The sequence below is a fragment of the Tachyglossus aculeatus genome, chromosome 19 (genome assembly GCF_015852505.1).
Source record: "Tachyglossus aculeatus isolate mTacAcu1 chromosome 19, mTacAcu1.pri, whole genome shotgun sequence".
Classification (NCBI taxonomy): Eukaryota; Metazoa; Chordata; class Mammalia; order Monotremata; family Tachyglossidae; genus Tachyglossus; species Tachyglossus aculeatus.
Window position 1 is genome coordinate 12,557,365 of NC_052084.1, and position 252,846 is coordinate 12,810,210.

General features: G+C 43.7%; 4 protein-coding genes, 1 long non-coding RNA gene and 1 other non-coding gene across 11 annotated transcripts; 2 read left to right on the forward strand and 4 right to left on the reverse strand.

Annotated features, from left to right (window-relative positions):
- Nucleotides 1–14,040: 14,040 nt before the first annotated feature.
- On the reverse strand, nucleotides 14,041–71,423 carry LOC119940585. Its single transcript, XR_005455024.1, has 3 exons — nucleotides 71,373–71,423; nucleotides 70,722–70,849; nucleotides 14,041–14,154 (listed from the first exon to the last, which is right to left on the reverse strand). It is a non-coding gene; the product is annotated as an uncharacterized LOC119940585 (long non-coding RNA).
- Nucleotides 71,424–72,833: 1,410 nt separating this feature from the next.
- On the reverse strand, nucleotides 72,834–72,971 carry LOC119941114. The gene has a single exon (XR_005455142.1). It is a non-coding gene; the product is annotated as a small nucleolar RNA SNORA7 (small nucleolar RNA).
- A 3,467-nt stretch (nucleotides 72,972–76,438) lies between these two features.
- Nucleotides 76,439–182,246, reverse strand: RPS6KC1 (ribosomal protein S6 kinase C1). Of its 3 annotated transcripts, XM_038761074.1 has the most exons (16): nucleotides 182,142–182,246; nucleotides 165,728–165,763; nucleotides 162,924–163,044; nucleotides 160,091–160,206; nucleotides 156,654–156,747; nucleotides 149,025–149,084; nucleotides 145,247–145,609; nucleotides 130,022–130,143; nucleotides 126,227–126,319; nucleotides 108,630–108,677; nucleotides 107,230–107,362; nucleotides 97,323–98,939; nucleotides 96,962–97,051; nucleotides 84,063–84,145; nucleotides 82,142–82,237; nucleotides 76,439–77,269 (listed from the first exon to the last, which is right to left on the reverse strand). In XM_038761074.1, exons 1-16 carry the CDS (start codon nucleotides 182,244–182,246, stop codon nucleotides 77,159–77,161), a joined length of 3,288 nt encoding a protein of 1,095 aa, XP_038617002.1. In that variant the 3' UTR covers nucleotides 76,439–77,158. The 3 variants fall into 3 exon arrangements, with proteins under 3 accessions (XP_038617002.1, XP_038617004.1, XP_038617003.1); XM_038761076.1 differs by lacking the exon at nucleotides 162,924–163,044 and having other exon boundaries at nucleotides 182,142–182,245; XM_038761075.1 differs by lacking the exons at nucleotides 165,728–165,763; nucleotides 182,142–182,246 and adding an exon at nucleotides 165,599–165,616.
- Nucleotides 182,247–182,331: 85 nt separating this feature from the next.
- On the forward strand, nucleotides 182,332–184,087 carry LOC119940634 (basic proline-rich protein-like). Its single transcript, XM_038760851.1, has 4 exons — nucleotides 182,332–182,361; nucleotides 182,595–183,090; nucleotides 183,140–183,628; nucleotides 183,672–184,087. Exons 1-4 carry the CDS (start codon nucleotides 182,332–182,334, stop codon nucleotides 184,085–184,087), a joined length of 1,431 nt encoding a protein of 476 aa, XP_038616779.1.
- Nucleotides 184,023–207,137, forward strand: ANGEL2 (angel homolog 2). Of its 4 annotated transcripts, none has more exons than XM_038760969.1 (10): nucleotides 184,023–184,079; nucleotides 185,343–185,497; nucleotides 195,101–195,432; nucleotides 197,745–197,998; nucleotides 199,592–199,661; nucleotides 200,255–200,679; nucleotides 202,042–202,168; nucleotides 202,843–202,906; nucleotides 204,142–204,305; nucleotides 206,658–207,137. In XM_038760969.1, exons 3-10 carry the CDS (start codon nucleotides 195,108–195,110, stop codon nucleotides 206,807–206,809), a joined length of 1,581 nt encoding a protein of 526 aa, XP_038616897.1. In that variant the 5' UTR covers nucleotides 184,023–184,079; nucleotides 185,343–185,497; nucleotides 195,101–195,107; the 3' UTR covers nucleotides 206,810–207,137. The 4 variants fall into 4 exon arrangements, with proteins under 4 accessions (XP_038616897.1, XP_038616896.1, XP_038616894.1 ...); XM_038760968.1 differs by having other exon boundaries at nucleotides 184,037–184,123; XM_038760966.1 differs by lacking the exons at nucleotides 184,023–184,079; nucleotides 185,343–185,497 and adding an exon at nucleotides 190,177–190,264.
- A 3,467-nt stretch (nucleotides 207,138–210,604) lies between these two features.
- Nucleotides 210,605–241,019, reverse strand: VASH2 (vasohibin 2). The gene is made up of 8 exons (XM_038760970.1): nucleotides 240,935–241,019; nucleotides 239,592–240,049; nucleotides 231,612–231,700; nucleotides 229,047–229,103; nucleotides 227,733–227,807; nucleotides 222,607–222,988; nucleotides 219,915–220,030; nucleotides 210,605–213,262 (listed from the first exon to the last, which is right to left on the reverse strand). The coding sequence occupies exons 2-8, from the start codon at nucleotides 239,865–239,867 to the stop codon at nucleotides 213,190–213,192; spliced, it is 1,068 nt and encodes a 355-aa protein (XP_038616898.1). The 5' UTR covers nucleotides 239,868–240,049; nucleotides 240,935–241,019; the 3' UTR covers nucleotides 210,605–213,189.
- Nucleotides 241,020–252,846: the final 11,827 nt, after the last annotated feature.

Below are 252,846 nucleotides of genomic sequence, written 5' to 3' on the forward strand. Positions count from 1 at the left end.
GCTCTGCCTCTGACCTGCCCTTTCTCTGACACGCCTGGAATAGGAAGAACACAATGCATGCCGTCGGCAGAATCTCCTGACTAAAAATACCCTGCGTTGCCGCAGGACTACAAAAGCCCCCACCCGAGCCAATGGACAGCAGAGCTAAAAACAGTAACCAAAGGCTTCAGATTGCGCACATGACAAAGGTAGAAGAGCTGAAAGCAGCATGCCACTAAAAGCCATCTGCCATCTTGGCCCGCCCCTGGGTCCCATCTCCCCAACTGGGTTTTATATCTGTAATGATGTCTCTCTATTATGTGACAGCGTCTCTGCTACTTTCAGCCATGGCAGAGCTGCTACTTTGGTAGGAAGACCAGCACCCTGCTTTGCTTGAAAAGCTGATGGCTCGCCTCTTCTTTCATCCACTCCCAGCCCTACTCTCATTATCTTTCATTCTCTGGGTTTGGTTCTAGGTAACTTTAATGAGGACATGAAATCCAAGCCTGAAGGGGAAGGCTGCACCTATTTTTCCAACATGCTGCTAGTGGAACTGTGATGGGTGGTAACAGTCAACTCTCAATTACCCATGAGTTAATTATGCACTCTACAGTTATTCAGAGCTGTTATAACTCACCTTTCCTCAGACTGTCTCATGCCACAGCTCTCACAGCCCTCCACAGAAACCAATGGCCTTTGACCTCCCTCTCCCTGGGGTCCAGACAAGTCCCGACGCACCCTGGCTATTTTGTATCATCTTCTAGTGATAACTATGTCTCTTTTCAGCCCTCCCTCCGCACATCCACCAAGCTAGCTCTCTTCCTCCCCTCAAGGCCCTACTGAGAGCTCACCTCCTCCAGGAGGCCTTCCCAGACTGAGCCCCCATCCTTCCTCTCCCCCTCTCCATCCCCCGCCTTACCTCCTTCCCTTCCCCACAGCACCTGTATATATGCATATATGTTTGTACATATTTATTACTCTATTTTACTTGTACATATTTATTCTATTTATTTTATTTTGTTAATATGTTTTGTTCTCTGCCTCCCCCTTCTAGACTGTGAGCCCACTGTTGGGTAGGGACCGTCTCTATATGTTGCCAACTTGTACTTCCCAAGCGCTTAGTACAGTGCTCTGCACATAGTGAGTGCTCAATAAATACGATTGAATGAATGAATGAATGAATTGGCTATAGTCTGCACCTACTCTGTGTCAAACACAAGATAATCAGGTTGGACACACTTCATATCCCACATGGGGCTTGCAGTTTAAATCCCCATTTTACTGATCAGGTAACTGAGTCCCAGAGAAGTTAATTGACTTGCCCGTGGTCACACAGCAGACAAGTGGCGGACCAGGATCAGAACCCAGGACCTCTGACTTCCAAGTTGTTCTCTTTCCATCATTATCAAATATTGAGCACTTACTATACGCAGAGAACTCTATTAAGTGCTTGGGAGGAAGAGTACTGTACAACAGAGTTGGCAGATATGTTGACTGCCCACAGGGAGCACTAGAACATGCTGCTTCTCAAAGCTCACTGAAAAAACACTGCACACAGTAAGCACTTAATACTAAATACTATTACTACTAAATCTAGCTTGGGAAATTAAAGCAGACATGAGCACAGCTTCCTGGTCCTTGAGAATGAATGATTTTTGCTGGACAAGTAGAAAGAGATGCCCAGTTGGCTCTCTTTTAAGCAGCATCCATCTTTATGGAAAAGTATGTGGAGATAAAGAAAAAGCATGTGATCAACTAAATGTCTTGATTTATTGGCGAGGTTGAATGAAACCTCTAGACACACACAAGGTACACAACAGTGTGGCCCTTGGAACAAAGGGAGCATCTGTAAGTAACTAGCCCAGATTGCCTTCTGACTAGGATGTTAGTTTATCTGATAATCTCTGTATATACATCACTGATGTGGAAGTTCTCCTTACATAAAGGTGTGGGGTATCCTGCCATCAATAGGACAAATGCTTGAGTTGTCTGTCATTAGTGGGATAGTTTGTGTGCCACACTCTCACCTAGCACACCTGCAGTCAATTCACAGACAGACTGTTGGTTAGGGAATAGAACACCAGATCTCTCTGTGCCTCCTCAATTTCTTACACCATTGTTGAATGAGACACTCACATCCCCTGTACCAGTTGCTGAAGTCTTCTCTGGGAAGAGAGTCTCCCTAGACAGTGATTCTCAAGCCTTTTGGTCTTTTGATCCACTCAAAACCCACCCCACCTTATGATACCCACTCTCTTCACCCACTACTAGCCAACTCACCTTCTGATTGTACCTAGCCCTAAACGTCCTTGCCTCCATCCCTTCGTTCGCATTTTCCCCCAGCCTGGAACTTCCTCCCCCTACAAAATCCATGAGGCCACATCCCTCCTCACCTTCGAAGCCCTCCTAAAATCCCTCCTCTTGCAAAAAGCCCTCCTGATTAATTTCCAATCCCAAGTCAGTGAGTGCCAGAGAATGTGCAGGACGCAAGCCTTAAAACATCATCAATAAAAGCACCTAGCAGATGTCATTTCCTAAAGGACTCGAGGGTGGGCCTCAGTCAATGCTGGAGTTGGGGAAGAACTACTCGTGCAGGAAAATCAAGGGGAAGAGAGTCCTGGTTTTGGAAACACAGGCAGGCTGCTGTGTCAATGAGTTACAAGCTGCCACTGCAATTACTGTGTATTGATCCTCATCAACAGCAGCAGCTGTGGTAGTTGCGACTGTGTATTTTTTATAGAGCTGTGAGGGTTTGGGAAAACCCTTTCCCGCCAGAATGCAGGCGAGAAAATAAATAATTAAAACCAAAGTTTGCCAGACTTGCCAGTTGACTGGGAGAACGGCTTAAAGTCCACAGAGAAACCCGTCAGGAGAACATAAAAAAATAATCCCCCTTCCATTTCCCCCCAGTGCCATCCAAACCAAGATCGCAAAGCATAAATCCACTACAGTAAAATCATGTTCATCTGAAATCAAAGTGTCGAGAAAACTCAGTTAACCAGACTTTTCTAGAAACCCTCAATCCAATAGATCCAGGTTTCTACCCGCTGTAGTTTTGTACCTAAGTAAATTCCATTATAAAATGCATGTACACATTTCATTCTCTGAGCCCTCAATGTCACAGCAATGTAAGAGCGAACATACGGCAGTTTGGAGCACTCCAGAGCTCAGTGATTAAATGAAATGGACACTACAATATACACAGCTCTTAACTTCATTTCCAATACTGCAAATGTACCAGTAATTAAATCCAGACTGCAGTACTTTCCAGCCCTTCAATTTGCTATGTCATCATTGCATTTGATGCAGTCTCCCGTCAGGAACAACGGATGAACCTGTCCCGAAGCCTTAGGACCAAGAACTTGCCCAGAGGAATACATTATAATGTTAGGGGCATGTGTAGCACTGCTCACACTCATCTCTGCCAGTCACAGTTGTATTTGGTAAGCACTTACTATGTGCCAAGCACTCTGAGCACTGAGATAGATATTATATAATCAGCACTTAGAACAGTGTCTGGCACATAGTAAGCACACAATACCCCCCCCCCCCCCCAAAAAAAATAAATCACGGGGCTGTAAGTGGGAGAGAGAATAGGTATTGAATCCTGTTTTACAGATAAGGTAACTGGCACAGAGAAATTAAGAGACTTGTCCAAAACCACACAACAGACAAGCAGCAGAGCTGGGATTAAAAGCCAGGTCTTCAGACACCCAGGCCTGTACTCTTTCCACTAGGCCTCACTGCTTTTCATGAGTGCAGTGAGTGACATGATGGGCAGGGGTGTGCACTGACAAGTGCATGTGTGGTCTTTGCTCTCATTAGCTGTAGTAAAGATATTTATTTAGGGCCCACTCGCTGCAATACACTAAGGACTTGGAAAATACAATGGAAGCATCAAACTTCATCCATTCCCGCAAGGAGCTTATCAACGGTATATATTAAGCACTTACTGTGTGCTCAACACTGTACTAAGCACATGGTAAGGTACAATACAAGTTGACAAACACAATCCCTGCTCATAAGGATCTTACAATCTTCAGGGGGAGCCAGACAAAATAAATTATTTACAGGCAGAACCAGGACTAAAATCCTGGTCTCCTGATTCTCAAAACACTGCTCTTTGCACTGGACCAACAGCAGGAACGACAGTATTTACAGGCGATGGAATCGATGTAATTGTATTTTGATTAAAACAATAGAGACACTAAAGAATCCATTTAGGAGTCCATACTCATCTGGGTTCCACGCAATCCACGTGACTGAGTTTCTATGGTGCTTCCCATTGGCATATCTCATGATTTCCGGTTTACAGGAGAGGAAACTGAGGCTCAGAGGGGCAGAAAGGGTTGACCTCGGGCAGTATGCAAATCACCAGAACTACCAGAACTAATGTAGCATCCAGCAGAGAGTTAGAAATAAAAACAGAATCCACGATGGAGTCACGAGAACACGCAGCTAAGGGTGGTTGTTACCAAGGATGGTGGGTAACATCTTGTTCCCTGGGATTCTTAAACTATTGGAAGATTTTAAACTACAGGAAGGACAGACCCTTGGAGTGCTTGTTTTTGTAGGTGCTCGCACATGCGCTTATGCTTTCTCTCTGCCCACCCTCCAACTTCCCAGGCTCAGCTAGCCACACCACGAGGAATCAATACCTGTTTTCCTTCCCCATTAGACTGAGCCCAATGTGCAACAGGGACCGTGTTCTATATGATTCCTTTGTACCTACCCCTTGTCACATCACATTGTAAGTACTTGACAAATGCCACTATCACCATGCTCCCCCTGCAGTAAAATGTCCCAGAAGATGAGGAAGACTATGGCCAATGCACCCTGAACATGCTGGATCTCATCTGATCTTGGAAGCTAAGCAGGGGTGGGCCTGGTTAGTACTTAGAGAAGCAGCCATAGCTTAGTGAAGACAGCACAGGCCTGTGAGTCAGAAGGACCCAGGTTCTAGTTCTGGGAGTCAGAAGGAAGAAGGACCTGGGTTCTAATTCCAGCTCTGCCACTTGTCTGCTGTGTGACCTTGGGCAAGTCACTTAACTTTTCTGTGCCTCAATTACCTCATCTGTAAAATGGGGATTAAGACTGAGAGCCCCATATGGGACAGGGTCTGTGTCCAACCCTATTACCCTGTATTAACCCCCATGCTTAGAACAGTGCCTGGCACATAGTAAGCGCTTAACAAATGCCACAAAAACAAGCCTTCCTGTTTGGGCACTTCCTGGAAGGGTTGCCTTCCAGCTTAGCCTTCACATCCTCTTGTTCAATCGAAATGGATAGCCTTGCCTCTCCTTTGCCTCACTGCCCGCCATTTCTCTGACCCCAAACCTATCACTGCCAAAGCATCAAGTTTGCCTCTCATCTAAATGAGCCACGGAAGGAAAGCATCGGTGGAAGGAGTGGGGAAGGTGTTAGGTGACAACCTCAGTCAGAAAATAACCCTATTTGGGACTGCCCCCCCCCCCCCCCCTTGCCCATCCCAAGTGCCACAGTAAGTAAATAAGGAAAGAGAAAGCTTTGCCTAGCTGCCTCCAGTTCAAAGGTCATTGGATTGATATAATGCCTGAGAAGGTCACAGGAGAAATCCCTGCCTTTCACCTTAGTGATGTTTGTTTCCATTCGCCCTCTGAGGGAAGGCCTGAAACCAATAAGGAGAAATTCAGCTCAGTGCTAATGAGCCCACCTAGTGCTAGTTGTGGTCTTTCTAGTTGCTGGAGAGGGAGCATGGCCAGGAGGATATCCAGGGAACTCTGAAAAACAGCTTAATTTCTGCTTCTTCCCCCAGTCATTTCAGCATATCATGCTGCCTTTTTCTGTGCAACTGCCTCAGTTCACAAACACTTCTCACTGAAAAATGCTTAGTTTAGTGTCCAATCAAGCATCTTCACAGTACAATGGACTCTCCTTTATCTATTTCATTGCCTGAAGAATCTCACCCAGGGGCTCACCGCGGGCAGAAAACTTATGAAAGCATTTAATAATGTTCAGATTAGCAATTCAGGTAATAGTAATAATTAAGAATTTACTCTGAGCCAAGAACTGAGGTAGATATCGGATAATCAGATTGGACACAGTCCCTATCCCACTTGGGGCTCACAGTCTAGGGGAAAGGGGAATAGGTTTTTAATTTCCATTTTACAGATAAGAAAACAGGCAGAGAGAAGTGGCTTGCCCAAGGCCACACAGCAAGCAGGTGGAGCCAGAATTAGAACCCAGGCTTCCTAACCCCCAGTCCAGTGCTCTACTAGGCCACACTGTTTTATGAGACCCCCACCAAAAAAAATCAATGTATAAAATGAGGCTTTTGGATTATCCATAAATTTAAATTATCCTGTGCTCAGAGACAATTAGTTGCCTGATTCAAGCCCCGTGGTATAGTTTTAGCGATCATGAAGTAAAAGATATAGTTATGAAAAAGGAAACTACAGGAAACAATCTTGTTTGCAGCGAGACTTTCAGCCTTGGCAGCATTGCACATGGGAAAGAATTCAATGGGAACAGAGAAAAATGAGGTTTTTCTCAGAGAGGAATCAACTGACCCACCACTAGTGAAAACAGTGGCTAATTCCCAGCACAGTACAGGCCTGTAGAATAACGTTACAAATAGGGAAGGAAATGTACTCACCAACCTGAAATTTAAAGGAAATTTATTATTAATCTTACTGTAGCTTGACAGAGGCTTTATCAGGCCAAATCCCCTCTTTTCCAGTCATACTGCCCACCTGGGTGACCTCAGAGATCAGACAGGCCAGCAGTAGGATATGGAAAATTGAAGGGAGGGCTGGATTGCCATTTAACCTCAGGCATTAGCTGTCACTGAAAGACATATACATGTATATCTACATACACACACACAAATATATATATATTCCCAGAATATAGAGAGTTCCCACAAGGGAATATGTTTGTACATATTTATTACTCTATTTATTTATTTTACTTGTACATATCTATTCTATTTATTTTATTTTGTTAGTATGTTTGGTTTTGTTCTCTGTCTCCCCCTTTTAGACTGTGAGCCCAGAGTTGGGTAGGGACTGTCTCTATATGTTGCCAACTTGTACTTCCCAAGTGCTTAGTACAGTGCTCTGCATACAGTAAGTGCTCAATAAATACGATGATTGATTGATATGGACCAGTTAGTTGCCTTGTTTCTTGGAGTCCAATTTAGCACCCTCAATAGGAACTGTACTGAATGACAACCAGTTCCCAACGTTAATCTCCAAGGTGTCAGATTGGGTCATGAATTAGCAGGTGGGGTCCACTCAAGTACTTCTCAAAACTATCAACCTCCCCTGCAATTGGCCTATTGTAAATACCACTGGAGACAAGGGGGAAAGGTCTACAGCCAACACATGTACAGTTTGTGACCAAGACCTGCAAAAACACACAGATACACAACTCCCCTCACAACCCCTGCCAGCCACCTGACACTCAATGAGTCTCAAAACCAAAGATCAGATTTTTTTTGGTTTTTTTTTTTTAAATAGAATTTAAGTGCTTACTATCTTCCAGGCACTGTAATAAGCACTGGGGAAGAGACAAGATTATCAGGTTGGACACAATCCCTGTCCCATGTGGGGTTCACAGTCAATCCCCACGTAATAGATGAGGTAGCTGAGGCACAAAAAAGTCAAGTGACTTGCCCAAGATCACATAGCAGAGCCACAATTAGAATGCAGGTCCTCTGACACCAAGGCTCACACTCTTTCCGCTAGGCCATGTTGCTTCATATGGCTTGGATTTGAACATATACGTGGGATTATGTGAATTGGAGAAGCAGCATGGCATAGTGGATTGAGCGCAGGCTTGGGAGTCAGAGGTCATGGGTTCTTATCCCAGCTCCACCACTTGTCAGCTGGGTGACTTTGGGCAAGTCACTTCACTTCTCTGTGCCTCAGTTACATCATCTGGAAAATGGGGATTAAGACTCTGAGCCCTACGTGGGACAACCTGATTGATGATCTTGTGTCTACCCAGGGCTTAGAATAATGCTTCGCGCATAGTAAGCACTTAAATACCATCTTTATTATTATTATGTCCAACCCAATTTGCTTGTGTCCACCCCAGCGCTTAGAACAGTGCCTGGCACATAGTAAGCACTTAATACTATTATTAGTTCAGGCCTTCAGTCTTACTGCGCACAGTAGTCAGACTCTGATCCTGATGTGGGATAGGGACTGTGCTGCTCTTATTGTAGTATATCCCAGCACTTAACACATAGTGCTCAACAAATATTACAACTACTATAGTAGCCTCAAGGCAGTAAATACACAAATATATATCCAGCACACAGAGAACCCAGGATCTAGGCTTCGGCAGTTAGGGCTGCAGCAATGTTCCCTCAGAATTCTCCAAATAGCAAACTCTTAATCCTATGATTGCTTCTACCATTTGCCATATTTCAGCTCCAAAAGCCACTCTAGTTTCTACACTGTGAGCAGCTTTTATAGCCCAAGATAAGTGTCCATCACTTTTAATTTTCATTGATGCATCTGCTTTGCCATTTAGCTACAGCAGGTTGTATTACAATGGGACGATTAATGAGGAAACAGATACAAACATTTTTATTTCAAATAGCAGCTTTCGGACAAGATCTGGAAAACAGAATCAAGCCATATGATTGTGGAAAAAAAAAAACCCTAACTATTGGGCACTTTGCCATTATTTGTGAATACCATGTAAATACAAACATCTTAACAAGGAGTCGGGGGGGGTGGAGGGAAATGTACATTTTTCACTTGTGCCTGGGTAATCTTTTTTTTATTAATTTGGCCCTTTTTATTTCACATAAATGTCATCTCAAGCACTGAACATCAACAAATAGGATCATTTATCTTGCCGAGGAAAGCAAAACATTGCATTTCCATTCAGAAAAGGCAGACGACATCCCCGCTGCACAGCTAATAAAGGAGGCCTTCAGAATGAAAAATAATAATTTTCTATTACTTTCTGCATTGCCTGCCTCTTCCATAAGCACAGTGCATTTGTAATTACATTTAGCAAAGAAATATTCCTCCAGTATTACAATTTCCTGGGGACAGGGAAGCCACTGGAGAACGGCCAGGCAGAGCCTCATATGGAGAGCTTTCTGCAAAGAGGCAGAAAGACCTTTGTGATGGACCTCTCGGCCTCAGCTCTGCATTTTGGGAGAACATGATTTCCATTTGATTTTCCTTTTGCCTTTCCATCGGCTCTAGTAGGTCCTCAGCCAAAGCAAAGGAAGTGCTGAAACCAATTTACATTAAGAATAATAATAATAATAATAATGGCATTTGTTAAGCGCTATGTGCAAAGCACTGTTCTAAGCGCTGGGGAGGATACAAGGTGATCAGATTGTCCCACGTGGTGCTCACAGTCTTAGCCCCCATTTTACAGATGAGGTAACAGGCACAGAGAAGCTAAGTGACTTGCCCAAGGTCACACAGCTAACAATTGGCAGAGCTGGGATTTGAACCCATGACCTCTGATTCCAAAGCCTGGGCTCTTTCTATTGAGCCATGCTACTTAGTGCAGTAGGGGAAGAGAGCAAGGAAATCAAAATGTGTTCCCCTCATCTTTAAAGAAGGAAGGTTTACATCACCCCATGTGCATGTTCATGTATATGTGCATGTATGTATGGTTGAGGAGGGTTAGGCAACGCTACTGATAAACACTGATGAGACCTCCGATTTTACCCTTCCATGTCAAGGAAGCGTTTGGCTTGTCCATTCATGTTATGTTCTAGGCAAGGCATTGACTCCGTGAGAGGATGGAACTGCGGACCTATACATGAATATAACACCCATTTCCCCCCACGCCCCAAATAAAATGTTCCCCATATCTGCAAGAAAGGTTGGCAGAAGATCTCCAACTCTCGCCTGTCTTTTTAATGCCCCTACAATAACTCAGTTGGATGGAGACCAGCTGTTGGTACATTACCATTTGTAAATGCTTAAAACAGCTACTCCTTGTTTTCTTGGCAACATTGACTGTGAAAAAAAAAAAAGCCAGCCACAGCCACTTTCATTCAGACATTAAGAATTGCTGGATGCCAGCTCTGGCATACATGAGCTATTGTTTGCACTACTCTCAACAAGTTTTTTTTTTTAAAAAAAAAGAAAGAAGAAAAATCAACTGGATTAAAAAAAAATTGAACCCAACTTCCATCCCTCTCCCTTCTCTCTGTCACTGACCAACCCTACGAGGGCTGGCTTCATTTGAAAGTTTAAGGCAGCTGAATTATTCAGATCCTCAAAGTGTTTCAGAGTCATCACCATTTCAACCAACTGCTCTTCCCCAAATTACACCCAGATAATGTTTTCAGAGGGAAGTTGGGTATTTTTCCAGTTCATTGTCTCAGAATAAGCCACCCTGTCTCTGGTTTTGAGCCCTTTCACAGGATGGATCAAGGCCTACTGCTTCAGGCCAGTGGGTGTTTAGACGTGGAGTGCTGACAGACTCATTTCATTGCATACTCCAGTGTCCATCTGAATTTTTTTTAAGTGCCAAGGTTCCATTTTCAGAAAAACCCTAAAATATGCTTAAACCCAAAACAACAACAAAAATCAACTGACATCAGTTTTGGTGACCTCTCAGTTTCTCACTTCCTTCCAGTCATCACTGTTTCCACAGTCTGATGTGATGGCAGTTGGCAGTGCCGGGGTGTGAATACCAACACCTCAGGGGGATTCGAGACAGCAGTGTAACCTAGTAGAAAGGGAACGAGCCTTGGAGTCAGAGGACCTGGGTTCTAATCCTGCCTCTTCCACTAATCTGCTGTGTGACCTTGGGTAAGTTATTTCACTTCTCTGTGCTTCAGATCCCTCATCTATAAAATGGGGATTAAGACTGTGAGCCCCAAGTGGGACAAGGGCTGTATCCACCCCAATTTGCTTGTATCCACCCTAGAGCTTAGTACAGTGCCTGGCAATAGTAAACACTTAAATATCACAATTATTATTAGTATTATTTCATTTTTCTAGGCCTCAATTTCCCCAACTGTAAAATGGAGATTCAAAACTTGTTCCCCCTCATACTGAGAGTGTCATGTAAGAGAAGGACTGTGTTTGACTTGAATAACTTGGCTCTACCACAGTGTTTAAAACAGTGAGTACTTAAATACAAAGGAAAAAAAAAAGGATCGTCAGCCATTTCCCAAAGTGAATACCCTTCTGCTTTCTCCCGCTCCCCTCCAGGGACACAGAGGCTGCCTCAGCTCTACTGTATGCTGGTAAGAATTCCTCCATTAAGGGTCTGCTGGGATCTCCTATTCACCAGGCATCCATCCTTTCCCAGGAAGCAATTCAGTTCATTGAGCCCAAGACACAGCAATAGTTTGAGTCAGAATCTATCTGCCAGTTTAGGAATGGAAGAGTTTGACCCAGATTGAATGAGAGGAGGCCAAGGAACTTGGTAATAGAATAGTTTGGAGAGAAACTTGTTGTGGAAGTGGATTTACAAAGGACTTAGAGAAGAGTCAAATATTCAGGCTACCATGGGAGCTTAAAGAGTCACCCTCTTTAGTGATCTTTGCAAAAAGAGTCAACTCCCATCTGGCCTAGTGGAAAGAAGATGGCCTTGGAAATCAGGAGACCTGGGCTCTAGTCCCAGCCTGCTGGGTGATTTTGGACAAGTCACAACTTCTCTGTGCCTTAGTTTCCTCATCTGTAAAATGGGGATAAAATACCTGTTCTCCATCCCATCTCAACCATGAATCCCATGCTAGGCAGGGATTTTGCTTGATCCTAGCACTTAGCCCAGTGCATGGCACATAGAAAGTGCTTGAGAAATTCTGCCGTTATCACTATTAGCCAGCTGAGAGGATATTTAGTCAGTCACCTATCTGGAAACATGAGGTGAGACCAGATAACTACTCAGAGACTAGGATCCTGAGATTCTGTGTCTGGCCCTTCCCCTCCTGGAGCACCTTTTACCTGAAGGGCTGTGAGAGCCTTTCCCATCCTTTTTTATTCACCTTTTTCAGGGTTGTCAGAGCAGTAGCTGGCAAGGATAGGGACAGATGAGGAACTGGGTCAGGCACCACATGTCACTCAGGGAGACCAAGGTCGGGGCAGAGATAGTCTGTCCAGGCTCCCATTCTTTGGCTGGGTTCCATGGAAGGTGAGGGGAGGTGGGGGAGGAAAACATCCCATTCAGCAGGGCATTATTACCCCACAAAGTTTACAAGACGCGACTAACTTATTAGCAATTGGCAATGATCCTCATCTGTATATAGCTGGCTTCCCAGGGTGAAAGGAAGATGAAACATTTTCCAAGACTTTTCCCCAGTCACTTTTTCTGAGTTTGGCTGGGTATTTGACAAATGCTACGCATTCAATCAATCAGTGGCATTTACGGAGTGCTTACTGTATGCAAAGTGCTGTACAATTTGGAGAGTAGACACAGGACCTGCCCTCAAAGAGCTTACAATCTCTCAATTGAGTCAAAATAACACAAGCATTTGGGTTAATCACTCTACATGAAGTCACTTGTTTTAGCGCCAAGGTGTCATCTTCAGGCAGTGGTCTGGCTGCTTGCCCAAAGTCCCCTAGCTAAGATGGCATAGTGCTCTTTAGCCTCTTCTCAGGAACTGCAAAGCCTGTCCTGTGTCCCAGGTACTTGCACACAGTGTGGCCTTTACTGAACAGATGCTTCAGGGCACATTGCTTTCAGATGCCTCCGACTCTCCTCCAAAAGGCCCTATTTACCATCCCCAAAAAGAAACTTTAGAACCTGGGAGAACTGTGAGAGAAGCAATGTGGCTTAGCGGAAAGAGCACAGACTTGGGAGTCAGAAGGCCAGGGGTCTAATCCCAGCTCTGCCATTTATCTGCTGCGTGACCTTGGGCATATCACTTCAATTTTCTGTGCCTCAGTTCCCTTACATGTAAAATGGAGTTTCAGTACCTGTTCTTTCTTCCTACTTAGATTGTGGGCCCCATATGGTACCTGATGATATTGTATCTATCCCAGTGCCTAGTACAGTGCTTGGCTCATAGTAAGCACTTTAAAAACACAGCCACTACTATCAGAACTTGCCCCAGAATGCTTGATAAGCAGCGTGGCTATCCAGAAGCAGCATGGCTCAATGGAAAGAGCACGGGCTTTGGAGCCAGAGGTCATGGGTTCAAATCTCAGCTCTGCCAATTGCCAGCTGTGTGACTTTGGGCAAGTCACTTAATTTCTCTGTGCCTCAGTTACCTCATCTGTAAAATGGGGATTAAGACTGTGAGCCCCCCGTGGGATAACCTGATCACCTTGTAACCTCCCCAGCGCTCAGAACAGTGCTTTGCACATAGTGAGCGCTTAATAAATGTCATTATTATTATTATTGATTTGGGTGTTTTTTCTTAGCATCATTTCTGCAGGAAAAGCAAAGTAAAAAATCATTAAACCTTAACTGAAAATCCTGAAGCAGTCATTGGTCCATCCACTTGCCTCCAGGACAAGAGCATCCAAGACCACATGGACATCTATTCTTTCTGCCGGGGCTGGAGATGCCACAACCCCTATTGATAGTCTGTCCTAATCAATTAATAGTATTTACTGAGCACTTACTCTTCATAAAGCACTGTCCTAAGCACTTGGGAGGCTACAACAGCCTTAGAGGACAAGGCAGCCCCCTGTCCTCAAGGAGGAGTTTACAATCTAGCAGGGAAGACATACTAAAAATAGGGGAAAGCCATTTCTAAATCATCTCGACAACACAGTCCTTCCTAATCAGGGCCAGATATTGGGCTACCCTGAGGCAGGAATGATTTGCCACCCTCTCCATAGCATGGCTGGTTCCAAAGCAAGTGATATGGAGCACATTAACCCCACTGACACAGCAGAATGAAGAAACACCATAAGAACATTTTGTGGGAGATCCCCTGCATTCACCTGAGCCTTTGCCAGGATTAGAATAGCAAAAACAAATGACAAATGCAATCTACTAGCCATTTCCAACAAATAATGAGTCAATCTCCAAACTGCTGCGCTGCAAAAAATTCAGAATAGATAATCTTTGCAGAGTTGTGATCTGAGCCCACCCTGATGGTGTTCCCTGAGGTGGCTGCCCCTTTCGCTTACCTTCTGGAGCTAGCCCTGGTCCTGTCCTCCTTCAGAATGCTCTGCTTCTGCCACTGAAACCCAGTTCCTTGTTTGTTCCTCGGTGACCATGGAGTGTGCCTGAATCCAAATTGCACTAGAGACCAAGGATAAGAGGCAAGGGATAGAGAAGAAAAAAGCATATGGTTAGTATCCAAAACCCAGATGTCTGTATTTGCAAGACGCAGCTGTGTACGAATGTGGGTTGATTTACTTGCAACTAAAATTAAGGTTTGGGGAGGGGGATGGAGCCTGGAGGCACAGTGGGCAAGAACCTCACCAGGCTTTCTTTTCAAAATTGCAAAGTGAGTTTAAATTCTCAGAAGATAAGCCACTTTCTCCTGGCAATTGCCTTGACTGGGCCATAGTGTGGAAGTTGGGGGACAAGCCATAGGGTTCAGACCACACCTGCAATGATCTCTGGAATAAAACGTTGATTATTCTAGTGGGGTTTTCCCCCAGCAGTCCCATCGATAATTTCATGTGTCCTCAAATACCCCTGCAATTATCACCATTATACAGATAAAGAAAACAGGCACAGAGAGGTGAAGTGACCACCAGGGTTACATATAGATTCAGCGGCGAACCAAAGGTGAGAATCCGAGACTCTGTCCCTTCATTTTCCTCCGTCCTTTGCCCTTCCCTTGCTGTCCCACATCTCCTTGCTGGCCATCCATTTTGAAGACCACTGATTTGCTGAAGAACTTCCCCATTCTTCACCCTGCTGGACTCCAGGGTGACAACCCATACCTCTAGGAGCAGGCCACACCATCACACTTGCAAGGAATCAAGCTGGATACACACACACACACACACACACACACACACACACACACAAAGGGAATTTGGAAAAAGAACCCCACACCTCCCAGAAATATTGCTTTCATGAGCCATATGAATTATTTAACAGACAGCTGAAAAGACAAAACTCAACGGAAGAATACAAAACCCGGCGCTCGCAGATCCTTCCCAGCAGCCGATGACAATGAAATATATTTTATGCCGCAGTCTACCTTGCCAGTGGAGAGGGCGAGCTTGCTGCTTGCCCACCCTCCGGCATTACCAAGATGGACGGGCGCCCGGTGGGTATCGTTCTCCATTATCCCTCAAACCTTTGCCACTGGTGTCCAGATAGCTACGCTGGCAAAAAGAAAAAATGGAAAAGCCTGCATATTGTAAGTGTTGGTTAAACAACCCCACAGTAATTCTTATTTGCTGGAGGTTTTAGAGAGCAGATGTAGGATTGGCAGGGGCTGGGAGCTGGCTATATTGTTCTAGCTTGATCTGAGCCAACATGGAAGTGGAAAGAAAAAAAAATACACAAAAAGCTGTGTTTTGTGTGTGTGGAGGGCCGGGGGTGGGTGGGGGCTGCCTTTGCCTTTTTGGCCAATCAACTCATCTGAGGTTCGTTGGACTTGCGCTGACCACTGCGCCCCCCAGCCCGGTCCCCTCCAAAAGGAATCGGACCTCCATCAGCTGCTCCATGAGAAGCTCTCCCTGGCAGGAGGGGTGGGCAGCCATGGGCAGTGACTCACTGATTGCCTGCTTTGGTAGTATCAGTTGCTAGAAAAAGGGCAAACAAATGGGGAACCAAATATACAAGCCGCCAGCAGCACTGAGGCAGCGTTCCAGCTGCCAGGCAATAACTTAGATAGTTCCAGCTGCCATCACCTAGTTCATGCAAAGCTTTTTAATATCTTTTGGCAGCCCGCGATGTCACAGCACAAAAGGAGAGTTGGCACATGCTAGCATACTTTGTTTGACATAACTGTAGGCAGTACCCAGCTGATACCTTCATCAAACGTGGATGGGCTCACTCTTAAGGTACGTTTTAGCAGATCGAACGGGTTGTTGTTCGCCCCCCGATCACTTCCACCCTCCCCGCCTCATCTTCCATTCCACCCACCAGTGTTAAATCATTGACTGGGAACTGAACCAGATCAAAGGCAACGTTCGCTCTGGCACAACACCCAGCCAGATAAGTGTGTGCATGCGCATGTATACACACACACGCACACATACACACACGTTCATGTACATACAAGCACATACTGTGTATGCGCTGCATTGCTCCAGCAGAGGGAGAAGGAAGAGGTAGAAAAAACGGCTAAAAAGAGATGTACCACTCCGCTCCCAAGTGTTTTACATTCTTAGCCAGAAACAGCAGCAAGAGAAAGCCAGCGTCCCTTCTGCCTTTACCACACTAAAGACATCAATAAATGCAGGCACAGAACAAGCAGGAATGTGCACACCCAAGCACACAGGGTTTGGGATAACTCATTCCTCACAATGCTTCAGCATCCTTCCAGTACCTTCCTCTGGAAACCCAGGGGTTCCCACGCCTTTCTCAGTTTCCTGGGTGTCACAGGCCAAAGCTGGACCCCCTTTTTGCTCTGGAGGCTCCCGTCCCTTGGTGCTCTCCACAATTCCACAGTCATCCCTGGGGAATGGCTCTGTTGCTTGCATGGTGGAGGGTATTGGCAGCGTGTCCTAGCTTAACTATGCTGATCTTCCCCTATGTCATCCCCCTTTGGCCCCATGTGCAGATCCTAAGAGGCCAGGGTAGGTTCTCCCACTCTCCAAGATTTCCTCGGGGCCATCGCATGAGGTCCTTAGCTCACATATCTTTCACTCCCCAATGGGAAGCAGTGTGACCTAGTGGAAAGATCAGCACATGGTAAGCACTCTAATTAATTAATTATGGTATTTGTTAAGCACTTACTATGTGCAAAGCACTGTTCTAAGTGCTGAATTCTGACTGACTTCAAACAACCCAGATGCAATATAGGCGGTGGAGTGGGAGATCTATGTTTCATTTTTGCTTCCACTAATAGTGGTAATTGTTAAGCACTTACCATGTACCAAGCACTCTGCTAAAAGCTGGTGTAGTGAATTGGTTGGAGCAAACTACTTGAATCTCTCTGTGGCTGAATACCCCAACTTGAAAAATGAGGGTAAAAACATGCCTGAACCCAGACAACCTCATAGGGTTGAGGTCAACCAGCAGAGAAGACAGAAATGCAATCTTGCAGGGGGAGAATGAGAATCTCTGGACCTACAGCCATATTCACACACTCCCTAAATTAGTCCGTTTTGGGCGGCTTTGCTGCCACTTCTGGCTGGGCTCCTCCCAATGCACACCTTACCAACAGAGAAAACCTGGGAGAAGCTTTCAATGGATAATATGGATAAATTTCACCTTGCCGTCTCCACCCTCAACCCCTCCTTCAGATAGGCAGGAGCAATGTCTGGGAGCTGATGCCCAACAGGGCCAAAAATTAGGAGAAAGCCAGGAAGTGGTCTGCAGGCAGCGAGGTAATCACAAGACAGGCCCAGGCAGAAAGGAGGGTGAGGGGATGTCAGGTGGACCATCCATTTGAAACTCTATTGTATGGATTAATTGGGAAAAGCCATGAGTTAGACCTGGTCAGTAAGTGGCCCATCCCTCTAAAGCCTGCTGAGCCCACCCTAAAACATGCATACGGGAGAAAAAGAGAAAGCAACGTTACCCAAACACCCACTTGTGACTTTGCCCAGTCAATGAATGATATTTTAAGAGTTTAATATGTGCAGAGCACTGTATTATGCCCGGGACAATAAAATTAGTATACACGAACCCTCTAGTTAAGGGGATTGTAATCTAGCTCCCTCTCACACTGGATATAATACAGCTTCTCTCTCAAAGTGGGTTTGGAAGAATAATGAGATGGTCTAGTGGAAAGAGCAGAGGTCTGGGAGTTGAATAGGGGAAGTTGGGAGGGGAAGCAGCGTGGCTCCATGGAAAGATCATGGGCTTTGGAGTCAGAGGTCAGGGGTTCAAATCCCAGCTCCACCAATTGTCTGCTATGTGACTTTGGGCAAATGACTTAACTTCTCTTTGCCTCAGTTCCCTCATCTGTAAAATGGGGATTAAGACTGTGAGCCCCCCCATGGGACAACCTGATCACCTTGTAACCTCCCCAGCACTTAAAACAGTGCTTTGCACATAGTAAGCGCTTAATAAACGCCATGAAGGACTTGAGTTCTAATCCTGCTCTGCCACTTGCCTGCTGTGTGACCTTAAGCAAGTCATTTCAGTTCCCCATGCCTCAGTTTCCTCAGATGCAAAATGGGGATTAATACCTGTCCTCTCTCTCCTCTAGACTGTGAGCCCCAAATAGGACAGGGACTGATTTGGGCTTTATGGCATTTGCTTTGCTTTTATCTACTCCATAGCTTAGTATAGTGCCTCACACGTAGTAAACTGCTTAAATACCATAATTATTATTATCTGTTACGTGATTATATGCCAAGAACTGCTCTAAGTGCTGGGGTTGACACAAGACAATCAGGTTGGACACAGTCCCTGTCCCATATAGGATTTACAATCTTAATATCCTTTTTAAAGATGAGGTTACAGGTACAAAGAAGGGGTTTGCCCAAGGTCACAGCAGACAAGCGGCAGAGCTGGAATTAGAACCCAGGTCCTCTGACTTCCAAGTCCATGCTTTGAGCACTAGGCCATGATGCTGCTTCTTGTATCTACTCCAGTGCTTAGTACAGTGCTTGGCACAAAGCACTTAAATATCACAATTATTATTAGTATTACAATGGTCAGATTTTAGAGGATCTGGTCCTGTGATATAATCATTACCAGTGGCATTTACATAGTTAGCACCTGACATTTACAAAGTGTGTTCCCAGCATTGATTCTTTAAAAGAATCATTTAAAATGCCCTAGTTAACCTAGCCAAACACACCATCTCCAGTATTCCAATAAAGATCCATAATTCAAAACCAATCAGGTCTTGGAGAAAAAATATACACTCACAGAATAATTACACACCATGTGTACAAGACACATATGCGCCACAAATAAGGAAAGTAAAAACAAAAAAGGACAGATAGTTCCAGATTTAAAACCACCCACCAAGGTAGAACAGGTGGTGAAAAGATAATAAAACATGTTGCAAAGAACTTGTCATGAATTTTAAAAACAAAAACACCCACAGACCAAATAATATTGCACTGACACTCAGCTGAGGCGGCTCAACTATTTTGAATCTACAAAGCAGAAGTTACAGAGTAAGATGCTCCAGCTGAAATGGTAGTATTAAATCAGAGCTGAGGGACCGGCAGAGATGGAATGTGCTCACCACCCTGCCATGATGAGCATGGTGGGGCTTACCAAACCCTTAGAGCTTAGAAAACCCCACATCAGAAGCCATTTTGTTGTTGCCTGCTCCTTTTTGCCTTGAACAGATTCAGAAGTACTGACTAGAATTAGAGGGCAGACATACACACACACACCCTCACTCTCCCCGCTCCATATTGGCCAGACGGCCACTCTCCAGTTCTTCAAAACAATATTAAGGTCGCAACTCCGCCAAGATGCCTTCTCTGAACCACCATTCTAAGTGCTTGGGAGTCTTCAACAGAGCTGGGAGACAGGATCCCTGCCTTCAAGTGTCTTACATTCTACCAGGGGAGGCGGGCCCTAAAAGTACAGGGACTCCGACTGAATTCTTACTGTATGCTTAGCACAGCACTAAGCACTTGGAAGAGTACAACAGAACAGGATTGGAAGACAGCTTCAGCGCATCGCCACTTGGATGTCCCACTGGCACCTCAAACTCAATATCTCAAATTATTCACCTGTCCCCATAAACTTACTCCTCCCCCTTTCTTATCTAAACTTATTTATTTTGTACATGTCTATTCTATTTATTTTATTTTGTTAGTATGTTTGGTTTTGTCTCCCCCTTTTAGACTGTGAGCCCACTGTTGGGTAGGGACTGTCTCTATATGTTGCCAATTTGTACTTCCCAAGTGCTTAGTACAATGCTCTGCACACAGTAAGCGCTCAATAAATACGATTGATGATGATGATGGACACCACAGCTGGAGCTGAAAACAGCATGGCCAAGTGTTAAAATCATGGGCTTAGGAGTCGGGGGACCTGAGTTCTAATCCCAGCTTCCAGAATTTGCAAATTTGTGTCACTTTAGAAAGGTCACAGATTTTCTGAGCCTCAGTTTCCTCAACTGTAAAATGGGGATTAAATATCTCTTTGTTCAATCCTATTTGACTGCTTACTGTGGGCAGAGCACTGTATCAATTGTATTTATTGAGTGCTTATTGCGTGCAGGGTACTGTGTTAAGCACTTGAGAGAGCAGGAACTGGTGACATCCTCTGCCCACAAGGAGCTTACAGTCTAAGCATTTGGGAAGAGTATGATACAAATTCCCTGCCCACGATAAGCTTCAAGTCTAGAAGGATCTACATATATATTCTATTTATTTTATTTTGTTAGTATGTTTGGTTTTGTTCTCTGTCTCCCCCTTTTAGACTGTGAGCCCACTGTTGGGTAGGGACTGTCTCTATATGTTGCAATTTGTACTTCCCAAGTGCTTAGTACAGTGCTCTGCACATAGTAAGCACTCAATAAATACGATTGATGATGATGATGATCTAGACTGTAAGCTCGTTGTGGGCTGGGAATGTGTCTATCGTTATATTGTACTCTCCCAAGCTCTTAGTACAGTGCTTTGCACACCATAAGTGCTCAAACACAATTGATCTCCCTCCTACTTAAGCTGTAAGTCCCATGAAGGGCAAAGACCTGTTATAATATCTACCCCAGCTTTCTGTGCTTGGCCCAGAGTAAGTGCATAACAAATACCACAATTATTCTTAAACAGGAAGTGGAGGCAAGGTATCCCCATGACAAAACCCTTCCTTCCCCTTCTTACCTGTTTTTCCCAGTGCTTAGTATAATACTCTACATACAGTAGTTGCTTAATAGTTTCACTAATCTTTCACTAGCAAGATGCTGGCTCTCCGATCAGACTGCTGTCATTTACTAGGCACCTAATGTGAGTTTTTCACCTCCCCAGTAAAGCACATGAATCTGTTTCCTAGCTTTCCTTTAGGGACACTCTCCCCTTCCCCCTGCCCAGCCAAACCAGGATTGAACAATACAGAGAAATCTCGGAGAAATATCCAAAATAACACCTCCTTAGATCTTGGGTCTCCCATTGCTCTGCCTCCCAGGTCAATCGTTTTCTTTTCAGCCAGAAAACAGGGTTGTCAGTGTCATAAACCAGCCTTATCCACTCCAGTCCCCTCTAAATAATTATAATTGGGGTATTTGTTAAGTGCTTACTATGCACCAGGCACTGTACTAGATGCTGGGTTAGGTACCAGAGAAGAAGCAAGGCCTAGTGGAAAGAGCACAGGCCTAGGACCTAGGTTCTAATCACAGTTCCACTTTTTTTTAAATGGTATTTAAGTATTTACTGTGTGTCAGGCACTGTATTGAACAGTGGGGTAGATATAAGATTATTCATTCAATCATATTTACTGAGCACTCACTGTGTGCAAAGCACTATACTAGGCACTTGGGAGAGCATAATACACAGTTCCACTTTTTTTAATGGTATTTAACTATTTACTGTGTGTCAGGCACTGTATTAAACAGTGGGGTAGATATAAGATTATTCAATCAATCATATTTACTGAGCACTTACTGTGTGCAAAGCACTGTACTAAGCACTTGGGAGAGCACAATACAACAACAGCCCCATTCCTGCCCACAAGCTCACACAGCCCATGCACCAAGGGGCCTTTTACAACCTTAATCTCCATTTTACAGATGAGGTAAGAGGCACAGGGGCACTTGGAGGAACTTAAAACTGGCCCTCCCTGAACTGGGTGGGCCCAATATGTTTGGTTTTGTTCTCTGTCTCTCCCTTCTAGAGTGTGAGCCCACTGTTGGGTAGGGACTGTCCCTATACGTTGCCAACTTGTACTTCCCAAGCGTTTAGTACGGTGCTCTCACAGTAAGCACTCAATAAATACAATTGATTGATTAAGCCTTTCTCTGTTTCCCAGCTACTTGACCCCCTCACTTACCAGCCCAAGGTCTTGCTACTGAGTCTGCAGGAAAGACCTTCAGGTTTCTTCTGGAGAACATGGAGCTCTACTGCAGCCAAGAAGGGCAGGGGCACAGCAGCTGCCGTCTACAACAGCGCCAGCCTGCAGGGGAAGTCACCAGAGCCTGCTGGGAAACCACCACGAGAGCCTGACGAGCCCTTAACTCCTCAGCTGTGTTGCTTTCCAAACCACCCCCTGGGCTTCCAGGTCAGGGACAAAAAAGTGGGAACAGTCCCAAACAAGTCCATGTCCCCATCACCAACTCAAATGCTGAGCCTGGTTGATCGTGGGAGCCCAAAATAGGAGGCAGAGCCCTTTCTGCCTGACCATCTTTGAACACAAAAGAGCTCAGTTCACACGATATCAGAAGGAAGAAGGCTGGGGTCTTGCCTTACCCCTACTCAGGGCAGGTGTCTCTCATAATGCTAATGAAATCAGGGCAGGTGTCTTCCATAATGCTAATGAGAGCTGATCTTTTGCCACCAGATAGCTGTGAGCTATTGCCTTTGGGGGCAGTGGCCACTCTTTAGCCCACCTAATAAAGTGGTGGTTAAAGCTTTATGTCTATTTTTAATAAATGGGGACAATGCACCACAGTATAGCTATGGAAAAGAGCGGCCTAATTCTAGGAATCAATATTAGAACCTAATTAGCCACTGAGCTCGGTCTGATAACAGCTTATCGTATACCTCTCGGCCAAAAGAAAGCTCAGGTAGAGAGCAAAAGAGAGGGAGAAAGAAAAGGGGATAAATAGCTAATTATGATAAACTGGTTCCCTTGGTAACTCTGTTTATAACTGTGATGATGTTGCCATTATATTAATGATAAACAGAAAGGTTTTATGTGAGATTATATAATTCATATTTACAATCGTCAGGCTTTTTTTCCTTCTTACTCTGGCAGAGAAGCCTTATAATAAACAGGACCTGCCTTAGGGTTGGGGTACAACCCCCCATATTTCTGCGGCTCAGTGGCGCATTCATTCATTCAATCATATTTATGGAGTGCTGTTCAGAGCACTGTACTAAGCGCTTATCTGGAGCTGATGGGCACGGACAGGTGAGCGGGGAAAGGTTGCAGTGGAACCCTCTATGCTGCCGGAGCCTCCCAGTGTGGGCTAAGCACCCGAGAGGGTGGGTTAGCATGTGGACTCCTGTGCCTCAGTTTCCCCCATGCCCTCTTCCCAGGAACACTTTGTAATCTCTAGCTTGTGTGGGAGCAGATTGTTATGGTCCAAGGAGGGGGTTAGTGTGCGGACCCTCATACCTCAGTGTGGCCAAGTCAGAAGGACCTGGGTTCTAATCTTGACTCCACCATAGGTCTGCTGTGTGACCTTGGACAAGTCACCTAACTTCTCTGGGCCTCAGTTATCTCATCTGTAAAATGGGGATTAAGAGTGCAAGCCCCAGGTGGAACATGGACAGCGTCCAACCTGATTACCTGTATCTACCCCAGTACTTAGAACAACGCTTGGCACCCAGCAAGCACTTAACAGGCATCATCATTATTATTGTTATCATTATTACTATTAAGGGCTTAGAGGGCTCAGGGCAAGCCAGATGTTCACAGAGAAATCCACCTTTCCAGACAGCAAGAGAATCGGAAGGACCTGGGTTCGAGATCTGACTCCTCCACTTGTCTGTTGTGTACCCTTGGGCAAGTCACTTAACTTCTTTGTGCCTCAATTACTTCATTTGTAAAATGGAGATTAAGACTGAAAGCCCTATGTGGGATATGGACTGTAAACTCATTATGGGCAGAGACAGTGTCTGTTAATTCTGCTGTACTCTCCCAAGAACTTAGTACAGTGTTCTGCACATAGTAAGCACTCAATAAATACAACTGATTTATTGCTTCTAGACTGTGAGCCCACTGTTGGGTAGGGACCGTCTCTATATGTTGCCAACTTGTACTTCCCAAGTGCTTAGTACAGTGCTCTGCACACAGTAAGTGCTCAATAAATATGATTGATTGATTGATATGGACTGTATCCAAGCTGATTAGCTTGTATAATAATAATAATTGTGGTATTGGTTAAGCACTTACTATGTGCCAGGCACTGTACTAAGCCCTGGGATGGATGCAAGCAAATTGGGTTGGACACAGTCCCTGTCCCACGTGGGGCTCACAGTTTCAATCTCCATTTTAAAAATGAGGTAACTGAGGCACACAGAAGTAAAGTGACTTGCCCAAGGTCACACAGCAGACAAGTGGTGGAGCAGGGATTAGAACCCATGACCTTCTGACTCTGAGGCCCAAGCTCTATCTACTTTACCGTGCTCCTTCTCAATCTCTCTGCAGTCTCTTTCAGCTCCATACGAAGTGGTGTGGTCGCCAATTTGGTAGTTGGTGCCAGCACTTTTACTGCTGTTTTGACTTTGTGATGGATCCACAGGAGAAATGTACAAGAGACAATTTTGATTGACTTTATTATTATGATGATGTTTCTGGTATTTGATAAATATATGATTATGGTATTTGAGAAGCAGTGTGGCTCAGTGGAAAAAGCCTGGGCTTTGGAGTCAGAGGTCATGGGTTCATATCCCGGCTCCACCAATTGTCAGCTGTGTGACTTTGGGCAAATCACTTCACTTCTCTGGGCCTCAGTTACCTCATCTGTAAAATGGGGATTAAAACTGTGGGCCCCCCGTGGGACAACCTGATCAATCAATCGTATTTATTGAGCGCTTACTGTGTGCAGAGCACTGTACTAAGCACTTGGGAAGTACAAGTTGGCAACCTCCCCAGTGCTTAGAACAGTGCTTTGCACATAGTAAGCGCTTAACAAATACCATCATTATTGTTATTATTATTATAAACCCTTATTATGTGTCAAATACTTTTCCAAGCACTGGGGCAGATACAAGTTAATCAGGTCAGACACAGACCCTGTCCCACATGGAGCTCATGGTAAGGGGGTAAGAACAGGTATTTTATCCCCATTTTATAGATGGGATAACTGAGGCACAGAGAATTCGGGTGGCTTACCCGAGGTCACACAGCAGACAAGTAGCAGAGCCAGGATTAGAACCCAGGTCAACAGGAGGAAAAGAAGGGCATGAACAGATGGAAGTCCACTTCACTTTTCTCCTCTGTATCACCTCCTCTTCATACTTTTCCTGTTAGGGGATTCACTGGGAGGGGTACTTGCTTTCATAAGCAGGACAGACTTCAGTTGGCAAGTGAGGCGAGCGGCATTCTGAGAATGGCATATGGCAGGGCAGCATGATGCCTCCGACCCTCTCGAGATGGCTATTTTTTCAGACATTCAAGAGGGCATCTATACCAGACCTTCTCATCAAGATGGCCACCTAGCATGTGCAGTCACCTCCACATCCCACCTCTGCACATGCATGACAGCCATCTTTAGTTTGATTTTTACATGGCTCCTCTGCTTCCCCATCCTCGGAATTAAAGTCTTCCTAAAAGCTTTGACTTTTTCTAAGTACCAGGGAGCCCTCCATTCTCCCTCCCCTCCCACCTCCCCAGACCACCAAGAGCAGCTTAATTCAGGGGAGTCCAAAACTTCTCTTCATTCAGGGTTGGGCTGTACAGTGGCCCAGATGGGGTCTGGGATTGAAGGAGGCTGGGTGGCCCAAGCCGATCTGTCCCCACCAGGACATCCAGGGGGGACAAGGTGACACCTCAGGGCCCGATAAGCCAAGGCTGCCTGTTCGCCACCAGGACAGAGGCTGCTAAGGAGAGGGGGCAGCAGATAGTTTCTTGCACGACTGTCTTTTGGAGCAGAAATCATATCTACTTCCTCTATCATTCTCTCCCAAGGGCTTAGTATGATGCTCTACACAGAGTATATGATCAATAAAGACAACAGATAGGTTGATAAGTCTTCAGAGCAAGGGACAGGATGTGGGAAGAGGATACTAATAACAGTCATAGTCCCTCTCCCATTGAGCTCATAATCTAGGAGTTGGGAATAATAATAATAATAATAATGATGGCATTTATTAAGCGCTTACTATGTGCAAAGCACTGTTCTAAATGCTGGGGAGGTCACAAGGTGATCAGGTTGTCCCATGGGGGGCTCACAGTCTTAATCCCCATTTTACAGATGAGGTAACTGAGGCACAGAGAAGTTAAGCGACTTGCCCAAAGTCACACAGCTGACAATTGGCGGAGCCAGGATTTGAATCAATCAATCAATCAATCGTATTTATTGAGCGCTTACTGTGTGCAGAGCACTATACTAAGCGCTTGGGAAGTACAAGTTGGCAACATATAGAGACAGTCCCTACCCAACAGTGGGCTCACAGTCTAAAAGGGGGAGACAGAGAACAAAACCAAACATTTGAACCCATGACCTCTGACTCCAAAGCCCGTGCTCTTTCCACTGAGCCACGCTGCTTCTCAATAATAATAATAATGGCATTTATTAAGCGCTTGCTATGTGCAAAGCTCCATTCTAAGCACTGGGGAGGTTACAAGGTGATCAGGTTATCTCACGGGGGGCTCACAGTCTTCATCCCCATTTTACAGATGAGGGAACTGAGGCTCAGAGACATTAAGTGACTTGCCCAAGGTCACACAGCAGACCTGTGGCAGAGCTGGGATTCGAACCCATGCCCTCTGACTCCCAAGCCCGGGCTCTTTCAACTGAGCCACGCTGCTTCGCTGCTGGGAAGAACCGGTATCATTGCCATTTTACAAATGAGGAACCTGAGGCCCAGAGAAGTGAAGTGACCTGACCAAGGTCACAGAGCAGGTCAATGACAGAGCTGGAATGAGAACCTGAGTCTCCTGAGTCCCGGTCCAATGCTTTTTGCCCTTGGCCATGCTACCACATATGCTAACATACCTACCAAATCTATTATATTGTACTCTCCCAAGCACTTCGTACAGTGCTCCGCACACAGTAAGCACTCAATAAATAGGAGGGATTGATTGATAGATTACCAGAAAACAGTGAGGGCAGTGGAACAAGTCATCCAGTAAGGCTATGGAGTCGCCTTATCTATGGAGTTCTACAACTACAATGAATTACGATCATTCCTGCCTGAAGGCAGGGGGATGGACTAGAAGACCTTTCACAGTCCTTCGAGTCTTGAGGCTTGATTGTTCTAACACTCTGACTCAGTTCACAAGAAGAGGAAGAGAAATACCCCCAAAAAGCAGCAAGATTCCAAAGAATCACTGGGGGAAAGGAGGAGAGCGTCTTTTCCCTCCGTTTGGACGTAAGAGATCATAACCAAACACATGAAAACAGAAAAGTTGAGCCAAGTACAAAATAAGCTAATATCCTGTGTATTCTGCAAGAGGCAAGCTAATTAGAGTTTAGGTAATTAGAGCTTTCACGGTTTCTAAAAAAATACAATACATTCATTTATGCAAATCTACTGTTGAGTGTGATTTCAATAAAATGCCAAATAATGTGCCTATCATGAGAATGTGACTTAAAAGACAATGTCTCCCAAACAAATGATCTCCCCAAATTCCAGACCCACCCAGCAATTTGTCCGGCATTGTAGATTTCAAAATTAAATCACTTACCCATCAGTGACAAATGATTAGCCATTTGTCGGGGATGCAGGTATTGATTATGGAGAGTCTAGAAAATCACAAGAGGGTACATAGATGCCAGATTCTCCGATTGTATAAACTACTCTCAGGAAATAGAGTGCTTTTGGAAAATGTGATAACACTTTCAAGCCATAGGGGACCATTTAATACAAGGAAATAACAACTTTGGCATTCTATGCTCAGTAGCCCCCTAGTAGTGTGGAGGAGATAAGACCCTTTGCAAAATCTCTAACCCTATCTCTACCAAAAGAAGAATCTGATTCTTTAGAGCATGGGTTTTGGTATCCTCATTTCTTCCATAATACGAGTTTTCACTATGCATTTTGAAGAGAATACTTAAAAGAATTAAAGTTTTTCTAGAGCATGGGTTTTGGTATCCTCATTTCTTCCATAACATGAATTTTCACTATGCATTTTGAAGAGAATACTTAAAAGAATTAAAGTTTTTCTAAAAAATCACACATCTATCTAGATGGAACACAAAGAGCTGTCAGAAGAAATTTTTGGGCACAGGGTTCCTGATACTGATGAAAAGGTGAACGCTATAGCCTGAGTTTTCCTTAAAGTGGGATTTATCTATAATGTAACACCAGGGTTAGAGGAGAGTGAAATTCATTTTTAAGCCCTTCTCTTTTCAATAAAATACATTTTACCAAGGTGTATATGTGGGTATGTATCCAGAATGATTGCAGAGGGAGATGGGGTATTCTGGGACAGATGTATCCATGGAGTCGCTATGGGTCTGAATTGATTCGACAACATAAGACAAGACAAATGTATATGTATACATATAAAATAAAAAAAATTATGCACGTGAGATTTTTCTATTTTTAATCCAAGTTTTAACTAATCAAAAAATAAAATATTCTTTGATAGCCAAGTGGTGAGGACTGACTCTTTTAGACCCATGGATATTTAGGATAAATGCAAAAGGGAAGCAGGATGCCAGAGTTCAGCAGGTCTCTGCACTTCTAGAACCTCAGTTAAAAAAAGCAACCTCAAAGACTCCTTCCCCTCCCTCAATTCCAAACCGGCAACAGGGAGTGGGAGTTTTAGTCCATCCTACACCTGAATCTAAAATCCCAACTTTTATCTAGAAAAAGCACACTTTTTTTCCCCCTCTAACGTCCACCCACTTTTGCTGCTGTAGTAGTAAACTCTGACAAACTTCTGGAAGAAAATAAATCTCAAAAGAAAGACCTAGGGACATAGTTAAAAGAATCCAAATAATTAAATAAGAGATTATTAACTAGTACAAATGTGGGAATGTATCTTTAGGGAAAAGGCAGTGTAAATATTCTATAACTATGTGAAAAAGGGGCCCTAGTTAATAAATCTAAAAGAATCACCTACTTCATTAAAGTATCAAAAAGCTACGCCACATCAGAAAACAATCCTCCAGGACTATTTTAAAACGTGCCCAAGCTCCTGAGGCCAAACCTGCAAATCTGAATTTGCATACTGTTTTCCATATATTTGCATGTTCTCAAAATGGACAAAACCCCTTCGCCCTTTTACAATTATTTGCAAAACAATGATTGTAAAACAATGATTTTGTTATTAAACAAATAACAATCTCTACATGGTACCTCAATATTGTTGGAGGGATTTCATCATTTAGGGAGAGCACCCAAGGGACTGCTCTCCTTCAAAGGTGACAGGATATGTGTCAATTCATGGCCTGTGACCAGAAAGTCTACTGTGATGGACAGATGATCTGACTGCTGCAGAGAGCTTCTGTGATTTAAAATGAAGAGGGTTGTGAGACACCCCAGGATAACTCTAATTTTCTGGGGTTGGTGGGCTTGGGATGGCCCACTGAGACCTTGATTTTGAATGGACAATGAGAGCTCTACGCAAGGTGTTGGACACAGAGAGAGAGAGTGATGTAGTCCAAGAAGCGAACAAACAGAGGTCCAAACAAGGAATGCAAAGTCAGCTACACACAAAACCTTGGGCAAATAATGACCCACCCTTAATCTTAACCTGGTGCTTGGGTTGGTCCTATTGAGATTTTCCAGTACTAGATATGGGCTTTGATTTTCAGACATTTTTGATTAAATGATCAATGGTTTCATATTTGATTGCTAATAAGTCCCAGTCTCTTAGCAGCCATGTAAGTTTCCAGGGAAAAGTAGGAAGAGGCAATACCCTAGACCTGAGTCAGTCAGCCATCAGTCTTCTCCTCCCACTTTTCCATTCTCTAGCTATGTGCTTTTACAGTGGTCCCAGGTTTTTCGAAAGAGAGGAAACAGGAGGAAAGTTTATTGTTCCCCTGACAATTTGCAAGAATATCTGAATTAAAAAGTGGAAGATTTCTCATTTGCATGGCAGAGGGAGGGGGAGAGGAAGTATTGTTAGGTATTGGTAATGTAAAAACATAAGTATGCTGTTATTTATGTAATTAGTTATTGCTTTCATTATGGGTGCAGTCTTAATGGTTATAGTATTTATGTATAATTACCTTAACATTCACTGAAATTTCCAAGTAGCTCCCTAATTAACTGTCTCAAATATATAATTACATTGCATCTTTACGCAAGACTTGCCTAATTAATGTAGTTACACCACTTCTTTTGTGAATGTGCATTATTAAATGCTCTTTGCATCTTTCTTCTGACTTCTTGTAATTCACGCTTTACAAAAATTAAGACCCTGAATTAGAAACCTTCACGAGCAACCAAATCCAGCGGCAAGCGGCAGTTCACATCTATTCCAGAGAAAAACAAGAACTTACTAAGCCTCATTACATCTTCCCCATTACCGAACCTTTCTACCTGAATGTGAAAGGAACCCAGCACAGCAGCAGCTTGTTAGTGAAGGCATAAAACAAAATAGAATCAGAGAAGAAAACGGTCCAATGGGTCCTTGGGTCTCAACTTTCTTTGCTCAACCTATGGGATCTGACTTGAACAAGGAGGAGAACTAGCTCACAAGGGCCATTCAAGACTCCATCTCTCTTGGCCTCTATCGGATGAGCCGATATTGACTGTGGGTGTTATTTCTTGGGTGTAGGATGGTGCATAACCTGAGTTTTCTTTAGGGTTGTGATCAGCCTACAGCACTGTCCTGATGATGTCAAATCATACTCAAGTGTAGACTGTAAGCTCCCTGTTGGCAGGGAACATGTCTACCAACTCTATTGTACTGTACTCCCGAGCACTTAGCACAGTAAGGTGCAATAAATGCCACTGATGACGATGATGATGATGATGTTGAACACAGCACTAGATAACTAGCTCAAAGACGAAGGTCAAAAGTTTTTTTTTATGATATTGATTCAGCATTTACTATGTACCTCGCACTGTGCTGAGCACTGGTGGAGAAACTGGATGATTATATCTAACACAGTCCCTGCCTGATCTATAGCTCAGAATTTTAAAAGTGAAGGAGGTCAGAAATATTATTTCCACTGTACAGATGAGGAAACTGAGGTTCAGATAGCTTAAGTGACCTGCCTAAGGTCACACAGTAGGCCAGTGCAGGCTTCACAGAAATTGGGATTCCACGGAGCACTTTCAGAAGCAGAGATAGGCCATGCACGAAGCAAATGATCAGTTCAGGAAGGAATTCTCTTTACACAAACGTAATACAGAATGGAGTGCTGGAAGGGCATCAGACTTCCGATATGGAGAGTAGTTCACTCTCAGAAACATCATTTTTGAAAACATATGGCAGCTATAGAAAGAGCAAGTTAAAATGACACAGTTTTGCCTAAAGCTAGATCCTAAAAGGTAGTTCACATACAAAAAGTCACAAGACCACTGACTATGGGAAGCCTTACATCCAAATACTAAACAGAGTACATCAAACCTGTACATCACACAGTACATCAAAATGGCTGCTTTTTCTTCCCGCCTTTCCTTTGGTTATACTAATCCAGCTTTATTTCCCTTTGTCCAGGCCAATCCCTCTCTTACTACTAATTTTCTCTCCTTTCACTAACTCATAATTCTCACTGAAGTCTATACCCTAAGATAATAATAATAATGGTACCTGTTATGCACTTACTATGTGCCAAGCACTATTCTAAGCACTGGAATAGATACAAGGTAATCAGTTGCCGCATGTGGGGCTCACAGTCTTAATCCCCATTTTACAGATGAGGTAACTGAGGCACAGAGAAGTTAAGTGGCTTCCCCAAGGTGACACAGCAGACAAATGGCGGAGCCAGTGTTAAAACCCATGTCCTCTGAATCCCAAGCCCATGCTCTTTCCACTAAACCACGCTGCTTTCTGAATTGATAGATTTATTTTCTTACTACTACTACTAAATTCTGGGGTAGGTACTAGGTAATCTTGTATCTAGACTTGCATTTTGTTTCTGGACTTCAACAAAGGATGGACTCAAACAGCAGTCACAACATGAGTCCTTCAAAGGCCCCCATATACACAATATCTTAAACAAATTATGTGAGAGAAAAGCTGTCCAAGCCCCATGTTACCGCGATTCCTATCAGCCTCTGCTCCAGCCTGGGAAGGACTCAAACAGAGGCAACAGGTTAATAAGGCCTTTTCAACTTACAGAATATTGGAAAGGCCAACTTCATGGCTGCAGCTGCAAGTTCTGTGACTGTTGGCCTAAATTTTGAGGAATTTGAAACCCTGATGCTTCTGTAATTTATCATCCTTGTTTTTTATATTTTGTTTCATCTTTCGTATCTGCCCATCACCATCCCCCTCCCGGAGAAGCAGCATGGCTCAGTGGAAAGAGCACAGGCTTTGGAGTCAAAAGTCATGGGTTCAAATCCCAGCTCTGCCAATTGTCAGCTGCGTGACTTTGGGCAAGTCACTTCTCTGTGCCTCAGTTACCTCATCTGTAAAATGGGAATTAAGACTGTGAGCCCCCCGTGGGACAACCTGATCACCTTGTAACCTCCCCAGCGCTTAGAATATTGCTTTGCACATAGTAAGCGCTTAATAAATACCATCATTATTATTATTACCACTTTGATCTTACCTAGCATTTAGTATTTGTTTTGCATAGATAGGCACTTAATGGATACAATTACTACTATTCTCATTATTTTTCCTCCACTAAGCTACCCCAAATGATAACAATTGACTTCTCCAACCCACCACCACAGTCCATGTTCCATGCTGGTTCCCCTATTAGATAAAACCTTTTTTTAAAAATGGCATTTGTTACTCGCTTACTATGTGCCAGGCACTGTAAGCTCCTTGTGGTCAGGGATACTGCCTACCTACTGTATTGTATTGTAATCTCCCAAGCACTTAGTACTATGCTTTGCACACAGTAAGTGCTTAATTTATACTATTGATTCATTGAGGAATTAAGAGTTCAGGTAAGGAAATAGCGGGTAAAGAGAGGTGCTCTATTATATGGGGAGAGCTGGTGGACAGTCTTGAAGCCCATAGTGGGACAAATCCCTTAAGGAAGAAGTTAATGGTAAGCTAGTGGAGGTTTTCTGAAAAGTGGAGAGATGTGTACCAAACACCCCTTGAAGAAGATGATCTGTGCATCAATGTCTAGTTTGGTGTGGGGAGAGGATGAAAGCAGGGAGATTAGGGAGGAAGCTGATATATTAGTCCAACAATGATAGAGCAACAACATGGATCAGGGAAGTAGCTATTTGGGTGGAGAGGAGGGGGCAGATCCAGAGGACCTGACGAGGAAGAATCAGCAGTATTTAGTAATAGATTCAGTGTGAGACATGAATGACGGTGAGGAGTCCAGGCAGACACCTGAGTTAACAGGCTTCTGCTGGCAGGGGTTGGGGGAGGGGGGTGGTGTTTATCAACAGAGATGGGAGAGTTAGGAAGAAGATGTGAATTTCAAAGGGAAGATGAGAAGCTCAGTTTTAGATAGGTTGAGTTTGAGAAACAAGCAGAATATCCAAGGGGAGATTCCCTCAAGGCAAGAGGAAATCTGAGACTGTAGATTAAACAAGAGCTAGGAGCTGGAGGAGTCAATTTGGGAATCATCTGCATAGATGAGTTGCTTGAAACAGTGACTGTAGAGTGGTCCGAGTATATACCAGCTCACACGCTTCGCTCATTCTCAATTCTCCCTTCTCAAACCCACAGTTCATGCCTTTCCTCCTATATGGAGCTCCTTCCCCACTCAAAGCCACCAAACTCCCCCACCCCAGCTCCTAAAAAGCACTATTTCCCCAAAGCATACCTCAATAAACTCCCACCTTCCTAGTCCTTTCACTTCCGTAGACAGCTGCTAATGATTGTTTATTCATGTATTCATACGTTTAAATGCTACCAGTCATTCCTACTACAACAGGATAGTTGCATTCTTGAAAACCCTGCATTAACAAAAATCACGTTCTGTCAACCATTGTTTCAATGATAAACAAGGGGTTAGGGGGGACATGGTTCACCAGTAATTGAAATGGCACACTGCAGGGGTTAGCAGCCAACAGGCTTCAGACTAGAGAGCTTGTTTAAGCAGTCTGCATTAGGAATTTCCAATTGGGAAACTGAATAAAGCAACAGGAAGCATATGCAAGACACCAGAAGCAAAAGCAATCCGAGATACACTAGTAATCATACTTTGTGTTTAGGTAGCAACATATGATAGACTTGTAAGCTTCTTGACTGCTGGAACCTGTTTTTTCTTTCTAAGCTCCCAAGCACTTAGTACAGTGCTCTGCACACAGTAGGTACTCAATAAATGCCCTTAATGATGATTAATGATGATCATCATTCAAATTAGCCTCTTCCCTAGGGAAATTCATCATCATCACCATCATCACTGAATAATACATATTAACTGAACAGTGCTAGGGGCTGTACAAAGCAAATTAACCGGCAGTTCTGGCTCTTCAGAAATGTACATTTTAAAATGGATAATGACATGAATGTATATATGAATAGACCATACTCCAAGAGAACACACACACTAAATATGAGCCAGTAAATGTGCTTGACAACATGGAAATCTTTAGGTACCTTTTGGGAACCTCCCTATGAAAGCGCTTTGCATTCATGTCGACAATTAAAATGACCAGGCATGCTACATTAGGTGGGAAGGTCAGTTACTTTTGGGGGTTCTTTCCAGCCACCTGAAAGGCCTCTGGTGGGTCCCTTAATGTCCTGGTTTCAGTCAGGGTGATGATCACAGGTTGGGCTGCCGTACAGTACTACAAGAGATGGAAGGTGAAGGAGTGGAGGACAGATTCCTCTCCTCTGGCATAATCAGCCGCTGCTGTCACAGCTGAACTGGTCTTTCTGAGCTGCTTCTTGGTGGCATCCAGCATGGCTACTACAACACATGCCTGAGCACTCGAGAAGCCCACACTTATCCTTGACTCCTAATTCTCATTAAACTCTCGCATTTTATCTGTTGCTAAACCTTATTGGGTTTTCCTCCACAGTATTTTCCATATCCACCCCTTCCTCTCCATCCAAATGGCCACCACCCTGGTTCAGGCACTTATCATGTCTCAGCTGGACTACTCTATCAGCTCCCTCACTGGCCTCCCTGTACCTGAGCCATACTTTACTCAGCTGTCCAGATTATTTTCCAAAAACACCATTCTGCACACACTCCTCTACTCCTCAAAAACCTCTCGTTTTTACCCATTCTTCTCCATTTCACATGGAAACGCCAACCATCAGCTTTAAGGATCGCTATCCGTTCTCTCCATTTTATTCATCAGCTCTCTTCTCTTATTATGCCCCAGCTCGCACTCTTCACATTTTAACCGGTTGTCATTAAGGTTGCAGGATATGCTTTCATTCTCAGTGAGTCCCCCATTTAATCTGTGAGTTTCTTGTAAGGTAGGGGACGGGTAGAAAATTGATTGGTGCTATTAACCCTGCACTTAATACAATGCTTTGCACTTTTTAAGTCTTTAGTAAGTGTTTGTAATAATAATAATAATAATAATGATTTGGGTTCCCCAAAAGTACTGAAAGTACAACCTCTGGACATGTCAATGGGAAAGGACTGGCTCCTCTAATCCCTTCTCTGAGTCTTAGGCTCTATGGAAGGTGAATAACCTCTTTCTGGGCACTATGGCTGCACTAAGTTCTCCCAAGCTGCAATACCTAGGGAGAAGACTGCTCTCCTGAAGCCCCCACAGCAATAAGACTATTGCAATGGGTAGATCACAAGCCAAATCTAGACTGTAAACTCACAGTAAACAGGGAACATGTCTACCAACTCTGCTGAATTGTACTCTCCCAAGTGCTTAGTACAGTGCACTGTACACAGTATTTTTGCTCAATAAATTCCAGCGATTCATTAGATTATAAACTCCTGAAGGGCAGGGGTGGACTCATTCTTCCTTTGCAATGCAAAATCACTTAGTACAGGTCTCTGCATACCTGGAGAGAAAAAAAATTATATTTTTTCACCTGTCCATCTTCTTCCTAAAAGGAATTCATTTGGTATTGTTTGTAATGATTCATAATTGGCGGCATTTATAGTCTACCAGGTGCACAGCAGTGTACTAAGCATTTGACTGCAACATGTCATCATCATCCTTATTGATGGTATTTATTGAATGCTTACTGTGTGCCAAGCACTGTATTAAGCACTTGGGAGATGACAATATCAATCAATGGTATTTATTGATTGAATACACACCAGTAGAGTAGACAATGAGCTCCCTATTCAAATTGTCTATTGAAGGTACTCCACTCCTACTGACAGTTTATTTGATTGCTTCTTAGACTGCTTCCCACAGATCAATTGAAAAGATGGAAATAGTGCATGGAGAGAAGCCAAGCAGGACTTTGTTATTTTAACACTTGCTTGTAATGGGTCATGTTTTTCACCACTAAGCATTGACTATTAATGTTTGGGGTCATTTGAAAATCCAGTTCAAATATTCCCACCTAGACCATATATTTTATAAGATTTTAAAATGACGTGTTCCATAATCATAGCCACATATTTTAGCGACGCCCATTTGAAACCTTAGGATGGTGCGTTAGCCATCACGGGCACGTGGATGGAATTTTTTTCTCCCGTATGGGTTTTTTCCATCAGGTCCCTTTTTTTTCCCTTTTTCAACTCTGCGATGGCCAGATAGCTACCAAAATAGCCAGCCACCGTAACATCTGGGAGACCAGACACTCACAGGAAAAATACAGCAGGAGGGGAAGATTCACAAAAACAGGAAACATGAAGAGGAGAGCAAAAATATGTCAAAACAAAGGAGGCAATGGGCGGGTGGGTAGAATGAGTTCACCCACCAGCAGAAGTTCCTCAGGAGTCTTCAGAGAATTCCAGGCTGACATCACACCTCCCCTACACAAAGGGACAACAGCCCTTTTCCCTTTTTTAACCACTCAGATGCTACTGCACTCCAAAACAAAAGTACATTCAGCATGCAGCACTGATTCAGAACCCCACGTGCAAATCATGAGGCTAGGCTATTAATGAAGCTGGGATAGAGTGTTAAATACCACGTGGATTTTAGAGACAGGACCTATCCTCAATTGAGGATCTTTCACCACAAACCTCATCTAGGGAAACTGAGGTACAAAGACGAGAGAAGGCTTGACCAAAGTTATTACCACCTTCAAAAAGTATAAGTTGACTAGTTTTGTGTTGAGCGCTAGACAAAGTCAAATGAGGACCTTCCCATGGATGCCAGTTGACTTTGAGATCTAAAAGGAATGACATACAAACTGACAATTGAACAAACAAGCAATAAACTACCAGGATTTCTTAGTGAATAATGTAAATGCTTTCTGAGATAATAGTTTCCTGCAATAAAGGTAGCAGTCCAAAATTCTTCCTGAATGGGCCTTGGTTCAGCATTTGGTGCTCAGCAGACCAAGAAAAGTGCTCTGCTAAGAGTGCTCAGGGAAGTTCCAAGAGAGGGAATCAAGACAAAGAAAACTAAAGGCAATATAAAACATTTACATCTCAACATTTAAGAAGAGATCCATAGCTTGCAAATGATTGTCCAAAGGAATTAAAAGGGACAGAAGGATATTTGGAAATGAACTGGGCCCCTGAGCAGGTATGCAAGTAGGCCTAGGGCTTATTCCTGGCAAAAAGTTGCAAGTTTCTTCTCTAGGTGAGTTGGGAGGTCCTCTTTGCTTCAAAATTTTCCTTCATTTCAGTAACACCTCCATTTACTGATCATGTTTCTGCAGTGAGTGTTTTTATACGTCCACGTAGTTTTCTCTGCTTCTGGCACTTGTGTTTTTTCTTTTTGATAATGTCATTTTCTCTGTTCTGTCTCTCATTCATTCATTCATATTTATTGAGCACTTACTGTGTGCAGAGTGCTGCACTAAGCATTTGGGAGAGAACAATACAACAATAAACAGACACATTCCCTGCCCACAGTGAGCTCCTCTGGACCATGAACTTCATTCAGTTATTTAATCAAGAACTTGGCACAGTGATCTGCGCACAGCAGGCACTCAATAAGTACCATTGATTGGATGTTGACTAGTTATTCGTTTTCCAATACTCTTGTTGTTCCTAGTTGTATTTAGGCTTTCTAGATACAACTGGCCTGTAAATTCCTTTGTGGACAAGGATTATGCCTACCTCTTCTATTGTACTGTACTCTCCCAAGTGCTTTCTGCAGTACTCTGTACTCAATAAGTGCTCAAAAACTACCATTAATTGAATGATTTTATTCCTGTTTACCCTATATATGCACAATTTCTTTCCACCAGTCTACTTTATTTGATGCTAAGTTCTTCAAGAATGGGGACCTCATCTTTTCCTTTTAGTGTATTTCTAATACACAGGTCTGCATACAGTGGGCACTCAATAAATACTGTTGATTGGTTATCAAAGTGACAGAAGCCAAAGCTCTATGCCAGAGATTACCATTCTGTTGTAAACCCATGGGCAGAGGCAGTGTTCATTGGCAAAACAAACGGGCTGTGCTCTTCCTTTCCACCCCATTAACACCCCCGACCACCACCATCTTATCCTCAACATCGCTGCAACCTCAATCCTCAATCAAGGTCAAATCAACCCATAAATGGCTGTCCAAATCCCAGACATCCACTTTTTCAACTTGTCTGAAAGTTCAAGTGCCAGATATCTGGCTTTGTCAAAATGAAGCAGGGGAGCCTCCAAGAGAAATGGCTCAAGTCCGGACAGTGATGCTTCAGTATGACTGGAAGAGAGGTCCACTCGAGAGGGTCATCTGAAAGCAACCACCACTCCCTGTCCTCTTGATCAGTTCTCCATTTCTATTCCTTTGAGAAACTGCCAAGGTTTCACTTGCTGGCAGAGGGATTTGGTTCTCGCCCCAACTGTCTACAGGAAAGAGTGATCTGGAGGAGCTTTTGGCTTCGTCTTAAACAGGCGGGGACCAGGTCCCTAGTGAGATCTCAAAGTGGAACAACAGACAATTGCCTGCAGGTCGGAAGCGTTTCTTTCTTGCTTAAAAAAAAAAGATCTGAGGGAAAGGAAAAGAAAGGTAACCATGGAGTTCTTTCTGAGAGATGCGAGTAGCCCATCTCAGCCAGCCGGAGAGTGGGAAAAGCTCAGCTTTGTTCCTGATGAAGGGAGATGGGGCATATTTGGACCAGAAAAGGCCTCATCAACTGGATAATCAGAGGGCCCTGGACTGCCTACAGAAGTCTCTAGCTGCAGTCCATTCTCCCCCCTCCGCCTGCTGCCCCTTGCTTCCTGCAGAGATGAGAGCGTCTTCCAAGCTGTCCGCCATTCTTCTAAAGAGGAGTTCTTGGCATAGGGCTGGAGCATTGATGACAAGGTCTCTGAAGGGATTAGGAGGTGTGGGGGCTTCTGTTGCCTTCCCCTGCCAGCTCTCCAGAAAGTGGAGATGATTGGAGTGGAGCAGGATGCCTTGACTCTGCCCCCATCAGCCTCAGCGACAGCATCTCATTCACCCCGGGTGTTCGGAGCAGGATCAAGGCAATCGCCTGGCGATGTTTAGGGAAAAGACTCATCTCGGCCCTTAGAAGTAAAAATAAAAAGAAACTGAAAAATGCATTCAGTTTGGGTGGGATTTCATCAGAGCTTGGCTTTACCTCAACATTGGCCAAAAGAAAGTGGCTGCAGAAGAATAAAGGGTTCAGCAGGGAGGAAGCTACCAGGAAGTTCCTGTTCACTACCTTTGCTGGAAGGTTTGACACCCTCTAGGAAGTGGAGGAAGGAATTGGGAGCCTTCAGTAAACTGCCTCACTTTGAGCTCAGGGTGAGGTTCTCATGGCAACCACTGCCTTGTTCTCCACCATATGGCTATGGGAGATTGCAATAAAAATCTTATAACCGAGAAAGAAAATGTTCTCCCTATCTCAGCTGAGCTGGGGTCTTTGTACCGCTGCTCACTTGCTAGTCAAGTTCAGTTCAATGAAGTTCCTCACGTCCACTCCACAATAATGAAATACTTTATTCTCATCCTCAAGCTATCCAGCAAAAATGGAACAAAACACCAACTAAAGTAGCATAACCAGGAGCCACTTGCCCTTGGAAAGTCCAGAGCATTTATACTACTAAGGCTGCCCTGTCCAACAATGCTCAGGAAATAGAAAATCAAAAATCAAGACCAGCTTCTTCTTTGGGAGAGAGGCGGTGTGACTCCAGGTTCAGATTAAATTGAAGATCTACACAGCAGTTGCAGTTGGACAATTATTTATCTGTGAGAACTGCATCTATCGCCATTATCATTATGGTATTTATTAAACACAGTACGGTACGTGGTGAGGTAATATGAGATCGGACATTGTCCCAATGCCACACGGAGATCATAACTATCATATACCCATCTTACAGATGAGAAACTGAGTGGTTTAGTGAGCTGCCCAAGGTCACCCAGCAGACCAGTAGCAGAGGCAGAACTCAAATCCAGGTCTTCTGACTCTCAGTCCCTAGCCCTTCACATTAGGCCTAGCTAACTCCCATCTACACTCTATCCACATGTCTCAAAGAATATTCTTCTCTTGATTCAAGTTTTCTACTTTGTGAGTTTTGAAGAACAAAGAAACACTCCTTTATCCTTAAAGAATTCACTTTCTATGTGCTGAATCTAAGTTGAATTTAGCAAAGTGTCAGGGTAATTAATAGTCTTTATTAGGTATTAGTTATAACTTATTCAGTATCTAGTCACTCTTGGCACATGTTTTTGTTCAGATAATAATAATAATGGCATTTGTGAAGCGCTTACTATGTGCAGAGCACTGTTCTAAGCGCTGATCCTCCCCCTTAATGTATATATGCACATTCAGCTGTTCATTCAACCATGAATTCCATTGTTTCATCCTGATATACATGTGCTACAACCTGCAACATTCTTGTTTTCTTTGTTGCTATTCTTTTATGTTATTTGTTAAATGCTTATTATGTGCCAGGCACTGTACTAGGTGCTGGGTTAGATACAAGCTAACCAGGTTGGACACACTCCCTGTCCCACATGGGGCCCACAGTCTTCATCTTTAATTTGCAGATGAGGTAACTGAGGCACAAAGAAGTGGAGTGACTTGCCCAAGGTCACACAGCAGATAAATGGTGGAGCTGGGATTAGAACCCAGGTCCTTCTGATTATCCTGTAGGCCACGCTGCTTCTCTTGTTCTTCCTGCTTTCACTATTTATTAATCATTTATTTCTGCTTTCCTTCCACATTACACAGTAATTCCCTCAAGGGCAGGAACTTTGTCTTTTGCTTCTAAAGTACTCTCCCAAGTACTGTTTTACAATGTCCCTTACATAACAGGTACTCAATAAATGCCTCTGACTGGCTGATTGATTAATTGGTCCATCTATGAATAAGAAAGGGGGTTTGGGGCTGAAGGAGGAATTAAAAGGCAATCACTGAATAGGGCCCATGGGATGTCCAATTAGCAGTCAGATTGAGAGTAATTTTCCTCAAAAATCAGCATTTATGTATATATGTTTATTTAAACATCTATTCCAATTTTTTTTTATTAATCCATGTTGCAAACATGTCTATGTGTATTTTCCCTCAAAGTTTAAGCTCCATTTGGGCAGGAAAAATGTCACTTCTTTGATGGTACTTCCCAAGCAATTAGTACAGTGCACTGCACACAGTGGAACCAGTGGACATTTAATATATGCTGCTACTGCTCCTGTCTGTGGAAAATTCAACTCTGAAGTCTGTGCCAAGCCCTTTAACTACACCAACTTCATTGTCTCAGAAGCTTGGACATTCTACTATCTGTGAAGGCTCATAGGAATCTTTCTCTCCTGACCTTTGCTCTGTTCAATCATTCATTCATTCAATTGTATTTATTGTGTGCTTACTATGTGCTGAGCATTGTACTAAGCGCTTGGGAAGTACAAGTTGACAACATATAGAGACGGTCCCTACCCAACAACGGGCTCACAGTCTAGAAGGGGGAGAACAGTAAGCAAAGTTTCTCGGGGTGAGAAAAGGCCGGCTAATTACCTGCAAAAATTCCAAGCCACAACAGCTATATCAGGCCAATTCTGAGACTTGGTTGGGCCCCTTGCCAGCAATACACTGGAGCCCCTTTGACACAAATTTCAGAAAGCAATCTCTTAAGCATTTTGTGTTTTTATATATTCAGAATAGCCAGTCCCCTAATTTGCATTATTTTGAAAAGTAGCAGTGTCTTTTTCCCCAAAATGGGTTAAACCAGATAGTTTGATATACAATTTTACAGAAAAAAATGAATTGTGTGATGAAAGTTAAAATGAATTTTTTAAAATGAGGAGAAAGGAAACAAAGCTTAGGGTCCTGCAGAAATGCCCAGGGAGCATTTGGTGTGACTGCACAGCTGGCACCAAGGAGGTGCTCAGGTGGTGATGGAGATGATGATGGCCATGGTAGCGGTTGTTTAGTTGGAGATACATGAGTCCTACCTCAAAGACTCTCCTTAAGCAAAAAGATTCAGGCAGCCTGGCCTAATGGGGAGCAGTGTGGTCTAATGGAAAGAGCACAGGCCCAGGAGCCAAGAGACCTGGGTTCAAAATTCGGCTCTGCCACTTGCCTGCTATGTGACCTTGGGGAAGTCACAACTTCCTTATACCTCGTTTCCTTTTCTGTAAAAAGTGGGCATAAAATACCTTTATGTTCTCCTTCCTTCTTGTGAGCCCCATGTGGGGCAGGAACTCTGAATTGATTATCTTGTATCTACCCACGCTTAGTACAGTGCTTAGCATATAGCAAGCACTTAAATACCATTATCATTTTAATCAATCACATTCATTGAGCTCTTACTGTATGCAGAACATTGTGCTAAGTGCTTATAATTATTACTATTATTATCATTATTAAGCTGTGCCCTTGCTACACTAGTACATGCCCCCTGATGCCTGTCAAAGCCTTGCAAATACAGCTCTCTGGCATTACTAGGCCACCTTCCTAGCACATCTCAAACCAGGGTGCACTTGCCAAGAAAAGCAACACTCCTTGGCCTTAGGGCTGAGAGGGAGAGCTGGAAACTCTCTTAAAACCCAGGTCATGCTTACAAACTGGTCACATGACCCCAGCCCTTGTGCCACGGCTGCAGCCAGATGAAACAGCCAGCCCCTGACCAGAGCCCACTCCAAGAGCTGACACCATAGGAGCTGACACCAGCTGCAGAAACCACCACCCCTAGGTTTATGAGGGTTAATCCAATGGAGACAAACTCGTTCTGCTCACAATTATGGGCCAATTATAGTGGTCAGTCTGTCCCCAGTGGGAGGAGTCTGGACAAGAGAGGCACAAGAGTAAGTGTTCAATAAATATGATTGATTAATACCCATATGCTTAGCATACCTGTTTCAAGCAGTACCAGGAAGATTCTTCTTCCACAACATCCCATTTTCTCCAGAAATGTACTCAACTCCCTCTTTTTTTGTTTTTTTCAATACCAACATCTTGGCCCATCTCCAACCTCCAACCCCCTAATTGCATACGGGGATAGATGACTTTATAGAGCAAAGCTCTTTCTTCAAGATCTTAAGACCACCCGCAAGCACAACACATGGCCAGAAACCTGAAGGGAATATCTGAGCCACAGTCTCCAAGCCCTGGGGAGGAAGGACGGGGGGATCAGAGAGAAGGGACAGTAGCTTGAAATTTCCCTCCTCATGCCCCTTTCCAATCCCACCCCCCTCCCAGGATTCCAGGCAAATCACACCAGCTATTCTTTCTTTCTTTTTTTCTAGCAGGCTGTCCAAGCTGGGGAAAGTAGTCGCCAGGTGCTTAGAAAATGGAGGAAAATCTATTTTCAAAAATCCTCTTCCCCCGCCCCCTCCTCACAGGCCCCGGGAGGATGGATGAAGTGCACAGGCTCTTGCAGTCTTCCCGTCCTCCGCATTTCATTTAGGAGAATCATTCAACAGCGGGACAACAGGGGTTTTGTTCAACTTGATCATCTCATCAAACAGGCAAAAAAGAATAAAAGTTGGGAGAGGCAAGACTAAATGGATATGATCTGAATGCATATTTGTGTTACATCTCATACAACCAGCATCAGAGAGGAACAAGATCAAATAAATGGTAAAACCTGACAAAGAGAAGAATAGATGGAATGTGGAGCCATCTGTTTTGGAGGACACCCAAATCTGTCTGAATCTGTGGGGCCAAACTACCAGCTATTCTAAGACCCTCCATTCCAAGAGTGGCCTAATGCGCATCTACACAATCAGCTTCTCTCACCATCACTTTGGCTGCAACTTTTTTGGGCAATTAAGTAATTTATTCCTTTCTTCATCCTCCTGATTCTAATGAATCCAAGCCACAAACAAGCCCCAGTTGCTCCTATTCAAGGAGTCTGATTGCATCTGGCAGTAATTGCTGAAAATCCTGAAGAGGAAACAGGGAAGGAAAGCATATTGTTTGTGGGGGTAATAGGTGAAGACCTGCCTCTCTTGACCTATAATACATTAGTGTCAGTGAACATTTGGCAGCCTTCAGATGATTAGCAATGAAGATGAATCAAGCAAAAAAGAGGTAAAAATCTGCCTCATCTGAATCGCCAGGACTGCATACATTTGCATGCTGATTAGCTGTTCTTTTGTCTGTGTTCCTAATTATTATGACACATTATGTCTTCATCATGCAAGATTCTGATCTGTCTTGTTCAAAATGCATGTAGAAAAAAGTGTTTATTGATTCAACATGTAACTTTTATTTTTATGTTTGCTTTAATTAAATACATATTTGATTGCCTTTGACGGGTCTCTGTTTTTTCCTTTTTTTTTTATCTTGTTGACAAACAAAAAGGTAACCATTCTTTACCATGCTTACATTATTTACTGATCAAAATCTCTCTCCGACTCTGTTGCTGTCTCTCCCTCTCCCCTCCTTCAGTGCTCAGTCCTTTCATTTCCTTGAAGACAGAAAACAGAAGAGAAAAACCACAAATCCCCCACGGGTAGAATACACATGTCGCCTGAGGCGCTAGAAGACCATCATAACCTTAACATCATCAGAGCAAGGAAATCCGTGTCAGACTATCCAGGCATTCTTGGAGAAGGCAATCGTGGGCAAGTCAAGGGAGCCGTTGGAGAGGCAGTGTGGCTCAGAACTCTATTAGGTTTTCTCCATTGGTCATTCCCAGATTTCCTCTTTTTTCCCCCGTCACTGTTGATTAGAAGCATTAGTAAGTTTGATTTCACACCAAGGTCATCCCCAACACAGACTGTCTCTGACCAGTCATGACCTCAGCCATATTTTCAGCAGTAAAGCTCGTCTGGCTTAGCTTCCTCTGGTTGCCGCTGCCCTTCTAGCACTGGGAACTCCACCTTAGAAAGATGTCAAACTTTGCCCAGCTCCTCACTGGCTCACAAGACCCCTTCCATGGGTGTCACATTCTGTCTCCACCCAAACCCCCCCTGCACTGGCGGCATCACTTCTTCCAACAGCAGTTGTTCAGAGCTCCACACAACTCCATTCTCTCTATCCCAGAAGACACTAACAGATGGGTGGGAGTTCAAAGGGAGAACTGGGGGGTGAGGAGAACCAGAGGGGAATGGGGGAGGGAAAAGGAGGCGGAGGAAGCCGACTCTCCCGTTCACATAGCCTGCAGTTCACAACAGCCCCCACCAAACAGCTGTTCAGCACCCTGCTGCACCTATTTCTCTGAACTTTCTCAAGACCTCCATGGAGGTCTTCTCGGTCAGTTTGAGAAACCTAATCTGAGACAATATCTCTGTGCAAACAGCCCTGACGTGGGTCAGACAATGAAATGATCAAACCCAGTTCTGAAAAAGAAGCATGAGTCCTGCGCTGAGTCTCTTCCCTCCCTCAGGGCCATTAAATTCCAAACCCCTTGGGTCTCTTAAAATTCAGGTGGTTTCTCTGCTGTTCTCTGAAGGCCCTCTACTTCAAATTACTCCAGGCCTGAGGCTGGAGATAGGCTATGCAGGCTCTGGCTGTTCTGGGATATTCAGCACATCCATCCCTCATCGGGATATTCAGAAACAGTGAGGGCAGAAAGGAGGGAGCCGGATGCAGCGCCAATTGAGTTACTTCTGAGAGAAGGCAGAACCAAACTAAATGTGAGCTGCTCCCAGTTGAAGAGGGATAATGGCGGGTGCTATTCCCCGTTAATGGGTAATGATTGTCTGTGGGTATAATCAGTGACTCTGCCCCCAGCCTCTACACTCAAGGATAATGGAGATAAATCTATATTCGTGGGGGGCTGCAATGTTCATGCTTCCTGGACTTACAAAGGGATTTCAACACCAATTTTAACTCCCCAGGTGGGATAAAGGATGCTTGGAGAGGACTGTCATTGGTTTTGGGAACGAAGGGAAACATTCCTGCAGGTTTTGGCAAGTTATGGCAACAAATGCAGTGTGTCTGCATACTGGAAAACCAACCTGGGAGTTGCCCTGCTCAAGGTTCACACCAAATTTGGGCTTGGGAGTCAGAAGAACTTGGGTTCTAATCCCGGCTCTGCCACTTGCCTGCTGTGTGACCTTGGCTTTGAGCCCTGAGCAGGGCAACTCCCAGATTGGGCAAGTTACTTCACTTCTCTGTGCCTCAGTTACCTCATCTGTACAATGGGGTTTAAGATTGTGAGCCCCATGTGGACCACGGGCTCTGTTCCACTTGACTAGCTTGTATCTACCCCAGAGCTTAGGATAGTGCTTGATTCATAGTAAGCACTTAACAAATACTGTCATCATTATCATTAGTAGTAGTATTTATTGAACTCCCACTGCATCCAGTGCATCGTATGAAATGCTTGGGGTGTTCAAAATATGCTAGTGACACATTCCCCGTCCAATCAATCAATGCTATTTACTGAGTGCTTATTGTGGGCAGAATACCGCACTAAGCACTTGGGAGACACTTTTTATGGTATTTGTTAAGCACTTACTATGTGCCAGGCACGGTACTAAGCCCTGGGGAAGAATGCAAGTAAACCAGGTTGGACACAGTCCCTGTGCCACATAGTGCTCACAGCCTTAATCCCCATTTTACAGAGGAGGCAACTGAGGCAGAGAAGTTAAGTGACTTGCCAAAGGCCACATACAGACAAGTGGCAGAGCCAAGATTAGAACCCAGGATGTTATGACACCCAGACCCTTGTTCTTTCCATTCGGCTACGCCGGTTCCTTGCCCAAAAGGAGCTATACTCTAATGGGTGTCATTAACTTTCATGCATCCATCTTTGTAGCCACACTCCTGCTTCCTAATAAAATCTTCCCATCTCTAGTGTCATCTTCAAATCCAAAGACAGCCACCCTTAACCACAAACATTGTGTCCTGAGCCCTACCCATTATACTAGGAACTGAGCTGGGGACTCAAAGCAGAGGACACACCCCCAATGGACTCGAGGAAAGTTCTCCAAAACTCATTATAGGTTTTGTGGGTTCACTAAAGCAAAACGCCAGACCAACTCAGCCCCAATCAAACAGTGTTTTCTGGGAGCAATGTTCAGTTAAAGGGTAGAACTCTCCCAGTGTTACTTAGTAAGCAGCCATACACTCTTATCTATCTGAAGTTCAGGTTTATGAGCCTAAAAGACAAGATCAGGGAGTCCACTCTCCCAAAATGCGCAGTAAATCCAGCCAGAGGAGGAGTTTCCTGTTTGAAACCTTCAGATGAGGTGATTCAAGCACAAGCCTGGAAGTCAGAAGGTCAAGGGTTCTAATCCCAGCTCCCCGACTTGTCTGTTATAATCTTGGGCAAGTCACTTCACTTCTCTGTGCCTCAGTTACCTCATCTATAAAATGGAGATTGAGACTGTGAGTCCCATATGGGACAAGGACTGTGTCCATCAAGATTTGCTTGTATCCACTTCAGTACTAAGTACAGAGCCCGCCCCACAGTAAACATTTAACAAATACCATTATTATCATAATTATTATTATTGTTATTATTATATGCTCAACAAAAACCATTGATTGATTATACTCCTCTACTCCGACTCCCAGAATACTTGGCATTTACTAAACCTATGTGCAAAGCACTGTATTCAGGTCTGGGGCATAAACAAGCTAAACAGATTAGACATAGTTCCTATCCCCCATGGGATGGCCAGTTTAAGGGAGAGGAAGAACAGATGAAGAAACCAAGGCATAGAGAAGTTAACTGACTTGCCCAAGGTCACACAGACCAGGAATAGAAACCAGGTTATCCGACTCCCAGGACTGTCCACTGGGCCATGCTGCTTCTCCAAGAAGTCAAGAAATTCTTCTTTTATGGTGACCCTTCAGAGATGTGGAAATACTGACTGGGGAACCTCAGTTCAGAGGGAGGTAGTCTTGGCCTTTTTCTTAGAAAGAGCCACCTGGGGCAAGATAGTCCCTCCTTCCTCTCTGTTACCTGCCAGGAACTAGAAGCTGATCCCAGGAGAGGCAGGGGGGAAGGTTGCTCTTAGAAGTAGTTTGTGAGGCACCAGTAGAAATGGAGTTCATCTGAGAGATGGAGATAATCAGAGTGGCTCTGGTAAGTTACTAGTGGGCTGTATCCTGGGGTATGTTACTTGTCCTTAGTAACAGAAAATTACTACAGAAGAATAGCACTACATTAACCAAAGATATCATTATTACCTGCAGAGCTATGTTTCTTTACACCCTGCAAATAAGAAAAAGAAATATTCCTCAGGGAAAGAGTTCATAGTGGGGTTACATATGGACAAAGGTCAGATGGAAAGTGTAAAGGAAAAAGATGGCATAAAATAAAGCGTAGCTATTCCTCTACATCTAAAAATCACCTGTCATTTTGTCTAGTTTGCTGCCCCTGATAAATCCAATCCATTCCCAAATGGATTACTAAAGTGGCTCAGATTTGGGAAAAATATTGCACAAAAGGTGCTAGAATGAGCAGTGGACTTGGCAGGCATAAAAGGAACCTCTAGAGACCACAATCCACCTACATTAAGGTCCCTCCCACTCTTATCTGGGCTAATGGGGGAAAGGGAATGCTTGGTTAACTGAAGACGAGTGGTAATTGAAAAAAAAAATTAATTTTAGCTCAAAGATTTTTTAATCAGAACAGATAATAATAATAATAATAATAATATTTATATGCTAAGCAGCATGGAGTGACTTAAGTTTATCATCTGGCTAGCCCTACTCACCTACCTCTGGCAAGCAATAATCTGATAAAAATTCCTTCAAGAGCAGAAGGGAGAGGAACAAGTCAGAGCCCAGCCGGCTCAGAAACAAAAGACTATCAAGAACTGGCCATACAAAGTATTCCCCTTACCCCAGCTGCACTTCCTCACTCCTCACCCCCCTTTGCTTACATAAGTCAGGGAGATTCAATAAGGGAAGGACATACAAGCCATTTCCTGTGAACAATTCAAATAGCCTTTTGTCTAGGGCACGTGCACAAAGCAGCCAATACTTCCTGGTGTGAAAGGGAATTTGATCATCCCCAAGAACCACCGGCCTTTCCAGCCGTAGGATTATATGTAAGATAAGAACAAAGCAGAAATTCTTAAAGCAAACTAGGCTGAATTGATCTAAAGCACACCCCGAGGTGATGTCAAGACCAAAGTGATGGCCCAAGGAAATCACCAGATTTACCCAGAGCATTCTGCAAGTCTTCATTCTGAAGTGTGCCCCACTAGAAACAAGCCTGGCAGTGTAGTAGAAGAACTTTACCAACCCACAACTCTGTGCTAGCCTCCCCAGGGAGACGCAGCCTTCTTTCCTACTAGCCTGACAGAAACCCTTTCTTACTCATCCTAGATGAGTTACTTCCCAGGTGGTTAGATGCACTCTGGAGGATCTTGAGGCAACAAAAATAAGCCCAACATAAATAACATCCAGTCACACCATTCCCCCAAGCTACATTAATAATAATAATAAGAAGAAGAAGACAAAATTGTTGTATTTGTTAATTGCTTACCATGTGCCAGGCACTGTGCTAAGCGCTGGTGTAGTTTCTATACCCTGACATCAGAGTCCCTGACCCACATGGGGCTTAGTCTAAGCAGGATGGAGATAAGGTATTTAATCCCCCTTTTACAGATGAGGAATCTGAGGACTAGAGGATTCAAGTGACTTGCCCAAGGTTACACAACAGGCAAATGGGGGAGCCAAGATCAGAACCCATGTTTTCTGACTCCCAGTCCTGTGCTCTTTCCAATAGGCCCGCATTGTTTCTCGCATTCATTCACTTGAGCTCCATCCTCTTTATCAAGAATGCTGGGTGAGCTTTGGTCCTGAGGCTTCAGGCCTGGGAACCCCTGCAGAAGAGTTGATTATTTCATATAAATGGCACTGGATTTAGAGTCAGAGACCTGAGTTCTAATCCTAACATTGACCCAACAAATATTTATTCACCTTTTCCAAAACTCTAATTAGAAGAAACTGAAGTTTGGCCATTCGTTAGCAGCATTACAAGATGGAGTAAGGACAGGGTTTTCTCTCCCTGGGGGGAAAAGGAGGAATCCCTTCTGAGTCACACATTGCCGTGGTTATGCTCCTTTGTTTGCAATTGTAATCTCAGGAGTCACTCCACTCAATAAACAAACAAGTGAAAAGACTCAGTGAGGTGTAAAAATACATTTGCACAGGGCAGACGTCCGCACATTCCATCTATTTACTTCTTCTAACAAACCGATACCTGGGGTGACATTTATTAATAAACGGCATTATCAGGTGTCTGATATGTAGCTCAAAGAAATTAATTACCCAGCCCATGGCAAAACCATAACAAGCCTGCAGTGCTGTAACATTTGTGCTAATTGAAAATGAGATAAGTGCTGTGGGTGCAATTTGCATTCAATGCAGTGTATTAATTATCTTCAGTTCTCCTCATGATAAATATACCTGCCTGAATCACTCTCCTAATTTACTGGGTAATAGATTCATAAGTGGATTCCCTTAGGTAACCAACTGAAGGCATCGGGCTCTTTGCAACATCAAGGCCCTCATCTTTTCCAAGCACTTAAACCAGTGAGCAAATGTTATATTGTTTTCCATTTGGGGTCAGTGAAGAGGCAAAGGCTTCCACTACCTACACTCCCAGACTCCTGTTGTGACCTACAATTCCGTGGATGTTGATTACACAGAGCGTGTGCAGATATTAAAACTTGGCTATTTCATAGAGTTAAATGGGAAACATTTCAATCGAGCTAATGACACTCCACCAAGTGGGATGTACTCTCCACGAGGAACAGCCTTTCCTTTATTCATTTCCCTGCTGTATTATCTTGGGGATTTAATTACCTTTGGTGCAGAATATAAGTTAATTGAATCTTGTAATACCCATAATGATTGGGAAAATACAGATTGAAAGATATTGAGGGGTTGCAGCAGATTAATGCTCAGGGACTACAATTTACGTGGAGGGATCCGGTTTCAAAACCAATATGTGTTGTAAGGCAAACCGCATCATAACACACAATTAAGAGAAAGTGCTTTGTTAAAAAAAAAAAGACAGAGGCGAGACGCTAAGGGTTTTGGTTACCTCAACTCCTCAGATCACTCCTGTATCACCGTAGTCTGAAACAGACACGATCTCTTACTTTTTCTTTGCATATCTTCCCCACACTGGCTGATTAAACTGAAATAATTCTTCCCTTTGGAATGCTGGAGTCTACCTTTGTCAGGGAGAAATGTGGAATGCTGCTTAATGTTGTCCCCCCACAATCTTCACCCGACGTGAAACCCCAGAGGATGAGTATTTGTTGCTGAATTGTACTTCCCAAGCACTTAGTACAGTGCTCCCACACAGTAAGCACTCAGTAAATATGACTGAATGAATAAATCCCAAGTTTTGGGGTGACCCAATCAGTCGGTCCACTTTTCACCCCTCACACCTTCCACTTTTCAGGTTCCTATCCCATTTCACACACTAAGTAGAATCTGAAATTCGCTCAGCCACAATGAGGCTAGTTGAAACTTTAAGAATCAATGGTATTTATTGAGAGCTTACTGAGTTCAGAGCACTGTACTAAGCACTTGGGAAAGTACAGTACAATAGGGCTGTAGACATGTTCCCTGACCACAATGAGTTTATAGTCTAGAGAAGCAGTGTGGACTAATGAAAAGAACCTGGGCCACGGGGTCAGAAGGCCTAGGTTCTAATCCAGGCTCTGTCGATTACCTACTGTAAGATCTTGGGCACTTTCCTCAGCTGAAAGTACCTGTTCTTCTTCCTATTTAGACTGTGTGCAGTATGTGGGTCAGGGACTGTGTCCACCCTGATTATCTTGTATCTAGTCTATCGCTTAGTACAATGCTTCACTGACACAAGAGAAGCAGCATGGCCTACTGGATAGAGCATGGGCGTGGAAGTCAGGTGGACCAGGGTTCTAATACCGGCTCTGCAACTTGTCTGCTATGTGACCTCGGGCAAGTCACTTCACTTCTCTGTGCCTTGGTTACTTCATTTGAAAAATGGGGATTGAGGCTGTGAGCCCCATGTGGGACAGGGACTGTGTCCAACCCAATTTGCTTATATTTACCACAGTGCTTAATACAGTGCCTGGCACATAGTGAGCACGTGACAATTGCCACAGTTAAAATCATCATTATTATTATTATTATTAATAATTGCTTAACAAATACAATTATTACCATTGCCATTAATTTCACAGTTCATTTTGCCTTTCATATTTGCAGATGATACACCGATAGAGATGAGGATGAAATCCTTATCTTCATACCCATACCCATCAGCGTGGCTCAGTGGAAAAGAGCCCGGGCTTTGGAGTCGGAGGTCATGGGTTCAAATCCCGGCTCCGCCACTTGTCAGCTGTGTGACTTTGGGCAAGTCACTTGACTTCTCTGGGCCTCAGTTACCTCATCTGTAAAATGGGGATGAAGACTGTGAGCCCCCCGTGGGACAACCTGATCACCTTGTAACCTCCCCAGTGCTTAGAACAGTGCTATGCACATAGTAAGCGCTTAATAAATGCCATTATTATTATAACCATGCTGATCATACCCATCATACTCATCATACCCATGAGGATCAGGAAAGCAAAGCCCAACCAACGATAGAACCACTTTGTGTGGTTTTCAGTTTAGTGCGGTAGGAGCTATCTAATAATAATGATAGTAATAGTGGTATTTGTTAAGCACTTATTATGTGCCAAGCACTGTACTAAGCTCATCAGGTCCCACATGGGTCTGAGATGTATAAGGGAGAACATGTATCCCCATTTTGCAAATGAGGGAACTGAGGCTTAGAGAATGAAGTGACTTGCCGAAGGTCACACAGTACACAAAAGGCAGAGCTGGAATTAGGAACCAAGTCCTCTGATTCCCAGGCCTGTTCTCTTTCCACTAGGCCATGCTGCAATATCTGGCATTTTTCTTATGATATTTGCTGAGTGCATACTATGTGCCAGGCATTGAACTAAGTGCTGGGGTAGATACAAAATGATCAGATTGGATATCATCCATGTCCCACATGGGGCTCGCAATCTCAATCCCCATTTTACAGATGAGGTAACTGTAGCAGAGAGAAGTGAAGTGACTTGCCCAAGGTCACACAGCAGACAAGTGGCGGAGCAGGATTAGAACCCAGGTCCTCTGACTCTTCCTCTTGGACACCGGTCTGCCCAAAGCCTTCAATCAAAAAGCTCCTGTCCCCGAAATAATGATTTCACCCCAGGATCATCGATCTGACACAGGTGTCACCGAGGAGCTCCTGCTGGGCTCCATCATTTAACGTTGGGCTATTTCACGCACGCTTGGGTGCATGTTGCAACTCTGTTCTTCAGGTCTCACTGTTCCAAATTCATCTTTCCATTACATTTCTGAACAATAAATCAATCAAATGTATTTGTTGAGCACTTGCTGTGTGCAGAGCACTATACTAAGCACTTGGGAAAGTACATTATAACAAAGATGGTAGACATGTTCCCTGCCCATAATGAACTTACAGTCTAGAAGGGGAGACAGACATTAATATAAATTACAGATGTGTACACAACTGCTGCGGGGCTAAGGGAGGGGTGAATAAAGGGTGAAAATCCAGATGCAAGGGGGACACAGAAGGGAGTGGGAGAAAAGGAAATGAGGGTCTAGGTGGGGAAGGCTTCTTGGAGATGTGCCTTCAATAAGGGTTTGAAGATAGCGAGAACGATCATCTGTCAGATATTAAGGGGAGTGTATTCCAGGCCAGTAGCAGGAGATAGATAAGATGGAGGTACAGTGAGTAGGATAGCATTAGAGGAATGAAGTGTGCAGGCCAGGTTGTATTGGGAAAGCAGCAAGGTAAGGTAGGAGGGGGCAAGGTTTTAAAGCTGATGGCAAGGACTTTCTGTTTGATGTGGAGGTGGATGGGCAATCCCTGAAGGATCTTGAAGAATGGGGAAACATGGGTTGAATGATGTTTATCTAGGAAAATGATCCAGGCAGCAGAATGAAGTATGGACTGGAGTGAAGAGAAACAGGAGGCAGGGAGATCAGCAAGACAGATGATGCAGTAATCAAGGTGGGATATAGGATAAATGCTTGGATTAACATGATATCAATTTGGATGGAGAGGAAAGGTTGGATTTTAGCAATGCTATGATGTTAGCCATACAAGCAGTTTTTATACTCGAACCATCAGATTACTCTTATATTTTGCATATGGTCATTGGTTTGTTTGTCATGGAATTGAGGCATTATATTTTTGAACACTGGTGAAGCAAATGTTTCCCTGAAACAGTAGGTTACTGCAAAGTCACTCAATAAACAGCAGTGAGCAACGTCTGAACTGGCTTCCAAAATGTCAGTTGAATGACTTCCTGATTTCAAAGCTCACCAGCATCCGTCCCATTTGCCTCAGCCTCAAATTATAACTTGCTTTTTCATCTGCTCCCTTTCCTGGTCCCTTTTCTTTCCACTGGACTGGACAGGACACTCAGTGCTTTCTTCTCCTGCAACTTAAGCCCTTTGAATACCACCATACAGTTCTGCTTCATGTTCACACACAGCTCCCAGCATATCCCTTCTCCTCTCTCCCTCTCTCTCTCTCTTTCTCTCTGGCCTTGCTATCAGATTGCCAGTGGACTCAGATAGATGATTCTCTTTTGTCTGCTTCTCACTGTAGATAATTTGATTAGACCCTACAAAGTCTTACCACCCAATGAGTGAAGAAATATTTCCTTTTACCTCAACATTTAATCCGCCTTGGCTTGCTGTGAAGGATTTGAGGAATAATAACTTCATGTTCTCCATCTTTACCTTTCATGATGCTATCAACTTCAATCAAATTCTCTCTTATCCTGTGTATTTCCAGATAGATCTTTGATCTTTCTAGTTTAGCCTCAAAAGGAAGCTGGTGCTGCTTATCACTAGAGAGTAAGCCCCTTGTGAGTAGGTAATATGCCTCATGCTTTTTCCCAAGTGTTTAGCAGTATGACTTGCAGACAACAAATAACCCCTAAATAAATACCATTACTCCTAATGACCAGTTTGGTTGCCATCATCTAAATCTTCTCCAGCTTCTTCTGTCCTTCTTATGAAGCAGCAAACAAAACTGCCGGCAGGGAGTGAAAACTGGCAAAGCCATGCTTTTTGTTGTGTTCTGCCCCGCTTCCTGATGATGTCCCAAATTGGGCTGATAAGGGGAACACTGAAATCCTACCTCCCCTAAGAGATTGATGGCCCAAACAGTGCTGCTTTAGCCCCGGTTATTTGCCCTGGACTCCTTGCCCTTAGAGGGCCAACATGTTTGAATGAACAGCAGCATGTGGGTGCCGCCTCCGCACCCCCCTGCCCCACAAGCCTCCTCACCTCCCACTCCTACCTTCATCATCAGAGCCTTGAAACTGGCCACCGGACAAAAATTCAGCATGGAAAGGGTTAAAGAGATGAGTTTTCTGTTTGAAAATCATCTTCATTATTTCCCTTTGAACAGAAACAGAAAATCAAGTTTTTTCCTGTGCTATTCACCATTCTATTACTTTATTTTAAATCATTGTGATTGAAAACATATAATAGAACATGTACTTATGGCATTCAGAGATTTGCTTGGTTGAATTACTGGGCTCAAATAGTAATTATACTTTGTATGTTTTGAAGATATGCGATTGTCCCCACTTTCACAGGAGGAGATATATTCTGGGAGGTCAAGTGAGTAGTCCAAAGACAGAGAACAAAACCTCGGCTTCTTGTCCACAGTTTCAATTATAACAGTATCTCCCTCACAAATGAGAGCATCATTCAGAATGGAATCCTTTGGAATCCTACCTCATTTTCAAAACCTACTTGAATGCCATATATGAAAAATATTAATAATATCAAATACCTCATTACCATGCCTACCTTTGGCAGCCATTCTGTTTTCCAGCAACGGTCTCCTAATGACTATAGACCAAACACTTCCGTTTCTTCCTATAAGGACTTCCTTAAAACCCACTTATTTTGCAAAATTTTCGACTGAGTGTCCTCATACTCAAATCTGTGATCTTAATCAGCATCCCGAGAGTTGTATTGATCCATATTAGCTTGTGGGCCTCTCCGAGCACATCAACCAGCATGTATTTGCTGCATGGCCTTGGGCTGGGAGGTGGGAAGGGGAAGAGTGGGGCAAGCAGCAAAAGAAGTAGCATCAGAGAATAATAATAATTATGGTATCTGTTAAGCACTTACTATGAATCAAGTAGTGTTCTAAGCAATGGGGTAGGTACAAGTAAATTAGGTCAGATGTGGTCCCTGTCCCACGTGGGGCTCATAGTCTAAGTAGAAGGGAAAACAGCTTTTGAATCCCCATTTTATAGTTGTAGGAACTGAAGCTTAGAGAAGTTAAGTGACTTACCCAAGGCATCACAAAGCAACCAACCTGCAGGGCCAGAATTAGAACCCATGTCATCTAAATCCCAGGCCTATGCTCTTTCCACTAGGACATGCAGCACAGAGTAGTAGAAAGAGCACCAATGGAAAGATTCATTCATTCATTCAATCGTATTTATTGAGCGCTTACTGTGTGCAGAGCACTGTAATAAGCGCTTGGGAAGTACAAGTTGGCAACATACAGAGACGGTCCCTACCCAACAACGGGCTCACAGTCTAGAAGGGGGAGACGGACAACAAAACAAAACATATTAACAAAATAAAATAGAATAGTAAATATGTACAAGTAAAATAAATAGAGTAATAAATCTGTACAAACGTATATGTATATACAGGTGCTGTGGGGAAGGGAAGGAGGTAGGGCGGGGTGGATGGAAAGGGGAGAGAAAGGAGGGGGCTCAGTCTGGGAAGGCCTCCTGGAGGAGGTGAGCTCTCAGTAGGGCTTTGAAGGGAGGAAGAGAGCTAGCTTGGCAAATGTGTGGAGGGAGGGCATTCCAGGCCAGGGGGAGGACGTGGGTCTACGGCAGAACAGGCGAGAACGAGGCACAGTGAGGAGGAGCGGAGGGTGCAGGCTGGGCTGTAGAAGGAAAGAAGGTTGGTGAGGTAGGAGGGGGCGAGGTGATGGACAGCCTTGAAGCCAAGAGTGAGGAGTTTTTGCCTGATGCATAGGTTGACTGGTGGCCACTGGAGATTTTTGAGGAGGGGAGTAACATGCCCAGAGCGTTTCTGCACAAAGATGATCCGGGCAGCAGCGTGAAGTATAGACTGAAGTGGGGAGAGACAGGAGGATGGAAGATCAGAGAGGAGGCTGATGCAGTAATCCAGTCGGGATAGGATGGGAGACTGAACCAGCAGGGTAGCGGTTTGGATGGAGAGGAACGGGCGGATCTTGGTGATGTTGCAGAAGGGAATCAGATCAGATCAGAGATTGGGGTTCTAATCCTGGTTCAGCCACTTGCCTGCTGTGTGACCTTATGCAAGTCACTTAACTTCTCTGTGTTCAAACTGTTAAAAGGGGATTTAAAACCCTGGGAGCAGCCCAGTGGTGGCTTCACTAACAGGGTGGGGTTGGGGTGAGGGAAGCCACAGAGTTTTCCACAGCAACTCCCCACCTCCAGTCCCCACTACAGAGCGCTACCTTAATAATAAATAATAATAATAGTATTTGTTAAGTGCGTACTATGTGTCAAGCACTGTTTTAAGCACTGGGGTAGACACAAGGTAATCAGGTTGTCCCATGTGGGGCTCACAGCCTTAATCTCCATTTTACAGATGAGGTAACTGAGGCACAGAGAAGCTAAGTGACTTGCCCAAAGTCACCCAGCTGATAAGTGGCAGAGCTGGGATTAGAAACCCTGACTTCTGACTCCCAAGCCCGTGCTCTTTCCACTAAGCCACGCTGCTCTTCATAACAAGGGAAGGGAAACTGGGCAAGGGTTGAGATTTTAGAAGGACTTTAACAACAAGGAGAGCGGTGGTCTGCGGAGGTGAGGTGGAAGGGAATGCCAGGGAGGAGAGCAGGAGCAAGGGGTCAGGGAGATGAGACTGACATAGAGTGAGGGAGCTGGCTTTAGAGGAGCAAAGCATGTGAGCTGGGGTGTAGTGGGAGAAGAGCGGGGATAAATACGAAAGAAGCAATGCTTTGAAGACAGAACAAAGCAAAACCCCAAATGATGAGGAGCAACAGAAGGCAGAACAGGTTGGCATATTGTGAATAGAGGGAGGGAGACTGAGATGAAGCAGAGGCTTAATGAAGGCCATCTCACCACTGGCATGGAGGGTTGCTTTTAAGTAATATGGGATACAAGCATATCTTTTAGCAGCCGGCACCCTCCCCTTCGCTTTTGCTGGAGTGCCTGACCAGGGACTCCAGCTCTGACAAGTGCCCCCTTCCTACGATCCTTGCCTCAGACAGCTGCTGTGTAAATCTCCATGGCATCAACCTAGAACCACTGTGAGCTGGGGGAGAGGGTGGAGAAGAGACGAGAGGCGAAGGGGAGGGTGAGATTCATGTTAGGAAACCTTAACTTTTTGTATGAAACACATTTGTTAAATAGGCTTACTAATGGTATTATTGCAGCTAAAAACAGAGACTTGAAAATGTTGTAGGCATTATTACCATCATTATCCACCAACTGCAAGAATGCTCCGCTAAAACTAACTCAAAACACCTCAGGAAAGGTAATTGCTCCTAATGGATCTGAAGTGTGTAAAATTGGACGTTATTACCGCGTCACCACATTGTTGGATTGGTGAAGCTGTTGGATATTGCTGTTAGCGGACTTACTCGTCTTGCAATCAGGAGGGAGATTTAAGGAGAAGGGCAAGCTCTTTTTTCATTCTATATTACAAGGAAAATTCAACACCGCCATAATAGTCTAGCCGTGTGCTTGTGCTGGGAGAGGGAAGATGAGGTCAGAGTGGGTGTTCCAAATTCATTGGTTTCAGAACTTTCTAAAGCCCACTGTGGAAATCTGATCACTGGAGGGCTAAGACATGGGACAGAGGAGGAAGGAGAAGAAATCAGTCAGAAAACCTTAGCCTAGGGACCACATCTTCTAGTAATCCAAAACGAAAATAAAACAAACCTTGGCTTAGTTTAAAACTGTCCCTGATTTAAGAAAAAAAAAGATAAAGAAAAAAACGACTTAGCAGCAATGGGAAAACATTGCAGAACACAGAGGGAAAGATCAGAGAATCCAGGGCGAAAATATCCCAGGGACTGGGAAGGAGCTTGAGAGGTCACACAGGCCAATCTCCTGCTTCCAGTCAGCAATAGTTCTTATTCTAAAGACTCTCCAAAGGACTTTGGTTCACACATTCCAGGACCTCCAAATCTACACAGCCTAAATGTTTTTGCTTTTGTTAAACTGACCTTTATTCTGCTTCAGCTTAAGCCCATTCTCCTGCCTCTGTTCTCAAAGAAAAAGAACACCCCACACCCACCATACAATACCACTAAGTGTGCTTGAAGACTCTTACTTACTTTTGTTCCTCTCCTTGGTACTTTCTCTCTCTTCCCTTTGCATGTTACAGCAAGCTGGGTATGAAATCCAAACAAGGATCTGATTCTCAGATTGCAACTAATTCTTGATTATCTAGGGCCACAGAGGCTAGGGAAAAACAGGGACACTGAACCCACATAAAGTCCAAAAATCTCACGTAATTGGTACCTCAATTTCTTCTCCCCCACTAAATGTCATGCCTGATTTGGTCATCAAGAGCAATTACGACTAATTCATTCAATTCATTTTGCCTTTGATACTCCTTGCCCACCCTCTGGTTCAGTGGGCAAAATATGACTCCATGAATAAACCAAAGGATCAACTCCAGACTCCAGGTGGGAAGAGGAGGGAGCTAAAGAAAATGAGCTGGATCTTTATATTGACAAGGGCAGTGATTTCTATAAAAACAAATGCAACATATGTTCAAACCCAGGATTGGCCAATGGCCAATTTTTTGCCATGGCAAGAACATATTAATATAATAACAGATACTATTTTCTCTTCATCTGGGAAACCTAAATGATGATGTCCAAAATGCAAACAAGCAGCAGAACTGTCAGCCCTGGGTATTTCAAAACCTGCTAGTTCTATTTAGTAGCTATTGATATTTAAATGTATTTAGAATGTCATTTTAACAGATTGAAGTCTTTGCTTTCAAGATAGTCAGCAGATCAAACCGAAACAACAAACAGAATCACTGCTATTTTTTCTGCCCCCCCAATTACACTCCATTATAAGGTTACATCATCAAATAACTCTTCTTCAAAAGAATAGGGGAGAGGACGAAAGACACTTTCTTCATCCCTTAATAGTGGAAAGAGCATGGGCCTGAGAGTCATAGGACTTGGGTTCTAATCCTAGCTCTGTCATTTGCCTGCTGTGTGACCTTGGGCAAGTCACCTAACTTCTCTGTGTCTCAGTTACTCATCTGTAAAATAGGGTTTCAAACCTACTCCCTCCTATCTAGACTGTGAGCCTCATGTGGGGAAAGGACTGTGTATTAACTTGTATCTACTCCAATGCTTAGAAGAGTGTTTAGCACATAGTAAGCATTTAATAAGTTCAATCAATCAAACCCAACAACAATATCCCTTGTGTTTCTTCTGGATAGAGTGAATCAAACAATGAGCAACAGGTGTTAGAGAAGTAGCATGGCCTAGTGGATAAGGCATGGGACTGGGAGTTGGAAGGACGTGGGTTCTAAACCTGACTCCATCACTTGTCTGCTGTGTGACCTTGGGCAAGACATTTAGCTTCTCTGTGCCTCAGTTACCTCATCTGTAAAATGGGAATTAAGGCTGTGAGCCCCATGTCAGACAGGGACCATGACCACCCTCATCAGCCTGCATTTACCCCAACACTTAATACTGTACCTGGCACATAGTAACTGCTTAACAAATACCATTTTGAAAAAAAAGGTGAACGTGGAATTTCTTTGTGTGACTAGAAACATTAGCTCGGGGCAGAATTTGGCCACTTCCTTCCAGAAGGCCTAACAAATTTCCAGAATGTAGGGTCACTATATGAAATTTCTGAATGGCATTTTCCAAGGCCGAAGTTCCCAGAATTCAGAATCTTTTCAGTGTTGTCTGAAAGAGAAGCTGCATGGCCTAGTGGATTGAGCACGGGCCTGAGAGTCAGAAGGGAGAACAAGAGATCTGCCACTTCTCTGCTGTGTGACCTTGGACAAGTCACCTAACACCTCTGTGCCTCAGTTACCTCAGCTATAAAATGAGGATTAAAACTGTGAGCTCCATGTGGGACATGGACTGCATCTAAACTGATTAACTTCTATCTACCCCAGTGCTTAGAACGGTGCCTAGTACATAGTAAACGCATAAAACATACCATGAAAAAACACGTAGAGTGGGGAGGAGATGGGGCTTGGCAACTAGCTGCTGCTGCTCATCTCCCTCATAAATCAATCAATATAGTAAGTAGACTCAATCCTGGCCCTCAAGGACCTAAAATATTTTGGGAGAAAGACACTAAAATAGATTACAAGTAGGGGAAAGAATCAAGTATATAAATATGCACTGTGCTTCCCTAAAAAAATGGGAGCCAGCTCGGGGGATCTCAGACACTAGCCAAAAGGTCTAATGGGGCATCTCAGCATGTAGTAGCAAAGGCTGTTGCAGAATTCAGAGTGCTCAACTTAGAATCCAAAATAATAATAATAATAATAATGGCATTTGTTAAGCACTTACTATGTGCCAAGCACTGTTCTAAGCGCTGGGGGAGATACAAGGTTCTCAGGTTTTCCCACATGGGGCCCCCAGTCTGAATCCCCATTTTCCAGATGAGGTAACTGAGGCCCAGAGAAGTTAAGTGACTTGCCCAAAGTCACACAGCTGAAAAGTGGCAGAGCCAGGATTGGAACCCATGACCTCTGACTCCCAAGTCCGGGCCCTTTCCACTGAGCCACGCTGCTTCTCTGTCATACACATGAGATTTATTCGTTTCCAAGTTCACTCCCTCTTCCTCAGTAATTAAGCCATCATTAAGGTAGCCTGCTTTCTCACAGTCTCCCAAGTCTCCAAATTACTGTCCATGCTGCTTCTTCCAACTGTAAGCTTGCTGTGAGCAGGGAGCGTGCTTGCCGGCACTATTGTCTTGTACTGTCCCCAGCATTTAGTGCACAGTAAGTGATCGATAAACACCACTGATTGATTGATTGACATTCCAGTAAAATTTTGAAATTTTGCAAAACTCACTGCTTTTCATAAGACAAAAAGATTTATGTTCTAGAATCATTTAGAACACACTACTTCTAAACTCTACCTTTTAGTTTGAAAATTATCCTATTTCTGCAAACAGGTTTGAAAATATCCAGGATGAAAATGACCAGCATCCCAGTTGATTTTAACAATTTTCTGCCATCTTATCTCCAAAATGCCAAATGGATGTCATGTGATCTTAACCAAGTCAGGTTGGCCCAGCTCAAATTGTCTCATTTAAGCAGAGGACTTGAAAAAAAAGGGGGGAAAAGCTAGGGAGTATTTTCCCCCCCAATATGTTTGTCATTATTATAGGTTATATATACAGAAAGAAAGTTAATTAAGCTTTAAAAAAATCCATCACACATCAATGGCTGCATTTTAATGAGTACAAAAAGTTGAGGTGTTTACTACCAATTAAAGTGGTTTTTAAATAAGCATTAATTAACACAGAAATTCAGAAGAAAGTTATACCTTGTCAAAGAAAGGCCAGTGCAGGCTGTGCCCACTTCTGCTCCCATTCATATTCAGATAGTAATTACCAGCAACCCTATATTTTCCATAATAATGAGGAGATGCTGTCATGTCTATCAAACAAAAAAAAGGAGCTGGATTAGAAATTCTCAACCTGAAGTAAACTTTTCAAAATGTCTATCCTGGGTTTTTCCTCCACTATTCTAAAGCTATTTGGGAGATAAATTTGATCTCAATTGGGCAAAGGCATTTTTTTCTTAGTTCACTGGGATTGGGAACGTTTAGAGCTGCTAAATTCTGTCTACCCGCCACATAGTGAAGTACAGGATTGACAATCAAAAATTTCAAGTGGTATGGATAGTCTATCTTGGATCGTTCAAGCCTCCAGTAATAATTAATAATTGCGGTATTTGCTAAGCACTTACTATGTGCCAAGAACTGTGCTAAGCATTGAGGTACTTGCACTGCCATCAGATCAAACAGAGTTGCTGTATCACATGGGGCTCATGGTCTAATCGGGGAGGTAGAACAGGCATTTAATCCCCATTTTACAGATGAGGAAACTGAGGCACAGAGAAGTTAAGTGAACTGCCCAAGGTCAGACAGCAGGCATGGATGGTGGAGCCCGGAGTAGAACTCGGGTCTCCTGATTTCTAGTCCTGTGTTTTTTCTCCTGGGGCACATTTCTTCCCCAAATACTTTTTTTCCTCATTTATCTGGATAACTGAAGCTGAATTGATGGATGGTCTTTCTGACTTGTAATGATCAAAATAACCATGCAAACACGTGCAAACACAGAGGAGGGAATTCAAGAAAGGCAGGGTAGTCAACACCAACAATTTAAATGGCTCAAAGAGAGAATATCCCCTAATATCCTCTATTGCCAACCTACTCACTGTACTTGATCTCATCTATCTTGCCACCAACCTCTCGCCTACATCCTATCTCTGGCCTGGAAGCCCTTCCTCTTCACATCCAACAGACAATTACTCTTCCTTATTGAAGGCACACTCTTTCAAGAGGCCTTTCCTGACTAAGCCCTCATTTCCTCTCCTCCCACTCCCTTCTGCATTGCCCTAATTTGCTCCCTCAATTCACCCCTCCCTCAGCCTCACAACACTTATGTACATATCCTCAATTTATTTATATTAATGTCTGTCTCCCCCTCTAGACTGTAAGCTTGTTGTGGGCAGGGAATGTGTCTGCCAATTCTGTTATATTGCTATATTGTTGTCTCCCAAGTGCTTATATTATATTCTCCTTCCTCTCCCCCTCCTCCCCCTCCCCATCCCCCCACCTTACCTCCTTATCCCCCCACCTTACCTCCTTACCCTCCCCACAGCACCTGCATATATGTATATGTATATATGTTTGTACATATTTATTACTCTATTTATTTATTTTACTTGTACATATTTATTCTATTTATTTTATTTTTTTAATATGTTTTGTTTTGTTGTCTGTCTCCCCCTTCTAGACTGTGAACCCGCTGTTGGGTAGGGACTGTCTCTATATGTTGCCAACTTGTATTTCCCAAGAGCTTAGTACAGTGCTCTGCACACAGTAAGCGCTCAATAAATATGATTGAATGAATGAATGCTTAGTACAGTGCTCTGCGCACAGTAAATGTTCAATAAATATGATTGATTAATTGACTTATTGAATTCTACATTTAAGGGAAATCACTTTTTAAAATTTACTAACTCTATAACCAGGTTTTATAAAAGCCAGGTGATTCAGACAAAATCTCATCTTTTATCCAAATTAATTAGGTCACTTACACTTCACTTGATTCTGAGCAGTGTACATAAGGAACAGACTCTCTGTGCCTCTATTTCCTCATCTGTAAAATGGGGGTGCAATAGCTGTTCTCCCTGCTAATTAGACAGTGAATCCCATGTGGGGCAGGGACTGTGTCTGACCGGACTATCTTGTATCTATCCCAGAGCTTAGTAGAGTGCTTAGCACATAATAAGCCCTTAACAAATACCACAATTATTATCATTATTTCTGTACTCCGATGAAATATAATGGGGTTCCTGCTGACTTCATGCAATATCCACTCACTCTGGAACTTGCTGTCCCAAATTCCAACCCCTCTAAATTGCTGAAATCCAATCCAACAGTGAGATTCATGTTCAATGGAAGCATCCATCTCAGTGATATATCTGTCATTTTGCCCTACCACCAGCTCAAGAACAGTGGGATAATAATAATAATAATAATGTTCGTTAAGCAGGTATTATGTGCCAAATATTGTATTAAGCATAGGGGAGATATAAAACAATCAGGTTGGACACAGTCTAAATCCGAAATCCAAAATGGGGTTGGAGGTGTCCACTGGAACGTGGGTCTTGGAGGAGGTGGATGGGCTGTCATTTTGGGTCACTTTCATTCATTTCTTCATTCAATCGTATTTATTGAGCACTTACTGTGTGCAGAGCACTGTACTAAGCACTTGGAAAGTACAATTTGGCAACAAATAGAGACAATCCCTTCCCAACAACGGGCTCACAGTCTAGAAGCAGGGAGATTGTACCAGAAAGGGTGGCACTGGCTGCCAGGAATAGCAAGCCAGTCTTCACAAACCTGAGAGAGGAGCGTGCTCAGAGGAGAAACTGAGACGTGCTCACCATTATCAATCAAAAGTATTTATTAAGCAATGTATTAAGCATTTGGGAGAATACAACAGTTAATGGACATAATCCCTGCCCACAAGGATATGAATCCATTCATTACAATAATTGAGACTTTAAAAATTGCTATCATGTCTTCTGTTTTGCAGAACTGATAGTTCTGGAAAGCTCTGGAACTCTGAGTAGAAAGTTTCCATAAATGAGTTCGGTTTTGATTCCAAATTTAAATTAGAAAACTCAAAAGTCGCTCTGCATTGTTTGAAATTGAACAATGTTCAATTGTTTCTGAACACTGTTAAATCTACAAGTGCTTAATACAGTGACTGCACCCAACAGGTACTCAAATACCATTACTAATATACTCTTTTTAGAATATCTGCAGACAGGTAATACAGATACATCACAATGTAGACCCATAAAATGGAAATACACTATAGGCCTACTCACAATCAAAGCATTTTAGACTATCAAGATATTCTAAAGATGTTCCTGAAGGAACTCCCGTTTTGATTTCATGGGTGAGTGCAGATGGCAAGAAGCAAATTCAAAATGGTAGAGGGATCTGCAAAGGCATCAGCATAGCACAATGTGTTTAGTTGTGCAGATAATGAAAGGAATAGATGTTTCACTGTGGTCTACTCAACAGCAGCCACACTCAAACCCACAGACAAAATTTCTCTATGGTGCTGTCACAGGGTATATATGGCTAAGTATATATTACATATGTCTGCCTAGTATTTACACACATTTAGAGTGGCTTATTTAAAAAATGCTCACATTTTCTGCTTTTCTTTCTGAAAAGGGCAAATCTGCACTAGAGACTACAATTTTTTTTAAATGGTTTTTTTTGGCCTATAATAGAGACAGTAGGTGCGAGTCTTTATATACATGAGAAAAGCCTATGGTTCCAAAATCTTCCATTTTACATATTCTCCTGCCTTATCCAAAGGGAAAAAAGTATTTCCTCACTGGTTTTCCATTCTTCCACTTACTGTAATATTCCACTCAAGTTGGAGCTCTCAATGAGAGTTGTTGCATTGTATGTTTAGGCTTCTCCTTCCTGATTACCAAGAACCAGTATGGTGCTCTTGTGAAGGGACTCTTCCCACATTTTGGGAAAATGGTTCAAAGCAAAATCATTTCTAAAGTGTGTGCAGAATTCTTTTAATTCAAAATGGATACGGCTGACTGTTTGAGAGGGCCCCTTTCACATTTCCTTCTGGGTCATTTACTTTATAGATGATTCCTTTGCTTTCATCACCCACTCCCTATTAGGGTTCCAAAGGTCAGTTCAAAATTCCATAACGGAAAGAACTCTTTAATTTTAGATACTATGTTTCCAGAACCCACGCCAGGCACGTGAGAGGATAACACAGTGACTGGACGGCGGCTGCGATTGTGAAACAGCACTGGCATTCCCAAAGCCATCACCTGAGCTCAGAGGAGGCTGAGGCCCAGAAGCAACAGTGGCTGGGCCCTTGAGGGTTATGTGTTTGCCCGAGAAGAAGCCAAACAGAAAACACGGGGAGGAGACCATAAGCCAAGGGGGCAGAGCACCTAGAGGGCCCATCAGGCTACATTGCCCCTAGGTACTCATCCCAAACCCAGATAACAGGACTGCCTGACAGAAACACCAGAGTTGAGCCAGGTCTCTATATGGACAGCCCATCATTTATTGCTCATATAAAAGTGAAGAGGCGGGAGGTAGGGGAAGCTCATTCTACGGAACCAAGTACGTGAAAAGGAAACCCATTTTTCCGAGACACTGTCACGCCAAGCTAGCTCTCTTCCTCCCTTCAAGGCCCTACTGAGAGCTCACCTCCTCCAGGAGGCCTTCCCAGACTGAGCCCCTTCCTTCCTCTCCCCCTCGTCCCCCTCTCCATCCCCCCATCTTACCTCCTTCCCTTCCCCACAGCACCTGTATATATGTATATATGTTTGTACATATTTATTACTCTATTTATTTATTTATTTTACTTGTACATATCTATTCTATTTATTTTATTTTGTTAGTATGTTTGGTTTTGTTCTCTGTCTCCCCCTTTTAGACTGTGAGCCCACTGTTGGGTAGGGACTGTCTCTATGTGATGCCAACTTGTACTTCCCAAGCGCTTAGTACAGTGCTCTGCACACAGTAAGCACTCAATAAATACGACTGATGATGATGATGATGATGCTTTCGGCCTTTTCTACCAACTCAGTTTCTCAGGGCAGAGAAACTTCAATTTCAATTTCAAAAGAGCAGAAATTGAACAATGCAGTCAATAGGGGCATGGTGCATCCCATTTTGCCCATGTCGTCTATTCTGGGTCTGATAGGAAGTTTCTCCAATTGCTGCACGAACCTCTAACTGGCTCTGGATTTACCACTAATGCCTCCTGGATAGTAGTGTTAACTCCTCAGTGCTAATGCACAACTGGCAGAGGTACTGAACACCAGAGTGAGCTGGGGAGCTGGCTGGGCTGAAGGAAACTCACCTCTCTGAAGACAGCAGCAGAGACTTCAAACCTTCCCCTGTTCTTGCCCAAGGCCGCTTGTCTTCTGTGTAGCCTCAGGCAAGTCACTTAACTTCTCTGTGCCTCAGTTCCCTCATCTACAAAATGGGGATTCGATAACTGTTCTCCCTCCTGTTTAGATCGTCAGCCCCATGTGGGACCCGATTATCCAGTTTTTACCTCACTCCTTAGTACAGTGCTTGGCAGATAGTAAGCACTTAGTAAATACAATAATAATAGTAATAATATTAATTATATAATAATTATGTTATAATATGTTACTATTATTGGAAAGACCAAGGTAGCCATTTCCCTAGGTACACAGCCTGGACAAAACACTTCCCTCCGGCAGCCTTTGCTACCCATTTTATTATTTAAAAATGTGAAACAAGACTCTGTGAGCTGAAAATAATCCCAAGTAAAGGAAAGGTAACAGGTGCCCAGGAAGAGAATGATTTACGGGACTTTCAATTTTTAGTGAAATCAAGGCATCTCTCTCCCCTCTTCTGTTAATTCCCCAAAGTCACCACCCACCTCTAGTCCATGGCAAACGGGGCCTCACAGTGGTGCTCACCAATCAAGGTGGGAGACAGACTAGCCAAACTGAAAAACGGTCTTCACTACAAAGGTTGGCTATCATAAGATACTGAAGAGCTGGTTTTTAAAATGCATTTTTCATTATTCAGCCTTCAGCAGAAATGTCACCTTTCTAAAGCAAGCTGTTATCACGCTTTCCCCATGCCAAACGCACGGCCTCTAAGGAGGGGATTTTATCTCAACATTTTTGTGATTTGTGTTTCTCTTTCAAGGAGCTCCATGCCTTAAGGCACCTGAAACACTAACCGCACAAGAAGGTAAGGTTACGCGAAGAGCTGTGGACTAGAACATGAAATGGGATTTTGAAAAACAGGTCCAGAGTCGGCATCAAAGCCACAGTCTGTGTTCACCCTACCCAATAATTCATGTCCTCTCGGTACATTTCATTATCCTTTCCTATTCCTTAGTTGGGACACTATTCTCAAAGAAACTCATTATGTGACAGTGCACCCATCAACTGACTAAACCACATGACAGGGCTAGAAGCAGCCAACACAACTGCTTGTGATGTGTGCCAATGAACCAGATGCTGCCACACACTGCATCTGGGCCCTGGAATCACAACCAGGATCTCTGTCTGGCTATAGATTCTGACCCCAGCGACTGAAGGAGACAAAAGAAGGAAAGAAGGAGAGGGAGGCGGGGAGAGGGTTGGAGGGAGAGATTCACAGGGAGAATCTCTTGACAATTTTCCCATTAAAAATTTAGAATTTACACCACCAAAGCCTCATCATGAAGCTAGTATCTCTGCTGAAACTTGCCAGGAGAAGGAAAACAGGGAGACATTTGTTTAAAAACGGCAAGTGATCCTAACTGTCACCCAGGATCCGGGGAAGGCTGGTATAACAAAAGCCAAGCTACAACGTTGAGTGACTGCTTCCCTCTTTATTCCCCCGACTATAAGCCTGCTGTGCCTTGCGGTTCTCACCAAGGGAGATTTAGATCGGTAACGGTGGGAACCTGGGGCAGCTGATGGCTTCGGCTTTGCAGGTACCAAGATTGGGCCAATTTTTAGAAGTCAGGAGGGGTGTATGGGAGAGCACTCTGGGTTCTAAGAAAGTACCTCAAGGAGCACTTCCATAAAGAGAACTAGGAATCAGAAGGTGTCTTTGGATTCCCAAAGTCCTGGATTGGCCTGTCCGCTGGCTTGGTGGTAGCCCTGAGGATTTGGTAGGGATCTATACATAGGAAGGCAAAGTGGGATTTCAAATAGTAGAATGTGGAAAGGGCTGGCTAGTTAATCATCCTGAAGTCATGGAGTGTGGGATCTGGGATGTGAGAATAAAAGAGATGGCAGCAGGTCTCCCCTCATTATGTTCGTACTTCCCCAGTGCCAGACCATATGAAAATTCAAGCCCGATAGTCTCTTCCCTTGCTGTGGATGGCTCTAATGCCTACCAACACTACTGTACTGTACCCTCCCAAGTGTTTAGAACAGAGCTCTGCACCTAGTAATTGCTAAGTAAATAGCACTGATAGATTGATTACCAGGGAAGCACAGTTGGACCCAATTTAAGCCAGTCCATTTACCCAATTAACTGAGGTCTTGTTTTCTAAGATTTTCTTATGCAGTGTAGGCATATACGTGTGCATAAATATACACATGCATATGTGTACACACACACACACACACACACACATATGTCATATGTCTTCTGGACTCTAAAATGGCACTACCGACCGTCAGCTCCCCAGTGGGCTCAGTGGGTTGCTAATAAGACCAATGCATGACGGACACAGTATGTGCACGTAAAGACAGCCACGGTGCCTGGGCCATTTCTGTTTCTCCCTCTTTGTACCACAATCTTCCAGAAGCTTCTGCTCTAAGACAGTCACCCCATTTTTAATTTCTGCCTGCCACACTGATCTGCCTTCTGCTACTATGTCCCAACAATCCACTGCTATACCACCATCTTTGAATTTATGTTTCATTTTCAATAGTCAATAATGTTTGCTAAACATCTGCTGAGTGTAAAGCACTATACTTGACCCTGGACAACTACATAACTATTCATTCAAGGCTGGTTCCTGACCTTCAAGAGACTCCCAATCTAAAAGTAGTGAGGGGAAGAGGGTAGAAAGATAATTACATGGGAAAGGGTCAACATTTAAAATGAGTCAAACTAAGAAAAACCAGAATTGAATAACTGAACAGTTTGAATAGCAAAAGGTGTAACAGTACATTACCTTGTAGGCCCAGGGCACCTCATCATTTCAGTAAGCAGTGCTGTGTAGAAAGCTGTCCAAGGACGGAGCTGACTTGATCCGTGGAGTCCAGAGCTCTAGGCTGTGTGTTTTCATACTTCTGTCCAGATCTGACAGATTACAGCCATCCTTTTATTCAGAGACCTCCTGAAAGCCCACCCCATCCCGCAAGCCTTTAATTCCCAGCATCCTAAATCATATAAACCCATCAGCCACTTCTACCATGCATATATTTATTTGTACACATTTATATGCATTTTAATCACTTTTCAATTATTTAATTATTCTGTAAATACCCTTGTGTGTAAATTTCTGGTGTGCAGGGACTGTCACTTTCTCGTTCAGTACTTCCAAAAGCTTGAAAAATAGCTATTATTACTACTACTACAACTTGGGGCAGATTTACTCCTTGAGGCTCTGCCCTTAAGATACAGCTGCAACTATGTGACAGTGTCACTTTTGGAGTTATGTCTTTTTCCTTCTGTCCACTCCCACCTCTCCTAGAATGGTAATGGTGTAGTAAGAAGTGACCATCACTAGATTGCTCTATTGTCCCATGTTGCCAGTGGGCCTGATGAGTGACAGAACCTAGGGCAGGTAGCACCCCTTTTTTATTTGCTTGGGATGCCATACCTCTTTTATGTCCATCCATCAAGCCTGTGCAGCTTAGATCTGTCCCAGGGAAAAGATAACTGGATCTAGAGAAGAAATCATTTGTTAATGACAGATTACAGACCCAAAGAGACCAATAAATAAATTTCCGCCTTGCTGTACTACTTAGACCGCTATCACTGATCTCACAAAAGAGGAAGCTTTTCTCTGGTTTCCTATCGACAGTCCTTGAGAAAACAAGTGATGCCCGAATCACAAAAACCCGTGGCACTCTACTTCTCATTTTCACATTCCTTATTACGTTTCGTACTTTATTTAGAAAGAGCTGACATCCCATCCTTCGCCATTCAGAAGCCCTGCACAGGAAGGACTTAATATCAAATCCTTAAGATGAGCTGAGTAGACAGCAAATGATCAAAACCCCAAATTAATTTGACTGGTACAGATTCAAGTTCTGTCCTCAATGGCAGAAGAAAGCATTACTTTGGTATTCTAACCGGGCCTTCATCAAAAGATTGAGCTGTACCAAAGCAGAGATTATGGCAGGTGAGATAAAAACAGATGGGTGGAGAAAAAGCTTAACACAAACCCCTCTGATCAATCAATCATATTTATTGAGCACTTACTGTGTGCAGAGCACTGTACTAAGCGCTTGGGAAGTACAAGTTGGCAACATATAGAGACGGTCCCTACCCAACAGTGGGCTCACAGTCTAGAAGGGGGAGACAGAGAACAAAACAAAACATATTAGCAAAATAAAATAGAATAGATATGTACAAGTAAAATAAATAGAGTAATAAATACGTACAAACATATATACATAGATACAGGTGCTGTGGGGAAGGGAAGGAGGTAGAGCAGGGGGATGGAGGAGGGGGAGAGGAAGGAAGGGGCTCAGTCTGGGAAGGCCTCCTGGAGGAGGTGAGCTCTCAGTAGGGCCTTTAAGGGACGAAGAGAGCTAGCTTGGCGGATGGGCAGAGGGAGGGCGTTCCAGGCCCGGGGGATGACATGGGCCGGGGGTCGATGGCGGGACAGGCGAGAGCGAGGTACGGTGAGGAGAGCGGCGGAGGAGCGGAGGGTGCGGGCTGGGCTGTAGAAGGAGAGAAGGGAGGTGAGGTAGGAGGGGGCGAGGTGATGGACAGCCTTGAAGCCGAGGGTGAGGAGTTTCTGCCTGATCTGATCTGATCTAACTTTAGGAAAGATAAGCATTTCTGGAAGAGAAAATGAGGCAAATGTAGATGGGGTCCTAGCCTTTCACCTCTTTGTTCTTCTTGTCTCATGCTGTCATCTCCTACCCATTGTGACACCATGGACACATCTCTCCCAGGATACCCCATTCCCATCTGCAATAATTTTGGTAGTGTATCCACAGAGTTTCCTTGGTAAAAATACAGAAGTGGCTTACCACTGCCTCCTTCCACGCAGTAAACTTGAGTCTCTGCCCTCAACTCTCTCCAATGCCACTGCTGCCCAGCACAGGGGAGTTGTAGCAGATTGCCTTCCACTCATTAGCCACTGACCAAGCTAGGAATGGAATGGCTCTGCCTCTGCTTGACTCTCCCTCCCATAGTCAAGACTGATAAGGTACCAGAAACTCTCCAGTTGCGACCCTGAGAGGGGCTTTGTTCTTCGGTTCCCTTAAATGAGCTTAAGGCCAATGGGAGGGAGTCTTAAAACATCTAACTCCCATTAGTAATCATTAAAAGTCAAATGTGACTTTGTTATCAGTTAGACGGTTCACTTCAGCAACATAAGCATCCATTTTTGTAGGGCCGAGAGTGGAGTCGATATAACGCTGAATGGCATGTGTCACCCCAACACGTGCCTCATCCCTCTCACCTGAAATTGGCAGGATAATAAGATTCCTAAAACCCTGCCCTTCTCCACAGTATTTGAGATTAGTGTTTCTCTGATGGAGGCCCGATAAAATGCAGTGAGTTACACAATATTAATCTCCCACCAACCAGCAAAAAAGGTGTCTTTTTAAGAAACCATAGATCTCACCTGGGAGAAAAAACAAACAAAACACAATACAAGCCTAAACTTAACAAAATGGACATCACCTAAAGTCTTACTAAAAGATGCCTAGAGATAATTTTACCATTATTAGACATGGGCAGGGATCTGCCTACTAACTTTATTGTATCCTCCCAAATGCTTAGTACAGAGTTCTGCACAAAGTAAGCACTTCATAAATAAATACCACTGATTGTCTGACTGCCTGGTGGTCACATTTTGGGGACATGTCTGTGATATTCTGCTGGGAACAGATGGTGGCACCCACCTGCTTCATATCAACTTTTCATATTCTAGCAAAGTGACTAGATGCAATTGGTCCTCAACAATAATAATAATCCCAGAGGGGAAGGCCTTGGCAAACATAGCACCAGACTAAAGAAGTCAGCAGGGCAAGGTCTCTTCTCTAAAGAAGAGAAAGAGGAGAAATTGTGAGACCATCCAGAAGTATTTAGAGGGTTTCAAACAGAATGAATAAGAAGGACCTTAAGTAAGAAACTGAAACGACCAAACCAGGAAAGTGTGCAAACATGCTATCAAAACTTTCTTCGAAATTGGAAATGAAATGAAGCCTCAACTTGTATCTCAGTTAATGCAAGGTGATCAAATTTTAGTCTATTAACCTTTGTTCTATGCTCCTTGGCTTCTCCACCTAGACTTTAGGAATAGTACAGGCTTCTAATGAGAAACAGCAGGGTCTACTAAAAAGACTGGGAGTCAGAAGATCTGGATTCGAATCCCACTTGGCCACTTACCTGTTATGTGACCTTGGGCAAGTCACTTAACTTCTTTAAACCTCAGTTTCTTCATATTATTATTACGATGTGCTGTTGGATCTTTGGACAAATAATGTTATAACACGTTGCGTTTAACGCAATGATAAAAACTCTTACTGACTGCACTTCTGGATAATACCTTTTCACAAACAGCATAGTAAATTGATGTATTTGAGGGATACAGGTACTTTAATGTAGTGAAAAAAATACAGTATCAAATCAAAGACACATTTAGAGCAAAGATATGCTGCCAAGTACTTTTGTATATGACATCACTTTTTTATAATGACATTTGACCTAGATATTTTTTCAAGCAATACCTCTATAGCATTAGCACATAGAAAAAATACCTGCATGTCACTGAATCAAAGCCATTTTCGGTCCTTCCCATAAGCCATTTATTCTGAAGATGCATTTCACGGAGCCGTGGCCTGAGGGAAAGAGTACAGGCCCGAGATTCAGGAGACCTGCATTCTAATCCCACGTCCTCCACTTGCCTGCTGTGTGACCTTGGACAAGTCACTTTACTTATCTGTGCCTCAATTCCCTCATCTGTAATACGGGGATTTAAAGACTTGGGACAGGAACTGTTCTCGACCTGATTAACTTTTACTCCAGCGCTTCGTACAGTGCTTGGCACATAGTAAGTGCTTAGCTTAACAAATATTGCAATAATTAGTTCTTACCATACAGCTGGATTGTGCTTATGTATATTTGCGAGCCTACACACAAATATATACATTTGTAAAACATATCAAGAAATTATGGCAAAGGGATGCCCTCAACACCAATGACATTTGTCAGTTGATGTTACAATTCTCAGAGCACAAGGGACGTTAGATGACAGGCAAGGGAGCATCGCCTCAGTCACAAATCCTCCTCCCGAGGCTGAGTCAGGGCATGGCTGGAAGGAAACTCCCTAATGGCTAGGTCTGAGTGCACACAGATTTCCTACCCAGCCGGCACAGGACGTTGTTCCTGTGGCTCTCACCTGAGGAAGTTCCTGTTATGAGGCCAGAGGCTGATGAGTTGAAAGGCAATTCCAGAGAGTGATGTCACTCTAGCTAACTTGCCGTAGGATGATCCTGGTGACCTGTCCCCCAACCTGCAGTGTTGTTGCAGCAGCCCCTCTGCTGTAGTTCAGATCACAAGATAGGACAAAAAATAAATAAAAAGTGAGGGGGTGGGGGGACCTGGAATAAAGAAAAATGTTTCCAGATTTCCTTTGTTTCCCTGGAGCATTTCCCTCATGCTCTTGGGTTACAGGAACCGGCCTGGTCCCTGGCAGATCGAAGCTGTGGAGATGTTCTTTAGGAAGGCCATCGCACAGATCGCCAAAATTTTTACCACCTGGGAGCCCACGGAATAGTGAAACCACTTCTAGCAGCTGAATTCTTCACTGAAAAAGCTTGTTTTTTCTTCCCTGGCCAAAGCTCTTACAAGAAAGGCAATTACATTTGTTTTAAAACTGCAAATACAAGAGCTAGAAAATAGCACTGTTGTATTCAAGTTCCAAATAGGAAAACAGATGGGCCAGTTTAGGGGGCAATCTTACCCAGGTGCAGAATGAACATAAAAAGGGCAAATATGCACAGTGGGTTCACACCCACTTTTCTAATTCCCATTGTCAAGTCAAAAATTACCATTCTTCCATTTTTCAAGATTAAAAAAGCACTACAACTCAATTTGGTTTTGATTAGATTTGGTTGTACATAGAAAAAACATGAGGCAGATATTGAAGAGGGTACAACTTCTCATTCTGAGGAGGAATTAGCAGAAAAATATCAAACCTCCTCAAGAAAAACCTTGGGGGATGAACAAGAGAAAAATGTTTGAGGATACACTTCTAGAGGGAAACAGACAAGTATTTTGTTGAAATATGACAGGTAGTATTCAATAAAGATGATTAACATTTTTACCTATACATTTATTTAGCATAAATTCTTTATGTTTATTGAATTAGCAGAAATTTTAACCTTACTGGGTCTTGGGGAAGAAAGTCTTTGTTTCGTAATAACTTCCAATATGCCTTATTAATAAAGTTAGAATATGTATAAAAAAAGAAAGTGAAGGGGGAAGAAACAAACAGAGAAGTGGAAAGAGAGAGAAGAAAAGGAGAAAGAAGGGAAGAGGGGAAGAAGGGAAAAAAGGAAAGAGGGAAGGAGAGAACGAGGAAAGGAATATGGAAGGAAGGAATGAAGAAGGAAGGAAGGAATCAAGGAGACAAGGAAGGAAGGAGAGAAGGGAGGAGGGACAGAGGAAGGAAAGAAGAAAAAGGTAAAAAGAAAGAAGAGGCCAGGAAAGAGAGAAAGTAAGAAAAGAAGGAAGAGAAAGAAGAAAAGAGGAGAGAAAGAAAGGAAAAGAAAGCGAGAATACGGTATAGGCAATTAGGCAGTGTCAGCTACCAAGCACAAGTGATGGCATTATAGACAGTTCTTTCCATATGAACATCCCTGGTATAAAACAATATGCAACCACATTCAAGATACATTCCACAGCATCAAGACAGATTTCCTAATAGATATATGTCTTTTTACCTCACATGTGACATTATGCATTAAGCACTTTTAGTGCCTGATTTACAGAAAGAACATTAATAAATTATTTGATCATGTCCATCCGGCCTAGTTGCCTGACACTGATAAGGCCTGATTTGCATCTGGCACCAACGGCAGCACTGGTATTAGAAGAAATCCTAGCAGTGCATTCCTGTAGCGGCCTGGTTCACAAGGCAACTGGAACGCGCAGGACGCTACCGATAGATTTGATCTGGCCACACCTTGATTAAAGGTTACATCAAGTAGTTTCTTCCTGGATAAATCAAAGAATGCCCTCTCCGATCTGTAATTCAAGTGAAATTGTTCTCTTTTGGCCTCTTTCTCCCCTTGTTTCCTTTAAATGTCTTTGTCCAAGTGATTTGGTAGTCCATAAATTACTGCGAGCCAGCTTTGCGTCTGTGCTGGGAAAGCTTGTCACAGGGAGACCTGAAACTGTTCGGATGACCTCGGGTTGCTTTCATCTCATTAATTCTGCCCAATTCACAGGGGTGAAAAATGGATGAGATTTGATGTCTTCCACACCGGCCACTCCAGCACCAAGGCGTTCTATGGGGTTGAACTGCAAAAGCTAGAAAAGGCAGAATTAGTTAGTAACAGAGGCCCATATACAAAGGAAGCAGGGGTCAAATCTGGCCCAAATAAGAGCCGCAGTTAGAAAGTGCCAAATAACCATGTTCATCACCTAAAAGAGGGCAACGGTCTATGAGCTGACCCAAGGGACAGGAGATCAGTCATATCCTGATTCGTGTCAGTGCCCTGTTCTAATATTTCACATTAAGCCAGATCCTATTGAGTCAGATGGTCAGTTGGCTCCCAAGAGGTATCTTAGGTGGTTTTGTGGTGTATTAACTCTCTCAAATCACTTAGGCACCAGTGAGCACACGAGAGCAATCATTTACTTAATGGCAACCTACTGCCCCTCCAAATATGTACTGTGGAAGGAGAAGGTTCACCCAGAAAAATTGGGTCAATTTAATCTATGTGGCCTCGTGGAAAGAGCACGTGCCTGGGAGTCAGGGGACCAGGGTTCTAATCCTGACCCTGCCACGTGCCTGCTGTGTGACCTTGGATAAGTCACTCCACTTCTCTATGACTCAGTTTCCTCATCTATAAAATGGAGGTTCAATACCTGTTCCTGTTCTCCCCCCTACTTAAACTGTGAGGCCCATGTGGGACAAGGACTTTGTTAGAACTGATAAACTTCTAGCTACCCCAGCACTTAGAACAGTGCTCGACACATAGTAAGTGCCTAGGAAATATAATAATAATAATGCTTTGACATCTTTGGAGAAAAGGCCTGTATCAATCAATGGGATTTATTGAACGCTTACTGTGTGAAGAACTCTGTACTAAAAGCTTTTGAGTGTTCAATTCAATAGAGTTGCTACTCGTGATCCTCGAAGGCAAGGAATTTACAGCATAAAAAAACAATTTGCAATAATAATCAAGTTTGAAGGAGGAGTAGATTATTACTCGAGTGAAATCTGGCTTGTGCGCAATCCAGGGCAGCATCCTGCACTATTAACTGACGTACCCCAGTATCCATAAATCCCTCCTATCTCCCTTTCTTCTCCTTTCCCTTGTTCCAATCTGTTTTCCTGCCTCCTTCCCACAGCCCAAACTTGGCCATCCCTTCTTCTGCTTCCCCCAATACTCCCAACATTTTTCTCCTTTGGGAATCTAGTGAAGCACCCGACACCAACCCCTTTTCCTTTCCTGGTGTTTCCTACCACCAGCCCCCATCTTAACCCCAGCAGTCAGTCAGTCAACTGTATTTACTGAGAGCTTACTGTGTGCAGAGCACTGTACTAAGCACTTGGGAGAGGATAGCGAAGCAGTATGGCTTAGTGGAAAGAGTACGGGCTTGGGAGTCAGAAGTCGTGGGTTCTAATCCCAGCTCTGTCACTTGTCAGCTGTGTGACTTTGGGCAAGTCACTTCACTTCTCTGGCCCTCAGTTACCTCATCTGTAAAATGGGATTGAGACTGTGAGCCCCGCATGGGACCTCGAACAGTGCTTGGCACATAGTAAGCGCTTAACAAATACCATCATTATTGTTATTATTATTAAGTCTGTGGGAAAATTTTGAAAATCATAACTTGGCTCCATCAAAGGGTGCGCCTATAAAGGCCCTGGAGAGTGTAGGTGCAAGCACACAGCACTACAGTTGGTGCCTCTCCATACTCGAGCAACACTTTAGTACACAGACATCAGCAATCAGCTGAGCGTTGTGCCTTGGCAGCAGGAGAAAGTAGAGTGGGAATCGCAGCAGCTCAAGATCGAAGATGGGAATGGCAGCTTTTCCCTGCCCACATCTTGACTAGCTCCCAGCCTTTTCAAGCCTTCCTCCCCAACTCTGCCCACCTTTCAGAGTTGATGTTCAGGTACCTCCAGTCCAATTAGAGCCCTCATCGAAAAATAATTACAGGTTCAACCAATTTGGACAATCATTTTAATGACAGATTCTGATACCTTAGAACTACTGAGCAAGAATTTTTCCTAAAGCATATTTTCCAAGTATCTCTGTGAGGCAAGAGGTGAGATAAATATTGTTTCAACAAATACCAAAACAGGTTTTGCAAAAATGCTGATGATATAAATTTAATGTAAAAGTGCTCAAACAAAAAAAAAAAGCTTGGAATTTTTTTTTTCCCTCATAAATGTAAACACATCCAAAACAGATCCAGTTCACTTAGCCTGAAAATGTCAGTATTCACTCCTACTTATTTCAGGGCAGAAGGTATCTTAACATAGAGCTAACACTCCTAACAGCCTGATATGGACTTGTTATACTGTTGAACCACATCTCTGGAATATAAAACTAACTTTCCAGCAACAGGAACTATGTAAATTGTTTCTTTAGCTCAGTTACTGCCCGGCTCTTGCCTTCCCATAGGATTCTGATAACAAACATACAGCAACCATCAACAATCACTACATTCATATTTATTTCTGGATTAAGGAAAATTCAATATTGCTAGAAGTCTACAGCTATTTACATATTCCAAAGGTGTGACCCCCTCAGCCTCTTCTACCATTATATGCTACAGCTCTGGTCTCAATCAATCACCCAGATGGGCAAACCTGGTCACTAAATAATCCTGACCTGCTGAGAGGTGTATTTGCCAGAGTTGGTGGCTGAGCCTTGGCAGCCACTTCCAATCTGTATTTGTTTGACGTGGAACAAGTAACAGCAGCTGAGCATAACAGTACAAAGATTTAGGCTCTAAAGATCAACTCTCCACACAAGATCTTTCATCTGAAGGACTAACGGCAGCACAAATTAAATCCACATTTTAAAATATCACCTTACAGGTTTGGGGGGGGGGCCGGGGGGGGATATGTGTTTTCTAGTTTCTTTCAGAAAAAAAAAAAACCTATAAAAATGGAGCTACTCTATTACTATTTAGCACTATTTAGGTCGCTTTCAGAAAAAAATCTGGGTATAAAAGAGAGCAGCTCTACTAATATTTAGCACCATCTGATTTACATTTGGGGTAAAAAAAAATCAAGAATGGACTTTGGCTGGGTGGAAGGAGAAGGGCAAGGAAATAACTGTTACTGGAAGCTGGGTACTACGACAACACATAAGGTATGATTTCCCTACAGCAGAGTAATCAGGTCCCTGTAAACTCATTTTGTGATTTTCTGACCTTTCGTGTAACCTACGAGAGGGTGGAAGAGGAAAGTCAAAATGACAAACTGTTAATCATGCCAAGAGACCCCCTTTTCCTTTTCCTGACAATGTTTCCTCAACATGAGTGGTAGTTTCCCTGGATGGGCAAATGACGGAACTCTGATTTATAACCTTCTAGAGTCAAACACAACCTGTTAGTTATAATAATCTGCAGTTGCAATGGCAGTCTTCTCAATGGGTCCATTCTTCTAAAATATGTAATTCCTATTAACCATGATGGGATTAGCAAGATGTGAACAGGCAAATTAACATGAAGAGTGAAGGTGAGGTCAGTTCACTGCACGTGCATCAATCACTTATTTCTATTTCCAATACTATCTGTCATGACTAACTCCTCAGGCATTAGTCTCCAATGCTAGCCTTCTCTTAAGTGCTAAAAAAACTTGGAATGTGTAGTTTTTTAACACAATGTGGAGTATTCACTATAATATTACACAGTCCCAACTGAATTGTCCAATTTATCCAATTCTCTCTGAATCATATTCCTGTCTTTCCAAAAGTTAGCAGTCCCTCTCCCCGCAGTTTACTTGTCACTTGCAAATGCGACACAATTTTTTTAGCGGCATTTGTTAAGTGCTTACTGTGTGCCAGCCACTGTTCTAAGTGCTAGGGTAGACACAAGGTAATGAGGTTTGGACACAGTTCATATCCCACATAGTACTCACAGTCTTAATCCCCACTTTACAGACGAGCTAACTGAGGCAACAGAGAAGTTACGTGACTTCCCCAAAGTCACAAAGCTGATAAGTGGTGGAGCTGGAACTAGAACCCAGGTCCTCCTGACTCCCCACTTTGTGCTCTATCTGCTTGATCACACTCCTGCAGCCAGGTCATTGATAAACTGGCTTCAGGATAAACTCCTTATGCCTGGCTTCAGGGGACCCGCCCAAGCTAGTCGTGTCATATCTAACATTAGTCTGGGGTCAACTACACTGTTCCTGCTTGTCAATGTGCAGGCAACAATGGAAAGGAATCAAAAGCCTTATTTCCCCCTTCTCACAGTTTTCCTCACCTTAGCTTCCTCTTGTAAAAAGTATTCTCCACCTCTACTAAAGTCCCACTTTTTCCACAGGCTAACCCCACTTTGCCTGAGTAACACCTACCCCTTGACTATAGGCTGAGTACTTTTTGAGGACCTCTAGAAAGGATACATTCCCACTGCAGTGATTAGTTTCTTTTTCACATTCAAACATACCTTGTGAACATTTACAACTGTTTCATTACACTCACTTATTAGAGGTAATACCAATTTATATTCCAAGGAGTCAAATCTAAAATATCTGCGTAGAAGGGTATCTTTCACACTGTGAAATGTGAAAGAAGGATCTTTCACATTAACATGCCTCAAAGTTGCTCGAGCACCCCAGACCTAAGTCTTAGAGATACAACTTAGTCATCAATATGTTGTTTCCAAATGGAATTGGAAGCATCCTCTACGTCCAAAACTAAAATGCACAAGCTAAATCACAAAAAGAAAGGAAAAAGGGCATTAATTGAAAGTAACTTTTGGAAATGAGATCATATTGTTCATAATGTATCCTATTACAACTTTTTTCCAGACCTCAAAACATTCCCAAGGTCCTTAACCACTCAAATTGACAGCAGTTCCTTGAAGAAGTCACAGTCACAGACCGTATTTTCAATTTCACTTCTTTTACACCGTCCGATTTTTTTTTTCGGATTCTGAGTCTGTGAGTCCATTTGCTTGGCTGATTTCCCTGATCATATAGGTGAACCAGATTACCTGTTGAGTGAGTGATCGGGCCTCTTCAGAGATACGTTCCGGCATATTCAAAGATGTGTGAGTGTTTATTCCTGATGGATGGCACTCAATCAGAGTCTGAAACAATCAATCAGGAATAGTTCTTATTTCATGTAACACATGTGATTCTCTTCCAGCCCAACACATTAAGAAATACAGAACCACAGTATCAATAATCACATTCACAGAATATTGTTGAAGTCAGACTGGTATCACATGGTCAGTTCAGCTATCAGATTACTTACTTGGGGAGTGCCAATCAATCAGTCAGTCACAATGACTGCAGAACACTGTATTTAGAATGGAAAAGTACAATCGAGTATGCAGGCATGATCCCTGCCCTCATTGAGCTTGGAATCTAGCAGATTTAGTTCATCTCTGAAAGCTAACCAGAATATGATATGCTTTGTGAGAACAAGGAAACATCACTGCAATTTATAAATCTATGGTGCTCCTATATTTTCCCATACTACCAAAAGTTATATCATTTCAGGCTTCAAAATACCCCCACTTTACTTTGCCATAAAAGAACAACAAATTTCTATTCAAAAACTGCAAAGAACTGAAGATTGTTTTATTGGCCTACTTGATCTGGCTGAAGAGTGCTTAATGCTGAGGTGGGTGAACATTTGAGAAAATACCATTCTCCTCATGTCCTATGCTTACTTCATCAATCGTATTTATTGAGCGCTTACTATGTGCAGAGCACTGTACTTGGCAGGGGACCACTATACACAGTCTTACATCACACTGAAAAGTTACTGATCTAAAAATAGTGCCTTCCACAAACTGGAGAATGGAGGAATTTTCTGGAATATAAAAGCTAAAACCTTCACTTGTAAAAATGAACATGTGTGGAAATTTATTTTATTTTCTGGTATTCATTAATTGCTTACATGTGCCAGTCACTGCACTAAGTGCTGGGGTAGATACAAGCTAATCAGGTTGGAAACCCTAGCGCTTAGTAGAGCCCCTAACCCACATAGGGACACAGGTTTAATCCTCATTTTACAGATGAGGTAACAGAGGCACAAAAAAGTCAAGCGACTTGCCCAAGGTCACACAGCAGGCAAGTGGTGGAGCCAAGATTAGAACTCAGGTGCTTCTGACTTCCAGGCTCGTGGTCTATCCATCACATAACTGCAGTTTTACTGTTTAACCCTATCATCAGGGCATCGTGTCATCAAGGGCCCTGCAGCGATCTGCCACTGCTGGCTCTGTGCTTTCTCGGCCTATCAGCCACGGGAAGCAGGACTGCTCTAGAACAGCAGTCACGCAGCTTGCAGGGGCAGGGAACCACTAAGCAGGGCTACTCTGGGGTCTGAGGAGGTCCTTTGCCAAAACCCCTTCCGAGGGCTCTGGCTCCTGGACCACCACCTGGGCCACCTGTCTCCCTTGGCTCCAATCAATCAATTGTATTTACAGAGCACTTAGTGTGGAGCACTATATTAAGCGCTTTGAGCAGTGCCAGCACCTGACAGAAACGCAGCTCTACAGACAAGGAATGGTACCAAAAAAAACAGAGAGAACCCCTTCTGTCCTCTAGAAGAAGATGGTGTGGTCAGCTTGGTCTCCTCAGCCAGTCTGGGGACAGGGGGAAGAGGCCCAACTAGTCCACTCCTTCCTCCAGCCCTTCATATGAAACATGTCTTAATTAAATGTTGTGCCCTATCATAGGATTGTCTGTTGTTGCTTAATTTGATCTTTTTTTTTTTCCTTTTTCATCCTGGGAAACTGATACATTATTCTGTTCACGTCTAAAACAAAAGCTTCTCTGTCCGAGGCACTGATATGATAGGAAAAAAATGACATTCAGAGGCTACAATTCCAAACCCACTGAGACCATATGAAGCAAGCATGGCATCTGAGTAAATTCTGTTCAATGACTTGGATCCTTGCTTACCTTGCCAGTTAGAAGTTCAAAGAGGACAGCACCCAAACTCCACCAATCACAGGCTTCGGTTTCCTCTGTGATTGCTCCAACCTCTGAACACACAAAAAACTGTTTATATTAAAATTCCAAAGGTCAATCACACCTTCAAAATTAACATGTATTCACAAGGTCACTTTTTAATGCTGAGAGAGCATATACTAAATACTACTGGGCTTTCAGAATCCCTGAAAGTAACTTATCCCTTTAGTCACCTACTGTGGCTGAGGGGTTTTTTTTAAAATTTTTGACACAGACATATATTAAGCTGAGACATTTGTTCTTTAGTTGATGGAGGGACACCTTCAAGATGCTATCTTTAAAACAGTTACTTGAATCAGCCCAATCAACTCAATACTCTGCTTTCACTGTTCCAATTCAGCAAAATCTAACCAATTTTTGATGATTCTATTACCTAGGATGCAGTATCATGATGGGGTTGAGGACTGACAATATGAAAAACTTTCTGATTGCAATAACTGCTAACCGCTGGAGTCGATGACCATGGATGCTGGTGGTACGTTTGTCTTTGAAGGTCTTTTTAAAAAGGAGGGAATCACATCTATGTGAAATAATTTGTATGAGGTCTTTCCGAGGGCAAAGGGATATAAAATATGACTGACGTCTCAAACCTTCCAAGATTATGCACCTGTGAATCTAGACCAAATCCCTGTTCCAGAATTGTCCGGATTCACACTACAAGAGAACAGGAAAATGGCAGGAGTATGGGGAGGGCATCCTAGATTTTTGTGACTGACCAAGCTGTAATTTTGCATTAAAAATAGCTTAACTGGCAAAGCCTATACAAAAGGTTTTGTATAGAGAAGCAGCAGGAGGTGTAGTAGATTGAGCACGGGCCTGGGGGTCAGAAGATCATGGGTTCTAATCCGGGCTCTGCTGTGTGACCTTGGGCAAGTCACTTCACTTCTCTATGCCTCAGTTACTGCTTCTGTAAAATCTGAGACTGTGACCCCTGCATGAGACAGGGATTGTGTCCAACCCAATTTGCTTGTATCCACCCCAACACCTAGTACAGTTCCTGGTACATAGTAAGCACTTAACCAATACCATAATTACTATTATTACTATTATTATTACAAAGTTTCAAGTCCAGAGCACGGATTAATACATAGCCATGTGGCTACTGCTAAGAAACAGACTGCATCATAAGGTTAACACTATGGCAACCTCATTGTGGGTCAAAAGGAGGAAAGGAGAAATTTATTTAGGCCAGGTAGTTGACACAGCTTTAAACATACAATAAAGTAGCCTAAAACTCCAGAGTTCCAGAGAAGCAAAACTTGGAAATCATTGTCAAGTCTAAAATTCCCCTATTATTTTTGCCTAGTCTTGCTTGAAGCCTATTTCCATAAATAATTATGAATAAACTATTATAAGATTTCTGCTCAGATGCTAAATGTTTGTCTTGCATGGTCTTTTCCAAGAAGACAAACGTTCTTTCCAAGTTTACAGATATTAAAAGAGGTAAATATAAAAACCTGAAAATAACAAGCTCTCAAAGGAAAACAAACTTCTACTCAACAACTTTCAGATTATTTCCCCTTTATCTAATGAAAGCAGATCAGTCTAAAAAGCTTGCCTTTGCATATACAAATAAAATACATTTGTTTACAGTATAGTATAAGTGGATAGTCCCAAATCATTTCTTGGCAGACATGATCTCTACACCTCTAATTCTCATCTTCTCTTCTTGCCCTAATGAACAGCTCTCTGCTGGATTAGTCCTAGGATGAGAAATTACAACCTCATTTCTTCCCTTTTTCTTCTCTTCCTTCCCGTTTCTGCCTCTCTCATCTCTTCCCACTTCCTCAAGATACTAATCACTCGGTGACAAACTGAATGAATCACTGTCTCAAAAATCTTACTAGCATCATCTTCTAACAATACAAAGACAGAATCTGTCATCTCTAGCATCAGATTTCAACTCATCCAGAATTCTTCTAAGGACACCAACTAGGTGGTAACAAATGAGTCGAATTCAGAAACTTTCATCATAACAGGGTTCAAAGAGAATTCCAGATACAAGAGATTGTCATCAGAGAGAAGACCATCACTAAGTCATTCTAATTACTCAGGCACTGCAAACAACCAGATTACAGGTCCTTACACCACATAGTGTTTCCTTGTTTTTCCTGATTTCTTACTCTGTTAAATGAATTGAAGATATTTCAGAAAATATCCAAATTTGGACAAGCAGAGCATGCAAAATAGGGCTAAGGGAAAGGAGAGGCGAAGTAGGGAAGACATCTTCGCTGCCCTTGACCCATCTCATAGGGGGAGAGAGCCCTCACTTCTGGTACTAGTGAAAGTGGCATTGGCACTAGAAAAGGTCTGAGATCAGCAGGAGAGTCTGCATTTCTTGAATTGGCTAGACAGGTCATAAAAATTCAATAATTTGCGGAAGAGAAAGCAGCCTCTGCTTCCTAGGACTTTTAAGAGGTTTACCAGAACGTGGGAGAGATCTGATGTTTTTATCACCAGAATCAAATTGAGTTAAAGTGCCCATGCCACATAGGACTGCATTGCCTCCCTCCCTATGACTTCGAACAGATATGGTCTTGGCCTTCTAAGCACATACTTAAAGAGGTTACATTGATGGGGCCTTCCACTAAGAACCAACCAAAGAAAAACCACTTTGGAAACCACACAGCAAACTCCAAATAAGTCATGCTGCATGATTAAATTACTGAACCTTCAAAGATAGACAGATGTCCATTCATATTTTTTTTTTTTTAGATTTCCTGGAATGGCGAGGATTCGTAGACTAGAGCTTGAAAATACATCTAAAATTTAAAATAGCAGAAATACCTACTCTATATATGGGTTTGATGCACCCTCATTGCTTTTTACTGTTCTTTCTCCCTTTTTCTGTTCTCTTTCTAGCTCTTAGGCCCCTGTTGTCATTGTTCCTTTTTCACCTTGCCTTCCCCTTCTGTTTCATCTCCCTTACATTCTCCGCCCGTCCTCTAATCCCTCCTGCTAATTTGTCTGCCTAGTCCTCTCTCCTTCTGCCTCTGCCTGTCTTTACCCCAAATTATACTTATTCCATTTTGCCTTCTCCTCTTCTCTTTCCTTCCCAGAACTCTCACTTGCTCTAAACCTTTTTTCATGAATCCTCTTCTTTCCCATTTGTTATCAGCTCCCCGTGCATGCAAAATACAGATGTGGGTAGAGTTTATATCAATGTTCACCTCTTTGTGTGAATATCAACATTATGGGAAGATTTCATATTCACAGATTATTAAAGTACTTAGAAAGGATGAACACTAGTAAATACCCTTCTCTGATGCCTCAGAGTACATGTACTTTTTTATTTTAATAATCAATCTTATTTCAAATATCCTCTCTCAGAACCTTCCACCTTTGTCCCTGGAAGAAAGGACTTGATGTTCAAGATGTCTACCGATTCTTAAACTTTGATAAAGAACATAAGATTGTAGCTGGGCAAAATCATTTTAAACCCTGGAATTAAACTCCCAATTCATAGCTGAAGAGAAAATCAGAGATGGTATGAGAATTCAAGTTTTTATGCCCATTGTGACTATTTACTATATTTTAAATCACCAACACCTTTGGTATAGAATTTGGGGTTTAATTTTTTTTTTTTTTACAGGGTCAGGCTGCAGCTTGGGGCTTTAATTAGGAAAGTGATTAGAAGAGAAAAACAAAAATAAAAGCAGACATTCATCAATGATGCACCATACCAAAGACAAAGACCACCACCTTTCCCTGACAATGGCTATGCCAATATCAGCTACAGGAGAGGAAAATAAATGCAGTGTTCCTGCATAGACATACTTTCCTGCAGCATCTGTTGCTAATTGAAAAGGCCTGGAATTAGAAAATCCTAGTCAATTTCTCTCAAAAACACTTGCTGTGCATAAAGATTTTCTTTGCAGGAGCTAAGCATTAGTCTTCCACTGCAGCTGATCACTAAACTGTGAAGAGGAAGAATCATGGAAGAAAATGTTTTTGTTCTTAATATAAGGGAGGGTGGCCACCAAATATGCCTTTTGTAAGCATGGTGAACCACCATTTCATAGAGACAAAATTGATAATGTCTCAGGAAAACATATTCTTTTAATTTACTGGACTGAAACCTTTTTCTTTATGCCTTTCTTAAAAGGAAGCTGGGAGTCTATCCTATTTGCATGTTCAGGGTACCTTTGGTTCAAACACTTCCATACCTTGCCCCTCTAATGGCAGAGTAAACTTGGCCCTGGCAGTCTACATGGGGCGGGAAAGTCCAGGAAGAGGGATTACTCAAAGTTCCCCCTTCCCCAACGCATATATACCTCTGGTTCCACAACCACTCCAGCCTCCCTGGTACCTTAAAGTTTGTTTTCTAAGTTCCTGATGGGAACTACTGCTCAGTGCAAATGAGAAAGTACTGAGTGGCTGCCAGCAGTAATCTCTCATCCCCCTGACTCTTCCCATTGTAAGGACTCCTCTTCTTCAGACTTCCTTGGGGCCTCTGGTTTTTAACTTATGTCATAGCTCCTAATATCCAGGTGATATTAATGGCCAATACTGACCATCTAATGGTCGCCTGGCAATGGTTTAGGTTCCATAATTTTGTCTGTGGGGGTCTTGGAAGACTAAGGTTTTTGGTTTTCTTTGGTTAAAAGTAGGTTTTCTACTCTTTGTCTCAGCATTATCACTGGACAATGTGCTCTTCAGACAGCGGACTTAAGTGACAGCTCTCAGTACAATCAATCGATGGTCTTTATAGAGCACTTATTCTGTGCAGAGCCCTGTACTAATGCTTGTCTGAGTTCCTTATCTAAGTCTTTGGCTGACTTAAGTAAAGAGTTCCCTGGTACAAGCTGGCATATGACTTCAGGCTTTATCAGTCTGTAATGCTGTACTGATTCTGCAAAACCTATGAATGCAGTCTAGCATGTTGTACCTCTGACACACAGTCATCACCATACAAAAAGTCCTGGATAACTATCTCAGTCTGCTGTGCTTCCAAAATGACTACAGCCACATACAGCATATAGTCCAGCACCAGTTTCCCGGGTTTTCATTACAGTGTTGAACATGGATGCCCAAAATAGTTTAAATAAAATTGAATCTATTGTGGAACCTCCTTCACCCCACTGGGGCGAGGAAAATTGATTAGGATGCCAATAACTCCAATAAGACCGGCTTTAGGATCAAATAGATGTAGACAAAATCTTGTGAACTTCCTTGTACACCAAATCTGCTCAACTGTCAGCGCATAGACACAATGATAGTGTCATAGCACATTTTAAAGGTCGATGTATAAACTGCACAGATTTTTATATTGTTTCCTGTGCTTCTCCTGTAAGATTAAGTTGGCAATATAGAGTCAATAATATCGTACCAATTATTTAAAAAGTCAACATGGAATTGGGATATCAGGAGAAGAAAACTTCAAAAATTAAAGGAACATTCATTCATTACATTCTACATAAGTTTAATTCCTCTTTCTACCTTGTCCAAGTTTTATCACCACACTTTAAAAGAGAAACTAGAAAGGATCCAGAGAAGTGATGAAAAATTTAAAAGGATGGAAAATGGGCACTACTATGGAATAGAGATTTTTAGTCTTGAGAAAAGGTGGCTTTGAAAGGTTTCGATGGGAAGTTTTGACCAGTTGTTCTTTTCGTGCACTGAGGAATGAACCAGAAGAAATGGGCTTAAGCTACAGCAGGAAAGAGTTCAGCTGGATATAAGAAAGAACTCCTTGATTATTTGGGTGCTGACATACTGGGATGACCACAAAAAACTAAGAGAAAGACAGGGATGCTACTACACCATTTCCAAATCCACCTTTGGGCCCAGCCCTGGCTCGGGCTTTGGCTTGCTGATTCTCCTGGGTTAGCTCACTTCCCATCATCAGCTTCCTGCTCTAAATGAACGGAACTCAGAGGGCTTCGATCCCTTGATTCCAAGACAGAACTAAAGCCCAGACAACATGGAAGCAAACACAGGGAAACTAGGCTGTGTTCTCACAACAGAGTACCTGACTCTGGATTACTACTGCTAAGCATTTCTGAATACCTCATCATAAGGGATGAACTGGCAACACAAAATATTATCTTTAAATGGGAGGATCCCTGCAAATTAACTGAAAACTTGGGTCTATTACCCTTGTTTTGGCTTGATTCACCATCTTAAAAGTCAAAATAATATACTCAAGGGATTCTAGAGACAGTGTATCTAGTTAGGTTTCTTGTAAGGGAAATAAAAAACTGGATAACTATCAAAGAGAACAGGCCTGGGAGCCAAGGGACATGGGTTTTAATCCCGGCTCTGCTGCTTGTCTGCTTTGTGACTTTGGTCAAGTCACTTAATTTTCTGTACTTCAGCTACTTCATCTGTAAATTGGGGATAAATCACCTGTTCTCCCCGCATCCTTGGTCGGTGAGTCCCATGTTAGGACAGGGACTGCATCCAATTTATTAGCATTTAACTACTCCAGTGCTTGGCCTCCAGGTATTCACTCATTTAGATCAGGGATAACATGGGGTTGGGCATGTAGTGCCCAGTCTGGAGCCACATCTCTGAAATGTAGTCAAAGCTGGACAAACCTTGGGGAAAAGGAGACCGTAAATCAGTTTGTTGCCACATTTCTCAGTCAGTAGTATTTACTGAGTACTCACTGTGTGCAGAGCACTGCACTAAGCACTGGGAGAGTATAACAAAGTTGGCAGACAAGTTCCCTGCCCATAACAGTTTAGAGGTCATTTTGGACATTATTTTTGGACAGAATGAACATTCAGTATAAACATTTTAATATTACAAATGCTTGTTACATTGAGGTTTCATCTGTATTATTTTACTGCATCAAATTCACCACATTACTCTTTTTGCTTATTAAATCACTATGTAGTTCTACATTTCTATTTCAAAATATCCTCTTCTCTATGCAAGTAGAGTCTCACTCAATTTTCTCCACTAATATGTTAGTCCTTTATCTGAATAAAATAATCACATAAATACATCTAAGTAAGTACTTTAAAGAAATGCCAGGAAAATATAGAAAACATGGTTAAATAATTCCTCCAGACAATTTAGGTTAGTTTTTCTTAAAGCCTATTAATGCTAAAAGTTTAAATTTGTCCTAATCCTAGCGTTGGGGAAAAAACTCAAATATACTTGGATCAAGTTACTTTTTTTTTCCTGGTTATCTTAATTATCAAAACAGTGTGCCATAGTGGATAGAGCACATGCCTGAGAGACAGAAAGATCTGGGTTCTGATGCTGCTCTGCCTGTTGTGTGGCCTTGGACAAGTCACAACTTATCTGTGCCTCAGTTACCTCATCTGCAAAATGAGGATTAAGACTGTGAGCTCCATGTGGGGCAGGGACTGTGTCCAGCCCAATTTGCTTATATCCACCCCAGTGCTTAGTACAGTGCCTGGCACATAATAAGAGCTTAACAAATAACACAGTTATTAAAGTCTAGCACATAGAAGAGCATTTAAAGAAAGAATCTAGCCGGTATTTGTGGTAGGAGGAAGAAAAGCTATCAAACTAAATATATTTCTATAATCATCTGGTAAAAAAAGGAATGCTGGGCAGAGGCTGTAAGGAAATAAATGTCATGCTCTAAAACCCAGTTTTGCAGACACCATTAGGCATTTTTTCAATTCATCCTTTATATCGGCAGTTGTGAGCTGCTTCTTAGTGTGAAATGGTCTGAGGAAGAAAAACTGTATTTGACATCTTGGAGTGTGGAGATCAGGTTGTGGTGGGAAACATTTTTGGACTCCTTCAATTTAGACAAATCTTTATTGGCAAATGCTTACATATGGGAGGTTATTGATACCAAACTGGCCCTTCACTTCCAATCTAGAAACAATGGGATAGGGTATAATTAGAGAAGGTCACATTAGTATGAAAAAGTGAAGATCTGAGGCTTGAGGAGAAATATCAACTTGTTTTGAGACTAAAAAGTGGGGCTGAAGTTCTCTGTATTAACTTGAAAAATAAGAGCCATGCATACTTACTCATTTTTCCCATTCTAGGTTTACCATAACTCACACAATTTTAAAAAACCCAATTTCCAAGATATTTGATTTGGCAAAAGGCTCATCTATAATGGAAAAAAACTATGAAAAGAAAAACTAATTCTTCCACTTTCTTTCCCTTTTTTGGTTTTTGTTTCGTTTTACTGGCGGGGGGGAAGGAGCATAGGGCAGGAATCTTTATATGATATATTATACTTAATAGTGTTTATACTTTATCACTTATGAGATTGAACAATTATTGCATGTAAAGTGTCTAGGACCCCTCAGGGAACAGCTGCTTTGCAAATCCTAGGTATAAATAAATTCAAAGAGTTTCAAAAACCTTCATTGTGAAATGACATCCGAAAAGAAACCAATCCTTTTACTTCCCACTTTAAAATCTACCTGAAATAAAAACAATAAAATTGTCGTGGGTCCTCTTTTTTTATGGCATCTTTTAAGCACTTACAATGCCCCAGGCACTGTACTTACTAAGTGCTGGGGTAGCTACAAGCTACTCAGGTTGGACACAGTCCATGTCCCACGTGGGGTTCACAATTCTAATCCCCATTTTACAGATGAGGTAACTGAGGCACAGAGAAGTTAAGTGACTTGCCCAAGGTCATGTAGCAGACACATGGGGGAGCTGGGATTAGAACCTAGGCCCCCTGACTCTCAGGCCATGCTCTATCTCCTTTGTTACGCTGCTTGTCAGTCTCTTAGTACTGAAATTATACACTAGCACACCTCTATTGTTAATTATAAAAAAATCAAACCCTCTGATGACCAATCTGAGAGCTACGTGTGGTCCCCCTCAATCTCCAACCCCTACAAAAGCAACTCATTTACTCAATATACTGGCACAGAAATGAAATCTATCTCTATAGAAATGTACTGGATAATTTGGAAATCCAAAGAGAAACTAAAAGAAATGATTTCTACTTTGAAAAAGGGTGACAATCAACCAAATGATCAATGCAAGTGATCAAGACCCTCTTGATATAGCTGCTACTGCAGCCATTTGTATGCTATTTCCCAGTTATAAGCCTAGAAAACTACGGGCATTTTTTTTCCAGTGGCAAAACTCTGTAAAAGTTTCTTACTAAGTTTCACAAACCAATAAAGAGCCGATGTCCTTGAGAGCACAGGAGTGACGGCTGCATTATTCTAATGGCTGAACTTTTAAAAATCTAAGATGACGGAGTTGGCACAAACTAAACTTAAAGAACATAAGGTGATCATTTGCATTTCAAAATGTATCTATCTTGCTTCTCCCCTCAATTACACCAAAACATGTTGATTCACAGGTTTTTGTGTGTGCTTTTTTTAAACCTATTTATAGAGCAAAATAATAGCCCCCCTGCTGGTTTGGCATTTGCTCAAGTTTCTATCCATGTAAATCGAATCTGTTACTGGAAATTTTTCTCAAAATACCAAGGCACATTAACCAGGAGATAAAAAAAGATACACTGCTGATATTATAAAGTACAGGGCAGGTGGGTAATGTTTTTAGGACAAATGTCTGATAAGGTTTCCAGGGGTAGAGAAGGGGAGGGAGGGAAGGGGGCCAATGGGAGCAAAGGGTTGTTTAAACAGAAGTGAATCATTCTCATCATAATCTTGTGACAACTCTCTTTCTTTCCAAATATCAACTGCTTAATTTGCTTCAAAATTACTTAAACAATGAAAATTGGAGGTAAGGGAAAGATTCTCCCCCTTTTAGACGGTGAGCCCACTGTTGGGTAGGGACTGTCTCTATATGTTGCCAACTTGTACTTCCCAAGTGCTTAGTACAGTGCTCTGCACACAGTAAGCGCTCAATAAATACGGTTGATGATGATGATACCAAGATCTTTGATGATCCTAAAGTCATATCAAAAACCAATAAAATAGCACATGTATTGATTGGAAATTTACTAATGGTTTGAATATTGGGGCATTACATTTGCCAAAAAATATATATAAAACAGGGGCAATTTATCATTTCTAATTTCCCTTGCGACAAGGTGAAACAATATTGGACTTACCAGGGGTGGACTAAAATACTTCCGTTTGGAGAGAAACCAAATTTCAGCATAAGCTCTACTTTTACGGGGTTTCAGTTAACTACGTTGCGTGATTGGGATAGTTTCACCCCAAGCTTGAAACAAACTCACTGGCCCGGGGATTTAGGGGACTTTCCTCATTTGCCACTGCGTGAAATGTCATTTGCACACTTCTGCAACTCGCAAGCCTGAAAGTCCAAGTTCAATTCTTGCTAAGCAAATAATTATAACAAAGAACTTCTTCAGGCTCCAGCTCAGTGTGGGGGGAAAGATGGGAAAGATTAATCAATCTATTAATGGCACAATGCCACCTGCTGGTGATTTGTTAGAAATGCAACTCCTTAAGAAAACTGACAAATACACTGGTTAATGCATAGTAGAGAATGCGTTGTTTTTTACGGACAACGGACCCAATATTTGAGCCGGAAAGATAAGTATAAGGTTCAATTTTCCAAGCACATTAGAAATGGTAAAATAAAAACAATTTTCACTTTTAAAATGCAGGGAAGTCAGCTTCATATACATGTCAAAATACCCTTAAGAGCACATCTTTTGATATGTAAGAAAATGAAACAGGAAAGGAGAGTTTACTAGCTGAAAAATGATTAAAGGTAAATATAGGAATCTTTGGAAAGTTAATAAAATCTGTCAAATTGATTTCTGGCCCTATCGTGACTGTATTTTTTCCAAAAGAAGCATGCAAACTGTAGTCTTATCAATCAATCAATCATATTTATTGAGCGCTTACTGTGTGCAGAGCACTGGACTAAGCGATTGGGAAGTACAAGTTGGCAACATATAGAGACAGTGCCTACCCAACAGTGGGCTCACAGTCTAAAAGGGGGAGACAGAACAACACCAAACATACTAACAAAATAAAATAAATAGAATAGATATGTACAAGTAAAATAAATAAATAGAGTAATAAATATGTACAAACATATATACATATATACAGGTGCTGTGGGGAAGGGAAGGAGATAAGATGGGGGGGATGGAGAGGGAGACGAGGGGGAGAGGAAGGACGGGGCTCAGTCTGGGAAGGCCTCCTGGAGGAGGTGAGCTCTCAGTAGGGCCTTGAAGGGAGGAAGAAAGCTAGCTTGGCAGATGGGCAGAGGGAGGGCATTCCAGGCCCTCATGCAGGTCTTATATTTCTCTGCATGAAGTATTTCACACTGAAAATGATGAAAGGCTACGGCTACAGAAGAAAACCGGGCAATCCGCTTAATAAAGTGATTTGCTCAAGATGCCCTTCTTATTACAAAATGATTTTGTTTTCTCATTAAGAGAAGCACAATAATAACGTTTAAAAGACAGCAACACCCAATCTGTGACTGAAATTAAAATGGAAGACTTGTTTGATGGCACAGCAGGCAAGGAACTGGAGGAAGGATGAGATGGGAAAACAGACCCACCCTAGTTAATTTGCAGTGTAACTTTAGGACTTTTGTTCATTAGGCAGAAAAATTCAACACCAAAAGATCTGCCTCCTCAAAATACAGATTTTCATTTTAATAGGCTATCTTCCATCTAAATACAATATTATTATTACTATTATTACTATTGTATTTGTTAAGCACATCATATGGCAAGGCCTACTCTATGCGCTGGGGTAGATATGTATTTATCAGATCAGACACAGTACCTGTCCCATATGGGCTCACAGTCTAAGTATGAGGGAGAACATGTATTGAATTCTCATTTTTTACAGTTGAGGAAACTGAGGCACAGAAGGTTAAGTGACTTGCCCAAAGTGACACAGCAATTGGCAGAGCTGGAATTAGAACCCAGGCCCTGTGACTCCTAGGCCTGTGTTTTTTCCACAAGACTTCTCAAGTTTTGATAGTACTTTGCAATATTTTCCAATCCTGTGAGGAGATGGTGTGAACATCTAAATTATGCTAGAGAACTAGTGTGGAGATTCAAATCAACAGTCTAATAATAATAATAACAATAATTGTGGTATTTACTATTTGCCATGCACTGTCCAAAGCACTGGGTAGATACAAGATAAATCACTTTATTATTAGTTTGAGTCTTTTTCCAAGGCCACTGTTGATAACAAGGACTAAAATTTTAACTGTCTGGAGAGATTCAGCCCAATGTAGAAGGTAGGGGAACTTTATGGTGGGATTAGTCCCAGTTACGCTTATTACAGCAAGGAACTATACCACCACCAATTCATGCACTTCATTTACAACAAATATTTCTGAAAAACTGAATACTCGCAGAAACGAACGAAGAGCCTTCAGAGTGGGGCAGGGGGAGAAGTAACATACTATATAAAACATTTGACTTTCTGAATAAGGTAGAACTGTGCTTCCTAAAACACCCTTAAAAAAAAAACCTTAAAAAACTCTAAATCTAAACTATCTGGAAAGCCCATTTGGTGCCACAATGATGCTATCTTTAAAAAAAAAAAATCTGGCATCTTGTCCAACTCCTCTGTTCTGTCTACTTTGACCTTCAAGTCAGTGGTCTTTAATTTTTGGAATGAAACAGTTTTATGAGGATGAGAATATTTTTCAGAAGTTCTGGTGATTTTTAAGAAGTTAAAGTGTATCTTGGAAGGGGTTTAGGGCAATAATTCAATGACCTCTTTCAGAAAGAATCTGAAAAAATCTCATTCTAACATCCAAGAGTTCAACAACTGTTCAGTTACTACCACATTTCAGGGTGGAATGGCATTTTCCCCTGCAAATTCTGTTTTTCAGACCATCAGATCCAACATAACAGTGAGCTTCCCATGAAAGCCCATACTTCATGAGGAAATGAGAGGCTCTGATCTACTTTTCAATGAAACATTTTAGGTGATTGCTCTAACCTGGGGCACAGTACATTCTCTCTATGGCATCGCTGTCACAGGAATCTTCAACCTCACTCCACCTGCTAAAATACGTTAGCTGAATGTGTCCTAAAAACAAAACGACAGGAGAAATCAAAACATTTTTCCCTTCCATTTTCTGCAGAAGTGAACTGTAATTACTCCTTTTGTAGCTAAAAACAGTATCATTAAGAATAATGGCATCATTAAGTACTAGAAGCTATTACTGGGGGTGAATTTGCGGCACTGATAATGAAGCTCTAGACAGGAAATGAAGATACTAATTACAAGATAAAACGCCTACTCAGTTAATTGGAAGCAACAGCGAATAAAAAGAAATGCATTTGCAAAAGTTCCTGACCTCTATCATTCAATAAGATGTTGTTTGGGTTCAAATCGCGGCACACAATTCCTTCTCTATGTAAAGCATCAAGGGCTACAACCATTTCAGCTGCCCATCTCTGAATGCAGCCCTCTGGGATATACAACCTGGAGGTTAGTGCTAATCTTTTATCGAGGTCCTCAAAAATCTGATGAATTTCCTTGTCTCCTTCTATTGCTAATTCAATTTCCCTCTTAGCTGCAGTCTCGCTTCTGTCCAGCCGGGAGACAGGCGGGGATGGCTCCTCTTTCCCAGAGTCCTCGGCCTGATCCACAAACAGCATTACTTCTTCCATTTTTGAGGTCTCTTCTGCATCTGCACCGGGTTTATTAGCCCCTGGGAGTGAATTAGAAATAAATACTAAGCTTTCTTCTGAGTTAGTTCCCTCTACTGCAGGAGCTACTAGCCCAAGTCCTCGAGTCTCAGGGACTGAACCATCCAAAAACGACACACCTGAAGCCATGGCCTGGTCAACAGTACCTGTAAACAACGTTCCCATACCGTCCTCTACGTAGTTCTTTCCTGCCCTGCTGAGGGATTTCTGGCTAAATGGATCTAACAATTCCTGCAAGCCCGTCTCTTCGTGGGCATGGCCCTGGTCAGCACTAAGATTCAACCGTAAGACATCGGGGGCCTCTAAAAGATTACTTTCTAAGATGCCTACATCGGTCTGTGTAAACATGGTTAGCCCCTCTGTTGCAACGTCTTTCGTTTGCTCCAACATCCCAGGCAGATTAACCAGGAGATCGGGCCTCCCTTCGTCGGCGCTATTCACGTCGTCGAAAGCAGCATCTTTAAACGAAATCACAGGGACTGAGTCGTTTGACCCTCTACTTATGGTGTCTTGTGCGTTGGAAACCATTTTACTTTCTCTAACTCCAAGGCTCCTGGGACTACCATCTGGATCAAGAAAGGGAAGAAGCGGTTTCAAGTGTTCTGCCTTCAAGTTATACAATTTTTCTCCAAAATCTATCCCCAGGACCTCACTGGTACTGTCCTTGCTGTCTATCCTGAAAAGCTCCATAGGGCTGTTCTTGGATTTGCTTAAGGAATCTGAAATCCTGGTCGGACTGACTACTTCAGAGTTGGCATCATCAGTGAGGAATTTTAGTTCCTGACTTGTTAGCTGAGAACTGAAGCTGTCGCAGCCAACAGCACCACGACCTGGTAAGTCTCCTTCCTCTTTAGCACTAATACGGTTTCCCTCCATCTTTAGTAAAGACTCCTCATTCAGGGAGCCAGGATCGATTTTATCCTGCCCATATTCATTGCATAATGTTAAGTAACTAGTAGTGCATTCTTCTTCTTCCGAACTCGAGTCAGAGTCGGGCCACTTCGAAGAGATATCTTGGCCATCTTCTTCCTGGTTACTGCTGTCATCTTGGGAGCTTGGGGTAAGACTGGTCTTCAGAGGTAGAACTTTGAGCATGCTCCCTCCATCGCTTCCTCTGGAATCAAAGCTGCTACTGTCAGGGTTAGGAGCTGGCTCTTGCAGGTGCACTTTAGTAGGACTGGATCTTTTTACATGGGGCTGGTCAAAGCTTTCTTCAGGACTTCTATTTAAGAATTTACTGATGTAAGACCATAATTTGCCACCTATAAATAAGAATAGAACAAAAAAAAAATTGAAGGGAATAATCAAAGTAGTCAAATCACTGAGTAAATAAATACTAGTCCAAACATTTAATAATATAATTGAAAAAATATTCAAACAGAAATGAGGAAAAGCTGATTTTAACCTGACAGACTATACCAACAACAACAAAAAAAACTCTTGGCCGGAAAATGTGACAGAATGGTAGCTAAAAGCTGACAGTTCAGGCTGACATCACTGTAGCAACTGAACAATCAACCTTGAAGACGAAATCAAATACAGCTCAAACAGCCTGGTGTGGGCATGGTCATCTGGGATTGCTCTACCATGTGATACAGCTGTTCAACTCACAGAACCTGCCCACACACTGGGTTTCCCAGTGCTGCCCACTGGCAAACGAGGATTATTTACAGGATTTAACTGCTCATCAATGGAAGACAGAAGTTACATATGGAATCTCTGAATTTTGTTGGCTTGGCAGAACTGGCTCATTTCATTCATTCATTCAATCATATTTACTGAGCGCTTACTGTGTGCAGAGCACTGTACGAAACGCTTGGAAAGTATAATTCGGCAACATATAGAGACAGTCCCTACCCAACAACGGACTCACAATCTAGAACAGGGGAGACTGTCTGGCTCTTAGAATGGGGATGAACTTTATTCCAAATATGAAATTTAGTGTTGGGTACCTGATCGGTGTTCAAGCCTACTTAGAAACTGTGATGAAAAACTAATTTTCTAAAGAGGAACAATGCTTGAAAAAAATACTTCCATCATTTCCCGAAAATAGTCGCTGTAGTTTCAAAATCAATCTCCTGATGACTACCTATTTCTCACAATTACAGCCAAATCCATCAATTAAATGAGGGTTATAAGCAAACACTTACAGTGTTGGAAGCTTACAGTTAAAATTTGGCTTTACAGGGCAATATAAATGAATGCTAAAAACATCTGATTATGTTCAGATCTGTTGATGTATGAATATTTTCAAGCATGACCCTCCTGGTCAAGTGGAAACACATAAATAAACACTGTTCAAAATTATGTTCCTTACTGAAAAAAAATCAATAATATTATTCCATTTTTAAAATGCCCAAACCAGGGTCAGAGGGGATAATTTTTCTAGGTATATAATTATGCCTTTATAAATGACATGCTAATAATCTTCCCTTCCCCAACCCTCCTCCCTCATCCCGCACCAGCACCAACCTTAACGTGCTGTGTAAGATCAAGAAAAACCCATTAGCAAGGCAAACTAATATAGTATCAAGGGATCTATAAAAATTACAGTTTTAGAAATCAGCCCATATAAATGAACTTCTATTAATGGCGAAATCTGCCTATCCCAGGTGAAAGAGGGTACTGAGCAATTATCCAGTAGGTTTACTCCATGTACACTGTCCAACGAAATAATTCAAACCCCAAAGTGGATTTTTTTTACCAGAATTATCTGATCCACTCAATGCAATGCAGATAGTCACTTGTAAAACCCCGCCCCACAAATAATTGAGCAGCCATACCATTCACAAAGTTATTAACGACAGTGTTCACTTTTCAAAACTCACTTTCTTCTTCAGTCTGCTAATTACAATTTTTAGGTTGCTAAAACTTCATAAGAATACTTCAAACAAATACTGGGTTTATTAGATGGGGCAGGGGACAGTGAGGGGAGAAAAGAGGGCTTAAGCACAGTAAACAATTGTAAAAGGTTTATAACGTTTACAAATACCCCAACTGTAAAATGGGGATTAAGACTATGAGTCCCACATGGGACATGGACTGGATCCAACCTGATTAGCTTGTATCTACTCCAGCGCTTATTACAGTGCCTAGCACTCAGTAACTGGTTAACAAATGCCATTTTTCAAAAAAAAAAAAAGTTACCTCATCTGTAAAGTGGGGACAGACTGTGTGACCTATGTGGGACATAGAATGTATCTAACTTGATTAGCTTGCATTTACCCTAGTGCTTAGCACAGTGCCTGACACATAACTTAATGAATACCATAAAAAAAAAAGCAGGAGCAGGGAGAAATGGCTATTTGGCACAAATTGGTGGCCATTCTATGATCTGCACAGCCACTGCTGATTCATTCCCTTTGATCCACCCCACAGAGTTACCCTGGGGAGGATGGAGGGCAGCACATGCCTCCGAAAAGAAGTTAGGAAAGGGATAGAGTGACCTTGCTGTCCCCTTCATGGCTCCCAAGGCTGAATTGTTGAATCTTATTGGGACTGCTAAGGTACAAATAGACGTATGTTAATCCAAGCACTTATTCTATCCCACTTTGATTACTGTATCAGCCTCCTTGCTTAACCTCCCTATCTCTCCCCATTCCAGTCCACACTTCATTCTACTGCCTGGATCATTTTTTTACAAAAATGTTCAGGCCATGTTTTCCCACTCCACAAGAACCTCCACTGGTTGTCCACCCACCTCCACACCAAACAGAAAAACATCAGCTTTAAAGCACTCAATCATTTTGCCCCTTCCTACCTCACCACTTTATCCGTCAAATGGGGATAAGGCGCCCACATCTCCCTCCGTCTCAGACAGAGGTCCCGTCATGGGCCAGGGACCGTGTCTGATCTGATCTTCTAGACTGTGAGTGCGTTGCTGGGTAGGGACTGTCTCTGTTGCCGAACTGTACTTTCCAAGCGCTTAGTACAGTGCTCTGCACACAGTAAGTGCTCAATAAATATGACTGAATGAATGAATGATCTACATTCAATCTCTATTTCCCCACTCCTCAAGAACCTCCAGTGGCTGCCCATCCACCTCCACATCAAATAGAAACTCCTTACCATTAGCTTTAAATTATTCAATCATCTTGGCCCCTCCTACCTCACCTCACTGCTATCCTATTACAACCTAGCCTTGTACACTTTGCTCCTCTGCCTTATACCTTGATCTGCACACAGTAAGCGCTCAATAAATACGAATAATGATGATGATGATGATGATCTATCTTGCCAGCAACCTCTCGCCCACTTCCTGCCTTTGTCCTGGAACGGTCTCCCTCTTCGTATCCGATAGATAATTACTCCTTCCACCATCAAAGCCTTACTGAAGGCACATCTCCTCCAAGAGGTCTTCCCTGGCCAAGTCCTCATTTCCTCTTTTCCCACTGTATTCTGTATCACCTTGATTAGCTCCCTTTATTCACCTCTCCCTCAGCTCCACGGCACTTATGTACAAATCTGTAATTTATATATATTAATGTCTGTCTCCCCCTCTAGAACGTAAACTCACTGTGAGCAGGGAATGTGTCTACCAACTCTGTTATACTGTACTCTCCCAATTGCTTAGAACAGAGCTCTGCACGCAGTAAGTGCTCAATAAATATGACTGATTGGGAGGTTGTAACATCAAGAGAGGGGAGCAAAATGAATCAATGGTATTTATTGAGCATTTCCTATGTGTAGAGTGCTATACTAAGCCCTCAAGAAAGTACAATACCACAGAGTTGGTAGACATGGTCTCTGTCCACAAGAAGCTTACAGACTAGAGGAAAATGATACAGTGGCTAACAAATGATAGTACTTTTTTATAGCGCTTTCACATTGATTATCTCATTTTACCCTCACATCATTCCTGTCAGGTAGGGTTTGGCGTGTATTATTTTCCCTATCTTACAGTTGAAGGAAATGAGGCTCAAAGAGGCTGACTTTCAAAGGTAAACCAGCAAACTAATGGCAAAGCTGGGGCTAGAATTCTGGTCTCCTGACTCCCAGTCCCATATTCTTTCAATAGCGGATCAAGGCGTTATCTTTACACCTTCATGAAATACAACTGGTGTCTACTCCAGTTCTGAGTATAATTCTTGGCACATAGTAAGCACTTAACAAATGCAGTTATCATTAAGCAGAAGTGAAAAATGATGCGGGCAATAGAGTGAAGAATGAACTTGGGTGGGGAGACACAGGAGGCAGGGAGGTTGTCCTAAAATAGTTTAACCCATTTGGAGTTGTTGTACACCAGGCTAAACTGTCTGTTGCAGCTCCCTCCCTACTGTCCAGAATAATGCCACAATGAGATTTTGCTTTATCGCGTCTTTAAAGCTCTTTTTCTGCCATCCTGTTTACAATTTCACCACTTTTCGGCTCACCCTGGAGCAAATGAATACCCTGCTGTCATCCATTCTCCTTTTATGACTGCTAAGCGAAAGTGTGATAATACAAGCATTGCCTCAGTACTGGTGGTCTGACTGCTTTGTTACTGTGATCCTTTCTTGCCATGATGTTATGTATTACATGCAAGTGACATTTGTGGACCTGCTCTACAACATCTGTGGTAGAGGAGGCCCGGGCATCACTGCTGTAAACAAAATTGGACACTACAAAATCCTCTAGAGGCCTTTAAGTTTGGTCTGAATCTTGAAGCCAAGACGTTGGTATCATAGTGAGTTGGTATCAGACTGAGCCCCCTCCTTCCTCTCCCCATCCTCCCCGTCCCCATCCCCCCGCCCTACCTCCTTCCCCTCCCCACAGCACCTGTATATATGTATATAGGTTTGTACGTATTTATTACTCTATTTATTTTATTTGTACATATTTATTCATTTTATTTTGTTAATATGTTTTGTTTTGTCTGTCTCCCCCTTTTAGACTGTGAGCCCGCTGTTGGGTAGGGACCGTCTCTATATGTTGCCAACTTGTACTTCCCAAGCACTTAGTACAGTCCTCTGCACACAGTAAGCACTCAATAAATATGACAATGAATGAATGAATGAGTCTGTCAATTTCCCAAACGACAGCTCAGCCTTAATTATTTGATTACCAACCTCCCTGACTTTCCAGACCTCCAGGTTACAGGTGGAGATCCTGGGCTGTGTATATGATTTATATGATTTGTCAGATGCAGGCTACTATACCACATCAATCTTCTTCAGACTAATAGGCAGCCCACAGTGCTTTGCTGACTATGAAATGTGGCTCATAATCATCCATAAGCCTTCCTAGACATGGGTTTCGGAACAGTCCTCAGTGTAGAGGAGCTCCTGTATGAGTGTTTCAAGGACTTTCGATGATGCTTTCAGCCTGTTGAGCTGAAAGTGTTTTCCTCAGGACCAGAATCGTACCCTGACAACATACTCCTTGTTGTGTATTGAGTGCGGCTGCATATAACTGGCTGAACAAGACATGGCCTACTGTCCTGTTTTCTCCATTAATGATGGGAAAAAGACCAGAAAAGGCTACTCCAACTAACCATGTCATTGTGGGGTAGTCTTAGGGCATCTCATGGCAACCAAATATTTTCAGTAAGTCAGCAGGGTAAGGTTTATCGATGGTATTAAATGTTCTTGTAAAGTCTACAAACTCAGTTTAGAGGTGTTCATATTGTTCATATACCACTTCTGTATTGACTGTGCAGCAAGAAAATCATTTTTACTGTGTCTCTGTTGTGATATAAAGCTACTCTTCGATTCTGGGGGTGCATAGTTATTGATGTTCTTCAACAGATCGCCAGGAGGGCTCGGGCTAGGATTTTGACAGCAGTGGAGTGATGAGGGATTGTATGGTAATTTATGCAATCAGCTCTCTCTCCCATTTTTCTTGAAGATGGAGATCTCTGAAATACAGTGCTCTGCATATAGTAAGAGCTCAATAAATGCCATTAATTGATTGACTGATAGAAGAACTTGAAAGTCACCTTACTTGAACATTTTGGCAAGTATAGCACAAATGCCATCCCGATAGGGATAGATCAGGAGTCACCACTCAAAGTATTCTAAAACTGGAAACTCCCCAAGAACAATGTTTGAAAGATAGGATGGAAGGCTACAGAAAAGGACAGTGAGAGAGTTAGGGTCCTTTACCTAGACTTTATCAGCTTGTGGATTTGAGGGCCAATAGTTTCAAAGACAAGATCTACTGCTCCTTGAACAACTGAACAGTCCACACAAAGAGGTAATCAAACACACGGTTTGACTGCAGAGAAAGCAACCTTTTTTATGGCATTTGTTAAGTGCTTACATTGTGCCAGGCACTGTATTGAGCTCTGGGGTACATACTAGTTATTCAGGTCAGACACAATCCCTGTCCCACTTTCTTGCAGAGTGCAGTTTCCATGGTGGGAGAGAGGAAGAGACAGCTGAGTGATGATTCCCCCCTCCCCAAGCTTTTTGCCCACATTCCCAGGCCTTAGACTGTGAGCCCACTGCTGGGTAGGGACTGCCTCTATATGTTGCCAACTTGTACTTCCCAAGCGCTTAGTACAGTGCTCTGCACACAGTAAGCGCTCAATAAATACGATTGATTGATTGATTGATTTAGGTAGCAGTACTTGTAAGGCCATGGCCACAAAATAATCACTTTGGAAGGAAGAGGAACCTTTATTGTCCTTTCTATACTCTTGCGTTTCCTCCCTTCTCTGCTTTATTCCTCTCTCTCTCTGACCCTCTCAATCTCATCATCTTTTCCTCAGTTTCTGGCTGCCTATGGTCTCTCTTTTTTCTCTAACTGCTTCTCTTTGCCCATGGCTACCTCTCCCCCATCATGGCTCTTCATCACTAGCCACTCTCTATCATAATTCTCTGCTCCAAGCTCTTCTCTGCTAAAGTTCTTGGCCCCAAAAGGCTCCCTGCTCAGCCCCAACTGTAGCTCGGCCCTCTCCCAAGCCAGTACGGCCCACCTCTCTCTCTCTCTGTCTGCATTAGGCAAAACAGGACATCCCAAGCCCCGCTGACTACCCGAGCCACCGCAACACTCCCGGGGCAGTCCAAAGACCACCCTTCCCCTGTGCCCCATTCAAAATTTACTGTAGCTGTATTTTGATGGTAGATAAAGGAGTAGCTGTATCTTCGAGGCCAGATTCATCAATATCTGCCAAGTACTGGTACCCTCAGATGAAAAACGCAATAAACGCCTGAATAAAAGGGAATGTTATGCCACTCACACTATTAACTCAATTAATACCCAAGAGACATGGTCTCCCTTCCATCCTTTCATCCTACGCTGCAGCTCGAAAGGAAACGATGTTAATATGTTACCCCACTGAAAATCTTTCATTAGTTACTGGCTTTCTCCAGAAGGCAATGAATCCTTTGGTGGAAAAAAAAAGCATAATTATAACCAAAATATTAGGTAACGCATCAGTGAGGTAAATAAATAAATAGTCTTTTGTACAAGAACAGAAAGGATTAAATTGTTCTCTGGCTATTTTAAATAGCATATATTTCATAAAAGCAAGTATTTATTAGCTGATCTTTAATCTACATTCTGCATTCATTCATTCAAACAGGAGTAATTATTAAAATCCAGGTGTTAAAGGGCAAAAAAAAATCAAAACATAATTATTTTTATGCCACCTGTTCCCTCTACATAGAGCCGCAATTTTATAAATAGTTTGAAGGCACAACACTGTGATTCTGCTTTGAACCCATATGTGATGCCACTGGCTGTATTCTTAAAGCCCAGATCAGAATAAATAGGTAATGCTGAATGTTAGGTAAACACCCTTGCTTTTTAAAAAAGGAAATACTGCAATTAATTAATTCTTTGGGGACACTATTTGTCCATTTCAGAGCCACCTTAATGGGCTTGGTTGGTACGACTGAGAGGAGCAAAATTAAAGAGCACTCTCTGAGACACGCTAAGATTTCAGTTTCTTCTGGATCAGTTACTCTAAAAAGTAAATATATAAACATTCCTTATCAATCTATCAAGGTATTTGAACACTTTACTATGTACAGAAGCAGCGTGGCTCAGTGGAAAGAGCACGGGCTTTGGAGTCAGAGGTCATGGGTTCAAATCCCGGCTCCGCCAACTGTCAGTTGTGTGACTTTGGGCAAGTCACTTAACTTCTCTGTGCCTCAGTTACCTCATCTGTAAAATGGGGATTAAGACTGTGAGCCCCCGTGGGACAACCTGATCACCTTGTAACCTCCCAAGCGCTTAGAACAGTGCTTTGCACATAGTAAGCGCTTAATAAATGCCATTATTATTATTATTGTTATTACTAAGTGCTTGGGAGACTACAGCACAACAGAATCAGCAGCCACGCTCCCTGCTTCTTTGTGAAATCACTATCTCTCAAAAAAGAACTACGCATCTGCTGTTTCTGAGCTTTATCCTTCTGCATTTAGGGAAAGAGGGGATGGAATCAAGCTCTCACAGTTATTTTGGGGGGGGATTTTTTGTTTTGTTTGTTTCTTAACTACAAGAAAGACGAAGACTTCATTAATATAGGAAGGAGAATAACGGTGGAAAAGACATTTACGTTACGGGGGACTGGAAGCTTAGTTGATATTTTTTTATCCTGCATAAAAACGTAATCCATAGACAAACCTTCTGCATGTTGCAGGACAAGAAATACAGACTCCTCAGTGATGATGTACTCGTGCAGACACACCATGTTGGGCACACAGCGGGGGATGATGGTCTTTCTGTTCCTGCTGTACTCACTACTTTTCCTTAGACCCTGACAGAGAACAAAAAGGTCAGTTGTACCCTCAGTTGCCTTTGGAGCCTGCTGTGCTCTGTGTTTATCAACCAAACTAATCTATCCGAGTTACTCTGGGCTTCAGAGAAACCACTCATCTGCTGTTCTATGCCCCTCGGTCCCCGGAGGCACTGCTGATGGCATCTGGCGTGTATCCAGAGAACAGAAGATGGCACAAAGCTGCCATTAAAATCAATTACATGGGTCAATGTTTTTATTAGAATCTCTCTCAAACTAAGTCATCAGGATGACACTCAGAGTTATTTCCCTATGACCTTTTCTTAAATTTTATTTTAAACAGTTAAGCGGAAGGTATTTTAATACCAACCTAAATTCTAGAGACAATGGGGGCATACCCCAAATGAACAGTTAACTTTTAGATTCACTTTTTTTAAATACCCAAAAATTCAGTGTGTGTATATTGGGTGGCGGCGGGGAGGGGGGAAAAGGTTCATCATTTCCAATAAAAAGACTACACAAAAACGAAAGGCGTTTAGAGAAAGAAAGGCGTTTTGGTATTTTCTCAAACTGTCCTACAGCCGAACTGATAAGCTAGACAAATAGTTGAAAAAGGGAACTCCAAGTTAATCTATTCTGTTTCTACACCCAGTGAAGATGTTTAGCTAGTGGATAAAAGAGATGCAAAGTCACAGTCTACTTTAAAAACAATTCTAAATTACAAACTGGAGATTTCCCTTCCTATATTTTGCTAGAAATCCAAACATGCATAGAATCAAAACTGAATCGAGCAGAAATGAAAAAAATTCCCAAATAACTATTGCAATGGTTTAACATACATTGTAAGTATACATACACACTTTATTTTGAACATTCAAGAATTTTGATGAGCATCATCAGTGAGATTTTTTGTGGTCTTTCTGAATCTCATATGAAATTTTTTTAATGGAAAAAGTAAAATGTAAAGGGAAAAGGGAAAAGCAAAAAAGGAAAAAGCTAAATGTCATAGAAAGTTTATACTATATTGTATGCTTTTAATACAAAAATCTGATTGTTTAAATGGTAACAAATTTTGATTCAGTTTTTGTCGGTATTAAAGAACTTCAAAGTAACTATTAACCATGTTGTGAAGGAAGACAGAAGACATGACAGGAAAAGTAAATATGTTGACATACTATGTTATTCCACTTTACACAGGAAAGAGTACGAAACTAAAATATTTTATTTCATTTTTGAAGCATTACTGTCCTACTGAATTTAATTTTTCAAATAAGCAAATTCCACTTACTTTCAGTATGAATGTCTGCTGTGTCCTCTTGTCCATTATTAGCAAAACCTAAAAAAGGTTTTAAAGATGTCAATACTAATTTCCAATTGAAATGAAAACATTACTTGAGAGCTAAAAATTATTCATGCTTTCCTCAGATACACCCCACCTCTAAATAGGGCATGTTTAGCTACAATAACAAACACACAAACATTTTAACAGTTAGCAGGCTTACCCAGCATGATATTTTCTTCTAAACTACAATTAAGAATGAATTGCATTTTAGGAATTTCCCTGGATTACCCAGAAATTACTTTAAAACTTGCTCATGTAAACTGATTTTTCTACCTTTTCTACTGATCTATAACTAAACGGAACTGAAATGGCAGAAATATAATGGGAGTTTTTCACTTTGTGAATTCCTTTTTACATTTCTTCATGTGAATTCTGATACTCTATTTTTGCTCCTATAATTTGAATCTATGTTCTTGTTCTTTTGCTTACTGTATGTTTGTGATTTGGGTCGTCTTGTCTCTCTCATTAGACTAAAAATTATTTGGGGGGCAGGGCTGCACATCCTTAACTTCTTTCATATGTTTCCAAGCACCTACTACGGTACTCCCTATACAGTCGATGCCCAACACATGCTGCTGCTCTTAATGATGATGACATATGGCCTCAATAACCCAAACTCTTCTTTATACTACCCAATGGGTCTCAGCATGTTGGCATATTCATGGACCTGATACCTGTTGCACTCTTAAATATGTATGATATGGAATCTCCCGCCAGAAACAATGGATAAGCCTTAGTTCTGGGACTTCAGGACTGGGAAGTTATGCAAAGAAATTGATTTCATTTGCATTCTTTCATCCCTGCCAGTCATGTTTCCACGGTGGAACAAAGTACTTAGAACTATTCCTATAGTACATGAGGTTTAACTACATTTTAATTATATTAATGATGGCATTTATTTAGCACTTACTATGTGCAAAGCACTGTTCTAAGCACTGGGGAGGTTACACGCTGATCAGGTTGTCCCACGGGGGGCTCACAGTCTTAATCCCCATTTTACAGATGAGGTAACTGAGGCACAGAGAAGTGAAGTGACTTGCCCACGGTCACACAGCTGACAATTGGCGGAGCTGGGATTTGAACCCATGAACTCTGACTCCAAAGCCCGTGCTCTTTCCACTGAGCCACGCTGCTTCTTCAGCTTCTCCAGCTTTAATTCATCATCATCAATCGTATTTATTGAGCGCTTACTATGTGCAGAGCACCGTACTAAGCGCTTGGGAAGTACAAATTGGCAACATATAGAGACAGTCCCTACCCAACAGTGGGCTCACAGTCTAAAAGGGGGATTTTAATTTAATTCTTCAAAGTATTCTTCAAATACTTTAATTCTTCCGCTTGCTACAGATCCTACGCCTAGCAACTCCGCAATAGGCATTTCAATTCAGCAACAGTACAGTTGACCTTAGCAAAAATCACCACACCAAAGAGCAAATTTATATTAGCTCCCAGAATACAACATATTTAAGGAAGCACAATTCTCTGAAGATGATCAATCATGCAGGACTCGCCAACCCCTCAAAAATATTTTTAACGAGCATTTAATAATGAGTACAACAACTCTGGTATTTGTTAAGTACTTCCTATGTGCCCAGCACTGTATTAGGCACTGGGGGTAGATGTGAAATTATCAGGTGAGACATAGTCCCTGTCCTGCATGGGATTCACAATTTTAGGAGGAGGGAGAACATGCATTTAATCCCCATTTTCCAGATGTGGCAGTTGAGGCACAGAATAGTTAAGTCATCGGTCCAAGGTCACAGAGCAGGCAAGTAGTGTTAACTAGGGCTAGAATTCAGGTTCCTTGATTTCCAGGCCCCTGCTCTTTCCACTAGGCCAGATTGTTTCCCTAAATATTTCTACAAAGACATGGGAAAAAAATGGAGGGTAATCTAAGATTTACCTAATGCAAATCTGATGGCCCCTTCAAATGATAATGAGCAGTGGTCAGAGAGGAAGAGAGAGGAAAAGGGAGAAGAGCGGGAGGAAGAGGAGGGTGATGAAGGGAAGCTAAGATGTGGAACAAAGACATCGGCCTAGGAGAGTTTGGTGGGAGACAGAGGGCTAGACAGAAATTTGGCCTTTCTCCAGCCCCTTGAAGATGCATCAGAAAGGACCAAAGTTTCTCTGTGACTCCTGCTGTTGACTGGGTAGAGACTCCTGACACTTGAGCACTTGTGTATATCTGTACATATATAACGGACTGTGAGCCCGTTGTTGGGTAGGGACCGTCTCTATATGTTGCCAACTTGTACTTCCCAAGCACTTAGTATAGTGCTCTGCACACAGTAAGCGCTCAATAAATACGACTGAATGTATGAATGAATAGGGGTTTTTAACACAGCAATAGAGCCTCGAGGAAAGAGCGTAGGCCTGGGAGTTAGAAACCCTGGGTCTTAATCTCTGCTCTGCCAACTGCTTGTTGCGGGACCTTGGGCAAGTCACTTCACTTCTCTGTGCCTCAGTTTCCTCAACTGCAAAATGAGGATTAAATCCTATTCCCTCCTGCTTAGACTGTGAGCGCCATGTCCAGCCTGATAAACTTTTATCTACCCCAGCATTTAGAACAGTGCTGGAGACAATGTAAGCACTTAAATGCCGTTAAAAAAAACCATAAACACCTGCCACTTTACTGTGTCAGCCCTGTAGATTTCACGAATAGAAAACCAGGCAGACATACAAAAATCCTCAGTCTCTTCATCTCAAGTTTAAACTCCCCTGAATCACCTACTCTACTGTAACACCTCAGTAGTACCTTACGGATGCCCATTCTATGGAAGCAACATGACCTCTTTCGAGTACGGTCTGGGGAGTCAGTGGACCTGGGTTCTAATTCTGGCTCTGTCAGTTGCTTGCTGTGTGACCTTGGGCGACTCACTAAACTTCTCTGTTCTTCAACCGCTTCATCTGTAAAAAGGGGATTAAAAGTCTATTCTCCCTCCTACTTAGACTGTGGGCCCCATGTGTCCAAGCTGAATAAATTGCATCCACCCCATTGCTTAGAACAGTGCTAGACGCGTAGCTAGGGCTCAACAAATACCACAATAACCACAATGACAATAAAGTGTAGTGGGGGCCATTTCTCCCACAGCACTTCGAACTGGGCTCCCGACCTTGCTCATCCCAGGTGTCTGACAAGTCCTGAGAGTTCCTAATGGGGGCTGAAATACTTTTCTGGCCTGCTAGCTCTTTGAAGTCTGCCTGCCCCCTAGTCCTCATCTCACCCCAAATCCCCTCTTCCTTTTTGCCCCCTCACTCCAATTGAAAAGTTGGCACCTTTATAATACATATAACATATTTAGCTTGGTTAAAACGAAAAGTACCTAGAAACAAAACAACGCTAGGAAAGCGCTCTCTCCCTGAGATTACTGAATCGACTGAACAGAATCCAGTTGAATATATCAGAAGAGCTATCATTCGGCTGGCTTCCCTTCACCATGCAGCTTAAAGCGTACCAAATAAAGGCCAAATAAAGATCGATAAAAATGGCCGGGAAGCACAGCTTTGTTTACCTTCACTTTCTTCTCCTCCCAAGTTTGTTTGTAACCAGACACTGTTCACATTGAGGCGGTAAACACAAGAACATATGTGATTTTTTTTTTTAATGTGCCCTTTGACTGTCAATTTCTCCCAAACAGGTGTTGGCTAAATGATTATAAATTGGCCTCTGGATACACCTCTTCAACTGAGCCGTACAGGGCTGGTGATAATATAATTAGACCTAAAAACATCAGGCTGGTGAATGCTTTCCATCTGTTTGGCAATAATGTTTAGTTAACAATAGTCTTTAAAAGAAGCACCTTCAACTTCAGTTCTTAAAGTTATTTATAGGGCCATTCTTAACACACCAGCACTCTTGCTAACAAGAGCTTTAGCCACTTGGAAATTATTAGCCATACGGCTGTATACAAAGAGCAACGGCTGTATTTAACATCTGTATCACTCCAAATTTACATGCAGCAACCTCATCTAAAGTCATTTCTTAATGAACAGTGCTATGGCTCTGCATTAATATTATAGTTGCATGCACAAAGATCATAAGGAGCCAAACATTTTTTTTTAATGCCAACAGTAGACCAATCTGTAATGAAGCTGTCAGCATAAAGGACAGAATAATAGCTTCTTTAACCCTCAAACAGAATTTGTTCATTTGTAGACTCGAACATACCAATTTAAAACTGCTCATGGGTTTGCTCACCTTTATAAAGACAAAAAACTAATTTGGTACTAATTTGATCCAATTGTCTTTCCAATAAAAGCCATCTTTTATTTCACGATAAAACAAGTGCTACAACTAAAACTGCCATGAAATAATTACCTTTGATAGCATACCTTATTGCACGAATACAATTAATGTTTTCCTCCCTTTCATTTATTACACTTGCTTATCAGCACCACATTAGCATATGGTCTAACAGAAGAGATTACTACATCTTCACCTTATAGTAACATACGGAATGACTGCTTCTAACTGGAAGAAAAGCAGACAACTTATTCCTCAAGAGCTAGCTTCATCTGTTCTTCACTTACAGCCCCACAATGAATCTAACAGCTCCTCTTTTATAAGGGCAACAGGGCAAGCTTAAACAGGTAAGTTTTTTTAAAAAAAAAAGTACTAGAGGACTCAAGACAGTCTAATCTCTAACTAAGCACTTTCTTGGCTATAATTAAGGGGAAAAAAACCCTACAATTTATCTTCTCAGATAAAAAAATGAAAAATGGCAGCTTTGAAGAGAAGAGAGACCTGGTACCCTGGAGAGTTGATGGGCCAGAAGGGTTCAGGTGGGGGGCAGGAGGGAAGGGAGAATCTCTTCAATGGGGAAGTTGGCCCACAGATACCCATGGTTTACTCAATAAAACAAATGTGAATCCTGGAAGTTGAAACTGGCTTGAGTGACTCTGAAAAATTAAACTCGCCCCTCGTCCACATCCTGCCTCTGGCCTGGAATGCCCTCCCTCCTCAAATATGACAGACAATTATTCTCCCCTCTTCTTCAAAGCCTTATTGAAGGCACATCTCCTCCAGCTTCCCTGACTATACCCCACACTTCCTCTTCTCCTATTCACTACTGCATCACCCTGACTTTGCTCTTCTCCCCTCCCAGCCCCACAGCACTTATGTGCATGTCTGTAATTTATTTATTTATATTAATGTCTGTCTTCCCTGCTCTAGACTGTAAGCTCATTGTGAGCAGGGAATGTTTCTGCTTACTGTTGTACTGTACTCTCCCAAGCACCACGTACAGTGCTGTGCACACAGTAAATGCTCAATAAATATGACTGAATGAATGCATGAACACTGGCTCCAATTCTTTTATAGAGAAGAACTGCTTTGGTAATTTGTGGCTATGTTTGCCTGTATTAAAGGACAGTTATTTTGTACCATTCTTTAAAAAGTTCAGTCAGAGTCAATGGAGATTTTGGAAGAAATCCATGAGTACTTTAACCTATCAGCCTCTCCCTCAATGATGCTATGGTGCTACTTGGACATTTTCAAGTAATTTGCTAAGATGGATTTTTGTACCAGGCCTTAAAATTATCCTAATGGGAAAGCACAAACATAGGTACACCAAAAGAGAGTAGGCTGATATGGTAGAGAACAGCAGAAGAATAGGGCAGAGAAAGAAAAATAAGCAAATCATCTGTGGCAAACAAGACAGCTTTTCTCAACTCAGGAGCACGGAGGCCAGACTACCCACTACAGTGGACCTTCCAAATACAGCCAATACTTCACTTGGCTTAAAAAGCAAGACACTTGGCAACATCACAGGGTCTCGGAACTGCTGCGCTTCTACAGAGGTGAAATGGTTTTGAACAATAAATCCAAAATACTACATAGTTCTAATTATCAGGCATGGTGATTTTTCCACTCCCTCTGCCTATTACTGCATTTAGGAGTACATGCACTATCGCAGGGGGTGAATAGCACTGGAAACTCATTCCACTTTTTGCACTCCTGTCTTCCTCCCTGAATAAGATTCCACTGCCTGTGTTCGACTGTAGGTGCTTCTGTTTCTTCCTGTTTCAAAGCACCGGCATCATAAAACAATAAGGAGTGTTGGGGTGACCTACTACAGTATCCACTTGGTCTCGGGGGAATCATCTCCCACTTCTCTGGCCTGGGCAGCCCAGTGGAGTTCCATTGTCCTACAGAGCACTTAGACCAGAAGACTGTGAAGCTGTAGCTTTGAGTCATCAGAAGGAGCAGCATCAGGAGCATCAGCATGAGCAGACTGTGTAGAGACACTTCTCTCATGTTATGCCATGAAACCAATCTGTTCTTGGCTGTTATATGCTCGTTGAAGCTGTTTCAGCGACGAGAAACGAAGTATGAAGTGTTGGATCTCTTCATGTTACCTTATAGCACTCACCCACTGCCATCTCTCAGCTTAAATATCCATTTTCCAAAAGAAGGCAGAGTGAGTGCATCCCTGGGCGATCCGCAGCAGGATGACTCCAAATCTTTCTTAGTAACCTAATGCTGTGCTGCAAGAGCCTCCAACAAAACATGATATCTCGAAGCAAAAGGGTAAGCAAACAACTCCAAGAGAGACATTGTTGCTTGGATTGGTTGGCAAAGGGGATTCACAACACAAACTCGAGCTGTTGCCAACCACTCCGGAATGAAGTAAATGCTCTCTTCAAGGCAGGTTCAGCGCTCTAAGCAGTCAGGCAAAGTCCTAAAATGGATGATACTATGGGACTTGATTGTTATGAGTCTGCAGGGTAGTTAACGCCAAACAGAAACCAATTCCAAATTCACTGAAAATATGCTACCTTCATGCTACCTTTAAATGCGCAACAGATAATCTTCCCCACCCTCAATTTACATCTCTGTACTTCTAAATAACCACTGAATTGTAGTAGAGTCGGAGGTGATCTTGAGAAGTCACCTGAACTAGTGCCCTAAATCTAGACAGGTGACTACTAAACCATCTGAGACGGGTGGTTGTCTGTAGTAACTTTAAAGACTGCCAGAGAGAGAGGCTCCATAGCTTCCTTTGATAATTTGGCCTACCCACTTAATCACTTATTGACAGGAAGTTTCCCTTTACATCTAAGGAAACTCCCTCACTGCCATTTAAGTGTTCAGTGGGCAAGAAGAAAATAACTAAGCATTCTTCTAATAACCATTCTCATTCTTGAAAACAGTCAAATAATTCCTTGGCCTTCTCTTCTCTCAGTTCTGATGACACCAATTCCTTGAACCTTTCCTGGTAGATCTTACTATCACTCTTTCTAATCATTTTAATTTATTATTAGGTTAGGGAGACATGAGCAGGAGTGGGGGAGGGAGGACAAAGAGTGGAAGGAAGTGAAGCTAAAACTGGAAAATAAGCATAGCTGAGTTCCAAGAAAACAGTCCATTTGAGATTCCTTTAAATGCACAGGCATTAGCAAATGTTTCAGTATGCTAATTTTTTAATTAAAAGATATTTCTCCAGTAAAAGCTCTTTCATATGCACTACTGATTCTTCATCAAACGTTACGTTCCCATCTTAACACCAGTATAGCCGGTGGCAGCCTGAAGGTTTGCCATCTGCTGTCACCCAAAGTCACTGTGGCCACCTTCAGAGCATATGCATCAAAGCCCTGAGATAAGAGACGGAAGGAATACTGTAGAAGTCAGCATAAGGGAAACCACAGACCCAGAGGCAGTCAGAAGGCAAAGTACCAGAAAAAACGAACACTGTAAACCATCAGTCGCCCTACCAAATGTGGACCCAAGGTCACAGGGGATAACGGTGGATTGATTAAAAGCCCAGAGAGATGCCTCTCGCCCACAATGGTCTTAATGTAACTAATCCCTGGAACTGCAGTTGGATGCTAACATTTTTCTTTAAATGAGGTCACCACATCAACTGACCTACACGTAAAACAGGCTACTGTGAAAACATTTATGTTGCCATATATGTTTTGGCATATGCCATATATGTTGCTATATGTTGCCAACTTGTACTTCCCAAGCGCTTAGTACAGTGCTCTGCACACAGTAAGCGCTCAATAAATACGACTGATTGATTTAGATGGACTTTAACAGTGGTGTACAGTTCATTCATTCATTCATTCAAATGTATTTAACGAATGCTTACTGTGTCTAAGCGCTTGGAAAGTACAATACAGCCATAAAGTTATGAACACATGCATGTGCTCCTCTGTGCTGAAGTGATTTCCTTGGGATTTTTTTTAAGGTCTATTTCTCTGAACTATCCTGAATCCAAATGCTGCAAGAAGGAAATAAAGAGTCAGAGGTTCTAGTCAGAGGTTCACTCCAAATCCTCTATCAGGTAATCCCTAAGAAACAGCCGTATACCCAGACACTTGAAAATGCAACCATTTTTTCCCCTTAAAAGATGTCACTTTTACATCACATCTGACAATAAATATGTATTCTTAAAACATCCCACTACATATCTAAAGAATTGCAAAAATGTGGGCATTTTTCACATTTTGTCATTTATTCTTTGTGAATTGAATTTACCCAAACCAAACATTACCTAGTATATTTACCAATTTTCACTTTATCTTATGCAAAATCAGCAGGGAAAAAACACATTTTTTGGATAAATAATTTAGCGGTTATATTTTACATAAAATCTGTGAAAATTCTCAACCTAATAAAATGTTCATAGATATCTTTAAGGTTTCTAAAGGGAGATAGTTAACACACATTAATTCAAAGCTACTGCACTATTAAGAATTCATGTACCATAAGAAGTATCATAACAAAAGCCCATTGGCCCTGCCCTTAATTACACTCAATTGATAATAATAATAATAATAATGGTATTTGTTAAGCACTTCCTATGTGCAAAGCACTGTTCTAAGTGCTGGGGGGATACAAGGTGACCAGATTGTCCCATGTAGAGCTCACAGTCTTAATCTCCATTTTACAGATGAGGGAACGGAGGCACAGAGAAGTTAAGTGACTTGCCCAAAGTCACCCAGCTGACAGATGGCAGAGCCAGAATTAGAACCCACGACCTCTGACTCCCAAACCCATGCTCTTTCCACTGAGCTACGCTGCTTCTCTAACCATAACTTGTTGAAGGCAACTAGGCTATGGTTTCTGGAGGTTATTACAATGCAGAATTGTACACGTAAACACTGTTTGAGTCCTCACCATATATGCCTTTACACACACTATTATGCCATTAGAGTTGGGGGGGGGGGGGGGGGGGGGGGGGAGAAAGACGAGTAGCTTGTTCCCATAATTAAAAACTACAAACTTAGGCATGATGATTATCAATATAAAGAATAATGGGCATTACATACTTTTTATTTTTCATGAAATCCTTAAATCATCATTCACATTCTGTTATGCCACGGGAACACTTAATGTGGAAATCCATCCAGACTCAGGCACTGTGGCTTATGTCTCTTGCATTCCAATGTTTGTGGCATAGTGAAAAACCTGGTGCCACACCTACCAACACCCTCCAGTCAAATGCCGCCTCCCTCCCCTCCTAGTTATAAAAGATGTTTTTCCATGTGGTTTTCCACTCCCACGGGTGCCCGCCTATCGCTAGTCATGCCACCCCATTTACCATCTTGATAGCGATTTAAGATGCTATTTCTACACTGGAGTCTAGTAGCAATGTAAACATACCTCTCTCCAGAAAACAAAAATTAAAAAAGAGTCATGTATTTCTCTCTCTCACAAAACCTAGTTTAAAAATCACTTAAATTCAATTCAGCAAAGTGGCAATGACCATGATCCCACTTCTTAACTATGTTTCATATTAAGATATGAAGCTAATGATTTAGTGAGCAATAAACCTTCTATCACAGGCATTGAGTTTACAAATAAGAGATCTTCATTTCTATATTTTTCAATAATTGCCCTATGTCTGTATAGCTATCCATTACTTCCTGAAATCAGTTTCTAAGGGGCAGGGAGTGCCTTTGTAAGTAGAATGGTTAGAAAAAAAAACAACAAATTGGGTCTGAAGCAGAATTACTGAACTGCCAGGAAAAATAAGCCACTTGTACAGCCCTTCTCACCTCCAAATGCTTTAAAACAGAATCTTTACACACGTTGTTTGTTTATTTTTGTGACTGGGTACACAGGAATGTGAAGGACATTTCCAAGGTTAAAAGCAAGGTTAGAACTCAGGAGCTCTAAACTTAAACTTCCAAACTCAGATCATGTCTTCCTGTACTAAAATAAACCACCTTGTCCTGGTTCTACAGACTGTGTTCTGAACTCCACTTGAGATACAAATTTAACTCTTTCTTAAACTTAAGCTTTATCATTACCAACCTTTTAGAAGAACACTCCATTTTCAGAAATATGCAGCAAGTCTACTGAATAATAGACGGTTAAGTCATTTTCTTCACTTGACAATAAAATCTAATTTCCCCAGATTTCCTCAGTCACTAACTGGAACGTGGAGACGTTTTTATGGCATTTGTTAAGTGCTTTCCGTATGTCAGGCACTTTATTAAGCACTGGGGTAGATGCAAGCTAATCACGCTGGACACAGTCCACGTCCTACATGGGCTCACAGCATCAATCCCCATTTTACAGATGAGGTAACTGAAGCACAGAGAAGTTAAGTGACTTACCCAAGGTCTCACAGCCAATTAGTGGCTGATCTGGGAATAGAAGCCAGGTCTCTCTGACCCCCAGGCCCGGGCTCTATCCACTAGACCATCCACTAGGCTGCTTCTCGATGACTGGGCCTGCGACCCCATATCACCGTTAGTAATGAAGTTATTGTTCATATTCTCACCATAGCATGCAGTTCCAAGAGCCTTATATCAAATGGGTGACTGCCGAGGAATCAGGCCAACAGCCAGAAACCACAAGGGCCTGTCAAATCAGCAAACCACAGCTCTCCACAAGGGCCTGACAGATCAGCAAATACAGCTCTCCCTATCTTCAAAGCTTTTCTGAAATCACATCTCCTCCAAGAGGCCTTCCCTGAGTAATTACTTATCTCCCCACCCTATTTCCCTCACAACTGCCACTTCAGCACTTTTGCATCACCTAAGCCCACAAACCCAAGCACTTTCACAAATCCTTCAAAACTCACGTGGCCCCTATTTGTAATTTATTTAGTGGGCCTCCCCACCTAGACTGTAACCTCTTTGAGAGGTTCTCCCTCAAGCACTTGGTACAGTACGCTGCGCTACGTAAGCACCCAATATATATTACTGATTGGTTAAATCCCATTATGTGGCTTCTGCAATCCAAAGCCACAGTAAGACGTACTCAACCATGGGTCTACTTAGCAAGATACAGAGGTGAGAAAGGGAAGATTGGGGATTTTTCTAGCACTGCCAGGATTAAAAGGAATTTCTCCAAACCTCTGTCCTACCCTAATGATGATGATATTAATAAGAATAAGAATGATCATAGCGGTACTAGTTACACACTGTGTTAAGTGCTGGGTTTAATACAAATTCATCAGGTTGGACACAGTATCTGTCCCACATGGGGCTCACAGTCTTAATAAGGAGGGAGAACATGCATTTAATCACCTCTAGACTTTAAGCTCGTTGCTGGCAGGAAACCTGTCTACCAATTCTGTTGTACTCTCTCAAGTGCTTAGTACAGTGCTCTGCACACAGTAAGTGCTCAATAAATACCACTGACTGATTGGTTGACTGGTTGATTTAAGTCATAGAAATTAAGTGACTTGCCCAAGAACATAGAGCACCCAAGTGGCAGACCTAACCCTCAGTTTCTGCAAGGTTTCTGAGGACCATGGCAGAAACCAGGGATCCCTGCTGTGGTAAACTTGGGTTCCCAAAGCCCCGTCTATCATTCCCTGTATATGACTTCTTCACGTCCCTCTAATGAATCATCATTTTGAGCTTCTTGAATATCACACACCTGGACTTCAGAGTTGAATAAGTAATTACTTCAGGACCCACAAATTCACCCCACTTTTGCCAAAACCCATTTCAACCTTCAAAATAATGCCCAAACAGAAAACTAGGCTCTCGTTTGGGTGATAACGTCAGATTTAATTGCTATTTTTTCTGTTTGTAGCACTGCCTGATAGCTTTTAATGGAGTTTACAGATTCCTTTTGTACACAAGTACAATGAAAATGTAAAATCCTGCATTTTAAATGGAAAAAACTAGCTTGAAAAAGAAAAATGCCAAGAGGTTGAGCTATAAGCCTGCTTAGTACTTGAGTTTTGTTGTACATTCATTATGGTGTGTTGAAAATCCTGAAACTGCTGGCAGAACACTGAACTAGGCCCTTAGGGATGTAAAGATGAGATTGCCCTAAAAGTTGCAATTTCATAATGGAAACAATAGACAGATCAGCATCATTGATATATGTATATATTCTCTCCTATGTATAATAATAATAGTAAGAATAATAATGTTGGTATTTGTTAAGCGCTTACTATGTGTAAAGCACTGTTCCAAGCGCTGGGGTAGATACAAGGCAATTAGGTTGTCCCACAACAGTCTTAATCCCCATTTTACAGATGAGGTAACTGAGGCACAGAGAAGTTAAGTGACTTGCCCAAAGTCACACAGCAGACAAGTGGGGGAGCCGCGATTAGAACCCTCGACCTCTGACTTCCAAGCCTGGGCTCTTTCCACTAAGCCATGCTGCTTCTCTATACATATACATGACGAGTATATGGATGAATAAATAATTTAAAAATAAATACATGAGTGCTGAGGTGGCTGATCTAACAGCATGACTAGGAAGGTTGAGGTATGATCAACTGAACATTCAGTGTACTTATTCCCACTTCCCTGTTTGTGAATATTTTTGTGTCTGTCTTACCTGTTAGGCTATAAACTCCTTGCAGGCAGTGAGAATACCGTGTGCTTCCACTGCACCTTATAATAATGAGAATAATTTTTTATGGTATTTGTTAAGTGCTTACTATGTGCCAGACCCTGTATTAAGCGCTGGAGTAGATACAAGGTAATCAGGTTGGATGCAGTCCCCATCCCACAAAGGGCTCACAGTCTTAATCCCCATGTTAAAGACGAAATAACTGAGGCACGGAGTTAAGTGACTTGCCCAAGGTCACAAAGCAGACAAGTGTTGAAGCCGGGATTAGAACTCAGGTCTTCTGATTCCCAGGCTCGTGCTCTTTCCGCTATGCCACATTCCTCTCATAATAATAATAATATTAATAGAATAAAAATCTAGTATTTATTACACCTTATTATGTGCCAGGTATTCCCAAATGCTTATTCCCAACAGATAATATGGCCTAATGGAAGAATGGTTCTCGGAGTCGGGAGACCAAAGTTTTGGTAACAGTAACTTATTCATCCATGGTCACACATCACTTGCCTGCTGCGTGACCAGGGATAAACTACTTAATTAACTTTTCTGTGCTTCAGAGTTTCCTCATTAAAAGTGCTTGATTGTAAGCTCTTTGGGGGGCTGGGATCACGTCTACTAATACTAATGTACTAAGCGTTTTATTGTAGTGTTCTGCATACATTAGGCACTCAATAAATGCTATTGATTGATTGGTCACCTTCTACCAAAGTATATAAGGATATTGGAAGAGGGAAGAGGGATACTTATGGAGAAAAGGTTTTCTTAGGTTTAGTCTGGAAGGCAAGTCAACATCAGGCTCAAAATGAAGGAATTCAAGCCCAAAACCTGCTAGGTGATCTTGAGTTAGTCTCATTACTTCTTAATTCATCTGAAAACCTGACCTTTTCAGCCACTCTCACACCTATGGGTCAGCTTCACTCATAATGGTGTTATCTTCAAATATGAACAGCAACAATGTTACACTATATCATAGCCTGAGAAGGTGGGTGAGGAATAAATAATTAATAGTTTAAATTATAAAAGCACTTTAAGCTCTTTGGTAAAAAGGAACTAGATAAATCCAGTATATGACTATCATTATGATAAAGTGCTTCTGAAATGACTATAAACGCTCATCAATAATAAATAAGAAATGCACTTAAATGCTAGGGAGAATGACTAAGGTAGCAAGGTATTGAGTACAATTTATAAATGGGTCCCGTACAATGGCAGTATAATAAATCACCTAAAATTAAACACCGACTACTAAATATCAGCACATCTACCTTCCAGGACTGTCAGTGACAGTCTAATCATGCAGGAAACCAATTTCTGGCAAGAGAAAAGGGGGCCAGATCAATTCACTCCCTCCTGCCCTAGAGGAGAGGATTGAACCAAGGGAAAACGTTCCTCCTTTGGAGAGTGCTACACCAATCACTCCTCCACTCCAAGTTACAGAGAAACTGAAGACCTCCCCCACAAGGGATCTGAAGTGGGTTAGAACAAGTCACTTGAGTTATCATCCTAGGTTGTAGTAACTCTGTAGCTGAGTAACATGGGCAAAGACCAGACGTGCAATTCACAGTGCACAGCTTCCCTGGCCTACTAGCTTGTTCCTGTGCAAAAAGTGGGAATGTGGCTGGAAGGGATTAAAAAATTTGAGGGGCTCAGCACAGGACGCTGACACCATAATCAATTCTTTGAGCAGGTTCTCGGTTCTGAACTCTCCGGACTAAGGTTCATCCGTCAAAATGGACTATATTTTCTGGGATCTGAAGTTGTAGTAGGATCGAGTATCACTTTAGAAATAATAACAATTGGAATTAGCCACTTAATTTTGGATGATTTACAGTTCTGTTCAGAAAACCGCTCTTTCAAAGGAATGTTCATCCTCAATCTATACATATTTTACCAAGCTCCACCACCAGCTAAAATTTTTGGATTACAAAGTCTTCCACCAAATTTCAAGGACGCTATTGAACTTTGAAAAATGACTGAAGAAGAACCTGATAGAGAGGAGCTCAAAGGAGTGCAAATAAATTCAGAAGGACTTAGCCTAGTACAAGATGCCTCATGAACAAAAGAAGCAGGCTTTTGTTCACCCTAAATCAAGTAAAATTTTCACAAAAGTTAAAAAACCACTACCTCTGTCAGCAGAACAGGTTTCTACTTCTGCAGCTTCCTGCATATTACACCTTCCTTATACAGTTAATGGTGGAAGGTCATGCTTTGAATTACTTCAATAGAAAACAAATAATATTTTAGTGATATTTATTGCTACAGAAACTGCACTTAGAAGAATTTCATGTTATTCTTCCAGAAGCTCAGGAAGAGATTTGAATTTATAACCTCTATAGGAAAACATATCCCATGATACAGCCGTTCATGATACATCCTCATTTTCAAGGACCATATGATGGTTACATCATGTGGTACACCTGCATATGTATATTTCATTTAAATGTTCAATTGTGTATTCACTTAATTATCCTATTTTATCTTGATATTCTTGAACAACTTCCTATTATCTAGTAGTAGCAACATTTATTTAGCGGCTATTTGATGTGGTACACTGTACCAGATGCTTGAAAACTACAGAAATGACATTCTCTCAGACCACAGAAAGCTCTTAAAGGGGGAGACAAAATATTTGTAGACAGTTTTTTTTGCCTGTCTGTCCCTTTAGATTATGAAATCCTTTGAGGGTCAGGATTTTTGTCTTGCTTCTGTTACATTTTCCCAAGTACTGAGTACAGTGCTTTGCACTCAGTATGTAGGCACCCACTAAATAGCACTGATGAATTAATTGATCTAATGTTTTATAGGATATCCAAATTCATATTATTACTGTTAATAATATTCTCCCATTCCAGGTGCTAACCAGTTTAAATTATATGCATTTTAAATAATTTTTTCAAGGTTATATTAAAACCAGCAGTACACATGAGTGTAAAATTTATTTTCTCTGTTACACTCCAGATTTAGGCTACTGGTTGTGATAATTCAAAATCAAATGACTAAGTACTGCCTTGACAATGGAGAAAAGGAAAGATCCTCATTGTTATGCTATGTAAAAATGCTAGAGGATTCATAAATCTATCCCTCTGCCTAGGGGCGTTTCTGGAGGAGCCAAATCATTTGTGGAGATTCAAGAATAAATTTCTGGCACCCTACTGCTGAGAGATGCATATCTAGATCTGTGTGGCTGTCCTTCATATTTGAAGATGATGCTATTGATGATGAGATCCCATCCATGCCTGAGGGTGAGGCTGATAAGGTCTATGTACAATCAACACTCTATTCCATACTGTAAACCCATAAAGACTTTCCCTTGTCTCATTTTATATTGCAACTTTCTCCCAGGGAGCTTACAAAGCCTCAATCAGTCATTTACTAAGCATCCTCAATGTGCACGGCAACAAACTACGTGTACAGGAAAAAACAAAAGAAATGGAATAAGCAGTTCCTATATTGATGAACTTAACTGTCTAACGGGGAGAGATCAAACATCTGCCTCTCCCACTAGACTGTGTTTGTTATATTGTATTGTCCCAAGTGTTAAATACAGTGCTCTGCACACAGTGAGCACTCAATAAATGCCCCCCATTGACTAACTGATTTTATAAGCAGCATTTGAAGAAGTGGACCCATGGGGCCTCCTCAGTGCCTGATCGCTGGCAATGATGCAAAGTCTTTCAGTAAAGAAGCGAGGCAGCTGATATCCACTGAGAGGTTCATCTACTATCCGACCCTCCTTGGGCCTGTAACTACTGGTGACAGAGTAACAACACCAAGCATCCCAGTGAATGTCTGGCTTCAGAAATGTCCTAAAACAGTAAGAAGAATGTGTTATGGAGAAGCACACAAGCCCAGCAACATGAAGACACGGGGCTTTCAAGGTTGATGGTGAAACAAGCCTCCACAAAGTTAAACGGTCACCCCCACTATTCACTGCCACTCTAGACTTTAAGCTTGTCTCTAGACTGTAAGCATGCTGTGGGCGGGGAACTGTTTACCAACTTTCTTATACTGTGCTCTCCCAAGCACTGCAGAGTAAGTGCTCAATAAATACGACTGACTGATATTCCAAATAACGTATGTTTACAATGGCTATGAGATGATTAATCAACAAAATAGAACCAAAGGGACTAATTACTGGCTCTATTCCCAGTTCTTTAAAGATCAATACTCTTGGTGTCTGAGAAAATGCAGATGCCTAGGGGTTTCTTAAATATGTTAATAAGAAGCCCCAAAATTCTATCTACCCCAGCACTTAGTATGGTGCCTAGCACACAGTAAGCACTTAAAAATACCAGAAAAAAATTCAGCTGGGCTAATTACTACGATTTTGCTTGAGCATGGGATTTGCTGCCTGGCCTCAAGTAGAGCAAAGCAAGCCATTTCTCTCCTTCAACCGCCAGAACCGTGCATAGACGCTACTGAATCTCTGCCTTCTACTACAGTCCCACATTGGTTTAATGCCTGGAAAGTACATGAACAAGTCTTTACCCTGCTGAAACAACTGACATTTTAAAAAAACCAGATCCCATTCTACTGACTGCCACCAAACATGTACCCTATCCTTTGGCTCAAATATATTTTGCATGACCTTACATGAATTGCTTAGATTAAAGCCTTTTCTCTTCTGCTTTTGTTATTTTAAAGTGCAAATGCATTTGAGTCATTTTCTCCTTTTGTTTCATATTCTTAAGATCCACAGCTTCAAAGACCGAATGTCAGCATGCAGTCGATTTATGACTGAACTCTTGAAGAGACACTGAAGAATTACCTTGTCAATCACCCCAAGGACTCTGAAGGCCTTCAGTTCCTCGGCAGGGCTCCTTAGGTTCCAAGAGGGCCTTGAACTTAGTGATCCTGGAGGCTAATGGAAGATATCAAAGATTATACATCAATCAGGGTGGTACTTGAAGGAAGACTGCCTGCTGAAGCAAATATCAGGCCGAAGGAAACTAAATTTATCATAAATCAGAGAGAAGGAAGATGAAAGGAGAAGTTTTCTGTTTGTCCTTAATGTTAAAAAAAGATGCAAGTAAATAAATCAAGATTGCACTGAAAACAAAATTTTTAAAAAGAAAAATTAATGAGTTGATGGACATTCCACAGCTATAATTCAATTCCAGGGCTTTGCAGCTATAATGAAACTGGGTAACAAATGGGTGAGCAGTCCAATAATCAATCACAGCCTTATATTCACCCTGGACACTACAGTGGTAATTTAGAAGGGGAGAAAATTAGAAAACAACTTAATAATGAATAAACTGTTAAAAAAAGCTGCCTTCCTACCTCGCTTGTTATCCTTGTTATTTTGCTAGAGCTCTGTGAAGCTGCTTAGCATAAATGCCCCTCTTAAGAAGACATGAATTTGAGTTCATATTCAGTAATAGGAAGGACATTCTTATTATTAATTATTAACCTTGATATTAAAATAACTCTACTAAAGGACCGGATGCACAAATGTTAGGTATCTAACATGCACTACTGAGCCAAAGCATGTAACAAGTTAATGTGATGCCAATTGGACTTTTTTTCCATAATGAAACAGCATGAGGTTTGCCATTTTTTTAGTCTCCTTTCACCCTGGGATGAGTGAGAATGACTACTGGACACAAAATTCCTAACTTTACTCCAAGAAACATTTTTGAGAAGAGAAAAATGGTTGGAAAAATGTTGCCAACTTGTACTTCCCAAGCGCTTAGTACAGTGCTCTGCACACAGTAAGTGCTCAATAAATACGATTGATTGATTGATTGATTGGACAGTGCATTTTGCACCTTGTTCTCAGTTGAAAGAGGCCAAGGAAGACAAAGAAGAAATTGTACCCACACCTCCATATTCTATTTGAAGAAAATGTACTTGGGCTAAGAAACTTTCAAAAAGTCTGTCCCCATTCCTTAGCTCCTAACCTAATTTGGAGTTAAGAATTAGATTCTTAACTTAGATCTTTTTCTCTAACACTTGGTATCATTGACTCATAAGGAAACAAATACTTTCAAGTTTCACCGTATCACCAATTCAAACTGCTTGACACACAAGAATTGCAGCAAATTATTATTTTAAAGGAAAAATTTAAGAAAGGTACAAAATGATACATAAATAAACCTTTAGCTAATTTCATATGACTTTGTTAATTTCCCTAGGCAATAGAAGGTTTAGAAAGATGAGAAGATGCCTAACACAAATTGAGACTACTAATTTGTATTTTCCTCCCACCTCAACATTGTCAAAAGCATTTATTAAGAACCAATCAGCATGTTCTGGTGTAATAAATACACCACAAAATCAACACAGGCATATTCTGAGCCTACAAGGAGATCATATTAAAGACTGACGACATTACTGCAAAAAGACGTATAAGCAGCATGATTTAGTGGCAAAAGCACAGGCTTGGGAGTCAGAGAATGTGGATTTTAATCCTGACTCTGTCTGCTTTGTGACCTTGGGCAAGCCATTTAACTTATCTGTGCCGCAGTTACCTCATCTGTAAAATCGGGATTAAGACTGTGAGCCCCATGTGGGACAACCTGATTACCCTGTATATACCCCAGCGTTTAGAACAGTGCTTGGCACATAGTAAGTGCTTAACAAATACCATAATTATCATTACACTTACACTTACATCTTACACTCAAGAAATAAAGTACAAAAGCAGAGGCAAAGGAGGGAGGAAAGTAATGGTGGGTGATGAGGGGGTACCGGAAGTTGAGAAAAGGAGTGGCCACATCTGTCCTGGTTATTCAGAGAAAGATTCATACTTTATCGAATTGTACACTCCCAAAAGCTTGGTATAGTGCTCTGCACACAATAAATGCCCAATAAATACCATGGATTGAAGGATAAGTATTGCCTATATCCTTAGCTGCTGATCTTTCTACCTTTGGCTCCCTGCTTTCAGGTTATTTAACTGGAAATAGGAGGGAAAGGAATGGGAGAAAAGAGGAGGATATAAAGAGGAGGAGAAGGGAGGATAGAAGAAATAGGAGTTAAAAGAGAAGTTGGGAAGAAGAGGAAAGCGAACAGAAAGAAACCTATTTCTTTCTCCCGAGAAAAGGAACTCTTTTGAGACATTCTGTAAATGTTGCAATTTTTACATTTAAAACATCAATAAACAAACCTAGCAGGAAACAGCATTTTCCAGACTTTTAAGAGATGTCCCCTTTCCTTAAACTGAATTTATATAAAAAGTATATTGTTCTCATAACATTCAAGACAGACCGGGATGAAAGAAAATTTTCTCTCTCTTTTTCATTGAGGCTTTTCAACTTCACTTCAAACAAGTCTTCTTTCTTTTTCATCTGAAACCTTCTCCTTAAACGATTCTTAGGGCCACCTAAGTATAGAAAGGAAAAGGGAAAACAAAGATGTATCTTCCCTTTTTCTTCCTTTTATTTTGAAGAAAAATTTGGACAATCGAAAAGTTTGGAATTTTTAGATTAACTAAATAAGAGCAGTCACTGACAATTACAGCTACCCAGGGTTGCAGCAAAATTTAAACTGGGGAAAGTCAGAGTGGAGAATGGTCCCAAAGGAAAAAAGAAAAGAGAAACACATGGAAAAGGACCTAGGGGGGCTACATTGTACATGAAAATCATTTGGAAAATACTTGCTTTTCCCAAGAAATCACAGTTTGAGAGAACATAGGAATCTGGGTTTTTATTTGGTTTTCATGGGGATCTATGTTGGGAGGGAATTCTCTACTAATGCTACTGCTCTGATTCCTAAGTGTACTGCTTTGAAGAACAATAGAGAGCAATCCAAATAAACATTTGATGTCAAAATAGAATTTGGGGCCTAAATGATTAACAGAGTTAATAGAAAAAATTTCACTTTGAACAACATTTTAAGCACTTTCACATTAGCTATCTCATTTATTATCCCCATTTTGTGGAAACTGAGGCACAGCAGGCTCTGGGGCATGCTGGGGCTAGAATACTGAATCCTAGTTCTTTTAGTCTGCAGACCACAGAGTCTCGTACTAACCTAGACCTAATTTCTGATTCCAGGCAGAGAAATCTATTGAACTAATGCTTATATTAAAAGTACATTTTTAAAAGGTTATCCCCAGCATTGTACAATTGTACAATAAAATTATGACAGAAAATTATTAACATTAGCTGACCAATGTGTTTTTTTGATATCCCAAATATGTCTCTCTTCTGACTGTACTTTATGGGGTCATGTCTCTGACTACACAGGTAATACTGGCTGCCTTTATTGATTAGGTGTGGAAGAGAGGCCAGCAAGAGGGGAAAAAGGTAGGTCTGTTTTGATTTAGGATTCAGAGGTTTTTCTGAAGTCTTTAATGCTTTTTTTCTTCCATAAGGAGGGACATAAAAGAACATTACTAATAAGGAAGACTTGAGAAAAATCAATATCATGTCCCTTCAGGCTTTCAAAAAATCTCACACTGGTAACAGAGGAAGAAGTAGCAAACCAACTGAGTAAGTCAGGAGATGATCAAGAAAGTCCAAAAGAAATAGCCAGCCAAGACAGACAGCAATCAAAAGCCAGAAAGTTCATTCACACTTTGGTTTCTTCATTTGTAAAGAAGGAAATAAAACCCTACCCTAGGTATGGTTCCATCATCCGGTTGAGGTTTTCGACAGAGACTGGAGAGTCTCTCAGCTCGCATAAGATACTCCGCTGTTCTTTTCTTCACTGCTTCTCGACGTGTTGGGCTTGACTCACCTAGGAAAAGGTACAGAAAAAAAAACTGTAATAAAAATAATGAAATAACTAGAAAGCAGGGAGAGAGAGGACTAGCAGCTAAAGACATGAGTGATACCCATCCTTCAATCAATTGTATTTATTGAGCAATTACTGTGTGCAGGACACTCCTCTATGCACTTGGGAGAGTACAAAACAATAGAGTAGTAGCATTATTTCTACATTCCTACTGGTCTTTGAGTCTGTCCTCCTGCACTTAGACTGTGAAGTAAACCCCTTGGGGGAAGGGGACCCTGTCTTAATTGATTTTCCTGTATTTAGCTCAGTGCTTAATAAAAAGCTATGCACACTGTAAGTGCTTAAGATAGGTTAGCAATGGTAATAATAAATCAGCCTCTGGTTAAGTGAGTGTATTATAACCCACATCATAGCTTTTTTACCTGCCAAAATGAGTCAAGGCAAGGGGCCTCCTAAATCCGGGCCAACTTTCCTGGTGCAAGTTGGGCCCAGGTTTCCCTACAGCCAGTCTGTGAATTCCTCCAGGGGCCTGGAGTTGGGGTAAGGGTCTTCCCAGAAATCCACGGGCCCACCAGAATCCCCAGGGGTCGGGGGTCTGACAACCAGTATAGCCTCCCCAAGACTGGTAGGAGCAACCAAGCCTGGAATGGACCTCCCCCACCCCATACCCCCAAGAGCTTGCAGTCACCCGGAGGCCAACCTGGACCTGGAATAAGCCAGTGGGCCACAAGAGTGATGCCAGGTTCCAGGTGACATCACCCAGCAGACTCGTTACTACCTAATGGTGGTAAGCTAGTGGCTTCTGACGTTCAGCAATGTTACCAGGCTGCCCAAAAATTTCAGATGGCAGGGGCTTGCCAGACTGCTGTACTCCCTTCTTCTCACAGGAATGCTGAGGATTGAATAATAAGTCAATCAATGGTATTTATTGAGCCCTTACCCTGTGCAGAGCACTGTACTAAGCGCTTGGCCTCCACCCCCACCCCCATCCTTACCTCCTTCCTCTCCCCACAGCACCTGCATATACGTATATATGTTTGTATGTATTTATTACTCTATTTATTTATTTTATTTGCACATATTTATTCTATTTATTTTATTTTGTTAATATGTTTTGTTTTGTTCTATGTCTCCCCCTTCTAGACTGTGAGCCCTCTGTTGGGTAGGGACCGTCTCTATATGTTGCCAACTTGTACTTCCCAAGCGCTTAGTACAGTGCTCTGCACACAGTAAGCACTCAATAAATACCATTGAATGAATGAATGAATACAATACCACAGAGTTAGTAGACACTTTCCCTGACCTCACAGTCTAATTGCCAAGAACTGTACAGTCTACACAACAGACATTTATGAAATAAATCAGCGCTTAGAACAGTGCTTTGCACATGGTAAGTGCTTAATAAATGCCATTAATAATAATAATAATAATAATAATAATAATAATGGCATTTGTTAAGCACTTACTACGTGCAAAGCACTGTTCTATGAAACTACAAAAGACATACTACTACTTCTTGGGCTACAGTCTCTTGGTTTTGGGCTCCAACTGCCGGGATGTCCATCATTAGTCCTCCCTTCCATGGCCATGTCTTTTGGGTCTTGGCTCCAAACCTAGGTCTACCACACACCCAAATTTAAATCATCATCATCATCAATCGTATTTATTGAGCGCTTACTGTGTGCAGAGCACTGTACTAAGCGCTTGGGAAGTACAAATTGGCAACATATAGAGACAGTCCCTACCCAACAGTGGGCTCACAGTCTAAAATATGGTGGCAGCTTCAGTTCCCCAGGCCAGTTACATAATTAGGCAAAGCTTCCACCACATCTTGTTCAAAAGGCCTATTTCCTTCTAAAATAACACCGAATTAGCCTGAAAATACCAGGCTAATGGAGCACAAAATTGAGAACACAGTTGTTATGTAATTAAATAACTTTCTTAAAACTTGCATTTTGCCACTCTCCTGCCTGTTTCCATGGGAACAAAAACAAGAACCGGAAGCCAGCAGCAGAATTGGACTCTTGTTGATGGTGGTTCCACTTCCATGGAAACAATGTCGCTTATGTAGCTTTGACGAAAAATCTAGAGCACACCAGGGCAAACATGCAAGAGACACGCTAACAATACCCTCCCACACCACACAATAGACCCTACCCCCCTCCTATCTTCGTTTATTCTCTGAAAGCTGGGGGGAGGCATGTGCATAAAGACAAGTTCAGGAATCGTGTAACAACAATAAAAAGTCAGATATTGATTTTGAGAACCCTTTAGAAACAAAATTCTCAATACCCTACCTAGAGAGGGAAAACAACTATAAATTTAATTTAGTTTAAATGTTTGAAAAACTGGAAAAAAACACATGATCCTTAAACTTAATTTTTTCTCAAAATGAGTCTGGTTTTTTTGGGGGGGGACGGGGGGGCACGTGTGAGAGGTGGTTTTTCATTCTGTTGCCCAGAGCGAGAGCTTGGTGAATTGTGGGGAAAAGGGCTTTCTAGGCAGCAAGAGCCAGTAAAATTCCCTTCTTCTGGGGCTCTTTCACAATTTGGCTACTGCGTTTTAATGCCTGTAATACTTAAAGCTCTAGCTTTGGAAGCTTACTATTGCTCAAACACCTCCCTTACCCTCTCAAACCTTTGAAGTATTTTGGATGTCTTCAATAGTGTGACTAAAGCTTACTTCACTTAAGCAAGAGACAATGACAATTCTATTTAGCATTTAGGTGCCTTTGAATTTTTGCTTATCCTTTCTTTAAATGGTGTCATTCCTCTCTAAGTTTTAGACACTGCTAAGTTTTGGATTGATACTGTGCAGAGTGAAGGTTCAATAAATACCAATGGTGATGATACTGGAGTCCAAGATCCTGAATTAAGCAAGAGGAATATTGCTTAAAAAACACTTCCTATGCACCTAATGTATTTGCCGTCACCTATGCACTTGGGTCTGTGGCCCTTTAGTACTTTGATACCCCATCCCCACTGCATTTAAATTCATATCCTTATATTCCGCTGCTTCCCCACCCTGTAACTTATTTGAATGTTGCCTACTGTATTGCAAACTCCTTGAGGGCAGGAATTGTGTTTACCAGCTGTATTCGACTCTCCCAAGCACTTAGTTCACTGCTCGGGACACAGTAAAGCAACACTAAGTGCCACTGATTGATGTGAACCATAAAAACAAGACTCAATTTTTGAAATTTAAACCTGTTACCCCATTTTAACAATAATAAAACCCCAAAATTATCCCCACCCTAATTACCTCCTAGCTCCCATCTATAGAAGACCCTGGTCTCCTCATGCTAAGGAGAACCTACCCTGCTGATGGTGTCTGATGCCACGCACGTGCACATGAGGCATTTCTTCCACAGGGTAAACTTACAAAACTCATTATAGCAAGTACAATCTATTGGGAGATTTTCATTAAAGAGGAAACAACACCAGCATCAACTTGATTGTAATGCACAGAAGCAGAGGACTACCTCTGGATAAAATGGGCATTTGAGCATTTTTCAGTATTTCAAGATATCTCGCTTTAAAGAGGTGTCCACGGCAACAAACACAACCACTCTCTTGGAAATAGTATACTGGATTCTCCATGGTTCCAAATGACCAATATACGTAAAATCCTGAGATACATCATGCAGTGAATGCTGATGTAGCCTTGGATCTGTAAGCATCCTCGACATTACAACCAATTGCTACAGGGAAGAGAGGTCCTTCTCCACCGCAACACTTAAAATCAGTGACTTGTAGACCGGTGACTTTGCTTTTGGCAGCGGCTCAAGGGGGAGGCAGCAAAAATGGGGCAGAAATGGAAGATATGGAGCTCTCTTCTCTCCCACCCCAGCCTGTGCTGCCTAAAGAAGTAACACTTCATTTACTTGTACATATTTACTACTCTATTTACTTGATTAAAGATGTTCATAATGCTATAATTCTATTTATTCTAACGGTTTTGACACCTGTCTACATGTTTTATTTTGTTGTCTGTCTCCCCCTTCTAGACCGTGAGTCTGTTGTTGGGTAGGGATCGTCTCTATATGTTGCCGACTTGTCCTTCCCAAGCGCTTCGTACAGTGCTCTGCACACAGAAAGCGCTCAATAAATACGACTGAATGAGTGAATTTGCTCTACTCCACTCTGGCCTATCATTTGTGGATTGGTGGGGAACTGCTGTTCCTCAGCACAGTTGGAAAAGCAATAGGAAGTGACGGCGGGCCTTTCAGGGAGGAATGCAGAGCCAAATGGCAAGAGGGAACACGGCCGAATCAAACCAAAATGGCTCATCACCTTCTGGGTCACGGACGCAAGGCCAGGACTTAGGTACCTGGCCACTGGGGTCCCACCTGGGCCCCCTAGTATTTTCTTTCCTCCTCCCTGCTGAAAATGGAGTTGGCAGCACACACTTGAGTGGGAGACACAAATCCCTACTAAAAATAAATCATAATAAATTGGGTAGGTAGATAGGGTGGAGGAGGGCTTGGGAGATGGACGGAGGGAGCCATCTCTAGGGTACACAGGAATCAAGAGAGTCTAAAAACAGTGGCGGGATCGATCTACAGTGTACTCTTTAATTACCTGAGAGGACTCGGTCATCATTTCAGAGTTGGCTCTGGAAAAGGAAACTAACAAATTACATAGACGTCAATGAGAAGACCTTTCTCACAATACAATGCTTCACAATACACCCATATTCCTGAGGAATATATTATGTATATGTCCTGGGGGTCTCCTGTTCTGAAGTTTTAAGTAAAAATTCAGAAAAAAAAGAGGAATCTCTATAATGCGAATTAGAGAAGATAGAACCTCAATCAGATCTATGCTTTGCCTGGTATTTTTTAAACAACAACAAATTAAGTAGTAGACAAACCTCGTTCAAAGTCCGTGACAACTCTTTACTATTCCCCTTTAAACTAGCACTGAATTAACTGCTTTTGAGTGGTCAGCAGATACTTGCATTTCAACTGATCAGGATCAAAGCTTTTCTCCTGATCACTGGGAGTAAATCAGCCCCATAATTTTAACGTTGAAAAACTGAAATGCTAAAGCTATAAAAATGTGGTAATGCCTAGGACAGAGACCTTCTAATAAAATCCCTTCGAGAATCCTCATCTCTCTCTCTGCATTTGCTACAGAGCAGCTGCGCCTCACACAGATTCACATGAATGAAAATATTTAGGCGAGAAACCACCCACTTAGTTTATTTTCCATATGACTTTCCTGTAATTATTTTGTAAACTGTTCACACAACAATACATAAAAACATCTGCAAAAACAGGTAATTAATGTGTCAAGCCAAACTAATGCATTTTTTATGGTGTCCATGCTTCGTCAACTGTAATTATAACTCTTTTTAAGCAAATGATGATGTGTTTGTTGCAATGTGCAAGTGGTTATTTTAGATGCTCTGTTTACTGTTCGTGCAAACTGAATATAAAACTCCACCGCTACTTTACTGTGCATCAAAGCTTTACCTAATGTTTCCTTTTGCAGAATCAGAAGAGGCTCTTCTTTCCATAATTCCCAATAAATGCTTTTGACTCTAAAGCTTATAAAGGGGTTAAGATGAAAACAAGGGAAAGAGGAAACTGAGCTGACCAATGGTTCAAGGAATGAATGCCAACAAGTAAGGGATAATGAAGAAGCTTCAAAAGTTCTGAATTTCTTCCTTGAATTTCATTTTGCTACTCAGACACGAGACCATAAAAATACAAAGATGGCAACTCTCTCTTGCTAAACGCACCAAAAAGGAAAAAAAAAAACCCTGTGTGAAATCCAATCAATTAGTGGTATTTATTATTTACTACGTGCAGCATACTGTACTAAGCACTAAGCAACAGAGATGGTAGACACGATCCCTGCCGACTAGGAGTTTACAATCTACAGGAGAAACTAATCCAGTACAAAAAAGCCCTGCTTCCAGTGCAACTGCATGTTCATCACTTAAGAACTACATATAAACCCCTCCACTTTTTAATGGTATTTGATTAGCAACTACTATGTGCCGGGGTAGATGCAAGTTAATCAGGTTGGACACAGTCCCTGTCCCAGGTGGGGCTCACAGTCTTAATTCCCATTTTACAGATGAGGAAACTAAGGCACAGAAAAGTCATTTGCCCAAGGTCACACTGCAGACAAGTGGCGAAATCGGAATTAGAACCCAAGTCCTTCTGACTCCCAGGACCACGCTCTATCCACTAGTCCATACTGCTTCTCTCCCTTCGAATTGTTCAGATCAATCAAAACACTCCTCCTTCTACTGGCCAGTGGCCCTCCCAAGGGCTGCAGACATGGTATGTTCTTTATCTCTGAAATTCTTTTTCTCCCTCAAATCTGGTTGAGTTTGTGTTATGGACTTTCCTGGAACATCTCTGACTAAGCTTAATATTAAAAGATGGCACTCCTGATGGTGAGCCACTATATATAGATACATATATCTATATCTTCCATCCTCTCCCCCTCATCCCCCTCTCCATCCCCCGCTTCTTACCTCCTTCCCTTCCCCACAGCACCTGTATATATGTATATATGTTTGTACATATTTATTACTCTATTTATTTATTTATTTTACTTGTACCTATCTATTCTATTTATTTTATTTTGCTAGTATGTTTGGTTTTGTTCTCTGTCTCCCCCTTTTAGACTGTGAGCCCACTGTTGGGTAGGGACTGTCTCTATATGTTGCCAGCTTGTACTTCCCAAGTGCTTAGTACAGTGCTCTGTACACAGTAAGCGCTCAATAAATACGAATGATTGATTGATTGATCTGCAAATACTAGCAGAAAATACAAAACACAGACAACATTTAGGTTTGCACAATTGGAAAGGCTCTGTGTATCCTGCATCACTCTTTCTACTACTACTTCCTCACATACCTGCTAATGGTATCAAGATACTAGTTATCATTTAATACCTTTGATACTAGCCTCCAGGGTAATGAGATGCTGGCAGTGCAAAGGGAATTTTTCATCTGAAGGATTTTGGGGGTGGATCTCTAGCAGAGGCTGGCCCAACCACCCCCAGGAGGGACCTTACCAGGGATCAGCATCAACGTTTGAGGATCCAGACTGTATTTTCCTCCGTGCCCCATTTCTGCCGGGGCAGCAGAAGGATTAGGAAACTGAAGGGTGGGGAATACATAACAACATGAGCCCAGTGGCATATGGCACGATGCTCTGTCAAAACAATAGTCGTGCATGTGTCAGAACTTCAAACATAGTAGGTACTACAATGTGCGTTTTGCTCAAGAATGCAGCCCCTGAGTTAGAGAGTGGGGTGGATTCATAAACAATTGAAAATCTTGGGTTATGGATAAGGTTTCCTGGGGTAGACCGATACACAACATCAATCTTCAGGTTTGACATTAGTTCTTATCACTTTCCTTATTCTGCAGCAGTTTCTAATCTTTTTCATGCTTCCATTTCATCATCAAAAATAACTCCAATACACCCATGCTCATGATGCAAATAGTCCTTTCTTGGGGAATCACAAAATGAAGAAGACAATATAGATGGGAAAATCCCTTTAAAGGTCTATCCTGATTCTAAAACTCATGTCTGACCCCTTTGTCTCACCACACTGAAAAATTTCACCAATCAACTATCCAAGGAGCTTGAGAAATTAACTTCATGTGGCTGGCTCTGTAACCTTTATGACTATGTCTTGGAAAATAATCAGGAAGAGACTCTGAATTGGAGAGAGAAGCAGGGTTCCCATCTCTAGGCTTTATCGCTATTTCTTTGCTCTAGGCCATTTGAGGAACAAAGATATTAAGAAGTCTTCCCACAGGTCAACTAACAACCAAGGCATGTTCTTACTGTTCTATTCAGAAGATAGCAGTGGCAGTGAAATTAGAAAATTAATTCATTCAATCATATTTATTGAGCACTTATTGTGTGCAGAGCACTGTATTAAGCGCTTAATAATTATGGTAGTTAAGTGCTTACTATGTGCCAAGCACTATTCTAAACATTGGGATAGATATAAGGTAATCAGGTTGGCCCATGTGGGGCTCGCAATCTTAATCCCAATTTTAGAGATGAGGTAACTGAGGCACAGAGAAGTTAAGTGACTTGCCCAAGTCACACAGCAGACAAGTAGCAGAGCCTGGATTAGAACCCACACCCTCTGACTCCCAAGTCCGTGCCCATTCCACTAAATCATGCTGCTTCTCGTCTGACAATAGCAGCCCTAATATTTATTTGAAAGAAAAGATGTTTCAGTCTGCGCAACTGGAAAGCTCAAAAGGCTACATGCAAACACTGGAGAATCTCTTCATGCTACTACAGGAACAGAGATGTCAAAATCACAGAATCCAATTGATAAAGAGTTAAAATCATGCAGCTAACAATTTTGTTGTTCTGGAATCAACTTTCCCCAAGGAAGCATCTCTTTTCCCAATAAATGTCAAACGAGGCTCACAAGCTAGATTCCCCAATTTCCCACAAATGAAGGGCTAATGTCCATCTGTCTGCTTGTTGATGTCTGGTACACTTTTTCATTCAATCAGTGGGCCAGAAGCACTGCATTGACCTCAGGCTGCTCTGAGCACAAACAAAACAGAAAAGGACGGTCAGTTTTATTAACCCAACAAGTTAGAACTGTGGTCGTTTACGTAGTAGTTTAAATTAAATGTGAGACCTTTTGGTTTTCAGAGCTGAAGTAAGAACCAGAGGATCTAGGGACTTTCCTGCATCTAGCCAACCCGCAATAGGAAGGTAAAAGCAAATGATCAGGCATTAATTCTAAATTGGGTTTAAAAGCATTGAACAGAAACCCAATGGTGAAAACTCAATCTGCATTGCATAAGAGTCCTATATTGGTATTTTGGATAACTGAGTTTTGGAATGGCAGAAAAAGTTACATTTTTTGCATCACCTAAACAGAATGTCAAAATAAAATGACTGAAAAGGAAATGGTAAACTGTTACTCTTCAGTGACTACTCTGAGGTGAAAGGATGTGTAAGCTTCTTGTGAGCAGGGAGCATATCAACCAACTCTGCTCTACCGTACTTTCCCAAGTGCTTACTACAGTGTTCAATAAATAACATTGATCGGTTGATACCACTGAAAGTATCTACTGTTTCCAAGCTTGTCACATAGGTCTTTGCAGGTGAACAGAACTGCAGCATATACAAAAGTACAGGTCTGCTGAATGATCAATCAATTACATTTACTGAGTGTTTACTATGTGCAGAGCACAGTAGCAGGTGCTGGGGAGAGAAGAATACATCAGAATTAACAGACACATTCCCTGCCCACAACAAGCTTGCAGTATAGAGGGATGAATTAACAGTACAACCATCCTGGATAACTTGCTTTCTGGACATATGGAGACCCAGAGAGAAGGGTTTTCACTGTTGTGGAAAGTGAGTTGAGTAAATTTACCAACTAGATAGGGTCTACTCTGAAGCGTTTCAATACTGACTGCACTCCATGTTGCATCTTTGTGACAGAAATTTTTATTTTTAGGATGCCACCAAGTGGTAATATTACACATGATTGTACCTTTATACCACGCATAAGAATCAGGGATTTCTCACCAGAAAACAGAGAGGTGCTAATGTGGGGGAGAGAGTGGATAAAAAGGAAAAACCACATATTGCTTGCTGATTGACTATACTCGCTCCTGTCCTAATCCAACCAACTGCCTATCCTAGGCAAAGGAGATGGTTCCTAAATGAGTTCTAACAACTCAAAATAATTAAGAACCATTTTACAGAAATCACATCTGCTAACTGCCTTCTTTAGGAGGGTAGAAACAGAGGGCGAAGGGTGCCTCCGCCAACTATCCTGAATTGATCAGTTAAGATAAATTTGGATCATGAAACCAGTAGCTCTAGGAGGATTAACTCAAATGATACACTACAGCATCAAAACTGAAGATTAAATTCAACACAGGATGATATGCACTGGAAATAAATTCCTGAAATTAGTTCTATACAGTATGAACTGAAATTAGTTATATGGAGTCTTCACAAGTCACTTAGGGTTTCATTTCCTAATCCTTTCTTCCCCTGCCCTCCAAAAAATAAAAATAAAAAACATAGAAGTGAAACCCTGGATACTGCATATAATCTAAACCTGGTGACTGGGGGAGAAGAACTTGGAAAGGGTGGAGGTGAGAGGGAGGGCACTGAACAAAGGTCAGGGAAGACACAGTTCAAGGGGCAATGAAAATGAGGAAGACAGAGAGGAAGAGGGAAGGAAGCGAAAAACTATAGCACAAAATAATATCGTTATTTTGAATTTTAACAGAGACCAATTAACTACAGATTTTAAATGAAAAATTGATTGCAAATGAGTTTTCCTGCAAAGTTATGATGCTTATTATTTAACTGCCACTGTTAAGCATCTGTTGTCACTGATAGCAGTTAGGATTTTCAGAATCTAATACTGATGGATGCCCACCTCTCCAGGGCAGAATGCTGCACTCAGCAGAGAAGCAGCATGGCCTAGTGGGAAAACCACGGACTTGGGAATCAGAGGACCTGGGTTCTAATCCCGGCTCCGCCACTTGTCTGCTATGTGACCTCGGACAAGTCATTTAAATTCTCTGTGCTTCAGTTACCTCATCTGTAAAATGGGGATTAAGACTGATAACCCCTAAGTGGGACAAGGTCTGTGTCCAACCCAATCAATCAATCGTATTTATTGAGCGCTTACTGTGTGCAAAGCACTGTACTAAGCACTTGGGAAGTACAAGTTGGCAACATATAGAGACAGTCCCTACCCAACAGTGGGCTCACAGTCTAAAAGGGGGAGACAGAGAACAAAACCAAACATACTAACAAAATAAAATGAATAGAATAGATATGTACAAGTAAAATAAATAGAGTAATAAATATGTACAAACATATATACCCAATGATCTTATATCTACCCCAGGGCTTAGTATAGTGCCTGGTATGTAGTAAGTGCTTAACAAATATCATTAAAATGTTCTTTTAGTTTTTCTAATTTTGATAACAGCAGGTGATAAACCACACACACTTAGTTCTCCCAAGACTTGGAGCTGGCATTCTTGCAGAGCCCCATATTAAGTAGTCACAGCATTTAAGAGCTTACTGTGTGCAGAACACATACACCCATACCATCCCACCCCCCCACTGTTTCTTCTGATACTACATGGCACTGTATCCAGGGAGGTTCACATTGTCAGAAGAATGCTCCCTAATTGTGCCACTGATTCCAGCCAAACTGTATTGTAGAAAGACATTCTCTAGTAGAACTGAGTGAATTACATATGGTTAAATGACACACTCACTGAACTAATCAAATAATTACATGTTTTTTACAAGTACAGAAAAATTGAACCAAGAGGGGGAGGAAATCCTGTCTTGCTACATATATTCAAAATCCAGCAGATTCCAGTAATTTAGTGCGTTTGTGGGTACTGAAAAAGGATCAAGAGTAAGCCCCAATTGTTATTAAAAGCCAACTTAACTCAGTCATAGTACCTATTCTTGTTTCCCCTTCTACTACCGCCAACATTTCCAGGAGTTACACTTTCCTCAAAGAGAGTACGACTAGTGTCCCAGAAAGCATTCACCAGAAACTAACTTTCTAATTATAATATCTATATTTAACATCTAAATTTAGAATTGGGAAAAACATTCCTCCCTCTAGCTCTGGCCCTACTGAATCTAATGAGAGAAAGGGTCAAGCTGAAAGAAAGGAATCAAAGTTTCTCCAAGAAGTCTGAGCACTGATCATACTGAAAATTGGCGTGGACTTCAACAAGCACCTGGTTTTTATACTTTTTGAAAGAAAATTCCAGCTGGGAGAGGGAGAAAGGCTATTGTAATGGAATTGACTGTCCTTCAGAAAGGCAGAATAGAAGTGGCACACTGGCCACTGAACTGGTAAAGAATGAATAATAGGGATGTTGACAGCAGAAGGATTCACAAGCATATTCAAAATGAAGAATGAAAAGCATGTGGGACATTATGGGAGAGGAGAGATTGGATGTTATTAGAAAGCCAAAGCAGGAGGAAGAGGCCAACCCACTGACATCTGTACCAGGCCAAGCAGATTACCAATAATGAGCGGTCTCCACTGCTGAAGGCTAAGCCTACAGAGGCACTGCAAACACACACAAACATACAATCCAGGCAAATTAACTGCCAACTAGATGGTGGTAGAGTAAAAATTTTTAACACCGGGCTATTTCTGGAAGGCTGCAATATAATAATTGAAAATAAAGAAGCTGTAGAAGTCATTTTACTCCTATAATTAATAGAGGACCCAATAGGCGGCTGTGCCAGTGGTCACATATAAAAACCCCAAACTTTATATTAGCAATCTGGACCATCTGAGGTAAGATCATAGCAGAATCCACCTGCCTTGCTGAATGTACAGAACTACTTTGGCCAAACTGGAAGCCACACACTGTCACATTCCAAAGGGTGATTCCTTACTGAGTAACTGATTAGGATTAAGAAACAAATACCAGTGAGTTTAAAAACTCTGGATGGCACCAGGTAGATGCTTATAAGTCAAAGGAGGCATATACTTTCAATCCTAGGTAATTGAAGGAAAACCTCTACCTTGAACTGGCAGATTAATTTCATTTTTCCAAAGCATATTGTGAGCTATGGGGGAGCAAATACTGTTAACCTATTTATACTTGAAGAAAGGTTGATTTGCACTCACTCCTTTCCCCATCTTCTTCTCTCTTCCCCCATATAGTAGTCATAATAGTATTTATATGTGGTTATATTCACATTCACACAGGTTTCCCTCATCAACTATTAATTTTTCCAACTCTATTTTTGACTATACACACTTAATATTCTGAATACTATTTTGGGTACCACAGTAATTCTTTTGAATTACACAAGAAACTGTAACGGTGAACTTCAAACAGTTATGGTACACAGCACTTAATTCAGGGAGAAGACAAACTTTAAACAGGTAGTGTACCTGAGCGTCATGATTACCATCAGTAATTTATTGGGTGCCTACTGTGCGCAGAGCTCTGCACTAGGTGCATGGGAGCAAACAATAAAAAGAGAATTTGAGATTCCTGCCTTTGAGAAGTTTACCAAGAGATGCAGGAGACATGCAATCAATCAATCAATCAATCAATCGTATTTATTGAGTGCTTACTATGTGCAGAGCACTGTACTAAGCGCTTGGGAAGTACAAATTGGCAACATATAGAGACAGTCCCTACCCAACAGTGGGCTCACAGTCTAAAAGGGGGAGACAGAGAACAAAACCAAACATACTAACAAAATAAAATAAATAGAATAGATATGTACAAATAAAATAAATAAATAAATAAATAGAGTAAAAAATATGTACAAACATATATACATATATACAGGTGCTGTGGGGAAGGGAAGGAGGTAAGATGGGGGGGGATGGAGAGGGGGACGAGGGGGACATGCAGACACTATTCTTATTATTATGGTATTCGTTAAGCACTTACTACGTGGCAAACCCTGTTCTAAACAGTGTAGTAGATACAAGTTATTCAGGTCAGACATAGTCCCTGTCCCACATGGGGTTCACAGTTTAAGTTAGTTAGAATACACAGAGAATAAATGAAGTGGAACAAAAAGGGTAAATTAAGACAAAACTCCTAACAAAAGTAAGCAATTATGAATAAATAGGTGAATAAATATGTGGAATAAATATGCTTTATATACACTTAGGAGGGAGAAAGAGAGGAAGGCAGTGGGCTTTAGTACAAAGAGCACGAGACAGGGATTCAGGAGACCGACTCTGCTTCCCTACTGTGCAATTTTGGGCAAGTTACTTAACATCTCTGGGTCTAGGTTTCCTCATTCGTAGCTGGGGGAAAAATACCTGTTCTCCCTTCCTCATAGGCTGAGAACCCACTGTGGGACAGGGGCTGTGGGGAACAGGATAGATCATCTTGAACCTGCCCTGGACTTGGCACAGTGCTTAACACATAAAAAGCACTTAAATACACATTATTTTAAGGGCTAGGGGTGGCTAATGGGATGGACTAGCTGGGGAGTGCCTCCTGGAGGAATTATGATTTTCCTTTGTTACTTGAACAACTTTATAACAAGCAGTACACCTAGTTTTCCTAGAGTGCAAGGATAATGAAATAGTCCCTCATTCTGACCGCTCACATCTGCATGTGTCCAAACACACAGCCATTTCTTCAGCCACAGTGGTCCTCAGTATCTAGAACAGGCTTCTGTTTTGAGAATATTCCCTAGTTCCCTAAAGGTATTCTTGCCAAATCACATGATGAAAACAGGCCTTATGGCACAGCTGAGTGAACTTTGCCGGAGAGTCCCACGCACAGCCAAAGGTTTTCTTCAAAAACACAAAACTTTACGTAGTTGCCGCACTGGGCCAACACAGCAGAATGCTTCCCAGTGAGGCAAGAAAACAGAGAAAGGGGTAGAAAACAGAATCCAAAATGCCAGCCTGGCTTCTGGAAGACTGAAAGAGTATGGTGTGAGTCCGGCATCGTGCGTCACACTGCGGTTATGGTCTACAAGGCTGTCAAGGTGTCCAACCAGCTCCACTGCTGGGAGAGCTGGACTTCCTACAGTAGATGCATCCAGCTTCTAGAGCAACATCATCACTGTCATCTACAAATCCCACTCAACATTGACTGGCAGGCCAGAATCACCAACAAGGTCCTGGGACCCAGCCGGCTCACTAGCGCTGAAGCGATGCCCGCAGCCAGATAACTCTGCTGGGCAGAGAATGAGAGGAGAATGGATGACAGCAGGATGTCCGAACAGCCTCAGGATGGGACAGTGAAAGGGAGCCCACGCAAACCTGGATGGCGAAAAAAATGACTTAAAGATGTGGCTGAAGCCCAGTCTCAAACCATGCAACGAAACCTAGTAGTGGGCCAATGGGAGACCACCTTATCAGAAATCAGCAAGGAGTTGCTCTTCCTGAGCAAAGCTCTTCTGCAGATCGGGATACAAAAGGCAAAGGTGAAAACAAAGACAACCCTCTTTTTGTCCCATAATCCGTTGGTTTCGCAGCTGCAGTTTGGCTGACCTCGGGCGCGTCCGAGAACTACGGCAGGAATGGGAGAAAACTAATTATTCAGATAATCTACTTATACCCATGGACCGGTACTAATGCAAACAAATACATACCTTGGACACCTTCCAGGAGTAGATCAACTCCCTTCCTGTAAAAACTAAAGGCGGCTTCATAGTCATCTTCCTCCTCTTTCTTCAAGGCCAGCTTTATTAGTTCTCCTGCTTTCTCTAAATAATCTTGTTTGCCAAACTTAGGCCTTAAATTGCTGGTAAACAGACTCCGGCTTTCCCGCTCTCCTTCTGTCCTGCCCCGTTCATGTTCAGAAGAAACGGCCCCTTGTGCTACAAGTTCCGGCGAAAAACTGAGCCCAAAAGTTCTGCTGGGAGAATTTTGATTGGATGCCATTCCATCATCTACCTCAGCCAAAGAGTCCACATCGACGGTCAAAGAGATAAGATCACTGTCACTGGAGAGACCTAGAAATATCATCACAATGATATATGTGGTGTTAATGCTAAATATCCATCAAAGGTTCACCAGTTTTGCTTTCTTAGCATTTTTTCCTGGCATTTCTCCCTGGCATTCAAACCAATTATGAGGGCACCTTGTATTGATCTAAGTGCGGTCTACAAGTGACTTCTAACCTTGTTTCCACATTTGGATATCATCGTTACTTGTTACCTGCTCTTAAACTGCCTAGTTCAAGAAAAGTGAAACTGCCTACTTAAAAGAAAAAGAATATTTTGTTCACTTGGATTTCAGAGTGTTTAGAACCTTAATTAACAGGCCACAAGAAAAAAAAAATCAAATCTTGATAGACTGATATCTGCCAATACTTGACTGTATTTCATTACTTTATTTGGTTCCAGGCTCTAACCAAGATTTTCTGCTATCTTTCAGGCCCATGAGGAACTTCTTTAAAACTCTGAAGCAGAGTGGTCTAGTGGAAAGAGCACAAAACCTGGATTCAAATCCTGGCTCTGCCACTGGTCTGCTGTAAGACCTGGGGCAAGTCACTTAACCTTCTCTGTGACTCAGTTTCCTCATCTGTAAAATGCCCTGTTCACCCTCCTACTTAAACTGAGAGCCCCATGTGGGACGGGAACTGTGAGTAACCTGATTTTCTTGTATCTACTCCAGCGCTTTGTACAGTGCAAGGCACATAGTAAGCACTTAAAACGTACCATAATAACTATCTTACCTGCTTGTTTCTTGGGACAGAGGCAAAATGTTCTTTTCATAGGTTGAGAAAACACTCCCTTGCCAGGAGAAATTTAGCAGTCTTATGATTTTGAATTTCAAGTCTAAACTGAAGAAGTTGCTTTATTTAGCCTTGCTGTCTGTACAGTCTACTTCCTACACCAGGTCCTCAGACATTGCTAGATGTACGTTCCCAAAGAGAAGCCTTTACATGCCAGACTGCTGTCATCGGTATCAGCCTTAGCTGGGTGCCCCTCCCAAATGGGTTTTAAGGTGACCTTAAACACTCTCTACTTGCTAGGTAATGAATGGATCCTAGAGTTTTAAGCAAGGGACAGAGAACATAGGGCTTGTAGATTCTGGTCTTCAATCTGCCCCAGTTTTGCAGTGTGACTCTGGACTGTAACTTCTCTGAAACTCAGTTTCCTGGGGTGGAAAATGAAGATCACAAAACCACCTCTTGAGAGCTCACAGTGCACCTAATAAGATTATCTATTACCCGCAGTCCGTCTGCCTGGTCCCCAAGCACCAAAGCAGAGTCTAATGAGTCCATTACACACTCATAACTCCCATTTTTGGCAGTCAGGTTTTATAGAGACTTATCTTACTTATCTACAGTAGGAATTAAGTTTTGGCAAAACCAATAACAAGTCTTGCCATATTAAAATCTACAATGATTAAGACAGTAATTATCTCAAATTACACGTCTTTACACACATATCTTGGAAATACTGTTTCTATTTAGAAACAACAAATTGATACTTACTAAAATGGGATCACTGTAGTAGCAGTAATAGTAGTTATAGCATTTGTTAAGCAACCACTGGGATGTAACCCTTTTAGACTGTGAGCCCACTGTTGGGTAGGGACTGTCTCTATATGTTGCCAACTTGTACTTCCCAAGCGCTTAGTACAGTGCTCTGCACACAGTAAGCGCTCAATAAATATGATTGATGATGATGATGTAATCAATCAGTGGTATTTACTGGGCTTTTACTGCATGCCCAGCACTGCACTAAATGCTTGGGAAAGTATAATACAATAGAATTGGTAGGCATGATGCCTGCCCACAAAGAGCTGACAGTCTACAGCAGAGAGACAGAAGTTAAAATAAATTACAAATGGAGAAATAATATAGAGTGCAATGAGCTATATTAAGCTTAGACATGACAAGCTAATTTTGCAAAAAAGCACTAGAAATAAGTGGTGCTTGCCAATGGTTTGTTCATTTTAAAAATACAAATCAGAGCAGAGTCTTACCTAAATTAATAAACACAAAGATCCTAATTTTCCCTGCCTAAAGTAACCCTCTATTAGTCATTTTGGCAGGGGCAATAATTCTTTCACACCACAAAAGGGGATCGTTGATTACATTGCCCAAACCCTAACTCTAAGCCCTAATTTATATAGCTAGAAGTAGACAAAAGTAGGGAAATGCATGCCGGGCAAAGCGCCGCTTTGGGTGCCTTGCAAGGAGGGCAGGCTCAGCAGGAATCCTGACAATAGCTGGTTATGCGGGCAATAAAGACTCCAATAGCTAAAAAGGCAGCTACCTTGGCAACTCCCTGTTGGTCTGTGGCACTTCAGCACAGCATTGGCAAGAGACTGAGGTGACTTTGACTGTAAATGGGACTTATACATAAAATTTCTATACGTAGTTCACAATATGCTGCTTCCCTACTCACTTGTTACACTCACTGCCCCACCAGAAGCAGCGTGGCACAGTGGAAAGAAAACACGCCTGGGAGTCAGAAGATCTGAGTTCTACTCCCGGCTCCACCACCTGTCTGAAGTGTGATCTTGGACAAGTCACAACTTTTCGGTGCCTCAGTTACTTAATCTGCAAAATGGGGATTAAGACTGTGAGCCCTACATGGGACAAGAACCGTGTCCAACCTGATAAACTTTTATCTACCCCAGTGCTTAGTGCAGTGCCTGGCACATGGTAAGCACTTAACAAATACCAATTTTTTTAAAAAGAAACGGGTGCTACACAAACCACTAGTATTATAATCAACTCCTTTGCAAAGGTTCTCTTTGTGACTGAACCAAGGCTCACCTGTTAATTACAACAGGAAAATTCCTCAAGTACATTGTGAAGACTAAAAGACCCATTTATGGGTTGCTTAAAGGTATGCAGTGTATACTCAGAAATGTACAAAATGGCCCCTGGGGGATCACAGAAGCTCAAGACTTTCCTCCAAAGTGTCTTGAGAGTTACTTGAGAGTAACTTTCAAGTATTGGGAGAATTGAGCGCAATAACAAAATTTTCTATTTCATACTTTCAAACCTATTGCATAAAATAATGCAGGGCAGATTGTCATCACCTATTTTTTTTAAACTTCCAGCTCATTGATGAGAAAATACCCCCTAGGAATCAAAATGAGTCACATCAATCTAGATGAGCTAGAATTCCCAATTCCTAACTTGGGCTTTAGATAACGAAGCCACACCATCTCTCAAAAAGTTCATACCTCTGGAATTGCCTGCTCACCCCATTCAAGGAAATCCACCTGCACTTGCAAACCAGAGTATCGAATTTCATTTCACAGGTTAAACTTGAAGTGCAGATGCACGATAATGTACACTGAAAATGTATTTTTTATGGTATTTAGACTTTAAAATATCTGTCCAAGATGAGTCAAATAAAATGCGTACATCACAAAAGCAGAGCCATTTATAGAACTCACCTCCACATTCCGACTGGCTGGTAAGTGTCAAATCATCAAGCCCACTCAAATCTTTTCGAGCTGGAAGGACAGAATAAAAAGGGGTATTACTGACATGTTTGTACATTTCAAACTAAAATGACTAGCTTCCTATTAAGTGAGATATTTAAAAAAGCACATGGGCCATGAATGCAAGAGTAGGAATAGGTTAGTAGGATCTAAGCTCAGACTTCAGATCAGCTGCATTCACTGCTCTGTCACATTGTCAAAATACCCTCATTATGAATGTTGTTTCAGTTCTTTCAAATCCTTCTCCTTTGAAATTCCATATATAGTTTTTATAAAAGCCACATAGCTCCAGGGACCAGCAATTTAGTCGGCTGATGCAAGAGATTTGGGTGGCTCGGTGAAAACACAGTTCTTTCCGAGTCTTTGGTTCCTCAAAGGTGCTAACAATTCTTCATATCAAATATCTCATGGGAATTGCTCTCACACTTCGCCGGAGAATGCAAAACCTTTTTAGAAGAAGGAACAAATTTGGATTGAACCAAAAAATCAAAAGAATCCAAGAATCATTCACACTTCAACTCTCATTTGATTTCTTCATGCCAGTGCCATTTTGTAGCCAGTGGACTAGACAATTACAGCAGTGTTGAAAAATGGACAATGGTGAAAAAACAGTATTCTGGTTTGCACAGCAAATGACAAAAGAAAGGAAATGCTGAGTTAAAGGTCTTTTATCTACACTCCACTGTCTTGTCACTGCAGCCGTAAGATCATTTATCACATGGTATGATTTGATGGGCTGGGTGATTTTCCTTTTAAACATGTTCAGTAATGCCAAAGTACAACAGGCCAGAGGCATGTGTCTGCAGCTTCTTGGCTTCTGACCACAAAAATCCAGCAATTTAGTCACACTTCCTCTCCCCTTCCCTCCCTACTAATACATTTTTTAAACAATACTCAGATTAATAACGAAAACAACAGCAAGGCTAACAGACCACAAAACTGGTCCTCAATTTAAATACAAGGAAAGAAATGTCTTTGGTACAAATATTTCAGCACATAAGATTGTTGGATATGTCCCTGACACTTCTGTTGCGGTCATTAATTTCCTGCTGTCATTCTGTAAAATTGCAATGGATTTCCAAGTGATCAAAAAGGGGAAAAAAGAGCATTAAAAATGCTAGCAGGTCTGTGAGCCCACTGTTGGGTAGGGACCGTCTCTATATGTTGCCAACTTGTACTTCCCAGGCGCTTAGTACAGTGCTCTGCACAGAATAAGCGCTCAATAAATACGATTGAATGAATGAATGAAATTCTGGGCAACCTGATTGAGGATATGCAAACACATGAGAAGAAGGAATAAAACTGCCCCCAAAAAGTAGGCTTTCATCTGAAAAAAAGCAGAATACTTGACTATTGTTTCTGACAGGAAAAACACAAAATGCTTTAGAGTTATCAACCCTATTGTCACATTCTTTCTCCATATTAGTTTCAAGTTCACAGTGATCCACAGGAGAAGAATACAATAGAAGACAGAACTGGGAAACAAGAAGGGAAGTAGAAGACAATGAGGTGTGAAGTTATGCAGAGAAGTTTGGCAAGTGGAGGTTTTGGTATGTGCTATGTTTAATTCATTTTGCTGAGCACCAAACTCTGAGCTAAAGGCTAGCAGGTCATAAAGAATGCTTCTGAGATGACAGACCTAAACAAAAGGAAGTGGGAAGTGAGCTCCTTAAATCACTAGGAAAGGGAGATTGTGAGAGAATTAGTTAGGACCTACAAAATGAGAGGGATTATAGTGCCTGGCACACAGTGACTGCTTAACATTATTAAAAAGAAGCTTTCAGTTGAGATGGAGGACAGCGATATCACTGCACACAGGCAGTCAGTTGAATATGGAATCAAAATTCATCTATTTCTATTTATTTACAGGATTACAGGCCACGCCTGTGTGTTTCTATAAACACGTAGAGTTCAGTATATAAAATATCAAATTACAACATCGCTAGACACTTTCTAACAAAGATGGTCTCAAACTTCTTTCTCTATATCAATAATAATAAAAAATATTAATTGCAGTATTGGTTTAGTTCCTACTATGTGCCAAGCACTGTACTAAATGATAGATCATGCAAGATGATCAGGACAAGCACAGTCCCCGTCGCTCATGGGGTTCATAGTCCAGGGAGGAAGGAGAACAGATATGGAATCCCCACCCCATTCTACAGATGAGGAAACAGACACAGAGGAGTTAAATGACTTACCCAAAGACACACAGCAGGCAAATAGCAAAGCCAGGATTAGAACCCAAGTCCTTCGACTCTCAGGTCCCCACTAAGCGTGTGTGTGTGTGTGTGTGTACACATATACTAATGTAATATCCCTTCAAGGCCCTACTGAGAGCTCACCTCCTCCAGGAGGCCTTCCTAGACTGAACCCCCTCCGTCCTCTCCCCCTCTTCCCCCCTCCACCCCGCCGCCTTACCTCCTTCCCTTCCCCAAAGCACCTGTATATATGTATATATGTTTGTATGCATTTATTACTCTATTTATTTTACTTGTACGTATTCTATTTATTTTATTTTGTTAATATGTTTTGTTCTCTGTCTCCCCCTTCTAGACTGTGAGCCCACTGCTGGGTAGGGACCGTCTCTACATGTTGCCAACTTGTACTTCCCAAGCGCTTAGTACAGTGTTTTGCACACAGTAAGCGCTCAATAAATACAACTGAATGAATGAATGAATGAATATATACACACTAGTAGAAATAGCCAATGTGTGCCTAAATGTCCCTGCCCATGCTCCTTTCCTCCCCATCATTCCTGTCTTTCCAGGCGATGTCACTGCTCCAAATCTCAGAGACCTCCCTGCTCCTGTTCTCGCCACAGTTAAACTCTCTCTTCAGGGATTTATTCTGCATTCTTCTCTTCCTGGGCTGCCCTGTTGGCTACATGCCCTCAAAACCCTGCTCTTCATTCTCTCTAAGCTCCATAATTTTGATGTTTTACAATAATTTCATCCTTGGTGTATTGCCCCAAGAAATGCTATTTTCATGCCATTCTGAGGAGAGTCTACATTCACACCCCTTGTGGGACAAACCAGGAGACACTTGTGAGGGGGAAAACAAAGGGCCATCTATTTTGATGCCACTTTGAGGAACAAAAAATATTTTTTCCCGAAACTCCAATTTCTTAACCGGCTATATTAAGTTAGTCATCAAGTTTAAATGGGTCAAGACATTTCAGGGGTTTGCTCTGCCAGGCAGGCAGCTCGGGAAATAGGACATCAGAGCCTGCTCACAAGACCACAAAACAAATTCACCCCATTCCCAAAATTTCTGAGGACTAAGTAAAATATCCAAGGACCCCTTTCCACTTTTCCTTGAGGGGATAAGATAGATGATAAATGGAACCAAGAAAGGGGAATCTTCCCTAAGTTTCAGGATGGAGAGTTTTGAGTTAGTTTGATCTGAAGCTGATGCTGAGCTGAAAATCAGTTAAGAATTCTAATAGCGCCACCTTGTGGACCTAACATTGATTCTATTTCTAATTCAAAAATGTTTCAGAATATTTTGCAGGGTTGAAATATTTTTTAAGTCAGGGCATAGGTTCCAATCCTGTATAACGGCTAAAATTTCCCTCGAATTAGAAATGGACAATTTGGTGGATTCTTCGTCCCTTCAAAGGGTATTTCTTTTTAAACTAGATGGTTATGATTCCTTAAAATTGCAAAAAACTCCAAACATACTGCTGTATACCCTGATTATGCTCTCAATTGTTTCCATAAAAAGATTGTTAAGCAGAAGAGCTCTAAATTATAGCTTCCCATAAGAATAATGCAAAATGCACAGTGCAAAAAATGGATCTAAATATAAATGTATATATGCTTCGCACATAGTAAGCACTTCAATACCATCATTATTATTATATGCATATAATAATAATAACAATAATAATGATGGCATTTATTAAGCGCTTACTATGTGCAAAGCACTGTTCTAAGCGCTGGGGAGGTTACAAGGTGATCAGGTTGTCCCACGGAGGGCTCACAGTCTTAATCCCCATTTTACAGATGAGGTAACTGAGGCACAGAGAAGTTAAGTGACTTGCCCAAAGTCACACAGCTGGCAATTGGCAGAGCCAGGATTTGAACCCATGACCTCCGACTCCAAAGCCCATGCTCCTTCCACTGAGCCATGCTGCTTCTCCTACTGGGAAACCCAGCAACTCTCCCACATCCCCTTCTAGACTGTGAGCCTGTTGTGGGGTACAGACCGTCTCTATATGTTGCCAATTTGTACTTCCCAAGCGCTTGGTACAGTGCTCTGCTCACAGTAAGCACTCAATAAATACAATTGAATGAATGAATGAATGCTTCTCTAATCTTATGGGTCAATTTGTAAAATTGTTACTAAAAGCACAACACAGTTACATAATCAAGTAGCAATGTAAATATGCACAATAAAGAACGAACCTGAACTGGATTGTGTATATCTGTAAGTACAATACTTAATTTTCAAAGTGTTACCTTTCACAGCCTAATCAGCAAAAAGGCACCTTTGTGCTGTCATGACACAGATCTGAAATCATTCATTTTAAATGTCTACTCTCTAGTGATAAACTGAGATGGTTTAATTGCTCTTTTCAAGCTAATCAAGATCATTCAAAAGGGCCGAGTTGACCTTCAAGGAGCTCCCAAAGGTCATGATGGAAATGGCCAAGAGGAGTGGTTAGTCCCCAGGAAGATGGAAACAGCAAAGGCTGGTCCAAGCACGATAAACTGGTCCTACTGCTGCTGGGTTTGGGGTTTTTTTTTGGGGGGGGGGGGGGGGGCTGAGGGAGAGGAAGTGGGGCGGGAGGGTTTAAGGCATTTGTTAAGCACTTACTATGTGCTAGGCACTGTACTAAGCACTGGAGTAGATACAGGATAATCAGGTTGGACACAATCCATGTTCCACATATGACTCACAAACTTAATCTTCATTTTACAGATGAGGTACCTGAGGCACAGAGAAGTGAAGTTACTTGTCTAAGGTCACACAGCAAACCCGTGAGGGAGACGTTAAGTGGTTTGCTCAAGTCACACAGAAGACAAGTGGCGGAGCCAGGATTAGAACCCAGGTCCTTCCAACTCCCAGCATCTATTATTCATTCAGTCCATGCTGCTTCAACCATGCTGTCAACCACCATAATTCAAAGGTGGCAAGGGAAGAAGTGGGATGAGTAGGAGTGAGCTCTCGCTCACCTAAGGGTTTCCCCAATGCTATGGCTGCCTTGTCCCCAGTCCAACTTCTACACTGGGAGGAGCACTGTACTAAGCGATTGGGATACAACTGAATAGGCAGACGTGATCCCCGCCCACAAGCAGCCTACATATTAGTGAATCAAAGGATGATCCTGCTGCTCTGTGAGTCTTCTCCCTGGGGGCTCTGACTTGGAAGAGTTACCAAGTGCCAGAAAGCAGCCAGTGGCAATAGCAGCAGCAGCTCCACCGGGAGCGGGGGCGGGAGCAGGGGCGGGAGCAGGGGCAGGAGCCGGGCTAGCACTGTGCCAAAGAAGCACCATAGGGAAGGGGCAGGCTTGATGTCTGACTCCAGCTCTCATCATCATAAGCATTTACTAAGGGCTGACTCTGTGCAGAACACCATACTGGGTACTTGGGAACACACCATTGAAATAGATGATGAAAATCCTTGCCATCAAGAAATTTACAACGTGATGGAGAGCTGTCTCAAGTTGTCCCTCCACTGTGTGCTGTATCTATCTGTTGCCCAGTCTGCTCCGCTCAATTCCCTCTCTCTGCCGACCTCATCATTTTGCTTTACGACTCACTTCTCCCCTCTCGTCCCTTCTTTCTCTCTCCTCTTCCTCCCTTCGTTTCTTTCTCACCTTCTCTTGCCCTCCATTTTTTCCCTCCTTGTTCACTCTCCTCTCTACCTCTCCCTTCTCTTCCTCCCTTCTTTCCCTTTCTCTTCTGTTTTCTATTCCAATTCTCTTTCTTCTGATTCTCTTCCCCTCACTGCATTTTTTCCCCTTTCTCCCCTCCCCACCTTTTTACCTTCTGCCATATAAACTCTCTCTACTTCCTTTTCTCCCTTTTTTTCTTGCCTAATCTTGGACTACTGATCCCACCTCCAATTAAGCCACATTTTCTAGAGGCTTCACCCCCTGCCCACTTTGCACTTTGTAACATATGGTCATTTTACCATAGAGTCAGGTCTCCATCCGGGACAGCCCCAGCCAGCTTTCTCCCAACGACAGCTGACAGCCAGGCAGGAAAGAGTGCAGGGAGGCTCCCAGAGAAGTAGCAGCATGATTCCTCTATCTTTTTGGTTTGACAAGGGGCTGAGATGCTTAAAAACAGAATTACTACCCAAGTTATTGGGCCAGCTGGAGGGAAAGAGATGGCCTAGTTCATCTAGATGGAGGGATGGAGGCCTGGAACACCTCTCAAAGTCTTTTTCAATGCCTTCTAATTCTTTAGTAGTTTCATGACACTGTGGCAATACTTTCCCTATCCTTGAAATAGCCATCTTCCTTTAGTGCCCCAGGGCTAATTCATATGATAGAGTAAGAACTCCTTCCCAGCCCCCGCAATTGTGTCAAGGGCCACCTGGGGAGTTCTTAATCCACAATTTACTGGCATAAAGATGGTAGCAGGGTTTGCCACACCGAGATACTTTAAGAGCATCAACAATGCCTGCATATAAAATCCGGTAAATGACAAGGAGATAGGTTCACTTGTGAAAGAAGTCATGACCGTCTCTAATTATTTTCTACGGACTTCTTTTTGAAGTATGCACCTGGAAAATATCCTTTCCAAAAATGCAAAGGAAATCAGGCAATGTAATGGGGAAAGGAAATGACACAAGTTAACAGATGAGATTATTCAGACATCAAAGGCTTTGATATCAAGGGCGACAGTAAAGCAACCTGTAAGCTTAAAGCAGCCAAACAGATGGGGGGAAATGTGTTGAAGATGTTGGGTTCCCATGCTTTCACTTCCTAGGTTTGCCAAGTTTCCACAAACGGTACAACTAATTTAGTAGCTGAGCTCAATTCCACGTGAGGCTGGAGCTCATAATGGAAATAAAACGTTAATTACAACTGGTTTGCCTTTAAATTGCACTTTCACCCCAGACGTCCCAAAACCAAGTCAATCATGTCCACCCTATCTCAAAAACGTGGAGGAGTCAACTACCTCGATGTTACAAAATGAAACTCATTAACAAATGAAACAATAGCAAAATTAACAAGTACAACTACGTTGTGCCAAATGAAAAAACTTCGATGTAATTATAAGAAGCAAAAGCTGATTCTGACGGACAATTTATTTACCTGTGTAAAATTTACATTAGTTTCCTGGTTGGAGGAAGATGGAGGAAGATACATTCAAATTGCCTTAAGCACATAAATGAAAATGTATGAATAGCCATGTTGTTCAATGACTTTTATGATCTCGACGATCCTTCCTTTCATTATACAGAATCTAAACCAAATAAGCCAAGGAGCTATTTACATCAAGCACACTGAAATCCCAGGATCCAATTCCTCTTCTGAGGTCAGACTCAAGAGATTTATACTGTGATCTGGAGATTTACTCTATGATCAGATCCACTGGATTACAGCGGAAAAAAGATACTAACCTTCAGAACTGCAATCAGAGAAGCTGTCAATCAAGGAATCTGTAAAAGGTTCAGCAGGACCAATCAATTCAGAGCCATCATGAACCTCTCCACCCTGAAAATAAGTTGGTTTTTTTATTTGTCTTGTGAACAAATGATTTTGAGGCTTGTTTTGCTGTGGGTTTTTTTTGCTTTTTAAACAAGAAAACATAATTCAGTAACATAAAATACGGCTGTTATCAAGCACTTTTGGCAAATAAAGCTGCGTCAGGCCTACAGAAGTCAAATGGAAACAATGGCAATTTATGAGGTTACACAGACATACACTATTTTAAAACCAAAATGAAATGCTAACATTTCATATACATGTTTATATTGAAAAGAAAGATCAAAGTAGTTCTATGAAAGGCATCTGAATCATATTTGAGTGCTTACGGTGGGCAGAGCACTATACTAAGCCCTTGAATCAGAAACGGTGACAAGCAAGCCATGAAAGCCGATTTTTTAGGCAATGAAAGCAGCAATTCCTAGAAGAATCATTTTCATTAAAACTGACCCTTCTCTGTTCATGCTAATTTTACCCAGGTATTGAATAGCAAAAACCTCAAAAGAGAAAAAATTCCCTAAAATGGCTGCATTCAAACAACTTAAACAGATAATAATTTACAGTATGCACCAGTGCATACACCAGGTGAGTACTTACAGCTACTGGGAGCCATATTCTGAAAAAACAGCCCCATTCCTCACTTCCTAAAATAAAGTGTTAATGCAATGTTTCTCACCAGAAACAGTTAAGTGTTACTTATAGAGGTGATTTTCTCTAAAGTAATATGAAAATGGCCTTATGAGACCCATAAAATCACAGCAGTGCTTTCAAGAATGTACTCTTTTCCTAAGAAAAATGGAGCACATTTGACAAATGAAAAGGATTTAAGGGACTACAGATTAATTACCCTGAATAATTTGGGGAAGAGGCCATTCACTTTCATGCTTGCTGTCAGTGGTATTTCAATATTGCAGCAAGAAGACAGAATGTTTTTTTAAGTGATACCAGATATTGTAAAACTGCAGTTTTTCCTGGGTCCAAAAATTTTATTTCCATGACAGCATGATAGCACATGGGGAAATAAGAGTTTCTCATAAACATTCAGGGCTTCAAATTTCACATGGTTTCCAGACCTAAATTTCAATGAGTCAGTATTTTCATTTTGTTTAAGTTCAAGCCTCTAATCTTAGCTAACACTCACCTGCAGATATATTCAATACATCTAATGGCCCACAAAAAAAGTATATAATATGTGCCTTAAGTCCTTCCCAAATGTAGTGGTACAATTCTTCTCCCACTGGCCATGACCCTCCCCCATCTCCTGTTACCCAATTCACTAAGATTAAGATTTCCTTCACAAACTAGAGTTTCCTTGAAATACTAACAAAGCAGAAAAACAAAAGAGCTTTAAGGCTGGCTGACTGCTTTTCTGAAGCCCAGGGCGATTTATTTTAGGTTTTTGGCAAAGGAATTCATGTTAACTTGGTTTACTCTTCTGAAACCAATTCCTTAAAACTTTGGATCTTTTTAAAAATGTCAATTGTCACTGGGACTTAATGGATAGAGTCACTTTCCTACCCATCATAATTGTGCTACACTTCCTATTTGCCAGGAACTGTACTAAGTGCTGGGGTGGATACAAGCAAAGCAGGTTGGATGCAGTCCCTGTGCCACAGGTAGCTCACAGTCTTAATCCCCATTTTAAAGATAAGGTAATTGAGGCACAACAAAGTTAAGTGACTTGCCCAAGGTCACACAGCAGCTATGTGACAGAGTTGGGATTAGAACCCAGGTCCTTCTGACTCCAAGGCCTGGGCTCTATCCAGTAGGCTTCTCATCCCATATGAAATCCAGGTTTCTGTGGAGGCCAGTTTCCTAGAAACAGTTCAAATGAAAGGAAATCTATGAGCTATTAAGATCACCTTTCACCACAGAGATTTGAATTTAGAAATAAGCAGGAGTCAGTTGGGTCATTGCAGCACTGAAACTCCAGCTGAAGCACATCAAAAATAAAGAAAAACAGAAAGGCCTTGGCAGCCACAGAACAGTAAAAGTACAGACTCTCGGTTTCTGTCAAATAGGCTACCTGGACTACAGTCTGAAGTGTCTTTTACAAGATCATTTTAATCTTGGAAAATAAAGTTCTGTATTGAGATGTATCTTATTTTAGATATGAATTTATTTAAGTGTGAAATTCGGAAGCAGTGTAGCCTACTTGAAAGAGAATGGGCCTGGTGGCCAGAGGTCCTGTGTTCTCATTCCCAGCTCTGCCACTTGCCTGCTGGGTGACCTTGAGCACGTCATTTCACTTTCCTGTGCCTCAGTTACCTCATCTGTAAAATGGGGATTAAGACTGTGAGCCCTTAGTGGGTAAGGGACTGTGTCCAACCTGATTTCTTGTATCTACCCCAGTGCCTAATACAGTGCCCGGCATATAGTAAACACTTGACAAATACCATAATTATTATTATTACCATTATTATCGGACAAGGACTGTGTCCAATTTGATTATCTTGTATCTACTCCAGCACTTATTACAGTGTCTGGCACACAGTAAGCACTTAATAAATACCATTAAAAATTGATAGCAAAATTGAAAAATCAACTTCCTAAACAAATATCACTTCCTAAATGCTCTTTTGGTTATACGACCACAGAAAGGGGAGTTGTACAACTGAGATATTTTAAAGTTACGGTGGAAGAAACAATTATGACTAAACACCTTTTTGGTACATGAGGCTTAAACGCAATAGGTAAATGTGGAAGAGGTAAGAGGAAGAGCCAATGAAGCACTCACCTTGTACGGTAATGTGAATGAAAAGAGAAATTGGGTTTAGATTTTACATATATATATGTATATACACACACACACATATATATAATATATATATGTATTTACACATATATATATATACATATATATATACACACATATATATTACATTTGAAGGACATTACACCTCTGAAATTAAAAGACCATCTCAGACAACCTACAGTAATCTGAACTAATTACCTCAGAATAATGATTGCATGACCTCGGCCTTGGGCGGCTTAACTCTACTACACAGAAAAGAGTGTTTGTTTTCAAAGCTAAATTTGGAGGGCAGATGAGAAGGATCAAGAACAAACACTGGAGTAGAAGTGTAAATATTAATCTTACAATATCATAAATTTTAAATGTGACATTCCTTAGTACAGTTTTCTATTCAAAACAAAAATCTGCTTTTGCCTGAGAAACAGAAAGCAAAAAGATCGATGACATTAAAGTGATTTCACTTGGCTATGATCCTTCAGTATCAGTAACCCAAGTTGCTCTGCAAATTTATACCCTGCAATATTGTAAAGCAAATCAATAGACAGTGAAAGTTTTTCATGAAAACACAGAGACACCCCCCCAGGCATATTAACAAACCTTGAAAAAATCCTCAAGCTGTTTACTGTTATAAAGAGCGGGGATGTTGGCAGAGAACTGCAGAAGATCTTCAGCGCACTGTCTTCTTTCTTCGATCACTGTTTCATCAAACCGACCTGGATTTTAAATGAAAGATAAAACTTCAGTAAAAAGAATTACACACTTCTGCATGACGAAGGCTCACATCGGGAGCTGTATTTCACCCCAGAACCAAGGGCAACAGGAGGCTGACTCCTTTGGACTTGCTGCGGGTTCCCTCCAGTATTCTGCAGTCTACTTCGATTAATTCTGGCAGCTACAACTAGAATCAGTAACACTTTCACCAGAAGAGCACACAAGGTAATCGTCTAGAATAGCCAAGAGACAGATGTGTGACACTGACATATAGAGCAAACAGTGGAGCTTGGTGTGCTCTGGACAGAGGGTATTTATAAATACCATCAAAACACTAACCACTACTGTGTCCATCGAAAATAAAGGGGCTTCTCATATTAAACAGAGTCTATAATATTTAGTAATTACACTAAACTTTATTAATCACTTAATTGTCTTTATTGAGCACATACTGTGTGCAGAGCACTGTACTAAGCACTTGGGAGAGTACAACATAACAGAGTTGGTAGACACGTTCTCTGCCCACAATGAGCTAAACAGGATCGGCAAGAATATTTTTGCTATTACACTATTAAAGAAGCTGGAGGTAAAGTTATCATAATCAGAGCAATCCTTGAGAAAACCACTCTTAGTTAGCAAATTACTCAGGGGACCCTAAAACGGGCCCAATTCAGCCTGATAGGAACATAGCACTTGTTTCTACAGATTTACTACACGATTAGCCAATAGACCAAAACAGTTTCAGTCTTCCGGGTAAATATGAAAATAGGGAGAAAATGATTTTACACATCATTTATAAATGAATTAGCTACAAGAAATGTGAATGACTTTTAAAAGTGCTAGAAAGGGAGAAGGCTGGCTTCAAACAGGCAAAGGGATAACTGAAAACAAAGGCTATAATGGGGAGAGGATCTTGTCCTAATAACGACTGCTAGGACTACTAAACATATTCCCATTTACGAATGTAACACTCAAGGCGACTGAGGTAACACATACATCAATCACAGAATTAAACACATACCAGGGGATAAGAATGAATACTGAAAGGTTTTTGAACCTACCAACAGATGTATCTAGGGTACTAGGAGACAGAAGAATAAAATACCGGTTTGCAGAACTGGCTGTGGACAAGTCTTTGGGAGTGCAGATACAAACATGATGCTCCTGTGGACTGTGATTTATGTTGCAAATGGTCAGTTGCTGGCATTTCCAATGCACTTTGGGGGGGGGGTGGGCATTGGCCTTTGAGGACTGCTCCCTGAGGAAATAGCTGAACCTGGTCACTCTGACCACAAATTATGGCCTGAGCAATGGCCTGGCCTAGTTAACCAGATTCATGGACAAGAACTGTACTGAAAATCAAATCCCCGTAATCTTAAAATAAAAAAATTCTAAAAATTCCAAAATATTTCAAAATAAATTCTTGCCCACAGACTTGTCTTCATAGTTCTGATAACTTCCTGACCAACCATTATTTGCCTCTGAACAGAATGCAGTAAGTATGGCCTCTAGAGGATAGAAAAGTGACATAGTAGAATCCATTTGCCTAAGCAGCAGCCTAGCCTGGTGGAAAGAGCACAGGACTGTGAGTCAAGAGACCTGGGTTCTAATCCCAGCTGCACCATTAGCCTGCTGTACGACCTTGGACAAGTCACTTGACTTCTCTGTGCCTCAGTTTCAAATGTAAAATGGGGGTTTTCGGTTCTGTTTCTGTACTGTCCTCCCTCCCACTCTGATCATGAGCCCTGTGAGGTACTGGGACTGTGTCCGATCTGACTGAATGGAATCTACCCCAGAACTTGGAATGTAAATAAGTGTCTAAGTATCACAATTATTATTACTGTGATTATTGTTACTGTGCCTCTCTTTTCTCTCTCTCTTCTGCACAACAATATGAAAACAGAGAACTTACTCTAATATATTGACATACTCTCATGATTAGTCAATGACTTGACTGCACTTTAAAAGTCCAATGCCAAATACAATGCTTAGCACCTTTTGGTGCTCAATAAATATTTGCTGCTTTACTGTAATCTGAGTGAAATAACTCTCTCACCAAGACTAGCGTGCAAAAAATTAACATGTACAATAGACAGCACTGCAAATTCAGAGAGACGAGAAAGGAAGAAGGGAGGAGAGGCCCTCATTCTTTAAAAAAGAAATCCTGCTTTTCTATTGGTTTTCTTTTTTTGATTATTGGGGCCATTTGCAACAAGGCTAATGACTGTTTTAAAAAAGATTTTAGCTTTTCCTTCTGCAACTACAGTCACTGCAGTTGGTTACGGGGGAAATAAATGACTTCAAACTAAGAAAAAAGGAGTGGGAACAGAAACTACTACACAGAGGAGCTGTTTTCTTAATAATTTCCTTAGCAATACTTAAAAAAAAACCGAGAACACAAAGTCTTTGGCCATGGGATTTAATTGTTTAAAAAAATTATATCTAGATAAAATGTTTAATAATGTCACAGTGGGAGAAAGAAACAAACTTAACTACATTTACTAGAAAAATAATTTCCATGATACAGTTAGTCATTTAAAAGACAATCATTCTTTTGGAAAATGTATACTTCATAATATTAAAGAAGTATAACAGGCAGCAATAAGAGACTTCCAGGTTCAGGGAACTGTATTTCAGACTCCTGGGGCTCCAGCAAAAGTATATTTCATAAGCCATTAGCAGTCACTAAGCAAGATCAATAATTTTAAAATGTGCTTACCAAACACAATTCCTTTGGCAAAAGGTGGAAATAATTCAGTATGTCTAAACAGATTTTTGTGAATTTGCCAAAGGTCTTTATGCAGTTTCTTAAAGTCACTGTATCGTTTCCACACAACTATCTAAAACAGAGAGAAAGAAAAGATACACAAATTGAAATGTTCACAATGATGCAGTTTCAGCTACGAGTGGGTGACAATACAAAAAATCAGCTTATACCTATATTACAATTACACTTTATAAAGTTTATCTAAATTGTTTTTATGCAATTTTATATAACCGTAATACCGATTATAACTAGTACTTTCTGCTTGATGGCTACCGATCTTTCCACTGAAATGGAAGCAAAACTAATATTGTTTACATTTAAATTAATTAAAAAGTTCACTGCATAAATGCTATCTTTTGCAAAAACACATTTACCCGGAAAACAAATGCATTTTTTAAATGGTATTTGTAAAACACCTACTACGTACTCGTTGTGAGCAGGGACTGTCACTCCTTACTGCTGTACTGTACTTTCCCAAGCGCTTAGTACAGTGATCCGCACACAGTAAGCGCTTAATAAATATGCCTGAATGAATATGTGCCAGGTACTATCCTAAGTGCTGGGATAGACACAGTTGGACACAGTCCCTGCCCCACGTGGGGCTCACAGTCTTAATCCCCATTTTCCAGAAGAGCTAAATGAGGCACAGAGAAGGAACGTGACTTGTCCAGGGTCACAAAGCAGACGAGTGGCAAAGTCAGAATTAGAACCCAAGTCCTTCTGATGCCCAGGCCCACGCTCAGTCCTCTAAGCCAAGCTGCTTCGCAATACCCTTAACGTGACCTTTTTAAAATCCAACTACTGTATGAATTTTGATAGATCCAACTGTCACTTGTACATATCTATCCTATTTATTTTATTTTGTTAGTATGTTTGGTTTTGTTCTGTCTCCCCCTTTTAGACTGTGAGCCCACTGTTGGGTAGGGACTGTCTCTATATGTTGCCAATTTGTACTTCCCAAGCGCTTAGTACAGTGCTCTGCACATAGTAAGCGCTCAATAAATACGATTGATGATGATGATGATGATGATGTAAGACCTCATGTGAGAGACGCAGAGCGGGAACACTTCGGGGAGAGAGAATTAAGTCACTGGATTTTTTTCTGGTCTCTCTTCCTCCCTCATCTTCTCCCTCTCCCTCTCTCTCCTGGAAGGATGGAGCCTTAGCATTTGGCACACCGTGAAGTACCGCTAGCGTTACACATCTCACTGGGGGAAGACTATTATTAGAGCTCCATGGAGGAAATCCAATGTTAAGGATGGGAACAAGATGAGCACGGAAAGTTAAAATTGGGCTGCAAGAAAAAAGCCCATGAACTTCTTTCACATCATTAAATCCTAGTTTTTGCTGATTTCAATCAATTGATCGTATTTATTGGGCGCTTACTGTGTGCAGAGCACTGTACTAAGTGCTTGGGAAGTACAAGTTGGCAACATATAGAGACGGTCCCTACCCAACAGTAGGCTCACAGTCTAGAAGAGGTTTGCTGCATAAACCAGAGTAAACAGATCATGTTCTAGTTATGCTACACAGCAGCAAATCAATTAAGTAAGGGTATTTATTGAGTGCTGACTGTGGGACGAACGCCATACTACGCGCTCGGGTGAGTACAATACAACAGAGTTGGTAGACACAATCCCTGTAGACAAAGAACTTGGAGTCTAGAGGGGGAGACAAACATTAAAAAATACATTACAGAGAGGGGAAGTGTCAGAGTGTAAGGATATGAACATTCAGTGCTGTGGGGCTGAGAGTGGGGTGAATATCAAGTGCTTAAGGCGTGGCTCAGTGGAAAGAGCCCGGGCTTTGGAGTCAGAGGTCATGGGTTCGAATCCCGACTCTGCCACAAGTCTGCCGTGTGACCTTGGGCAAGTCACTTCACTTCTCTGAGCCTCAGTGACCTCATGTGTACAATGGGGACTGACTGCGAGCCCCACGTGGGACAAACTGATCACCTTGTATGCCCCTCCCAGCACTTAGAACAGTGCTCTGCACATAGTAAGCGCTTAGCAAATGCCATTATTATTATTATTATTATTATTATTATTATTATTATTATTATTATTATTATTATTAAGGGGTACAAGTGAAATGGGGTGGGTGGGTGGGGAAATGAAGGCTTAGTCAGGGGAGGTCTTTTGGAGAAGACGTGATTTTAGGACTTTGAAGGTGGGGAGTCAGATAGGAAAAGGGAAGGAGTTCTAGGCCCGAGGGAGAATGTGGGTAAGGTGTCAGTGGTGGGATAGACAAGATCAAGGTACTGAGAGTACGTTGGAGCTAGAGCAAAGTGTGCAGATTGAGATGTAGTAGGAGATCAGTGAGTGAGGTCACCTGGCCCTGTGCAGGGCCTTCTGGACACTGAAACTATTGAGGGACACCTCTGCTTGTTCTGCAATAGAGGCAACAGTTAGGTCAGAGTGCTCCATATGGACCTGGGGGCACTGTTACAGGCCCCTCAACTCCCACCAGTCCAAGATCCTGCTCTTGATCATTTCTCCTGAGCCTGTGGCATGGCAGGCTCCCTGCCACCCTCCTTCCTTCCACCCCAGGCAAAACCTCATACAAGGCAAGAGAGAGAGAGAGACAGGCACTGGGGCCACAAAGCTGGCAAACCTGAAATGGTTTACCTTGGTCATTCTGCTTTGTGAGATGAAGATCATTTAAAAGGCAGGGAAATCACAAAAGTTTTGCTTTCACTTCCTTACCAAATATACATTTTTTTAAAAAAATGGCTTTCTCAAGTGCTAAAGAGTTACCTCCTGCACATCCTCGGGATTTCTTCTTGAAACAATCTACAAGAAAACACACAAATGGTACATAATTAGTACAGAAACATTAAGTTGTAAATTATTATTCATATTTTGCATTTTGAAGGCTTTGTCCTCCAAAGAGCTCCAAAAAAGCCAAAGAACCAACCCCATATCCAATCTTTGAACTTTAATTTAAACTTAACTGCACCCAGCTCCTTGGCATGATTCTAATCATGGTCCAGAGACAACAGTGTCCCCCCAAACTCCTAACTGTGAACACCGAACAGGAAAGGACCAGAACCTCTCCTCTAGGAGACAGTGCAGGGTTGCCTAGTGGGCGACTAAGACCAAACAGTCCATGAGGCAACCTCAATTTCATAATTTCAAATTCCAACAACCTGGAGAACAATGAACGTAGCATTTTCTAACAAAATACACAGGGGCAAAGGAACTTTTTGTAACTTGTCCTTGAACCTCTTGAAAGTTACTAGCAGAATCAAGGTAAAAGCATAATAATGTAGCTCATAATCACCTCGAATCAAGTTCACTAATATCTACCCGTCACATCAGATCCCTCACGTTACGTTACATTGAGTGAATAAATGATCAGAGCACTACCAGTATATTTAGTTCCTACAAAATGTATGGTCACTTCACAGCTGCTAGAAAGGCAAACCAACCAAAAGCGGTAAATTAGTTCAACCTACCCATACCACCACAAGAGGCCTATTCTCTAGTCATAACAAGGCTTTCAAATCACGTGCAAAATTCCTTATTTTCACATGAAAGAAAGATGAAAATTCCCTCAACACTGAGAACATACAAAAGATTTTTTCTTTACTAAATCAATGAGATACCTGTTAAGTGAGCAACCCAAGGAACCTGATCAATGCAGATTACATTTCTTGGAAATTATTGTGAAATGGGCCTCATGATGAATGGAGGAAGAAATGGAGGAAGGAGAGTGGAGTTATTTCTCAAGCAACACATTATAAGCCAAGTCCTAGAACAGAAGGATGAGCTTCAGTTTTCTACTAATGAGCGGTGGAAGAGAAGGAAAAACATTTCATAAAAATAAATAACTGGAGAGGATGAAGTAACAAAGTCTGACAAGAAAAAGTTCAAACCTCCCACCGTCTCCAAAATACTATAAAAGACGCAAGTCTCCGTGAGTAGGATGGGGTTGAAATGGACGAGGCAAAATGAAGCAGCAAGGAGAAAGGAAGGTTATAAATTTAGACACGTGCTGGCTAAAATACATCTCAAAAACATCTCTCACACAGACCTGACATCCTCAGGAAAACTGCCCCCATAACTAATTTCAACTGGCACTCACCCCATGTCCTTCCCCCATAATACCTACAGGTCCACATCCTTACACTCAGTTACTTCCTTTACATGCAATTTATTTAAATATCAGTCTCCCTGACTAGACTACAAGCTCCTTGTGGGCAGGGTTTTTGTCTACTCTACTGGGCTCTCCAAAGTGCTTATACAGTGCTCTGCACCCAGTAAGTGCTCAATAAATACTCTTGACAATGCTATTATTGTTGTGTTTAAGTGCTTACTATGTGTCAATCACTGTTCTAAGTGCTGGGGTAGACGCAAATTAATTAGGTCAGACATAATCTGTCCTACATAGGGTGCAAAGTCTAAGAAAAATGATGAGATGGGATTCTGGCTTTCCACCAAAGTTGGTATTTACTGACTACTCTTAAGAGGCAGAACCCCTGCCCTAGCCCGTCCTCTACAAAGCTTACACCTCATCTAGATTTCTCCTCTTCACACCCAGTTTCTTGGAGTTTACTGGGAATGCTTCTATTTTAACTTGCAAACAAAATGTCCGATTCACAAACAACAACAACAACAACAAAAAAAACCCCATCAAATTCCTGCCTGAATATGCTGAACATTCCCAATAATTAGGTTAGGAGGATGACTCGTCCCAGTGGTAATGCAAACCTTACTCCCTGAACAGGTTCCACCAAGGTGCAAATCATCAACTCCTCCAAAAGACGCGCCCTCAAAGCAGTATGTTGCTACTGTACGTTCCCAAGTATTTGCCCAAATACCGCATGCCCTTTACCACCCACGTCCTAGTAGTTATAATCAAAAATTGGAAAATATTTGAAGGCTAAAGTGTCTGTCTCTAGGGGTTCCCTAGGGCCCACCCCACCCTCAGAAATGTGACTCCCCTCTCAGAATCACAGAGTCAGAGTTGTCAAGGAATCCGGATTCAAATGGGTACCATTTCTATCCTTTGGTTGACCTTCTGGGATGGATTCAACCAGAGTTCAAACCAAGGTCAAAAACAGGAGCTGTGCATTTCCTGCTAACATGAGAACTCTGATTTTTCATTTGATGATGATGATGGTATTTGTTAGGCACTTACTATGTCCCAAGCACTGTTCTAAGCGGCTGGGCACTTTCCCTACTGAAAGTCCAAAGACAGAGTGCCCTTGGTTTTAAGGGCGTATTATTTGAAGATAAATAAGGTTAAAGGGAACTCTGGATCTAACAGGAACATGAGACTGATCTGACACTTCCAAAGGACAAAACTGGTACCAGGTTATGCATCAGGAAGGTGAGGGGGTCTGAAGTGAAAGGAAAGAGAAAAAGAGACAGACATTCCCAGTGCAAAGAATGATGCTGTTCATTTCCACGTAACTGCTTTGATGTTCTAATACATCTTTCAGGTCTGAGAAACAGGACTGCAGTCTTCCACACTAATTTTCTTCCTTCCTTCTTCCAGTCTTATCGATCATATAAGCAATGTTTCAGAAAGATGTTCAACAATTCAAGAAAGAGAATGAAATGAACTTCTGATGTGAAGAAAGACCTGACATTAACACATCTTTTCACCACATGTATTCTCAAGCTGCTGGGCTGAGAAAAATACAGGGCAGCTTCTATTTTCGGTAGTTCATTTGCTGAAAAATTAAACAGCTTTCACTTATTTGTTCCTCCTATAAACTTCTATGATTAAGAGGAAAAAGTAAACTGTATTTTGAGGGGAAGTCTTGGTTGGTACAAAACACAGATCTGTTGGGAATGTAGGTAAATTTAGAACCGAAAACAAGTTCTCCTCGCACCAATTAGCAGTTTTTGAGTACTAATATTTTACAAGAGATTTACTAAATTAGAAGCTCAATTCCATTCCTTCCCCAGATTGGTGGAAAAAGTGGTGCTGTATATGCTTCTACCAAAAGACGGAAATAACTTCAGTTTCTGCCAAATAATTCTGCAAGCAGTGCCTCCTCGATGAATGAAAGTTATTTCCCATTCCCTCTGATTAGTAAATTACAGAATGAAAACAGGCCAAAATTTGAATGACATTAATTCTCTAATCCAGAATTCATTAACAACTCTTTTTAAAACATAACAATTTCACTCCCTTCTTCTTATAAAAAAATTTGTCCTCTAAGTTACCTAGTGTTAGCAGTGTATCTTTGACATACAAACGAGACCAGCACAAGAATACATCTAAAAATCCATTCACTTGTCCTACACCCGTTCCTAATTAGTAAATTTGATTTAGCAAAATGGCAGAAAACCCAAAAAATTAGAAGGGCATGTGCCTTCTTTTCCCTAAGCGCTTCTGAACTGTAAAAAAAGCATCATGTTCCACGAGGGAAGAATGAACTACGCAAATTAGAAAGCGGCACCACCGAAAAAGTACTAATCTTCACTGGGTTTGATAAAGGTTGGGGAACAAAACTTAGAGAAAAACCACCTAGAATGATTATCTGTATTCGCCCTGGTTGAAAAATTCAGAACACCTATCTGTGCCAACACTTAACAGAAAACAGCCCTGAAAGATACCGACGTTCATTTTTTTGTCAAGCCATCAAAAATCTTGTTACGTATGGGGCCAATGAAACAGATGCTGGGATTCTGCTCTACCATTCTTCACACGAACCAATAACTTCAAAAGACGGGCTGCTTAAAAAGCAAAATTAATCACTGAAAGCAGAGACATGCTGTCGGGGCATGCACCTCATGCGCTCCTCGACCCAACCTGAAATTTTAAAATGTGGCAGCGATACCAGCCAGGAGAATGTCGGGCTATATGACGAATAATGCCTCTCCAATACTTGAAAACATTATGCTTTTTTGCTGATGTCCATCAAAGCCACAGCTTAGATATAGCTCAGGCCATGCTGGGTTAAAAGAGCAGATTGCAAGCGCAGGAATATTGTAGATGGTCTGAGGATACAACACTGTGGATGGGATTGGTGCCTGGGGGAAGGGGACCCTTCCGTCCACTGTCTGCAGCAGAGCTGCTGCGGGAGGAGAGGAGGAGGAAGCAGGGATCGTTAGTCGGGAATGAAAATAGGATGATGACGACGGCGGCGGCGGCGGCAGCAGTCATCCAATAGCTGCTAGTGGGATGCCCGGCTCAACTGGTTCATTTTTGAGTTACGTTACATTTCTTTAAGCTGTTCTGACTGCACAACTTACTTTAAAATCCACCACACGCCACTGACTGAAAGACAAAAGACAAAGAGATACCATCAGTGGCCTGCCAACGTTGATGAATTCAGTCCTGCGGACAGGGAGTTATCGATCCTCTCCTTTAGAAGTCTTTGAAAGGTATCTAGCCTCTCAACCACCTAGGATTATTTAGTGGGGTATTCCCAGGAGGCCGGGGTAGGTATTTTATGATCCTGCAAACCCTTTCCAGCCTTACGACTCTACGTCTAATCTGGATTAGAGCCTCGAGGGGGGAGTGGGGACTGTGTCCTTTACTGTTACCCTATGTTTCCAAGTGCTGAGTAAAGTAGACGGAATTCAATAAAAGCTCAATAAATGCTGTTGATGACGACGAAGATGGCTCACAGTTTGTTCATCTAGAGCAAGAGGTCCCCCATCTGAATCTAGTTCCCTAGTGAGACCCAAGCAATCTGGACACCACTATTTTTCACTTTACTACTAATCATTGTTATTATTTAAAATAATGATGATGATAATAGTGATATTTGCTAAGCACCTTCAATGTGCTAAGCCCTAAAATAAACACAAGATAGCCACGTCGGACACAGTTCTTAGCCCACACGAGACTCACAGTCTGGGGGAGGGCAGATGTTTCATCTCCATTTTACAGAGGAGGAAACTGAGGCCCAGACTTGCCCAAAGTCACACAGGAACAAAGTGATGCAGTCAGGATCAGAAATTGCATTTCCTGTTCTCTTTCCACCAGCCTCGCTGCTTCACTGTGTGTTCTTGAAAGTACTTGTGAGCCCAGGACCTCATCTCTTCTCAAGCACACCAGAGACGTGGGCACGTCGGGGCAAGTGGTCCGCTTTAAAATAAGTCACGTAGCAAGAACAGGGACCTGTCACATCATGGCAGAGCCTCCAAAAGTAACATACACGGAGGTGGATTACTCCAGGGGTTTTCCCGGCTTCCTTATAGTACCCGTTAGTGAGGAACAAAAATAGCACAGGCCAAGAGCAGCAGCCACCGTCCTTGTTGTTGACCTACAAATGATGGCAGTTGCCGCTGGGGTCAAACGATCAGGGGTGCTTACAGCAGGGCACTGTACTAAGCACTTGGCAGAATACATTACAACAGAGTTGGTTGACATGACTCCTGTCCTTAAGGAGCTTATAATCTAGTAGGGAAAGACAGACACTAAAACAACTTACTGATGGGGGGAGAGGCAGAGCGTAGAAAGGATGCGTACATACATGCCATGGCTCCTGGGGAGCAACGGGCTTTTGCAGGCTTGGCAGGGGGGTGGGTTCAGGCTGGAGAGGGACCCCAAGGGTCTGCTCCCAGCATCAGGTGCAGGGTAGGCGCAGTCCCCGCAAACCACCTGACCCCCAGTTAGGATCCCAGTTTTTCTCCCCTCGATGCGGCTCAGGAGCAGACACAAGTGTGCAGAGTCCCGGGGCATTAACCCCATTCTGCCCCCGCCGAGTACATTTGGAAAATTCATCCACAGTGTCTTCAGAGCCCTAATTCCAGGGGAACCTGCTTAGTCTTTCTGCCCTGTGGGACTCATTGCCCAGAGCGGCAATTCCCCCACACCTAAACTCGGTGGGCAGTCCGTCGTGGTTAGGTTACCGTCACAGTGAGGTTTATTTGTCAGCCAGTGGGCCTCGTGGCTAGGAAGAAAGCAGGCTGAGGCAGGCTGACAGCCCCCTCCATGGGCAAAAAGGCAGCAGGCAGAGACAGATGAAGGCCAAGAGCCCCAATTAGTGTAATTTTACCCTGTCACTGGAATACACACATACAGACCACCACCACCCCTACCCCTAGGATTGTATCGCTAGTCTGCCCTTTCTCATGCTCCATGCTCCAAGCAGGGCTCTCTTTGGTACAAGAAGGTTTCCTGCTGGCTGAACAGCTCTGAGCACCCCACCGGCACCCTGCATTCAGCTCCTACGGCCTCCCCCGGGGACAGACATCCTGGCCTAATCCTGAGGGCTGGTACTGGTGGGACATCCTCTCCACCTTCTGGTGTAATCTCCAGGGAACAGCCGGGCCAAAAGCTCCCTGATGGCACCCCACCCTCCCTGGATCCTGCCCTCGCAGCCCCCGGCATTCTTCCCCATCAAGGCTTCAGGTACTCTCAGTTTCCCAAGTGTTGGAAGTAGCTGGGCTGGACACTCTGTGATGATGGGAAACTCTTCATATTCAAGTCTTGGACACAGGGCAGTCCGCAAACCCACGTACACACCGGCACCCGCACACCCATCCTCTAGCGACATCCATATGGCCCTACCAGACAATGTTCCCTCGGCTTTTTGTTCTGTTCTAGACATGAAGCAAGTCAATGCTGCTGCATCAACTGCTAAGCCTTCTTGGCAGTAGGTGGACTTGAAGAGCGGTACCTACTATCCGCAGTTCTAAAATCAGGTCATTATGCAGCACCGAGCATCTGTGAACAAATGGCATGTCTGCTGATGAATTATGGAATAAAAAATGCAGGCAGGAGACATTCAACAATGTTACGGGAACACTGTAATGACTATTAGTCTGCAGAAAAGAATGCAATAAACTTAACAAGATGGAACAGAAAAATCCTCAGCAGGGTTCCCGCACCACTGCTTGTGCCTTTAATCTTTTATAAACCTGCTTCCCGAAACCTAAAAAAGAAAGCCCAGCAGCCACCCAAGAGGATTTTTTTTTTCATTCTGAATTCAACCTACATCCAATAAAAAGTACTGGGCATGAGTGTCAATGTCTGGTTCACACTTCATCAGGTGAATCTGCCAGAATCCGAGGAACCAAAGTACAGATTTTAAAGAAAAAGAGATCAGAGTTCTTGCTTTTACCCAAGGTGTGAGAATACCGCTGCTCCGATGATTCATGAGATCAGACAGATGAATTTAAGACACAGTGAAATAAGTGTGGCTCAAGGAGAGGAACAAACACAAAACAGCATTAATTTGCTTTACTATTTATCCGCTGAGGTGTTCCCCAGGCATTCTTCTTCATTAATTACATCTCCAGAGAAATGATGTTTTTTCTCTTTCGCTCTCAGTGACGATAACAAAGATCTTACTCCTATTTGTTTATAGCATTAAGTATAATATTCATAAAGTACCTAGACTTTAGTGATCATCGTGATGCTTGAAAATATGATGAAAAGAAAAAAAAACAGTAACAGAAGACATGAGAAGGCATAAAGGAACTTCAGGAAACAATGCTCGGCTTCTTTTCCAGTTTAAATGACTCCAGAAATATTAGCATGCAATTGGATACTGCCCACACTGAATTTTTTTTCCTACTTACATTATCTGGGAAAAAATATTTACACTGAGTACAAATGAGTCACCGGTAGACTGTAAGCTTGCTGTAAGCAGGGTACACGTCCACCAATTCTGTTATATTGTATTTTTACAGGCTCTTAATACGGTATTCTAGACACAAAAAGCACTCAGTAAATTGATTATTTACTATGTGCTTACTGTATGCAGAGCACTGTATTAAGAGCTTGGGAAAAGGACAATACTACAAAGTGGGTAGATACAATCCCTGTCTACACGGAGTTTATAGTCTACAGCTCAGCAAACCTGTGATTTGGAATGAAGGAATACATTATTGAAGTGTTCTGTTATCTGGCATGAACAAGGACTCGAACAAATATTCATCTTTACATTACAGAACTAGAACTTTCCCTGGATTGTCATTTCCTTTAGAGAAACGCAGCCCAGAATTTTGCTAAACACACTGAATTTTAAAGGACTGATACGAGATAAAAATGGATGGTTCTTCCCAACTTTTTTGTACTGGCAGAGCTACCCGGTGTGCCGCCGAGCTGTCTCGCAGTTTTCGAAAATAGGTGGAATAAATCAGCGCGGTAAGAAAAAATAAAATCCTGAACAGCGACTGAAAATGAGAGCTGTTCACTACAGTATCACCACTTTCTCCCATGACTACTCTACCAATCAATCAATCAATCGTATTTATTGAGCGCTTACTATGTGCAGAGCACTGTACTAAGCGCTTGGGAAGTACAAATTGGCATCACATAGAGACAGTCCCTACCCAACAGTGGGCTCACAGTCTACTCCGCTGCGCTATTTTAACTACTGTTCTCCCCTGAGTGCTTAGTGCAGTGTTCTGCCCAGGAGAAGCACTCGATAAATATCGCTGGCTGCTCAATCAATCAAGCGTATTTATTGAGCGCTTACTGCGTGCAGAGCACTGTACTAAGCGCTGGTTGCTTCGTTTATTAAAAAGCCATATTCCCAGCTCAGAGACAACACAGGGGCATGGGTGGCGACCAATGGTCAGGTGCCCTTAATGTATATCTTTCGACGTCTGTCTTCCCAACTCTAGACTGTGAGCCCATTTCGGGCCGGGATTGTTTCTCTTCATTGCTGTATTGTACTCGCCAAGCGCTTACTACAGTGCTCTGCGCACAGTAAGCGCCCAATAAAATCGACCTGAATTGAATCTATCCCACAACGTTCCTCGCACTTTCAGGCTCGCTGCTGGACGGAAAAACAACCACGAGAGCCTAGCGGCATCAGCTAAATCAAGGAACCTGGTTCCCAACAGCATTTCCCGGAGGAGGGGAGATCCGGGTTGCCCCGGGAGAACCCCAATCGATCAACGGTATTTATTGAGCGCTTCCTATGTGCGGAGAGCACTGTTCTAAGCGCTCTGGAGAGGACGAGAGACTTAGCAGACACCTTCCCCGCCCATTGTGAGCTCATTCATTCGAAGGCCTCTATTAAGCGCTTACTGTGTGCAGAGCGCTACGCTGAGCACCACGACAATAAAGAGGGACAATTCGTTCCTTCAATCGTGTTTATTGAGCGCTTCCTATATGCAGAGAGCACTGTTCTAAGAGCTCCGGAGAGGACGAGAGACTTAGCAGACACCTTCCCCGCCCATTGTGAGCTCATTCATTCGAAGGCCTTTATTAAGCGCTTACTGTGTGCGGAGCGCTACGCTGAGCACTACGACAATAAAGAGGGAAAATTCATTCATTCAATCGTGTTTATTGAGCACTTCCTATATGCAGGGAGCACTGTTCTAAGCGCTCTGGAGAGGACGAGAGACTTAGCAGACACCTTCCCCGCCCATCGTGAGCTCATTCATTCGAAGGCCTTTATTAAGCGCTTACTGTGTGCAGAGTGCTACGCTGAGCACTACGACAATAAAGAGGGACAATTTGTTCAATCGCGTTTATTGAGCACTTCCTATATGCAGAGAGCACTGTCCTAAGCGCTCTGGAGAGGACGAGAGACTTAGCAGACACCTTCCCCGCCCATTGTGAGCTCATTCATTCGAAGGCCTCTATTAAGCGCTTACTGTGTGCAGAGTGCTACGCTGAGCACTACGACAATAAAGAGGGAAAATTCATTCGTTCAATCATGTTTATTGAGCACTTCCTATATGCAGGGAGCACTGTCCTAAGCGCTCTGGAGAGGACGAGAGACTTAGCAGACACCTTCCCCGCCCATCGTGAGCTCATTCATTCAAAGGCCTTTATTAAGCACTTACTGTGTGCAGAGCGCTACGCTGAGCACTACGACAATAAAGAGGGACAATTCGTTCAATCGCGTTTATTGAGCACTTCCTATATGCAGAGAGCACTGTCCTAAGCGCTCTGGAGAGGACAAGAGACTTAGCAGACACCTTCCCCGCCCATTGTGAGCTCATTCATTCGAAGGCCTTTATTAAGCGCTTACTGTGTGCAGAGCGCTACGCTGAGCACCACGACAATAAAGAGGGACAATTCGTTCGTTCAATCGTGTTTATTGAGCACTTCCTATATGCAGAGAGCACTGTTCTAAGCGCTCTGGAGAGGACGAGAGACTTAGCAGACACCTTCCCCGCCCACTGTGAGCTCATTCATTCGAAGGCCTTTATTAAGTGCTTACCGTGTGCAGAGCGCTACGCTGAGCACTACGACAATAAAGAGGGACAATTCGTTCGTTCAATCACGTTTATTGAGCGCTTACTGTGCACAAAGCACTATGCTGAGCGCTACAACCATAAAAAGGGACAATTCATTCATTCAGTCGCATTTATTGAGCGCTTACTGTGCGCAAAGCACTATGCTGAGCGCTACAACCATAAAAAGGGACAATTCATTCGTTCAATCGCATTTATTGAGCGCTTACTGTGCGCAAAGCACTATGCTGTGCGCTACAACCATAAAAAGGGACAATTCATTCGTTCAATCGCGTTTATTGAGCGCTTACTGTGCGCAGAGCACTATGCTGAGCGTTACAACCATAAAAAGGGACAATTCATTCGTTCAGTCGCGTTTATTGAGCGCTTACTGTGCGCAAAGCACTATGCTGAGCGCTACAACCATAAAAAGGGACAATTCATTCGTTCAGTCGCATTTATTGAGCGCTTACTGTGCGCAGAGCACTATGCTGAGCGCTACAACCATAAAAAGGGACAATTCATTCGTTCAATCGCGTTTATTGAGCGCTTACTGTGCGCAAAGCACTATGCTGAGCGCTACAACCATAAAAAGGGACAATTCATTCGTTCAGTCGCGTTTATTGAGCGCTTACTGTGCGCAAAGCACTATGCTGAGCGCTACAACCATAAAAAGGGACAATTCATTCGTTCAGTCGCATTTATTGAGCGCTTACTGTGCGCAAAGCACTATGCTGAGCGCTACAACCATAAAAAGGGACAATTCATTCGTTCAATCGCGTTTATTGAGCGCTTACTGTGCGCAGAGCACTATGCTGAGCGCTACAACCATAAAAAGGGACAATTCATTCGTTCAGTCGCATTTATTGAGCGCTTACTGTGCGCAAAGCACTATGCTGAGCGCTACAACCATAAAAAGGGACAATTCATTCGTTCAGTCGCGTTTATTGAGCGCTTACTGTGCGCAGAGCACTATGCTGAGCGCTACAACCATAAAAAGGGACAATTCATTCGTTCAGTCGCGTTTATTGAGCGCTTACTGTGCGCAAAGCACTATGCTGAGCGCTACAACCATAAAAAGGGACAATTCATTCGTTCAGTCGCATTTATTGAGTGCTTACTGTGCGCAAAGCACTATGCTGAGCGCTACAACCATAAAAAGGGACAATTCATTCGTTCAATCGCGTTTATTGAGTGCTTACTGTGCGCAAAGCACTATGCTGAGCGCTACAACCATAAAAAGGGACAATTCATTCGTTCAGTCGCGTTTATTGAGCGCTTACTGTGCGCAGAGCACTATGCTGAGCGCTACAACCATAAAAAGGGACAATTCATTCGTTCAATCGCGTTTATTGAGCGCTTACTGTGCGCAAAGCACTATGCTGAGCGCTACAACCATAAAAAGGGACAATTCATTCGTTCAGTCGCATTTATTGAGCGCTTACTGTGCACAGAGCACTACGCTGAGCACTACGACAATAAAGAGGGACAATTCCTTCGTTCAATCGCGTTTATTGAGCGCTTACTGTGCGCAAAGCACTATGCTGAACGCTACAACCATAAAAAGGGACAATTCATTCGTTCAGTCGCGTTTATTGAGCGCTTACTGAGTGCAGAGCGCTACGCTGAGCACTACGACAATAAAGAGGGACAATTCCTTCGTTCAATCGCGTTTATTGAGCGCTTACTGTACGCAAAGCACAATGCTGAGCGCTACAACCATAAAAAGGGACAATTCATTCATTCAGTCGCGTTTATTGAGCGCTTACTGTGCGCAAAGCACTATGCTGAGCGCTACAACAACAGAGGGACTATTCATTCGGTCAATCGTATTTACTGAGCGCTTACTGTGTGCAGAGCACTATGCTGAGCGCTTGGAAAGTACAATTTGGCAACAGATACAGTCCCCACCTGACAATAGGCTCACGGTGTCACCGAGTTGACAGCGTAGAGGACGCGGGCGATGGGGCAGACCCCAGACCCGGTGTGCGGGGCTGGGGTGAGCGGCCGAGCCGCTATCCTCCTCACCGTTAGGCCTCGTCCTCTCCTGTCCCGCCGTCGACCCCCGGCCCACGTCCTCCCCCTGGCCTGGATTGCCCTCCCTCCCCACATCATCATCATCATCATCAATCGTATTTACTGAGCGCTTACTGTGTGCAGAGCACTGGACTAAGCGCTTGGGAAGTCCAAGTTGGCAACATCTAGAGACAGCCCCTACCCAACAGTGGGCTCCCAGTCTAAAAGGGGGAGACGGAGAACAAAACCAAACATACTAACAAAATAAAATGAATAGAATAGATATGTACAAATAAAATAAATAAATAAATAGAGTAAAAAAATATGTACATCCGCCAAGCTAGCTCTCTTCCTCCCTTCAAAACCCTACTGAGCGCTCACCTCCTCCAGGAGGCCTTCCCAGACTGAGCCCCCTCCTTCCTCTCCTCCTCCCCATCCCCCCCGCCCTACCTCCTTCCCCTCCCCACAGCACTTGTATATAAATTTGTACAGATTTATTACTCTATTTTTACCTGAGCATATTTACTATCCTATCTATTTTGAGAAGCAGCGTGGCTCAGTGGAAAGAGCCTGGGCTTGGGCGTCAGAGGTCATGGGTTCGAATCCCGGCTCTGCCACATGCCTGCTGTGTGACCTAGGTCAAGTCACTTAACTTCTCTGAGCCTCAGTTACCTCATCTGTAAAATGGGGATTAAGACTGTGAGCCCCACAGGGGACAACCTGAGACCTTGCATCTACCCCAGCGCTTAGAACAGAGCTTGGCACATAGTAAGCGCTTAACAAATGTCATCATTATTATTGTTATTTTGTTAATTACGAGCGCATGCTTTAATTCCACTCGCTCTGACGATGTGAGAAGCAGCGTGGCTCAGTGGAAAGAGCCCGGGCTTTGGAGTCAGAGGTCATGGGTTCAAATCCAAGCTCTGCCACTTGTCAGCTGTGTGACTTTGGGCAATTCACTTAACTTTTCGGGGCCTCAGTTACCTCATCTGTAAAATGGGGATTAATCAATCAATCAATCGTATTTATTGAGCGCTTACTGTGTGCAGAGCACTGGACTAAGCGCTTGGGAAGTCCAAGCTGGCAACATCTAGAGACGGTCCCTACCCAACAGCGGGCTCACAGTCTAGAAGGGGGAGACAGAGAACAAACCAAACATACTAACAAAATAAAATAAATAGAAGAGAGACGTACAAGGAAAATAAATCAATAAATAGAGTAATAGATATGTACAATCATATATACATATATACAGGTGCTGTGAGGAAGGGAAGGAGGCAAGATGGGGGGGATGGAGAGGAGAAGACTGAGCCCCCCCGTGGGACAACCTGATCACCTTGTAACCTCCCCAGCGCTTAGAACGGTGCTTTGCACATAGTAAGCGCTTAATAAATGCCATCATTATTATTATTATTATCTGGACACCTGTCTCCAGGTTCTGTTGCCTGTCTCCCCCTTTTAGACTGTGAGCCCGCTGTGGGGTAGGGCCCGTCTCTCTATGTTGCCGACTTGTCCTTCCCAAGCGCTCAGTCCAGTGCTCTGCACACGGTAGGCGCTTAATAAATGCCATTATTATTATTATTATTATCTGGACACCTGTCTCCAGGTTCTGTTGCCTGTCTCCCCCTTCTAGACTGTGAGCCCGCTGCGGGGTAGGGACCGTCTCTCTATGTTGCCGACTTGTCCTTCCCAAGCGCTCAGTGCAGTGCTCTGCACACGGTAGGCGCTCACTAAATATGAACGAGTGAATAGAAGCGGCGTGGCTCACTGGAAGGAGCCCGGGCTTTGGAGTCAGAGGTCACGGGTTCAAATCCCGGCTCTGCCAATTGTCGGCTGTGTGACTTTGGGCAAGTCCCTTCACTTCTCCCTGCCTCAGCGACCTCGTCTGTAAAATGGGGGTTAAGACTGTGAGCCCCACGTGGGACAACCTGATCACCTTGTAACCTCCCCAGTGCTTAGAACAGTGGGCCCACCTTTTAGACTGTGAGCCCACTGCTGGGTGGGGACTGTCTCTAGATGTTGCCAACTTGGACTTCCCAAGCGCTTAGGGAAGTACAAGGCCCTCCTGAGAGCTCACCTCCTCCAGGAGGCCTTCCCAGACTGAGCCCCTTCCTTCCTCTCCCCCTCGTCCCCCTCTCCATCCCCCCCATCTTCCCTCCTTCCCTTCCCCACAGCACCTGTATATATGTCTATATGTTTGTACAGATTTATTACTCTATTTGTTTATTTATTTTACTTGTACATATCTCTTCTATTTATTTTATTTTGTTAGTATGTTTGGTTTTGTTCTCTGTCTCCCCCTTCTAGACTGTGAGCCCACTGTTGGGTAGGGACCGTCTCTATATGTTGCCAATTTGTACTTCCCTAGCGCTTAGTACAGTGCTCTGCACACAGTAAGCGCTCAACAAATACGATTGATGATGATGATGATCAAATCCCGGCTCCGCCCATTGTCAGCTGTGTGCCTTGTAACCTCCCCCGTGCTTGGAACAGGGCTTGGCACCTAGTCAGCGCTTAATAAATGCCATCAAATCCATTCATTCAATCGTATTTATTGAGCGCTTACTGCGTGCAGGGCCCTGTACTAAGCGCTTGGGAAGTCCAAGTTGGCAACATCTAGAAACGGTCCCTACCCAACAGCCGTCAAATCTCGGCTCCGCCGCTTGCCGGCTGGGTGGCTTGGGGCAAGTCACTTCGTTTCTCCGGGCCTCAGTCCCCTCATCTGTCAAATGGGGATGAAGACTGCGAGCCCCCCCCCCACCGTGGGACAACCCGATCACCCTGTAAACTCCCCGGCGCTTAGAACAGTGCTTGGCACCTAGTAAGCGCTTAATAAATGCCATCATTGTTATTACTATTGTTATGATGATGAATGCGGAGAGTGTGGGCGGGGTGGGGCCGGGGGACATTCCCCCTTTGTCCCCCTCTCCACCCCCCCATCTTCCCTCCTTCCCTTCCCCACAGCACCTGTATATATGTCTATATGTTTGGACACATTAGTTACTCTATTTATCTATTTATTTTACTTGTACCTATCTATTCTATTTATTTTATTTTGTTTGTTTGGTCTTGTTCTCCGTCTCCCCCTTCTAGACTGTGAGCCCACTGTTGGGTAGGGACTGTCTCTCTATGCTGCCAACTTGGACTTCCCAAACGCTTAGCACAGCGCTCTGCACACAGTAATTGCTCAATAAATACGATTGATGATGATGATGACGCTGACCTCCCCAGTGCTTGGAACGGGGCTCGGCACCCAGTTGGCGCTTAATAAAGGCCATCAAATCCCGGCTCCGCCACTTCAATCAATCAATCAATCGTATTTATTGAGCGCTTACTATGTGCAGAGCACTGTACTATCAATCAATCAATCAATCGTATTTATTGAGCGCTTACTATGTGCAGAGCACTGTACTAAGCGCTTGGGAAGTACAAATTGGCATCACATAGAGACAGTCCCTACCCGATAGTGGGCTCACAGTCTAAAAGGGGGAGACAGAGAACAGAACCAAACATACCAACAAAATAAAATAAGTAGGATAGAAATGTACAAGTAAAATAAATAAATAAATAAATAAACAGAGTAATAAATATGCACTAAGCGCTTGGGAAGTCCAAATTGGCAACACATAGAGACGGTCCCTACCCAACAGTGGGCTCACAGTCTAAAAGGGGGAGACGGAGAACAGAACCAAACATACCAACAAAATAAAATAAGTAGGATAGAAATGTACAAGTAAAATAAATAAATAAATAAATAGATAAATAGAGTAATAAATACGTACAACCATATATACATTGCCGGCTGGGTGGCTTGGGGCAAGTCACTTCGTTTCTCCGGGCCTCAGTCCCCTCATCTGTCAAATGGGGATGAAGACTGCGAGCCCCCCCCCCCCTCACACCGTGGGCCAACCCGATCACCCTGTAAGGTCCCCGGCGCTTAGGACAGTGCTGGGCACCTACTGAGCGCTCGGTAAACGCGATGATGATGATGATGATGATGCTGATGCTGCTGATGAGGCGTGCGGAGTGCGGTCGGGGGACTCACCCGGGCGGTGACCCTGTAGACGGTGTAGCCCCGCGGGTGGCGCTTCGGGTCGGTGACCGTGTAGAAGCGGGCCAGCTCCCCGGCCGGCTCCCGGGGGAACAGCATCCTCCTCCGCCTCCGCCTCCCGACGACGGCGACGACGACGCCTCAGCCCCCGCCCGCTCCCGCTCCTTCGCCGGCCCCGGGGACCATGAGGGCATCCCCCGCCCCCCTGCCGCGGGCCCGGAGAAGGGCAGCGGCCGCGGCGGCGGCGGCACCGGGGCGGCTTCACTTCCGGGTCCCCGCCCGCACTTCCGGCATTCTCCCCGGCCGCGGGCCCGGAGAAGGGCAGCGGCGGCAGCGGGGCGGCTTCACTTCCGGGTCCCCGCCGGCACTTCCGGCACCCCCCCCCGGGCCCGGAGAAGGGCAGCGGGGCGGCCTCACTTCCGGCATCCCCCCCCCCCCCCCGCCCAGGAGAAGGGCAGCGGCGGCAGCGGGGCGGCTTCACTTCCGGGTCCCCGCCGGCACTTCCGGAACCCCCCCCCCGGGCCCGGAGAAGGGCAGCGGGGCGGCTTCACTTCCGGCATCCCCCCCCCCACCCCGGCCGGAGAGAAGGGCAGCGGCGGCATTCGGGCGGCTTCACTTCCGGCATCCCCCCCCCCCCCCCCGGCCCGTAGAGAAGGGCAGCGCCGGCAGCGAGGCGGCTTCACTTCCGGGTCCCCGCCGGCACTTCCGGCATTCTCCCCGGCCGCGGGCCCAGAGAAGGGCAGCGGGGCGGCTTCACTTCCAGCATCCCCCCCACCCCCCCCGGCCCGGAGAGAAGGGCAGCGGCGGCAGCGGGGCGGCTTCACTTCCGGGTCCCCGCCGGCACTTCCGGCACCCCCCCCCCGGGCCCGGAGAAGGGCAGCGGGGCGGCTTCACTTCCGGCATCCGCCCCCCCCCCGGCCCGGAGAGAAGGGCAGCGGCGGCGGCAGGGCGGCTTCACTTCCGGCATCCCCCCCCCCCCGGCCCAGGAGAAGGGCAGCGGCGGCGGCGGGGCGGCTTCATTTCCGGGTCCCCGCCGGCACTTCCGGCATTCTCCCCGGCCGCGGGCCCAGAGAAGGGCAGCGGGGCGGCTTCACTTCCAGCATCCACCCCCCGGCCCGGAGAGAAGGGCAGCGGCGGCAGCAGGGCGGCTTCACTTCCGGGTCCCCGCCGGCACCTCCGGCATCCCTCCCCGGCCGCGGGCCCGGAGAAGGGCAGCGGGGCGGCTTCACTTCCGGCATCCCCCCCACCCCCCCCCAGGCCCGGAGAGAAGGGCAGCGGTGGCAGCGGGGCGGCTTCACTTCCGGCCTTTCCCCCCGCCGCGGGCCCGGAGAAGGGCAGCGGCGGCAGCGGGGCGGCTTCACTTCCGGGTCCCCGCCTCCACTTCCGGCATCCCCCCCCCCGGCCGCGGGCCCGCTTCACTTCCGGCATCCCCCCACGCCCAGGAGAAGGGCAGCGGCGGCGGCGGGGCGGCTTCACTTCCGGCATCCCCCCCCCCCCCCCCCCCCCCCCCGGCCCGGAGAGAAGGGCAGCGGCGGCGGCGGGGCGGCTTCACTTCCGGTTCCCCGCCGGCACTTCCGGCATTCTCCCCGGCCGCGGGCCCAGAGAAGGGCAGCGGGGCGGCTTCACTTCCAGCATCCCCCCCCCCACCCCCGGCCCGGAGAGAAGGGCAGCGGCGGCAGCAGGGCGGCTTCACTTCCGGGTCCCCGCCGGCACTTCCGGCATCTCTCCCCGGCCGCGGGCCCGGAGAAGGGCAGCGGCGGCGGCGGGGCGGCTTCACTTCCGGGTCCCCGCCGGCACTTCCGGCGCGATGGGGTGGGGCGGGCCTGGCGCGCTGGCCTGGGGCCTGCGGTCTGTCCCCCGGGGCCGGGGCCGGGGCCGGGGCCTGTCCTACGAGGGAGACTTCAGAGCCCGCCCAGAGGGTCGCCGCGGCCAGTCCGTAATAATCACCACGATGGGATCTGTTCGGCGCTTACTAGGTGCAGAGCACTGTTCCGAGCGCCTAATAGTAATGTTGGTATTTGTTGAGCGCTTATTATGTGCCAAGCACTGTTCTAGGCGCTGGGGGGGGGGGGGGGAATACAAGGTAATCAGGTTGTCCCACGTGGGGCTCACAGTCTTCATCCCCGTTTTACAAATCAATCAATCGTATTGGGCAGTTACTGTGTGCAGAGCACTGTACTAAGCGCTTGGGAAGTCCAAGTTGGCAACATATAGAGACGGTCCCTGCCCGGCAGTGGGCTCATGAGGGAACTGAAGCCCAGAGAAGTTGACTGTAAAAGTAGACTTTTAGACTGTGAGCCCACTGTTGGGTAGGGACTGTCTCTATAGGTTGCCAACTTGGACTTCCCAAGCGCTTAGTCCAGTCCTCTGCACACAGTAAGCGCTCAATAAACACGATTGATTGATTAAGTGACTTGCCCAAAGTCACCCAGCTGACAAGTGGCGGAGTCGGGATTTGAACCCATGACCTCTGACTCCAAACCCCGGGCTCTTTCCACTGAGCACGCTGCTCCCCCCCAATCAAACAAGGGCATCCACTGAGCGCTTACTGTGTGCAGAGCACTATCCTAAGCACTCGGAAGGGTCCAGATTGCTTGACACGGCTCGCAAACTAGGCGGGGGAGACGGACGTTAATAGTGATGGCATTTATTAAACGCTTACCATGTGCAGAGCACTGTTCTGAGCGCTGGGGAGGTTACAAGGTGATCAGGTTGCCCCACGGAGGGCTCACAGTCTTGATCCCCATTTTACAGATGAGGGAATGAGGCCCAGAGAAGTGAAGTTGTACATATCTATTCTATTTATTTTATTTTGTTAGTATGTTTGGTTTTGTTCTCTGTCTCCCCCTTTTAGACTGTGAGCCCACGGTTGGGTAGGGACTGTCTCTGTATGTTGCCGACTTGTATTTCCCAAGCGCTTAGTACAGTGCTCTGCACACAGTAAGCGCTCAATAGATACGATTGATTGATTGATTGAAGTGACTTGCCCAAAGTCACACAGCTGACAGTTGGCGGGGCTGGGATTTGAACCCGCGACCTCTGACCCCAAAGCCCGGGCTCTTTCCACTGAGCCACGCTGCTTCTCAGAAAACTCAATGACGGATAGGGGGAATGCGCTAGGGGGTAGGGGGTGCGCGTGACACCCAGGCGCTTGTGTCAAAGACTGAGTCTTGCCCTCCGTCTCTCCCTTTCCAGTCCTCGACCCCACCACCCAGCTGGGTTTCCTTGCGAAAATGTCCTGCTCTTCATTCTCCAGGACGGCTCTGGGAGGAGAGTCCTCAGACCCCCCCAGTTTTACCCACCCACTTTTGCCCGCGAAGTCACCCGGAGGGCCAGTTCGTGCTGTTCAGGTGAGGGTTTTTGTTGTTGACCTATACTTAGCTAGGGATAAGGACAGAAGTTTTATTAGGGATACTTCCTTTCCCCTCTCCCCGCCCCTTCCCCTAAATCTTTCTATCTCTTCTCCTTTAACTTCTCTCACCCCAACTGATCCAACCCCTGACTCACCAACGATGACCAACGTTTCCCAAATACACCCCCTCGGCCCCACTCCGACTGCTTCCTCAGGCCAAATTCCCGTCACATTGCAGTTCGGCTCGCGTTTCAATCAATCAATCAATCAATCAATCGTATTTATTGAGCGCTTACTATGTGCAGAGCACTGTACTAAGCGCTTGGGAAGTACAAATTGGCATCACATAGAGACAGTCCCTACCCAACAGTGGGCTCACAGTCTAAAAGGGGGAGACAGAGGACAGAACCAAACATACCAACAAAATAAAATAAGTAGGATAGAAATGTACAAGTAAAATAAATAAATAAATAGAGTAATAAATAAGTACAACCATATATACATATATACAGGTATACCGAGGTTTCAGCCTCCTCGGTAGTCTCCCTGCCTTCGACCTCTCCAACTTCCAAACCCGGCTACACACCACAGCAAGGATCGTCTTCTGAAGACCCGTAGATCACACAACTTCCCTCACCTGATGATGATGGCGTTTATTAAGCGCTTACTATGTGCAAAGCACCGTAAGCGCTGGGGAGGTTCCAAGGTGATCAGGTTGGCCCACGGAGGGCTCACAGTCTTAATCCCCATTTTACAGATGAGGCACAGAGAAGTTAAGTGACTTGCCCAAAGTCACACAGCTGACGGTTGGAGGAGCCGGGGTTTGAACCCAGGACCTCTGACTCCAAAATCCGTGCTCTTTTCCACCGAGCCACGCTGCTTCTCACCTCGACACTTCCCAATGGCTTCTCATTTCTCTCTGCATCAAGCAAAACCTCACGGTTGACTTCATCCCTCCCGTTTTACATAGCCGCTCTCTTTCATCTGTTATTCACCATTTTACTCTCTCCCTTCCTCTCAAGCTGACCTAACTGTTGCGAAGTCTTAACGATCCAGTCTCCTTCCCATTCACTCCTTCCCGGAACACCCCCTCACCCCTGAATCCAGCGGACCACAGATTTTCCCACCTTCAAAATCCTCCAACAAACCTTCCCAAATTAACGTGCCAAATCAATCAATCAATCGTATTTATTGAGCGCTTACTGTGTGCAGAGCACTGTACTAAGCGCTTGGGAAGTACAAGTTGGCAACATATAGAGACAGTCCCTACCCAACAGTGGGCTCACAGTCTGGAAGCGGGAGACAGAGAACAAAACCAAACATATTAATCAAAATAAAATAAATAGAATAGATATGTACAAGTAAAATAAATAGAGTAATACATATGTACAAACATATATACATATATACAGGTGCTGTGGGGAAGGGAAGGAGGTAAGACAGGGGAAGTGGCGGAGCCAGGATTAGAACCCATGACCTCTGACTCCCAAACCCGTACTCTTTCCACTATGCCCAACAAGGAACAAGGAAGCACTGGTAATAATAATAATAATTGTGGTATTTGTTAAACACTTATCATGGTTAATAATAAGGCACTGTACTAAGCATTGGGGTGAATACAAGCAAAACCTCGGGTTTGATCTGTCGGCCATCTCTTGCACTTGCAGTTTTATTTCTACCCTCCCTTAGCACTCGTCCAATGCGTAATTGATTGAACGGTCTAGTCTGATTACCCTTTTTGTAAATATTTTTGACTCAGTGGGCAGAAAGCGTGTCTAATGGGGTTAAGACCGTGAGCCCCAGGTGGGACGGGGACTATGTTCACTTCTCCGGGCCTCAGTTCCCTCATCTGTAAAATGGGGATGGAGACTGGGAGCCCCACAGGGGACAACCTCATCTCCTCTCCTCCTTCCCCTCCCCACAGCACCTGGATATATGTATATATTTTTGTACGGATTTATTACTGGATTGATTGATTTTATTTGTACATATTTATTTTATTTGGTTAATATATTTTGTTGTCCATCTCCCCCTTCTAGCCTGTGAGCCCGCTGTTGGGCAGGGACCGTCTCTAGATGTTGCCAACTTGGACTTCCCGAGCGCTTAGTACAGTGCTCTGCACGTAGTAAGCGCTCAATAAATGCGATTGAATGAAAGAATGAATTAGGGTGTATCTGCCCCCCCTCCGCCCCCAATTAAAACAGTGCCTGGTACATAGTAAGTGCTTAACGAGTACCACAATTATGATGATGAGGATGATGTCATCTGTACTAAACCTCCGGAAGAATACAGTACAAGAGTACTATCCATGCTCAGTCCTTAGAGGTGTCAACTTTCATATAAATACCGCATTTATTCACACTATGTTTTGAAACTTCAATCTTACAGTGGAGTGTAAAATATTCAAAAGTATTGAACGCTAGCATTGATAGGGAATACTTTTTCTCCAGCAAACCACTGACTTTCAAGATGCTAATTTTCAGAGGTCACGGGTTCAAATCCCAGCTCCGCTGTCAGCCGTGTGACTTCGGGCAAGTCACTTCACTTCTCTGGGCCTCAGTTACCTCATCTGTAAAATGGGGATTAAAGCTGTGAGCCCCTCGTGGGACAACCTGATCACCTTGGAACCTCCCCAGCGCTTAGAACGGTGCTTTGCACATAGTAAGCGCTCAATAAATGCCATCATTATTATTATTATTATTACTATGCTGTGCTCTTTGAAATCAGTCGGTGGTATTGGGAATTTTCAGTGTATAGAGCACTGTACCAAGGCCTATTACAACCGTAAAATGGAGATTAGTTATCTGTTTTCTCTAAGTCTTCTACCATGAGCCCCATCTGGGACAAGGGACTGCATCCAAGCCGATTGCATTGGCTAGACCCCAGCCATTAATACGGTGTTCAGCACATAGTAAGCGCCTATCAGATACCACAATGAGGAGGATAATAATAATAATAATAATAATAATAATTTTGGTATTTGTTAAGCGCTTACTATGTGCAAAGCGCTGGGGAGGATACAAGGTGATCAGGTTGTCCCTTGTGGGGCTCACAATCTTAATCCCCATTTTCCAGATGAGGGAACTGAGGCCCAGAGAAGTGAAGTGACTTGCCCAAAGTCACCCAGCTGACAAGTGGCAGAGCCGGGATTTGAACCCATGACCTCTGACTCCAAAGCCCGGGTTCTTTCCACTGAGCCACGCTGCTTAAGTGCTTTGTTCTCTTCTGTTCTGTTCTTCAGAGAAGGACTGTGGCTCAGTGGCAACAAGCCCGGGCTTGGGAGTCAGGGGTCGTGGGTTCTAATTCCGCCTTTGGGCAAGGCACTGAAGTTCTCTGTGCCTCGGTGACCTCATCTGTAAAATGGGGATGAAGACCGTGAGCCCCCCCGTGGGATAACCTGATCACCCTGTATCCCCCCAACGCTTAGAACAGTGCTTTGCACATAGTAAGCGCTTAACAAATAGCATTATTTTTGTTGTTATTCTAGAACTGATATTGTTGCTAGAAGCAGCGTGGCTCAGTGGAAAGAGCCCGGGCTTTGGAGTCAGAGGTCATGGGTTCAAACCCCGGCTCCGCCAATTGTCAGCTGGGTGACTTTGGGCAAGTCACTTCCCTGGGCCTCAGTTCCCTCATCCGGAAAATGGGGATTGAGACTGCGAGCCCCCCGTGGGACAACCTGATCACCTTGTAACCTCCCCAGCCTTGGAACAGTGCTTTGCACATAGTAAGCGCTTAATAAATGCTATTATTATTATTATTATTCTCTGGTTCTCAGTTCCCTCATCCGTAAAACGGGGATTAAGACTGCGAGCCCCCCGTGGGACAACCTGATCACCTTGTAACCTCCCCAGCCTTGGAACAGTGCTTTGCACATAGTAAGCGCTTAATAAATGCTATGATTATTATTATTATTCTCTGGGTCTCAGTTCCCTCATCTGCAAAATGGGAATTAAGACTGTGAGCCCCCCCGTGGGACAACCTGATCACCTTGTAACCTCCCCAGCCTTGGAACAGTGCTTTGCACATAGTAAGCGCTTAGTAAATGCCATCATTGTTGTTATCATTATTATTATTATTCTCTGGATCTCAGTTCCCTCATCCGTAAAACGGGGATTTTATGATTATAATAAATAAACATTAATTTTATATTTAAATATATAAAATATATATATATCATTATATACAATTTTATTCTTATTATAAAAAATATATATTTAAACATTTTACTTAAACATTGATTCTATAATAATAAACAGTGCTTTGCGCATAGTAGTCGCTTAATAAATGCCATTGTCATGATGATGATGATTATTAGAAGAGGGCGTTGCGCCCGCTTAATAAATGCCATTGCTATGATGATGATGATTACTATTCAGAGAAGAGGGCGTTGCGCCCGCTTCCAACATGGCGGCCGCGGCTTTCCGCCCTCCCCGCTCCCGGGGAGAAAGGGCGGGAAGATGGCGGTCCGGGCCCAGGGAAACTACAAGTCCCGGCGCGCATTGCGGTCCGGGACCAGGGAAACTACAAGTCCCGGCGCGCATTGCGGTCCGGGACCAGGGAAACTCCAAGTCCCGGCGCGCCTTGCGGGCCCGGCCCGGGGAAACTCCAAGTCCCGGCGCGCCTTGCGGGCCCGGCCCGGGGAAACTCCAAGTCCCGGCGCGCCTTGCGGGCCCGGCCCGGGTTCAGAGGGTGGGGGATGGAGCCGGACGACGATGATGGCAGCAGGAGCAGGAGCAGCGGGGCGCCGTGTGATGGGGAGAAGCCGGTCAGTCGGTCGGTCGGTCGGTCAGTCAGTCAGGGCGGTCGGCAGCGGGCACAGCCTTGGTGCGGCTCCATCCGGGTCCCTGTGGGCTGACAGTAGCCCCGTCCGTCCGTCCGGCCCCCCTCGTGGCCGAAGGGATGCGGCCCGGCCCAACCGGGCCCCTGGCCAGGCTTTGAATCTTCCGCCCGCCCGCCCGCCTCCCCCTTCTTTCCTAGCAGAGGGGCTGTTGCCCAGTGGAGGGTGTAGCCTGTGAGCCCACTGTTGGGTAGGGCCCGTCTCTAGATGTTGCCAACTTGGACTTCCCGAGCGCTTAGTGCAGTGCTCTGCACACAGGAAGCGCTCAATAAATACGATTGATTGATTGATTGGCGGGTGGATTTCCCTCCTCAAAAATCTCCAGTGGCCACCAATCAGGCAAAAACTCCTCACCCTGGGCTTCAAGGCTGGCCATCCATCCCCTGGCCCCCTCCTACCTCACGAGCTCCCTTCTGTCCTTCTGCAGCCCCGCCCGCCCCCTCCGCTCCTCCGCCGCTAATCTCCTCCCCGTTAGGCCTCGTTCTCGCCTGTCCCGCCGTCGACCCCCGGGCCTGGAATGCCCTCCCTCCCAACATCCGCCAAGTTAGCTCTCTTCCTCCCTTTAAGGCCCTACTGAGAGCTCACCTCCTCCAGGAGGCCTTCCCACACTGAGCCCCCTCCTTCCTCTCCCCCCGACCCCCTCTCCATCCCCCCCATCTTACCTCCTTCCCTTCCCCACAGCACCTGTATATATGTTTGTACATATTTATTACTCTATTTTACTGGTACCTATCTATTCTATTTATTTTATTTTGTTAGTATGTTTGGTTTTGTTCTCTGTCTCCCCCTTTTAGACTGTGAGCCCACTGTTGGGTAGGGACCGTCTCTAGATGTTGCCAACTTGTACTTCCCAAGCGCTTAGTCCAGTGCTCTGCACACAGGAAGCGCTCAATAAATACGATTGATTGATTGACGGGTGGATTTCCCTCCTCAAAAATCTCCAGTGGCTACCAATCAATCTGCGCATCGCCTACTCCAGGAGGCCTTCCCAGACTGAGCCCCCTCCTTCCTCTCCCCCTCGTCCCCCCTCCATCCCCCTCATCTTACCACCTTCCGTTCCCCACAGCACCTGTATATATGTATATATGTTTGTACATATTTATTACTCTATTTTACTTGTACCTATCTATTCTGTTTATTTTATTTTGTTAGTATGTTTGGTTTTGTTCTCTGTCTCCCCCTTTTAGACTGTGAGCCCACTGTTGGGTAGGGACTGTCTCTAGATGTTGCCAACTTGTACTTCCCAAGCGCTTAGTCCAGTGCTCTGCACACAGTAAGCGCTCAATAGATACGATTGATTGATTGATTTACTTGGTCACAGTGGCGTAAAATTGATTTCGCGGGGCGGGTGTCTATTTCCACCCTGCTCAACATTTGGGGCGGCTCTGGTGAGGGAAACCGTCCCAAGACTTCTTTGCAGTGAGCCAAGTGTAGGCTCCCTTAGTCTTGAGAGGGAGATCATCCCAGCTCTGCCACATGTCTGCTGTATGACCTTGGGCAAGTCACTTAACTTCCCTGAGCCTCAGTTACCCCATCTGTAAAATGGGGATTAAGACTGTGAGCCCCACGTGGCACAACCTGATCACTTTGTATCCCCCCCCAGCACTTAGAACAGTGCTTTGCACATAGTAAGCACTTAACAAATGCCGACATTATTATTATTATTATTATCATCCAGTGTGAGCCCGAAAAGGCAAGGATAGACCCAAACCTTCTCTGCCAGATGGGTAACCAGTGTAATTTTTTTATGGTGGCATTTATTAAGCATTTACTACGTGCAAAGCACTGTTCTAAGCGCTGGGGAGGTTACAAGGTGATCAGGTTGTCCCAAGGGGGCTCACAGTCTTAATCCCCGTTTTACGGATGAGGTAACTGAGGCACAGAGAAGTTAAGTGACTTGCCCAAAGTCACACAGCTGACAAGTGGCGGAGCCGGGATTTGAACCCATGACCTCTGACTCCAAAGCCCGGGCTCATTCCATTGAGCCACGCTGCGTTTCTTTAAAGAAATTTAAAGAAGTTCAGGGAGGGAGATTTAAACAATGTATTTAAACAACAACTTTGTAACATCCTAGAAATAGAGTGGCCTGGTGGAAAGGGTACAGAACTGACTTGCCTGCTGTGTGACCTTGGGTTCACAGTCTTATCCCATCAAGTGTCCCACCAGATTATCTTGTTTCTACCCCAGGGCTTGGCACATAGTGAGTGCTTAGCAAATGTCACAACGATTTTTTAATTATGATGTGAAATGGGGATTAAATGTGTCATATCTCATTGTTTTGTATCCAATTCAGTTGTACTTAATTAAGCGCCTCCTGTGTGTGGAACAGTATCTACCCCGGGGCTTCACACGGTGCTTTGCAGAATATTATTGCCAGGGTCTAACAACCTTGGGAAGTTGTCTCTGTCTGGTCTGTTTTTCTCTCTACAATTTAAGTGAGTTTATTTTGGTGTAGCTGTGCTCAGTGGAGAGAGTGTTCTTTGGCAATTATTGTTAGTCATATTTGAGCACTTTTTGTCTGCAAAGCGCTGTACTAAGCACTTGGGAGAGTACAGTAGGGTTGGTAGGCATAGTCTTTAGAAGGAATCCTACATTTTGTTGGAAAAATAAAGTAGGATACTTTGAATTTTAACGCATAAATGCTATTGCATGTAGTTTAGAAACATTCAGAGTTGCAAGCTCACGATGGGCAGGGAACGTGACTGTTGATTTCGTTGTACTGTGCTCTCTCAAGCACTTAGTACAGTGCTTGGCACATAGTATTATGGTCACATCTTCTCCAAGAGGCCTTCCTCAATTAAGCCCTACTTTCCCCAGCTCCCTCTCCCTTCTGCGTTGTCTGCGCTCTTGGATCTGTGACCTTCGGACATTAGATATATGTCCCACCCCCAACCCCACAGCACTTAGGTACATATCTTTAAATTATCTTATAAATTATTTATTTACATTAATGTCTGTCTCCCCTCTAGACTGTAAACTCCTTATGGGCAGGGAGCCTGTCTGCTAATTCTGTTGTATTGAACTCTCCCAAGCGCTTAATACAGTGCTCTGTGTTAACATAATACATATTATATATATTAACATATTAACATAATCCAATATTTAATACATAATATATTAATACATATTATTATTAATATTAATAATGCATATTAATACATATTAACATAGTACGCACTCACTAAATACCATTGATAGTATGCGCTCAATACACACCTTTGAGTATATTAAAATAGTTTGTAACCAAGTAATTTTCTGTGCCATTATGAATTACATGGATTTTCTTAGATATCAATTAATTCAAAGACTAGAGAATAGATTTCTCACTAAGCAAACTTTCCTTAATTCTCCATTTTTATTTTCTTTTTCCTAAAAGTTGTTTTTTTAGGGTATGGGCTCATTTTTCCAGTGTTTTCAGATAAACCGCAATTTCCTAAAACTGCCACATTTTTTTGTTAGTTTCATATTAATACATAATATGGGAAATGCAAAACGATACAGAAGTACATGGCAGAAACTGGTTTTACTTTAAACAAAACTGTCCTCATTTATTTAGCATATTTGACTCTGCCTCCTTAACTTGAATTTTATGTAGCTGAATGTCTAATTCACCAATAGCAATTTATTAAATAAATGTCACTTTTCAAGAGACGGAAACTTACAAAATATATTTTAAAAAGCTTCAGAATTTAACTAGACTATGTAGACCATCAAGTAAGAAAAAGTGGGCTTAAATACTTTTTTAGTAATCTGTTTGTAGGCAGAGAGCATGTCTTGCACTTCTATTCCCAAATGTCAATTACTACTATTACTACTACTGCCATTCTTTTAAAGTAGTGATATGGATGTTGCCATGGCCAGGATAGATACAAGATAATGAGATCAAACATAGCCCCGGCCGTACCCAGGGCTCACAGTCTAAGAGGGAGGGAGTACAGGTGTTTTATTCCTATTTTACAGATGAGGAAACTGACTTGCTCAAGATCACACAGCAGACAAGCGGTTGAGCCAGAATTATAGTCCAGGTCTTAATGTTCCCGGTCCCTCCCTGTTAAATGCCTTAATGAGTGAGAACAAAATTTAAGGTTACTTGGGGAATGGATGAGGGAAAGGCTGGATGGGCTCATGCTGCAGGGAAGGGTTTGGGGTGAGTGTGCCTGGAGACGGGGGGAGTATCCTTGCACCCAAGCAATCCTTGAGATGGCTCAATGCAGCCCAGGGAGTTATTGAACAGCCTGGTAATGGACATCCTTCCCCTGGTCCTGGGGAAATGGAAAGTGCCCTCCGAGACTCCCAGTTTAAAGAATACTGATGTAAGATAAATACTAAAATAGAAGGAAAGCCAAGTACTGTACCTCTCAACATTTACTGAGTGCTTACTGGTAACACTGGTTTGAATAGAGGCCTTTAAATGCCAGCTCACCGTTCTAGTCAAAGGAATTTGTTTTGACCTGCAGCTCTCGGCCCTATCGTGTTTTTGCTCTGGGACTGCTCAGTTTACAAGGCTTGGCCATTCCTGGAATAGAATAACTAGGAAGTGATGGAAGCGGGGATGAAGACCAAAGAAACAGAATGGTGCTACCAAGTCCAATCATTGATGCTTTTTTTAATTTTTTCCCATTCTTCCCTAAGCCAGTGAAAACCGGGAACCTGATTCTTAAGGTAGGGGTGGGGGTGTCCTCTGAAGACCTTGACTTCAATCGTATGTCATTGGAACGGACTGAAAACTGGTACCTTAAGGAATATATAATTGATTTCTTTCAGACACCGTATGCTGCCCTGTGATCTGCCGAGGCTGGGCAGAGATTGGATTACGTCGTGGGAGAGCCCTTGGAGATTCTGCAGGAACAGACACATCTCTAGCTGTATGAGGTGGCCGGGACACTCGCCTTGGGATCCTTACCCGTACTTCAGGAGCAGCAGAAGTTGTCCGCTAAATTGGAGACCAGTATGCCTGCCCGGGCCTAATCGACATCAGTTTCCATCCTGGAATTGGAGACCGGACACTTTTACACAGACTTCTTTGTTCCACCTTTCTAATTACAGCATGGACTCTGAGGAAGATGAGCCATCATCCAAACGAAGAAAACACCAAGGTAAAGGGTACATTTGAACCTAAGTGCAGAATTGAGTATCTCCAATTAGAGTGAAACGATAAACTTTCACACCATGCCCATAAAGGAAAAAGAAAATTCAGCAGGTACTAGAGACGACTCGCTGTTGGCCACATTCCTAATTTTCCTGTGCGTAAAAAAGTGATGTTTCTGCCAGTGAGCCTTAGTCACGGGTGCAGGGGAGGCTGAAAAGGCCAGCAAACACCACAGGACGTTTTCTGAAGAAGGATGCGACTCAGGCTGTCTTTCCCAAATGAAGACTTAATTTTTATGTTCCATTAATAGAAGTGTATTTGAAGGAAGGATGGGACTGGTGAGCAGAAACCTAGGTTTTATAGCTTATCTTCTTTTCTGTCTGCCTGCCTTTTAAGGTCTGCCCTGCCCATCAGCATCTCCACCAGATTTCTAGATGGGAGGGTTTTGAAAATAAGATAACATTTTTTAAAATTGTCTGCATTCCATTTGTCCACGCTTGCCCCAACTCCATTACCACCAATAATTGAATCAGCTAAAACATGTAATTGAAAGCCCAGTTACAAACGAGGTCATCTGGATATATAGTATAAATGAGCCTGAATTGGAAGCTGAGAAGAAAGGTTATATATATATATGTTCAACTGCAATTGTTATTTTTTTCAAAAAGCAACTTAGGGCTTCCGTTAGTACAGGTCACCCTATACGTCTGATCATACCTGTTACGTGCTTCTTTGATCATCACCTTGTTTTTCATGATCTGGATAATCCTGGCTTCCGAAAAGGAAGTTTGCAATTACCTGATATTACCTCTTGACCTTCAAGTCTGTCAAAAAATTCAGAGAGAGGTGGGCTGTATAGTAAGTTTGTGGGAAGGGGAGTGGGGTAAGGGGAGAGTGCATCTTCCACCACCCAACCCTTGGGCATGGACATTCTGTGAGGTCTGTGGGCACAGTGGTCAACCGTAGACATGAAGAGCAGTTTAAAGATTGTGTAGGTGGTACATGCTGATGGCAACTGTGCTATTAGTGTGGCAGCTACAGCTGTTCCCCTCTAATAGCTTCTTAACACCACCCACATTCTAGTGCTGAGGAGGTGTTGGAGACCGAGCCCTTCTGAGCTTAAAGTAGAAAAGCAGAAAGGGAGCTTGCTCTCCCCTCCTCGTCTCTAGTAGGTGTTCTAGAAACATCAGGAGCCAGGGGCTGGAGAATCGGCGTGACATAAATGAGGAGGTCTTGAGGCTCGGTCCCAACTCTTTTCGAAGGCTCATCAAAAACATGAGAGCCTGCAGGAGGCATTCGGAAACCAGCTTTACTTTTTGGAATGTATGTCTGCAAATGAAAACGATCCTGGGCTTGTGCCAGTACAACCGTATATTTAGAAAGCGCACATTCACTAGAATCAAACATGGTGACGCTTGGGATTGCTGGGACCCACCCACATAGGGAGTACCAAGGCACTCTGTATTTACTGAGCATTTGCTGTGTGCACAGCACTGTACTAAGCACTTGGGAAAGTAAAGTATAACAATAAACAGACACATTCCCTGCCCACAATGAGCCACAGCCCCACATCACCAAAGAGTTTGATGACTTTATGTGACAAAAGTTAGGCTACAGCAATTAACAGAACTGGGGAGACCGAATTTCCTTCCTTGATGTGTATCAAACAGAAAGAACTACTCCATGTCACACTACTCACTTCGTGTGCAATTTTCTCGACATTAGTCACGGAAACCGTTTTAGGTCTCTGACCTAACTTCTCAGAATGCTTCACTTCCTTGGTCCTGGAACTTTGTCTCATCCCCCAGGCCCAGGTTTAACCCAGGTGGTTGCAGTATTCAGGAGATGCATCTTAGGCTTCTCCTGCCCTGGTCTTACTCAATCCTCTCCCAGTAGCCTGAGTCCCCAGCTCCACCGTCATCGACAATATAGGAGGTTTGTTATAATGCACTTCTCCGTCTACCTGCCGAAAGATATGCTGGACCTGTAGCTGCTAAAAATCATTTTTCTCCAGTCTTTCAATCAATTAATTTTCGGACTGAAGGCAGAGGCAGCTTTCAGCTGTGAGTGCAGGGGTAAATTTGGGGCAGAGCTTGGAGGGGATGAGGTGAGGCTTCCAGGAGCAGAAACGCTTCTTCCCTTCCAGTCTCCACTGGGCATGGAAAAATCCCCACACTGGCCGGGAGCCCGCGGGGGACGGGGGAGAAGAAGGGAAAACTGAGGCCGAAACCCCGAGACTCAAAAGAAACACTCCCTGCGTGCAGACACACACAGCAATCTGTTTGAAAATTGAATCCTTTGTTTTCTGTGTTTTGACAGGAATGATAAAGAGGCATTGGGAATCTCTCTGTCTTCCTAATACAGAAAAAATGAAGATCCTAGGAGACAATAATATGGTCCCAAGATTTAAAGAAGATGAAAAATTTGATTTTTCAGTGATGTCCTACAACATCCTTTCCCAGGATTTATTGGAAGATAATTCACACCTGTACACACACTGTCGTCAGTCACTGCTGAACTGGAGTTATAGGTTTCCCAATATTCTAAAGGAAATTAAACATTGGAATGCAGATGTGAGTGAAAAACATCCTTAAGTTTCTCATCCATTCATCAAGTTAAACCTACTCAGTTTTACCCACGCAGGATTCTTCGTGGATTGAGGTTGATTTGAAATGAAGTATAGTTACAAGGAAAGTGTTTTCTGATTGGTTGGAGTATGTGATCATGCCCCCTTTCCAGAAAGGATTTAATAGTAGCCTATTAGTGAGAATAGAGCATGTTCTAATAAAGCTAAAATGCCATACTTTGGGCAGGAACAATTCTTCTAAATATATTTGTCTTGGGACTTTTCCCATTAGAATGTCCTTTCAATTTTAACTCTTGTTCTAATTTTTCATATTCAGAGGTACATTTTAAGTGCTTTAATAAAAAGTTTTTCTTCACAGTCCAGTAACGTAAAAGTTTTATAGTCAAAAATAATAGGGAACGAGGAGATAAGAATTCAGTGTAATTAAAAAAACTCAACTAGAGGGCAGCTATTTTCAAAAGCATTGGTAATTGTGCACCTGTTAATTCTGAATCTCTTTCATTTGGAAGGTTTCAATCTGTAAATGAGAACCGTGTGTGGGTATTTTTTATATTCAAACTTGGCTAGATAACATAGTTTATTAGACTTTTGAGTAAGCAAAATAACTCAGTAGAAGCCTGTTTGCAGCAACTTTCACACACAGTTTCAGCTAAACCTGGTTAATGCTTATCCTCATTTCTTGAGATAATATGAAGCAAGCACCATTTCCATTTCTCCATAGTCCTCTGTGGGCTCCCAGCCCTTCATAGGAACACAGATTTTGATCTCAGCTAAGAAGCTGGCAAATATGTGTAGAAACAGGGGAGAAGAGGAGAGGAAACTGCTTAGATTTTAAGGCAATAGCCAAGTCAGCTTAACAGGACAATATGGTTTGTTAAACTAGAACCAGAGAAACACCTGAGAAGATATGAATTTATATAAAAGAGCAGATAATCAATGAATAATATTTACCGAAGACACTAGGGGAGCAGTATGCTGTACTGGATAGAGCTCGGGCTTGGGAGTCGAAGGTGATGGGTTCTAATCCCAACTCTGCCTCTTGTCTGCTGTGTGACCTTGGGCGACTCACTTCACTTCTCTGTGCCTCAGTTACCGCAACTGTAAAATGTGGATTGAGACTGGGAGCCCCACGTGGGACAGGGACTGTTTCTAACCCGATTTATTTGTATCCACCCCCCGTGCTTAGTACAGTGCTTGGCGCACAGTAAACGCTTAACTAATACCACATAGAGGTATGCAGGCAATGATTATAGATTTATTTTTATATACATTACGTGCCGGTTATTTACGTGCATACCATCCACTGGTAATTGGCAAAATGTTATTTTAAAATATTATGTACAAGTTATGCAACCTAAAGAATCTAGCTCCCTAGTTACCATTAAATGGATGAATGATTTCAAATGTCTTAAAAATACATGTTTTTTCTAAGAACACAACAGCAGTGTTAAGTGTACCCGGTTTTATTGCACCAAGTATTCATTCTGCCCCTGAAATCACTTGTACAGCGGGATGGGTCTGAAGAAGCAAGTAAAAGGTTTTTCTTGAGAATTTTAAATTCAAACTCTTTGTTCTTCAGGTGCTCTGTTTGCAAGAAGTCCAAGAAAACCATTACAAAAGAGAAATCAGGCCAAGCTTGGAATCTTTGGGTACGGTTTAACTTTTACATCTCAACTTTTAAAGACTTGGTAATAACAATATAAAACCATAGTAATTGCAAATTCAGCTTTGTCCTTATATAGCAGTGACCTTTTAAGACTTCTGGAGAGGAAGCATTGTGGCCTAGTGGAAAGAGCATAAGTTAGGAAGTCAGAGGACTTGGGTTCTAATTCCAGCTCGACCACTTGCCTGCTGTGTGACCTTGGGCAAATCATTTAACTTCTCTGAGCTTAAGCTTCCTCATCTATAAAATGGGATTAAATATCTTTTCTCCTTCTTCTTAGACTGTGAGCCCCATGTGAGACAGGGACTGTGTCTGACCTGATTATCTTCTATCTACCCAGGAGCTTAGTACAGTCCTTGGCACGTAGTAAGTGCTTGTCAAATACCATTATTATTATTATTATTATTATTATTATTATTAAAACCATAAAGATACTACGCTTTTAAGGTTCACAATGCTATATTGACTTTTTTTAATTGAAAAGTTGCTAGGAATCTCATGAATTTAAGGCAGATACCACTTCTGTAATTAAATATTTATTTTAAAGAATCCTCTCTTAAATCCTCTTGTCTCTTTCAGGATATCATTGTGAGTACAAGGTGCGAACAGGAAGGAAACCTGATGGCTGTGCAATTTGCTTCAAATTTTCTAAATTTGCCCTTGTGTCCGCTAACCCAGTGGAATTTTACCGCCACAACATCCCCCTGTTGGACAGAGACAATGTAGGGCTCGTGTTGCTTCTGCAGCCCAAATTCCAGTGCACTGCTACTCCAGCTGCCCTTTGCGTAGCTAATACACATCTGTTGTACAATCCAAGGCGAGGAGACATTAAATTGACTCAACTGGCAATGCTCCTGGCAGAGATTGCCAGTGTTTCCCATCAGAAAGATGGTCGCTTCTGTCCCATCATCATTTGTGGTGACTTTAACTCTGTTCCTGGCTCTCCACTGTACAGTTTTCTAAGGGAAGGGAACCTCAATTATGAAGGACTTGCCATAGGAAAGGTAAGTGCCCTCACCTCTCTTCATTTCAAGGGTCAGTGCTTGGTAAAGAATACAGCAACGCATACTGGTCTTGATCGTTCATAGTAACTGGGAGCCTGAATTGTAAGGTTAATCCAGTAGCCTCAGTTTAGCCAATAGTTGAAACATTACCCTCCAAGTCTTTGACCTAAGCTGCATAAAGTAGTAAAATCACCTGATATGAATTTCATCAGTTGTCGGTGCTAATAATCAATAATATTTGAGTGCTTACCATGTGCAGAGTGCTGTTCCAAGCACTTGGGAGAGTACAGTATAACAGAGAGAAGCAGTGTGGCCTAGTGGATAGACCACAGGTTTGGGAGTCAGAGGATGTGGCTTCTAATCCCAGGTCCACCACAAAACTGCTGTGTGACCTTGGGCAAGTCACTTACCTTCTCTGGGCCTCAGTAACCTCATCTGTAAAACGGATTCAGATGGTGAGCCCCATGTAGGACAGGGACTGTGTTCAGCCTGATTAGCTTGTATACGTTCCTTGGACACGATGAGCTTACAGTCCAGAGGAACGAGCACCAAAAAACCCAAAAGATAGAAAGGAGAAAGGGGAGAAGAAAAGGACATGGGTGATTTAAAAATCATAATCAGAAGCAGTCGTACGGCACTTTGAAAATGCAGAGGGTCGATGTAGAAGTAAATTAGATCATTGAAGCTATAATATAATCTTTAAATATGTATATATATACATTTTCACTCAGTTTGGTATACATTAATTATAAATACCACTGAGCACCAAATGTTCCTCAAACTGTCTTTTCAGATTGTTCTTCCAATCTATCGGAAGAAACAGACTCTTGAATCAGTGAAGCAAGAGTAACCTGTCTGTGTATTTACAAATGAAACAAGAGGGTTCATCGTCTCCTGGTGTCTACACATGATTTCTGAGATGGCTGACAGAAAGGTCTCATCAAGCAGAGAGTGGGATGAAAAATGGCAGATGAACTTTAGTGGGAGCTAGTGCAGTGTAAGGCTCCTAGGGAAAAATAATACAAATTATATCTAAATGACAGTGGGCTATATTACCATTTTTTTGGTAGCAGACTGAAGGCAGGTTTTTAAACTCTTAGCTTACAACTAAAGAAGGAAAAAGTAAGTGATGTAGAGTTAAACTGGGAGGGGATAATTGAACATACTGGAAGTAGTTTAGGTAGCTTCTGAAGGGCTTTTGAGGGGTAATATGAGGCAGAAACTACCTCAATAGTTTGCCTAATAAAAGTTATTTTTTGGCACTTTAAGATCACATTTCACTTAATTCATTTTCAAATAATAGCTCTGCCACCGTTTAAAAATTCACCCTGTTCCTAAGGTTCTTATTGAAATTCTATTTAGGTGTCTGGCCAGGAGCAGTCTCCCCGGGGACAGAGAATTTTGTCTATTCCAATTTGGCCTCAAAGCCTAGGCATTTCACAGAACTGTGTGTACGAAATACACCAGGCATCAAAAGTTGGGAAGGAAGGTAAGTCTTGACAAGGAGATTAGACCATCTTTTTCACCAGCAAAGTCCAGGGCTACAGGTTGGCAGCTCCTTTTCACATCCCGAGCCGGGGCAGGGGAGCAGATCTGCCGTTTTCTCTGAGACTCTTTCGGCCTCCGCCTCAGAACGAGGAGCAATGAGGCATCCTGGGCCAGGCACCACTGTAATGGGTGAACAGCCTCTCTCCCCGCACCCACACCCCTCTTCTCTCAAGCAAGAGTCCTCCCTTTTATCTCAAGCCAAGAACTAGGGGTCTCCAATCCCCCACCCCCGTCTCCCAATCCTGTAAGTATGATACCTTCAGGGCAAGCTGCCCACTCTCAAGCAGGGGGGAAGATAGACAGCTTCTGTTCTTTCCCCCACTGAGGATGAATATGCACCCCGTGAAGTGGTTCCGAAACTGCTGGTTACAAGGAGCTGCTCCATTCTAGCTTCTCCTCCCAACCCCCAGTCCAGCCATCGCCTTCCTGCCCTGTTGTTATCCAAGCCCCAACCTGCCAAGGAGCATCCTTTGTGTGGAACATGCAAAGGTGGCGGGGAATATGTGTGGAAAGAGAGAGTGTGTTTTCTTGCCAGTGAGTGTGTGTGGTCGAAGGTGTGACAGTAAATTGAAGACTGAGAATTTCTGCTACCATTTATGTGCTTTCCCTTTTCAGTTTTAGGAGGAGCTGTGACAGAAGCACAAATGGAAGAGGCAGAGATCCTAGTAGCAGCTGAAAAGTAAGTTTAGAATATGGCAGTTTTACCGATTTCTTATTGACTGATTTAATTCTTAATCAAATCTCTGTGACTTATATTTCTCAAGGACCAGTCTGGTCCTTGGAGTTAATCCCATGGAATTAATGTTCTTTTCAGTGCAGTTAAAAAATGAAGAGAAATCCGATGCATGAAATTGACTCTGCCACTTCTCTGCTCTGTGACCTTGGGCAAGTCCCTTGACTTCTCTGGGCCTCAGTTACCTCATCTGTAAAATGGGAGTTAAGACTGTGGGGCCCCATTGGAAGTGGACTGTGTCCAACCTAATTGGCTTGAACTACCCCAGTGCTTAGTACCGTGCCTGGCAAATAGGAAGTGCTTAATACCATCAACAACAAAAATTGGACAGGGAAGTTCATTTCCACCTGCCAAAGTTATATTTTTAAGTGGCTTTAGGACCATATACAGAGTCCCATCAGATTTTCAGAAGACACTTTGGCCTTTAGAGACTTTGAAGCAAATCATCAAAGAACCAAACACAAAGATGGATTTGAGGATTTAGAATGAATAAACGAAAAGATCATTTTCCCATTTCGTTGAAATGTTGAAGAAAAGAGATCCAGAAGTAGAAGTGTGAGGGTGACAATTCCTTGTTAAAAGGACCATGTTACCTTTAGATGCATCTGGGAAACTGGTACATGTTCCGAACGAGAGGCACAGTGAATCTGGGTTCTGTCCATGTCCCCCAAGTGAGTGGGGTTTTCCTGGAGGACTATGCAGTTTGAGAGCATCTTTTGGCTGCCACTTACCTGCTGGGCCCAGATCTGTAAGTTCTCTGCAGTCCTAGTACCCCAGGAGGAAATCAGAATCTTTGCCATGTCTTCCAGTGCCCTGATATGTGCCTCTGATACCCACGGAGATGGCACAGATAGCTGGAGTGTTGAAGGTCTGCGGTGGGGCCACCTTTGCTGTAGATAAAGGAGAGATTCTAGAACTCATTTGGGGAAAAAACCAAAGAATTGGACTTCTGCTCAGACCACTATGCAGGGAGGGAGTCGGAAGTTTAGTCTTGGTGTTCACAGAGTTTTGGTTTGGGGATTGAAGAGAAAGAGACCTAAAAGCTCTTGGTTTTTAAATGAAGGTTCTGCTGAATGTGTCATCTTCCCTTAGGCCAGAAATGAATTGGACAAAAAAATTCACATGAAGTAATTTATGTAATGTGTACGATGAAGCATTTTTCTCTTTTCATTTTCATTTAGACTGCCATCAAACCTACAGCACCGTTTTAGCTTATCCTCTGTTTACTCCCACTACCTCCCTGACACTGGACTTCCAGAAGTGACAACTTGTCACTCCAGAAGCGCCATCACAGTGGATTACATTTTTTATTCGGCGGCGAAGGAAGAGGTGCCTGTGCAGCCAGGTAAAGAGGTGGTCTGCTGGTAGACTTCCCTGAAAGTGGCATCAGGCTGCACAACAGCTTTAGAATGTAGAAATAAAAATATGACAGATTGGCTAGGCACTGACTCTTAGCTTGGTTTTCTAGCCATCCTTGATGCACTGACTCTTAGCTTGGTTTCCTAGCCATCCTTGATGCACTGCCTGAATCCTGCTTGAGAGTAATCCTGAAATATTATTCTTCCTTCCTTTCTAATCACACTGACACCATGTTGCCTCTTCAGGTAAACCTCTCATAGTAACTGTATGTTGTATTTACTCATGACAGTGAAAAAAAATTGGTGAAGATTGTAGTTAAGGCGTTATTAGCTTGTCCTTCTCAGCCTTCTGTTTCTTGATGTGGGCAAGCACCATTATTCTCATTTCTCCAAAAGGGTAACTAAGCCAGTAACCTGTTCCAGGATCAGGCAGCAAGCTAAGGGCCAAGCTAGATTTAGAACCCATGTCCATAGGGTACTGAGCCATCCTGCTGTGTGCACTGTGAAGTCACGGGCAGCTCTGACCAGAGCAGGCTGTTAAAGTTGGCCGCCTCGGTATTTCTGAGTAACACAGAAACATGCACTGCTTCTCATAACAAAAGCAGTCACCACCTGTGAAGTGGATTTACCATCTAAGGAGCAAAGCATACTTTTCCTCAATCCAAATTTAGGGAATCAATCATATTTATTGAGCGCTTACTGTGTGCAGAGCACTGTACTAAGCGCTTGGGAAGTACAAGTTGGCAACATATAGAGACAGTCCCTACCCAACAGTGGGCTCACAGTCTAAAAGGGGGAGACAGAGAACAAAGCCAAACATACTAACAAAATAAAATGAATAGATATGTACAAGTAAAATAAATAAATAGAGTAACAGATATGCACAAACATATATACAGGTGCTGTGGGAAAGGGAAGGAGGTAAGATGGGAACCTGTATGTTAAGCAAACCAACTGAGATGTAATCTCTGAAGAGGGGTAAATGCACTCCGTAAATTATCGAATTGCTTTTGAACCCCTGAAGCGTCACCCTGTAAGAAGTCTTTCAAAGGTGGGTACCCACTCGGTACCACAGCTCTTTAAAAGATTGTGATTTATAATTCGGGTTGATTGCGTTTTGGCCCAAATTTCACTAGGTGGTACTAGTAGATCGCGGTTTTGTTGGTCATGAAAGAAAATATAGCTATAGCTCCATTAGTACCCTGAAGTGGTTCCATGAACGAGTGTTAAATGGAAGATCATTACATGAAGTATAGTCTCCTAATGGAAATAAATAAATTGCATTCATGCATTTTCCAGATCCAAAAAACTGACCAAAATGGTATACGTATATTTAAAAACAGCGGTTGAAAAAATACAGCAAATATGGTTAGCTAACTGATCATACTTGCACACCTTCTGTGTGCAGAACACTGTTTAAGAGGATACAGTAGAATTGGTAGCTATATGATGCCTGTCCTCCAGGAGCTTACAATCTAGCCAGGGAGACAGATACTAAAATTACAGATGGGAGGAATTGTCGAGTATAAAAGCTATGTACGTAAAGGCGACGGCATTGTGGCCCTGAAATGTCAGAAGAGTGGTGAGGAAATATAAGCATGTACTAATGATGAAATTAAGTTTTTGGGTACATCTGCAAGTATACTACTGAATTTTCAAAGTGTTGTCTTTTTCCTGAACATCATGAATTAACATACTTGCCATTATTAAGGCTGAATTGATGTGCTGTTATTATCTAATGCTAAAATGAAATGGGTTTTAATTTCTCAGTTCAAAGTGGAAAGTTTATGCCAAAATAAACTTTGCAGCAGGGAGAAGTGCTGTTGTGGTCACCAGAGCATTCTGAGGAAGATGGCAGTGTCCCTTTACGTTTACTATGGTGCCTGAGAGAATCAGTGTACTTTTTATCTCCAGATTCTATGACTTGATTTGTAGGGAATCAGGTACACTTCAAGCATTTGGTCCCCAAAGCCACTAACACATGCTCCTGGCTTCTGCAGAATGGTCAGTGTGGGAAAGCCTGTGGACATTTTAGCGTTCTCCATCGTAGTTCTGTTGGTTTCATTTAACATTTCCTCTAAAAGGGTGAAAGTATAACACAGGAAAACTCTAAAAAGTGTCTTTTTATACGGAGAATGTAATCTCTGATTTATGTTTTCTATAAACAATTTAGCGTATAACATTTTTGTGGTTTTTTAGTGCCATGCTGGACATAAAATAGTATGCTAAATTCTAATTGATCATGAATTGTAATGGCAATTATCTGGGGGGAAAGTGATAATTTGACACATTTTACAGTTTTTGTGATAATCATCTCAAATTGCTTCTCTTTTGTGAAGGTGCGGAAGTTGCTTTCGTTGGTGGCCTAAAACTTCTAGGTAGACTCTCACTTCTAACAGAGCAAGACTTGTGGACTGTTAATGGACTTCCCAATGAAAACAACTCTTCAGATCATCTCCCTTTACTGGCCAAGTTCAGACTTGAGCTCTGACATTATTTCTTTTACAAGTGTCAAGTTACCTACATTGCTTTTTCCATCCCATGAAGACAAAGATGTTCAAAGCAACGTGCATGCTGAATTCTTGTGTAGTTTTTAAAAAAAAGTCTTTTAAAATGATTATAGTACTTTGTGGTTCAGCATGAAGAACAGGAATAAGTTTACATTTATTTCTCTTTTTGATAAAAAAAAAAGTCAGCTGGACTATAGTGGGAGATGGGCATTATTTTTCACAAAGATGTAAATGCTTTTTATTATAAACCTCTGAAAAATTGAATGCACTTTTCTCTGTTATCCCAGTAAAGGACTTTATATGTTTGTAGCAAGCTTTATATGGGCTCCTAATAGCCACCTTTTGGCTTGGGCAAGCAGTATTCTTTCAAACCACAACTTTTCAGATGCCCTAAACTTAGTTTCTTTCTTATCTTTCTTTTTCGGTATCTGTTACATGCTTACTATGTGCCAGGCACTGTTCTAAGCCCTGGGATAGATACAGCGCAATGAGGTTGGGGGGAGCAATATCAGGTTTGTGGAGAGCTAATTAGCTGCTCCAGCATCAATAGTGGTTACAATCCCAAGGATTCAAGGGGCACTGTTGTGAAGGAGCTTTTTTTAGAAGAGCTAAAATGATGTACAAAATAAAAATAAAGGTCTTACCTTTAATGTGCCTGCATGTTGCTAGGGAGAAAGAGGCTTGGGAAATGTATACGCACCAGGACCAGCATCCAGGACTAATTTTTTCAAGCTGTTTCACAAATGTCTGATCTTGGAGATTAAGTTCTGAAACAAAATGGTCATCAAATAGAGGATAAGACCTCTCACTAGGCTGCTGTTTCCCTGGCCTTTTTCCATTCAATTTTAGGAAAGAATCCAAACCCTCTAAAAAGAGGGTTGTTTGACTTTCTTTAAATGTGCTCAGTAGAAACTCAGTTTCATTAACAGTGGCCATATTTCAGCTTGGTTGAGTGGCTGCCACAGAATTGACCCCTTTTGTTCCTTAACCTCAGAAATAGGAAATAGCTAAGAGGATCTGCAAGCTAGCAGGTGAGGAGGGGCTTATTTGTTCTTAAAACTTCAGTCTTGCTTCCTAAGGTGTCCTCGGTTCCACTGCCTCATTTTCAGGTTTTTCTATTACCAGGACACTTTGAGGGGCTATGGTCTAGATTAGGTCATTAGTACTGTTATGCATTCAGTGCCGTTTGGACCACAAAGGAGTCTGAATTCAACTTTAACCCTGACTGGGTCTAAAAGAATATGGAATATTTTTGAGATGAATTTTCAAATCAGAAAGTACTCTTGGACTTCAAATCTGTGAAGTGGTATATTTAACATTAACTGTTAGTGATCATTTCAGGTAATGTCTTTAGAGCCACATACTGAGTTTTGTTTTAAGGCATGTTTTTGCTATGCATTCTGGCTAGGGAAACACAAGCCTTTTTAGAGTCAGGGTGATGCAGGTTCAGAAGAAGTAATTTGTGAGGCATTTAAGTGGGTGAGTACTGAAGCATGCATTCTCCGTAAGGCAGTTTCACAAGAATCCAATTCCTGTGTTCTTGGGAGAACTGGGGCCTCTGTAAATCCCATCTCCAAGCCCCTAGGGAACCCTGAGGGCCTGAGATCTGATGGATCTTTTTAGACTGTGAGCCCACTGTTGGGTAGGGACTGTCTCTATATGTTGCCAACCTGTACTTACCAAGCACTGCACACAGTAAGCGCTCAATAAATACAATTGATGATGATGATGATGATGATGGACAGGCTGCATTTTAGCGGTCTCCATCCCATGAGCAGCCGTCTCCCAGCAGCACCCAATTGAAGGAGAAATTTTCTCTGGCTGCCCAGGCAGAGAGTGATCAAGAAAGATAATTAACCTAGGAGAAGATGCCAGAATTATGTGTTCTCAGAGAAGGGGCGTTGCGGGGGAAAGGGGGTGGAGGACAGGGTTGTCTTTGGGGAGGGGAACCAGCTGTTCAGCTAATCACAGTTTACAAAGGGCAAGGAATTTCCCTATTCCCTTCCCACAGGATAGTTACCTGAATTACTAATCTGCAGCAGATGAGAGCAAATAGTCAACAGCTCTGGGCAGCAGACACCCCAGCCAATTGGAAGTTACCCCCAGGACTGCATGTGGGGTGAAAAGAATCATCAATCCTTTTTAGTGCGTCCCTGCTGTTTTGTGGGAAATGATACCAGCAGTGAATCCCCTTTTCATCCTTAGAAAACAAGACCGTTAGCATTGCCTTTTCTGCTTTTCAGACATTTTTATCCAGTGCAGTTTGTCATTCCTCTGGTTTGGGGACCAAAGTACATTTGTAATGAATATATTTACACTAAAAGTCTTAATAATGAGGCTCTTAATATAATAATAATAATAATAATAATTTTGGTATTTGTTCAGCGCTTATTATGTGCAAAGCACTGTTCTAGGCACTTGACCCTAAAAATGAAGGCAGCAGAATTAAATTTCACACCCCACATTTACCGTATTTTGATAAAAGCATTTAGTTGTATGGCTTTTTAAAAGCATATCAGTCCCAGCCCCAGAATTAACATCTAAGTAATAGGGAAGCAACAACAGCAGGGATTTATTCAGTGAAATGTTACAAGACAGCTACTTGTTTTTCCTTGATTCACCATCACTGACTTAAAATAGTTTGTTAATAGGGCCTAGAATTTTCCCTCATCTCTATGTTGTCAGTGGCCAAGTACTACTTGGCATGTGGATTGTGCAAATGACCAAATACAGTTGTTAAATCCGGAGTGACCTATACCAAAACATCCCTTTTTGATACTGAGAAAAAATGGAAATAGTGACCTGTGGTCATGAGTGAACACATAGGCAATGTCATTGTTCCACTGTCAGGCAAACCTACATGAAATCCAAACTTCAGGATATTGGGGGTTTTTGATACTCTAAGCAATATAGAGAAAAATTAGTTTTACATAATTTTCAACTAACATTTCACTTTGGCAACTAAAGTCAGAGACTCCTATTCGCTTTAGTTTCCTCACTTTGTAGAAGAAACTAAATGTTGGTGTGGTAGCATTCTCATTGACTTTACAGCCCATCTAAAGAAATCCATTCTTCATTCACTCTGTCTTTATTCGTTGACTAATGGAGATTGTGACTGTGGCCTAGTGATAGAACTTTGTCTCCACCAGGTAACAGCAATAAATTCCCACTATGATGAAACCAAAATCTCACTGATTATTTCAAGTTATGCACTGTAAAGAGAAATGGTGGAGGTCTGAAATGGAGGAAAGTCTTGAAGTGATACTTTGCCTGTTTTTGATGTGTGACTTTCGGAATCAGGAAGCTGGAAATTTGAAAACTTTAGAACCTGCCCACAGGCTTCTTTCACCATTTACTGTCAGACTGATGCAATTTAAAATTGGTTCATAAATTCAAACCCAAGGGATGGAATATGTAGAATTCATTAATTTCCAAACTAAATCAGTGTAGTCTGGTAAGAACTCTGGGGGCAGGAAACCACTAAGCTCAGTTTTGAGTAGGGGAAAGAAGCCCAAACCTCCAAGCCATTTTTTATTAAAGTTCCATGCTGGGTATAAACATACAAGTGATGAGAAAAAGCAAAACCCGAAACATGCGTCTGTTGGTATTCCCTGAAATACCAATGTAAAGTTTGCGTTTACCTAGAAAAATAGTCACTGAAACAATCACAGTTTTTCTTAAGGATTTTCCAAAAATGCATTTCAAGAACAAAGTCCAAAGAATACACAAGCTTGATTGTACTTCAAAAAAATTATACAAAGTTTCACAGAGCTACTCAGTTTAAAAAGGTTTCAGGTTAAAATCTGGATAAAATTAAAAAAAGGCTCAAGTTACCGATAATACCTATCAAAGTCCTTATTAAATAACTGATTTAAAAAAGTAAAATATTCATGATCTGTAAGAATTAAATATTTTCCCAAAATCAACTGTACTCAAAACAGCACAGGAGTATAGTGAAAATTAGTTTCTGACCCATTAAAACTTTGCATGAATTTCCATGACATTGGTTTAAAGTTGAAAAGTTTTCTCCAAGGTGATTGTGTTTCACAGGGTTATAAAGCATTTTTATACTGTAAGCAGAAGTTGATTGGTTATAATAGAGCAAAGCATAATTTTTCAAGTATCCTGGCCAATATAATACTTTAAAATATAAATGGGTGAATAAAAGAAGCTCTAACATATGGCTAGGAACAGGACTATGGTGATATGCTATTGAGACAGGCTTTTCACCAGGCTTCTCTCAATGTTGAAAAGGAAATCCTCAGAATAGGTTTTAGCCCATTGTCAGTCTTCTTCCGCAGGAAGGAACAAAAGGTAATAGGAAATCAAAAAATCCTGACCTAGGAAAATTGCTTCTGAACACATTCTATGTCAGTTTTTCACTTGCTTTTGGAAGGGATTCTCAAAATTGGGGCCGGGGGAGAATGAGGAAGAAAGGTTTAATTTCATTCAGTAATTCAACACTGTCAATTTCAAAAATGTTATTTACTAGATCCATTGTTCACTCCTCTCATCTCCCTTCCTGGCTATTGATTCTATCGGTCAATAGATTATCTGCTTGCTTGCCTTTGAACGGATGGAGATTAAAAATTACTGTAAAATTGTCTGACAGGAACTAAGAATGTTTTCCCCCACCCATCTTTTATAACCATACAGTAAATTTCATTCATTCTAAAGACTCAGCTATCTCCTCCATCTCCCCCTTCAAATTCTGGCTGATAAAGCCATACCAGAGCTTTTCTACAAGGAGAGTCTCTCTGGCAGGTGTCCGTTCTATCAGATGCAGACCCCTCTATCTGTGTGAACAAAGAGGAAATGGGAGAGCAGGCTCTCAGCCTGCAATGGTTCAACGTCTTGAGTAAACCACCTCCTTGATAGCACAGCTTCTGTGCTCAGTTAATACCTCCATTGAGGGAGCAAACGGACAAGTACCCCAACACAGATATTAAAGATTAGCACTTTATCTACATGCCCTCAGCCCAAGACTTCATTAGCCATACCCACTATAACTCCCCAAGTTAAGGCCCAAAAGCTCAAGTTGATATGTTCTCTGAGATCCAGAGATAAAAAGGCCGGGAAAGCTGGTGTGTGGAGGGGGTGGCGGGAGTTAGCATACAAAAGACCTGATGATTTTTCTTACTGAACTCCATAGGGTCACTGGATCCTGATTCCAAAATGCATTCTGTCAAGTCCCTAAGAACCCATGGAGTGGCTTCTGGAAGTAGGAGAGCAGAAAGTTCACATTATGTATTTCATGTCTGGTCTTAATATAAGACATCAAAAAATATCATCCCCACCAGCAGCAGCAGTGTATCTATCACCTGGAGATGACAGATACATCCCCATCTCTGGGATGCCTGGTTCCAGGTGCCAAAATAGATCACATATGGAGATAGAGTTCTCCAAGCCAACTCAGTTGACTGTGGCTTTTCTTTGTGGTTCCAGACATCACAAGTGGTTGTAGCTGCAATCCCAACAATGCTGACGCAACTTTACAGCCCTCTTGGACTCTTGTGCTTTCAAAGGAAGCCTGCAGTTCAAAAATTTGCGGCGTAAAGTAGAAAAACTTGCTAGAAGTGTTAAAAGTGTTAAAAATGTCTTACCCCATATCAGTCAGCATCTTTAAGTAAGGAAAAAAAGCCCACCCTGAAAATGATGTCCCAGGAGGGCATCAGTGCTTTTAAGAAAACACTCACATATTCAAAAAAATTATAATAATAATCTTAAAATGGTCCAGAGACAGAGAAGCTAGAGGGAAAAGATCCCTACCCAAACTCTGGGAAAGCAGTACAAGTCGGTTACAAAAAACACAAAATACAGCCGAGTATGCATATCTGTTTAAGAGAATTCTGAGGTAATATTGACTGTAAAAAAAAACCCCTGCCTCGGCTACTTTTATTGCTGAATGGGACATTAACACTGAACTGGAGTCAAACTTACTGTGTTCCAGCACTCTTCTAACAAAAGGGAAGGGAAGAAGAATGTTTACACCCATTTCCAAAGTCTGCCCATGTTGCACAAGGGCCCAAGCCAACAAGAGGAAAGAGGTAAACAAACGTAGATCATGAAAAACCTCCTCTCCCCAATCCCCCAGTGGTCCAACCCTTCCCCTCATCCTGGGGGGCCTGGCCTAGCCTTGAGAGGGATCGATTTCCCTGTCTTGACATTTTACGGTCTCCCTGCTCAGAGAACAAAAGGGAACGTACCCACCCACCAACTCAGTTTCTATTTCTAGGTGGATCTTTAAATAAATCCACAGGCTCACAATAACCAGTCGAAGTGCCTGCCGGAGATGCCGCTGGCTGGGTAAAGTGCAGAGAGACGCACCGCAGGAGCCCTCTTGCTGGTCCGGACAGCTGAGCTAAATGCGGATTTGGTAGCCCACTTCATTCAGAGTGCTGAGATCCGGCCCCTTCTTGTCTGACAACGCGGGCCTGTGAGCCAGAGGGAACAGACGGAATTTAGGATCAGAAAATGCCGGATTTGCAACGAGGCTTAAAAGTCCCACGGAAAGTCCGGTGTAGACGGCGGTCTGAGCAGTGCCTGCCAGGGCCCTCTTCCCAGACCACCAGGCCCCTGTCCGAGCCTGAGTTCTGCCACCTGAGTTCTCCAGACACACAACTATAAAAGAGTTCCAGAAGATTCTAGCCGGCTTCAATTACGTCCCGTTAGTTTTGTGCATAGAAGGCGTTTTGGGCTGAAAGATCCAGCTCAGAATGTATTTTTAGGCCACCGTGGCCTGGCTAGTGGCAGGTACTAGCTCAGGTGCTAGAAAGCCCGAAAGATTGACAGCAAAGTCAAGAGGAATCTGTTACCACCACCAGCGGGTTTCGGGGGGAAAGAGTGGCTCCAGCACAAGAGGGATGTGTGGGCTCTGAATGCATCGCCCAACCCCACTGTGAGAACCACCTCTATCTCCATTTTGGAAGATTAAAATCAAGTCATGCTCTTTATATAAGGTCATGGAAAAAAGTCCCAGGCACTGGTATCTTTCAGTTCTACTTTATGTCCACCAGGCCCACTGTATTTTCTTTTAGACCTGCCTAATTTGTTTCCGGCCTTATTCTGGAAGGTCTGTGTCAATCAGCCTGGCTTTGGCCCGGACAGTTGGGTGGATGGAGGCCAGAACTCCTGTCAAAGACCAAGGATCTGGAGGGTGTTGCCCCCATCCTGCCCACATTCCCTTAGTTCTCACTGGAACCAGAATCCCTCAATTCCAAAAAGGATTATTTTTATGCCACACTAATGCCTGAGGGAATGCCTGTGCTAGGGCAGAGACAACTGAGGGCCAAGCTAGACAGTGCCTGGTCCTCCTTGGCTTCCTTCCATTTCTCTTCTCCAACACCCACTTCACAAGAGACAGTGAATTAGAAGTGTTTTTCTCTTGGTTTATTCCCCTGCCTTCTGCTTAGAAGAGGCAGAGGAAAGACCCAGGTTCTCATTTCCTTACGCTTTTGATTGACTGACTGTTCGACTGTTGTTCCTCTGACTCCCTCGCAGGCAATGAGTGTTTCCCCTCCTCCCCCCACCACCATATAGAAGATAGGTCTTCAACTCTTTTTTGGGCTTCCATTTCCCTCTGGGCAGGCTTCAGGTGAGGCCCTGTGTCCGGGGCTTTAGCAGAGGCAGGTGGGGGCTTTGAATCAATCAATCAATCAATCGTATTTATTGAGCGCTTACTATGTGCAGAGCACTGTACTAAGCGCTTGGGAAGTACAAATTGGCAACACATAGAGACAGTCCCTACCCAACAGTGGGCTCACAGTCTAAAAGGGGGAGACAGAGAACAGAACCAAACATACCAACAAAATAAAATAAATAGGATAGAAATGTACAAGTAAAATAAATAAATAAATAAATAAATAGAGTAATAAATATGTACAACCATATATACATATATACAGGTGCTGTGGGGAAGGGAAGGAGGTAAGACGGAAGGATGGAGAGGGGGACGAGGGGGAGAATCACCATTACTGTCAAAACGTAGGCCCAGGGAAGGTAAGTGACTTACCCCGAGTCACACAGCAGGTCAGTGGCAGAGCTAATACTAGAATACAGTTTTCCTGACTCTCACACCGCTGGAGTGTGGCCCCTATGGCCACAGTTCCATAGGAAGAGCAGGCAGCTAGGTCAAGGATCACAGGAAATCCAACCCACAAAGCCAGGATATAATATGGCTTCCCCCAGGAGCCTGGGACAGCCAGCCAAATACCAGGAGTGACTGGCCAAACCGCGATGCTCGCTGGTCACCGTCCAGAAGCTGCCTGGGCCTTTGAATGGAAAGGGGAGTCTGCGCTGAATAACCACTTCCCTAGTCAGCACGTCACTCGGGTCTCTCCAGGGGAACGGACCTCTTGGGAGGGCAGGCCACCTGGCCCCTCCATTTGTAACGCAGAGCTTAGGGAAGGGAAGCCTCCAGAGTACTGTAACTTGCTATTCTCATCGCTAACCTCTTGGCCTTAACTGTAAGGGAGAGGCAGCCAGATTAAGGCCGTGACACGGTCTACCTCCTCCATATTTAGAAGAGCTTGCTGGATCCAAAGCCCCTCCTCACTCATTCACTAGCGCAGGAACTAGGTCAGAGTGAAATCCAGACTCAGCTCTGATGGGCTGGGGACAGGATGAGGTAAAGGGGCGGACAGAGGGAAGGGAAAGCCAGCCCCTGGGGTGAAAGCTCTCATTCAAGGAGCCACATCTCCAAGACCAACACACACCTCTCCCTCCCACAGCTGCGGGCAGTGGCCTGCTTCCCCCCACTGCACAGCCCCTGCCATCAGCTGACACCCAGCCCGCCCCAAACCCTGCCCTTCCATGTTTAGGATCCAAGCTGAGACCCAGGACTGGGGAAGTCCCAGGCAGTGGTGACAATCATTTCAACGGCTGAAGCCGCCTCCGTCCGCGAGAAGCCAGGACCCACACCGTGAGCCAATCCTCCTCCGGTAAAATAGGGCAGCCCTCAGGAGGCTTTACAGTTTTCAAACACCCTCCCTTCATCAATCATCATCAATCGTATTTATTGAGCGCTTACTATGTGCAGAGCACTGTACTAAGCACTTGGGAAGTACAAATTGGCAACATATAGAGACAGTCCCTACCCAACAGTGGGCTCACAGTCTAAAAGGGGAAGACAGAGAACAAAACCAAACATACTAACAAAATAAAATAAATAGAATAGATATGTACAAGTAAAATAAATAGGGTAATAAATATGTACAAACATATATACATATATGTTTGTATACGTCAGAGTCCTGGCGAGGCCGGCACCTGGCCAGGTGAGGCCACAGACTGGGCACTGAGGACTGGTTTGTATGCCCATTCCAGATCTGCTCAGGAAAGGGTGAGGCTGGGCTTCCCTGCTGGTGGGACAGCAAGGGTTCCACCTTGGTTTAGTGCAGAGAATCCCAAGTCCACGGAAACCATGTGTTCCTGCAGGTCCCAGAGGCCCTGTTCCCATATCCCCAGGGCAGAAACAGTAGCCCGCAGGTTCAGAGATTTATCCAAAAGCACCCAGCAGGCCAGAGGGGAGGTCATGTCCTGACCCTCAGCTCTGTGCGCTTCCCTCTGCTCCAGTGTTTATCACAGTGTGGTCTGTGGGCAGGTAGCCCTGACCACCCCACCGCTCCTGACAGTGCCAGAGACTTCCACCTCTGCAGGAATAATCACTGTGGTATTTCTGAAGTATTCCCTATGGGCCAAGCAATTATACTAAGCACTGGGGCAAATACAATACAATCAAATCAGACAGAGTCCCTGTCCCATATGGGAAAGAACAGGTATTGAGTCCCCATTTTACAGATGAAGAAACTGAGCCTAGAGAAGTGTTTTGCCCAACGTCACGTAGCAGGCAAGTTGTAGAGCAGGGATTAGAACCCAAGTCGCCTGATTCCCAGGTCTGTGGTCTTTCCACTAGGCTCACTGCTTCTCTAAGGTGAGCTCCACTCTGGGTCCCTTCTTTGGATGCACAGATGGGACCCAGTCTAAAAGTGACACACTGAAGACAGAAGGGCAAAATTATCCTTCCCCAGCAGAGGTGGCCCGCAAGCTGCTTGTCACCAAAGTGGACCTAAGGCTGAGAGGATGGCAGACAACTGTTACCTTGGTTCTCTGCTAGAAAACCTCACTGGGGGCAGTGAGCAGGAGGGGCAAAAATGGAAATAGGGAACTCGAGGGGGTGGAGAAGGAGCATATTTAGACCGGGGGCCTCAGCTCCATTTTTCCACAGCTGAAGCCCAGCAGTTGATGATCTGCCCCGGTTCAGCTGATACCCTACCCGCCCCCCCTGCCGTCACACACACCCCACCAACCCTGTAAGTGAACCTCCTGGAGACCACCCCCTTCCAGAAGGGACATTTGTTCCACTTGGACAACTGCGGAAGGAGAGACAAGAGCCTACGGCTGAAAATAGCCTGGGTGGAGGGAGAGGGAGGAGGGAGAGAGGGGTCAATCACAGAACCACTCTGGTCGTCCAGTCCGGCCAGGGGGCTGGAATGCCACTGGGTAAGCCTCAGCCACTCAGTGACGTGGTCATGGAGGGAAAATCCTCCAGCTGCTGCTCATTCCCGAGGTGTGATGTGGTCCCAAACCAATTTAGAAATGAGCAGATGTCCCTTCGGGATGCTGAATAACACTATAAACATCCCACCATGGCTCCCCTGCAGCCCCACATAGACACACACATATATTTTCTCTCTCTCTCTCTCTCTCTCTCCGCCCCCCCACCCCCCACCCCGGGCATAAAGTACACTCAAAACCATATCTGTTGCTTTCTGAACTGCAGAAAGCTGTTCCCTAAAGCTGCAGGACCTTTAGTCCCTGGAGAAAACCCTGCTCTATCAAGGAAACCCAGGAAGAGAGCAGAGGAGGGGCTGCATTTTCTCTGTTGGTCCTGGCACGGTCGGAGGCTCACCCAGCCCTCCGAGGCCCAGCAAGCCTGGGGCTTCAAAGCCCCCCTGGGGAGGAGCAGTAAGGGCCTGGGCCTCAAAAAGGTGACCTCAACAGTAAGTGTCCCTTAGACGGCTACTGGGCCTCTACTATGGCTGCCCCCTTGGCTGGCTGCCTGCCCACCCTCTGACCACCTACAACTGAGCCCAGCTTAAAGGCCAAACCATCTTAAAACCAAACCAAGCCACGGTTTGAACTAATCCTGAGCATTTTTACATGGAGCCTGAGGACCAACGCAAGACAAGTGAGTCAAGAGGGGCGTCAGGAGGGGAGGCAGGGAAGAATGGGGCTCCTAGGAAGGCGGGAGCAGTGGCAAAAGGAGCAAGCCCCCACCCCCCTGCCCGCCAGATACCTTATGTTGCCAATTTGTACTTCCCAAGTGCTCTGCACATAGTAAGCGCTCAATAAATACGATTGATGATGAGGATACCTCGGGAAAAGCTGCTCCTCTCCCCACCTCCCTGTGCCAACCTGGGGAAAGCTATCCTCTCCCCTGGGACCCCCTCAGCCTCCACACAGGTCCCCTAATGGAACTTGGAATTGTATTCTGCCTTTGCCTCTAACTTGTACCCCAAACTCAACCCCGATTTCATCAGAAGAATGGGGTGACTTCTCCTGCTTGTCTCAGAGTCAACTCTGAGAAGCTGCATGGCCCAGTGGATAGAGTACAGGCATGGGAGTCAGAGGGACCTGGGTTCTAATCCCCACTCCACCGCTTGTTTGCTGTGTGACCTTGGGCAAGTCACTTAACTTCTCTGTGCCTCAGTTACCTCATCTGTAAAATGGAGATGAAGGCTGGGAGGCCCAAGTGGAACATGGACTGTGACCAACCTCATTATCTTATATCTACCCCAGTGCTAAGTACAGTGCCTGGTACATAGTAAGGACTTAAAAAATGTTATTTCTTTAAAAAAAACCCACATCTGGCGAGGGGAGGGAAAACTTTGCAGAATCGGTGGTGGACACATGACATGAAAATACCTAAGAGAGCTCTCCCTTAACTTCCCTCAGATATTCACAGTCAGAGCCAATACCTTCACCTACACCGAGGCAGAAACTCCTCCCCCTCTCCATCCCCCCCCGGCCTTACCTCCTTCCCTTTCCCACAGCACCTGTATATGTTTGTACATATTTATTACTCTATTTATTTTACTTGTACATATCTATTCTATTGATTTTATTTTGTTAATATGTTTGGTTTTGTTCTCTGTCTCCCCCTTCTAGACTGTGAGCCCACTGTTGGGTAGGGACCGTCTCTATATGTTGCCAACTTGTACTTCCCAAGCGCTTAGTACAGTGCTCTGCACACAGTAAGTGCTCAATAAATACAATTGATTGATTGATTGATTGATTACTAAGCACTTGGGAGAGTACAATACAACAATAAACAGGCACATTCCCTGGCCATGTGCAGCTCACAGTCTTAATCCCCATTTTACAGATGAGGGAATTGAGGCACAGAGAAGTGAAGTGACTTGCCCAAGGTCACACAGCAGACAAGTGGCAGAGCCAGAATTAGAACCCATGACTTCCTATAAACCACACAACTGATTGTGGGGGTCAGACCCTACAGGCGTCTCCTCTATCCCTAGTAAAATCCTATAATCCTGCCACATAATCCTGACTAGATCCCATAACCCCTTCTTATTAGGTGCAAATTAGGGCTTCAACATCTTCATGATCTCCCCTGGACACTGAGGAGTGTCCTCAGAAACCTTGGACACTGAGGAGTGACATTTTAGCTCCTTCTCTCGCTGAGAAGACCGAGCATGGTGGTTTAAAAACTCCACTACCACAACCACAAAATAAATGTGACAGACACACAAAGAGGAAGGCAGAAAAAGAGAGAAGAAAGAAGAGATACTGGAGTTCCAGGAAGATGAAGTCTCATAGAGACTTACTACTACTGCTGCACCACATGGCGCTGAGGTGCCATGGCCACATCCGTGGCCACCTCCACAATGGCCATCTTCCCCACAGCCCCCTCCACCATCACCATTTCCAACATGGCCAACTCCCTTCACAGTGGCTACCCTTTGTCCTGCCCCATTTGGGTTGGACGGAAGCATCATTCCACTGAAGGTAGTGTGGGGAAGAGAGGGTGAAGGATCAAGAGAGGACAGCAGGTTGACTGTAACTTACGATTTGTCTCGCCGGCCGGTCCGCCTTGGGGGACTCACTGGCCTCCTCCGGGGGGAAAGCGACTTGCCACGACTTCTCTCTCTGATGGGCGAGTGAGCACTACAAGGTTTCAGAAGCTGAGAAGAGAATATCAAGATTACAGGAATCAAAATCTCCTGGAAATTTTATGCCTCCACCAGAGCGGGCCCTGCCTCTGAGTCCACACAATTCTCCTCTAATTTTCAGAGAGGGAGAGGCCAAATGAAAACTGATTTTAATGTGTCACCTAAGCAAGACGCTAAACTCCTTGAGGACAGGGATCATGTCTACTCACTCTGTTGTATTTTCCCAAGTACAGTGCTCTGCACATAGTAGGTGATCACTGACTATGATCCACTGATTGATTGAAAGTGATCACCCAGGTCTCAAAACTCCACCCAATTATTCCAGCCAATATTCTGTCTCTGACAGAGGCAACATGAAGCCTGGAGGAACAGGACTCCTGTCATCTGGGGCCGATCTGAGCTGCTCCCTTTCTCTGGAGGGAGATCTTGGAGGGAATTCCGTGGTGGGGTTTAGAAGGCCTCATTAAAAATGTCTCTCGTCCCCCCTACACCAGCCAGATTGCTATCAGGCCTTTCCCCATGGAGCAGCATGGCCTAGTGGAAAGAGCAGGGGACTGGAAGTCAGAAGACCTAAATTCTAATCCTGGCTTTTGCCAGCAGTGGTAAATCACTTAAAAATTCCCTAGGCCTAAGATTTTTCATCCATGAAATGGAGATACAATATCCGTCTCCCTCCCTCTTAGTCTGATCTGATTATCTTGTATCTAGTCCAGTGCTTGGCTAGTATCTTGTATCTAGTAAGCGTTAAACAAGCAGCATAATTATTATCACTTATGTTTCCCAGGTTAACCCTCTCAGAGGCCTCCCTTCTCTCTCTCTAATCTCCACCTACAATAGTAGTAATATTATTTATTAAGCATGCACTGGGTGCAATCCACTGTACTAGGGGCTTGGAACATGCAAAACAAAGAGGTAGCATGTTCCCTGCCCATAAGGTGCTCCCATTCTAGTAGGGGAGACAAACGTGAAAGCAAATAAGTGAATGAGAAAGCCTGGGGAGCGCCCTGAGGAAACCAAGCCCTCTCCACTGGCTCCAGGCAGCCCTCAGGAGAGCCTCGTGCCTGGGGCCCAGTGATCACAAGGCGACCTGATCTTCCCAACCAGGCAGGATGCAGAGGCAAAGGTTAGAAGGATGGAGGTGGGAGCCGTAGCAGTGGCGGCGGCAGCCGCAGAAGCATCAACTGCGCACTGAAGGCTCTGCCACGTCAGCGCATCAGACCCAAAACCAGCTCTTCTGCCTTGAGTCCAGCGTCTGCTGGAAGCCGAGACCTGAGCTGACCTCTGTGGGGTGGGAGTAGGCTGCAGCCTGAAGACAGCGACAGGCTCACCCTTTTCCTCCAGGAAGTTTCTGGGCAGAACCACGATTCAAACTGCCCCCAGGAGATCCTAGGCTCGAAGACAGCTAGGAAGGCTGTTCAGTTGTGGGCACCCCATTTGGACTGGGTATTCAAAGAAGCCATGGTCCTTTCCAGCCCAGGACCCCCAGGCTATCTGAAGACTAGGGGATCTCCGCCCTCCCTCCTCCCTCCCTTCATCCGACGACCTCCTCTCATCCCAAGCCACCCCCTCCAATGGCTTGCCCTTCTAGGAAGGCTTCCCCAGGCCAAACGAGCATCATGAGTTCTCCCTTCTCCCCTGAGCCTCGAACTACTGCCCTTCCCTCGGACACCTGTAACAAGTTTCCAAATCAGGAAACAAGGGAAATAATACCGAAGGCTAACTTGAAAAATTAAAATACAAACCATTCCATATCCAGGTGGGATCCAAACACATAGGCACCAACTCCATGGGATGAAGGGGTCCAGTGCCCCTATGGGCTTGACATTACAGGAGCAGAACTAGCCCTGCTGCCTTTTAGACAGGACGAGCAGCCTATGCTGGACTGGCTTGTCCTCTGGAGCCAGAAAAGGGCAAAAGTGCAGCAGGGTCCTCACTAGACCATGGCACCTCTGGCTCAGCTGGCCGGTCCTGGGCTGCCCTGAGCTGTTGATGCTTGGCAGCTGGGCAGGAGGAGCAGCAGTATCAGGGTGGAGGTTGCAGATGGGACTGACCTTCCAGCTCCATTCCACCTAACAACCCTTCCCCATCTCCTGGACCCTCTTCCCCTCCGAGGGGCAGGGGCAGGGACTTTCTAAAGGAGGCACCAAACCTCCCCCTTCTTACATGTCTATCCCCCCTAGCAGAAGGATTAGGGGGTGTCAGGGCAGTGCCCCCAACAGGAGACCATTTGTGGCAGGTGCCACAACAGCAGCATGGCCTTGATGAGTAAGTTGCCCCATAAAAATTGCGGTATTGGTTAAGTGCTCACTATGTGCCAGGCACTGTACTAAGCGCTGGGGTGGATACAAGCAAATCAGGTTGGACACAGTGCCCTGTGCCACCTTAGAATGGAAAGTCATCATCAATCGTATTTATTGAGCACTTACTATGTGCAGAGCACTGTACTAAGCGCTTGAAGTCCTGGCAGGCGGGTGCCTGAATCCCGAGAAGAGCCTGTACAGTGCCTACTACGTTGTGGGGCTCAAGGAACATCAAATCAGGAAGTCACACTTCTCAGCTAATCCAGCCACCCCACTCCACACACCTACCTTCATCCTCAGATCCCGAGCGTATTTCTCTAGCTCCTTCCGGATGTCGGCCCTCATCATCTTGGCCACGTTGAGGACCAGCTGCTTCCACTCAATGGGCTGAAAGCTGTGCGGCTCATGGGGGACATACAGCCCGATTTTGACCTTTTTGACCGTGTGCAGGTATTTCTTGTAGGAGTCTTCGAAGTCGAACACGAGGTCGCTCAAAGTCCGAAAGGTCAGGGGCTTGTCCATCAGGTCGGACCTTCTGCTCATGCCCAGAGAGCCGTAGCGACCGTTACAGTAGATCCCGAGCACCACGTGGTGAAAGTAGTTCCCTGAGAAGTGGGTTTTAAAGCTGATGGGGAATCGCTCAACCGAAGGCTGCCCATTGGTTAGGTATCTTCCAAGGACTGAGTTAAGGAAACAGGATCGCCTGGAAAATCTGAGCACCAGAGACTCCTAGGTGGGCAGAGGCAGCTAGGTGATGTTTACCCAAATAAACATGGGTAAACAGCACAATTATTGTCACCTCCCAGGTGATGTTTCTATTGTACTCTCCCAAGCGCTCAGTACAGTACTCTGCATACAGTAAGTGCTCATAAATATGACTGATTGACTGATTGGTCTTCTCAAAGTCCTGGCAACCTGAAAGTTCTAAGATTCCAAGAAGCAGGGGGTTGGGTAAGCAACAAAACAGAGGTGAGAGGCTCAGTGTGTCAAACTTACCAGCAAGACTGTTGTCTGCTGCTAAGTTACCCTAAGACAACGATTTCCATGCAGCGTGACAGGCAAAATAACACAGGCAAAGCAAATCCTTCCGGCAGCCTAGTTAGCCGAGGGCCCACCCCCAATCCAAAGCCTTCAACCAACTCTGCACTCCTGTCCCCACAGATGCTCGGCCCTTCTGCTCAGGTGGCCAAATTCCCTAAGTGACTACTTTCCCGGGAGCTCAACAGATCATTGCTCCTGGAGCTCACCTTGCTCTCTGGGAACAGAAATCCTGGGCCTTCTGGCTTCAGCCCAGCAGCTTCAAGCAGACCTCTCTGATTCAGGGCTACATGCCTTTACCATATATATATATATATGTATGTGTGTGTGTATATACATATATATACACACACACATATATGTAGCCCTACATATATATATATATGTTTGTACATATTGAAGCGGCGTGGCTCAGTGGAAGGAGCCCGGGCTTTGGAGTCAGAGGTTATCGGTTCAAATCCCGGCTCCGCCACTTGTCAGCTGCGTGACTTTGGGCAAGTCACTTAACTTCTCTGGGCCCCAGTGACCTCATCTGTAGAATGCGGATTAAGACTGTGAGCCCCACGTGGGACAAACTGATCACCTTGTAACCCCCCCAGCGCTTAGAACAGTGCTTTGCATGTAGTAAGCGCTTAACAAATACCACCATCATCATCATCATCTCCTCCTCCTTCCTGGCCCCCATATTTTGACTATGACATTGCTCATGAGCACTTCCCCAAGGGCAGGCAGGCAAGCTAAATACTCATTAGCGGTACAATTCAATCATTCAATCACATTGCTTCCTGTGTGCAGAGCACTGTACTCAGCACTTGGGAGAGTACAATATAACAGCATAACAGAGCTGGTAGGCACATTCTTTGTCCGCAACAAGCTTACAGTCTAGGGGACTCAATGCCCACATAGTGAGCTTTCTGATAGGGGAGAGGGAAAAGGAAGAGAGGAACATGGAACAGAACCAAGTGCTACAATGGGTCTGGTGACGGTGACAGAGTCAGAGGGGAGGGAAAGATTGGTAATGGCAGCTTGACAGGCTTGAAGATGACCCAGGTACAGTCAGGCCATGGACACCACAGCGCTGGTGACCAAAGCCCTGTGTATTCCAAGTTTAGAACATGCACACGGAGCACTCGCTCTCGCCCAGATGCAACTGAACAGCTGCGGTTCCGGGCATAAAAGTGTTTTCCTTCAGAGAACCACCTGCTCCCTTCCCCTGCAAAACAACTCCTGGCTCCTGGCTTCCTCAGGAATGTGGGAGGTGGGGGGAGAGATGTGCTCCCCAGCTGGGAAGGGCCCAGGGACAGCTCCATTTTAATTTTAAGGAGGCACAGAGCTCCAGCTCCCACCAGGCAGGGCATCCGTGGAGTGGAAAGCTTCCACCAGGGCCCTGAGGGAGACTTACCAGGACAGTGGTTTCCCTAGGCTGTTTGAGCTAAGCAAAGCAAACCCACCTATAGTTTTCACCCTCTGTCCTCCTGTCAACCATGTCACACTCCACTTCTCCTGTCTGAAGTGACTCTCTGCTTCCCCTTCACCCAGAAACACCCTCCCCTCTTCATTTTTCTACCTAAAACCTACCCCCTCAGGAAGTTTTACATGACTGGCCACTACAATCCCTTTAGTTCTCCCCAACCCTTCCATTTAAGGCTTGACTGTTCCCCCAGGAGAGTGCTAAGAGTTCGTCCCCAGAATTCCTACAGTGCAGTGCCAAGGGAGCTGTATTCTGTGTCCCCTCTGTGGGCAACGGAGGCACTGGCAGGGAGAGGGTGGAGGCCTCGCTCAACACCTCTTGGCTCTACTTGGCACTGCCTATCCAGAAACAGATCGGAAATGGTGCTGCCGGAGCTATAGCGGCCTGTGACGCTTCTCCCTGCATCCCTTCCTTCAGAGCCGCCTAGGCAGAGAGAGGCCTGGAATGAGGGCAAGTCAGAGGCTTGGACCCTCAGAGATACGGGGAGAGCTGGAATCAAGTCCTGGCTTTGCCACTTGTCTGCTGTTGACCTTGGGTAAGTCAGCTAACTTCTCTATGCTTTAGTTTCCTTAACTGTAAAATGGGGATTCAAGACCCATTCTCCCTCTTCCTTAGACTGTAAGTTCCATGTGGGACAGGAATAGTGTCTGAGTGTCTTGTATCTACCCAAGTTCTTAATACAGTGCTTGGCTTATAGTTATTATTATTCTTATTCCATGGCTTCTCTCTGGCAGTAAGCTTGATGAGGAGCCCCAGGGCAGAGAGCAGTCCCTCGGTCTGTTAAGCCAGTCTCCTGCTTTTATAACTCCCCTAAGTGTTCTGCACCCAGTAGGCGCTCAACTGATACGAATGATGGGCTGCCTTACTTACTGAATGCTAGGTGGTCCAGCAAACATTGCTGTGGCCCATTTAAGTGAAAGGAAAATTAAGATCCAGAGTGGTGGGCAGGTTTGTTCCGCTATCATGTGACCTCACTGAGCATCCAGCGGTCACGCCTACACCTTTGAAGGTCACAGCAGCTCAAAACCTCTCACCAGGCAGCAAGCGTTGGTGCTGTCAGGCTCAGCCAAGGGACCTTATTCAAATGACATCTCTTTGGCCCACTGCTGGCTGCACCCAGAGCCATTCTGCTGGGATTTGGCCCCAGTAACAAAGTTCGTATATACCCCCTATCTGATTCCCTCAAATAAATCAATCACCAGGCCACCGTAGGGAGCCAGTCTGGGGCCCCTTCCCTGAGGAATCAGCCAGCTCAGCCTTGGGTGACTTCATTCCAAGGGGAAAAGAAGAATGGAGAAGAGATAGGGAAGCAAAAGCAGAGTGGTGGTCTCTTGCCCACACTGCTAACCATGTGACCTCCTGCCTCTGACACTCCAGGAACTCCTGGCACTCTAGGAACAGGCAAAAAGGAGCCCAGAAGCTAAGCCCATGGCCCTGTTCTGAACAGTTCTGGAAAATGCTGGTAGGGTATAGGATAGCAAGGAAAACTTGGCTGAGTGGGGCCATGACATTTCAAGGTACCAGACCATTCTGATAAGACCAGGCACTGGACAAGCCTGCCAGAGAGAGGAGAGAATTTATGCATTTCACACCAGTTTATTCTACAGCTCAGAACAAAAAAGAGAGGCCCCTTAGGCCACAACTGACTCCCATAACCCAGCAGGGCCTGGGAGACACAACTTGAATGTAATCACAGTAGGTCTTGCATTTACTTTATGTAGAATTGGGGTTTTTGGACCTAATCTGCAAATAAACTAAATATAGAGATGCTTCCCAAATCGTATGCAAAAATGCCTCCCTAGGAAATGCCCAGCAGCTTCAATTAAACTTCTGGACAGTCTCAAAACCCTGAACTCTTCTAAGTTGAACTTGGTACCTCACCCACAGACTGTGAGCCCAGTGCAGGACAGGGACTGTGTCCGATCTAATTGTCTTTTATCTCTCCCAGTGTTTTAGCACAGAGTTTTGTAAGCAGTAGTAGTAATAGAATGTAAGTGCTTATTGTGTGCAATGTACTATGCTGAGCACTGAGAAAAAATACAGAGGAAATTCTACACAGTCCCTAGCCCCCAGGGAACTTAAACTCTATGGGCTTTGGCACATAGTAAGAGCGTACTACCAATATGATACCATTAATCTTATCATTATTATTAGAAAACCCTTCCTGGGTGGTTAATATGTCTAATATTAAGGATTTTCCTTGGTTTATTGTTTATATTCAGAACCTTCCATCCCTGCTCTCAAGCCAATTCCCTGCCTGAGGCTGAGAGACGGATAGGCTGTGGCATAACAGATCTAAACTATTTTCTGAAAATTAGGTACACTGGCTACATCAGGTGTGAGAAATCGTGGTAAATAAATGGTGGGGCAAGGAAACAGGGACTGAGGAAACACTCAGTGAGAACAGCACCAAATCTTTCATGTTGGAGCAGTACTAGTAAAAGGATCTGGAAAATTAATTTTATCTACGATTATCCAGAAAATTCTGGTCCAAAATACTCTTTCACTTAAAATAGCTGTATTCTGGGAAGTTGAATTCTTTACAAAATTTGCACCTGCATAAACCACAAATAAATTCATTTTAGCCAGAAAACCTATGTTGGAAGAGGGGTTGGGAAGAGGGGCCTGGAAGAGGCAGTAAGGGGGCTTCTTTCTCCTGGCCTAATGCTCTGTCAAAACTTAGAAGAAAGGCATCAATATAGTCCCGGCTACGTTAGATTGGGCCTTTCATATCAAGGAAAGGAAAATTCTAAGCCTTAGCTAAACTTACCTCCAGAAATAAAAGACATTGCTATGTTTTACCCAGTAAATATAGACCTGCTGACCTGTACTTGATGTTTTTACCATAATCCTTAGAGTTGACCTTGTATACTTTCCTCTGGAGGAAAGTATGAGTGAAGGATACATTCCCAGGATGACAGCTTCAAGGCATTTGATAGGTAAGGACTCCCGGGTCATCTCCTTTGCGGTTTCCATTAATCTGCAGGACAAAGGACAGCAGAAGGTTTTTTTTTTCTCTGTAATGCCTCTACCAAAGCAACAGGCCTTGTCCTTGGCGGGAGGGGGAGGGAGAGCATAAGAGGATCAGGACAGCTGCGACTACCATGTCACACCAGCAAATGTTAAATCCAATGAAACCCGCTAAAGAAAAGACATTTGCTGGCAAAATGCTAATGAAAGCTCTGGACCAGCAAACATGACCTAATATGGCTTTGTGAGTCTAGCAAGAACTAAAACTCACTATCCAAAAATGTGAACAGGGCCAACAATGAAATGAGAGCCAAAGTGGCTGCTTCAGACACGAACTTACACGTGTTTGTGTATGTGTATGTCTGTGTACATGTGCAAACACACACATCTGCGGAGTCTGCGGAGAATTTGAAGAGAGGGGCAGCTGGCTAAGCCCCTGGGAGGATGTGACTGTGGTGGGTGTGACTGTAGCCCTGCCTGGAGGCAGGAGGATGGCCAGGATCCCTTGGAGACCCAATGATTTCTTGAACTCCAACAGGCTCTATGGATGCCACCAGATACTCCCGTGGGGTAAGGTGCTTTCCTGGTTGCAGTCTTAGTTTGGAAAACTTTCCCTCCACCACCACCCAGTAACTTTAGTTGGAGAGAGTATTCTTCTCCATTTCCTCCTGAAATAAAATTAAACTGCACATCAGGGATTTGCCTGACGAGTGGAAAGAGCCTGAGACTGGAAGGCAGAGCTGGCCAGCTCAGTGTCCTTAGGCAGGTTTCTTAAGTTCTCTGTGCCTCAATTTACTTATCTGTAAAATAGGGATGATACCTGCTCTTCCTAACTCTTAAATCGTGAGTCCCATCTTACTGTTAGAGATGGTGAACAAGTTTATGTGACCTGGGATGCTTGGGAATTACCCTAGCCAGGCTAGCTTTAATATGGCTTTTTTTTTCCATTTTAAAATGCTTCTTTAGATCATGCTTCAAGACCAACTCACTTCTTAATAATTACAAGTGAGAAATGGCTTCCCAAATAATCAAACAAAAAAGAACTACAAGTTTATCATTATAAGTAAGGTTGGTTCAGTGTTAATATGTCTGTCATACTCTTGAATAACATTCCAGAAGAACAGAAGGCTGGGAATCAAACTAAATTTTCTAATAAAAAACCAAGCAGCAGCTATACCCATCATACGCTAACGTCTGTGTATAGGGTTGGCTGGTCCAGGGCACCAGGGAGAAGTCCCACTGCACTTACCCACTTAGAGGTCTGGTTTTCCTAATTTCAAAGAACTGGGTTCCCGTGTGATTGTATCTGTGTGGTGCTGGTCAAGGAAAGCGTCGCTGGTGAGGCTGCAGCCCTGGGTGGGAGTGACGATATCCTTCGCGCACTTTGCTCACGGAAACACAGAAATTGAACAGCACAACAATGGCTCTACTACTACGAGGAAAGTGACCCAAGGGTGCACTTTGCCCATGGAAACACAGAAATTGAACAGCACGACAATGGCTCTACTACTACAAGGAAAGTGATCCAAGGCAACACCGGCGTGTTGCAGTTACGAAGCCGTTCCCTCAGAGTTTTGACTTTGGCTGTACTGCCCAACTGCCCAGAGGTTGCTCCAAGTACCCCATAACTACGTCCTGATCCCTCAAGGTGAGGGGTCTATGGCAAGGGTCAACTTGTCACACATTTGCCTCATTTCATTTCAGTACTCTGTTGGCTCCTTGTAGGCATGGATCCTCTATACCTACTCTTTTGTATTGTGTTCTCCCAAGTGCTCTTTACAGTACTCTGCACTCAGTAAGTGCTCAGTAAATACCATGATTGACTGATGATTGACTATGCAGTGGTGGTGGGGGTAACAAATTAAGGTCTCAACACCTCAAACAAGGTGAGGTTTCAGGCAATGACACTTCTGGGGCTTGAGGCAGAGGTGGGAGAAAGTGGGTGGGACTGAGACAGAGACAGTGGGGAGAGGGCTTTGAGGCTGCGGCAGACTACATCCCCCTCCAAAATTGAGCAGTGGGCCCAAGACAGTTAATGCAGCCCCCAGCAGAAACCCAAATCCTAACCCCATTTCTGTTGCCACCACCCTTCAGAGGCTGATTTCCAGCTGTCCAGACCCGTGCTTCTCCTCAGGCTCTCCTGAAAGATCTTTTGCTTGCTCAGTGAAAACTTGTTCTCCCCACCTAGTCTGTAAGCTCGTCACGGACAGGGAACGTGTCTGCTAATTCTGTTGGACTGCACCCTCCCAAGTGCTCAGTACAGTGCTCTGCACATAATGAGCGCTCAGTAAATACTATTGATTGATTACCAGAGGTCAAGAGAGGAGGCACACTCCACCAAGAGCTCAGACAGAGGAAAGGATTAAAACTAACAGTTAAAGGAGAATTTGGGACTTTGTAGATTTTGTTTTTCCCTGCTCTCCCAGCATCCCGTTAAGCAGAGGAAAACCAGGAGGGGCACCAGATATCTTGAAACCTTGCCTGGGATATGAAGAAATAATCAAATCAACCCTCCCACAGGGGGCTACAAAGTTGAACCAAAAGACTGAAGCATCTCGGAAAGACAGAGCATTCTAGAAGCCAATGGAATTTCATAGGTCTTGCCCTCAAGATCCTAAAAGGGGCTATATGATTTCCTAGGGCCCTGGGAGAAAGCCTCTGGACCGGGGTTTTCAGGAAATCTGGGCTTTAAAGGGTCACTGGATCAGCTTGTGTAATCCAGGGAAATGATCACACATTCCCTTGCGATTTGCTTCATGAAGGCCAGATTGCTTCAAGTTAAAAACAATAAGTCATGCGCTTACCAAAGTGTAAGTTTGCCAAAGCAGTTAAAAAAAAAATGGCTCTGCAAACCAGGCTAGGGCAGGAAGATAAAGCCCGAAGAACTCAACAGATATACGAAAGAATTTTTTGATCAAGGAGAAAGTTCGGGGCAGACAACTGGAGAAGGTCATCGTGATGAATTTCTTGGGGAGGCCATAGAGACGGACGGCTGAAGATATTTAAGAGAATAATAAACCACCCCCTATTCTGGATAGTTTATACATTCCTTACTCTAGGATGGAGAGGAGAATGTTGTGCCAGCCTCAGCAGCTGAAGCCTTCACGGTGGCAGCTGTTGCAAGATGTAGCAAGACTGGCCACCCAGAAGTATGTGCCCCTTTGGAAGATTGGTCAGAGCAACGGGTAGATCACCCTAGCTCGGCTCCCATTTGTTCCTCCCTTGCAGCTCAGGGCTTTGACCCCTCTGGCAGCTAAATGCTTCATCTCCATTTGGATGCTGTACTAGTATGAGGGAGCGGTCCTCCACATTGGTCCAGGAGTCCATGCAACAGACCCTGCCGCCCTGAGGTATTCTTAGCCCTGAGCACACCCCTACCCTTATCTTGACGCACCCACTTGCCCAGCTCCCAAAACACTGCCAGCCCTGCTCCCTGATCCATGAAGGAGGAAGTGGGTGTGGGAGATTTTCCTCTCTCTATCGCTACTTCATTCACCCAAGGACCCAGCTTTCCCCTGGCCCACATCGCCCAAAACTGGGAAGAGATCTGGACTTGCTCCATCCCTCCAGGGGAATTAACCCCAGAGCCAACCACCTCTAGCCCTCTGACTTGGTCTAGCATTTATTTTAGGTATCCCTAAGCATCAATTCAAATGAAGCGACCCAGTGGCAGCTAAGGTGACGGGGACACTCAGAGGCCTCATAGATTTGACCTGTCCTCACAAATCTCCCCAAGGGCTGCTAGATCCCGTGTGTTTTACACTCAGCCGAACACGCACTGAACGCGCACTGAAGCTTCCGACAAGAAGGATACTGAAGCATCTTCATGTAATTCTGGATTGCCTGCAGCCAGTCCGGGATTGCCATAGACACCTTGTAGTTTGGGACTGGTGGTACTGAAGGCTGAAAATAAAGAAAGATATTTTAAGTGGGAACTCCTGAGAAATATCTTCCAGGGCAGGAACTGGAATAAGGCAGGTGGAGGAAGAGAAGAAGCTTAAAATTTGTTTCACCAACCCAAAGAGTGGGGGAGTGAGAGGGAGAGAAGCTAGGTTTGTGGGTTGCAAGGACGGGGGGCATGGGAAAAGGGAGGTGGGTGGAGAAGCAGAATCAATCAGTAGTACTTACTGAGTGCAGAGTACCATACTAAGCAGTCGAATTCAAAGCATTTGGCTTCTCCACACCAGAAAAAGTGGTTTAGTTCAGGGTAATCATATCCAGCTTTTGGATTCAGTCCAATGCCTCTGAGCATGAACTTCAGTTTTCACCATTAGCTTCATCATTAAGGAAAAGTGGGAAAAGGGCAGAACAACCATCTTTGTTTCAGGGCTGATAAGCGGGGAGAAAGGAAGTGGCTGCCTGAAAGGGGAGCAGATTCAACACAGTCCACCCAACCTTTGCTTGGTTTTGCCAAGACCTCCGGGCCCCATCCCCATTCCCATGTCCCAGGACAGGAAAGAAGGTAAGCCCACCTCCCTCAGTGCTCTTTTTAGGTTTATTTTCCTCATCGCATGGACTTTTTGCAGGGCCATCTCAGTCACAGGCAGAGGTGTCTCTGCACACTTCAGTCAGTCATTCAGCCAGCTAAAACGAACAAAGTGCCTACTGAGTGCAGAGTCCTGAACTAGATAGGCATTGTGGGGAGTCACAGAGGAAAGAGAGGTGGTACCTGCCTTTGCGGATTACAATCTAGGAGTGAATCAGAGCCTCTGACTGATTTAGGTTGATTCGGTCCATTTCCCATTCAAAATGGATTTGGGCTCTGGCAATTCCAGAGTCTTAGCTAATGTTCTGTTCCCTTGAAAGGTCCACCTCAAACTCGGAATTACTCGGCTGGAAGTGTCCCCACCACCCAACACACACACACCCAATTCTGCCCAGAGGCCAGGATTAGAACTCAGATCTCCTGACTCCCAATCCTGTGCTCTTTCCATCATGCCACACTGCTTCTGATGCTGCTCCTGGCGTGAAACAGGGAGTGTTAGGGCCCTTAGAGGGTTCCAAGTCTGTCTGAATCTGCCCAGATATTAGGAAACCCTGGTTCAGTCTGGCTTGTCAGACTCAGGAACACTACTAAACAGATATAGTCCAGTCCACCAATCAATCAATCAATCAATCGTATTTATTGAGCGCTTACTATGTGCAGAGCACTGTACTAAGCGCTTGGGAAGTACAAATTGGCATCACATAGAGACAGTCCCTACCCAACAGTGGGCTCACAGTCTAAAAGGGGGAGACAGAGAACAGAACCAAACATACCAACAAAATAAAATAAGTAGGATAGAAATGTACAAGTAAAATAAATAAATAAATAGATAAATAGAGTAATAGAACTTTACAGAACTTTACATCTCGGCTCCAACAAAGCTTGGTTGGGCTGGGCCTAGTGCCCGGGGCAGAAACTTCCTACTCATCAATCATCATCATCAATCGTATTTATTGAGTGCTTACTGTGTGCAGAGCACTGTACTAAGCGCTTGGGAAGTACAAGTTGGCAACATATAGAGACAGTCCCTACCCAACGGTGGGCTCACAGTCTAAAAGAGGCTAAAAGTACTCAGAGGCCAAAGCCTCAGAAAAGGAAGTGGGCCTTGACTGGCCCTAACCCGTTTCTGTAATCTAACCCTTAGCCCCCCTGAAGGGCAGGAAGCCATTTGGTGAACTAGGTGGGTAGAATATCCTGAGGAAAGTCCCTTAGTTATAAACTCCTTGGGCTAATTCCAACTGCAAAACAGATTAGATGATGTTCAAAAGCTTACACTGGTGGCAGCTGTGAGAAGAGAACTCCTGCTGGGGAGGAACTGAACCCAGAAAAGCAAAAAATGCATTTGGAAGGCACTGTCTCTGACATCCTGGATTGGGAAACTACTAAAAGGTGAAGCAGAAGCGACCCCTCAGAGCCTAATCTAGAGTATCTTGCCAGTCAATCTCCAGGCAGCCGGGGCTGTCACAAGGGTAAAAGTCTCTAAATTCACATGAGGCACTGCCTGGCTCTCTTGCTGCACTTTTGCTGTCTTTTCACTTGCTGTCATTTGCCATCTGTTATTTACCAAGCTTTCAGGAAAAACACAAGCAATGCCATTAGTGGGTCAGAGCAGTGGTCCACTAAACTCGGGAGTCTGTTTCTGACAAGGGCAGCAGGATGCTTGGAAGAGCCATAAGATGATTGCCCTCTTTAAGTTTGATCTTGTTTTGGCAAATATCCCCTTATTTTTCTCCCCACATTGTTAACTTTTCCGCCTTCCCAAGTTCCCTGGCCCTTGATTTTATCCAAACCCCTTGTGAACCTACTGGTTTTAGGTTTGCCCAATTTCTTGAAGTACCAAATTCCATGTTTACCCCCTGTTGCTTGGCACTGTACCAACCCCTCCCCACAAACTAGCTTCTTTTCCTGGCCTTAGCGCTATCCAGGCCCTATCTGGGGCCAGGGAAGAAGCAGGTTGCAGGACACACAACTGCAAGGAATTTCCTTTCAGGTCCCACTTCAGAATCCCATTTGCTATCAGCACCTTGCAGTCCATTTCCCATTCAAAATGGATTTGGGCTCTGGGAATTCCAGACTCTTAGCTAATGTTCTGTTCCCTTGAAAGGCCCACCTCCATAACAGTCCCTAAGGAGCCTAATCCACCTCCAAGGACATCTACCCTCCCACAGGTCAGAGGTCAGTCAGGGCATCTGTCATGCATGAGCGTCTTCCGGGGTACTGGGATCCATATCCCGGGCATTTGGGGTTCATGTTAGAGAATAGATAAGGTCTCTACCCCTGAACAACTTATAATCTAAGAACAGGGAGACATATAATCAACATAAATATACACTTATTAATAAAAACAACAATAATAATTGTGGCATTTGTTAAGCACTCACGCTATGTCAAGCACTGTTCTAAGCACTGGGGTAGAAACAAGATAATCAGATCAGACACAGTCCCGGTCTCATACTGGTCTTTCTTAAGCACTTACTACTGGCTAAGTGATGGGATAGGTAGAAGATAATCAGATCGGACCTGGTCCCTATCCCACACAAGGAGGGCGGGAGATCTTAACCCCACTTTATAAAAGACAAGACTGAGTTTCGGGGAGGTGGGGTTGGTCATGGATTGTGGTGGCTGGGGTTAATGGAGCAGGGCTTCCTGAAAGAAGTGGCCTGGAATTCTGATATGAAAAGAATAGACGACATGCAAGTGTTTCGAAGAGACTGTCAGAGGTATGAGGGAGGTTAACAACCTGAAAACGTGTAGGAGCTGACGGCACCCTCCTTCCTAAGCTAAAGCTAAAGCGCAGTAACAATAATAATGGCATTTTATTAAGCGCTTACTATGTGCAAAGCACTGTTCTAAGCGTTGGGGAAGTTACAAGGTGATCAGGTTGTCCCACGGGGGGCTCACAGTCTTAATCCCCATTTTACAGATGAGGCAACTGAGGCACAGAGAAGTTAAGTGACTTACCCAAAGTCACACAGCTGACAATTGGCAGAGGCAGGATTTGAACCCATGACCTCTGACTCCAAAGCCCGTGCTCTTTCCACTGAGCCACGCTGCTTGAGAGACCGGGTTTAAAGGGTCAAGAAAGAAGGACCTCTCCTTCTTGAAGCCCCTCGGCTGGCCCTATCTCTCCCGCCTGGAGGAGAGACTTTTGAGGATGATGTGTTCATTTCCGTAGAGCCAGATGTGGAGGATTTGGGGTGGGTGGAGAGAGGGGAAATGTGAATGACCTCATCTCAATACAATTTATGTTGATGTCAGTAACAACAGGCTGGGAGTTCGACCTAGAAGGTACTTAAGCCTTAGGCAGGCTGAATCCTGGGACTGGGCTTAATTTGACAGCTATTGTCATAACTTGGGGAAAAAGTTAGAAAAAAGGAATGAAAGCTTTCCCGGTCATCTCTTGGAATTAGCCCTCTGAAGGCTGGGAAGACTGCAATGTAAAACCGAGAGAAGAGTAGACGTAGTCCTGACCCCCTGCTGACTCACAGCCAAAGATCAGGGGCTGGGGTGGGGGGGAAGAGTAAAGGGACTTGGAGTCAGCAAGGAACAGAAGAGAGGGGTCAATCTGTCTTCCTGAGCAGGAAGTCATGGTTAGATTGGCCTCAGGAACAACTACAAATAGAATTCTATGCTGAAAAGAAGAGATCAAATATGATGCCTTGAGCCTAGCTAGGCTTCGAGTCAAAAGCAAAAAAGGGTCAATTCGTGAGTGATCAAACAGGCACTGAAAAGCCATGAAATGCATAATCACCAGCACTTTTCCAGCATTCCAACACCTAGCTGCTGGGACCCTCAGCTGTGGCACGGATCCATTGGAGTATTTCAGCTGTAAGCATCTCTCTTGCCAGCTGCTTCCAACATCCAGCCCCGCAAAGGGCCCCCCCAGGGGAGCTGGTCCTTGGAACCAGTGAGACCTTGAGTTGGCCTGAAATTGGATTTGTGACAACTCCCATTCTGCTTTTTCTTTGGCCTGATCCCTCTCCCTACTGCCTTTCTTTGCTACTCACCAGCAGCAGCAGAGAACAGTGCTTTGCACATAGTAAGCACTTAATAAATGCCATCATTATTAAGGAGAGTCACAGATGATGGTCACACACTCTTCTTTTATCACCTCATGTGTCTGTCCTCCCTCTGTCTCTCTACCCCTAGAAGAGGGATTGGAGGTCCTAAGTGTACCCCCAGGGTGGTGGTAAATACCCTTGCTGCAGGACCCTCAGCACAGCCACGGCCTTAGTCCGGAAGGACTTGAGGGACCATGATGGCTTTGGGTTTCTGCCTGGGTTGACTAGCAAGTGGTCAGTGGTCCCTGGACTGCTGTTCTTTCATGGCAACCCAGGCCCAAGAAAATTTGGAGGTCCAGGTGATATTAGGAATTGACCAATGTAAGAAAAGATGGGAATCCAGCCCATGACCCTGATGTGAGGTGATGGGGAAAGGGCTTTAGCAGATTATCAGTCTAGACCAGGATCTTAAACACCACAGAAAATAATGCTGAAAGATCCCACCACTCCAAGGGGACTACTGGGGCTCATACATTGTTTCTGAGAACCTGGACTTGTAAACTGCTCTGTGATGCGGTAAAAGTCTCCTAATACCCAGCCCATCATGCTCCTGTCATCCAGAGCTGGCAAAAACCACAGAATTCACATACAGGGCTACCTGGCTTTGTCACTGCACTGTTATTTGCCTTATGGACTTTAAGGTTTTCATAATCGGACCCCACCCGAGGCCCAAGGGGTCTTTCCTGATGATCAGCACTTTTAGGTAATCAACCAGGAGAGGGTGGCTAATGATCTGCCCCCCTGATGGGGCTAAGATGAGTTCTCCTTCCAGGCTGTGGCTTCTAATGCTAATTGAAACAAACAGAAATCCAACCAGGGCCTAAGAGAAGGGTCATCTTTCTAAAATCTCCCCTTGGCTCCCAGCACCCTCCACCTCCACCCCTACCCTTCAGGGGCTGGATTAAGGCTTACTGCTTGAGAATGAGGTTTCCCCAGAGGATTCACGATTAGATTGCGGCAAAGAGGGAGAACACAGTTGACACAAAGGGAGCAAGTGAGCAAACAGTGGGACAGGACAGGTCAGGCAAGAGAGGCATCTGGGGACAGGCTCCAAGCCCTTCGATCTTGCCCAACACAAAGTGACCTGTCAGAAAAATGCAAGGAAAAATGAGGTCAAGGCAGAGCCGGTTGTGAATAGCATTGTGAAGTGGAGAGGTTCGTGGAGAAAAGAGCTCCCGGGAAACCTCGAACCTTTATAAAAGCAAACAAAAAGAAAGAAAATCTTCAGGCCTCCCCAACACTCAGCTCCACTCCCCAACCCCCCGGAAAAGTCCGGAGGAAAAGAACTGGGAGCAGAGCAACCACTGACTTAGGAGCCAATTTCTACCCAGCCTCAGTCTGTAGCCAGCAGAAAATCTGGAGGTGTGTGGCATAGGCTGGCAGTCTGGTAGCAGCTGACTTGGGACCACAACTGGCACCTACCAGCCAATCAGTCGATCGTGTTTACTGAGCGCTTAATGTGCGCACAGCATTGCACTAAGCACTTGGGAAAGTAAATACAACAATAAACAGACACATTCCCTGCCCACAACAAGCTTACTGTCTACCAAAAAGCAGTGGAGTAGCAGAATGGGAGGGAAGGACTGAACAGATGTTGCCAAGCTAGGTAGGAGTTGAAGGAACGAGTGAAACAGTGACCTGAACAAAATAAAAAAAAATTTGAGGGGAGCGAGAGGAGGGGAGTTGGGGCAAGAGTCAAAACAGCAAAGCAGACTGCAGGCACATACATATACAATCAATCAATCAATCGTATTTATTGAGCGCTTTCTGTGTGCAAAGCACTGTACTAAGCGCTTGGGAAGTACAAGTTGGCAACATATAGAGACAGTCCCTACCCAACAGTGGGCTCACAGTCTAAAAGACAGTATACACTACTCTCTCAGAGGTTACTGTTTGAAGCATGAATATGCCCCAAAAGAAGACAAGGTACTGATTAAAGCTAGGAACAGATATTCTGAGCTTCCAGTGTGTCGCCTTAAGGGACAGGAGGACCACTACTTAACCAAACTGTAACATGGGGGATGAGGATTGTGCCAGCCCATAAAAGGGCAAGACCCAAGCTTCTAAAGACTCCCCTGAAAGAGCCAGGCATTCATTCCTTTGAACTCCTCCCACACGGACCATGGGACCCAAAGACTATGGACCCAAAGGAATAATTCATTCATTCATTCAATCACTTCATTCAATCGTATTGAGTGCTTACTGTGTGCAAAGCACTGAATAATGGCTCTGGAGTCACAGCCAAGTATGCAGGTTAGCCTAGATCTAGTACTGATCCCTGTGACAGCCAAATGCTCAGGTGCCTCCTCAATCACTTCAGCCCGAAGCCCCCACCGGACTACTGCTCTGCGGTCTGAAGAGCAAGCAACACCGGACGTGAGCCAGAGCTGAGGCCCAGACCTAAAAGTGTAAGAGGCGCAAGCGTCATTTTCTCCTGGAACTCCTGGGGCTTTACTAATGGTGTAAAATGTGCCTTTGTGCACATACACAACAGCTAATCACTTGCAGAGAGGGTTCATCCCACTGGGCCCTTTAACAGGGCACCCAGAGACCTAGCGAGGAGATAGAGCGAAACAAAGAGAACCAAATAAGCCCATTCCTTACCAGAAGAAAAGGGGCGTCTTGGTACATGGATCCCTGGGGGTATTTCTCCCAACTAGTTGGAAAAGGAAAGGTTGTGCAGCTCCCGTGCTGCTCCACTCAGAAGAAGCCCCTTCTTGTGAAGTCCCTTGTTTCAAGACAAATCAAGGGCAGAAAGGAACCCAGCCCCTCCTCGATCTACAGGCATGGTCCTATCACTTGTCCCTGCTCATACAGACACACAGCAGGTGGTGAACTGAGGCATTCGTGGTAGAGTCAGTACTCTGAGATAAATGCTGTCACAACAGCAGTAAATGCTGACAGCAGAGAGGAAGTCACTCAACTCTGGAAATCGTGCCAGGAGAGAACTGAATTCCTTTGCATCCTGACGAGGGTTTGACATCCCAGAACTGCTTTTACTTGACTTCTCCCCAAGCCGATCCCTTCCTCACTCTGCCAGGAACGGGGGCAGCCTCTAGAGGTTAAGTGCTACAGGAAGCTCTGATTTGGTTGTGGAGGTTTTGAAAAAAACGAAGAAGGAAGTGTGGGATGGGAAAGAAATGCAGCCTTGTCAGAGTGAGAGGATTTGGAAGGCCTCTCTCCAACTCCCTCTCAGTCCTGGAATCTGAGGTCCCCTCCTCCAGGCTCAACGACCGACGCTACTTACTTTGGCCAGGAAGGCGGCGTTCCTGATGGCCTCCACCATCTCAGGGCCTGCCGGGTGCACCTTTGTCACGTGCAACCACATGCGCTCCCAAGTGTGGTTGTCAATGGGGAAGCCGCTCTTGTTGACATGGAAGAGCACTCCGCCGTCTTTGTCCTCCTCCTCTGAACCTCCGTTGCTGGCTAGGCACACGGGGCGTGCGTGGGTACTCCTTGAACGGGCCCCTTTGGCTCCCTTGGGATGGGGGCAGTGGTGGGTGTTGGCTGTGGACCCCGTCATGTTGGGCTGGGTCGGTGAAGGGCAGGGGGGGTGCACTGGGGCGTATGAAGGAGGGCTAGTAGGTGTGTGAGCTGGTGAGTAGGGGCACACAGATCAACGACCTGGTGAGGAGGTTTACTCCATATCACTGTCGCAGGAAGCAGGCAACGGAGACTTGACTGGACGTCTGTTACGGACGGAGCCTAAAAATCAGCAGAAAAAAGCATGCACTGTCAACTGGAGGCCAATTGGGGAGGGCTCTGTTGGGGATGGGGAAGCTGTGTTCGTTTTATTTTTGAACCAAGCTTCCCGGCTTCGCATTGGCACCCCTTCCTACACCTTCTGAAACTGACATAAGGGGTCGGGACTTGGAGCTTCAAGGAATGGACCTTTCTCTGCATCTGCATCCTGAGCCAAGGGGGGCGCTTTTGCCTCTGGCAAACTACAACCCTAAGCATTTTCACCAACGCGCGCACGCCAGAAACAGTATTTTTTTTTAAAAAAAGGCACGGCAAAATAAAAGGAGTGAACGAGGCGGGCCACTTCCCGACCTGCGGTGCGGATGCTGCTGCCGGGCGGCAGAGCGGTCGGCACGTTAGAGCCCCAGACTGCAGCCCTGAAAAGCCGGAGCCTCGGCTCGCGGGGTTGCCGTCGCCCAGGGATACCTGCCAGGTGCGGGCGGGCAAGGGTGGCCCCCGGCCGGCCACCCTCCATGGGATCCCTCCCTCCCTCCCTCCCGCAGGCGGGCACGGCGCTGCTCCTCCAGGAGGCCTTCCCAGACTGAGCCCCTCTCCATCCCCCCATCTTACCTCCTTCCCTGCCCCACAGCACCTGTATATATGCTTGTACATATTTGTTACTCTGTTTATTTTACTTGTACATATCTATTCTATTTATTTTATTTTGTTAGTATGTTTGGTTTTGTTCTCTGTCTCCCCCTTTTAGACTGTGAGCCCACTGTTGGGTAGGGACTGTCTCTATATGTTGCCAACTTGGACTTCCCAAGCGCTTAGCCCAGTGCTCTGCACACAGTAGGCGCTCAATAAATACGATTGATGATGATGATGATGAGGTTCCTTGGCTCTTACCTTGGGGCGTGGGGGTTCATTGCAGCAAGGTCTTTCCCGGCGGCTGGGCTGGTTCCCGCTGCAGCTTTTTCCGCCGCCCCCTCACTCCATGTTCCATTATCGAGGGCTGTTTTGTGACATCTCACCACGTTATCCGGCGGCGGGCGCCGACAGCCCCAGGGGGCGCGCCCATTGGCCGCTGCAACAAAGAGGGGCGGGCCCTCGCTACAACCGGCCGATTCCCCGCCTTCTGATTGGCCGGGCGGACGGCCGGGGGCGGGGCGAGGCGGGACGGACGGACAGCTGGGCGGCCACGCCAAATCCGATGGCCTTCGTGCCTGCAGGAGGGTGGGGGGCCGGGGGTCGCAGGGGCCCGCCCACGGCTTTTAGAAGAAGCGGGGGGCGAGGGAGGAGGCGAGATGTGATCATCATCATCAATCGTATTTATTGAGCGCTTACTGTGTGCAGAGCACTGTACTAAGCGCTTGGGAAGTCCAAGTTGGCAACATCTAGAGACAGTCCCTACCCAACAGTGGGCTCGCAGTCTGAAAGGGGGAGACAGAGAACAAAACCAAACATACTAACAAAATAAAATAAATAGAATAGATATGTGCCAGTAAAATAGAGAAATATGTACAAACATATATACATATATACAGGTGCTGTGGAAGAGGAAGGAGGTAAGATGGGGGGGATGGAAAGGGGGGCGAGGGGGAGAGGAAGGAAGGGGCTCAGTGTGGGAAGGCCTCCTGGAGGAGGTGAGCTCTCAGCAGGGCCTTGAAGGGAGGAAGAGAGCCAGCTTGGCGGATGGGCAAGACTGTGAGCCCACTGTTGGGTAGGGACTGTCTCTATTCGTTGCCAATTCGTACTTCCCGAGCGCTTAGTACAGTGCTCTGCACATAGTAATTGCTCAATAAATACGATTGATGATGGGCAGAGGGAGGCCATTCCAGGCCCGGGGGTCGATGGCGGGACAGGCGAGAACGAGGTACGGTGAGGAGATTAGCGGCGGAGGGGCGGAGGGTGCGGGCTGGGCTGGAGAAGGACAGAAGGGAGGTGAGGTCAAATGGGGCGGCAGGGTGATTTGTAAGAACAGCCAGCATTCACCGCCTGGGACTGGGGAGACGTTTTCCAGCAGAAAATAAAATAAAAAAAATCACCCATCGAAGGGGCAGCGGGGGCGTGCGGGTCCGGGTGCCTGGGGAGGAGAAGCGTGTTAAATGGGCAGAGCCCCCCGCGGCTAGAAAGCCCGCTGTCTGTCCATGCAGCCAGCCCCCCCCGGGAGGGAGGCCCCCCGGATGGGCGCGCCTCTGCCTCTCCCTCTTTTGTTCTCGAATTTCTGGCCGGGGGGCGGAAGAGGCTCCCTGATGGGGCACGAAGGGTTCCCCTTCCAGCCGGCGGCCAGCACGATCCCCTCGGGGCCCCTGTCGCAGCGCGCCTAGTCCCCGTCCGGAAAAACGAGCGGACCAACTGGGCCCGCACCGCGCCCCTTCCCTCCACCCTCCGTTTATAGGATGGATCCTATCAGCACGGAAAGCCACAGGCTCCCGGATCGGGGGGTGGGAGGGTACTCCAACTGCGATTTGTCCGAGTGGGAGCTTAGTAAGTACTCTTTGATCACGTGATGGTCTTTCATTCTCTTTGGGGAGAACAAATTCTGAGAAAAAAAAAATCAGTGATTGTAAAGCACACAGAGAGTCACGGACTCAAGGCAAATCCTAGGAGCAGAAACTACCGTTTCTTGCCCAGAACAACATTTGACATCTGGCTACATTTCTCCCCCAGCCAAAGTTCCTTACAAAACCTCCAAACTCTCAAATTATTCTACTATGCCCTTTCCCAAACCCCTCCTAAAATCCGTTTTAAATCTTCCCTTCTAAATATACTGTTGCCATCTTCCTGCAAGTTTACTACCAATCAATGATATTTATTGAGTGCTTATTGTGTGCACAGCACTGTACTAAGCGCTTGGGAGCGCTCAGAACAGTGCTTTGCACATAGTAAGTGCTTAATAAATGCCATCATTACAACAGAGTGAGTAGACCACATCCCTGCCCACAGGGAGCTATTTCCATAAAAATGACATATGCACTGGGCTATTTAAAGTGCCCATCCGTGCCCTCTGTGCCCTCTGACCATCTGCCAAGCTAGCTCTCTTCCTCCCTTCAAGGCCCTACTGAGAGCTCACCTCCTCCAGGAGGCCTTCCCAGGCTGAGCCCCTTCCTTCCTCTCCCCCTCGTCCCCCTCTCCATCCCCCCATCTTACCTCCTTCCCTTCCCCACAGCACCTGTATATATGTATATATGTTTGTACATATTTATTATTCTATTTATTTATTTATTTTACCCGTACATATCTATTCTATTTATTTTGTTACTATGTTTGGTCTTGTTCTCTGTCTCCCCCTTTTAGACTGTGAGCCCACTGTTGGGTAGGGACTGTCTCTATATGTTACCAACTTGTACTTCCCAAGCGCTTAGTACAGTGCTTTGCACACAGTAAGCGCTCAATAAATATGATTGATTGATTGATTGATTTAAAGATCCTTGACTAATCTTGACTCAGACATTCAGATCTCTCTCCCCAGGTACATTCCAGTTAAGCCACAGATGCACCAAGAAGAGAGTAATGGTGAAAGACAAACATATAGGTAGAAGAATTTTGCTCAAAATTCTGGAAAGACAATCAAATGGGTGGAGGTTGAATAGTCCACTTGAGGTGCGGCCATGAGGAAGCCTGAAATGTGGCCTCTTTCATCAGGCTTTATTGCCTTATCCACAGAAATGTCCCATTTGACCTGACTAAGGCTTTGAGAGCCCCAGGCACATAAATTTGAGAGACCCCTGGCATAGAGAGGAGGAAGGAGGAGAGAGGGCAACATAGCATTGGCCTGGTGGGAAAACAATATGGTATTAGAAGACAGAGGACTTGGGTTCTAATCCTAGCTGTGCCATGGGCCTGCTGTGTTATAATCTCTTTATCCCTCAGTTTCCTCCACTGAAAGGTAGAGGCTACCATGCTGCCTTGTCATGGTAATCATCACCACTTCCACTGCCAGCCAAGCATCAATCAATCAATCAATCATATTTATTGAGCGCTTACTATGTGCAGAGCACTGTACTAAGTGCTTGGGAAGTACAAATCGGCAACATATAGAGACAGTCCCTACCCAACATTGGGCTCACAGTCTAAAAGGGGGAGACAGAGAAAAAAAAACCCAAACATACTAACAAAATAAAATAAATAGAATAGATATGTACAAGTAAAATAAATAAATGGTGCTGGCTCTAGAGAGAGCCAGCTGAATTGTTGCCACAGGTAATGGAGGAAGGAGGCCAGCAGCCTCAGGAGTCCTGTGGCAGCTAGCAGACTGGCCTCATAGAGGCTCCCAAGTAAGAGCCTACCTTAGCGCCAAAGCACCCTTGGTGCGTCGTCTTGTGGTTGCAAAATGGGCCCCTTCCATTGGACTCGAGCATGGGGTGAAAGGAGTCTCTGGTCTAACCCCGGATCCCAGCTCGGGGAGGTATATTCCTGCTGTATATTCCCAAGCACCTCGTCGGTGCTCTGCTCCCAAAAGGTGCTTTAATAAATACTATTGGTGATGACTTCTTAAACTGGAAAAAAAAAAAGCAAGAAGTTGACAGCTAGGATTTGAACTAGGAACCCATGACAAGTACGCATGCTTAAGCAGGCTCCCTTCTGAAATCATGTCTCCAAGGAGGTCTTCCCCGATTAATCTCTCATCTTCCCACCCTGTTTCCTCACTACTGCCTCTCCAGCACTTCCACATAGCCTAAGCACTGAAGTCCTCACTTATGAATATCTTGAAACTCAGTTGCTTCCTCCGACCTGTAATTTATTTTAGTATCTGTTTCCCCCAGCTAGATTCTTTAGGTCAGTGATCACGCTTAAGACGACTATTGTAATAATAATTGTGGCATTTGTTAAGCGCTTACTATATGCCAGGCACTGTACTAAGCCCTGAACTCTCTATTGTACTCTCCCAAGAGGTCTGCGTGTCTGGGGACCTGAATTCACGAAAAGAGCAGTGCTAGTTAAATAGAAGCTTTGAGACAATCGTGATACCAGGAGTCAAAATGTAAATAGGACCAGGCACTGCAAACCTCAAACCTGACAGCACAATAAAAACCAATCTTTTTATGTGCACAGTGAAGTTGGAATTTTGGGTCCACATGCTCATCCACTGGTACACTTCAATGTCAATGTCATCGCCTTTGACTACAAACGACACTGTTACGAAAAAAAGCAATTTTCACTGTTTTCACAATTTGAGAACTTCCTCGAGAGAAAAGACAGGCTAGTGAAAAGTGGTGGGATTGGTTGTTTTATGTACTTATGGACAAAACTGTCTTTTGCCAGTGCTACAGGTGACTCAGTTATAGCCTTAATTATGTAGAATGACTAATGAAAATTAACAAGTAATCCCCAAAATCTACTTTTCATTCAATGGTTTCAACATCCCTTTATGTCTAACCTTTCACTAGGGCTGCAAACGAGTAGCAGATTTTCATCTTTTATTTTCCCATCCTTTGGTGAGGTAACTAGAGAGCGTTGACATGGCCAAAAGGGAGGGGAAGAAGGGGAAGCAGCAACAGTTTTGGATAGTCCACAAACTGGATAATTGGTCCTGAAAAATTGAGCATTCTCTGCAGTGCACATCTAGAAAAGGAATGAGAACTTCCAGGGCCCTATGGACAGTTCACTGTTATGATCAAAAAGTTACGATTTGGATTGCAACTGTTCTTTGCCCTGAGGAGCTGACCATCTGTATGCAATTTATAACATTTTATTACAATGGTGGTTTTTTGTAAAGAGTCTATTGTCTTCTTACCCTGCAATCTCTCCCTCCCCCTCCTTAGGAAAACAGACATCTTACAAATATTTTGGGTATGTGGCATTTTGGATTGGACTTTATCGAGTAAGCCTATAGACAACAGAAAGGGCACCCATCTTGGAGAAGCCAAACATCAAAAAAAAAAATTTTCCTGATTCTTCTGGGATTTGAGAAATTAGATTGCCAGTCAAACAAGAAAGCATCTGTGCCCCCAGAGAAATATAAAAACAGGCTGATTCAAGCCCATCGGGGACTTTAAATGTGATGTAAAGAAGTTATCCAACTCACACTACATGTATGAAACTTGGTGAATCACCAAGGTGAAGCAGTGTGGCCTAGACACAGGACTGGGAGTCAGAAGGACTTGGGTTCTAATCCCAACTCTGCCACCTGTCCTTGGGCAAGTCATTTAATTTCTCTGTGTCTCCGTTTTCTCATCTGTAAAATTGATTAAGATTGTGAGCCCCATATGGGACAGGGAGTGTGTCCAACCTGATTATCTTATATCTAGCTCAGCACTTAGTACAGTGCCTGGCACATAGTAAGCGCTTAACAAATACCACTAAAAAAAAAAATCAGAACTCGGAGTAAGCCAACTGCTCAAGAAACTGAGGAAGCCCAGCTCACCCATCCATATTGAGTGCGCACAGAGGGCAGTGCATGTATGGGTTGTTCAGGACACTTTAAAAGGGTTAATCATATTCCAGTCCTCAAACAGTTTATGATGGAAGCTTGACAAAACAGTGCCAGTTACTTGTCAGGACTGGAGGGATGCCAAGTTGCTGGCAAGCTCTGCCTGATCACCCTAGGTCAGCTGTGGGATCTTAGCTGATGGGACTATCAACAGACGATCATTTCCCTTGCCCAGGTCCTGGCTCCAGTCTGGGAAGCCAGAGGAGCAAGGAGGGGCAAAGATCAGTTCTCGCTCCTCAGCCCTGGATCCTTCTCTTTCCCTCTCAGAGCATGTGGGGGTCCAGGTTCCCTACCCCAAGCGTGGGGCTACTGGACCCTGAGGTCTTACAGACTGGGGGCGTTGGTACACAGCCCAAGAGCACCATGGATTGGGGGAAGAATCCAAACCTCAGACTCTGCCCATGACTTCTGAGAGACTCCAAGCAGTGGAAGAGAGGAACTAGACTCAACAAGGGGAGCTAAACAAAACTACAAGTACAAAGTAAACCTTACACAGTACACCCCCAAAGTTGTCTACTAACAAAACAGGTTACCCGCACTGCCTTTAGTGAGCACATTCTCCAGAGAGGAAACAACACAACACAAGTTTGGGAGTCAGGACACCCAGATTCTCACCCCAGCTCTACTACTTGCCTGCTGCATGACCTTGGGCAAATCACAACATCTCTGGGCCTCAGTTTCCTCACCTGTAAAATGGGGGTTAAATACCTGTTCTCCCCTCCTCCTTGGGAAAATCAGATGACACAAAGTCCTAGCCCCAGCCTGGGCTTACTGTCCAAGTAGGAGGGAGAACAGGTACTGAATTCTCATTTTACAGATGAGGAATCAGGCACAGAAAATTCAGGGACTGTGTCTACCATCTCTGTTGAATTGTACTCTCCCAAGTAATAATAATAATAATAATAATAATGGCATTTATTAAGCACTTACTATGTGCAGAGCACTGTTCTAAGCACTGGGGAATTTACAAGGTGATCAGGTTGTCCCACATGGGGCTCACAGTCTTCATCCCCATTTTACAGATGAGGGAACTGAGGCCCAGAGAAGTTAAGTGACTTGCCCAAAGTCACACAGTTGACAAGTGGTGGAGCCGGGATTTGAACCCATGACCTCTGACTCCAAAGCCCGTGCTTTTTCCACTGAGCCACACTGCTTCTCAAGTACAGTAGTACAGTGCCCTCCACCCCAGTAACTGCTCAAAAAATGTCACTGATTGATTAAGTGACTTGCCCAAGATCACACAGCAAGTGATCGAGTCAGAATTGGAATCCAGGTCCTCTGACTCCTGGGCCTATGCTCTTATGTGAATAGTAAGAAGTTTTTGTTTGCTGCAGAGGGGTATGGGCAGCCAGTGGAGCTTTGGAGGACAGAAAAATGTGTGCTTAGTGGTACCTCAGGAAGATGATCCATGCAGCAGCATGCAGTATAGACTGAGGAGGGAAGAGGCTGGAGGCAAGGAGGACGGCCAGACTTGGGACAACGCTCTGGACTAAATCTGCTGAAGTCAAGGAGGAGATTAAAGATTGGATGGGATGGAGGGGGGGGATTTTTCATGCCAACACTTACACCGCTTGTCCTTAAAACAGGCTTCTTGGTGCCCAGCAAACCCAGAGGTCACCACTGGCAGAAACAGGAGAGCCCCGTGCAGTGGCCAGTTGATGAGAAAGAAGGGTTGAGCACTAGAGAAATAAGCACAAACTGTGCTTATTTTCCTGGAGGGCCTTAGGGATAGCAGTAATAACGATACCTTAAATGTCAGTGCTTAGAACAGTGCTTGGCACTTAGTAAGCGCTTAACAAATACCATCATTATTATTACTTAACACTTTCTTCCATGGAGTTTAAAGCGTTGCACTGGCTTTGCAGTTTGCACTTTTTTAAAAAACATTCCTGTTGAAAGGTCAAGGTTACCTACTTGGGGTTTGCCACCTTATTCTCATTACTCTTCTACCTGATTCAAATAAATCAGCCCCGGTTTGTAGCGTTGCTTTAGCCTCAATCAATCAATCAATGCTATTTATTGGGTGCTTACTCTGTGCAGAACACTGTTCTAAGCAGTTGGGAGAGTACAATAGAGATAGTAGGCATGGTCCCTGTCCTCAAGGCATTTACTGTTTAGAAGGAGCTGCCCTCTCAATCCAGCCTGTGGCAATATGAACACAGGGTCCCATCTCCTCAACATTCCTAAATGAAATCAAATGGGAGCTTGGAAGTTTAGCGGATTCTCTGAGGAGAGAGAGGATGAAAAAGTGCAGCCCAAGCAGTCTTTTCTGGGGCTCCTTCTCCCAAGGCATGAGAAAACCCAAAGAATTCATGAGAATGGCCCTTCGCCTCCTTTCCTGCTTCTGCTTTCCCCAGTCCCAGAATAAGGGATGAGTAAGGGAGCAAATCAGCGCAACTCAGAAGGGAATAGGAGAAGAGGAATTGGGGGCTCAGTCAGGGAAGGCCTCTTGGAGGAAATGTACCTTCACTCTGAAGGTGGGGAGAGTAACTGTCTGTCGAATATTTAGAAGGAAGGTGTATGCCAGAGGCAGGATGTGGGTGAGAGTCTGGCGGTCCAGCTGCATTTGCCCTGTCACAATAATGCCTCTGCCAGGCACAAGCGGTCCTCCTCTGAGGAGAGAGTGGGCGATATGGAGAGAAGGGGTAATTACAGAGCCAGGTCTGACACTGAGCCTTTGGCTGCCACCCCAAGGCAAACAAGCAGCTTGGCAGATCTCCAAGAGGCTGAGTAGAAACTACTCATTAAGCTTTATTTTTGGCTGCATCTTTCAGTCATTGAACGTCACATCTCGTAGGAAGGCCCAGCTGGGGATGCCCTAGCTTTACACCCACTCCAAACCGAGGAAAAGCCCAGCCTTCAAAACAGTATAGATTTGGATTTCTTAATATCTCTCTACTGCGCAGCTAAGCCTTGTTTGCTGGCTGGCTCCTATCTGAGAAGAAAAGCAGACAGGGTTTAGGTTGAGACCTGCACACCCACAATTTACCCACCCCGATCTGTGGGTCCTCAGAGCAAATTTGAGGATTGGTGACTGATTTTCGGATGCGGGAATGGTTGGATGAATTAGAAGCAGCGTTATTAATGTCTGTCTCCCCACCAGACTGTGAGCTTATTGTGGGCAGATAATGTGTCTGTTGTATTGTACTCTCCCAAGCGTAGTATAGTGCTCTGTATACAATAAGCACTCAATAAATACAACTGAGTGAATGAATGAATGAGGCAGTGTGGCCTCATGAATAGAGCATGGGTGAGGGAGTCGGAAGGACCTGGGTTCTGCCACTTGTCTGCTGTGTGACATTAAGTGATTCTCTTAACTTCTCTGGGCCCATTACCTCATCTGTAAAAATGGGGATTTATACTGTGAGCCCATGTGGGACATGGACTGTGTCTAACGCTTTAGCTTGTATCTACCCCGGTGCTTAGAACAGTGCCTGGGCATATAGTAAGCGCTTAAATACCATAAAAAAAAGATGAGGTACGGTCGGATGTGCTGGGGATCAAATCAAAGGAAGTCTCACAAAGGTCAGGAGGAAGGTTCCAATGTGATGTTCAAGCATTTTGCACCAAAACGGGGCTGAATGAATACCAGACCATCTGATTATCATCACTGCTAGAAATGCTTTCTGATCTCCTAAATTTTCTCTCAGTTGACTGAAGTTTTACATTTTAGTTGATCACCTCTCCTGGTGCCACTCTAAACAATTCCTCTCCTTGTCTGGCACCTGCCTTTCAAGTCCTGAAATAGTTATCCTGCTAATACTAGACCCCACCTGCAGATTAGACAACCTCCTAAAACAACCCCTAATCCCTTAATCAGATCTGTGACGGTGTTCATGAATTTGCTGGGGGTATGCTTAGTAAAAATCATTTTCATGCTTCATTCCTATTTAGGCAGTCCATACAGAAGTTGAGCATTTGAAGAAAATAGTTTTGAAGCTACCTCTAACTCTCTAGCAATGGGGAATTCATACAGTAATGTATGCCAGGATTTTTTTTTAGCCCAGTATGTTTTGTTTCAGGAAAAGAACCACGGAATCCTGGAACAGAAAGAAATTTGAGGGGTCACCCAGTTCACCTCTCTATCTCCTAGTAAAACACCACCTAACCGTTCCAGACAGATGGTCTTAAACTGCAGCAAGACATTATTTGATTAAGCATAAGGAAGAACTTCTTAGACACTGGGACAGGATTCTGGGAGGAGCTCACAGTCTAGAGGGTCAATTCATCCCACCCTCAGCCCCACAGCACTTATGTGCTTACCTATAAAGTATATAGTATACATTATTTATTTATATTGATGTCTGTCTCACCCTTTAGACTGAAAGCTCATATTGGGTAGGGAACATGTCAACCGACTCTGTTGTATTCACCCAAGCACTTGGTATAGTGCTCAACATACAGTAAGCACTCAGTGAATACGATTGATTGATTGAAGATAGCATGAGGAAGGGAAGGAGAGTGGGATCAAGTGTTTTTAGGAGGAGGAAAGATTGGGATCTGAGAAACAAATACGGGGGGGGTAGATTGAGAGAGTAGGCTGGAGACCTCTTGAGAAACAGCTGGGAAGGAAGAGAAAACGGGAGAAGGAGGTAGAAGAGTGGTGAGGAGGTACTTGAGGAGATGTACTTGAGTTTCCATTGCTTTAGTGGAGATGTTTTATGCTAAGTAGTTTACTCAAGCACTTGATTTTTCACCAGAGTTCAGAAGAGGTTCTTCTTAAATCCCTATCCCCTCCTGACTCTTCTACCTTCTAACCCAAAGCTACCATCTTTCCTTCTGCCAGAAATACACTCTATTTTCATATTCGACAAACTACATCCCTCCTTCCTTTGAAAGCCTTCCTACAAAGTCCCTTCTTCCAAGAGTCAGTACCTGATCAATACCTCTTGCAATCAGCTGGGTTATACCACTCCACCAGCCACTTCAGCACTGATTCATCCATCCGTCTCTCCATTATGGAAGCATAATGCTCAAGGTCCTGCATGACTAGATTAGAAGACCTAGTCTTCAGCAGGGTTCTAGTTTGAATTTTTTTCCAATTGTGCCTAAACCTGGCTACTTGATGGGCAACTTAGAACACATCACTTAACCGAACTGAACGCAGTACCTCTGGAGATATTACCTTCATAAACCAACTTATAAAAATGATTGTAAAGGACTATATGAATAAAGGAAATAAAGATTAAAAACTAAGGGGCACAACATCCTGTTGATTGCAAAGAGTTGTTCCAAATTTAAAACATTTGATAAGTTAATAAAAATCTGTATTTGGGTTTTTTCTGCTCCCCGTGTTTCCCAACCTTTATGTTCTCCTCAATTTTCTCTGTCTTCTATTCGTGGATTTAATTTGTTTCTGCCACCTCTGCTTGATCATGCCTCAGGTATTTTCCTATTTCTACAACTTTAGGTTCCACTTCAAAACTCATTGCTTGTGAGCAGTATTTACATGAGGGTCTTTCCAGCCTAACTTTCTGTGATTTCTGTGTAAAGATTGCTTAAGCTCAGATGGGACTAGAATTTGTAATGGCCTTATACATACAGTCCAATATTTTGGGTCTTCATACTTTCTGGAACCTTGTAATAAATAAAAAAGCAATTTGAAGATTCCCTAGTATTTGCTGATGCCTCAGGTCTAATGTAGTGGGCCAGGGGGTTATTGGACCTGGCTGGACTGGGGATACGGAAAACAGATCACTACCTAGAGATTCAGAAGGAAGTACCTGGAGATTCAGAGATTCTTTAGCATTTGTGAGTTATATATTAGAATTTGGGAGAAATGCCCATTGTGCACCAAAGTAACTAGCACAATCAAGGCTAGAGGGGAAAATACTGGCTTTGAAAAACCAAGAACTTATTCACAGGTAACTCCTGAAATCCTCACCCTACTCCCCTGAGCAACCCTTGAGGGCCCTGTTGTTGACAGAATGTAAACTGGATGGACCACAAGTACATTTCTTAGGTTCTTATTAAACACAGCAGTTATGGCATTAAGCATGATGTCTGAAAGAACGGAACGGTTGGGAGTTAACATGCTGTGATTTGGATGGAAACTGTATTCATGTTTGGCTGATGTTTTTGTTTGTCCTGCATTCACATTTCTTAAAGCTGCATTGTTATTTCCCCTCAGTTGCAAGAAACTGTTCAATTTGTTGAGGTATAGGGAGCAGGGGGACTGACGAATGGGAGAGCCAGATTTGTGTGGGTGTGTCTATAAGGCAAAGCTGAAATTGTGTTTTTCCATTGAGTTGAGATTACAGGAAGGAAGGGAGAAAAGGGAAATAACTAGATCCAGAAATACTTGGTGACTCTCACTTTCCCCTGGCTCTAGGGCTGTCTTATTCCCAGGTGAGCTGATCCGGATGGTGTCTACAGCTCTAGGATA

Coding starts and splice junctions, on each gene's coding strand:
- RPS6KC1 (XM_038761074.1), bottom strand. CDS start 182,246: ATGCTGTTCCCCCGGGAGCCGGCCGGGGAGCTGGCCCGCTTCTACACG. Junction 160,207..162,923: donor TGCCAAAGGAATTGTGTTTG/GTAAGCACATTT, acceptor TTTAAAATCCAG/GTCGGTTTGATGAAACAGTG. Junction 149,085..156,653: donor CTCTGATTGCAGTTCTGAAG/GTTAGTATCTTT, acceptor CTGTCCTTCCAG/CTCGAAAAGATTTGAGTGGG.
- LOC119940634 (XM_038760851.1), top strand. CDS start 182,332: ATGAGGGCATCCCCCGCCCCCCTGCCGCGG. Junction 183,091..183,139: donor AGAGAAGGGCAGCGGCGGCG/GCAGGGCGGCTT, acceptor GCCCAGGAGAAG/GGCAGCGGCGGCGGCGGGGC. Junction 183,629..183,671: donor GCGGGGCGGCTTCACTTCCG/GCATCCCCCCCC, acceptor CCCGGAGAGAAG/GGCAGCGGCGGCGGCGGGGC.
- ANGEL2 (XM_038760966.1), top strand. CDS start 190,212: ATGATGGCAGCAGGAGCAGGAGCAGCGGGGCGCCGTGTGATGGGGAGA. Junction 195,433..197,744: donor CAAACGAAGAAAACACCAAG/GTAAAGGGTACA, acceptor GTGTTTTGACAG/GAATGATAAAGAGGCATTGG. Junction 202,907..204,141: donor ATCCTAGTAGCAGCTGAAAA/GTAAGTTTAGAA, acceptor ATTTTCATTTAG/ACTGCCATCAAACCTACAGC.
- VASH2 (XM_038760970.1), bottom strand. CDS start 239,867: ATGACGGGGTCCACAGCCAACACCCACCACTGCCCCCATCCCAAGGGA. Junction 222,989..227,732: donor GAAGCTGTCATCCTGGGAAT/GTATCCTTCACT, acceptor AGTCCTTGGAAG/ATACCTAACCAATGGGCAGC. Junction 213,263..219,914: donor ACCGGCCGGCGAGACAAATC/GTAAGTTACAGT, acceptor TCTGGCTCACAG/GCCCGCGTTGTCAGACAAGA.